This window comes from Chelonia mydas, chromosome 6, assembly GCF_015237465.2.
Source record: "Chelonia mydas isolate rCheMyd1 chromosome 6, rCheMyd1.pri.v2, whole genome shotgun sequence".
Lineage (NCBI taxonomy): Eukaryota > Metazoa > Chordata > Testudines > Cheloniidae > Chelonia > Chelonia mydas.
Window position 1 is genome coordinate 116,394,556 of NC_051246.2, and position 224,414 is coordinate 116,618,969.

General features: G+C 42.3%; 3 protein-coding genes and 1 long non-coding RNA gene across 5 annotated transcripts; 1 reads left to right on the forward strand and 3 right to left on the reverse strand.

The window, feature by feature from the left end:
- Positions 1-7,897: 7,897 nt before the first annotated feature.
- On the reverse strand, positions 7,898-43,016 carry LOC102941435 (NADH dehydrogenase [ubiquinone] 1 alpha subcomplex subunit 12-like). The gene is made up of 3 exons (XM_043549552.1): positions 42,526-43,016; positions 17,006-17,103; positions 7,898-9,444 (listed from the first exon to the last, which is right to left on the reverse strand). Exon 3 carries the CDS (start codon positions 8,426-8,428, stop codon positions 7,988-7,990), a length of 441 nt encoding a protein of 146 aa, XP_043405487.1. The 5' UTR covers positions 8,429-9,444; positions 17,006-17,103; positions 42,526-43,016; the 3' UTR covers positions 7,898-7,987.
- A 16,087-nt stretch (positions 43,017-59,103) lies between these two features.
- Positions 59,104-154,697, reverse strand: JAG2 (jagged canonical Notch ligand 2). 2 transcript variants are annotated; one of them, XM_037901086.2, is made up of 26 exons: positions 154,105-154,697; positions 153,013-153,333; positions 112,734-112,788; positions 105,957-106,211; positions 104,577-104,637; positions 90,375-90,505; positions 89,822-89,941; positions 86,903-87,016; positions 85,418-85,531; positions 84,704-84,817; positions 84,063-84,109; positions 83,552-83,725; positions 80,149-80,299; positions 79,428-79,592; positions 78,634-78,747; positions 76,367-76,480; positions 75,788-75,901; positions 74,683-74,799; positions 73,524-73,551; positions 72,142-72,227; positions 69,456-69,569; positions 69,147-69,262; positions 66,456-66,704; positions 65,831-65,962; positions 64,599-64,755; positions 59,104-61,402 (listed from the first exon to the last, which is right to left on the reverse strand). In XM_037901086.2, exons 1-26 carry the CDS (start codon positions 154,183-154,185, stop codon positions 60,921-60,923), a joined length of 3,726 nt encoding a protein of 1,241 aa, XP_037757014.2. In that variant the 5' UTR covers positions 154,186-154,697; the 3' UTR covers positions 59,104-60,920. The 2 variants fall into 2 exon arrangements, with proteins under 2 accessions (XP_037757014.2, XP_043404712.1); XM_043548777.1 differs by lacking the exon at positions 84,704-84,817 and having other exon boundaries at positions 154,105-154,524.
- LOC102945518 (40S ribosomal protein S15a-like) lies at positions 137,602-138,054 on the forward strand (the record flags this gene model as incomplete). The annotated part of the gene is made up of 1 exon (XM_037898624.2): positions 137,602-138,054. A coding segment is annotated over exon 1 (438 nt), but the record flags the coding sequence as incomplete, so codon positions are not given.
- Positions 154,698-179,795: 25,098 nt separating the features above from the next.
- On the reverse strand, positions 179,796-193,912 carry LOC122466406. Its single transcript, XR_006291848.1, has 3 exons — positions 193,749-193,912; positions 181,729-181,920; positions 179,796-180,321 (listed from the first exon to the last, which is right to left on the reverse strand). It is a non-coding gene; the product is annotated as an uncharacterized LOC122466406 (long non-coding RNA).
- Positions 193,913-224,414: the final 30,502 nt, after the last annotated feature.

Genomic DNA, 224,414 nt, shown 5'->3' on the forward strand with positions numbered 1-224,414 from the left:
TGGTGAGCTTTAAGAGGTTTACTGGCGGCCCCAGTTCCATCAAGATAAGCCTTAGGAAGTTGTTTGGAGTCCTGCTGAACTCCATCCCACCATGAGTCTGACAAAGCTCTACCCCCACAATACCAGTGATGCTCATTAGAACTCACTCCAAGCCCTTGCAGGCATTGGATGGCATGAGAGTTAAGTTGACTTAGTAGGGAGTTCTCTGCCTCCCAACACCATTGCAGGTCCCCCCACGTCCCACAATGGCATTAGCGGTGTTCTGGGAACACCGGGATCCTCAATATTTTAGGATCCTGGTTCACACTGATGTTTCTAAGTTACTCACTTCTGTGCACCATTCCTTATAGCCAGGAGCTTGAGAACATGTATTGCTTATCTATGTACTGCAGTGAAAGCAGCTTTCAGAGAAGCAGCCATGTTAGTCTGTATCCGCAAAAAGAAAAGGAGGACTTGTGGCACCTTAGAGACTAACAAATTTATTTGAGCATAAGCTTTCGTGAGCTACAGTGGCTGTCAGATCCTGGTGCTTAAAACAACACCCACTGCAGAGACCTGTGATCATCAACTATTTAAAGTTAGTTTTTAAATTATAAAACAACACATTAAAAAGAACAGGGACTGCATTTTACAGATGGGAATTTTACTTTAAAATATCCTGTTTAACAAACAAACCCAAACCACATAACTTATTCCAAATGCACTATGGATGCCTCAGATCACTTCATCTGTCCCAAACCACCCAACAACCACTTCCCCAGTAAGCCTGCGTGAAATTTCTGTACCAACCTTCCTTGTAGTTACATACACAAATGGACATTTGATTCATGGTAAATATACACCTTTCAGCTAGGGAGCTCAGGTTTTACGTGCTGAAAACAGCAAAAATTCTATTCCTTTCTGTATTTACCACCGGTAGAAACTGGACATGTGTGTTACACATCGGTGTCATCATTTTCATGGCAGAAACGGGTCCTTTGCTCTCATGAAAGCTCAAGGTGAGAAGAAAAGAATGACTACTTGGTTCTTGATATGCGATTTCTTACTGCTTTCACTGGCTGTAAAGGCCCCAGTTCAGACAAAGCACTTAAGCATATACTTATTTTCATTGCTACTCACGAGTACTGAAGTTTAAATCAGTGGGATTTAAGCATATGCTTAAGTGCTGTGCCCAATAGGACAGACTGTGGTATCAGGGCCTACCCGCTGGGCTTTAGAATGGGCGATTGCTCTTGGTCCTGGAGGTCTTACCATTGGGTGGGTTTATGCTCTCATCATGTGGGTGTCCAATGAACATTAAGGCTATGATTCTGCAAATACCCACTCAAAAAAATGACTAAATGATCAATTACTGCAAAAACCTTAGCTATCTGCTGAGACATCCAGGCGAGGAAAAAGAGAAAGTGCAGAATTGGCAAGAGAACTGTCCAGAAATAATAGGTGCAGATTAAGGTAGGCTTGAAAACCAGCTGTAACACGCTACACAGGAAAAAACAGAAGACAAAAGCCCTATTATGCTTTCTTAAAAATGCAATTGCACAGCCTACATGTTTCCTTTACAAGGTCACTAAACTTCAGCTTCATAGACCCACAATGGGCTGTGACTGGTATGCAGTACAATGCGTATTTGCATTTCAATTCACAGTGAGGTAGCGCTACCCGTATTGGTCTCTGCAGTCTGCAAAACAGCATTTTTAGCCCAGTGAGGATTGTTAACCATTTTGTTTTATTAGCGTGCAGAAATGTGGCTAAACCCACCCTTTTTAATCTAATTTGCTAGGAATGACAAGCATGTTCTGACTAAAAAAGTAATTCTGCTGGGTGATACAACTTGTTTTATTATGCAGGAATTTGGCACTGGAAGGGGGGCAAGAAAAACATTTAATTAGGCATGTATCTGAAGCAGCTAATTTGATCTTTCAGTGGAAAATAATCACAGGTTAAAATGAAGATTAAATGCTCTGTGTGAAGAAGGCATCTCTTTGCTGATGCTTCTTTCAGGCTTTGATGATGATTCTGCTAGGAAACAGAGGGCACATTTCTTTTAAAGTAACAGCAAGAGTAACGGGATGTATTTGTTATAGGCACTGTCTTATTGCCTCTATTTATCTATGTACAAAAGCCCAAGTTTCTGTTTGATTGCTGTCAATCACATTTTGGATTTATAAGCTTGTTTCTTTCCTAATACACTTCTTCATGTGTATACACAAGGACGGAGCCTCTCTCACGCTCAGACTCCCTTATGTTGCTCTGGCAGCATAAAAAAACCTTTAATGGGCAGAAGCAGGTGCCCCAGCTGGTGCAGCTCTGGTGAAATGGCTCTACATTGGCACTACTCCCAGCCCCCAGGTCTGGGGAGGATCAGGGGATAGGGACACGGCTAGATCACACTGCACAACAGCTGTTCTTTGCTTCCCTGGATTCACAGGAGGCCATAAGAAGCAGAGAGTAAATAAAGAGCAGCCCTGAAGCTGCTCTAAATAGACTGCCAGCCAGCTCAGCTCCCACCGGGACTCAGCCTATGGAAGCAGAAATGTGGCTCAAAGCCACCTTTGCCCCTGCTCCTGTCCCTGCCCCAGGTGCAGGAGTAGAGTTGGAATCAGGCCTGCAGCCTTTTGCAGGACACATTATTAGGAGCCCAGTCATGCTCCCATAGAAGCCAGTGGAAAAACTACCGTTCACTTCCATGGTGCAGGCTCAGCCCCTGTAAAATCACCTATAATGTGCTGCTGCAGCTAAATGTTGTATCATCCTTTAACACGAGCAAGCTTCTAGAGTCTGCCACTACCGTAATCTAAACTGAAACGCCACCAGGAGTGACGCTGCATAGTGGGTCTGAGCACTGGGTTTGCCTGATTTACAGTGAGCAAGTCAGCATTATTCTACATCCAGGCTGCATATCATTTATTAAGGGCCCCACCCTCTTTGTGGTTATGAGCAGATGGGCTCTCTACCACAAAAACCACATTTTCCGGAAGTATGGTTCTCAGACAGAGTCACTTCCTGACCAAGAGATTTTTGTCTTTTATTCGCGGGAACGTAACCCTAAAAAGACCAATGATTTACTGAACATTTTTTATTTTTGTTTAAAAAGGGTTCTTTCCTTTCTTATAAGTGTTCTTACAGTTTTATTACTCATCTATGGCTTTTACGAGTTGTCTTTCATGTGAGACAAAGTGAAGTGGTGTTACATTCCATGCATGTAGAGACATAGCTGCAGTTTAATTGTGTATTCAACCCTATAATTAAGAAACAAATGGAAGACTTTGTGCCTTTAAAGCACAGAAATTCTAGGTTTTTTGGCAAAACACTTGGCTAAGTGTGTAGAGAGCCTTAAGTACTTAATGGTCTATACATAAGGAAATCTGATGCTAGTAATAATGTACCTTAGAGGCAGGACGTTGGGAAACAAAACAGAGCTAAAGCTCTTGATGTTTCAAGATGAATTCTTCCTGCATATATTTTTTTTTTTCTGAAAGAGACACCAGAAAGAACAATCACATACGTAGGCTCTCATTGCCTGCACTAGATTGCTGTTAACCCAAATAGCATAAGCAGTGGTAATCAGCAAAAACCTCAGGCTGCCGTTCAATAAATTATGAAGCACTCAGACCTTCTGCGGAGACAGCCGTCTCTAAGCAAATCAATACCCCATTGCTGAAGAAAGCCTGATTTGATAGGAAGTAAGCCAAGTGTTAGGAAATTACATAAGATCACCCAACCTGGGGGCAGAAACCAGCCTACTTCAGGGGGATATAGGGAAAAGGAAAGGGGCCGTGGGGCAGAGAACTTTGCATGATATTCAAGGATATTGGACTGGCTGTGGGTAATCACAACCGTAGGGCCAAATGTGGTGGATTCGCACAAGAGACAGTTTCTCCTGGGCACAGTGGAAAATCTATACAAGGAAATGATTGAGTTTGTACAGCACCAAGCACAATAGGATCCTGGTCCATGTCTAGGGCTCCTAGGAGCTATGGTAATACACATAAATAAATACATAATAATGAGGAGTCTATAGAATGCCACTATGTACCTGTTTAGCTGACTATGTGAGGGATCTGGGATGAGACTGGGGTAAGAGAAGAAGCTTCTGTCCCTGCATGTGATGCTCCCCTGTAATCAGTCATCTGTCCTTGCAAGAACATTGGCTACTTGACTCCTCACCCTTTCCTGCCTGCCTGTGCTCTTCTCTGTGCAAACAGCCCGTTAGCCCCTTGCTGCTCTCTGCAGTGCCCAACCCTTGAACCCCAACTCTCAGCTGGAGTAACTCCTCAGGAGAACTGGGGCAACTGAGCAGCCACTTGACCCAGAACTCAGCAAGTAGAATAGTAACTACAATGGGATCTGGCCAGCCCATATTTTCCTCTACCCACCTGGAAGCATGAAGGTAGTGCATAAAGGGCTATGCAGACCAGTACTGAATTTGGAGAGGACTTTGCTTTGGAATGAATGGAGGAAGTAGTGGTCGGCATCCCTGGCATGTACCCTGGTGTAACCAGTAAAGACAAGGGCCCAGCATCACTGGACATCAGTCTAAACAATGTAAGCAAAATCTCACTAGAGACTGATAACTTCATAGAACCTTATTTTCACAGATGAATGCACCAGTTCAGATACTACGGTGATGGGCAAAACAGTTGAACCTAAATGGAAGAGAACAGGATCCCACAATTTCAGCAACCAAAATAAAATCACATTCGAAACAGATTATGGTTCTAAACAGATTATGATTAAAAAAATGATTCTGGAACAGAGTGTGTGTTTGCATGCGCAGGGTGTCCAAAATTTAAAAAAAAAAATACAAACATACACCCACCCAAAAAACATAACAAGGGAAAGTGGAAGATATTTCCTGAAAGTCCTGAAAAGCAACCTTACAACAAGTCACTAAATTGTATGGCCCACATCCCCAGCTGCTGTAACTCAAGATAGCACCACTGACTTGAATAGAGCTACGTGGATTTACACCAGCTGAGGATCTGGCCCTATGAAAGTTATATGTTTATTTATTTCATCCTGTTCTTAAAAAAAGACAAAACATACTCAAAACATTTTGGGGATTTCTCTGTTTCTTTAAGAAAATGATCTGCATATCAGAGGGGCATGAGATATCGCAGTTACTATAGTTACTATCTTTTGTTATTAATCAGAGTAAATAATTGTATAAGACCCACACATAATCTCTTGTTGGGACACACATTGCAAATGCTCCGAGGCTCAAATATTTTACACACCCTCCTGTTTAATTTTTTTTTAATGGAATATTCAAAATTGACATGTTTCAGCTGGGATTGTCAGTCTCTGAACTGACTGTTCTCCATTCTGCTGGTGTAGCCACTAGAGAGACATAACTGAGAAAGAGAATAGAAGAGAATTTGATGTGTTTCACACCCTTACAAAGTAAGGAGTTCTCTTCTGGCTGTCCAGACCATTGCAGCTGATACACAGAATAATTCATATACCTTTCTGGACCTTAAGGACCATATTTTCAAAGGATGGGCTTATAGTGAAGCATGTGCAGGACTTGTTGAGAACGTGAACTTGGTCCTGGTGAAGGCACTCTGATATCAACAGTGGTGTCTGTAGTATAAGAACCTAAGTAGACCAGAATGGATTTGAACGGGTGACACGGAGGTGAACGTACTACCAAAAGAGCCCCTGCAACACCCATTTATGGCATCCCTGTGGAAACTACTCAGATGACTAAGTGCTACTCATTCACAGTGAATACGTGTTGCAGAATTTGGCCCTTAGGTGGAGAAGTGCTCCCACAGTAGCTTATTCAAACATGATACAAAAGAGGAAGTGAGTAGCTCAGACACACTGATGAGTCAAAGGAAAATTACAATAGAAAAATTGAACCCAAGGAAGACCTTGCATTAGACCCACCGCAGTAAACTACCCCCCACCCTCAGCCATTTGAGAGGCCAGTGGAGAAGACATGGAAGAGGTCAGCTGAAACAACAAGCAGTACCTAGATGCCCCTGCCAAAAACAATTCACTTTGGAGCTTGAGTTACACTCCCTGTGTAAACACCCAGTGATCAGCTCCATTTCTTTGATAAAGCAGATAGAGGGGAAGAGGAAAGCAGAGGGGAAGAGAAAACAACATATGGCAAATGCACACGTTTGGGTTCACCAGTTCCGCTTCTGTTTAGAAGCATGATCCTACTCCTGCTGCAGTCAATGAAAGGTTTGCCATTGACTTCAGCGGGAGGAGGATCAAAAGCTAAAAGAACACAAAGCCTTAAGAAAGCCTGTCTTGTAAATTTACACATTAATATGGAAATTTCCTTTCCCTCAATAGGGACATGTACCACAGTGCTAAACAAATACTGAAGCCATGTGGATACCCGAATGCTCATTAAAACTAATTGCTTACGGCGATCTTTTCCAGAATATATTGCAGCAAGAGAGCCAAGATCGGAAGTTTGCATTTCTCCAAAGAGGATGATTTGGGGGTAATGGATGTGTTCATTCAAGTTATGCTACAATTCTGTCCTTTGGAAACTATTACTATTTATATCCATTTATCCACAGGAAAGGGGAAGGGTGGGGAGATATAATGAACCATTTAAACCTACATTAAAACTGACCCAGAACTTTAGCTGCGCCAGACGGAACCTCTTCTAAGGCTCATAAATGTTCACTAATTTGTTTGCACTTTCCGCCAGGATCAGAGAAGGCACACAAAAGCCCTGGAAAAAGCTATTATCACAAGGCCAGATCCTCAGCAAGTGTAAATGGGCAGATGCTAATTGCCACTAGCTCAGGATCTGGCCCAGTGTATCTACATCACAGCCTAAAATCAGGCAATACTGTGTGTGTAGCACCTCAGACAGGGTCACCCAGCTCCCTGATTTGCATCCGCAATGCCTAACTACATTCAAATTTCATGCACACACCGAAGTGTGGGACACTTCTGGAGGTCAGGTTGGGGCTAGCCAAAAGTATGGCTTATAATGTCACAAGACACATCGACGAGGCCGAATTCCAGGGTGCTGTTGTTGCTTCTCAGCATGGTGGCAAAGCCTCCAGCAGAGCCTGTAAGTTTGTAATATCTGGCACTCTGTGGTTACGCCTCTGCTGCAAACATCGGGAATGGCCTTTTCCCCTCCTCCTAAGCCAGAGTTAGTCAGCCCAGGATCTGTGGCCACTGGTGGTCTGCAAGACACTGGCTACTCAGAGAGCTGGCTGGTTATATGGGCCAGTCCCTCCTCCTGGTTTGCAGTTGCTAAATTGCATTAAAACAGCTAGAAATTAATTATGTCCTCGCAGTTGCCACAGGGGTGTTAATCAGGCAGGAATGAGGGGGGGAACACCCACAAGACCACCTATGCATTGAATTGCAATCCACACTCAGAAAAAAGCTAAGGAGGGTGTCCGTCCTCCAAGCAGGCTCTGGATTGCAGGACAGAGCTGGGGCCACACTCACTAGGCGGCTCTCCCTTCTGAGGGAGCTGCTATTGGTCAATGCCAGTGCCTCTATGACTGGAACTGTGATTGGCTGGTCATCCCTAAAAGGTGGGGCTGGGAGAGGTTAGCAGAGACCAGGCGTGATGCTGAGTCCCATTGCTTCCGTGAGAGCATGTGGTGGGGGGATGGACGGACAGGTTACACTTCATGTTCTGTGATTCACCATGCGACAGTCTCGACACTTGTGTAGGTTGTTTTGCTTGAGAGAGGAATGGCGGGGGGACTCTCTTATTTGTCCCCCCTTTCCCTGGCTGGACCTGGGGAGGAGTCACAACAACCTTAGCTCTGGGGTAAGTTCCGGATTCACTTCAGGAGGGAGTGAGGGGGCTAGGAAGCACAGAGCGTTAATTCAGGCCTGAGAGCTGAATTTTATGAGCTACAGGCTCCCTCCACCTCGGGGTTTTTTGTTTTTTTTTTACTTTTGTCAGAGGCTTTTATTTTAAACCAACCAAACAATGAAGGTCCAGTTTACATTGAGAACCTAGTTTTAGGCAAGTCAGGCTTTTCAATTATTTGTTAGCAGTCGTAGGTGGGACCCACTCCTGTATCTTTTTACGCGTTGTAGAGAAAGGGACATATTGCCCAGGAGTGCCACTCAGATTGAATTTGTGGTTCTCCCAAATGAATTTACGAGCAGCTGGTGGATGAGTAGTTGGAGGGTCTTCAGTTATGCAGTGAAGCCAACAATGCCATTCCGGTGGCACCATGCTTCCATCCACTTCCCAGAATGTATTTTTGCCATTCATTTCAGTCGCATAGTCAACCGATCTAGGATGACCAAAAAAATACTTTTTGTCTTCATAGTATTTGTTTCCATATTTGTCAACACCTACGGGGGCACCGGTCTTCAAATCGTTGACCCTGAGCAGCTGCCAGAGGGCACCGCGGAGGCCGCCATGACCCCCGAGCTGCTGCAGCGCCTGCTTCAGCACCCGCAAGTACTCCGCCATCTTTGAGTGGCAGGCAAACCTGCCCCAGGATCAGCTGGTTGGGCATGCAGCTGGCTCATGCTGCATATGGGGTTTCACAATCTGTACAGGATTTGGCACTGTGGCAACTCACACAATTACAAAGTATTCCTGTGCCCAGATACTCAGCGGAAGCAAACACTCTAAGTACTTTATATTTTACTGTTGATTCCTCTGCACACATCCCTCCCCCATCCATCTTCTAGGCAGCTCTTACAAATGATTGTAAACGGTCTTTCTTATTGTCCTAAGGAACTCAGCCTCACTGGTAGCGTCTTTGTCCTTGAAAGGTGCTCTACTGTCCTTTCAATTCCAGCCATCAACCCGTCTTTCTCACAGGTTATGATGAGTCTGGTTTTAACAAAGATGAATTGGACCTTTTCCCCTTTCAAATCCACTGAATCCCCTTTCCAGTTATCGTCAATTTCTCTCTTTCTCTGAGCACAATTAATAATGCATGACTAGGAGCTAAGGCAGTTTGATCAGCTACACCAGTAATAAATTGGAGTGTATCCTCTGCATTCGGCATCAAGTTACTGTCATTTGGGAATTCAACAGATGGAAACTCTGGGATTCTTTCCATGTCACTTCTGCTTTGGAGGGCTCCCAGTATAGTAGAAGATTACAAACATGGCATATCCCAATATGGGTGCCAGCCCTGGGGGAGGGGGGAAACATAAGTCACTGTTCTGATGATCCACTTCTGATGATGTTAAACTTGGCTCTAAGCAGCAAGTCACTCTCTAGTTGCATTTGTAATCTCACTTCTTTTCAAAACACTTTTTTATTTCTCAAACAAATGGCATTGGTTTTATTTTTCATTACCATCTCCAAGCTAGTTACATGGAGAGCCAGACATGTTCCCTGCACATTCCTCATTAAGTTCTCTTCAGATTCCTTCATTTTATTCAGTGTGACTCACGGAAGCTTATCAAGATGCTGAAACATTTGTTTCTTCTTTTTTCACAAGGTGGTATGGGGATTTTGTTCTAATATTGCTGAAATAATCGAGGAAAAATCCTGTGCTCTAAAGCAGCCAGAAACACAATAAATTTCAGCGACATCATTTGGAAATTTAAGTGGCAAGATATTTAAGTACTTAATTCCCACAGAAATCAACGGGAGTTAGGCACCTAAATACCTTTGGCCCTGTTTTCCAGACCTGGTTAGCTCTAAGCTTTTCCCCTCATTCAGTCTCTCCCCAGACAGCAGAAGTTCATTTCCTTTCCCCACAATCCACAAGATTGCCCCATCAGCCTAAATCAAAAGTATCTAAGGGGAGCGAATGAAAGGTAACACAAGCCTGTCTAATCCCAGGTGTAGGTAACAGCATCAGGAGATGAGGAAAAGACTTGGAGTTATAGTGCCATGACTCAAGTAGCAGGGGGTAGCCGTGTTAGTCTGTATCCACAAAAACAACAAGGAGTTCGGTGGCACCTTAAAGACTAACAGATTTATTTGAGCATAAGCATTCATGGGTAAAAACCCCACTTCTTCACCCACGAAAGCTTATGCTCAGATAAATCTGTTAGTCTTTAAGGTGCCACCGGACTCCTTGTTGTTTTTATGACTCAAGTACTCACTTCCTAGAGCTCAGGTGTCTCTCCTCTCATAGGCTTTGTCTCCACTAGCCTTTTCCCCCTAGAATTTCCCACAGCTGCTCCCACTGTGCAGCTCTACCTGTGGAAGCAATAATGAGGAGCTGTAATGTACAAAGGACATCTGCAGCCTCCCGTGTTTTTACAGTAGAACCTCAGCGTTACGAACACCTCGGGAATGGTGGTTGTTCATAACTCTGAAACATTCGTAACTGAACAAAACATGCTTGTTCTTTCAAAAGTTTACAACTGAATTTTGACTTAACACAGCTTTGAAACGACTATGCAGAAGAAAAATGCTGCTTTCCCTTTATTTTTTTAGAAGTTTACGTTTAACATGGAACTGTACTGTATTGGGGGTTTTGTTATTGTTGTTGTTTTTGTCTCTGCGGCTGCCCGATTGCGTCCTTCTGGTTCCAAATGAGGTTTGTGGTTGACTGGTCAGTTTGTAACTCTGGTGTTCGTAATGCTGAGGTTTTACTGTACCTCAATATCATCTAGAACCTTTTATATTTATTGTGGGAATGCCCAGAGTGCCCAGCTAAGATCAGGGCCCCATTGTGCAAGACATGGTACAGTCACAAAAAATAATCTCTGCCCTGGAGAGCTGGCTACCTAAACAGACAAGAGAGACAAAAGGCAGGAGGGGAAAGAGGCAGAGAGGAGTGAAGATGCCTGACCAAAGTCTCCCAGGAAGAGAACCCAGAGCTCCAGCCTGCCACTCTGCTGCCCTAGCCACGGACCATGGTGCTTAAAATGCGGGTAGCTCATTAATGCTTTCTCTACAGCAGAGTTCCCACCTCTGTTACCCCCCCACGGAGCTGCATCCCTGCTAGCAACAGAGGGAAATTTTAGAGAAAAAAGGCTAGTGCAGCCTCAGATTCTCTAAGGTACACAATGAGCATTGAGCCTGCTGGACCATCTTCCACTGTGTGTTCCAGCTCACTCCACAGAGAACAGAAATCCTCATCTCCTTTCACTACCTAGCATGGATCATTTCAAAGGCCGCTTTGAACCAGGGAGGTGTTCAATATAGACACAATCCTCTTTGCATACCCCTACAGGTATCCACACTGCCGCGCTGTGAACAGATACCCCTTCATGCTGATGGCCCTTTCAAATGCTAACTAGGTTTTTGCTGTCCTTGCCTGAAACGTTAGACCAAAAGCACCTCCTCTTTTTGTCATACTTTCCAAAGGGATTAAACAGGTTTCAAATCATTCCAATTTATATCAAATGGCCCTTGGATAGTAACTCAGACCATCACAGTAGGAAAGGGAAATTTTGTCTGATCACAGAATCCTCTGAGGCAAAGCAAACCAACACCATCATGCAGAAATTGTCTGTCTTTTTCTTTTGTGTTTTCTTACCTCCGCTGCTTTTGAGAGTTATAATTAGGGAAGTATTTTCCAAAGAAAAGCAAGAAAGGGAATACAATCATGAACTATGAGGAGCAAAGAGATGGATGGGGTAACTCAAGAGTCGAAAAGCAACCCTGTATAAAGAAAGAAGGAACAAAAGACAAACAGCTCAGAAAGGAACAAGCCAGTTTGGCTCTGGTTCACTTTAATAAAACAAACAAACTCTAGTAATTTTTCCAAAGCATGTGGTTGTGTATGTATCCAAAACAATGGAAATGGCTTAAAAAAATATGATCAGGCCAAAGTTTTTGAACGTGAATGCCTAAAGTTAAGCATCTTAATCCATCATTAGACCCTGATCAGGGAAAAGACTGACTGATGCACATGCTTAACTTTTAACATTAAGTATGTGAGTAAATCTTTGCAGGACTCAGGCCTTCAGCACCCATGGAAGTGGCCTGATTTTCAGAGATGCTGATCAGTCAGTGAGAGCATTGACTGAGTGAGGATTTACAGAGATAGCCCATTACATTCTATTAAAAATGTCCGATGTATCTGTTCTATATAGCCTGCCATCCTTCTGAATAACGGATAAAGGCTGCCATCTTCCAGATTTAATTACAATTCAGGCCGGTTGCTTGTTACAGCAAGAACTATAGAAAACTTGCAAGGGATCATTTTGGTTTTCTAAAAATACAAAAAGCATGGCTCCCCATATTTTAAATTAGTAGCAGCTGGTTGGAAAATTTTGACAGAAACTACATTTTCGTTAAACATAACTGCTAGCAAAAGTCACCTAAAATGAAGTTGATATTTTAAGTGCTTGTGAAGTTTTCAAAACAGCTCTGATTTCTAGTAGGTTTATTTTCTATTAGAAAACGGTTGAATAGGAGCCTGTAGTAGTTTAAAAGCATATAAATTAGCAGAATGAAATATAGATAAGGGACTAGACCCTCAGCTGGTGGAATACATCATAGCTGTATTTGAAGTCAAGGCTGATTTACACCAGTCACGGATCTGGCCCAGAACATTTCATAGAGCACTGGCTAGTATATCAGGCTTTGATAAAGCATGGTCTGTATTTCTGAACTACCGAGGATCAGATCTTCAGGTGTTGTATTGGCATTAACTTAGAATCATAGAGTTAGAAGGGATCGCAAGGGTCATCTAATCTAACCGCCTGCCAAGATGCAGGATTTGTTGGGTCTAAACCACCCTAACCAGCCTCCTTTTGAAAATCTCCAGTGAAGGAGCTTCCATGACCTCTCTAGGCCGTCTGTTCCATTGACCTACTGTTCTTACAGTTAGGAAGTTTTTCCTGAGATTTAATCTAAATCTTCTACAGTTTGAATCCATTGCCTCTTGTCTTGCCCTTTGTGGCAAGAGAGAACAACTTTTCTCCATCTTTTTATGGCAGCCTTTCAAGTATATGAAGACCGCTGTCATGTTCCCCCTTAATCGCCTCTTTTCCAAACTAAACGTACACAGTTCCTTCAGCCTTTGCTCATACGGCTTGCATTCCATCCTGTTGATCATCGTTGTTCCTCACCTCTGGATTCTTTCCAGTTTCTCTACATCCTTTCTATACATCGGAGACCAAAATTTGACACACTACTCCAGCTGAGGCTTACCCAGCACCAAGTGGAGTGGTACTATCATCTCCCGTGACTTGCATGCTATGCCTCTGTTAAAGCAACCTAAAATTGCATTTCCTTGTTTTGCAACATGCTGACTCACGCTGAGGTTGTGATCCACCACAACTCGCAGATCCTTCTCAGCAGTTCTACTACCAAGCCAGTTATCCTCCATTCTGTACTTGTGCATTTGGTTTTTCTTCCTTAAGTGTAGCACCTTACATGTGTTATTGTTGAATTTCATTTTGTCGTCTACAGCCCAGTTCTCCAATTTATCAAGCTCCCTCTGAATTTTAGCTATATCCTCCAAAATGTTGGCAACCCCCCCAGCTTTGTGTCATATGCAAATTTGATAAGTATGCTCTATACCAACATCCAGGTCATTAATAAAGATGTTAAACAACACCAGGAGCCAGAAGAGATCCCTGTGGAGCCCCATTTGAGACCTCCTTCCAAACTGACATCATTCAATTAATAGTTACTCTTTGTTTGCGGTTGTTTAACTAACTTCAGTGGTGCTACTTGCCAAGGATCTGGCTCATAGTTGTGCAGCTCTGACTTCATATTTGAACACAAATATGCACTGCGCACACACACAAAAAGGGGGTGGCAAAGATTCTGACATTTTGGGAAACAACCCCATAAATCCCAGATTTTGTCACGGTTGTGACAAACATTCAGCTTTATCAATGATGGGAACATGGTGTAGATGAGCAGAAACAGCCCTCATGGAATCCCCCCAACATAAGGGCACAGAGCGGGTGCAATGGCTCTGCCCTGGTGCAGGGGACTTTACGGGAAGGCAGCTGGGGCTCATGTAGGCTGAGTTCTGGCTATTCTCAGTTGCTAACCTGGATGCAGGGCAGTATGAGTCAGCCTGAGGCTTCTCTAATTTACAGTAAAGCTGAGCTTGTCCATGGTAGAAGGAAGATCTGCCTGGCAATGAAAACTTTCTCTCACATTACTAGCCCATCTCCCAGTTCCAAGGGGACAGAGAATGCATACAAACTGGAATAGCATGAAACATCCAGAAGCAGGCTTACAATCTGACTTTATCCATTTATAGGGCTGTTTTATGTTTTGTGACAGTCCTGGGATCAAAAGAAATTGAGATCAGAGCCAGCATTTGCTCCAAGTCTCCAGTTTGCTTAGTTCAGCCACATACAAAGGCTTAAAGTGCACAGAGAACAGAGGAAGCTACAGATTCTGCACCGAAGTATGTCACTGCTGTCTGATGCAATACTAGCAAGAGACAAGGGGACTTAAGACAGCTCATGAAAAAAATGCCATTAGGCTGGCCTTTAAACCCTGCCTCCAAGCTTTCAAACCTAAAATAACACACCCTTGGTCATTTATGTTTAGATCTATGGAGCTTTTTTCCCTGCATGGAATGTGAGGATTATATGGTCTTGTCCACTTGTGGGATTACTATAACAGTGCCCTGCAAAGCGATCATATTATCTTCTATTAAAACCGGAGATAAATTGGCAGTCGTGGTGCAAGAGCATATGCATGAGTGGAATTCCAAGGTACAGTCTGCTTCAGCGTGACATTTCACCAGCATGGCAAAGAGATAACATCTCAGTAAAACTGGATACACTGAAAACAGACGATGCAAGCTACAGCAGAATGTTTTAACTGAGTGATGGGCTTAAAACAACATCACGTCATGGTTGGCAGAGATTCGTAGGCAGAGTGGGGTAGAGGGGTGGGGGGAACAGCATGCACCCACAAAAATGTCGGAGGGGCTGATCCAGCCCCCATTGAAATTAAGGGAAAGATGCCCGCTGAGTTCAGTGGAGTGGAGTCAGGCTGTCAATGACTCTAGGAACCAGCTGCAGACGGATATTGATTAGCAGCTACATATTGTAGCTACAATCCTTATGACAGTGTTGGGAAAACAGGTGCCTGATGGGAGGGTGATGCTGTGAGAGTAGTCAGAATAGACTAGAGTAGAACAGAATAGGGGTAACAGCATGCAGCAAATCAAAGAAGGGATAATTTCAAAACCCCTGTCCAGACTTTGGAGAATTCAGAATCCAAACCTGGAGCTAGAATCCAAGTTTGGCTCTTATCTAATGGGTAAAACAAAACCCTGCGTCCAAACATCCTGAGTCTCTTATGTGGGGGCAAAAATGTGTACTGGAAATTTGAAGCTCTGGCCCATCTCTAGATATTAGCTCAATAGCCAAGTAAAACTGTCCATTCAGTTTTGGGCCACAGTCACAGGGGCACCATATCCTGGACCAGATGAGTGATACTCCCTCCATATGCCATTGGGGACACCACATCTAACCAACAATGCTGCCAACAGGAAGTCAAAATGTTATACAGAATTTTCAGAACAAAGCAACTAAGATGAAGAGCTGGAGGGAATGACCCATGAAGACACTTGGAAAGAGCAATTCTGAATTCTTTGGGTAACTGATCACAGAAAAGAAATACAATAACTGCTTAAAAGTTTTTAAAGCAGGGCTTTGGAGCTGTGCTCCGGCTCCGCTCCAGCTCCAGGCAAAAACCTGCAGCTCCACTGCTCCGGAGCTGCTCCGTGCTCCAGCTCCAGGCTCCACTCCAAAGCCCTGATTTAAAGGGTGTAAATATCAGTGAGGAAGAAGAATTGTTCAGGAAGTTGTAAAGGGGTGTCACTAAGGATAATGGGCTGAAATGAAGCAAAAGAAAAACGTAGGCTTTAAGATCAGGACAAATAATTCTCAATGGTGAAATTTACTAAAAAAGAGGGGTATGGTCTCCAAAGGGAAGAAGTGTGATCCTATTGTATGAATAATTTAAAACAGGATTAGACAAAACACCCAGGAGCAACCCTGCATTGGCAAGGGGAACTGGCTGAAGACTACTAAGGGCTAGAGTGAGACATTACTGTCCACAGTAAGTCAGGGCAGTGCTGCATGATCCCATGAGCAGACCAGAAAGTAGAGTTCCAATTCTTCCCCCATGCTCTGGGGCTGGAGGAAGCTATTTAGCTCATTTTCATGGAACAGCTTATTCCCTCCTGTATGCCTGACCAGCTACACTAGCCAGCGAGCAAAAGGTAAAGCCATTGATCTCTGACACTCAGGCAAACCTTCCACCCAGCTGGTTGAACCTGGGCAGAGGTTTGCTTGGAACACTGAGAGTTGGGTTTCCTGTGGAATCTCTGAAGAAGGTGGAAGGTTTCACACAGCTCCCATCACAAACACTTCCAGGGCGGGGAGTTGTGATGTAAAAAAGACCATGCTGAGCACACCAGGCAGCTAGATTTAGAAGAACGAGCCTCTTTTACACACACAATTTATTATTTCAAATACTTGAGAGTCACAAATTACTTGTGATCTTTCCCATTCTGACTAAGGAATCCCATTGACACTGTTAGAAAAAAAGCACAACCAGGTTAATATCATGGTGACCATTTTGCTTGACATTCAAAATGGGTTTGGGTAAGATACCCAGCCTGACCCAGTATAATGAGGCTTACCGCTGCATCTGCAAAAGTGATGTACTCCATATTAACTAATCTTCACAATATCAAATGTGTCCTGCACTAGGGTACTGAGGCACAGAGAAATGAACCAATGAGAGGCCCAAGGCCAAACAGTGAGTCATTAACAAAGCAGGGATTAAAACACAGAGAGTTCCCGACATCTTTGCTTATTTCTCTACTGAGACAAGTATGGTTTGGATGCCTTCTATAGGCCTTCCTCCATCTACGCCTGCACTTCCATTCCTCCTGTCCTACCATGTCTAAATCCGATGTTGTTGTACCTATAGTGGGATGTCTATGTTGCCTTTTGGTTCTACACATTAAAAATAAGTGACTGCCCTTTGCTGCAGATTGCTATTCTGCAGCACACTTTGTGATGCTTCCAAACCTATTCTTCAAGGTCCTTAGCTGCTGTTAGCACGGCTGGACCTTACTGCTGTTTAAGTGTTTGCTTTTTGCCCATTGTGGTTTGGGGCACAATCACTCACCAGAACATTGTGAAGAAACGGGAGCATCTCTTAGAACCACTGCTGCATTTTCTTCTCTTTCTGAATCAGCAGCTTGACTTTGTGGCCAACAAACAATTCTGGAGGAAGATGGAAAGAAAAGAGAAGGTCTACTAGAGGGGACTCCTAGCGCCATACAGGCAGTGGCCACTAACCAAACAGTGGAGCATAGAATCATAGAATATCATAGGGTTGGAAGGGACTTCAGGAGGTCATCTAGTCCAACCCCCTGCTCAAAGCAGGACCAATGCCCAACTAAATCATCCCAGCCAGGGCTTTGTCAAGCCTGACCTTAAAAATATCTAAGGAAGGAGATTCCACCACCTTCCTAGGTAAAGCATTCCAGTGTTTCACCACCCTCCTAGTGAAAAAGTTTTTCCTAATATCCAACCTAAACCTCCCCCACTGCAACTTGAGACCATTACTCCTTGTTCTGTCATCAGCTACCACTAAGAACAGCCTAGATCCATCCTCTTTGGAACCCCCTTTCAGGTAGTTGAAAGCAGCTACAAATCCCCCCTCATTCTTCTCTTCCGCAGACTAAACAATCCCAGTTCCCTCAGCCTCCCCTCATAAGTCATGTGTTCCAGTCCCCTAATCAATTTTGTTGCCCTCCGCTGGATGTTTTCCAATTTTTCCACATCCTTCTTGTAGTGTGGGGCCCAAAACTGGACACAGTACTCCAGATGAGGCCGCACCAATGTCGAATAGAGGAAAATGATCATGTCCCTCGATCTGCTGGCAATGCCCCTACAGATACATCCCAAAATGCTGACAGCAGACTTCTCTGAAAAAAATGATCTGTACAGTACAGGATATGAAATACAAAGGAACTGACCTTCCCAGTGCCAGGGAAGCAATTTCTATATAGCTAATGCTGCATCTCTTCATCATGCAGAACTTTAGAAGTTTTTAATTAAGCTTTCACTGTCATCACAGGCTCTAATAAGGTTTCCTACCCTACGGCATCTCTCTATCCAGTAGAATTTCTTGGTAACTTCTTGTTGGGTTGACCTAGGGGCTGTTTTCTGTATTTGAGTTTAACTAAAGTATTTAAATGACCCTCTTAACCACAGTATCTGAGCATCTCACAATCTCAAATGCATTTAGCTTCACAACACTCCTGTGGGTTAGGGAAGTACTGCTGTCCCCATTTTACAGCTGGATAACTGAGGCACAGAGAGACTAAATGACACTTCCCAAGGTCACACAGGAAATATGGGGGAGCAAATCTTTGAACCAACGTCTCTCCTGAGTTCCAAGCTAGAGCTCTAACGACCAGATAATCCTTCCTTTCAGCCACTTCTAAAACATTGTCCATTTAAAACAGAAGTGTTGTTTTACGCTTTCCTTCTCTACACTTCTTCTTGTGCCCCTGAAAGAAGGGGAAGATATAGCTCTTTTTATTGCTAAAATAAAATATCTTTCCACCTCTGGAAATCTAGAGGCCAGCTCCTCAAATCAAAGTGGTTTCACAGAAGTCAATGGAACAATGCTGGTTTACATCAGCTGAGGAGCTTGCTCTACTAATCTCTGTCTTCAAGTAGTGCTTGATATTGTTTCTGATGTTTATTTATGAGGCATTTACTCTGTTAACATTTCATCTTAAAGTATGTAAACAGGCAACTCATTTCCAGTTTCTAGCTAGAAATGTCAACCCAGCCCTAGTTCCAGAAGAAATGCTGAATTAAAATATCTCCTTTTCTGTGCATCCCTCTTTTTCCCAGTCTACATTCCCCTGTTGTGTTTCTGAGACAGTCCCCAGGACAGGGGGACATCTGATAACTTACTTTCCCTAGCTTTGCTCAAATCACCATCTGTTACCTAGACTTTTTTTGTTGAAAAGTCCTGTTTGTATTATTGTCACATTTATGTTTCTTCAGAATGCTCTTTCTGGAATTACATTCAAGCTGTCTGTTCTGAGTCCTCAAACCATTCTGGACAAGGAGACTGATCCTCCGCTCACTCACTCACTCATGTTCAGACCCTGGTGTAACTCCAAGGATTTTAGTACTAGAGCCATGAATCCAACATTTCCGATCGCCAACCTGAAAAGCAGACAGTTCTATAGGTGAGGTGCAGGCAGTTTTGGAATCAGGCTGCCATCACTTGTTCTGAGTAGCCAAGCACTTTCATTTCATCTGACCTCCTCTCCTGAAAAGTCTAGAGCAGGGGTTCTTGCAACAAATTTTTGGGTGGCCTCAGAGTGTGGCCACGAACTTTTGCTGGTGGCCGCTCTGACAATTTTCCCTAAAATACTTAATTAACTTTAGGAAAAACAAATAAATATGCACATATACTTGTCCAAATCATTGCCATTTATGTAGGGTTTTTCTTGCAGACTCAATAATTAAAAATAATGGACAGTTGCCTCTATTCTTTACTGGACCTGAACAGAATAGAAACACAAATAAGGTGCTTTGCATGTTTGCTTTTTTTTTTTTTTTTTGGTTGCTTTTTTTTTTAAGCCTTGCTAGCTAGTAAGTCTGCTACTGTGAAAAATGACATTTGTATATTTGTTAATATCACTTTTCATAGCAGACTTGCTAGCTGGTGGGAAAAGTGATATTAACTATCACTTTTCACAGCAGACTTACTCAGCCCGGGCAAGCTGGGGGACAAATTAAGCCCTGGATGGGGAGCTGGGTAGGGGCCCAAGAGGCAAGGGGGGGATAGATGGGAGGCTGACGGAGTCGGGGAGATAGGGGAGGTAAGCCCAGGGCAGGAGCCTGGGGTCCTGGTGCACAGATGGGGACTGGAGGAGGCAGTGGGGGCCAGGGTTGATGTGCGGGGCATGAGCCTGGAGCCCTGCGGCCGGGGGATGGAGCCTGCTGCCACACGGCCACAGCCTGTCACCCACCACCCCAGGGTGTAAGCCTGGGCCCCAGCATCCCCAGGAAGGTGGGGAACTCATGCTGGCCGCCTGCTCCCACAGTGTTTGCGGCACCAGAAGGGGACAGAGACCAGTCCCTGCTGGCGGCTCTGGCGAGGGGTTATTCCCCCCACCATCATCACCCAGGAGGCTGTGGCCACAAGAAAAGCCATGGTGGCCACATTTGAGAAACACTGGTCTAGAGGCACCTGCGGGGAACTACCCGAGCTCGGCTGTGGCATCGTTCCAGTACTAGTTCTGTGCCACAGAAGAAATCTCTTGCCTGATTTAAAAAACAAAAACAAACAAACAAACGAACAAAAAACCCAAAGAGACCAGCTGCAAAGATAAAAGTCCTGCCTTGCTGAAATACGTCTACGCTTGAGAGGTCAGTTTGGTCGGATGACTTTCTTACTCAAATAGAGCTTCTCTTGGAGCTCTTCAAAGAACAGACATTTAAAAAAAAAAACAACCCTTAAAATGCTAGTGTTTATCTTAGTCATGGGGGGAAATCAGGTACCCACATTAACAACACAGGAATTTTTCATCTGTCTATTACATATTTTAAGAGATTACATTGCAATACTGGGATGCTGATCTGAACTAACTCCACAACGCATACAATATATTGAAATAGCTGCTATGTTCATCCATATTCAACAGCCTAACATTTTCAAGGCAGAACAGCATACGAAGGTTAAAATTGTAAGACTGGATTGAGTTTTAATTCTTTCATTTACAATTCTCTGTATGCAACTTGCTTCCCCCTCCCCAAAGCATTGTAAAAAATACACCCAAAATACCACTGTGGTGTAAGTCAGTCCCCTTCTGCACACTCCCACCCCTTTATTGATTTTAAAATGCTTTTGCAAGCCATCACATACACTATTTCTCTTAAAGCGCTTAGAAATACAGAGCCAGACTCCAACACAACACAAGTACAGGTATCTCACTCCACAAGCGACCCCACTGAAGTGAATGGGATTAATTGAGAAGTAAGGTACAACTCATGGTAAGTAAGAGTATCAGAATCTGGTCCTATGTGGTGAAGTGAACAGTGAAAGAACTCCATCAGGACCTCTTTAATGACCTGAATATAAAAAGGAATCCTACAAAATGTTGGAAACTTTGATGAATTGCTAAGGAGCAGTACAGTACAACACAATAGCATAACCACATAGGGACAAAATCAGGAAGGCTAAAGCACAAAGTGAGTTACACCTAGCAAGGGACGTAAAAGGCAATAAGATGACGTTCTTTAAATACATTAGGTGCAAGAGAAAGATTAAGGAAAGGTCCTCTACTTAGCGGGGAAGGTGAGCTAATAATTAATGACATCAAGAAGGCTAAGGTGTTTAATGCCTACTTTGCTTCAGTCCTCATTAAAAAAGTTAATGGTGACCAGATTCTCAACACACTTAATTTTAACAAGGGAGAAGGAACACAAGCCAAAATAAGGAAAGAACAGGTTAAAGACTATTTAGAGAAGTTAGATGGATTCAGGTTGGCAGCACTTGATGAAATTCATCCTAGTGTACTTAAGGAACTAGCTATACAATCTTGGAACCATTAGCAATGATCTTTGAGAATTCATGGAGGATGGGTGAGGTCCCAGAGGACTGGAGAAAGGAAAACATAGTACCTGGCTTTAAAAATGGAAACAAAGCCAAGCACATGCATAAGTTCTGTCCTGAATAAATTGCATGTTTAAGTTCTTTCCTGAACCGGTGCCTATGCGAGCAAATGGTGTGTCAAGTAAATATAGCCAAGTCATTCTTTGACTTCATTAGCAAGTTCATAAAATACTATCAGCTGGAGACTATGCTAATGAAACTTGACCCAATCCGCCAGCTATGCAACTCCCCAGTATCCTTTTCCTTGACACAACCTTATAACCAAGTCTAATAATTCTCAGTTTTTAGAAAGAACTCTTATGTGAACATCTCCATTAGGAAACACCGTCCCCTGCAAGAAGATGCTGAAGCATGAATCTCTCCCCAAATAGTTGAGCTTGTCTTTGGCAGGCACTCGCTGTGCTGCACAGCTGATGTAGTTTACTGACACTGCAGAGTGGTTTACAAGAGCTGGTAACAACTGCGATGAGCTTTTGGCAGATGACTTCTGGCAGAAGATGGATATTTAGAGAACTCACTGAGATGGAATTGGAGGGGGGGTGTCTAAACAATGGTCTTGTTTTTATACTGGCAAAATACATTTTCATCTGACTCCTTAAATAATGTATTATTTTTGAAAGAAGATGAGGGATCAATACATCTGGAGAGCTAAAGTTTAGATGTCAGATCTCAAGTCATCTTCTTTTTCTACTCCTTTAATAGTGCTTCCTTTGTAAACTCCAGAGGTCTGCTTCTCAGTTACTCCATTCCTGCACTTGCAATAAGAATGAGGCTTGGGGAAAAGCCATCTTCGTGCTTCTCATACACTAGGGCTGTGCAGGGTCCTAAGGCCGCTCTAACCACGCTCTGCTTTTCTTCTCACAATGAGCCCTGCGAATTGGAGACGGGCCATGGTACAGTTCTCTCAGGCCATGCCTCCTGCCTGGAGCAAGGATGATGGTCTAGTATTTACATCAGTTCTACACCAGGTGGGAGGCCCCTGGACAGAGGGATTCTCAGGGCTGTCTCCACCCACTTAAAGCCCCTTTTTGTTGCCAGAATGGCATAAAAGGGCCTCAGGATAACCAAGATCTGAGTTGCTTTCCCAACAAAATGGGATTGGTCAAGCTACTACTGAAGTCACTGGGAGTTTTGCCATTGTCATCAATAGGAGTAGGACTGGGCTCAACACAGGCAGAAAAGCAAAGAGCATAGGATTGGCTCATTTGTCCATTGGCCATCATATTTCCAAAGCACAGCTGAGGATTTGGCTCTGCTGAGGCCCCTGTGATAGAATGAAATAGTAGGAGTGCAATGTGGAACACTGATATGGAGCAAGGATGTATAATAGATACCTGGAGCCAGAGGTGATAGCTGAAGATGAGCTCTCCATTTACATGTCAGTCCAAGCTACATGTAAGGACCAAGCAAGTCTTCAGATTATGGGTGGGATTTTCAGGGTGTCTACTTGACCTAGAATGATGAAAGTCAGTGTGCTCCTAAGAGCTTATGCTCAAATAAATTGGTTAGTCTCTAAGGTGCCACAAGTACGCCTTTTCTTTTTGCGAATACAGACTAACATGGCTGTTACTCTGAAACCTGTGATCACACAGTCTGACCTCCTGCCTAACCCAGGCCACAGAACGTCCCTGGATTCCTGCTTCAACTAGAGCAACTCTATTAGAAAAATATCCAGCCTCAGTTTAAAAATTGCCAATGGTGGAGACTCAAGTGCCTTGTGCTCCTAAATCAGTAAGGCCAAAGCTCCTCAAAGGTATTTCAATCAATGGGAGTTGGGCATCTAAATACCTTTAAGGACCTGAGTCTTAGGCACTTTTTGAAAATCCCACCCTGCATGCTTATATAAGAACATAAGGACGGCCATATTGGGTCAGACCAAAGATCTGTCTAGCCCAGTATCCTGTCTTCTGACAGTGGTCAGTGCCAGGTGTTTCAAAGGAAATGAACAGAACAGGTAATCATCAAGTGATCCATCCCCTGTCATCCATTCCCAGCTTCTGGAAAACACAGGCTAGGGACACCATCCCTATCCATCCTGGCTAATAGTGATTGATAGTCTATCCTCCATGAGCCTGCCTTCCACAATGTACTACTCTATCCAAGCCTCCCCCAGTTCAAAGTCCTGCAGGCATGAAATATCACCAGTTCACTAGAGATGAAAAGTGCTGACAGCCATGTACTGTTTCCCCAGAGACTGCATACAATGCATGGGATGGGATATATGCTGGATTTGTACATTGACTACAGCAGTTCCAAGGTTTAGCCACGACACCCCAACCCAGTTTGCAGGCAGGACGAGCTGCACTGATACAAGTCACAATTCAAACCAGATCAGTACATTTGCCCTAGGGGCTTGCACCACAACTGCAGCTATACTGGTGTGCAAATCCCCTCCTGCCAGTATAGACAGGTGCTTACTAGCACCCCCACTACCACTTAGAGATGCCAACTTTCTAATGGCAGAAAACCGAACACACTTGCCCCACCTGTTCCTTCCCTGAGGCCCCGCCCCTGCCTCACCCCTTCTTCAAGCTCCCACCCCCACTCACTCCATCCCCCTCCCTCCATCATTCGTTCTCCTCCACCCTCGCTCATTTTCACCAGGCTGGGGCAGGGGGTTAGGGTGTGGGAGGGTGAGAGTTCTTGCTGGGGGGTGCAGGCTCCAGGATGGGGCCAGAAATGAGGGGTTCAGGATGCGAGAGGGGGCTCCGGGCTGGGGCAGGGGGTTGGCGTACGTGCGGGGGGTGAGGGCTCCAGGCAGCACTTCCTCATGCAGCTCCTGGGATGCAGCAACATGTCCATCCGGCTCTGCGAGCTGCTCCCACCCACAGGCACCAGCTCCCATTGGCCAGGAACGCACGGGGTGGGGGCAGCGCGTGGAGCCCCCATGGCCGCCCCTACACCTAGGAGCCAGAGGGACATGTCATAGCTTCCTGGGAGCCACGCAAAGCTGGGTAGGGAGCCTGCCTGCACCAGCTCCCAGACTTTTAACGACTGCTGACCGGAGCCGCCAGGGTCCCTTTTTGACTGGGCGTTCTGTTCGAAAACCGGACACCTGGCAACCCTACTACCACTATGTGAGTGAGACGAAGCTGGCGTTACATACTTGTTGAGGGGACCAGAGGTAGACTCAGAGATGCATAGATATTAAGGTCAGAAGGGACCATTATGATTATCTAGTCCGACCTCCTGCACAACACAGGCCACAGAATCTCACCCACCCACTCCTGCAATAAACCTCTCACCTATGTCTGAGCTATTGAAGTCCTCAAATCGTGGTTTAAAGACTTCAAGGTGCAGAGAATCCTCCAGCAAGCCTCCAGATAGGCTTAAGCTACACCCATTTGGTTTCCCTGTAGTATCGTGGCCATCAGCTGAGTGCCCCCTCATGGTCAGAGGTCCCTTTACAGCAGCTTGCCTGTGTTCTCTCTTTCCAGGGCCCCTTTAAGAACTCACTGTTCAAAGCTAATTGAAAGAAACAATCCCCACGAGGAGTCCCACTGCCTTTATCCCAGTTTCAGTCGAGCACGGCCCCTCCTCCCTGAGGATCATCTGTCTGTCTGCTTACTGGTATCCCCTGCCTGGAGTTTGACCTTCTCTACAAACTTCTTGGACAGTGCCTTCCTCCCGTTGACTCAGGGCCCTGCAGGTGCCTTCTTACTACCTCATGCAGCACCTACAGGACTAGGTGCAGTTTCTTAAACTCTCCCAAGTTACTAGCAACTTCCTGCTTTTTTTGTCCTGCGAACACCTGATTCAACCCAGATGTGGCTCATCCTGTTTTCAGGGCTGACTTAGCCCCAGGCTTGCCAGCCCCCTACACTTCGATTCCCTCAACTCATAATCAAGCCCAGGGTGTAGTGCAGAGGTGTGCAAACTATGGCCCTGGGCCACACCTGGCCCACAGGACCCTCCTGCCAGGCCCTTGAGCTCCTAGCAGGGGAGGCTAGCTCCCGGGCCCTCCCCTGCTGTCCCCTCTCCCAGGCAGCCTCAGCTCGCCACGCTGCCAGCACTCTGGGCGGCAGGACTGCGAGCTCCTGCAGGGCAGCACAGCTACCAGTCCTGGTGCTCTGAGCGGCATGGTAAGGGGGCGGGGAGCTGGGGGGTTGGATAAGGGGCAGGAAGTCCTAGGGGGCAGTCAGGGACCAGGGAGCAGTTGGATGGGGCAGAGGTTCTGTGGGGGGCTGTCAGGGGACAGGTAATAGGGGGTGGTTGGATAGGCATGGGAGTCCTGGGGGGCCTGTCAGGGGGCAGGGGTGTGGACAGGGGTCAGGGCAGTCAGGGGACGGGGGGTTGGATAGGGGGTAGGGTTCCAGGGGGGCGTTTAGGGGCGGGGGGTCACAGAAGGGGGCGGTCAGAGGACAAGGAGCAGAGGGTGTTGGATGGGTCGAGGGTTCTGAGGGGGGCAGTCAGACGGCGGGAAGTGGATTGGGGACAGGGGACAGGCTGTTTAGGGAGGCACAGCCTTCCCTACCTGGACCTCCATACAGTTTTGGAACCCCAATTTAGGGTGTGAATAGCTAGGAAAATGAAAACCTACAAATACATGCTAGAGTGGCCCCAAGCAGAAAGGTCCGATAATGGCTCCTGCTTTGCAGGCATGCCAGAGGGGGAAACAGGAAAGCACGATACTCAAACCTACATTTAATCTTTTCATACTACCAAATGCCATAATGCTGGCCATTGGCAAGGCGAGAGGGGATTTTCCTTAGCACTCTCTTCTCTGAAGGAGAAGAAAACAAATATTTCTGTTGTTGTGAAGGGGGAGCTTTAATACACAGGAGACGGGTGGCATGGCAGCACCTGAACACAGGAGACTGGTAATCCTGGCATCACAGGAGAGATGAGCAGCGTCGCAGGCTTTGAAGTACAGGACGACACAGCGTGCGGTTAAATAAAGTACTAGCACCAGGCCCTCAGCGGGTGCCAATCAGAGTAGCTTCCTCCACGTCAGTGGTGCTAGGCTGATTTACACCATCTGAAGCTTTGGCTCATGCTACTGGCCGCTCACTTGCACGTTCCAATCTTTTTTTCCCATTGTGATTAGCTGGGAAGGAGCGTCAGGCTCCCAGGGCACAGGTACAATAGCAGCAGCAAAAGGCTGCTGGGGCTGAGGAATAAAGCGTGCAAGCGTACACTGCCTCAGGAGGGGACAAACCAAAGGTGTGCACAAGGTTGCACCTATGTCAAATGTGTGTGTGTGTTTGGCTGGTTAATGTACAGAGCACGACCTCATTTCGCTGCATTTTACACTCTGCTAGAAGGAGCAACATGAGACCCTGCTGTCTTTCTTGATGGAGTTAGGGGATAGTTGTCTGTATTCTGGCAGCATTACTGTGATAGAAAGAAGTCATAATGGCAAAATATAACAATCAGAAACTTTACAGGTGTCTTCATGCTGCCAGGGCTCCCCAGGCACAGATCCACTTTTGAATGATCTACTGTTTTGTTTTTCTTTCATGCCGGCACAAGGTGATGAAATAACCAGGCAGGAAACTTTAGTTAATGGGTTTCTTCTTGGGAATTTGATGGCTGGGTTCTAAAGGAGTAATGGACTGGTCTCTAGGGCAGTGGCTCTCAACCTCTCCAGACTACTGTACCCCTTTCAGGAGTCTGATTTGTCTTGCATACTCCCAAGTTTCACCTCACTTAAAAACTGTTTGCTTACAAAATCAGACCTCACTATTACTAAAAAATTGCTTACTTTCTCATTTTTACCATATAATTATAAAATAAATTGATTGGACTATAAATATTGTACTTACATTTCACCGTATGGTATATAGAGGAGTATAAACATGTCATTGTGTGAAATTTTAGACTGTACAGAGTTTACTAGTGCTTTTTATGTAGCCTGCTGTAAACTAGGCATTTGAAGAGTTTCCAAACTATCCAAACCTCTTAGGTCTGCAAAACTGGAAGTCATATGATGGCAAGCTTTCTAGCAATATTTCAGCACTTGACCTCAGACCTTGATTGTCCCAAGCACCATTATATGGCATTCAAGAACAGGAAAAAGCTAACAGTCACAAGCCCCAGAAAAGTTTGGTTGAGGTTAGAGGTAGGAGGAGAGGGTTTGTGTGATATTGTTTCTTTTACGGGATGTCAGAGTATAGCCAAACCAGTTCACTCATCCTCATTCTGTATGCCCCAGTAGCAGCTATGGCTAAGGCCACGTCTACACTACCTGCCAGATTGGCGGGTAGTGATCGATCTATCGGGGATCGATTTATCGCATCTAGTATAGATGAGATAAATCGATCCCTTATCGCTCTGCTGTCGACTCCGGAACTCCACCAGGGTGAGAGGCGGAAGCGGAGTCGACGGGGGAGCGGCAGCCGTCGATCCTGCGCCGCGAGGATGTGAAGTACGTGATTCTAAGTTGATCTAAGATACGTCGACTTCAGCTATGCTATTCTCGTATCTCCCCCAGTGTAGACCAGGCCTAAGAGCACGTTGTCCCATGTGTGCCTGGCAAGAAGAACGCCCCATTTTCTCTCTGATTCAGGCCTTATCACAAATATCATAATGACGCAAATATCCATGAGATTGGATTGGAAATCAGAAATGGAAACTGGTGCACAATGCCATGGCCTGCTTATTAAGTGAAGTTTCATAAAAGGATTATATTACATCCATGCACCAAGATCTGCATTAGATTCCAGTACATTTCCAGTTAGAGTTAAAGGTGCTGGTTTTAACCTATAGGTTTTCAGAGAGATCACAAGTTGCTTTTGAAATTATACCCTGTGACTGAGTTCTCCAACTGTAAAATGGGATAATACTTCTTTCTCTGTCTTCTCTATTTGGATGATAAGTTCTTCAGTGCAAGGACTGGGTTTATGTTTTTGTACAGCACGGCCACAATCTCATGGGGGGGTAGGTGTTGTCATAATACAAATAATTAACAACAAGGGGCCCAGATGCTGAGAGATGACAGGCATAAATGGGATGCACCCAGTCAAGGTGTAAATACTGGGGCAGATGCAGATAGCGCTCAGGATGTGGTCCAGTGTAATTAAATATATTGTAAACAAAAGGATTAAGACACTTGTTCAAGGTAAAGGCCAATGACTCTTTGCCATTCCCTCTATCCACTGCAGAGAACTCCAGCAAACAAAGGTAACACAATAGTCCGTGGATTAATATGCATTTGAGGCAGGTACAATTCCTGACACAGGATTTTTTGCATTTCATACATCAGCAAGTCACAATACAAACCTTCACATGATGGAAACAATCTGTTTGTTCTTGGGTTTGGGTTTTTTTTTTTTGTTTTGTTTGGGGGGGGGAAAGGGGGGAGAGTGGAAAGGCAAAAGACCCAATTTGCTCGATATGTAGTGCATTACCTCCTCTTCTGCAATTGAGCCCATGTCAGTCCAGTGATGAAGGGACTGCTGACCCTGTCTATCCAATACCTAGACTCATTAACTAAAGCGTACTAGAGTCAGAGAGCTGAGCACCGTTTCTATTCCCTGTTGTGCATGCCCGCGTGCGCATGCCTATGGAGTCATTTACCCAGGAGAAAGCAATTCCAGGGCCAAGTAATCACAACCAAGTCATGCAGGCATATTGGGGTGAGTGACAATCTCTTTGCACAGCTAGCAGGGGAACATGCTGTAGCAACAGCAGGGCGTATGGCATTAGGTACTGTATGTGCAATATCTTTGGAAATTAATGCAGGATTTTCCAACTGTCGCAGCTTCATTTCAGAATGTAGCTGAGCTTTTTCTTAGCAAGATCAAATGTTTTTCATGTTACAATTAAACTCTCCCTTCTCCGTACCCCTTTGAGTTCTGGAAAGCGTGGCCTTCCTCCCACTTCCCATCAGGTCTCCCTACAATTTCTGATCTGCAACCTGTCTGAAAATTACCTTGAGCGTGGCCGTGACTGACCTGTAAACCATGCAAACAGCCTAGGAAGCTGCTTGTATTTGTTAACGTTAAAATTCAAAATAAATTTCAGCTAAGATGCTCCTGCGGAGATGCTCTTAGTGATTGTGAAAGCCAGACTGCGGATGAGCTATTGCCAGCAGGAGAGTGAGTTTGTGTGGGGGGGGGGGGGGTGAGAAAACCTGGATTTGTGCTGGAAATGGCCCACCTTGATTTTCATGCTTGTTGTAAGGAGAGTGGTCACTTTGGATAGGCTATTACCAGCAGGAGAGTGAGTTTGTGTGTGTGGTTTTTGGAGGGGGGTGAGGGGGTGAGAGAACCTGGATTTCTGCAGGAAATGGCCCACCTTGATTATCATACACATTGTGAAGAGAGTGGTCACTTTTGATGGGCTATTACCAGCAACAGAGTGAGTTTGTCTTTGGGGGGGCGGAGGGTGAGAAAACCTGGATTTGTGCTGGAAATGGCCCATCTTGATGATCACTTTAGATAAGCTATTACCAGCAGGAGAGTGGGGTGGGAGGAGGTATTGTTTCATGGTGTCTGTGTATATAATAATGATATTCTGCAATTTCCACAGTATGCATCCGATGAAGTGAGCTGTAGCTCACTAAAGCTCATGCTCAAATAGATTGGTTAGTCTCTAAGGTGCCACAAGTACTCCTTTTCTTACTGCAGCAAAGAAATTGAAAAGTTCATCTACTGTCTCTCTCCCTTTACTGAGCTCATGTGAGTGCAACGGATGAAAAGAGCCGTATGGCCAATTCAGGGCCTCCGTTAGCCCACAGCCGGGGATCATGTTGGTAAGAGGAACTTTATGATCAAACTTTTATTTTTTTGTCTCCATAATACTTTGTATGTGAACAACAGTCATCTTTGCCTTCAATGGAGATTGAATCAACTTCCTGATTCTGAAGGTTGTGAAGCTAAAAGACTGGACCACCAAATCCTGCGAAGGAATACAGATATGCCTGTACCCACTGAAGCCTAACTTCAGTAGCAGCCAAATTGGTTGAAATTACTATAAAGAACAGAATTATCAGACACTTATATGAACGTATTAGGAAAGAGTCAACACAGCTTTTGTAAAGGGAAATCGTGCCTCACCAACCTATTAGAATTCTTTGAGGGGTCAACAAGTATATGGACAAGGGTGAACCAGTGGAATAAAAAGCAAGTTTCAAATCGGCAAAATTTCCCACAAAATGGAAATTCTAGCTCCTACCCAGCTTTAGTCATTTATAACAAAAGATTGCCAATCGCAGTAACTCTGTGGGAGACAGAGGTAAATTGGGGTCTAAAAGGAGCGTGACAAGAGACACTTGAGAGGTATCCAAAAAAAGTGAGTAAATAATCCCCTCGGAAAAGTGAAATTTTTTTTAATTGTGAATGCTCCCTGCCATATTCTAGGTGTCAGAGCACATAGCAGGAAGTCCAGAACTGAGAGTTGAAGCCTGAATCAGACCTTTCCTTGACTCACTGCTGGCACAAAATAAATGAGGCAAATGAAAATTTTCCTCACTTCCCTAGAAAATAAAAGTACATATTGCAACCACTAAAATAGACCGTGCCACCAAATTACAATGAGCAGAGAATGTTCAGGCAGAAACAAAAACAAGTCATACACTCCAAAGGAAATACAGAGTGAGCATATATGTACGAGAGAGAGAGCGCGAGCGCGTGCATAAGGGATTTGTAGATTCTGTACAATCAACTGAGGGTGAGAGAAAACTACCCATAGGCAAGGAAACCGCCGGCCCACTGGCTTTGGTTCGACTTTCCCATTACCCTACCTGTGCTCCCAGTGACTTCATTGGGAGAGTTAGGCCAACAGGAAGCATTTTTGAAAATCCAACACTAAATTGCACAAGCTACATGCACAAACACAAAGCAACTGTCCCTATCTATGAAGAGATTTTGCCATAACCCAATTAGAAGACCAGGGGGAGTGGGCAGTGGAGAAACCCCTCCACCTAATCAGCAGAACTGAAATCCAAAGTCATTGATCCTTCCATCATCACGATAAACATTCAAGTTTGTTGAATGCCTGGCCTACACTAATATTTTGTATTTCTATAGTGACTTCCACCCAAAGACCTCATTAACATTTTGAAACCATGAAGTGGCTCTCCCCTTGATTCTTAGTTCAAATGGCTATGATAGCCTTATTGAGAAGCATATATTATTATTACATTATATTACATTATTTAAGAAGTTGCTGTGTGACTCAAGAAAATATTGATATCAAGAGCACTCACTCCTCTTTTACAGATATGAGGCCAAATGTTGTCAAATCCATAATGTATTTCTGATTATTCAGATTGGCCTCTGATCCTTTTGCTTCCCATTTGACACACAACCTTGCAAAGTGCAGCATGCAGACTCATTGCTGAGCCTACATTACCACCCGTGACATCTGTGGAGCTCAGTACACACGTAGCTGTCTGCCCACACACTATGGTATCAGGGCCTACATGGCACCATGAAGTGCCAGCCAACCAATAGTCCCCTTAGGACATCGGGAGCAACCAGTGAGTTAGCTTGACTTATAGTCTTGATTGGCACTTCAGCAAGTGTATCCCAGCCTTCCGCTACACTGAGGGAAAAGTGCGTTAAGAAAGTGTACTGAAGAATGAAATTTGTAAAATATGTTAAGTAATTTTATGTAGTCTCCTCTCCAGTAGAGTCATATGCTTAGCTTAACCTAATATCTGAAAGCCGCTTCAGGGGGCATATTTTGTTGGTCAGATTCACAGCTGCACCTGCTTCCGTTTGCGCCCAGAAGCATGGGTTCTGAATGCTCCATTTTGGAGGCCATCTTGAGATCACTGGAAAATTTGGTGCCTAATGTGTTAAAAACTGGAGTTGACTCTGCAGGCTACTGTCATCAGACATTCCATTTCTTTTTTCATGTAGACTTTAAAGAAATCGGTTTGCAAGACAACATGATGTAAAACATTCAGATCAGACATAACAGCTGATTAATTTCACCTAGTGTATTGGCTGAACTCTTGCTGATTCACAGCACTGTCTGTCTGAGATCACAATGACTAATTAAAAAAAAAAAGCTAAGGCAGGCTTCTAAAGTCTGCAAGCTGTGGAGTGCCTTGGAGGTATTTAATTGCTTAGTTTTGCAAGATAAGAGAGTAGTCACACTGCTACCTGTCCTGATTAAATCAGAAACATTTGAAATACTCTTCCTTTCGAGAATGAGCTACAGAAGATTTACGACAATGTAACAGAAAACGAGCACAATCCAGCTGAGTGCAAAGGGTTTATTAAGAGGGAAAATTGACATATCAAACTTGAAAAATGGATCCCTCCTCTGATTACACCCATGTCACTGTTTAGATGGGTCGATGATCATCCTTTGGAACCGATCATCTGTGGACAAGTGATTCTTAAATTGTAGACCAAACTGTAATACTCTACAGCTGGTAAGAAAGTATTTACTATAGCTGAGTGAATAATTTTATGGCAAGGCATTTAATTTATCTGATGAATGTAATCTCTTTTTTCATGAATTGTCTGCGAGATATTTGAAGTTCTTCACCAACTGATTCAGATAAATCATTCCTAATCTGTTGCTCATCTGCAACATGCAAAACTGAAGCTGTGTTGGTTAGTTTTGGTTGGAAACACAGGCCACAAAGGATGTTTCTGGCCCCTCATAGGACAAGTGTAACTCTTGGAATGGAGGTTCTACTTCAAGAGGACTGCTTGTGAAAGTGCTACTCAGCATCAACACAGGTTGCAAAATTGGAGCCAGGAGTACATAATTTACTACTTTAGTCTTATTCTCCGCAGTGAGAATTAGTCATTTTGGGACCCACGTGATAGAGCAGATATACCCAGTAATAGAGCTACTATGTACATATTTATCAGGTAATACTGCAGGTCATCATGTGTCTCTCTGCCCCCAGGTGCCAATAGCAGCAAAAGGACTTGGCTCAGAGTGCCTAGAGGTTCTTTTCTAAAATAATTACGACTATGCCTCGAGCCACCACCCCGAGCTGGACTCTTACTTCTAGCTCTGGGAAATTAAAAAATAACCTCCCTGGTCATCTTTGCAGGTTGTTTTTCTCTGCTCTGAAACACTCTGGAGCCCTTGGGAACATGGAACCACAAATGCTTTTTCTTGGGGGGAAGGGAAAAACCAAACAAGAGAAAAATAACCATCTAAACATTTACATGTAATAAAATGAGCAAAACCCAAACCCTGTGCCAGGAGTGTGGCTAATCCCTCAGTTCTAATGTATGAACTGTCTGGCTTGTTGAGGTCCAGCATGCATAGTCCCACAACAATTCCCATCCACCTAAAACGCCTCTCACAGTTCCACTCAGACTCACTGGTCACCATGGGTGACCGTTCTCTGCCTGTCTGCTCTGGTCCAGAGATGTCCACACCACCATGTTCCACTCGGATGTGTGGCTTCCTGGTCCTGCTCTGTGACAACAGTTCTGTCACTATTAGTCTGGTCACACCTTACTACACATTTACTCTGCATCGCTGCAAGCTGTCAGGGAACTGCCAAGTCAGCTCTGTTGGCCCAGTGCAGGATCTGAGAAGGGGGCAGCCATCAAACTAACAAACATGTCCCCTTTAAGAAGGCCTCCACACCAACCTTGGCCATCAAAGCTCCTAATTTCCTCTATATTTCAGGAGGCAGACAGGCTTCCTCCCTTTTTCTTAGGTGCCAGGTCAGGAGAGTAGCAGTTTCACCAAGTTTATAAGGCCCTTTCCTCAGAGCCTTGAGACAGAGCAACCAAGCTTACAGTAAGAAAAACCAAGTCTCTAGCTAGGCCCACATCAGGCTAGAGACTGTGGACTTGCAACCAGTACAAGCCAGAGTTGCTGCTTGTCCCCTGTTTAGCTTCCTCCTCCTGTTTCTATATCCCAGACCCAGAGTGGGGAAGGGCTCCTTGATTGCATCCAAGCTATTGTGAGCTCCAGACTGTTTCTTAAAGGCAGGGCCAGCTCTAGAATTTTTGCCGCCCCAAGCAAAAAATTTTTGGCCACCCCGCTTTTTTTTCATGCTGGTGCCTAGAGCTGGCCCTGCTTAAAGGGATAGGACACCCTACCACAGGCCCTGCTGCAAAGCCAACTCTGTGCTGTGCCACTGCCAGTTCAATCTGCGCCTGTCCAGTCCCCCACAATCACTGTGGGCCCAGATCAGAGTCTCCAGGTGGGAAACTCTAAGCAAAAAGCACAAAACACTTAGGGTCTCTGCAGACTGAGGAGCTCACTGGACTGTTAATTTTGATTTTCAATAAAATTTGGAACACTGGGGAAGTTCCAAAAGTCTTGAAGAAATGTGCCAATATTTAAAAAGGATAAATGGGATGACCCAGGTAATTACAGGCCTGTCAGTCTGACACCAGTCCCGGGCAAGGTAATGGGGAGGCTAATATTGAACTTGATTAACAGAGAATGAATGGAGGGTAATGTAATTAATGCCAATCAACATAGTTTTATGGAAAATACATCCTGTCATACCATCTTGATTTTTTTTGGTGAGATTACAACTTTGGCCGATAAAGGTAGCAGTGTTGACGTAATCTCTTTAGACTTCTGTAAAGCATTTGACTTGGTACCACATGATATTCCTATTAAAAAACTAGACTGTAAAATTAACATGGCACACATTAGATGGATAAAAGCTGGCTAACAGACAGGTCTCAAAATGTCATTTTAAATGGGAAATCATCATTGAACAGGTGAGTTTCTAGTTTTTGGCCCTACCTTATTTAACATTTTTATTAACAACCTGGAAGAAAACATAAAATCAATCATCACAGATAGAGAGTCACTTTATCTTGCACAATTCCTCTGCCCTTTTACCAGTATAGTCACAGTAACAATCAGAATGTAGACAAATTCCAGATAAAGCAACACCACACTGAATACAGAACTCTGGGTAAGCAACTTTATAATTCATGTCAATGAGGCTGGCCCTAGCTAGCTTTACACCTGTAGAGGGAGCAGAGAGAGTTTCATCCCTCTAATCCTTCTAACTCTGGGGTTTGCATCACAGAGGCCAAGAGTAATTACGGTGTATACTATTTTGCCATGATTTAGCTTCTAATTCAGCAGTCCCTCCCTACTCAGCAAAGCACGCCCAGTTTTTGACAAGTGCTTAATTCCCATATGCTTAAACCTCAGCATGTGCCTAAGTGTTTTGCTGACTAGGGATGGACTTAAGCACACATGTAACTGCTTTGCTGAACTGGGGCCTGAAAGCCTTGTGAACAAGCCAGTTTTCATCTTGGGCAGTGTTTCCCTCCAGTTTAAAACCCTCCCCCAAGGGCATTCTAATTGCTGTACATTTAATTAATCAAGTCTGCTCTCTTCTCACCTTCTAAGTCTACGTCCTTCCTTCTGTGCACAGAGACATGCAAAACTCAGTTGTCACCATCTCATAGCATTCTTTTCTACAGGACAGTCAAACATGTCCTGTCTGGCCTAGCCCTGGTATCACGGGTGGAATTGTTCTCTGGAATGCTAACGAGCATGTCCAGAATCAGCACAAGGCCCCTGAGCTGTTTCACTGCCCCCATGTTGTGTTTTCGTCTCCCTTATCAAACATTATCATCTCCCACAGCAGTTGGGTACACAGTCAGGCTGTGTGTTCATACAGGCTTGTTGGTTCTTCTAAAATCTGTTTGTTCTTTTCTCACTTCCTTTCGCTGATTTAATCTTCTAGAGAAGCTGGGCTTTGGAACAGGACCCTGGTTACAAGCTGCTGGAATAGCCATGTACTTTTATGAGATCCAGTTCAGAGTTTTTCCCTTTCTCCTGTTGAGACACTTAGGTACTTGTCTTGAGATGACAGCTGGAATCAAAGGTGGTGCTTTCCCAGTACCTTTTGGGAGAGGATTGCCTCAGCAATGTGTGGTTGGTTCTTTTAATTAAATTCACCCCATGGCACACAACATATTTCATGTCTTTTTCACTGCCCAAGGATAAACTTCCCCAGCTCAGGAAATTTTGCGTGGGAAGCAAACCGGATTTTTGATGCTTAGTACCAGGAATGTACGTTATCTGTGACATATCTAAGAGCCACAAAAATGATTCAAGGGCTGGGAAAAAAGACTTACAGAGAGAGACTGAAGGCGCTCAATCTGCTTAGTTTATCAAAGAGAAGATTGAGTGGTGAGTTGATTTGTACAAGTACCTTAACGGGGAGAAAAATACCAGCTACTAAAGGGGTCTTTAACCTAGCAGAGAAAGGCATGAGAAGCAACAGTGGCTGGAAGTTAACACAAGACAAATTAGAAATAAGGCACAAGTTTTTAACAGTGAGGACGATTAGCCACTGGAACAAACTACCAAGGGAAGTGGTGGATTCACCAAGTCTTGATATTTTCAGATGAAGACAGGATGCATTTCTGGCAGATATGTGTTAGTGAAAAATTAGTTATTGGATTCAACAGTGTGAAATTCAATGGCCTGAAATTCAGATGAGCTAATGGTCCCTTCTGGCCTTAAATAAATAAATAAAAATCTATGAATCTCTGGTTCTTGACATTTATCCATGAGGATCAAGATGTATTTGGACTCCCCAGGGAAAGGCCTGAATTTTAGTTAGCTTGCAGACAGAAATGAAGTGGGATATGTTTATTTAAATCACCTGAACTTTTCTACTTCTATGTGAGCGGATCTCTCCTTATGCGTCACTGAGTGGTGTTGAGTTACCAAATACAGAAAGTGGTTCCCCAAGTGCTGACCAGTTTCCATCAAGGCATGTGTTGGGAGGGCGGTTTACAGCCATAAGTGGCCTGGCACTGGTGAAATTGTGATCATTTGTTTGTTAGGTTGCTGCTGACAGTCAGAGTGCTTGACCTTGCCCACCTCCCAGGATCTTCAGGGCCTGCTCAGTGGCTTTGGACTTCCATCATAATTGTGCAAACACTCTTGTGGCCCAGAGTCCATCTGAAGGCCCCAGGAGCAAACAAGCCACCTCCTCACGGAGGGATCAGAGTGGAAGGAAAGGAATTGCATTCCACCAGGCTGCTGCTTTCCAAAACCTGAAAGGTTAGAAGTCGCCAAGCAGTCTGTTGGGCTCAAGAGAATCACCTACCCACATGGTAGAGACAACAATTGCATTTCACTGGAGCATTTTGCTGGAGCTGGTACAGGTTCACTTTGTCTCTCAGATCCAGAGGAGGGCTGTTGACTTACCAATCAAGTAAGCAGTTTTGGTTTCCCAAACCCATCAGAACACAAGGCACAGGGGCTTCTGTCAAACTGCCACAAGCAATAGGAACCCAGCAAGCCCATTAACCCCCAGTACCTGCTCAATAACCAATCAATTCAAAGCCATTATGGGAGGGAGGGAGACTTCCATTTTTGAAATTTTTTCCGTGATAGTTTAGCATCGCCTGATTGAAGGACAACTTCACCACCTCAGCAGAAAGTCCCCAGCACCAGCTCTGCATTCCCCCCAGCAAGATCAAGCCTTATCTTTCATTTCATACAGTTTGAATGAAGTACAGGAACCTCTGAACAAAAGCTCACGAGACAGATTACGTCTAATAGTCATTGCCCTGTGTTGGGGTGGTGTGAAGCCAAATCATTGGGAATTTCAAGCTAGAGAGAGTACACACTTGCAGCCCCCCACACCCCAACATGTGTGCTTGAAAATCCAGAAGTGGAGGAGGACAGGCCCGCCGACTGGGGGTGGGGGGACAAAGGGGGCCGGGCAATTTAAAAGGGCCTGGGGGCCCCCAGCCACTGCAACAGTAGCGGTGGCGGCTGGGAGCCCCAGGCCTTTTTAAATCACCTGGGCGTGCCGCAGGGTGGTACCAGCAGAGGCAGCCGGGCAGGCATTTGGAAGCTCTGGCCGTGCCGGAAAAGTGCTCCCAGCAGCCGCGTGCTGAGCACCAGCCTGTACAGGCGCAGCACCCCAAATGTCAGGCGGACCTTTCTAGGGGGCCCATTGACTGTTCTGCCCTGGGCAGAGCCGTCCCTAGGGTACGGCAAATCGGGGCGACTGCTCCAGGCCCCGCAGGCAGGCATGATTGGCCAGCACGGTTGGTCCCGGAAGTGACTGATTCATCACTTCCACCCTGAGCCCAGCACCCTCCTAGGGACAGCACTGGCCCTGGAATTACTGTCGGCGGGCCTGGAGGAAGATATGGCTGAAATGAACTTCTTCCTCCCATTTGTCCCAGGAAGCATATATCCTATTAAAGAAAAAGCAAAACAAAGAAACATGGGTACCTGACATATTAATGCAACTGATCTCAGAGCTTAGCCAGTTCCTTTGATTGCATTTCTCAAGACACTAGGGTTCCAAATTGATATCAGCAATGAGAATTCACATTTTCCCCTTACAAAGAGAAATTCAGCATTTGTTTGCAGTGATTCCTGCCCATCCCAAACACCAGGTCATGGCCTGAGCTTCCCTAAGAATGGTCTGGGGGCCTCAGTAGCCTCTCAGGCCCTAAAATATCCCCCTGGTCCCATCCCCATCATCCTCGACATGCTGGTGTATGCAGAGAGTGCCACTGAGCGATGCACTGAGCTGTTCCTGGAGGTCACAGCCCCATTAGCTCCCTCCCAGACCTGTCCCTTTCCAAACCGTCTTGCTATCTGGAGCGGGATGATGCTAGCTTCCACAAGACCCAGGCTCAGAGAGGAGGGGACAGCCCTGGACCCTCAGTGCAGCACAATGTCTGCATCTCAGGATCAGCATCTTATTTATTCATATTTATTTACAGAAATGTGCCTATTATGCTAATTTGATGGACAGAATTAAACAAGTGGACTCCACCAGATTAATTACTGAACCTCACCACAGCAAAAACATGGCCCTCAAGAACAGAACTAGAAGTAAATTTAGCAGCTGTTGAAATCGGATCACAACAGCTTCCATGGGCAAAGCATCTCTGGAGACAATTTGCTTCCACTAGACTTAACTGCCAGGCATGTTCTCTGGAAACTGCCTGGCCTCCATCCTACAAAGGACTGGGGCGTGTGCTAAACTTCACTCACTCTGAGCACATCACTTGATGTCACTGGAACGGCTCACAGGACATAAAGCTAAGCAATGTGTGCGAATGTCTGCAGGCTCAGGGCCCTGGCTAGCCTTCCACCGAATATATAGCAATAGGAAAGCTAGTATAGTGCTGCAGATATTTATGTACAACAACAGATGATGGTATGTAAAACCCATCTAAACCTCTTAGAGCAACCAGAGCAGCATTATCACAATGAAAATGTAGAGAAGGCAGAGCCCGCACGTCGTAACAGAGAAGCAAAATGGTTTTATATGCGCTTACAAAACCCATGGAGCGTTTTCTTTCCAGACCTGCACTCGAAAGCAGCCCAACTGGAGCACAATTTTTATCACCCCCAAAACGACGATTCTCTTTCTATTTTTAAATCTAACTTCATCACAATAGCACCAATATTTCTCTCTTAACTCCCAGGCATATTTACAGGGAGCAGGATATGCTGCCGGGTATCTCTGCTGCCACACGATTCGTGTTATTTTTCAGTTCCTCTCTCCCGGGTTGATCTTGGCAACAGATCATAAAGCGTGTGAAGCTCAACATAAACTGAAGCCATTGTTACTCAGTCTCCCAGTCCTCAGCTCTGGAACAACATTTCCCCAAGCACCTTCAGCTGAATTGTTACTTTGTCCCCCAGAGTCTATTATTCTATTTCTACTTAACTATTTACTTGGCCTCCGCGGAGGAGCCAAAACAAAATGCTTCCTCTTTCTCTGCTTCATTTACACAGCGCTTTACAAAGAGTCTAGGTGACAGGGCATTAAACAGCCACATCGCAGGGGTGGTGTAATGTCACATGCTCCAAGCTGACAGAAAGGGGTGGTATAAAAACATGGAGATATTTAGAAGAAGAACCCAAAATTGCATTTGTCATGCAGAAAAAGACACAAGGGCAAATCTGGTGAGATCCCTGCAGGGGAGCATGTTTAGGGGCTCCTTAGCCTTCTGCACTACTAATGGACGATAGATGGTTTTGAGTAGACACAGTCACACATGGTGGGTTCCTAGCATTTTTGTTTTTAAGATGGCAGCAGAAATGGGGCTATTTATGCACAGAAACAAGCAGACAATTGCTCAACCATCAGCTGTGGTCAGCATCCTGTGGGTGCAGCTGATGTTGGGGGGTGGTTGACTTTCTGGAATCCTGGGGCCAGTTCGTCCCGAACATAGTTTAGGGCAGCTCCAGGGCTGGTCTAAACCACCTGGCAGACTCTAGCCCCAAGACGTTATTCAGCAGACTTCAGCAGGGCTTCCCTGAGTGCAGCAGTGTTCCAGCCGTGACACCACCCCTCTGGGAACTCCCACCTACACGGGAGAGGACGGGTAGCGGGGACAGGAGTTATGCTTGTGCTACAGCTTCTGAGGACAGCACTACACCCAGTCTTGCTTCCAGCTGGAGCTGTAACTGGACTGGAGCAGAGCTCAGCAGACGGTTGAATTCCACCTTTGCTGTAACTCCTCTTCCCACGGGAAAGGGGCTTTATGTTTAAAATGTCTTTAGAGGCAGTAGTTTGTAAGGCACTGTGTGCTTTAACTTTACTTACTCTTCCTGAGGTGTCACAGTCGGGCTCGTGACATTGTAGATGAAAGTCTCCAAGATGCACGTGCAGAAACAGATAATAAATGGAACTCAATGGAAGTTTTACCATCAATGTCAATGAGAACAGAATCGGCCCCTACATCAGTTGGCAACCCTCCTTATCAACATGTATTTGCATTTCCTTCTGGTGCTGTTTTTCGAGGGCTATTCATGGGACAGAGCTGTAGAAAACAAACACTGTTCCTTTCTTCACTCACTGCCACCCTGTTATCTACTGCAGAGTGTTACTCCAAACCCCTTTCTCTCTAGAGAAAGGAAATGCACTGGAGATGGAAATAGTACAGAAGATACAACAACGTACTCAACATTATTGTTGAAAGCTCTTACAGAAGATTAGGCTTCCTGACAGCATCTCTAATAATTAGCAGCATTAGGAAAGCAAAACAAGATTGAGGGGCAGATTTTTCTCATTGACACTGCTGTAAATCCAGAATAATCTCTTCAAAAGAGTTGGTAGGGGAGTAAAGGATCCCAAGAGGTGAACCTTGACAATCAAATGTAATAAATTACAGGTAGTTATAGTGGAAGAGATAACGGCCGTTCTCTAAACATAAGCCCACATGGGAAGATCACTGCCAAAATCACACATTGTATCCCCCTTGTAGAACTGACACTGGAGTTAAGGTTTCCAAATCTCCTGTTACTATCAAAGTACATTTGGGTTTAGATGCAAATGTTCAATATCCATTAAGATTTGAATAGCAGCAGAGAAAAATAGCCAAACATACAAGCACTTAAGTTTGATTACGGTAGGCAGCTTTTGGTTACTGTCCTGTATGGAAAAACCTGCTGTCATAATTCAAAGTAATATATCCGTTAAGGTTCTCATTCACAGGGCCGGATTTTCAGTCAGTGTAAACCAGCCTAACATCACTGAGCTCAACAGAGCTACACTGATTTATCAGATCTGGGCCCTCATATCTGGAATTCCAGTAGGTTAGTTCATTTTCCCAGAGAGCAAGGTTTGTCTCATCACCTCGGGGTAGCTTGGAGTTTCACACCTTTAATTTGGTAATCTGATGGAGAAAGGATCCGGTGGAATCTGAAAATTTATCGCAAGAATCTCAGGTATATATGTGAAGAAGAAAATGAATTACAACTGCTGCAACATCTAGGAGGAGATTTCTACCATGAGCCCCACTAAAAATCTAGGCAATGTTGTTTTTTACAGCTGTATTTACCCCTAATTTTGATCTTCTGAAATATATACATTTAAACGTCAAGTAAATAATAATCCTAAAATTAACCTAGCAAAATAGAACTGGGTTTAGGTCACATTTGAAAATCAATTTTGTAAAAACATCCAAACTTGTAAAAAAATTCAAATCAAACTTTAAATCAATTGTTTCTTTCTAACAGAGCTTCAATGACTATGAAAGACTAGCTTTATTTAAACTGCCTAGGAAAAGGCAGGGCAATGACCTTCTTTAGAGATGTTATCCAATGACTTTGAAGAAGTTAAAGGAATAATCCAAACTAGAACTCACAGGGCACATACTGTGCATGCATTCACTGGGACAGCAGTGAAGGGAGAGATCTGTAGGGTTTGATTCTCATCTCCACACTAAGGCACTATGTTGATTTGCTCTCCCTCCCCCCTTTAAGGTCCCTTTATATGGCGAGAGCAGTGTAAAGAGACTCAGATCTATAGAAGTTTATGGTGGACAGTACAACCTGAAATAGAGTTGAATTCCCCTTCTCTAGACATCTGCTGGGGATAGCCAGACATTTACACTGTATTAGTTACAATTGCTACTAGCAGTGGATAATGCCTTTAGGTTACTATCTGCAGCAGGGCTTACCTAATCTGGTTTCCCTTGCCTCAGATGTCCTTTTCCCCCAGTGAATCAAACTCCATATTGCAGACGTTTTCACTATACCTCTCCCCTGGTGAGAATCTGGCTTGTTAACAGAAGAACATTTAAGTAACAGCATATTTCCTACTGGATTCCAGTCCTTGGTGCAAGGTTTTTAGTCCTCCCCCATCTGGGGGCCTGGTGCCTAATCACATGGTTTCCTCCCAACAAGCCTGGATCCTAGTCACAGGATTCCTTCCATCACCTGACTGCTAGTCTGAGTAAACTAGTTAGAGGTGAGGCTGAATGCATGACTCCCTTAAAAGCTAGCTGACCTATGACACTGGCTGTTACAGGCCAGTAAGCCCAACTTTAGTACCAGGCAAACTGGCTGAAACTAACGTAAAGAACAGAATTATCAGAAACAGATGAACACGATTTGTTGGGGAAGATTCAACATGACTTTAGTAAAAGGAAATCATGCCTCACCAATCTATTAGACTTCTTTGAACAGGTCAGCAAGCATGTGGACAAGGGTGATCCAGTGGCCATAGTGTACTTAGACTTTCAGAAAGCCTGTGGCAGGGTCCCTCACCAAAGCAAAGGAAGCAGCTCTTAAGCAAAGGAAGCAGTCCTGGGATAAGAGGGAAGGTCCTCTGATTGATCAATAACTGGTTAAAAGTTAGGAAACAAAGGGTAGGAAAAAATGGCCAGTTTACACAGTGGAGTGATGTAAATAGCAAGGTGCCCCAGTTATCTGTACTGGAACCTGGGCTGTTCATAAATCATCTTGAAAAAGGGTAAACAGTGAGGTGGCAAAATTTGCTGATGGTACAGAATTATTCAAGATAGTTAAGTTCAAAAAAGGTTGCAAAAAGAGTTACAAAGGGATCTCACAAAACTGGGTGACTAGGCAACAAAATGGCAGATAAAATTCAATGTTGATAAATGCAAAGTAGTACACACTGGAAAACATAATCCCAACTGTACACCCACAATGATGGGGCCTAAATTAGCTGTTAGATCTCAAGAAAGATCTTGGTATCATCATGGATAGTTCTCTGAAAACATATGCTCAGTGTGCAGCAGCAGTCAAGAAAGCGAACAATGTTAGGAACCATTAGGAAAGGGATAGATAAAACAGAAAATTTCATCATACCACTATGTAAATCCATGGTACGCCCACAACTTGAATAATGCATGCCGTTCTGGTCGTCCCATCTCAAAAGATACATTAGAATTGGAAAAAGTTCAGAGAAGGGCACATAGGTGCCGACCTCCCCGGGGAGCGGGGTGCTTTACCCCCCACCCACAAGGTCCCTCCCCCACTCCACATCTTCCCCCTAGCCCCCACCCCTTCCCTGCCCCCACTCCACCCCTTCTCCCAAGCCCCCACCTCTTTCCCTGAGTGCGCCGTGTCCCCACTCCTCCCCCTCCCTCCCAGAGCTGACCTGAATGCCATGAAACAGCTCTTCGCGGTGGGCAGGAGGGGCTGCGGGGAGAGGGAGGAGTGATCAGCGGGGCTGCCAGTGTGGGAGGGGCTTTGGGGGGCAGAGGGGAGAGTAGGTAGCTTGGCTGCCGGTGGGTGCTAAGCACCTGCTAATTTTTCTCCCTGGGCACTCCAGCCCTGGAGTGCCCAGAGAGTCGGCACCAATGGTAGGGCAACAAAAATGACTTGGGGTATGGAACAGCTTCCATCTGAGGAGAGATTAAAAGGATTGGCACTGCTCAGCTTAGAAAAGAGGTGATGAAGGAAGGATATGACAGAGCTCTATAAAGTCATAAGGCATGTGGAGAAAATGAATAAGGAAGTATTATTTACCTCTTTACATAACACAAAAAACAGGGGTCACCTGATGAAATTAATAGGCAGCAGGTTTAAAACAAACAAAGAAGTACTTCTTCACAAAACAGAGTCAACCTGTGGAACTCATTGTGAAGGCCAAAAGCATAACTGGATTAAAAAAGAAATACATAAATTCATGGAGGATAGGTCCATCAATGGTCAGATGGTCAGGGACACAACCTGTTAGCTGAGCTTAACATGCAGTTGAAGAACATGTATTCAGAACGGAGAACAAATTGAATCCTAATCCCTTTCATGCATTTTAAAACACAGAACAGGAGAGCCAAAGCTTCAATCCATACAGTGTACAGTCCAGAATAGAAAAAGAATTAAGAACAGCCAAACCAGATCAGAGCTGTGATTCAGCTAATCCAGTACCCTCTGTCCAAATCAGACTCATGCACCATCTAGGCCAGATGTTTCTTAGAGAAATGCAAGAAATTCTGGAGAAACAGTTACGAAATAGCTAGTCCAAGGGGAAACTTACTTCCTAACCTATTTTCGATATAGGTTGGCTTATACCCTGAAGTATGAGAGTTTTGTAACCCTTCCAAAACTCGTGTGTAAACATGGTGTGTTCGAATTCTTGCTATTATAGCTCTGGCTGTTCATATAAGCTCCTTTTTTGAATCCCATTCTTGGTAAAGATTCTACTTAATATCAAATGTCTATCAAGCACATGAACTAAAACATCCGAGGAGCAGACAGTCTGGGCAATTCAGTAAGTATCAGCCAGGAGATAGCAAAAACAAAAACAAGAAGCTGGAAAAAAGTCAAAGTCTGGTCAGAAAATACAGGACTATTTCAACCAAACTTTGCAGCCTTAATGCTATATTGTCTCTAAAGAGAAATCCACGATGCAAGAGCAGTAAAACTAGAGCACACCAGGAAACCTCTAAGTGGTGTCGATGTAATCAGGCTGCAAACACAGTATACCATGAAACGGAAATAACCTTGAATGTCTGCTGGTATTTTTCGCTGGAAAGCAACAACAGGATATGATAAAGGGACAGAAGTATGGAGTTGGCTGCCAGCACTTACCTAGCTCCATAAATTACGTACTGCTACTCCACATACTGAAAGGAGCAGGAAGAGAGGAGAAGAGTCTTTTTATGGCATTCTCCTGCATGTGATGCTTTTAAAGGCACTATTCTAGGAGTGATGTCAGTTTTGGCCAATCAGCATTGGCTTATATTGTGAGGTCATAAGCAACGGGATATTTACTCCAGGAATGGCTACATTGGTGGACCAGATCTTTGCTTTTCTAGGCACTCAGAATGCCCATAAGGTGTTTTGCGGGTGGAAGGAACGGGCCACTAAATGGCCTCACTCGTTCGAGAGATTTGGCTAAATGCTTGACGTCAGGCTCCACAAAATCCTGAACTTAAGCTAAACAAATGTTGCCAGCTGAATTCTATTTATTTTTGGCAGGGTTATTAATTCTTGTTTCTAATGAGCAATTAAAAATGACTGGAGATGAGCCTGAACCAGACCTCTGGAAAATCAAAACTCTCCATGTTTTGGAAGCCTTTGCACAGGGATCCTAGTTTAGCAACATATGCCCAATAGTAAGAGTAGCGCAAAAGCCAACATAATGTATATTTTCAAAACCAAATACCTACATTTAGGCAGCTACTTAGAAGCCACCCGACATTAGAAGGGTGGGCACCCCTGTATTTCATTGAAGTCAACGGGCGCATAAGGTGCTCAGCTCCTTTGGCAAACAGGCTACTTATTTAAGTGCCTACATATAGATGTAGGTACCTAAATTTAGTCACCCGAACTTGAAAATGTTGGCCATATATTATGTCTGCTTCATTGACTGGTGTTTGTATCTGGCTGCGCCTCTTCATGCTCAGATGCCCTTAGAAGGCATTGGATCTTGGAACGCACTAACTGTGTGCTGTCACTCATCAAAAGGTTTTTATCCATGGTGACATGGTGCAAAGTAGATTCTCCTCCTCACTTTTTTAAAGGATATCGCTGCACTTGAGATAACCTCCCGGGCTTATCTGTACTGAAAGTAATGTCATCAGGCTGTCAGAACACCTCCCTCAAATCAGCTGAGTTGGTGTCATCTTATGTATTGGGTGTGTAAGGAATGCCTAAATGTGTGAGGTTTGTCATTTTACAGCTGTTCAATGGGGCCCTTTCAAGGGAGAGTTTGGCTTCATATCTGCCTTCAGAAGCAATCAGCAATCCAAGCAAAACTAAAGAGGCAGACACACTGCACTTCAAAGTGTGTGGACAAGGCAGGATCTAGGGACACCAAGCCTATTCTGTCATTTGTCTCCGAGTATTGCCCGTTCTCTAAGCGAGAAGGGATCGTCTATCTCCTCTCAGCTTTTCATTTGCTCCCAATTACTTAAGTGTTCAAATGCAGCACTGTAAACATCTCCATAGTATTTAGACTATAAAAAAATAAAAATTAAAAATATTAACCTGCAGATGGCAGATCCTGTTAGTTTTCCATTTCTGTCTCCTTTCCAGAATCTGTGGCTTGAATCCTCCACGGTAATTCTAGCCTTGGTAATAAACGCGCCTGATGGACAAACAGCTCTGTGGCCGAGGCGTGCACCATTCAAACACGCCATACAAACACATGCCTGCTGGACCATCTATTAGCCATCTGATCAGAGTTGAGTGCTCGCAACTACACAAGTCTTACATCCATCACCCAGTAATAGAGCAAGACCCTACCTATAGTGGTGCCTACAGCTGGTCAAACTGTTCACAGAGTGCAATATATTCATGCAGTGAAGCTTAATTTTTCCATCTGCAAATTGCCTGACTGAATTTTACAGACCATTCCCTTTCTGCAGTTGTTTGAAGAACTGTTTCTGCCTACAGCTTGTTCAGAAAGTGGCCACTGGTTCAGCCTTTGCTCTTTTTATTTTTTAAGGCACATCATATGACTGGTCAGTTATATGACATGTACTGTTTCCAATACCTGATAGGGTGAACATAATGTTAGGTTTCTGGTGTTTTTGTGCAAACTTATATGTGAAAAGGCCAACGGACAAATATCCCCACAGAAACAAGGGAGGCTATGAGAGTATGTCAGTGAGGAAACCCTCAGTGCTGTCTTGAATTGTTGGAGAGCGCATAGATAGCACAGTTACAGGGGCCTCCAGAAAACCGCAGACAGATGGATGCTCAGATAGATTTCTGCAACATTCACCCATCTCCAGGGGTCATTCGCATTGAAATCACCTCTATTTATCCATGTCAGGCCATCTTACACTCTAAAATGCTTTCCAGCTAAACTCAGGTTTAAAAGACCAAAAAGCTGCAGCGCTCACTCATTACGCTTTTAAAAGCTGTAAGAGAAGCTAGATTACATGGCATTGAGAGCCATAAACTTTTTGGCATCAATTATTTATTACTGATGACTAAGGAGCAGGAATGTTATTTGTTGACTTCAGTCAGATCAGAACAGGAGAGCAACGCACGTCACTTGACTGTTAGGAGACGCACCCAAATATTTTTCAGACAGAGGTATGGATTTTGCTATTCTTTGAGCTTATTGTTTTAAATTCACTTACAAGTAAAAACACAAACTCTTGTCAGAGTGCTCACAGTCAAAAATGTGTGGCTTATGCTAAGAGTCATATTGGGCAAATATACTACTACTAACATTGTAATGAACACATTTATATTCGAAAACACTGTAGCATGACGTCTTGTTTTAAAGTTGATTTACTAGGGAAGTGTCAAATATAAAGAGAAGGGTAACCACCTTTCTGTATACAGTGCTATAAAATCCCTCCTGACCAGAGGCAAAGTCCTTTTACCTGTAAAGGGTTAAGAAGCTCAGGTAACCTGGCTGGCACCTGATCCAAAATGACCAACGAGGGGACAAGATACTTTCAAATCTTGAGAGGGAGGGGAAAGACTTTTGGCTGTCTGTGTGATACCTTTGCTGGGAACAGATCAAGGATGCAAGCCCTCCAACTCCTGTAAAGTTAGTGAGTAATCTAGCTAGAAAATGTGTTAGGTTTTCTTTGTTTTGGCTTGTGAAATTTGCTGTGCTGGAGGAAATGTTATTCCTGTTTTTGTGTCTTTTTGTAACTTAAGGTTTTGCCTAGAGGGATTCTCTGTGTTTTGAATCTGACTGCCTGTAAGATTATCTTCCATTCTGATCTTACAGAGTTGTTCTCTTACCTTTTTTTTTGTTCTTCTAATAAAGTTCTGGTTTTTAAGAATCTGATTGGGTTTTTTGGGTCTTAAAAATCCAAGGCTGGTTTGTGCTCACCTTGTTTATTCTCAAGCCTCCCCAGGAAAGGGGGTGTAAGGGCTTGGGGGGATATTTTGGGGAAAATAGGAACTCCAAGTTGTCCTTTCCATGTTCTTCATCTAAATCACTTGGTGGTGGCAGCATACTGTTCAAAGACAAGGCGAAATTTGTGCCTTGGGAAAGTTTTAACCTAAGCTCTTAAAAATAAGCTTGGGGGATTTTCATGCGGGTCCCCACATCTGTACCCTAGAGTTCAGAGTGGGGAGGGAACCCTGACAGGAGGAAAGAGAGTCAGACTGATTAGGAATGCTTAAGCAGTAACTTAAAGTAATATGAAACTGAATTAGAAAGCAGCGTATCAACTGTAATATTGAAGAAAACAGTTGAAAAAAATCAGTAGGCTGTAGAAATGGGAGGTTCAGCAATTTCTATACATCTCTTCTGTGTTCATGTGGCCGCCTCCCCATCTGATCATCATTTCTACTCACAAAGCATCTGCGAAGTGGGACAGTGCTATTATCCTCAGCGTACAGCTCTACCAATCAGCTTGCCCAGGGTCACAAAGGAAGTCCATGGTAGAGCCAGGAATTAAACCCAGGCCTCTCCAGTCTCAGACTATGGCCCTAACTACTGGACAGCCTTCCTTCCAAAGTCAAAACCCGTGGGGCACTTTACATGCTAGTCAATTAAACAAGAGAGGACAGTTTAAACCGGACCATTATCCTTGGATCATCGGGGCGGATAGGCTGAAGTCTAGCAGTGTTCTGAATAAAAGGAGTCTCTGATCAGAGAGTTAATCTGACCATCAGACCACACCATCATATCTTGGCTCACACCTACATTCCTGAGCCTGGTCAAGTAACGAGGCCGTTGTCAAAATTAGCACGTCAAAAGAAAAGGTTGTCCCAAAAATGCAGGTGAGCGGACAGCATATGTTTATGTGAGATGGTGAATGGTTCCCTCAAATTATCTAGCTCTGGACTGCAGTGAACTAGAAGAATTTAAACACTGATCCTAGACAACCTTTTGGCCAAAGGTTCTTTTGGAGTGTCACCCATTTCTGCACATGGGAAGGGTTCCAAGGGCAGTTCCAACTTGGTCACTTTTCTCTCTCAAACAGGACTCAATCTGATTGTAGTGGGACCCTGAGCACTGCAGTTTTTTGGCTCTCCCTCTCCCAGGTCCTAAAGAGGTTTCAAAACACTCCTGTGTGGTATCAAAAAGTGGTTGTTTTTTCCAGGCTGGCAAACAGCATGCGTTATGCAAGTTATGGAGAGCAGTAAATCTGACATGAACATGTGTCAGAGCCTGGAAATACCCTCAGCCATTCCCATGATCCAGAGAACTCCAAGGGTGGGAAGTTGGAATTATTTTCCTTTCTCCCCTGAGCATGGAGAAGCCAGACAAGAAGCCTATACACCATCATCCCTGCATTTACCCTCCTCCGTGCCCAGCCAGTGCTTCCCCTCACCACTCCCCCACCTCTAGCTGGCAGTAACCTGGTGGCTCCTTTCACTATGCCCCCAACCCGAGTCTGTACTTCTCCTAGTCTCTTACCTGCTTCTCAATACTCACTGCACCAGGACCTTTGTTTGGAAAAAAGTCCAAAATGGAGGACAGGCCATGGATAAGCTCACAAAGGGCTTTGTTAACTCCCAGTTGGAGCTAGGACTTGAGGAGAAGCTTCCCCAAGGCAAAACAGTGACACACACAGCCTCCAGCCAGATGATCAGGCCTCCAATAGATCTTGGGTCCCGGTGTGCTGAATTCCACTCCTGGGAGGTAGAGGAAGAAGGGGGGGAAACCCTGGCCCATGTCATCCCCCCTCCCTGCTCATTCTGTTGTAATAAATGGCCAATCATAATAGATATACCTACCCAATAAATGCAACCCTGAAGAGATCCCTGCAACCTTGCAGAGTCTTGTGCAACCACGGATGGGAATGTTCAGCACCAGATGGAATGGTGGCAATGTCTCACTAAAAGAGAGAGCCAGCCTAGCTCGGTTTCAAAACACTACAAGGAGCACACTCAAAGGAATTCCACGCAAGAGCTATAGCCAAACTCTCACTGAAAACAATTCTTGAGCCACAATGTCACAGATCCCCATAGGGCAGACTCAAGACCCGCTCAGTATTTGCATGTTTCTCACACAGCACCATCTCCACTTGAAGGACACTGCAGAGACTTGAATTTCAGATGGGCTTGAGTGCCCATGGCTCCCATTCACTTTAATAAGAGGTGTATGTGCTCAGTACCTCTACGGGAAGAGAGGAAGTTATATTGGGCCAGTAGGGCTCAAGTATGACCAGCAATACCTGGGAGAGCATCACCTTATGCCAGTATTTTCTTCTTCAAAAAGTCTCAAAAAAAATATCAACCAGCTAAAAAAAAGCAGGATATCACAGATCCCAGTAATAAGCAATAAGGTGGGTGTTTTATACACCAAGACCTTTACCCCTTACTGAGATCTGAACATTACCATACTTCCGATCTGAATCTGAAAGTCCTGAACTTATGAACCACTATTTATAATGCAGTAGCACCTACATCAAAAATTTCAACCCCCTCCCCCTCCAAAGTGGCTCCTGAGTATATTCAAAACCTGCCTCATCCAGCTCCAGATACCAAAAATCTGACAAGCCACAGTAGAGGGCCCTTTGAAAGCTTGGAAGGAACCATCTAACCGAAAACCTTTTGACCTCACTCCAGTGTGATATTTTAAAATTGTTTGGAGTAATTGCTGCTATAGCACCTTAAGCAGCTATCACACCATTTTGTATCAATGAGCAGGCTGGCTTTCATCTGGGTTAGTCAGACCGGACAGCTTCTGAACTTGACACAACTTATCAGAGACGGATACGAAAGGGGATTGATTATGGGAGCTGGGTTTGTTGATCTCTCAACTGCCTAACGATACAGTCAACCATTGTGGACTCCCTGCCAAGATATTAATGTTAATGAAGAACCACCACTTCACAAAGCTAATACAGACCATACTGGAGAACAAAAGATTCTTCGTGAACTTTTGTGGAAAATGGAGCAGAAGACAATGATGGAAGAATTTCATCCCATGAGGAAGTGTCTTAGCACCTACATTAATTTAATATTTATACAAATGAGCAGCCAAGCTACCCCAGCACAAGGACCTTTATCTGCACAGATGACCTGTGGGTCACCAGCTGGTGCAAGGAGTTTGGTATACTACAGAGTACTCTGGTGAATGCACTTAACAGCCTAGACAAGTACTATTCAGCCAACTAACTGCATACTCACCCAGCAAAGATGGAAGTCAGTGCATTCCATCTCAAATACAAGAAGCCAAATGCTAACTCAACATCAGCTGGCTTGGGATGAAGTTTACTCACTCCATAAATCTCATATACCTTGATGTTAGTCTCTGCCAGACACTCTTTTGAGCTCACATAGAAAAAACTAAAGCCAAGGTTAGCATGCAAAGCATTCTCAGCAAGCTGGTTACATCAAAGTGGATAGCAGACCCATTCACTCTGATCAACAGGACTGGAACGTTGCTACTTCTCTGCTGAATATGTTTGTGCAGTGTGGGCATAATCCCCTCACACAAAGAATCTGGACCCTGTACATTACATCGTCTGCTGCTATATTACAGGATACCTTAAGCCTAGCCATGTCAACAGCCTCTATATCCTTGCAGGCATTACTCCTCCTGATATGCGCCTGGAAGCTGAGAGCATAAGACAATGTGCAGATCCAAGACTTCTTACTCTATGTGAGTTGACAGAAGACACAACAAAGTTTTCTGGCCCCTGCTAGTCCCCTCATGTTGAAGCCTTGTCTGTTTGGGTGACAGTTACAGCAAAGAAGAGCAGGGAATGATCCTATAGCCGTGTGCTCCAGCTCCCGCCAGCCCAGCTCATACCACCCAATGCAGATCAGCTCTGCACTATATGGTATTGCCTTAAAATCGATGCCACACTGGAGTTGGCCAGTCTACAGATGCGATGATCAAGTGGGATGACATCACTGGCCCTACTACCTTTTCCTGTAACAAAGATCCTCAAAATAGGAAACATCTCCCACTACGACAGTTGCTTGGGCACGAATGCACTTCTAGTGGCCTGGCGGCGTGCAATGATCAGGCAATCGCAAGTGCGCAAATGTGGCAGGAAGCAGTATGAGCACATGACAAGCAGCAGCACCTAGCGAGAGCTTGACCGAGTCGGGACTCCATTGTGCTAAGCACTCTACAAAGCTGGAGTGAGCAATGGTCCCTGTCCCAGCCCGCGTATGAGAATGATGGTAAGACAGAGCAGGTGGATAATGTAAACGAGCAGGCAGGGGATTGGAGGGAAGTAGGAGAGGGTAACAGAAATAGCAGGGCATTTTAGCATAGACCTGATGTGTGCTGTATTTGGAGTCATTCAGTAATCACAACGGTCACTTGAACTGGATTCACAAATTCTGGATTAACAAAAGTTGAGCTACAGACCCAAACATTTGGGGTCGGGCCCAACTCTCTCATATATAAACACATATATCAGAGATTACATCTGTGGAGGTTATGTTCATGCGATAAACTAATTTAACATGCATCTTTGAATGCCTCACCTGTTCTGTCCCCTACTGCCTTACCCCAGGATTCATTCCAACATTCCAACTACCAAGCAGCTTCAAACAGCTGCCTATTTTAAAGCCACACACACACACGTTGCTCCACATTACAGCTGTCTGAGGCCTGTAAGAGGCAAAATTGAGTCCTAGCTCAGGAATGGCTTTATGTATTGCACCTGTGCTAACTCACAGCCTTGCATAGGCTGTGAAGTGGAGATTATCAACTCCTACATATATGGTATATAAAGAACACCTGATGGTGTGGTGTGATATGAAAGTAAATTTTACTGGCACTTGTAGGAGGGGATCTGCATAACTCCCTTTCGGCTTTAGAATATATGAATAATGTAACCATCCAAAATTCAGGCTGACAAAAAGTACTGCATATCTAAAGCTGTGTGTCCATACCCTCAATTATATCTATTTCCAGACAAAAACTACTTTAAAATGGAGTTAAGATTGAGAGTGCCTCAATCTTATAATAATTTAGGATAATACACAGAACAGGAATGTTGTAATTATCCCAAAATCAACACAACATGCCTAGATTTCTTTCAGGTATGGAAATTCATAGTTCAGACACTCAAACAATCTTAATTATTTCCTATGGTGACACCAAACAACAACTATAAGATCATGATCGAGGTAGTGTAGTGTTGCACTTATGGTCCCATATTAGAATAAGTGGATTTTTTAAAAAAATCAAATGTTTTTTCTTTTCTCTCTGTAGGGCTTTCAGTTATGAAGAGCCATAGGAAAATAACTGCCACTAATCCAAAACACAAAGCCTTTCCAAACATAGCCTATGCAGAAACTTTCAGTGAGTTTTAACTGTAAGGGACGTTTGAAGAGGCTTTGTTATTCTGTTGCTAGGATCATTTGGGAGAAAAACTGTCCAATACCCAGTGGTAAATTTCTTAAAATGACCCAATCAACTTTTACCTCAAGCTAACTAAATTGCCGGAAAATTCTGTAAAAAAACAAAACAAAACAAAAACCAAAAAAACCCAACCAACCAGAAAGTGTTCTTTACTCAAAGTAAGTACTCAAATTTTGTGGAGGATACACTATATTCTTCCTACATAAAGTACTTGAATCCCTGCTTTAGGTGTAAAACTCAACCTTAACCATGGAATGTATTATACAGTTATGGCAGGACTCTTCAGATGTCACTGTTAAATAACTTGCAAAATTGTGTAAGTGTGAAAAAACTGCTGCAGTTAGTCTTGTAATAGATTGTTTTGGGGGGAGCTGTTGCGAGGGGAGTTCTCTGTTTTAATCTGCCTAACTAGAGTCAATTTTTAGAGCAGAGTTGATCCTTTAGAGCCAGGCATTGGTGATTGCTTGCATGTCATTTGTGACTAGCTCTGTTCCAGGACTGGTCTATATATTGTTTTATGTACAAAGCTACACAAGAAAAGATCCTGAGTCTGTAACACAGATGTCTTTTCCAACAGGAAGCTGAGGTGTAATGCCTTGACGTTTGTTACCATTTAGGAAGACAATACACACCCAACAATTTTCATATGCTCATACATACCCCATTGTACTAAATGCCTGTTAGAGTACCCAAGAGAAAGACAAAAGCAGAAGAGCAGATTTAAAAAGAAAATTGACAATTATTTATTACACTGAAAGAATTTTTTTTTAAAATTTTTTGTAGAGTTAGGTACTGTATGTGTGGGTGGGTAAGTGAGGTAGTTGTAAAAGGTTATGTCAAATGTGTTATAGCCCTTCATACTATGCCCTGGTTTACCCCCTCTTAACTATTTTACTATCTGCTTCTTTATTCTGAGCCCTACAACAGTAAATAAAAATAAAGTTTAACAAGAACTGTGGATGTTTAGAAAGGTCTCTTGTATTTATTCTTAATGCTACTAAGTGATATCCAAAAATGATAATTCAAATTACACCTCACTTCTGCCAGTTCGCCTTTGAGAAGGGAGGGAAAGTAGAGTACAAGACTCCCTTCCTCCCAAAAAAAACTCGGAACAAAACCCAACAAAATAAAAAGGTACATTAGATCACAACCAGCATCTATTCACTATGAGTTTTAACTGTCTGGGTAGTTTGAAGCAGCTTTGTTACTCTACAGCAGCCACAGGAAAGAGACACACTTTCTCTCCGTGGTCACCCACTATTTATTAGGATCATTCTATGGACCCTTACTTTGGGCAATTAGCAGTCAAGGGTGTAAAGGAGAAAGCTCCCGCTGTTTGTAGAGATTCTATGCTGCCCCTCCAAGAGGTACATAAATATATAAATAATAAGTCTGCTTCGGGGCCCAATGCCATGAGCTATGCAGTCTAGTTACTCTCCCCAGGTACTGGGAAATACCCTTCCATAAATTCCATGTAGTTCATTAATGTAATAAAGGCAACATCAAGTTATTTTTCTACAATCAACTTTTCACTCAGGCACAATTTGAACTCAAGGGGATTAATTAACTGGCCCGCTGAAGAACAAAAACAAACAGCAGACGGCAAAGGGCCAGAAGAACCACAAGCAACACAACTCGGTAAGGTGTTCCAGGTCAGTAGCGCACTGGAGCATAAAAGTGAAATTACTTTCAGAAAACCCCAAAAGGGGAGGTGTACAAGGTTTCTTTGTGAATATACTCGAAAGGCTACATATTAAAAGTCATGCAGTACAAAATTCCTTCTTACACAGATAGGTCACTGACCAGACTAAAACATGATCTCTCTGAGCGGTTTTACCGAAAATAATGTGATGTTGGCATAATGTTCAAAAAATATCTATAGTAGCAAGCACGCTAGTGGCACATTGCAGAAATTTATGGGAAAGATTAAAATGCAAGGAAACAGTACAGATGACAGACAGTGGTTTAGAAGGAGAGGGGGAAAAAGAGATGCAATTAAAAAACAAACAAACCTTAAAAGTGACTGAGCCTTTATATTTCTTACAGATTTCTTTAGTTTATATTTGACATTTGTTTTAGGGTTAATAAAGATTAAAAGCTATCCCACTCTCCTCTTTAAAGGCAATTCTCAAAAATACCTCCTCTTCCTTCCTTTCTGTCCAGGTGCCTCATTCCAAGTAATTTGTCTTGTCACCACATGCAAGTATCATGGAACAATGCCATTTATGCAGTAGGGAATCCATCCAGTATAGCATGGAAACCAAGATCACGCAATCTTGTTTTGCTGCATGATTTCAGAAGTATACCCAAGTGGGAGTGCTCCTTGAACGAGATGGATAGCAACACCAATAGTCTACATCGACCATTTTACTGTGACACCCTAGATATATTGGGGTGGGTGTGTATTGGCCCTTTGAAGAAAATACACAGAGTGAAGCTTTTTTAAGTATAGGAAAGGTCAGATATTTCAATATTAACTTGCTATCACCCTTTACAGTCTCATTTATAAACATAACCTACAAGACACTAGGTTAATACTTGTTTTGTGGAATACGGGAAGCGATCTTGTAATTCTTTATAATCATTTGCTTATGCACATAAAATGCACTAGTTTTTTGGCATGGATATGTTTTCACTTTGGAATGTGTAAGGGTAACCCCTTCCCTTATGAAGTGGTTCAAAAACACTAGCAACTTTTACCTCTGGTAAGCACAATAGCTGTTTGAAGATTTGTATTTCAAATGCAGTGTTTTATATTGCTTAGTGATCTCAAACATTGTTAAATTACTTGATATGTGACACCAATTATTTAAATAAGCAAAATTAGCTTTACAAATACCATTTGTTAGGACCCAACTCCAAGCTCTTTGGTGGATAGCAAAAGCCATATAAAAATACAACCTGTAATTTCTCATTCTGCTGCAGCTGTAAAAGTCTTTGCAATTGTTTGTGTTTGGACATCAGTCATCCAAAACAGCCAGTAGGGACATCCCATCAATATCAGCACTAACTTCTAATACTAAAGTCTTTCCCCTACCCTCTGCAGCAGGTAGCCACAAACATCGGTAGGAGTTCCCAAAGGCAACAGGCTGAGTTTCTGCATCTTGAAAAGATATTTTCTTCTCTGACAGTCATAAGCAGCTAGTGCTGATCCCCTACTGATGTGGAGTGGGGATATCTTCTAGCAAATACGAAATCCTGGAAAAACCAAGATTGGCTTTAGGAAGTCATAAGGGGAGTGATGTCTCTTCACTATAGCTTTGGATGTTTTTTGTGGAACCAAATTTGTTGTATGGTTCATGTACTCCCCTGCAGGAATCAGGCTTATCAGCCTAAAGTAAAAGCAGATAATTCCTGAAGTATTTCAGAAACAGCTCTAGTTTAAGTCAAGCAATATTAGTTCTTCAGTGAAAATGTATGTATTAACTGGATGAAGATTGAAAGATGAACTTTCAGGCTATATAGTGTTCAGTGCCCCGGTTCTCCCTAACCCCAGATCAGGTGCTAGGCAACACCACAGCACTGAGTTCCATATTTCACTAGAAATATTAGTCTGTCAGTAGAGGAACTATTTACAGTAGAACCTCAGAGTTACAAATTCTTCAGGAATGGAGGTTGTTTGTAACTCTGAAATGTTCATAACTGAACAAAACGTTATGGCTGTTTTCAAAAGTTTACAACTGAACATTGATTTAATACAGCTTTGAAGCTTTACTATGCAGAAGAAGAATGCGGCTTTCCATTTATTTTTTAGTAGTTTACATTTAACAGTACTGTACTTTTTTTTTTATTATTATTGTCTTTGCTGCTGCCAGATTGCGTACTTCCAGTTCCAAATGAGGTGTGCAGTTGACTGGTCAGTTCATAACTCTGAGGTTCTACTGTAGTATATTAGAGGCATCATAGGTTTGCATTAATCAAGTAAGTCCCACTATATTTAAGCCATGTAAGTTACTACAATTGGCAAGGATACAGTTGTACCTAAAGCAGACCATATACTAATATGGTGTCGTCGAGTACAAGGACTGGACAGCTGCAGAGAGGTGGAGGTCTGTTTAGGAGAGTTGCTTTTTTTCTTCCTTTAAAAAAGTTTTACACTCACTGCAAGTACTTAAATCATGCTGTAGAATGTTTTAGAGTCTCCCATCTTCAACTGATGAAGCAGGGGAATATAGCAGTAGAAAGGCTACTGTTTACATTAGCCAACAGTTGAGGCTGGAGCCCCTCCATATGGTGCTCAGTTCTGATAGGTAACGTATCAGCTAAAAGCACTCTTAGTGCTCCTGAAATAGAGATGGTGAAGGACAAAGTCTGGAATTTGATCTGGAAGCTAAAGATGGATACAATAGTGCCACCTGGTTCCATTTCTAGAGCTAGTTGTCATGTTGAACAGTAAAGTATTCCATTTTGATGGAGCATCAAGGCAGCCAATCAGATCGCACAAGATACTGCTACCATTTTCCCTTAAGTGTGCGGATGTTCAGAGGAAGCCAGTTACACAGGGCTATAGGAACAACCCACAGCTAAAGCAGCACTTTGGTTCCTCGTTAATCTCACCTCCCAATTGACTCAAATTTGAAAGTGCTGCTGCAGAAGCAAAGTAAAATGGACTTCTTGAAATAGCAGCTGAACCCACTACTCTGCCCTTCAAAGTAGGATGATGTTGTTCAGCAGAATCATAGGCGTATAGAATGCATTTTGAAAGCAAACACAGTTTAAAATGTATTACACACAATGAGGGAATCATTTTATTAGATTATGGAAGACAGCAGCATTTACAGTACAAAAAGTTACAAGGGTAGCAGAAAGTATTTTTGGTTTAAATACTTAGGATTATACTGGGGAACATGTGAAGGATAGTACCCTTTCTAAAGCTACCTCCTAAACCAGGATATCAAAATAAGTTTTGAATATTTAGCACAAAGTAAAAAAAGTTACAACAAACATTGTTATAAAATGCTTTAATAAATAGTTTTCTTCTGAAAGTTATTTAAGAACATGTCAAACAAAATGTACTAAACAGAAGATCCTGCAAAACAATTCCTGCGTTCATGTATAAAATAATTGGTTTCAAAACATTCATGTTTACATTGTTCATTGGCCAGGGTTTATACTTTTAGATAAACATCCGCTCTTCTCACTGGTAGGATAACTAAGTGTATGCAGGGTTATGTTTTTCCAGTAATTAAAATAAACGTATAGTTTGCCCAGTTATAGCAATAATAAAGCTTTTAAAAAGTCAAAAACAAAATGCACAAGCCTTCCATTACGAACAACCATTTCTCTTGAGGTACTCCATCTTCTGACTTTGCCAACCGTTTTCTTAGAGCAATAGATGAATAAGCACAACAGAAACAAGAATGAGGAAAATATTGTTCCCTTCATTAGGCCTGTATTTAAATGCAAAAAATATGCAATACCACATGTAATTAACATTCACAAAAGAAAAATGCCTTGCTATGTTGTACTGTACAGTATATGCACCCTCTAGTGTTCTTGAGATGGGAAGAACTTGGGTAAAACAAACGTTTCTGGACCTATTTACACCTAAAATGGTTGTGTTCCAATGTAAATACAAATGACCAACAGATTCCTAACATTGATTGTATTAACTAACATCATCTTCTTATCTGGACATAATACAAAAAAGTTTTATAAACTGCCATAAAACCTCCCTTTTGGCAACATAAATTAAAAGGAATGACGTAAAAAAAAGACCAAAATATTTTAAGTTATTAAATCAAATATACAGAGTGATTCATTTAATATATACATATTTACAAAAAAAGCATTTTCACAATTACAAAATAAACCATGTCAGTTCTCGCAATTTAACTATATCGGTATGGCAGTCTTTGACAGTTGCTATAGAAAAAGTTTAATCTCAAGGCACTTGTCACATGCTTCAATACTGCAATTCTAAAGTAATTAAAACAAAAATAAAAAGGCCACTTTTAAACCACAGTTGAAAGATCTCTATAATTTTTGTTCCTGTTACAAAGTGTGTAAGGCAAATTTGAAAAAAACTTACAGAAGCTACTAACGTAACAAGTGCAGTGAGCTGCCATTAATAGAGATTTGAAGTCAAGAAACAGTTTAAGTTCACACAATTTCCTCAACCAGGAGGTTTTAAAGCCACCATTAAATTAGAGCAAGTAATAAAAAGAAATACATTCTGTAAACAGTGTACAGTCTCTTGTAATAAACTTTACACATATATTGAAAATACAACCTCTCTCCTCTGCCATACAGCGAGTGTATTACAAGTAAACTTTACAAAAATAGCAACTATCAAAGATTACTTTTTTTTTCATCTGACAGTCATTGAATAATTTATACAAGGCTAAAGAAACAAAATAAACTTTTTTTTTAAATTTTATTGTTTTTTATTTAATTTTTTTTTTTTTTACGCAAAATAAAGAAACTATGAACATTTGACTCCAATATTTTAGTCCTTGATGCAAAATGGAGATGTCAATTTCCCCCTCCCCATTAAGTGTAGGCACAGTACGCCTATGTTCTGAATACAGGTTAGCCTCTACCGCCTTCAAAGTTTGATGCATTCACATTTTTTACAGATCTGTTGTCCATTTTGTTTATATGATGGGATTTCTTTACCGGACTGCTCTCTGACGTGTCAGATGCCTTTGCTGACAAAGGCATTGAGAGTTTGTTTGTGAGGAATTTGTCCATTTCTAAGACTTCTCTTTCCTCCTCCTCCTCCTCCTCATCCTCTTCCTCATATTCTACATACTCCTCCACTGCATCACAAGTTCTTTTTTGAGGAGATATAAAATTTTTGCATTCGTAATGAATGTCTTTGTTACTGTAAGGTTTGTCTATAGGATTTCTTATGGGATTTAAAGGTGCCCATTGGTTGTTGGTACTCTCCTCTCTATGTGGGCGATTTCTCTCTCGCTCTTTTCTTCTCTTTCGAGTCCACCACACACAGATGATTATACAAGTCAGCCACACAATACTAAAAACTACACAAAGTATTGGAACCAGATAATCTAGGGGACAAACCAAAACAGAAAGCCTGGTTATTGAAACTAGTTAGACAACGCTGAGCATCTGCGATAAGAAATATCCATACATATGCTGCAGGTACATCCTCTCAGAATCCTTTTGGAAAGGATGGAATTGCCACAAAATATTAAGTTAATTTTCTGCTTGAAACTCTAGTCCTTTTGACTGGAAAAAACGGTTCCTGAGAAATATGATGGCAGAAAATCAGAGGAGATTTCTATTCTACTGGACATTGCTACATGAGTATATACCAGTGGTATGAAACACCATTATAACTACATTGATTAGTTGATATCTGGATTGACTTTCTTCCAGTTACCTTTCAGGAAGTAAAGTTACATATGAACTATATATTCATGGCTTCTCTCTCTTTATTGCATGTCTTTATGTGATGATACAGCTATTTTCTACTAAGTGTACCTATCCAAATACTTCTGCATATAGATAAAGCACTCTCTGTATACCCACACTTGAGTTAATGGAAACTATATTCCTTTCAAATGTGTCATATGGTTTTTTTTAAAACTTACTTTGTTTAATACCCTGAACACTGATCATGTAAATTTAAAAATATTACATCTAGCACTCTTAGAAGTAAAACTAACAAGCAGAAAAAAGTACAAGTTAGTTATTGACATTTGCTGCGACTGCATTCCGTCAGTGCAAACGTATTACCCTTTCTGCATATCACACTACAAGGTAACAGTCGATCAAAGTAGCAGTTTTTCTTCATTCCCTTTCTCTTCTCCCTTCCCAGCAAGCCCCATTGAGTGCTTCCACAGCTACATGAATACAGAAATATGGCAGAGAACAGGCTATTTTCCCTGCAAATTATGTTCTTTTAAATCAACCTCTGGTTGATCATTTGCTTTGGAAATGTATTTTTGCGAGCTACTTTTACATCCAGTGGAGGATAATTTTCTGTTTACTTCTCCAAAGTCAGGAAGGGAAGCAGTATTAGAAGCAAATATAGAAGAGGAAGTTTCAAGAGAATTCAAAAGATGGGATACTTTGTGCTTTTCTTTGAGACCTGGGGTATTGCTAGGGAATGATCATGAAAGATTCTAGTCATATCCTATGCCAGCCAACACTGTGCAGTCTGACTGTGTAGCAGGAATACCATGCAGTTGCCTTAGATAAACTTAAGATCAGGAAGAATTAAGTCAACAGCCTATGGGTGAGCGTTCTCCAGGATAACTGTTATACGGCCATGGTACCTAGCTACACCAAGATCTGGAGCACACCTCCTTCTCAAACAAATGCCAAAGAGATGGATTTGCATATTTGTCCTGACTTTTCCAAGAAAGAAAAAAATTGTTCAGAAGTTTTTTTGGACAAGCTATTTTCTTATATAGAAGTCTCAGTTTATTGTGAATGAGGCAGACAATGAGGAGGGTTTGCGAATCTGCCCTGCATATCAGATTATCAAATGCAGCTTAGCCATTAAGACCGGAGGGCTGAGTCAACTTGGAATGCAGAGGGCCCAAATTATATTTCATCCATTTGGAGAACGACAGACTTCTACAGAGTTTTACTTCTTTTCCCTCTGTGACAGAGGAACTAAGTCACCACTGCTGTGCTGTCAGATTCAGTTAGATGGTGGCTGAAGGCAGAATACTTTATGGAGAGGAGGGCCATTCCCACCAACTTCACTGCCAAGAGGATATTAAGCTTGCGTTCTCATGGTAACCAGACTTTCTCCCTCCACCAGACCAATGTGGAGTCATCACTTAAGTAGGTTTGTGCCAATGGTCACCTGAAAACAAGAGGTCTTGGAAGGAGTCCCCATTCAGGTAGGTGACTCTGTTCCATCACCAACCATGGGATGGTCTGTCTGCTTAGATCTCAAAGTGTATGAGAGGTAGATGAAGTGTTTAGCTCAGAATCTCCTACCTCAAAAAGATGTTCCTTATCATCCCGTATAGACCTTATGATTCAGATAGCCATGGACAGAGATATTGGCCTTCAGAGGCAGTTGAGAATGAAGAATGGGATACTGTTGCCAAGTTAACTTTAAAGTAGGCCAGCTAAAGACCATGAACAGCAATATTTAATCTGTAGATTCCATGTGTGTTCTTAGGAAGAGATGGAGCAATCAGGAGCACATTGCACCAACCATTTTAAGGATGGGAGAGAGTATTTGATGAGCCTCCTATAGTTAGACTGGCTTCATCCTCTGGAGAAGTGGGAGACTAAGTAATCCCATTCCCCAAGAATGACTCTCCTGGTGGCAGGAGATATGAGAGCCTGGGCTCAGAGTCTGGAACCAATTCTACCTCCTCTAGAGAATTCCTGTCCAAGAAAGAGATGAAGATTTTTTTTTTGCCTTAGAGGACTTGGGGAATATGTGAGGAAAAATGTGTCAAATTTCTTGAAGGATGAAACATATCCCCTTCCCTACCCCAACAGTGAAAGCAAGGAGGCCATACATGTGACTGACCAAGACTGTTGGTAGGAGGACTCCTTGGATGAGATCTTGGAGAAGTTAGAAAGAGACTGGGTAAATCTCCTGTCACCGTAAGGCTCCCATTCTGGGATTCCTGGTTAGAGAAAAAAAAGAGTCCACTAGGGATTTTTCCACAACTGCTTCCTGTATGTCTCTTGTGCTGGGAGGGACTGCTGGTGTGTAACACCTAGCGTACAGATGTTCTGCACCTGCTCTGGCCTCACATACGCTTAGGGCTGTATTGTCAAGTGAAGGATCTATTCAGCTGTGCCATATCCCTAGAGGCAGAGAACCACAATACGAACCGAATGGATATGGAGAGCAATGACTGATTATATCAGGCCAGATGTTAGGAAGCGATGAGTATCTAACTCCTATGGAAGTGACTAGGCATTGAGGATGCTCAGCACCCTGCAAGGTTGCTCATACCATGACCTTTTCTGATCCTCGGATAGAGACATGGAAAGTTATACCATATGTTCCACTGGTATCCTTTTCCCTGTTTAGTTATCTAGAACAAGCTGGGGGGTGGGTGGGAAAAAGAGAGGCAATTCAGTATGCCATTAAATGACACATTTGTTATGAGGCAGGAAACTGGGATCCTACTACAAAAAAGCAGAGAGAGGGTGACAAAACAGCTTCATGATTGACTGCTACTGCCCTCCTGGCAGGACAGAGGAAGATAGCATCAGAGCACTGAGTATACTTAAAACACTAATGTATCTTCAACTTACCAGATGATGAATGCCCAACAACTATGGTCTCTACTTTGACTTCAGTAACTGCCAGCATAACAGTGCTGTTTTGCCGTTTGGTGATTGCATTTACTATTGTATTAGCAGCGTTCTGTATTAGACTGTTATCTTGCTCATCTTGGTGTGGGATAAAAGACTAAGAGGGGAAAAATGGCAAAAGTCATTTTTATAATTCCAGATCTGTACTTCTCTATATCAATGATTAATCTTAATTTAAATTAGCCATACAGATTGATAGTTACACTGAAAGCAGTTTAGAACATCCTAATTTACTATTTCCACAGGGTGGCTGGTTCAGTTTGAAGTAGTATGCAAATATTAGGACAATACTATTCTCTAAATCTGCCACATGGCAGAAAGACACTGTCCCCTGCTATATGTCAAGTAGAGGCAGCAGACCTCTATGTTGCTTATACCACGGAGCCAAACTTAGTCATAGTGTAAAGGGTTTCAAGATTATCTCGATATGAGCTTGCACTAGTGACATAATCCATTATATTTAAACTGTGCAGGTCCCCCTACTTGCATCATAGCTCAGCATGCTCTTTACGGGAGCTGGTAAGCAAAGATAGCCTAGCTCAGACTATCTGTCTGATACCACACCTTCCGGCTGGATGTACTGTCCTACTACCTAAAAGCAACTTACAAAAGATCCTGCCCAAACTCCCTTACAAGGAGCCAAATAGTTCAGCAGGATTTGAGTCAACCATCACTTAGCAGACTCATATCCCTGACAGATCTCCCTTCACTAATGTTTTCAGTGTTTCCTCTGAGCATCCTGGAGGCTGAAGTTCTCTTTGCCCACAGTAAATGTACAGCAGTCATAAAAGCTTCTTTACTCGGCAGATGTGCCCCACCAATAACTTTTTTCCCCTCAAGGGCAGCTCAGTGTCTCTGCTGAGATTGTCAATCGTGCCAGATTGTTTTTGTGATTTGGGCCACTGTAGACTAGTAATTGTATTGAACTTATTTCAAATAGACAACTTCACATAAACAATAAGATGATGGCAATTTTCTGCCACTGTGAGAACAAAATTTTTCAATACAGATCCATGAGGTAATAAACAATTCTAGTCAAAAATATAGTCAAACTTAATACGGATACTGGTATCTGTGTTGGATGTAAGTGTGTTTCATTTATTCTTCCCAGGTTCAATCTAACTAGACAAACAATTTTCATGTTTAGTTCAGGAGAACAGTCTAGTACTTACAATAGCAACTTCCACGGCATTCTCTGTGGAGTATGATAGATCACACAATACTATCAAAGTCCTGTCCCTAGAAACAGTCCGAGTGGCTGGTAAATATCGAATTTCAGAGCAAATGTTTTCAATGGTAGTGCCCTATTAGAAGTAAGATAAATCATATCGTTTAGTGCAAGTTAAAAATTGTATTTAAAAAGACTACTGGTGCATACAGCTTTATCAACAATTTATTTTACGTAGTTATATAAATTCTGGCAAAAACAAGCGTGGGACAGATTCTCTGGTCTGCTCCAGCAATATCTGGACCGGACCAAACCAGAACAGTTTGAACAGCATATACTGGTAATACTTACCCAGTTTTGTAGATATGTTAAAGGAGAAATATTAAAATAAGCCTTATGTAGCTCTCTAAATTACAGTGTTTTTTTTATTTTTGCACTGTGGCTGAATGACAACATATTGGAGCAAAGTTCTCATAGTACAGCTACAGACATATGATAAAAAAAGTTTTGTAAACAGAGGGCAGTAACAGAAATTGATAAAAAGCATGTTTTATATGCACCTACACAGGGTATACACGAGAATCCAGTGTTTCTATGCTATTGGGCAAGTGTAACAATTTTGTTCTCACCTGGGGTACCTTGTCTCTGTTAAAAATTAAAGTAATTCTGGCACAATTATTGTCTAAATATCCAGAACTAGGCGGACACTTGATATTAACAGGTAGAGGCTCCGATGTGCTGCATTCTCCCCAGTTGGTGCAAGGAGGTTGAAAACATTTGATATACATTATTTCTTGGCATTCTTGACCAATAGGACACCAATTGTTTGCATGATCCTGATGTTTTTGTAATAAACATGGTTTACTCCCACACCACACCTAGAAATTAAAAGGAGATGAAAAATTCAGTTAATTATCATTGATTTGCTACAATTTACAGTAATTACCACTAATCCTCAGAAAATGGTAATGATCAAACTCGACTTTTATTCTTACTGAAAACAAACAGTTATTTCTACAGGTCATATGCTGTAGTTTTAACTACTGTAGCTCTCTTTAATAGTGTGCTTCACATTTAGGTACTCATGATAAAAGCTTGGCCACGTTTTCCTAGTGTGACAATGATCAGTCCATCACCACCACAGCCTTACAAGACTTTTCATACAAAGCACTTAAAATATCATTATCCACATTTTAGGGAAAATTAGGCAGGGAGGCCCAAGGTCATCCAGCACACTAGTGGCAGAGCTGCGATTATTATTTGTATTACTATAGCTCCTAGAACAAGAACCCCATTGTGCTCAGCACGGTACAAACACAGAACAAGGGAGAGAGAGTCCAGACAGTTTACAAACGAACAGATGCAAACAGAACATACAGAGAGGGAAGTGGAAGGAAACAGTGAGACGCTTTTGGTCAGTGTGCTGAGCCTACTGCCCAGCACGCCAGCAGTCTTTGTGGTGTCACATCTTTTCTGTGATGGCTACAAAGAGCTCGAAGGAGGAATTTGAAGGATGATAATAGTTAGTCCTGCAGATATTTTGCAGGTCTCCTCCTAAGCTTAGAATCACAGGATCATAGAATATTAGGGTTGGAAGAGACCTCAGGAGGTCATCTAGTCCAACCCCCTGCTTGAGCTTGAGGAGTGTTCTAGCCACTAGGCCAGGGGTTCTCAACCTTTGTCCTTCTAAGCCTCCCCTCCTGCAACATGCTATAAAAATTCCATGGCCCACCCATGCCACAACAACTGTTTTCCAGTAGATTAAAAGCCAGGGCTGGCATTAGGGGGTTAACAAGCAGAGCAATTGCCCAGAGCCCTGCGAAGAAAAGTTGCTCAGGCTCCAGCTTCAGCCTGGGAGGAAGGGTTCAGGCTTCAGGTTTGGCCTCGAACAGCGGGGCTCAGGATTCTGCTTTCTGTCTGGGGGCCCCAGAGTGTCTAATGTTGGCCCTGCTCTCTGATTTAATTTTGGAAGACACCCTGAAACCCACCCATGGCCCCCCCAGACCCCTCATTGAGAACCACAGCATTGGGGCATGTTACCTCTTCCTGATAACATCTCAGTTAGTCTTAACTTTGGGGTGGGAAGAGACACTCAGGTGAATAAGTACCTCACTAACACACTTTATTCCTCCTTCCTAGGAATGAGTACTATAGGCACACTCTGTTACTGGGTGGTATAGATCACCTCAAGTACAGCTACATTTTAACCGTATACACCTGTCAATGGTGGAACCTAATGTTATACAGATTCTTCTCCTAGGAGCACATATGGTGCCCTTGGAAGTCTAGACTGGATAGTAAGGATGTAGACAGTGTTGTAGCCATGTCAGTCCCAGGATGTTAGAGGTAATATCTTTCACTGGACCAACTTCTACTAAGAGAGACACGCTTTTGAGCTTACACAGAGCTCTTCTTCGGGTAAAAGACATTACCTCACCTGCCTTGTGTCTCTGGATATTAATGGAATAAAATATATGCTTCCTTATGTATGAAAGCCACAAAAACAAGCTGTTTATTTATGGTGATAAATTCCATTTATAGTGCACCTTTGATCACCTCACTTGCACTACACCCACTAGTCTTCACTAGGACTATCAAAATGAGCCACCAAGAAGCTAGTAATCGTCATGTTTTAAAAAAACAGATCAGATCTCAAATTCACATTATAACTATCTGAAAATGATCTAGAAAATCGTAGTTATAACTTCTTTGCCCTTGAGGCATGTGTAGCTGGACAAAGAATATAAAGGCAGCTAGCTTTACTGCTGGACCAATCTGCAAAGTCGTTAGAAATCTTTAAAAAACAAACAAACAAAATAAAACAAAAAAACTTGGTATTTTTTCCTACAAATTTTGTAGGAGTCTATACTGTGGTGTTGTATTACAGATATTATTGGCGCTCATCTGAAATTATCTGTATAACTCACAAGCAGTGAACAACATTGGTACTATTTTTCATAAGCTCTCCAGCTGAAAAGCCAGTGTGTGTTAGCACCATGAGTCCAACTGTGCAGTCCTGAACACAAGCACTGTATTCTAGTGATAGTTTGAAAGCAGCTCAGAAGTTTGGAATGTTCGATATAGCAAAGTAGAGACGAATTAGTGGGCAGATGCACTCAAATTGAATCATGCATCTTTACTACTATTACCTTACCCAATAGGATACATATATTATAGTATATAGTAGGGGTGATGTACATGGGGAAAGAATACAGAAGAAAGGGGACTGAAGACTAATAACTTGCACATGAAGAAATCCAGGTAGAGACATACAGCTAAAAAGGGTGTTTCAGAAGAATATTTATAGGTCTAATCATTACCTTGGTGCAGTCAATATGTCCATCCAAACAGTGGCAGTTGTTGCATTCTTCATCCCATCTGCTGCCATGAGGAAATGACATTCCTTTAAGCCGGCAAGATTTTCCAAAACCAATCACTTAAAAAAAAAAAGTTAAAGTACAGTTAGTCTTTTAAAGCACTGAACTGAAAACTAATTCAGGCCTAAATTAAATTGATTTATCTACAAGAGCGAATAGCACACACAGTAAAAACTATTAGTTATGAAATACTCAGTTGGTTCTTGAGTTAATTTTCTAATAGTTTTAAATTATAAAAAAAAGGAAAGTTACCCTCTTGGCATCTAGGGCCAACTCTCCCAGGAGGACAGGTGCACCTGTAACCATTTATTTCATCTATGCAAGTGGCACCATATGCACAAGGCGAGGACTGGCATTCATCAATGTCTAAACAAAATCAACAAGTAAAATAGTCAGTGGCAAAGATTCAGCATGTTTCATTATATGTCTAATTACAAGCAATCAAAAAGGACAAGATCTGCCATCCTCACTTGTAAGGACTGTTTTGCTATGGGTCTGTGCAAGAGATAATTTGACTTTTGTGCTACATGCAACAGCTGCTTAGTCTCAGCAGTTTGAACCTTCTTAAAATGCATGCCCATTAATGTAGGCATCTGAATTCAAGCACTAAGTAGTAAATTGGCTTGGCTGTGTTTAAAACAAATGGACTTTGTTAGTATAATCTGGCCCATCAAATGATGAAAAGTAACGTTTATGAGTCTAGTCTCTTCCCCATACACCCATGTAACTTCTGTTAATGTCAACAGGAGGGGAAAACAGATCGAGTTAATAGTTTAACACAAAATGAAGCTAATTATCTTACTTTAAAAAGATTTTAAGAATCTCTCTTGCAATCAGAGCAAGAATTTTTGAAAAGAAACTCATACGCTTGGCCATAAAAATCCACCCCTTTAAAAAAAAGGGCAAGGAATCAAATGCACATGTAGATGCACAGGGAAGTGCATTTTTTGTAACACTAAGGAAATTAACAGCTGTCATTTACACAACACATTCTTTAACATCAGAGTATACACAGATACTTAAAGTTGCAAAACCATGAATACTGAGGACAGGTCTACACTATCGGTTAAGTCAATCTAATTTACATCAGGCAGGGGTGTGAACCCCCCTCCCTTCCCAAGCGATGGAAGCTGTGCGCTGTCCACACCAGCGCTATGTCGGCAGGAGATGCTCTCCCGCCAACACAGCTGATGTTTCTCACCGAGGTGGAGTAATCACGCCGATAGGAGAGTGCTCTCCCGTCGGCAGAGCGCGTCTCGCGCTACAACAGCGCAGCTGCATCGGTGTAACTGTGCTGCTGTAGCATAGACTTGCCCTGCGCGTTTTCCTTTCCAATAGCCGTCTTCACAGCCTTTCTCCCTTTCCCAAATCAAACATTTTAAACTTATAAATCAAATTTCTTCCCAAGATTCACCATCATTATACAAGTGAGTGTGGTTTTTAAAGTGGTGGTTTGTAACTGGAAGTGAAAGTGGTATGGAACAGCAACATGACCGTTATCAGCAGAGCTAATGGAAAATGACAAGTGACAGCAGAAGTACATGTAGTTCTCCTGGTCTCTGATGCCCTCCTGGAAGGTCAAGGGAGTGGTTTACCATTCTGTGATAGATTCTTAGCAAAATCCTAGAGTTGGCTGGGGTTTTAGGAGAATACAATAGTACCTACACCAAGCAAATAGAGCAGGTTACCACTCCTTGTTCCTTTCAAAAGGATCCTCGTTAAGTCTATCATTTCACCATATATATGTTGATCAGCATTCACTGTTATCAGTACCACCACTGTCAACCTAATGATTGATTTATGGTTCAATTCTCTTGCTTACTACAGAGTAAATAAGGAAGAGTGCAAATCAGGAATCCTGTAACAGATACAGCTGTAACCATGCTAATAGCTTTATCCCCCACCCCATAACTAGGCCACAAGAGTCTGCTTCAGCCTCTGAGCTAATGGACCTGCTCATGCATTTAGGTACACATGTCCCAGGTTCAGTATCTGCAGAAAAATCCAATTAAGGGCATTGTTATAAGTGGGGTGACATAGTTGCCGAGATAACACTGGACTCATCACTTGACACCGCCTGTTGGGTCATCTAGGAGAGATTAAACCCAGGAACTCTGGGCCTAAAGGCATGAATCTCTATTGTTTGAGCTGAAGGACCAGGTGCACAGGCACAGAGGCAGTCTATATGTGGTCTTGCCACGAAGGGGGACAAAGAGCCACACTATCAGTGTGAGTTACACAGTATTAAAGATTTCGGGGTTTTATTTAAACAAAACTACAAAGTTCATGTTTCAATGTAAGGCTCACGTTCATTCGGTCTTCCATTTTCCCACCTTACAAAACACAGCAGTTAGTTTTTACCGTTCTCATGGTCATTATTGAAAGATAGCACTAAAGAGTCCTTAAGATAAGCTTGCAAATGTGGTGCTACATGTTCCACGTGTTACTCCTTATGCGACTATACTCTGCCCTGATCTTTTTGTTTCAGTTAGCTATGAAATTTCCAAACCATTATGTCGGCAGTAAGAATCCAGAGGGAGAAACACTAAGTTATCACTGCGAAGAAGGCATTCGTTATGGTTTAAGCATAAAAATATGCAAAGTGTTCTCTCTCACTACAAACCTAATGGCAGGAAAGAAAAGGCCAAAAAACAAAACACCTACATAAAATCCAGCAACAGATCTTTTGAGTACAATTTAAGCCAAGTATTTTAGTTGCATTTATCAAATGAATAAAGGGATTCTGTCCCAGACAAAAAGAGCCCATTATTTACAAGGTGAGGATCAGTGTCTATGAATAATTCAGTTAGCTTCTGCTTCATTATTTGGGGTACAGCTGACCTAAGCTTAATGCATGAAATGTCAAAGGGTCAAGATAACAAAGATTTTGGGTCTTGATGGCATGACCTCTCAGTCCTTCAGCCATACAGGTACTTACTAATTCTGCAGTCAGGACCAGCAAACCCGGGAGCACATTCACATCGAAACCAATTCACACCATCTACACAGATGCCTCCATTGTAACTGTAAAAATAATAAACCTATCATTACAGTGAATGCTCTCAGGGTAGATTCACAAGCCTAAAGATAAACAAAAACCCTAGTTCTTTCACATAACAGTCTGTTCAAATGCAAATATCTATTGTCCCTATTCATGGTATTTTCTCACTGTTCAACAATATGGAATTAAAAAATCCTTGCTAATTCATAATATGAGTCTATTTAATAAGCCATATGCATTGTTTTGTTGGTCTCTAATTAAACCTTTGTTAATTAAGCCTTCTGCTTCTGTTTAAAGGGATGATCTGTTCCCACTAAGAGAAAGGATATCTGGGATATTGTTAGATGAGTTATTAAGCAATATAATTTATCTGATAAAACAATATTATAGGAACTGTGGGAAAAAGTATAATTAGGAACATTTATAAAGATATGAACACAGGTCAGGAAAAAAATGCAATGGCTGTGCACAAGATGTAAAATAGAAATTGAAGGTTTTTCCCCCACATTGTTTGGAAGTGTACAAAATGCAGAGATTGGATCAGAAAATGAAAACTTGCAAGATTTGCTTGATGTTTGCTTAACCCAGAAGTCTGCATTTTAAAAACCTTAGATTTTACATAAAAACCAGAAAATTATGGGAGTAGCATTGTTAGTAGCAAAATGTGTTAAGACAATGGACAAAGGAATCTGTATTTGCAGTATCAGAAGAGAATATGTGTATGAATATCCCGCTACTTATCAAATTTCACTAAGACATTTTAGAAGATTCAGAGCCAATATTTGATCTTAAATGGGATATAATTTCTTGTATATATTATAGTAAGAGCTAAGCAAATAATTGTCAATGAATAGTATGGGTGAACTAAAATTTGTGATGGCTACATTCTTCTTTCAGGGAGTATCTTCACATTTTTCATTCAAACTTGATAGCAAATATTTTAATTTTGATCTTAGTTGTGATTCACTACATAAAATGCTATTCTTTTTTTTGACTGGACAAACTTTCAAAAGTACTTCTGGCATGAATACTAACATAAAAGATTTTGAAATTAATTCTTATAAATATTTTCACCAGTGAACTCTAAATTGCTCCATTGTTGCAGAAAGCAAAAACAAAAGAGGGAGCACAAATAAAGCATATTTTGTTAAAAGTTTGAGCAAGAATGTTTAGAATGTTCTCTTTATAAGCCCAGGTCTAATTATGTTTAGAGTACAATTTTGATTCAGTTAAGGATGAATATTTTTAAGAGTAACATATAACAATATGTTCAAGTGCTATGAAAATAAAAGAATGAACAGAAGGTTTGTAGTACTTACCATGGATGGGGGTTGCAGTCATTGGTATCTATAATGGAAGAGTAAATGAACTGTTTGAATTTTAGAATATGTAGCATGCCAATTATAATCTGTAAAACTAAATCTATACTAAAAAACTAAAAACCTAAAGGAAAAAGAGTATAGTAAACCAAAAGAATTTTTAATTTTCATCTGCAATCAAGAAATTGTAATATCGTATAAATATACTAACTACAAAAAGGGTTGTTTTCAGGTGAAACTCCATAAGGTAACAGTAAAATGGTTTAAAATGAGCTTTTACGTACAATATCAGTGACAAATGCTAAAGACTGTATCTGGCCATTTAATTCAGTGACCTTTGAACTCATCTCAGTTGGACAGATCACAACTTCAGAGATTAAAGTGCTGTGGGATAGCAGCTAAACTCAGGAACAGACAGCAAGACTATATTGACAATTACAATGGTATTGGCTATTGCTAATTAAACCAGCCTCTACAGTTTCTTAAAGGAGCACTACTCCTTTGACCTTTCATATGCATGTATGCAATTTACCCAGTTATTTTTTAAACTTTATTGTATTTTACAAAACCTTGCAATTATAAACAAATTCAGAGTTTTTAGGGTTAACACCACCAATATAGTCAACTTTGAACAATCTAATAAAGGCATCATTTCAGAGTTGATTTAAGGTGAAAATGTAGTTCAGAGGCAATGGTTTTTTTATGTTATGTCTTGAGGCAGCAGAAACGCAAGCTTTGCCCCACCTAAACAAATCATCCTGTTGGTACGTCACTAAAAGAGTGAAATGTTATACTAAAGGAAAATAAAAGCCAACCATTTTAGCATTCTTAACAGGATATATAGTTCAGTCTGCTTTTCCACCTGCTACTAGTTTTAGAGACAAATACTCAGAGAAAAAAAAATCTTTGTAAAATTTTGGGAATAAACTTTCAAAGATCATTTCTCCATAGGAAATTAAACATTTATGTTGGCAAAAATTAGGTGCAAAACAAACAAGCTCTCACAGTTCATTAGACAAGCTTTGTCCCCTCTAGCTACCTCCCACCCTGAATGATTCATACATGTTGGCACCTGAACATTAAAAACCTGCTTTGGTTTAATTAACAGCTTTGTACCAGATACTCCTAGTATCTTAGTGGAAAAAAAATGAAGTCTTACTCTGTGTGCATGTACGTCCTTCCCATCCTTCTTTACAGATGCAAGAAAAAGAATCGCCACTGCCAACACACGTTCCCCCATTCATGCAAGGGTTAGGAATACAGCTGCTGTTTTTAGCTTTGATTTAAACAAACAAAACAATTATGTAAAACAGTATCAAAATCTAGATTTCAAACTTCGATCCCCATTTCGGTTGGTTCATAGTAATTGCCATACTGGATCAGCCTCCAGGTCCATCTGGCCAGTACCAGACAATAGAGGGGAAGGTTTGGGAACCTAGAAGTAGGTAGATATAGATTACTATATCTCCTGTGTTAGGTCTGATCCTGATCCCTATTAGTTAGAGATTGCCTTAAGCATGAGGTTTAATATACCTTTCAAATTTTTGTTATGACTATAACTCTGGGTATTCCTGTTATCCACACAAGTGTCCAATCCAAAAGTCTTGCTAGTTTCTTGGCCTCATACTCTTCCTGTGTCAACATCTCAGGACACAGTGTGGTAAATATGAATGCCAAGCTATGATTTAAAATTCTATAACCTAGTTAAACATGAGTATGATATATATGAAATAGAACCAGAGCCAAGTGGAATGACTAAAACTGTGCTGTCTTCATCTAATTTTTCATCTCACATTTCTAGTGGAAGTTTAGTACTCATGAAAACAGTTCTTTAGAAATGGAGATGGACGTCTTCCATTTGTTCACATAACAGGTACCAAAAACAAACAAGAAAAACCCAGGCCCAGGCCCAGCCAACACAGCAATGCAAGCTTCCCCACATTGCTCCCAATGAACTTCTACCATGCTTCTCCATGCCCACTCCATCTTTTCTTTGAAGTCTTATTAGGTAGGAATCATGGTGCGAATTGTAATGCATATTTTATTATATGAACATTCTACTGAATACTGGATAGACGTGACAAAATTCCTGTTCAGGGTCTACATGAAATGAAAGGTATTAAAAACTTATGGTCACTGGCCACTGGGTTGGACTTGAACTAGCCTCTCCCAATTACCAAATATTTGAGAGCTATCTAGAATCCTCTCTGCCTCAACCCATTTTGGACTCTACCACACATCAATGAGTAAAGTTAAAAGCTTACCAATGTTGCAAGTGCTCCCCTTCCATTCTGGAGGACATGAACATCTAAAAGTGTTTCCATCATCATAACATGTTCCTCCATTGCTACAAGTATTGGCATCACACTGATATTCACCTAGGAGCCACAACAAAACAAGAACTAAGCAGCACATCAAGAGTGAATGGAAGTTAAACGAGATATTAACATTTTCTGTGACAGACATTGCAGAGTATGTTTGGATGTAGTTTGATTTCTAATTTTTAGAACAAACTTAATATTTCAATGTAATACCATTAAGAAAGTGCACTGTTCCATTTGCTCTGGTATTATAATGAAATCAAGCAAATGGCAGTTATTGTCTTTCCTCCACTGTTAATTCAACAGCCTAACATGTTGACAAGAGTTTTTGTTTGAACCTTTTAAAAAACACCACCACCACCGTTTTGGACTGGGAAGGAGATTATGAATATAGACTTTGATTCCTCCACAGGTGCGGTCTCAAATCTATTTGAGAAAACTGGTAGTTTCCCCTCCACCCTCTATGGGAGAAAGAATAAAGTATGTGCACAAAAGATGAATATGAACAAAGCAAACACTTACGTGAATGGCAAGTTTTGCCTTTCCAACCATTTTTACATTCACAATAGAAGTCATTCACCAAATCAATACATCGGCCTCCATTGTGACACGGATTAGGGGAACAGTCGTTAAAATCTATTAAAAAAATTCAAAATGCTCAACAAAATGCGGTAGACTAGGATAGAGGAGTTTCTTTTAAAAAAAACATTAGGTATATTGTCTTTTGTGAAGAAATAAAATGTCTCCAGACAGAGACAAGAACTGGTCAGAAGTGCAAAGAAAGCTTCAGACCTTGGCACGAAAACAGTGGCAAAAAGATGACATGAGAATCCAGAGTTTAATACTGAAAACCATGAATTAAAAGAAGCCTTAGATGTTTACATTTTCTTTTAAGAATATTTCAGATTCAAAACTATTTTGGGGAAAGGTACTATACTGACCGATCTGGAGACCGAGCTTTTACTACCCATAGAACAGGTACTGCACTGGCACCGTTAGAGCAAGCTTCCTCACACAAGGCTTGATCCAAAGCCCACTGGAATCATTGGGAAGATTCCAACAGACTTCATGGGGCTCTGGATCAGGCCCATACTGCCCCACCAATGGGCCTCAACCCAGACCTAGAGAGACCATCTCTAAGTGGTGTTTAGCATTTGTTAATTTAAATACTTGGCCCCTCTGATAAATTTTTTGCATGAGATATAAAATCATCAACTGACACCATCAATACTACTTGGGAGTTTTAGAACAGGAAGAGAAGAATGCTTTTTCTGTTGAACTGGGGAAAATTTTTGTAGGCAGAACAATGATCTAAGATGGAATTTAGCCAAGACACCACGTTAACATCTCTTGAAAAAGGACCAAAGGGTTAAAGGCCTTTGTTTCACATCTCATCTGAAAAATGGCACCTGAAATAGCCATGTAAACCTCTAAAACCAAGATTTAGAAATGCTTTTCTAATTCAGAGGGGAGAGAGATCTTCTTTGCAGTAATCCATCCAAGTACTGATCAAATATTACCCTCTTTGCATTCATCAGTCCAAGGTGATAGGAACATAGGCTCTACTCATTCAAGAGGGGAAGTTTTTCCCTCATGGAAGAAGATCTAGATAGGATATAACTTGGTAACAATTGATAGTACATTCTAAAGTCTAGGTTATATTTAAGTTAGTTCTTTCATTCCAAACTCAATTCCATCAGTTGTTATGGTTATGCTTTTTTAAAATATGAGAGTTCAATATTTGCTATATATTTAATCTACAGTATTAGATGACTCAGTGGGTTCTCATTAGTGGGGCAGATGGCATACCTCTGAAGCAGAAGTCCTTGGGGAAAAAAAACTGCTCTGGGGCAGTTACCAGGATACTCCAGTACATCAATTACACATAACTACCCTAGACAGCCTCTGGCCGGCATATTTTCGTTTTTACTCTAATAGTACTTCTGGAGATATCAGTAGGAATATTTATAATCCTATCTTAGAGTTTAATTGAAGAAAACACGAACATCTCTGCGATGCAGACTGTTTGAGCTATTCCATTCTTCCAACCTCTAGCACTTAAGATTTAGTTGTGGTCCAAGTCTGGGCATTAATCTAGATTTCCATCAATACCACCATAAAAGACTGATTCATATCACAGGTTTGTTTGGTTTTTAGTACACCTGGACTATCAGATTGCTTTTGGTATAGTGACAACTGTGTTGCAAGAATGTTCTAAGGACCAGCATATGCTTTCCTCTAACTATTCTGAAAACGTATCAGAGGGGTAGCCACGTTTGCCACTTTTAAAGATCCAGACTAAGAGTCCTGTGGCACCTTATAGACTAAGGGACATATTGGAGCATAAGTTTTCATGGATGAATACCCATTTCGTCAGATGCATGTAGTGGAAATTTCCAGAGGCAGAAATTTCCACTACATGCATCCGACAAAGTGGGTATTTACCCATGAAAGCTTACGCTCCAATACGTCTGTTAGTCTGTAAGGTGCCACAGGACTCTCTGCTGCCTTATTTTGAAAATGTTAATTAACAGGATGAAAAGGTGATAATTACTGAAAGCTTTTACCAAAAAGCACACTACTGCAAAATCAGGTTACATTCACATTTAAAGAACTGCTCCCCTTAGAAGCTGCATTCTTAAAGCCTCTTAAAGAGTCATTTGGCAAGTGGAATAGGAAATGCCACGGTTCTATAGAATGGTCAGAGAAACTCAATTCCAACATTCTTAACTGCAGACTAAATGCCTCAAAAAATGTTATCAAAGCTAGAAATTTTTAGTTGTACCCACTTGTGTCACACAATTCTCCTTCCCAGCCACTTAAGCAGAAACACCTAAATGAATCTACTTCATCAATGCAAGTCCCGCCATTCTTGCAAGGTTTTCCAAGACAGTCATTGATATCTAAAGAGAAAGTCAACACAGGGTTATAATTGGGACTATTTTAATCAGTGAATTAAATGCAGAAGACAGTTTCAGATTCGTGTTAAACATTTTAAAGAGCTAGGTCCCGCAGAGGGTGTGCCAGATTGACAGCTCTGGAACTTATGCGCTCCATTCGTCCATGTAAAATGGGTGCACACGCACACACACTTGTTTTCAAAAATGGTTAATAGTTCTAATCATATTCTCACTGTTGATACTGGGAATTTCCTTCCATCTGGCAAATACTCTAAGTCACTGTACCAAAATGCTAACAGTGCACGGCAGGCTCTCATACACTGCCTCGCCAATATGCCTCAAAACCTGCTCCAAGAAAGTTCAAACTCTACGTCTAATAAATTCATAGCTTCCTGTGGAGGGATTACCCACGAGGGTGCCAGTTGTAATGAAGACACCCATTCCCTAAAATCTGTATTAAAACCACAACTTGTTTTAAAGAGAAAACTGAAATAGTATCATAATGACTAAAAGTCATTACCAAGATGACCCGGCTTTGAACAAGCAACCTAGAAGCGAAGCACTAACATTAACTGTCGATTTTTTAAAGAAAATTTCAAAGCAACGTTCCTTTAATGATTGAAAAAAAAAAAAAATCTCTAAGCCTTCAAGCTCTTTAAAAAGATAGACAGACTTCCACTTACTTTCATGGCAGTACGTTCCAGTAAAACCCCTCTCACAGGCACAAGTAAAATTCCCTCCTGGCTGACTAATGCACCGTCCATGAGGCCCGCAAACATTAGATGAAATGAAACGGATACCTTCCTGTGTAGCATTTGTGAATACTTCTATTGTACAGCTGTCTATTACTAAGAATAAAAAGGTAAATCAGTTACTCTTAACACCATTAGCTATATATAGAAAAGATTGTGCCAACCAAGAACTGTGGCTTTTTTAATCTTAGAGTAGTAAACGCATTGTTCATATCTTATTGGAAGACATTTTATGCACATTCTAAGATTATAACATTAAGTGAAAGTTATCTTGCATTACCCTGCAAGTAATACACAAGATTACAAGCATATTTCCCATTCCCCCAGCCATCATGTACTTGACATGGTCTAACTTCTGCTGGTAACAGACAAACTTTTGAGCCACACACAACTCTTCTGCAGCTCTGTGTGGCTTGAAAGCTTGTCTCTCTCACCAACAGAAGCTGGCCCAATAAAAGATTTTCATCTCACCAACCTTGTTCTCTCTAATAACCTGGGACTGACACTGCTACAGCTACACTGCATACATAGTTTAACTACAGCACTTTGATAAGAGACACTACTCCCTGCCACCCTATAATCCTCTGCATTTTTCTCCCATTGTGTTCTACATGACTGCCCAAGTAATGAATTCCTGGGGGACAGCACATACCTTTGCAAGAACTGTTCTTGCAGTGGTCCTTGAGGTGAGAACAATTCTTTCCATCGTAGTCATCAGAGCAGGCACAGTAATAATCTCCTCCTAGATCATAGCATTTAGCCCCATTCTGGCAAGGGTTAGGTTCACAGAAATCAACATCCATCTGTAATAAAGAGTATCAGCCATCAGGAACTATTTCCCAGCACAGTAAGCAGCATTATCAATGTTGCTATAGACACTGATGAAGTTACTTTATCAGGAAATTAATATTAAAACACAATGTTTATAAATGGTCTATATTGTATGCCATTCTACAGCTTGGATACAGGCTGCAAGTTACTTTAGTGAAGTCCATTGCAAAATAGTTCTGTTACTACTATAAAGGATCACTTTGAAGATTCAACAAGGACTTTGTAATAGTTCAGTTTTGTCAGCAAGCTGAGTGTGAAAAAAAAAGGGTAAGAAATGATGCATAAATAAAATACAAAATTTAAACTCAAAAATGTCATATTGTGATCTCTACCCTTTACTATTTCTCTGTGTATGCCCTCTAATACTGTAACTGAATTGGACACTGGTGCATCTGTATAGTTTTCATACAATCCACTCATGCTTGCAACTATTTGGCACAATACTTCAAGAGCATTAAAAATTCCCATACAGCTGCTTAATTCTCCTGCCACCTCCATTGATAGCAAACAGGCTTTTCATTACTAACTCCATGAATGTGCATATTTAAGAAAGGTGGTTTAAAAGATCTCTTAAATCCTGTCTGTTACTACTATTAGGATGAAAATGCCAAACTTAGACAAAAAACTCACAGCATGTAAACCTTTACACAGACACATCCTTTTAAGGAAGTGACTCATCTTAATATACAGTCTTCTTGTGTCTGCTACATTTGCTTAAAACAGTCCTTACATGCCAGTGAATGAAAAAAGTACCTCATACCATGGTACCTTTCCTACCAACTGCTATTCTCAAGAGCCTGTTTTACTTTAAAACAGGATAGTACTTAAAGTTTTTCCTAGTGTTCTCCTGAGAAAAAGGAGGAGATTTTATTAGCTTCACTGCAGAGTTTTCATTATTTGCCTGTAATTCTGACAACTTTATAGACAGTCTGAAAAAATTGTCTGTAGCAAAAAAAAAAAAAAAAAAAGAAAAGTAAACCAAAGGCTCAAATATCATAGATGTGTTTCAATTCAATGCAGCATGTGCAACTGAAATATTAGAGAGTTTTCAGCAAGCTATTTTGCTCTGTTCTTTTAGAGAGTGTTCCATGCAGACTACAAAAAGCATTTAGATTCTGAGAATAAGATCTGAGAATATCTTTCTATCAGAAGTTTCCATTTGTTTCCTTCCATTAAAGTAAATTTCCCTTTCTCAATTCAAGTTTAGTAGCTGCTCCTTTAGCATCTGGAATCAGCAGTAGAGATTTCCTGCGACACTCATGGCAGTCAGCCAACTCCCTCTCTTATTCATCAGGATTGATAAACTTATACATTGTACTAGAAACCACCCAAAAGGAAGAGCATTCAAATGATCAGACCCATGTAGAAATAGCATCTAAGCTGTGAGTTAATGGATCAGTTTAAGAACTGGTCCATGGCTATTACTGGCAACTCATTTTTTAAATTTTAAATAAAAAACAGGGTATTGGTATTGTGAAGTAGTTGTATTTCAAGCAGAGAAATTACTTTTGCAATATTTTATTAAACTGAAGAACAGAGATCCTCAGCGAAAAAACCTGGCACAACCCCATCCCTAAATTCTAATCTATCCTCACTGGGGGATGTTGCTGTGCTACGGTTCTATCACTGCTTGTGTGACTGCTCAGATATTCACATGACTGAACATAAAAACTAGACGCTAGATGTTAAGGGGAAAAAATTCTAGGTTTTGTTTAGAAAGGGTTGAGTGCCCTCCCCACAAAAACAAATCTTCAGCCTCATGAGTGGTTTTAATTCTTACTCATGCTTTTGTATGCAAGTTCTAAACCCTGCAGCAAGCAACATCTCCACACACTTCTGGTGCGATATCAGGTTTAAGATCCAGATTCTGCACTCTACTCAGGACTGGTGAGGCCTCAGCTGGAGTAGTGTGTTCAATTCTGGGTGCCACACCTTAGGAAAGATGTGGACAAATCAGAGTCCAGAGGAGAGCAACGAAAATGATAAAAGGCTTAGAAAACCTGACCTATGAGGAAAGATTTTTTAAAATTTTTTTTTAAGTGGGCATGTTTAGTCTTGAGAAAAGACAACTGAGGTGGGGACCCGATAACAGTCTTCAAATACGTTAAGGGCTGTTATAAAAAAAAGAGGATGGTGATCAATTATTCTTGTCTTACCTTCAGTGGATATGGAGAAGTAAGGAACTTAATCTAAATCTCCCCTGATGCAGATTAGGTAGTAGAAAAACTTTCTAACTAGAAGTATAGTTAAACTCTGGAATAGGGCTCCAAGGAATGTTGTGGAACCCTCAGGATTGGTGCTTTTTTAAAAAACATGCTGGACAAACACCAGTCAGGGACGATCAAGGTTTACTTGGTCCTGCCTCAGCGCAGGGAGTTGGACTTGACCCCCAGCTCTACATTTCTAGAATTCTATGAAACAAATTTTTATTTATGCTCAAATAAATTTGTTAGTCTCTAAGGTACCACAAGTACTCCTGTTCTTTTTGCGGCTACAGACTAACAGGGCTGCTACTCAAACTTATGAGAAACACACTTACCCACGTGCTTATCTTTAAGCACATAAATAGCCACAGTGAAGTCAAAGGGACTACTCACAAGTAAGTTTAAGAACAGGCCTCTAAGTGTTTGCAGGATCAGGACTAAATACATGTTTGAGTATATCAAAAGAGCAGAGGTCTTCAAAAAGATTCAGAGCAAAATCGTTAGACTTGTTTAAGAAATTCTGAATCTTAAAACACTAAGGGTACGTCTTCACTACCTGCCGGTTGGCAGGTAGCAATTGACTGATCCCCGAATTGACGCCTGTACTCCACCTTGGCAGGAGTAGTAAGTGGAGCTGACGGGGGAGCCACCGTGGTTGACTTGCTGGCGTGAGGACGGCCAGGTAAGTCGAACTAAGGTACTTTGACTTCAGCTATGCTATTAGCGTAGCTGAAGTTGCGTATCTTAGTTCGAACCCACCCGAGCCCAGGCCTTAGAGAGATTCACCAATATATGTGCTTACAATGCTTTACAGTTACACGCATTAGGCTGTAGCTTTAAATGTTACAGCCACTATACCACTCACTGTACAACAAATTTGCTTATTCACAGAGTATCAAGTAACACTGCATTAATCTGTAATGCTCTGGCCTTGGGGTGCTCTAATTTAAACCAGAGATACCTTTCTTTCCAGAACTCAATCCATCAAAGATATTACAGCAATTTCAACATCGCTCTCACCTCACAGAAAGCTCCTGCAAAGCCCTGCTGACATAGACAACGGAATCCATTGACCAGGTCCTCACAGTGTCCTCCATTTTGACATGGATTGCTTGCACATTCATTTATTTCTATCTCACAGTTTTTTCCTAGATAACCATGAGGGCATAAGCAATGGTAACCATTCACTTCATCCTACACAGAGGGGGAGGAAAGGGCAAGATTGGAAATAAATGTTTATTGTAAATTACAGTGTACCTCACATTTTCAAGATTGATCTTGAATACTGTATTTACAAACAGCATCAGACAGATTTTGGCTCCATTAAAAGAAATAAATCAAACTCATGAATTAAGCAATACACAAGCAGTTTGTGTCTCCTCCCACTTCATTTTCTTATTGAACTAATCTGTAGATACACATATTGCATACAAGCACTGAATTAATATGAATTTTGACTTAAGATTTTAAAGATGAGCACCTTTTCCCTTACAAAAGTTAATGTGATTAATATATTTTACAAAAAGATTACCTTACAAGTCCCTCCATGTTCACATTGTCCATGACAGTCATTAATATCTATTGAAAAAAATATACAAAGACATCAAAAATTTACAGCAGAAGTTGAACCCCTTGAAGTCTAAGGGTCCAGAATTTAAAAAAAAGAAGACGTCAGTACTAATTATTTTGAAGGAAGGATTTTGACAGGATGCTTAGGGGTAAATAGGTTTGATATTTGACTGCCTTAAAACTCATTCATGTTTAAAATTAGAATACAAGCTAAGTATCATATCAATTACATTCATTATTTGAGACAATATTTTTCTAAGGTAGAACGGAAAGATTGTATTTTAAACTATATCATTCAGTATATGGTGTGTTTGTACGTTTACAGTTTTAGTCCAATTCCACAGCGGAAATCAAATGCTTTATATCCAATAAATAAAGCATTTCTACAGACTTCAATATGCACTCCCAGTTTACTTTGCCAAAAGTTAGGAAAGCTAGAGAGGCATTTTGAAACAGCATAAAAGTTCTTTTCCCTTCAGTCATTTAGAACTATGCTACCATAATCTGCGATAGTTCTTTTTTTAAAGAGAAAGTTATCCTGGGTCGATATATATATATATAAACACACACATACACACACACTCTAAAAGAAGAAATACTAACTGATATGACAATTTACTCCTTTCCATCCTGGAATGCAGTCACAGTAATATCCACCAATGAGATTTTTGCAAGAGTAAGCATTAAGACAGGGTTTCCCCTCACACTCATTAGCATCTGTGAAACAAGATAAAAGAAGAATAAAGAACAAACCCAGAAACAGATCCCCTTTGCACCAAGCAAAGCCTCCATGCAATCCAAGCATCAGTTACAAGAAACAATAGAATTTTACTTATGTATGCCACGAAAACAGTCTCTATATTGTAGCTTTTCAATGCAAATTCATTTACATTCTTTTACATGCAAGTAAAAAACATCTTCCCCTTAGACAAATCTCACAGATAGCGTTAGTTATGAAAGTGAGAGAAGTAAATTACTGTCACACTAATTATAAATCAGCCATTGCCACCATTAAGAAGGAGCTACCATCACCACTATTGTATTTTGAAACAGAAAAGTAAACAGGCATCCTCTAAGATCAGTTACAATTGTATGCAGGTGTCGGCTTAGATGCTTATAGGTACTAGTGTTTGCTTCCAAAACTATTAAGCAGGAACCAAGACATCAAGAATAAGTGACCCATATCTTACAAGTTCACTGAAATATCTATCCTGATATAATAGAGCTGAATACACACACAAAAAAATTTAAAAACCCCCAATGAGTAAATGCAAAGTGTGGAACTGTCTTCAAGAGCCATAAAAAGCAATTACTTACCAAGCTGGCAGGTTGCTCCAATCCACTGTTGTGGACATATACACTCAAAGCCATTAACACGATCAACACAGGTCCCTCCACGAGCACAAGGGTTAGACTCACATTCGTCAATATCTGTAAAATGAAAAGATAGCCATATAGAACATTTCTGGAAAGTATGAATTGAGATTTTTTTCAAAAGGGAGCAGGGGATTTAGTCACACATCTTAAGTGAACAGTGTGGATAAATCCTCTGCACTACCTAGAAAGTCTCAACCTTTGTTCTTATTTAACTTCAACATGAAAAAAGTTTCAGGACTTTCTGTGTGTGATCTATGACACCTCAACATTGTGACATACAGTGGTTTTTTTTTGGTTTTGATAGTATACTGATCTGTATTTTCCCACTATATTCCAATGAAACTAAAATCTCTTTGGGGACTGAAGCCTGCCACTTAAACACAGTTTTCACACTGTACAGTGCTGTGTGCACCATTGTTTATAAATTTATGATTCCCAAAATTTTTTGGAAGATCTCTGTCCTCATAAAGTAAGAAGATTCACTGAATCTATTAGCACAGATTAAGAGGTTTAGGTACTCCTTCACAGGTGCTTTCAGTTAAAGCAAACCAAACCAAACATTCCCTAAGGCATATGAACTAGTGTATACTACCCACAATGAATTGGTTAATAAATTCCACATATTCAAATTAAAAAGGCTTTCAGATCGCTAATATGAAGTCAGCAACATGACCGACTCTGCTCTTAAGCTAGTTTAAGCGGTGCTCCTGTGTGGTAATGGAGTTAAAACATCACTAATTCGCAACCCATATAGAATGGAGTACAAAATATTTACACATAAAATTATAAATTAAGCAGTTTGAAGAGAAACATTTTCATAACATATATTACTATGCAGGAAGATTGATTTATTTAGGTGCAAGGAAACTTGGGGCATAACATACATACACTGTGTTACATAAAGCGGGTAGTTAGACTTAGGGCTTGTCTACACACACACACCACAGCAGCGCCACTGTAGCACTTTTGTGAAGACGCTACTATGCTGCTGGGAGAGCTTCTGTCGGCATAGTTAAGCCACCTCTGCAAGAGGTCACAGCCATGTTGATGGGAGAAGCTCTCCTGTTGAATAGCCCTGTCTACACTGGGGAGTTAGGCTGGCATAACTCTTTCACACCCACGAAGTGTGTATGCAAGTCTGATGCATGTTTGTAATGCAAACGGGTCCTTAGTTACACTTTTGTTAGCTTTTAGTCCTATACTGCAAAACTAGCTGCTTCTTTCAATGCCCTCCTGTTTTTCTAAGTAACACAAGAACAAAACCATAGAAATACATGATAAAACACAGTTTGAAATTCACAACTACTGAACAAAAATCAACTGGCACAGCATGTTACCCACTTTGCCACGTAGCAGACTTATTCAGCAAAGCGTATAACAATCCTTCAAGCCCAATATGCTAAATATCAGCTGAATTGTACCTACCAACAGCACACGTTGGTCCACTCCACCCTGATGGACAATGGCATTTGAAGCCCGATGAAATTTCATGGCAGCTTCCACCATTAGCACAAGGATTTGATACACAAGCATGCTCAGCTAAAGAGAAAAGAAAGGTTTTCCTAAGTAGAATGATTACACAGTAACACCTCAACCAGGGTCTAAGATTATTTTTATTGGACACCTTCTAGCCAGAACTCACTCACTAGCCAGAGGCAACATAAAAAAGGGAGGATGCCTGCACAGATGGGAAGCTCAGGCTCTCCCATCCTTACCTGCTGTGATAGGAATGGTGCTAGATTACTATCAGGGGACTGAACCTGGACCCTGCTCAGGGGCATCATCTTTCATATGAGCCTCTCACCTCCTGTAACTGCTAGGAAGCAAATGGGAGACCACCTAAATGTCTCTGAACCACCTGACACTTGGAGGTATCTCCACTAACCTATTTCTCCCTGCCACTCCCTCCACAGCCTCTGCTTTTTGACCTTTCACTTCTGAACTGCTCCAGTGCCTTTCTCTACTGATACTCATACTACAACTTCCCCAAGATAAACAGCAACAGTTCAAGTGAGAAAGGTTTCATTTATAGAGTAATTTCACTCTGCGGCTGTTCCTTGGGAATTATTTTGGGGACTATATTATTAATCCGATGGCCGGTAATATACAGGAGGTCAGACTAAATGATCACAGTGCTCTCTTCTGGCCTTGGAACCTAAAAAGTAGAGCTGCCTGCAAACTCCGAACAGCAATGCACTGGATTATTTTTGGAAGGTTTTACACAACTAGAGAAATAGTTATTTTAAAATCAAGTTAGACTCTGGATGATTTAGGTGCTTATTTATCAGGGAATGTTTCCCTTTTTGACCTTAACCCACAAGGAGGTTACCCAGTTCACATTTAATACAATTTGTTCTGGGCAGCAGTTAGTCGTGGGGGCAATAGAAGTGATTTAACACTACAACAGCTCAATAAACCAATCTACTTTATCAACAAGCAGTCTAGCCTTAATCTGTAGTAATTATAGCTAAAAAGCCATGGCATTAGGAGCCACACATGCATTTTGAGCCTGTCTCCCTTTTTGCCAAGAGAACTAGAAACTTCCGCCATCACACTTTAACAAAGTGAAGAATATATTATATGATTGTCCATGTTATCCACATTGGTGCAACAAGGTCGGCTAGCTACAGCTATAGTCAAGATTTACTACTTCCATAGCACCACTAGACCACGTAGCTCCATATGAGAATAAATTAAGCCAGGTCTATGTTTTGATAAATTTACAGTCTATGTTTGGAGATAACAAAATGAATCAAGATCAATAGGTAAGTGGGAGAGAGAGAAGGAAGGAGGAAAAGTGCTCAGAGGAAACAGAGTAGGGACACTGTTCCCCTTCCCAACAGTGATTCACAAACAGCAGATTTTGATAATTTGGAAGAGTCACATTAAGTAGCTACCATCATATTGAGATTAGATGCTGGAGTGGCAATGGGGAGCTCCAGTGGTAAACACTGGAGGTTAGCAGTGGAACAATAGCTGAAGTGAGTGAGATTTTTGAAGAGGTTTGATGGAATGAGGACGTTTGGCAACAAAGAGAGAAGAAGAAGTCTACAGAGTGGTCTGAAGAGTTCAGTGAGCAGTCACAGCCGATCAATTAAACTGAGCAGGAATAAGAGTGCAGGGAGCAATGGTGAGAACAAGAAAGGAGATGTATACAGAAGATTCAGGGATAATCTGACCATAGTATAGTACAGTACAGTACAGTCAAACATGAACAGCCAAAAAAAGCCAGGGAAAAGAGAATAAAGGAAACTATAGCATAGCTATGAAAGAGAGGAAGTAATTTTCAGAGTGGAATCGGACAGGCTCAGAGCTGCTAGGCTGACATCAGGGAGGCTAGAGGGGAGGAGGCTACAACAGAATTATGCTCCAAAACTCTTCTTCTGTGCTCCCCTGGACATAGTTTTGTAACTAACATTTTAGTCTCAACTGTTCTTGAGAATACTCCATAGCAGGCCTTGAGCAGAGTTTTCAATCATAGTTTAATCCTTCTGAATGGGGTCCAAACTGTGATATCCCTTTGTGGGAAATGTAGTTTCTTTTCTTCAAAGTGAGCGGAATAACTGGCTCATTTTTGACTTTCTAAAAGTAATTTTTTTTTAAAAAAAAATTAAAATATTTATGTGCCCTCCTATCTCTTCTTTGATCACAGTTAGAATACCTGCCCAGGTAGACTTCTACTTTACTACAGGAGTCAGGGCTAGAAGTAACTTTCACAAAAGCCTGTAGCATCCTTAAGATGATCCAGGTGTATATGCACATGTGCGCACAGGAAGAAGGGAGGGAGAGAGTACAGCAGAAAAAAGGTATGCCTGCACCCCTTTCCCAAAATAATATGGTACAGTTTAATACTGGGGGGAGGAAGGGGAGGCAGCATAAGAAAAAAACAAACAAAACAAAAAAAAAAAAAAGAAAGGAAGGAGAGACACTGGGCCTGATTCAATCTCCACTGCAGCCAGCGGAAGACTTTCCATTGTCCTCAGTAGTTTTTGGATCAGGTCTTTAAGAAGGAAGATAGCAGGACGCTAGGTAGCAACACAATCTGTACCCCTCCCTCCAAGGACCTGAATTTGCAGGTTGGTGGAAAAATCCTCTTCCTGCTTCCCAGAAAGGAAAAAAAACTGGATTTTGGAAGGGACCTCTTTTGATGACTCCCTTTGAAAGGGAGGGCAGCTTTAAGTATAAGAAATAATTCCTCCCTCTCTCCATATGTGGCTTAGCTGCGGGATGTGTGTCACTGCAGGGAAACCAGCAGGCTGCTTAGAGCACACAGCTTCCTTTCTCCTCTTCAACTGCTTAACATAGCTTCAAATTCAAGTAGATGCATGCAATGGTCATCAGTACCAATTTCACAATTCTTTCCAGAGTAACCATCTGGGCAAGCACAGTGATATTCATCTGGTTCCGTGTTCATACAGGTTCCGCCATTCAAGCATGGGTGGTGATTTCCACAGTAGTTTAAATCTGGACACAGAAAAGAAAAGAAAATGGCAGCTGACAGGTGTAACATAAATCCCAAAGATACTGTTTTAGTCCACAGTCAAGAGACTACAGGCAGACATACAACGCCTTCCTGGCTTGAATAACATTATATCCTCCTCCCGCTTAATCCATTTTGACTTCAAGTCATCAATCCCTAGCAAGCCTGTCATCTCATTGCTCTCCGTGGAATAAAAAAGGATGGACAAGAGAGAACTGTATCAGTAAGAGGGGAAAATGTATCATTCCGAGCCCCTTGCCTTAAAATGTTTTTATTTTTATGATGGTTGAGCAGTCATCTGCCACAAAAAGGATTAGTCACAGATGTGCTCAGATAATTGCACATTGCAAAAACAGTTAATAAGTTCAGTTAGTCAAGCAATTTTATTAATTTTTCCTGTAAATTAACATTAAGTACCTTTGTTACACAGCAGACCACCCCAGTTGGTTTCACAATTACACTGCCATGGTTCTTTACAGCTCCCATGAGCACAGCCTGGGTAGCGGACACACTCATCACAGAACTGTCCTTGCCAACCATAATGACACCTAAGAAGTAAGTGCACATGTTAAACGTGCTTAGTTATCTGCAGTACAGGTATTCAGAGTGTTACATGTTGAACAATCCACTTGTTTTAAATAATGAATGATAAAGTGTTATTTTCTTTTAGAACTTTGTTCTGCAACTTGCCTAGTTCAAGAGTGGTATGAATCTTTACTATAATTCACTAGGAACAAAGAAAGCAGACCCCCAAAATATCACTATAGCTTATTCTAAAACAGTACACACACGTACAAACCTGTTCTTTCACAAGAGATCCAGCCCGACACCAGTTAGAAATTGTCATGCCTCACAGTTGTGTAAAAAGATAGATTGCATAACCTATTAATTATTTGAAATGAAGACTGCAAACTCTTTTAGTGGACCAAGAGGCATACATTGTATTTTTGTTCTGTGAAGATGGCTGGTGAGAGATTAGCTAATTTGTTCTAGAGTACTACACTTATTTCAAGACCTGGGGGTGATCAAAGATGCAGCTGTCTTGTCAATTTTCTCCAAGTTATTTTAAGAACTCTTTCTGCAGATTTAGTCTGTTATGTTCCCACTGTTCTTTAGCAGCTTATTCTAGTGTCCTCCTTACTTGGAGCAGACAAAATAAAGTAATGAACACTTGAGAAATACACAAAAATTAAAGCAAGTAAAAACCACTTGGTAACAAAACTTTAAACTAGGTTTCTTCAAAAAAACCTTTCCCTTCAGATTGGATTTGTTTGTAACAATGAAGACATATACTACAAGGCCAGAATTCTGTTAGCAAAAATACCTGTGTGCTCTATAGGGAAGTTTTGTCTTGCACTTTAAAAAAAAACTTAAGCCTCCAACAAGAAGTTATGGCTTTTTTAAGTCAGAAGGAAACTCACTGAATAACTATAGCATTAAAGAGACTGCCCCAAGAGAGTAGGTGTACTATGTTAAATTACCACCAACAAAAACAGCAAGAATTCCTTCCTTACCTCAGATGGTCTTTTTTAAAAAGTATCTAAATCTTCCAATACAATCCAATTTGACAGTTAAACTGGTTGTCTGTTGAACTGGCTATTAAATATGCTTCACTATATCCAGAAAGTCTCTTTAGAAAAATTGGTTAGACTACATTGTATGGATATAATCCTCATATGCTCTGAGAGGGAGGAGTGTCAGCAACAAAGCCACATTTTTCATATCCATGTCAGTGTCTCAATATCAGTACCCCTTTGGAATGCAGTAAAGGAACGGAACTAACATTTGTAGCCACCTTGTGAGTGGAAGAGAGGAATCAAATAGGGAATCCCCATTCACTAGGGACTAATATATTAGACTGTTTAATAAGGAGTTGTGGTTCCTGAGACCATACGCTAGCAACATGATAATTCGGTCCTCTGTGTTAATACTAACACAAACTACTCCTTACTTAAAGCTCTGAATTTTTGCTCTTCTATATTTAATTACAAAGGTAGCTTTTTTCATGTACAAACATATGTTTAGTGTCTCACTGGTAAACTTCTTGAACTATACCGTGGAAGTGACAGTGCTAGAGATTGCTCTGATACTTCCTACTTACATTGTAATCCCCACAATTTGTAGGTAACTGTAAATACAGTTATCTACATATTTCAGGAGACAAAGTTTATTCAGATAATTAAAAGATTCAGATAAATGGGGGTTGCCAGGAGTCTGCAGAATATATAAGCTCTACAGGACAGCAGTTCTCTCTTCCTGTGTTAATATGTTGCATGGTGAAATGACAAATAATATTAGAAAGCTAGTTCATACTAAAAATTCATCCTCTAGGTAGTACCAATTACATACCCACAGAGTACAGCTGTTTCCAATGCTAGGATACCTACTTATGGTAAAGCATGCATGATTTCTTTAATGTTTTAAATTTTGGCAATACAATTCTGATATTTAAGTGCATTCTCAACACACACACACACACTTACTTCAGTTACTGTAACTTGGTTCATTATTGCCAACACAAAGTCTGTTTTAATCCAAAGAATAAACACCTACTGACAAATGTTGCACGTCAATGTGACTATGACAGGAAAGTGTGTTTCAGTAACTCCTATTTAAATGGGCTATGAGAAACTGAAAAGCTTGTGCATTAGCAAAGCGGAATAACTGGTTAACAAATTTCTCTTTTAAAATCGTGATGTGCTCTAGGAGCACAGAGAGGGCAATGTAAATTATCTTCTGAAAAATGGAATTACAAAGCGGTTTTAACCCCTGCTAGAACACACAAAAATGTTTATTTGGTAGGAAAGGGTTACTGCTTGTTCATGACATTAACTGTAAACTTTGTTTCCGGTATAAGTTGAGTTACCATAATAGCCCTAGGGAAATCATTTCTACAAGCTACCAGGAGTCCAACCAAAGGAACACTATGTTTACGAGTCAAAAGGTTACTATGTGGTAAACTGATCAGTCTTCAGTTTACAAGGAAGAGCAAATTAGGATTTCCTCTCAAACAGGAAGTCTGGTCGCATCCTACATTAGCAGGTGCTAGAACAGCTTTAATTCCACTTCCTTCTTGAAAGATAACTTTTACATGGATCTCTGCTCACTCCAGGAGCAAAATGTGATAAAAAGAAAAAAACCGGTTCAACGGTTTGTGTATTGAAACCTGTGAGAAAATCATGTCAAAGCATTAAGGAAAAGAACTTCAGTTCACCATGATAAAAACAAAGGTTTAGAGAGGAGTGGAGTTACATTTAGAAAAAAAAGAGAATTCATCTATTTCGCCCCAGTAAACAAAGTCTAAAGAGAAGCAGTTTATGCAGCCAACAGTGGACTAGATTAAATTTCTGCCATTATGAATGGAAAAGCATACTTGAAGTTTCCATAATCCTAGGATTAATTTTGAACCTGATTATGAATATTGTAAACCGTTTTTCCTATTTAAAGTGGAATTCACCCTGTACAAACACCTAGGCTCAGAAAATCCAAGATTCTTGACTGGGGTTAATTTCTTGTCCCTTTCTCCCTTCCCTTTTCTGCCAATTTTACTAGCACTAACTTTATGACCATGGCTATGCAAAAGCAAATCAGAGCTAGCTTAATCTAAATTTCTGGGTCACTATCAGTACAAAGGAAGTTACCATAAATAGATTGTTATAGTTTAACCTTCCCTCAGGAAATCACTAAAGCATACGCATCAAGTCTTAGATCAGACAGGTCCTCTACGTCAGGTTTAAGATCAACAAAGGGAGTGCAACAGGCACATGACCTTTAGTAATTTTAATTAAAAACCCATAAAAATAATGACCAGTTCTACAAACTTAGCTTAGCTGCTTTCAAAAGCAAAATGAAAAGGGCTGCATTTTCTTTAGACTACAGAGGGATTGGTAACAATGGAAACCTACGGTTTAGATTAAGGCTGAAGTAGGCTATTTTAAAGAACAGTATTAGCAAAACACATAGGGACATCAAATTTCACAAACTAAATAAAGGTAACCAAAAAGGAAATAATTGTGCAGTAGCTTACTACATATGCAGTTATTTTAAGCTATATTAGCATGAATTGTATCATCAATATATTTAGGTTTGTATAAAATATTTGTTCACATTACTAGTGAAGCATGGCATGAAGTAGGTAAACGAGGATTGACAGCCAATACATTTGTAGAAATGCTAAGTCTGAGTGCATTAAGGCAGTGTGAAACAGCTGACACAAGGTCAAGATATCCCACAAGAGTTTAAAATAAATAAAAGTATCCGGTACACACTGCAGCCTTAAATTGTATTCAGAAACAGCAGCAAAAAGCATTGTCACCCGTTCTTGCCTTTCAATGTGGCTGCAATATGTTTCTTTAATTGGAGTTTTTATATTCTACTACAAATAGATTAGATTTAGAAGTGTGAAGACTATACAAAGTTAAGACCCAATCTGTCGAACCATTTTGTGGAAGAGGAGTATTTACCAAAACAAGGAACAGACATTAGTAACCATCATGCAATTGAAGCGTCTGATCTGGCAAAGTATTGAGATGTGCTCAGAGTCTACTGACCTTAGTAGGGGCTAAGGATTCTTGGCATCTCTCTGGTGGTGCTTGCATCTTGTATGATTGGGCCCTTAGTTTTCAAAAACAGATTCTTGGGGCTTGTCTACATTACCCGCAGGATCGACAGGCAGCAATCGATCCAGTGGGGTCGATTTATTGCGTCTAATCTAGATGCGATGAATCGACCGCTGAGTGCTCTCCTGGCGACTCCGGTACTCCACTGGAGTGAGAGGCGCAGGTGGAGTTGACGGGGGAGTGCCAGCTGTCAGCTCACCACAGTGAAGACACCGTGGTGACTAGATCCAAGTACGTCAACTTCAGCTACGTTATTCACGTAGCTGAAGTTGAGTAACTTAGACCTTGATCCCACTCCCCCCATTGTAGACCAGATCTAGGTTAAACACATGGAATTATAAAGCTGCCAATGCACGATCCTGTTCACTTTGCTGTTTCATGGAAGTCTTTGCCATTTACTGCATGTAATTTACTTTATTTTCAGTTTTTCAACTTGTTCTACTTTAAGCTTTTGAGAGGAAAAATGGATCTAGTTTAACACTCAGAAATAATACCACAAGTGTTTGCAAAGTAGACTCACTGGAGACACTTGGATCTTATTCCTCTCTTATCCACCTACCAAGACAAATCAGGCTATCCCTACCAGTGTTTAAAACAGGCCAATGACTTAGAAGCTATAGAACAGCACATTGTACACTGGAATTCGTTAAATCACCACTCTCTCTCCTAGCCACATAGATCTGTGGAAGTCAGGATTTAGCTGCACAGTTCTTTCCTATGAGAGAAGTAGGTGAGCTGAAGTTTCACTAGACAAAACTCGTAACATACGTTACTGTTGAACAAAACTAACATTAGTGACCAGATAGAAAAGGTGTGTGAGGTAATTATATATATTTATTGGACCAACTTCTGTTGGCAAGAGACACAAGCCTTCAAAGTTACTCAGAGCTCTTCTTCAGGTCTGGGTGACCAGAGCAGCGAAACTGACTTACAAAGAGGGGACATCTTAATTTTGAGAGCTCCTCCCTTGCAGAAGCCAGGGGAGCATGTCATATGTCAGACTGTTACATGAGTCAGACTCCATGCATAGGGTCCAGGGATAGCACCCTGACAGGAATCTCAACAACTGAAAGCAGCTGGGCTTGGAATTGCATATGGACCTCCCTTGGGGAGTCCAATTAATCTTTTGCATCTACTTTCGGCTAGTAGGCTTCATGGTCTGGCTAAATATTTCCAGCCCTGGTGGTAACAAATCTATATTATCAATGTTCAAAACAAAGGTGAGGAAAAACGTATTTACACTCCGAGCTAAAGCCCACCTTAAAGGTGAATTATCTCTAAAAGAAATTAACTGCAAGTGGGCTGAATCTAGTGATCTTGAGTCCCATCACTTTGTTTTTACTGGTCTCTCTTTAAGAGTAACATGAATTGAATGGCTTAAACACACACACACACACACACACACACACACGCGCCCCCATCAAAAAAATCCTTTTTGGGGGGCACAGATTTATGCCAATTTGCAGACCACACTTCTATAGACTGATAAAACTCCTCAATACAATATGCAGGATTCTTTCATTATATCTGCAGTAACAGATACTTCACCACTACAGTTACACTTCAAAAAAAACAAAAACAAACGGAGTACTTGTGGCACCTTAGAGACTAACAAATTTATTAGAGCATAAGCTTTCGTGGGCTACAGCTCACTTCATGGGGTGCATAGAATGGAACATATAGTAAGAAGATTTTATATATATATATACACACACACATACACACACACATACACACACACACACACGGTGGAAGTTGCCATACAAATTGTAAGAGGCTACTTAATTAAGATGAGCTTCAGTATCCCTCTACCATGTATCCTGGCAGGCTGGGGAACATTAGGCTCCTACCACTCTTTTGCTTAAAGCAGTTCAAGGAAGCGGAAGGAACCCATTACACTTCCAAAGGCTGAGCTGAAACACTTCAGCCTAAAATAAAAATCCTACATCCTGCAAGGCAGAAGCAAACATCACAACCGTGTCCTGTTACTCACATGTGTATTTTTTTCCCTACAGAACCTTTCTGACAATAATAAAACTCCTCCTGCACTTAGACTTCAATTAGAAATTTTAGCCAAAACATTTATGACAGGAAAACAAAGCAGATCCAGTGATGCTAATGACAGAAGCAAAATGCATCATTCAGTGGGTGGAAAAAAATCCACTAAATCTTCTGATGACATACACAGGATGGTGTTGCACAAGCCAAAACAATAGCTATGTCTAGTTATTTACTTAAAATAGGTATAGTCTGCTTAAATTTAAGAGTTAAATTGTTATATATTAGGAGACAATGCTGTCTAGTTACTAGAAGAGGACACTGAATTGGGGATCCAGGTTTTAAGACCTGTTCTTGTACTAGCTCAATGAGGAGTGCTTAGCGATGTCTGCTCAGGTCTGTTAGAGGCTTTTTCCCTCCAGATCTGAGAAAAGCTTAAATTGGGCCTCCCTCGTCTTCTCAAGAAAGAATGCCAAACTGAACACCTATCAGGAATATGCCCTCTACACCAAAACAGAAAAGGCACCTTGAGTCCCAGGTATTCAGCAGGGTAACCACATTAAAAGAGGGGAAAGTTTTGAAGCCTGGAGACTTCGCTTCAGTCATAGGTTCTAAACCCCCGTGTGAGAAAAGGCCCTAACGCTTTTTTTTTTTTTTTTTTTTTTTGGGGGGGGGGGGGCGTTACTGTTGTATTTGAACAGGCTTTAAACAACTAATCCTAAAACTACACTAACTACAACTGTACTATTTACACTAGTACTAATTATACAGACACATACACACGAAGAGAGGACTTAAATTGCATAGTGTGCAAAAAGCAGTGGACACTGCCAAGGGTTCCCTCTTGTAAGCACAGGCAGTAAGAAAGAAATGAGGAAAGACTGGGCCCAACTGCTCTTTATCCCTCGGAGAGGGGGAGCAAGCGTACCTGGGGCACTGATACCACCCCAATGAACAATGCTGGCCAAAATCTCATTTCCAGTCCATTTGACTTCGTCTAAACATCCTCTATAGGACATGTTTCTCTTTATCTTTTAGAAATGAATTTTTTTTTGAAGAACAGATGCATGATATACACCTACCATAGTTCTATGCTGATTAAGTTTTAATTTAATAACATATTGAATACTGAGATTTGGGCCTTTTAAATTGCTTTTGAAGCAAGATTATTTTTAAGCTTTTACAGAGAAACTAAAGGAAAGTACACAGACTTTATACACAGCACTACCATCCTGGCAAGGTGGGAACAATGTAGCTCGGATACTAGACATACCTGGAACTTCTCCAAACACATGCCAAAGTGGATCATGAGGAAATGAGAGATTAAATTATTAAGTGAATGACAACTTGTTGAGAAAGGTTATCTGAGTCTTTTGGTACCAATCTAAGAACTAGCCTTTTGATTCCCCCATATCTATTGGCCATCCGGGATCACTGTGGCGTGCAGGGCCCAGTTACTCTGAATAAGGTTACCTCAACAAATAACTGTTGGACCAAAGTTAACCCATTGCTGTGTAGCAAAAACAATACAATCTAGTATTTAAGATCTGCTGTTGTCCAAACTGTAAAAAAAAAAAAAAAAACCCAAACACACACACACACACAAAAACAAAATCGCCCCCACCACCTGAACTTTTAAACAATGGTCTGTGAGGTGAATCAGCTCAAGGTACTGTGAAGTCACTGATCAACAAGAGCACTTAGCCTGCAACTTAAGAAAAACCCAGTTTTTAAGGCAAATTGGTGGTCCCAAATCTAGCTATTTTATCAGACCGTTTTTAACGGTTGATTCCGGTCTACACAAGAAGCAATTGGTTTGATATCAATGTCATTTTGCCCGTCATCTGAGCAAGCTTTTCATGGTTGTTTCTTCTGAATGGACTCTGCAGTAAAATCACCACCACATGAGGAAAGCCATTTTTGAAGCACAGCTTATTCCTTACCAAGTAGAATTCCTACTTATGTTATGCCCTGTAAAATACTTTAAAATTACTCAACTCCATGTGAAGGAGGACTTGTGGCACCTTAGAGACTAACAAATTTATCTGAGCATAAGCTTTCGTGAGCTACAGCTCACTTCATTGGCTGCTACTCTGAAACCTGTCAACTCCATGTTGACACTTATTCTAGAATGAGGTACCAGCATAACCACCACTTTCTCAAGAGAAGAAAATAAAACAGTATGAAAAAATCCTATTCCTTGCCCCACAACCACAGGACACATCAGACCATTAGTTCTCAAGATAACTTTTTACAGGGGCTTGTTATAGGGGTTCCCAAAACAAGTTAAAATGAAGACCTTTATTTTTGTTTTCCTTCCTACAGTGCTAACCAGACAAAAAGATTCATTAATAAATAGCTCAAGCAACACTAACAAAAGGACTTAAAAATCAGAGGCAAGAAAGCTTTCCAGCAGATAAGGACGACAGTCCTGCTGCTGCCAAAGGCATAACTGAGAATTTAGTTATTTACCAGCCGAATGGCTGCATCAGATGGCTACGGTTCTAAGGTCTGCCTCTGCAGAAGCACTTAGTCCAAGGGATCACTCTGAATTACTTGATATCAAGAGTAAGAAAGCAAAAAACTACTTCAGTAAAAAGCTATAATTAGGATCCTCACACTAAATCAGAGATGAAAAACAGATTTTGAAATTTTTTTCTGTATACAAAAACAATTGTGAAGTTTCAGAATAAGGCAAATCAGTTTATGAGCCAGACTACTGGCACCAGCAGACTTCCACTCCTCTCACACCCATTCGCCTTCCTCCCATTTTTCATTTTCCTTTAGAGTTAGAAAGCAGTCATTGTTTTTACCTGTTAAATGAGGGTGGCAATAGTCCAAAAATCCAAAGAAGGAATTTAGATTATAATTCAATAGCTCCAAACGCAATTATCCCAAGTACATCTAAACAGTCTTCCTTGCAAGGCTGTAAACAAAAGGTCGTGCCTGCAAGTCTTGTTTATACTTCACTCCACTTTTTTATAGAAAATTTCTACCATCTAGTCAAAGTGTTATTTTCTAAAGTACACCAATCTCTACCATGGCATGCAAGAACGAGGTACATTAAGTACCAGCTGTGAGGCTGGCTTGTCCAATCAGTAACAAATCACTTATGGAAATATATTTTAAGACTTGTTGCATTAATGGGAGCTTTAGTGTCAGTGTATTAACTTCTATAGATCAGTCCAATATCTCTTTGAAGGACATGCAGATCAAGGGCTTTTTTTTTTTTTTTAAACAGGGTATAAAACTGTAGTATTGACCTACTAGTAAATCTTTGATACCTTAGTTAATTCTTACAGTCTCTCTACTTGCTAACCAATTTCCATGGATTCGTGACATCATTTGTAGGTATGAGGCAAGTCTCCAAAAAGGGCCATATTTTTGGAGTTTAATGAACCCTCCCTACACCTCCCCACCCCCCATATACATAAAATAAGCTTTCCAATGGTATGTTCAAAAGAAGAGCTGTCAAGTGGTGCTGGAAGACTGTAGGCGAGGTGAAACAATGGTATCCAAAAGGAGAAAGTGTCATTTTTTGCAGTTCTAGAAATACTCCAACATGACTATGACTACAGTTTTTGCTGTTTCAGTTAATTTCAAACACCTTAAGGTGGTGCTTATTGGCCAAAACTATGACATATTACAAGTTGTTTTTTTTTTTTTGGTTTTGCACAGCCAAGTTTTTCCCCCCCAGAAGTGATGAAGCTGTTTAACATGCAGGAAAAATGGCAAATATCTACATTTTGCAATATACTAACATGAAATGTTTTCACACGGCATATTCTTAATTGTTAAAGTATTTTACAAGGGAAAACATTTCCTATATTTCCAATTGAAATTTGCTGACCAGATCAAGCTCACACTGAAGATTGTGCACCAGTAGCAGTAGCTTTCATGCCCACAGTTTGTATTGCATAGTGGAAGATAAATGTATTTGAATTCCTAATGTAAGGCTTCTCCATTTGTAAGCTTTTGTACATACAATGCAACATCTACTCTGCCTGGAAGAAGGTTTTAGTTTGCAGCTAGCTCTGCATGCAGTACTAGCCTTTGAAATATTCTAGAAACTAGCTTTTTAATTCAGTTATGCTTAAGTACAGGTCAGCTACAGTGTTAGAAATGAAAATACACAGCTTTATATTATGAATATGCAAAACCTATGAAAGAAATGGCAAAACAAGTAGCAGCAAACATACATCTACAAAAAAAGTCCTTGACTCTGCACGGAAGAGGGATGAAAAGAATGTTATATCTCTTCCCAGCCATGTCATCCACAATATGACAAACCCATTTGACACTGAGTCACAGCCAAAAGGTACTTATCAGCATATTTAATGGACTGCATGTGACAGACATACAAGAGCCTCTACTAAAATAACAGATGTTGGTGAAGAACAAATGGAGAGATCTGAGAGATGAACATTTGATTTAATGGGACAGGTAGCTTCTTCAGACAGTTAAGAAACCTGGCATCACTACATTTGCTGACGTGGCCAAAACCACCAAACAGAAGTCGGGCAAGAGAGGGACAATCACAGCAGCTATCAGTCCAAAAATGGTCTTCCCTTCCACAGAACGCTGTCCTTAGCAAGGACCTGTCATCCCTATTTGGTATTGGTGGGGGAAAAAACAAAACAAAGAGCCCACTGCTTCAGAGATCTTGCCAAACTGGGAGAGGGCGATGGATAAGCTGCAATTTCTGCAGCAAGGAAGTTGGTAGATTACTAGAGCTGGAAAGGAGATCCACAGAAAGCTGGATTGTTTGCGCCTCAATCTAGCCATCAACAAGGACAAGTCACTGGCTAAACATTCACCATGTGAAGACAGTTTTGAAGAGTATATCAAAAGAGCATCTTGGAAAAGACTGGGATATCTTCACATATAGATAAACCATTGCAACATAGATGGAAAAGTGTGGGTGATGAACTACTTCATGTATTCTTCAAGGGCCCAACAGCATCCGAGTTTCTACAAGATCTTATTTGTGCCTGTACCAGTAGGGATCACTGCACAATCAACTGTGTCTGTAGTCAGAACAATATTCCCTGCACAGAAATGTGTACGTGCCAAGGCAATGAAGACTTGGTAATCCATACATGCTCGGCAGAGATCATAACGATGAACAAAATCACAATAATGATGGTGACTAGAAATGTCACCAGCATTATTACATTTCCAGGATACCTGTTCAAGTTAATTAGATTTTGTTTTACTCTTTAGTTTGTTGTGATGCTTTGAGGTCACAAAGAAATCCAATTTTGTGTCTTGAAATAATAGACCGTCATTAAGCTAACAAACAAATTAAAGTGACCACTGAAATACCTGCATGTCTTGATGGTGTCATTGTTTACCTCCATTTCTATAGAAATGGCACCACTTGATAGCTCCACATCATACCGCATCTTATAGTAGACATAAGCAGCTTTCAAATGAGATGCATGTGGGTAGAAGGTACATTAAGACAACCAAATTGGTAGTGTTTGCCACTTTCTGTTGAGACCTTAGGTGTATTTTCACATCTGTCAAGAATCTGGGAGGTGGAATACAATCCATCTGGAGTATTTTTACACCTAGACTTTCCTCTGCTATCTTCTCTTCCAGCAAAAGAGAGGCTGCTGTTTAAACTTCCTGAATATATTCGAGTGAATCCAACTAGACAGAACAGAATAATGGGAAAAGCCTCTAGTCAGAGCCCTTAAAAGAAACTGGGACTCTACTTTTCTGAAATTTAACTCAACTGGGATACCTTAGAAGGGCCATATGGATATCAAATAAAGAAACAGCTCTTCATGTCCTTTAAAACTAAAGAAGGGAATCCTGTTACAATATCTCCTTGGTTTCTAAAGTTACCCCTTTAAAAAGCCCCCTTCAAATGCATCTGGTCTCTTGGGAGCCTCAACCTAATCTTTAGGGTCCTACGTGTTCTCCCTTTTGAACCTTTCAAAGGTATTTTCTTGCACTCTCTTCTGCTAGAACGCATTCCTATTTACCCTCATCTTGCTGAAACAAATAAAGGCTCTTACACTACCTCTCCTACATGGTTATCTATCTAGCTTCCCCCCCGCCCTTGTAAAAAAGGTCCTACCTTGCTTTGCCTAAGGCTATGTCCACGCTAGCACTTTTTTCGGTAAAGCTTTTGTCGGTGAGGGTGTGAAAAAAATACACCCCTGACTGACATAAGTTTCACTGACAAAAGCGCCAGTGTGAACAATGCTCTGCCAACCCAGCTACTGCTGCTTGTTGGGGGAGGTAGTTATGCCAACTGGAGAGCTCTCTCCCATCGGCATAGAGCGGTTACATGTGAGACCTAGCCTAAGTTTGTGTTGTCTTTTCATCTCAGTCGGTATTTCCTTAGATGCCTTCTCACATCCCACTACGCTGGGCCAGAGAGATCGTGTGGTACTACCTGGACATCAATAAGGCTTCGAAGATGCCCCGCCTGCCTGAACCATAATTCAGGAAAGTAGATGCTCAGTTTTTTTCCCCCTCAAGCGTTTTCCCATTGGGGAACATTCCCAATCTAGGCTGATGGTCATTTGCCCAAGTCAGAGTCACGGTCTGAACTGGTGGCAGTGAAATCAAATGCCTTTTATAACATTGTAGGCAATGTTGTTGTAGCTGTGTTGATCCCAGGATATTAGGGATACAAGGTATGTGAGGTAATATCTTTTATTGGACCAACTTCTGACGGCGACAGACAGACACTTTCGAATTTATACAGAGCTCTTCTTCAGGTCTGGGAAAAGAACTCCAAGCATCACAGCTAAATAAAAATTGGAAGAGATTCTTTAGCATAGATAGTTAAAATATATTTCAAGGGACCCTTCAAGGTAAGCAGCCCGTTTACACCTCTCCAGTCATAGCGGAGAAAAGGAAAAGAAAATTTTTTTGAAAAGGAGGGGTGAGTTTAGTAGGCTATGTAACTACCCCCCCACACCCCAAGCTTTTTTCTTGTATTCCACAAAACAGGAACTAACCTCAATCAGCCAAGACTTTCATGTTGAGAGCTGCAAGATATTTTCTTAGCAAATAAAGAATGAGTCTAACAGAGAACTCAGTGTTTTGATAAGTTGGCAAGTAGTACACAATTACAGGAGAATAGACTGATGCTTATGCTTTGGCCACAAATATTTTTGAATATTTGTGCAAGCGGCAAGTTTTGAAGAGTTGGGACAAGTATATTTACAAAGCCAGCTGCAATAAGGTAGCACTGGTTCTCTCTTGACCGACCCTGTTAGCAGATGTTAGAACTCCTGCATCGAAGTGATGACCAATTCATGTTCACTGTGGCAGACACTACATGTTCACCTCCCCTTTATTTTCAGAGTGGAGTTAAGTGGTTCAACCCAGAGGGAACCAGAGTCTGGGACATATCTAGTATCAGCAAGGAAACCCGAAGAACAGGCCTGGATTGAGGTAGAATTCATACGCAGTGTTTTATTTAGTGTTATCTCAGTTGAAAAATATCACCTCAAGAAAAGGGTTGAGTATGGCACTGATCCAGAATTTACTTTCTGTGCTGGAGTTGGGAAAGGATCATCTACCCATATAACCCATTCTTTAAAAATAAATAAAAACCAATTGAAATGAAAGACTGTCTGTTTTTTCGAAAGCCCTTGATGAGACCTATGGGAGACCTAGAAATATTCAAAGTTAGTGTAGGTTAACAAATTTTCTGCTATCGCAGGTGATCTTTAAATAGAATAAAGCGCTGGTTCTTGTTGGAAGTGCCTCATCTAATCCCAATTTTGTTTTTTGCAAATCCCTTCAGTCACAAACACAGAAGCAGACAACCTCTGAAAGTAACAAGTTCTGTGAAACTCAAAGTCTGAAATAAATGTAACTTAATATTGCATGGACTGAATAGAATCCATACCTATACCCATCCAATTTTTATTTTGTGTACATGGCCTGATTGCTAAAAATCACTGCTAAAAGCAAAGTACTTGAAAGCCAGCCTTTTTCCTTCACACTAAAATAGCCAAGTACATATACTTACTTGCATTCCCCAGGTACACTGCAACCCCCATGGAGTAAATTACATCCTTGTTTACATACAGCTGTGAACAGAAAAAAGGTTTAGACTTCAGTTAGTATGGGCAGTAAGACTTCAGTTAATACAGAAACTCTGGCTCCTAGTCAGGTAATTAGAACAATTTCATAATGGAGTATTTGCTTATTTGTAGTAAATAGATTATTTGTTACTCATTCCTAAAACAGTTTTCCTTTCAATTAATTCTTACACAGATAAACAATCACAACTATTTAAAAAACAAAACAAAAAAACCCCATCTAGCTCTTCAAGCTAGCTATTTCATTAAATCAGCTCACTTTTTATCAAACCAACTGAGGTAGCCTCTTGTCTAGCATGGATTACATTTTTAATGCTATACTAATTAATTTGATTTGTTACATGGGTTCAGACACTTAAGTTACTCAACCTTTTAAAATAAGATAAATATAGAACTGAAGACCAGTATATCTTCAAAAATTATACGATATTGGCTAAAATAGCTCTAAACTGGTGTTCGCTCATCACTTGAAGTTTGTCATAAGTGAAAAACAAAACAATTTTAGTGCTAATTACCAACTGAAAGATAGGAGGAAAATTGCTGTGGGACTAAATTGAACATTCCAGGTATATTTAAGGACTGCACTTGAACATTAACAGACATCAAAAAGCTTTCAGCTCTGTATACATTAAACTTTAAAACAGCTTTATCCTCATTTTCAAGAGTTACAAGGACATTTTTCCAGGACTGGAAAACTTACACAGTTTTACTGAATTTGGTACTGTAAAATGTTATTAAAACCTATCTTCATTTTAGAAACCTGTTAAAAAGCTATAATGCATCATTTTTTCTTAAAAAGGTAGCTCCTTGAACAAAGTTAACCAGTACCTTCAGTTTAAGTTTAAAGGGCATTTAATTCACTGGTTTGAAGACCTCCTGGTTTGATAGGCAGTCAGAAAAGTCCTCTCTACAGCAACTGGATCCCTTTATCATATTCTGCCAAGAGTATCACTTCACTCTTACTAGAGCAAGTCAGGCTTTTTTTGTTTTTGCTTTTAAAAAAAGCAAAAGAAGCATCCAGCAACAAAATAGTGTTTGCATTCATAGTGATAGTGAATAGGCATTGGGCCAAGAAAAGAGAGAGAATGATCAAGTTAAATTATGGTTCAACTCTAAATGATTTTTTTGGAATTGACAGCAAACCGAAAAATCCATTATTTGTCCAGCTTTAGCAACAAAGTAAATCTATTTGTATTGTGCTATTGCACATGACAGTATAGTTGGTGCAGCATGCCAAAAAAGGATTTCACCTCAATATGACCTTTAGTTTCAATAATAATTATGTAAAATAGTAAACAAAATATTACCTTGTTTACATTCTTCTCCCATCCAACCTTCCATGCAGGCTTTGTTTCCATATTGGTCACACGTGTAGTGACCAACAAAGTCATTACGAGGTCCGCAAAATTTATTGCACCGCGTGCTATAGTAATTCTCATCACATTTCACTCTTATTTGCACTTCAAAATGAGCTACATGCCCCTTAAATGGTAGGGTCTTCCACCGATCCTCAGGGTTGATCATACCAGCGTAAGACATTCTCTCTATTAACAGCTCTTCATCTTTTATAAAGAGAAAACAAAAACCCTAATATATTGCAAGCCTGGTACAGAAAAAAGTAATTTTGCATTTGTGTGTATTAATTGGTTAATCAATACAAAAAACAAACAAACAAAAAACCTAAAACTTAAGCTGCTAAAGGGCTACTAACCCCAAATTTATTTTTCTCTGCCTTGCAAAGTTAGTTATAGGACTTTAAGAAATGGAACATAATCAATAGGAAATGCATCCAAATACACCATACCCACACGATGTCAATCAACAAGTTTATCTTTATATGAGGCTCTGTTCTTTTTTATTCTTAAATTGCAAAATCTGCATAAATCCAGTAAATAAATTGTTGGAATAGGGGATCTCTGATGTGAGTAATTTAAAAAAACAAAACAAGCCCACCACAGTATGTTCAGCTAGGTTGCTCTAAATAGACACATACACAAATGTATCCCTCAATAAATCCTATTTCATGTATGTAAAAAGCTCATCAACCTCACGGAACCTCCCTCCAAAATTTGAAATCCATGACTTTAAAAATGCCAAAGTGAGATGGCATGCGTTATTTGGAAGTAAAACATCTAGAATTAGAGAGAGTAAACTCATGGTAATATATGGAATAGTCATGATAACTATCACTTGTTCATTTTTTTTCCAGTACAATTAAATGAATAGCATTTCACCATTGTTTAACTTTCATATTATTCTCTAGGAAACGCCAGTCTAAAACGAAATAAATCATGGCAGGTGGTAATCACAGTGAATTAAAGTAGTCTCGCCCGACAAGAGGGTCATAGAACATAAATTTAAGGAACTACTACCATTAAACTTATTTCATAGAAGACTTAATGATTGCCAGCATTAAAAAGTTTTCATGAGCAATACAAAAAAATTAAGGATTTGTTCACCAGAAGAGAGCTTTAGCTAGCATTTAGTGTTTAGAAACAATAATAAGCATTACTTCCCCTACTCCAGATATTACGTACATGAAATCCTAAAATGAAAGGTTAATCACATGGTATGACTTGTCTAGATTAACTTCAGTACGTAATCTAAAATGGCACATACTTTTTACTCCTGTGAAGAGGTTATAACAACCCCTGAAGTAGTCATGTATGTACCGACTTCATGCATTATAACAAAATGTGCTAAATAAAGACACTTTAGCATTTGTTTTCTTTGAACACCAAGTGTTTCAAATAAATAAAAATAAAGCATAAAAGGAAAGCTTAGATGAGTAGACAGTTTCCACCTGGAAAGATCAAGCCCCATATCTCCGGGTCTATGATTCACATCTAGTCCAGCCCAGGCTTGTAGTGAATGACACTGTTACCACTGCATGGTTTCAGCACCCTATGCAAAGTAAGTTTGTGTTGTCTATCCAATTACTAATAGACAATCATATAATTAGTGTAACAGTCTTGCTGTCAGTTTTAGAAGATGAACATGAGACCTGTGACCCTGCTTGCCCCTATCATGGCTAGGCACACTATGACAGTATGGGGCCTCTTGTATGTCAGTTGCCATAGTTATACCTCTTCGGTAAAGGACTTCAGTGGGACTAGAGGTCAAGTGAACATTTTTCAAATAAAAGTAATTTAAACATGAAAAGAAAAAAAAAAGACTATAGAAGTATAGCTTCTAGAAGAAGTCGTCCTGCCCCCTCCCAAAAACAATTTACTAGCATTTCCTCTTAAGTTCTGTCATTAGCGTATGCTTTCTATATCTTCCCTTCAAAAATTAAAGAACTCAGATATAAGAATTATGTAAGTTTAGTTGATTTTATATCTATCTATCTCCACCAATTTTTTTTTTTAAACTGCAGGAACAGAACCAAGGATGTAGATGGATGTAGAATCCACTCTAATCTGACTAAAGGCTCAAAAGGAAGGTCTTGATGAGATGAAGGAGTTGCCTTTTAAAGTTTATTTTATGTCCTTGTCTAACGATTCTCCAGGCAGCCTACGAAACTTCACTTCTGTGAATTGGGCAAAAGGGACTTTTCCTAGTTCTTAGCTAGGGTTACTTGGCAGGGTATTTAAGAAACCTATCTTGCGGCAAGTCTTATCGATTAAAGGACGTGTGTGCTACAGAGACAGACAAGAGACACCTTACTCAGTAGCAATTTGACTTTTTTCCACAATCAGAAATAAAGTTTTCCCACATGCCTATTTCTTTGGAAATAAAGGTGGCAGAGAGGCTTGCATAACAGCTGATGCTCTTAGAGTTTCTTCTGAGTTAACAGACCTCGCAGTCCACCTGGTCTTTGGGAAAGGAATCCCTGCAAAAAAATGGCTTAGACAGAGATGCCATAGCTGTATCTGCAATTGGTAGCTGTGCCATAGATTCTACCTACTCAAGAAACAAAACAAACAGAAGAATGATTTCCCGGTTTACCACCAGAACTGCCTTTGACACGGGTCGGGTTTTACATTAACAAAAAGGTAGTTACTGGCTGGTGCATAGGCACCACCTACCAGTCATCTGCAAGCAAACAGATACCCAGAAACCTCCTGTTAATTTCAATACTGTTCTGCCATATCAGAAAGTAGGTTCTGAAGAAGTTAGCCTCTGCTGAACCACCCACTTCCACAAGCTCTAGCTGAGATCTTGCAGCCCTTCAAAGGACTATTTGGAAGACAACAACCAGCGTTTTGCCTCTGTGGCCTTCTTATATTTTATGTCTGATCTTATTCTAAGTGGGATAAAGCATATAAGAGAGGAAAGTGCATGTGAGTCTATCTCCTCTTCGCAGAGACTTGCAGTAAAGGAGATGTGCCAGGAACCACAAGTAGCAGGCTGGCAGCTAGTTACATTGCAAGCTAGTTTACCAAGCAGACACTAGCCTGCTTTCCTAAGGGTCTACGCTGGGTTATGCTGGGCCAAGACAATCTTTCTTCCCACTCCTAGTAGAAAAGAAAAGGATTCTATCTAAAGGCTTGTCTGTTTGAGGCCACTCATGAAATTTAATCCAAATTAACTAATGGTGTGAATTAGAAATAGATTAGTTAAACTGCATTAAATTCCTGTGTGGGACTTGTATGATAACTGGTTTACTGAATTAAGGCCACTTTAATTCTGAATGAGAGGGTGCACACAATTAATGCAGTTTAATCCCTCTGTAGACAAGACTAAATCAAATGACAGCTGGAGAGTGGACAGCAGGGCCTGTTATGTCTGAGAGGAAAGAAGCTAGACCTTTGCATCAGCTTTACATCCATGCAATTTGTCCCTTCCTTCCACCCCAAAAACAAAAAAACCCAACACTTCCATTTTCTCCCAATCACAAGTAAAGTAATGCTGCTTAAAGCATCTCTTTGAAGCATAAATCTTTTTAACAAGATACTGGGCTAGGAAAATTTGAGAGGAAGCAGAAGAGAAAGCACTGAAAGGGAAGGGGATGGATGAGAAAAAGACAGGAAGTACAAGTAGAAGATCTGGCAGTTTTGGCCTGCTCATAAAATTGGGTCTCTAAGCCTTAGCATTCTTTATCGGATCTTTAAAATCTCCAATGTTAAAGAGTCTTTCCTAGAACCCTAAAATAGCAAGCTTAAATCTCAACATGTCAGAAAAAAAGTTATTACATTAAGGGAATGATAAATAGCTTAACTTCACAAATCAGGTATTTTGTTTAATTGGTGCCTGGTCAGGTTATGGGTTTGATAAAGGCTTCCCAAATTCAGATTTAAGGTTTTGTTTTTGGGTTTCGGATGCCAGTCCAACTAACTACATTAGCATGCACCCAAGAATGAAGGAAACTTACTCCACTCAACTGCACTTGTATGCCTACACATTAGCACTTTCTTTAAAGCTGCAAACTGTAATCTCACAATTCTGTGGTCTTCTACAGGTTATGCAAATCCATCCCTGACAGAGTCCATAAGCATTTTTTGGTCTATTGCTTAGTCCACAAGTGTTTTTCTAGACTCAGTGAAGTTTATTATAATAAGTCTTACCGTATATGCTTTTTACAAGATTGTAACACATTAGCCATTCCCTCAGGCCCAAAATACCAGCACTGATTACCCTTCCACTAAGCTTCCTTTAAAATTCAAAGCCATTTTAAGCTCTGAATGTGCAAGACATTGAAACCTTATAATATGCTTCTCTGACTGCCAAATATTTGTAAGAAGTTACAAAAGTGTCACGGAAGCACTGAAGTTTCATCAGCTCATGTTTATAAATGTCTTTTGACATGTCAAATGTATACTAGATGGGACCACCACATCTCCCCCTCTGAAAGCAGAGGCCTACATGCATGCTCAACAGATAGTTCTTTACTTCTCCACCTCTAAGGGGATTTTCCAGATAGCACTATGTAATTTGAGTATGCTAGTGTGAAGCTTTACTTCATGGCTGCTACTTCAGTTCCTTCTGGAAATTTAAATGCATCTTTTGAAGTTTTAAGGAGTAGATGCTGGATTTATATGCCACTTGAATTTCCCCCTTCACACAGAGCTATGGTCCAGAGACAGAGGTGAGCTAAACCCATTAAGGCTGCACCCCCTACTCCAGTTGTCATCCCTGGAACCTGGAGGGGACAGGGAGCTTTGACAGACCATAGGGTTAGCACAGACTAGTAGCAGAACCTGGCCTAGTGCTAGCAGCACAAAATATAAAGTTTTTAAATCAGCTTGATTTTATTTTTCAATTCTATAAGCAACATAGTTCTGCCAGAATTTAACCAAGATATTTCTTACAGATGTGTTCTCAAAGCACCTTACAAATATGAACTTATTACACATGCTAAGGAAGTTGAACATCGAATTATGCTCCTAAATGTGTTGGTGTGGACTGCTGTTAGTGCCACTACCAGCTAGATTCTTAGCGGTTTCAAGTTCAAACAGAGCTAATCCAAGAGAACAGAGTAGATTACTTCAGTTTAGCACAAAACAATTTAGCATCCAATCACTCAAAATATATCCAATTTTGAGGACATTCTGGAATGATACCAGTGCAAGACAAAATTCAGTGTTTGATAGCTGAAACAGACAATTGTTTCTCTTTGGTCAGGTGCACACTGGCAAGCCAGCTACCCGATGATAGGTCTCCCAAATATAAAGCTATCAAGCCACTGTTTTGATTTGTAACTAGATTCTTTAGTGCAGCTGAAGTGCTTTTTTGTTTTGTTGTATAATATAGCATAGAGTTCTTAAAATCTGTTACTAGAGCAAAAAGAGTGTTAACTCTAAAATCTCAACTTCATCATATTACCCAAGCTTAATTAGAACCTATGCTTGAGGTCTCATTTAGGAAGGCATCCATCTATAATACAGTGTCAAGTCTTGACGGTTACACATTTTTCACTTGAATAATCATGTTTGTCCTGTTAAATGGGCTGATAAAGTGACGGTGGGAAGCTAGAGCTAGTCTGAAAAAGTTTGAGACTTCCAACCTCTTTTACCTTCCTCTAAATGTAAATCAGCTTTAACAGTAGCCATCATAGAAGTCATGAAGCTCTAACTAGTCTAAACATTCAAAACCCAGCACCACTAATCAAGACAAAAAAGTAATGGGGTATCACATTTATATGTTCTCCTAAGCAGTGTGTTCAAATTAGATTCTTTTAGGCTATTGGGAAAAGAAATGGTGACCAGTTTACGCAGTACATTTTAAATTTTACAGTACTGGTACAGCAGGATTTATTTTTCAAGAAACAGCAAGCGGACATCCCTGCCCAGGTTGTCTGCACCAGCCAGAATTAGTAAATACATTGCCACTTGAGTACTTTTTTTGGTTTAAAAAAAAAACAAAAAAACACTAATGAAATTATAGGGCAAAAAAAAAAAAAAAAAAAAAAAACTTAAAGGAATTGCATTACAAAAAAAAAATTACACCACAAAAGTATGGTGAACAGTAGTTACAGAGGTCAATCCTATTTAAGTATGTTTTCTTTTGATGGATGAGGAAGAGAGAAACAGGGGTTAGTTTAATGCCCATGAAAACTGGGAACTAACCACACTTGTTAAGTATGAGCTGCAGAGACCAAAGAAAAGAGAGAGAAAGAGAGAGAAAGAGAGAGAAAGAGAGAGAAAGAGAGCGCGCGCACGCGCGCATAATTCCCCTAACAACAAGAGCATTCAAGACTTGCTTTTCTTTGAAACACAATTGAAAACTACAGGTCATCAGGAACCAATGACCAGAATATATTCACTTGCCATCATCCAGTCCCTCAAATAGCCTGACAAAAAATATGAGTCACATTTTCCTTCCATCGGACTTCTAACGAGTTTTCCACTTATCACAGAGAACTGCTATTCCATAAGCGCATACTATGGAGTCTTCCCCTGATTATTATGCTTTCAGAGGTTTCATTTACCTCTAACAATGAGCCACATTTGAAATTTTTAGGGACTATTAACCTATATTTTTCCCTGTTAAACTTCCAATTTTCAGTGCAATATCCCAGGACACATGCATTCAGAAAAGGCTTCCCAAATCCAAGATTCCAGTTTCAAACATACACAATTTTGCTGTACACTGTGTAAATACACTTTTGGATGAGCGAAATATGGAAGTTCATAAATACTCACCATTTTTTGTTTCGTTATCCCAGTCCCAAGCTTCTATTATTAATGTGAATGATCTCTGAAAAGAAACAAACACCAGTTAGATACGGGTTCAACAAAACCAACCAACCCACTCACCCACATTTACAAAGCCAGCCATGAACAGTGATTTGGAAACAGCATTTGTTACTGCCAAGATAGATCCGAGGTTCAAAGCAAAGCAATCTCAAAAAAAAAAAAAAAACTCACTTTTTTTTTTTTGCAGTAATATGAAATTCTTCAAAGGTAGTACTTAAAATCTTGCGTTAGCAGCATTAGTTTGTGAAGCAGAGCTGGTTTAAGCAATATAAACAGCACTAACAAAACAAAACACATATGGAGACCCTCTGTTGTTAACTAAGTTTTAGTTCCAGTTAGGCAGAACACCACAACTGTATAAGTTACTGTCCTATTTTAACCAACCTTCACTTCACATGTATTGAAGATACTAGCTATAAGAAATAGCTAATAAGTGTTTAGGCTAAAAACTAAATTAAAAAAAGAGGAAAGCCACCATGTGAAGATGTCCAAAAAAATCCAATAATGTAAACTGATTCCTACTGAAAATTTAGACTGATCTTCTCATAAAAGGGGATATATGAAGAATGCACCTGGAAAAGGCTGAGCTCTTCAGCAGAATTAAACAGAGCAAAATATGGGGGTGGTGGTGGCAGAGGAGAAATGTACTTTGATGGACATGTTCCCTTTCAAGGAAAAAGAGTGAAAGCAATACTTCCCAGGTTTTGTGATCTAGAATGAAGTAGCTATAGTTTGGAGGCAACGGGGAAGAAGAAAGCTTTAAAAAGTTAAAAGCTTTCAACAGTCTTGAATATTGTTTTCACCACAGTATCCAATTAGTCCGATCATAATGGTCTAGCACATTTAAGTGCTGCACTTATTCAGAGGGGAAGCTACAGTCCTATTTGTAGGTCTAAATATTTACTAGCTCTTAGTTTCAACTGAGAATAGCTGTTTATCTTACAGGTCTTGTTTACAAACTGAAGTGCTCATATACATTTAACTAAAACAAAACCAGTGTGCAACAGTACCCCAGAACTCTTATGGGAAACATACAATATTTATACTAATTTATGCTTAAATTTGACGCATAAAAAAAGTCTCAAGTTCTCATTTACCACACTTAAGTTGTACAAAATTTAGTATGTGCAACATTCCTTAAGTACAGCAAGTTACAGAGTTGAAGTGACCTGGACAAGTTCAGTTTTCAAATAGAAGGCCCCTTGTTAGGAAAAGGAATCTGGGTCAATTTACATAGGTTATTTTTGGAAGGAGGCAGCAAGGAAGGCTATCTAGGGATACCCTACCTTAACATTAGCAGATGTATACCAGTGTTTTACCATAGGTGTCTAGCACTTAGCCCCTCTCAAAAGAGCTTGTTAAGACTCCAGAGTTTACATGCTTTAAAAGCATAACTTGTGCAGCACCCCTAGAAGATAAATAGAGTATTTTTTAAAAATACCAATTGTTTTGGTTCGTGTAGGTATACTACAAAAAGTCAGCAGGACCTATTTAGACATGTATCTTCTAGACCTCGTTTTTTAAGATACAGAAATGCTGAGAGTTGTGAATATTGGAGACAATTGTTACAATGTCTGAATAAATGTGCCTCATGCACTTTCAGCTAAAAATGCAGTTTGTTATGGTTTGAAGGTTCTCTCTAGAATTCTGCAGACTCCTGCACTTTGCAGCTCTTCAACTGATAATTTTAGTATAAAATTACTTTTCATTTACCAAACTACCAGGAAAGATTTAGCCCAATTTCTGACTGGAGGAGGTAACAAGGGGACAGCAAAAGTGTTGGGCAGGGAAGTGGATCTTCTCTTTAGTGACAGGTTTCAGAGTAGCAGCTGTGTTAGTCTGTATCCGCAAAAAGAAAAGGAGTACTTGTAGCACCTTAGAGACTAACAAATTTATTAGAACATGCAAAATAGATACCATTAACTTGGGTTTGAATAGAGACTGGGAGTGGCTGGGTCATTACACATACTGAAACTATTTCCCCATGTTAAGTATCCTCACACCTTCTTGTGAACTGTCTAAATGGGCCATCTTGATTATCACTACAAAAGTTTTTTTCTCCTGCTGATAATAGCTCATCCTAATTGATTAGGCTCTTACAGTTTGTATGGCAACTTCCACCTTCTCTGTATGTTCCATTCTAAGCATCCGATGAAGTGGGCTGTAGCCCATGAAAGCTTATGCTCTAATAAATTTGTTAATTTCTAAGGTGCCACAAGTACTCCTGTCCTTTTCCAAAGCAATCTCTCAGTAAAGAGAAAAAAGGACAGCTGGCAAGAGCACAGCTAGGAAAAAAACAGTTCTTTACTTGTAAAAAGCCTGACAGCAGAGCAACCTTCACATTTCCAAAAGAGGCCCCCCCTTTTTATTATTAATTATTATTATTAAAGTGGAGGTAAAAGGGATTATTTCAACTGTTCCTCAGAGTTTTAAGAGCTGCCTAAATACACATTTCTTACACAGCTACTATTCATTTAGGGTATAAAGAAACTACATACAACAGAGATATACAAATATTCCATAAAGTTGTATTCTAGTGGTTAAGGGATTCTCAGCATACACTCTGGCAGCCCTCTGACTGAACATTGTTCTAGTAAGGATATTGTAATCTTGGATGTATTACACAGTTTCTCTACTGCTCTCTTGCTTTTGAATGCGAGCTCAAATACCGGCCCTAGACCAAACTGCGCCACAGGTGAGGAGCATCTTCAGAGCCCCCCCTCCGTCAAACTTTTGAATACCTTATTTTTTATTACATTTGTGGCCCATTTCACGACTTAAATGCATAATCTGCACGTATGATTTATCCCTTTCACGCAAGATGATAAATTTGCACACTAGGATCTGTAAATCTGTATTTATTCATGCCATATATAAGCAAATAAAAATGGTTTCCTCTAAGATTATAGAAAAAAAATTAATTTTAAGAATAACTGAAATGTACTAACATTAAGAAATTTAACTGGGCACCAAAATTGGGTGGATCAGTATTAAATAGCGTTACACTAGGTGACAGCCTTAGAACGTTAACCCTAATCCTTTAGTTCAAAACGTCGCTTTTCTCATCTTTGCCCTTGCGAACTGAGGCATAGCCTCACAGAGATCCAAAGACTGGCCAATGGCATTTTAAAGGAATAAAATAGCAGGCTGTCAATCTCTCAGCCATCAAAGATATGTTTTAATGAGCCAGAGCTTTGAAAAGCTGCGTTCACCACTAGTGACTGTCAAACATTACTTCTTTTGCCATGCTTAACACGTAACAGTATTGCTTTTATACTGTTGCATAGACAGGAGTTTGACAGATCTCTCTGATGCCCAATTGAAGAGTGTAAGAACATATTTAAGTTTTAAAAACACAAGTACACTTTCACAATTACACAATAAAACAAGGTTCACAATATTACAGCTGGGCTCTCACTTTGTTTTTATAGCTTACTGACTAATTGGCACCACCCCGCCCCCTATACATTCACAAGGGCTGGCTGACAACATTCTAGGACAGAGGGGGGAAAAACTATGGCCCGCAGGCCACATCTGGCCCACCGGACCGTCCTGCCTGGCCCTTGAGCTCCCGGCCGCTCCTGGGGCATGGTTGGCTCTGGCATGGTAAGGGGCAGGGAGTCCCGGGGGGAGGGGGGCAGTCAGGGACAGGGAGCGGTTGGATGCGGTGGAGGTTTGGGGAAGGGGGGTGAGAAGTGGTTAGGGGACGGGGAACGGAGGGGTCAAGGAGCAGGGGGGGTTGGATGGGTCAGGGGGTTTGAGGGGGAAGGGGGTCCTGAGAGGGGGCAAAGACTGGGGGGGGGGGAAGGGAGGGTTGGAGGTTCTGAGGGTCCTGGGAGCGGGCAGTCAGGGATTCAAGGAGCGGGGGGGGGGGGGGGGGGGGGGGGGGGGGGGGGGGGGGGGGGGGGGGGGGTTTGAATGGGTCGGGGGTTCTGAGGGGGGCAGAAAGTGGGAGGGGTTGGACAGGGGGCAGGGGCCAGGCTGTTTGGGGAGGCACAGCCTTCCCTACCTGGCCCTCCATACTGTTGTACAACCCCGATGTGGCTCTCGGGCCAAAAAAAAAAAGAAGAAGGTTTGCCCACCCTGGTTCTAGGATGTTCAACAAAAGCATAGTTCTCAGTCTGGAAGGTTCCACAAGACTCTACATAGGTCCAGAACATTCTAGGAGGCTAGTGAAAAATGAATCCATGTACGGAATACCTGAAGCAAACATTCTATTTTCCCTTTTGTCACTAACAAAAACACCCCAAGCCCAGCACCCTCAGTGGTCACCTCAATTGCCTGCCCCTACATCCAGCCCTGCTTGGCAACATCTATTCCTTCCCCCAAACCCCAACTCAGAATTTTGCTTAGGTTCCTGCTTTTATTAATTTATGTTACGTTTTTATGTAAGGGATCAGAGTTCTTTCTAGTCTGTAGTTTTACCTCTTAAAGGTCTTCCTACCAATTGTGTGCCATTGCATCCTGTTTTAATTGCATTAAAACAATGGGCTACATGCTTTAGGGCCTGATTTTTAGACCATCAAGACTAAGGGTTTCAGGTTGTCTCACTTTTTGCACGTGCAGTAACACAGAGGTGCCTTCTGCATATACAATGATCTCTGTTTACACCAATACCAAAAGGGTTCTGTAAAGTCCATACCCATCTTGAATGCTGCTCAAAAATACTCTGCTGTCCAAAAAAGTTCTTTAAACTGCAATCTACTCGGATGGCTATAGTTTAGTCTAGATTCTAGGAAAGTTTGAGGTAAAGTTCAGTTTAGTTATTCTACAACTTCTCTGAATCTTTAATTCAAACATGTGTTCAGCATGACCCACCCCAGGAATCACTGTCCTTACATTAAGTTCACTAATTACTAACCTGCATACACTAACATCCCCAGTTCCACATCTCAAACTAACAATATGCGATTTTTCTACATTTCTTAAAATGAGAGTATGCAATAGCTTTGTCGAGTCCATTGGAACCCCCAGGTCTCATGATTATTAGTAGTCCAACTCATGCAAGGCAGATACTTAATGGTAACAATTCTGCCACAAATTAGGTTTGTATTTCAGATGCAATATAGTATCTATTAGCTGTTAGAGTGCAGACACTTCCCTGTCTCTTCAGATGGTTAAAATTCCTCTGAAATAAACAGAGGAAGGGGATTCAAAGGGAGTCCAATCCTCTATGCAATTCACCAATAAATGTAAACAGTAGGTCCCCTAATCCAATCTCTATGCTTGTGTTGCAGCTTTAAAAAAAATAAAATAAAAAAAAATTAAGCATGAGTGGTCCCATTGATTTCACTGAAACTACTCACTTGCTTCGAACACCCACATAACTGTCTGCAAGATGGGACCAAGGCTTATAGTGTGATACTGGTGGTCAAAACTGGAATACTTCTGGAAGAGCAGTGACCACACTTGTTAATTAGGGCTGTATAATCCATTTCTACCCTCCGTTTCAGTTCAATTATGTTTTTCAGTTTGAAACTCTTTCCAAAAAGGGAACGTTTTTCATAAAGGCATAAAAGCAGTTCAGCTTTTAAGGAGGATCATACACATTTTTAGCGCTCCGCCACCTTTTTTTAATTAAATAAAGGCAAGAGACATATCCAACTTTAAAAAAAAAAAAAGTATTTTTCAGCAGTGGCTGAGGGTTCAAAACTAAAATTTAGCATGGTATTAACCTTCACTGAAAACAAGAGTCCCTAAGCAAATCTTCGTTTTGATTTACCACATTATGACACTTGGAAAGAGGGTGTTTCTGTCGGAAGTGAGTGTCATTGGACAGTCTGTCCAGTTTATTTTGCCAAGCATATCAAGTGTTCAGCTGAAGAGAACTTTACTGAGAATGTGTCTATGGCTAATTTAGTTGCATACTGTAGTGTAACAGAGGTGCATATATGTGCTGAGAGAAGGACTTCATAGGAGTCCAAAAGTGTGAACAGGGTTATGAGGTAATTTATGTACTTTAAATTGTGTGTAATAGGGAATCCCACAGCTGAAGGTGCAGTGCCTCCTGTCTATACTTACTTTAGTAATAGTATACTACTGTGTAATACAAAACATGGATTTTTCAACAACCTTGTATCAACTTGCAGGTTCTTGTACTGTATATATGACACTGTATTTACAATATTTGGAGCAACAGAAATTTCCTGGCATACACAGGTCACCAAAGTCAGCTTAGGCAATCTGCCTCATTCCCTGAATTGCACCAAGGAAAGGCTGCATGTTGGCTAAAGAGAAAATTTACAACACAGAGGTGCCCAAAATCCTAACATAAGATATGCCACACCAATATGGAAGAGGAAATTAAAAGTATACAAGAATGAAATTGCAAGATGTTACGCATATAAGGTGCAGAAAAATTGTATGGTTTGATCTGACAGTCACAAATTGCATGATCACACATGTGCAGCTTAAATTTTGGACTCAAATTTAACATTCTTATATATTTGTTTTAATTAATAATTTAGACACTACTAAAAGGCGCAAGACAGTCTTGTAAAACTGAGGAACTACATTAAAAGTACTTTCTCCCTGCCCCAACACCCCAAAATGTTTAAAAGCTACATCTCAAAATGTAAGACATAAATAGGGCCAGAAAAGTGATGAAGAAAGGACTCATACCATTAAATTCTGAAACTTGCTGGTATCCCACACTCTCACCTGGTCTTTCATATTTTGTATTAGGCAGAAGTAGATATTTGGATTATGAATGTAGTTTTTTTAACTACCACTGTACCTATGTGAGTATATGAAATTAAAGGCATTGCCAAGAAGTTTCATATTAAAAATGCTATCAACCCTACACTTGTCCATCAGTAGTTTTCTTTCAATAGTTCTTTCATTATACTAAAGGGATGTTCTCAGTTAGGGAAGTTCTCTATTATGAAATTTCCTGATTTCTACTTGGCTGTGGAAAAAAGAGCATGAGTGCTTTTGCGTACTCATTATTTTATTCAGCAGTTCAGTTATGAGTATGGTATCAGAGCCTCTACCGAACTGAGGTATGCTCCAATTCAGAGTTTACTCTTCTACCTCTCTAGAAAAATATACCAATACGCATGGCCATCTCAGCTTCTAACGCTATCCTCAACTCCAAATATTCAATATGTTTAAACAAAGGAATTAATTTTTGTGGTGGGAAGAGGTCTCATCTTGGATACAGTTAACACTAAAACAAGAGACAACTCCATAACTTAGTCCTCCATTTAGTGCACGTACAACTATTACAGTTTCAACATCTGCAAAACAAAACAACCCCACTTTCTTCAAGCTGATAATGGGTCTGTTCTATGAAATAAAAAAGACTGTATTAGCCTTTTTGCAGCCCCAGTTAAGGTAATAGCAGATATCCATCTGACATACATAGCGCTACTAGACCCTCCAATTACCTCTTTGAAGGATATAAGATGCATCTTGAGGCACCTAAGATTATAGCCCAACTATCAAAAGTTATTCAGTAGTCATGTGACTGCATTAATGACATTTTATATATCAATATTGTATATACTGACCTTATCATAAGATCAATAATTTAACATTCATTGCCTGCTCACAATAGAGACAGATATGTACCAATATTGGATAGTTTTATTAAAAAGTCTTACAGAGTACAATTTTGATTATAATAGTACTGAAAGATCACATTTTATAAATGTAAGATTGGTCAAATGTAGCAAAGCTCATGCTCGTCTGTTAGAAATAATAGTTACCTAGAAGGCCTTATCTTCTGCCAAATGCAAGAAAAGATTATTCTCCAATACAAGGTGTTTTATATCAAACAATGTTCTGTATTCCTAAAGGCAACAATCTGGGGAAGATTTATGGAAGCCAGTAAGAACACTGAATTTTTTTTTTTTAAATATAACTCAAAGCACCAGCCAGAAGCTTAGCTCCAAAAAGTCAGAACTAAATCAAGAGATTTAGTGTTAGTTTTAAGTATATTTAAATTAGAATACAGGCTACTAGTCTAGACAAGATTTCCCTATTAATGCAACCTGTCATTGTTCTTGCATAGAGACTTAGTCACCTATGGTTTTCTAAAATATTTTACTAAATAAGCGACTATAAAAACCTCTCGAAAGCAATATGTCCAGTGAAACTACTTTGAAAAAAGTCAAAACTACTGCACATGAAGTATGCAAGTTAAAAACTGATAAAATATCAACTTGTACGTTATATGAAGCAATTAATGGAAGCTGTTTGATATCAGATAGCATTTACTGTTCATCATCGTGGTAGCAAATGTTACACTAGAGGACAATTGCCCCCCCTCCCCCAAACCCTTAATCAACACCTACTGTGAGTTACTGACATATGAAGACTGTATGAACAGCTGATAGCACTGTAAGTCAAGTCTCATTTTTATTGACTTTGATGTGCAAGTTTCTTTCAAGAAGTGATTAAACCCAATCAAGTGTTCACGTGAATGAAGCAACTAAGTATGTGTCAAAGGCTATCAGTTATGCAAACGTTCAGTTTCTATTTTCCTCCAAGAAATACTACTCTCTGTGAACTAGACTACTTGTTCAGCTTTCTGAAGAGATGCATTTAAAAAGACTTATTAAATAAAACTGAATCAGTATCTTTGGGATGATTTTAAGGCTTCATGTTGACCAAAGCCACTTGCTGAATGATTTTCATTAAACAGACCCAAAAATAAAGTTAGTTTTGTTTGGCAAGGTCTTTTCATGGGTTAAACCTTTAACACTTATGACATATTCTCAAAAAGCAAACACCACACAATGAATCAAATCCTAATTTCAAGGACATTAACATACCAAGAAAGATTCATCTCAATCATACTTAGCCTGCTGATGTACACACCACAGATTAGACTGTAACCTCAAATTGTTGTTAGCTAATTTGTACCCTCTCCCCTCACGTACAAAAAAAATTTTTTAATAACTGCAAATTTTAAGTCTGTTAGCTGGAAGTGACACTAGATGCATTGTTTCCTGGTTCAGATTCCATAGCAAATCACTGTATATTAAAAGGGACTTACCCTTAATTAAGGGTATTTCAACTACATTTGGGATTCTGTCACTAAAACAGTTTAATCAATATTTTAATAGGGACAGAAGGTTGGAAGAAGCAAGGAATGCATTATAAAATGGAAAAGATTGGCCAGTGAACCTCTCTACATCCAAATGTTACCAAGTGTATATTTTCTGTTCCATGGTTAAATCAGCACTTTTCTGTATGCATTGTCTACTCTAGTTTCATAGTCTGCTGTCTTCAGTGAAGCACGATCCCACCAGTATCGAGTAACATCACTTATCCCTGCCATGCCTCAGAGCGGGGAAATGTGGGGGGGGGGGAAGGAAGATGCTTTTATGTTGTAGAAAGAAAAGGCGTACTTGTGGCACCTTAGAGACTAACTCAATTCCATCATTTTGGTGGTCTCACTTCAGACCTCTTGCACTTCACAGAGCAGTATTATTCTGACTCGATAGTTACCAAGGGTCAGTGAACTAACAAAAAGAACCTCTCACCATTGCTTCCTGTCCAGCTGGACCTATTAATCCAGTGCAGTATGGCTGAATCCCCCAGCTCTTAAGAATGGCATGGGAGGGGAAAGACATCTTAAGAGAACCCTTTAGGTTAGTGAGACAGAACACAATCCAGGCTCCTACTCATTGTCTGATAGCAAGGGGATTGGGTACAGATGCTGCTCTCCACAATAATCCAGTTAGTTCACTCAACTGCATGGTAGGCAAAGAACAGCTAGTTCAAAATCTTGATAAGATGCGCCCAAGGAAAAACAAGGTGCGAGAATCAGATCTTCCCCCCCCACCCCCAAAAAAGGGTGTCAGAATTGAGGCTAGAGAATCCTGCAGTGATCTCTTCAGAGAAACTGAAGTTAAGTAACATTTTCCTTCACTTATACGGACAAACAAATATTTTTTGTATTCGCGCTCCTGGAGAGCAAGAAACTTTACAGATGTTCTAGATGCGAAGTTAAAATTGTAACAAACCCTATGTGCAAGAATTGGCCAGCTGAGGAAAAGGAACATCCTAATCACCATCATCCCCCTTACCTTGGGAAAAAGTTCCAGGCCTGGGCAGTCCCAACTAGAGATTCTTTTGTGGAAGCCAAAGCCAAGCAATTAAACTGTGTATTGAGAGGGGAACAAATAGCTATTTTACAGACATCTGTAACAGATAATGGTAGCAGCCTTGCCTCAATTTTAAACAAGCTTTGTTAGACCTATTTTCAAACTAGGTCGGAACTACAAAGACAGTTACGTGCCTCTTTCAGATACAAAAACAAACATAAAACCCAGCCAAAAGGATCTGGCCATGGACCTAAGTTCCAGAGCAAGTTTTTCAGACTCTGGATTCATCCATCTAAGAAAAGTGTTGCAAAATTAAATAAATAAAATCTTCCTCCCCAAATAAGCCTTTCGACCCTAAGAAGAATGACATGGACATACCCATCTACCCAAATAAAATCTTGAAACAAGCAAACAAAAAAACTCAAGCAGAATTTTTACTCCAAAAGAGGCGATCCAGAGGCTCCATGAAATCCACCACAGACTTCACTGCTGGTACTAATTGTACGTGGAAGGTGCTCAGATGCCAAAATGATGGGCTAGCATATGTAACTTTAAGAATGTGAAATGCTATCTGACATCTACACAGACACAGCACTTTGTTGGACAATGCTGTTAAATGGGTATTTTAAAAAACCACATATACACAAACAAGGAACTGAGGTGCTTTAGTCCATTCCAAGTAGCACGCCAAAAGGACCTTTTAACATCAAGTGCACAGCAATGGGCATACATTTGTTGGAAGAACACAGTCAGACAAATAGACTCATTAAAGATGGAGAACAGTATTCTAGATTTCCCTCCAAGGTGCCAAATCCATAGCACTGCATTATTGGAAGTTTGATATTTAATGGCAATGGTTCAGCAACTAGAGCCTGAGACTCACTATACAAGTCAATCAGTGATCAGGAAGACATACTGTTCTAGTGAGTTTCAAGGAGCAGGGGGAAAGGCAAGGCATTTTTAGCCACTTTGTTAGGACCTCACTCTCTTATGGGACAGGGATTTTTTTTTTTAATTTTATTTTAAGCCACAGAGACACTAATCTAATCTACTTTTAGTAAATTCATGATAGGCCAAAATATCTGGAGAGAGCTGTCCTTTAAAGTTCGGCTCAACAATTAAAGTACTCAATCACTCTGTTCACCCTGTGCAAAAACTGAGGACTGCAAGCTTTTTCCACTGGCAATTGTCCCCCTTCTGGCATCCACCAGAAGGACATTACTCACCTGCTCCGAAATACAATTTCCTCCATCTATACACTCTTTTACAAGCCAAGCTATCAATAAAGACTCTGGGGCGGGGATGAAGTAAGGTGCCCCAGTTTTGAGGGATCCAAGGCCCAAATCACAGCCTGATGGACACTTCGTGAACTCTGTTGCAAACAGCAATGCAACCACACTTGTCTGCACCAGTACAGGGATATTAGGATCAAATTTTGTCTCTACTGAATTTTGCCAGTACCTTTGCTGCCAGAGCAATTGGTGCAAAAGCATATAGCAGCCTCCTTCTCCAGTGACTGAAGAACATGTTCCCTTGCTAATGCAGTTCTTTATCTGAGTCATGAGAAGACAGACATCAGCTTCTTGTTTCGTCCAATGGCAAAGAGATCCCTTCCCAACACCTCCCTAGAGGAAGGTCTGATCTGTCACTCCCTAATCCAGAGACCACTCAAGGATCTACCAAGGAGACTCATTACATCATTAAGTATTCTCCTTTCCTGCCAAGTACATGGCAACGAAAAAGTTCACATGGGACAGAGTGCACTCCTGAGGGAGGGGTGGAAAGGTAGAGAGAAGAATACTAGGTCTCTAGGCCATAATCTCCAGCATGTTTACATACAACTACTGTTCTTGGACAGACCAAGTTCCAAGTATGTGGACTCTTGATTCCAGGCGGTCACAACTCTAACCACTACAATTTAGACATCAGTGTCTGGAAGTCCATCTTTAATTGTATCCTCTCCCTAGACTTTGATTAAGCTAGACAATCCCAGATGTTCTCAGTTATCCAGATATGAGGATCTCTGTGATACTTTCTTCCACAGAGGCTGTCTGATATAGAGATATGGTATAGGACCAACAAACATTCATAGTACAGTCCAAGCTGTCACCTTCTGACTCTTTTCCTTTCTGTTAGACTGGTGATGTCTATTATGACACTAGCTGGAAAAGTCTTCCTGTGTATTCAGAGACCCAATCTGTCCAGCAAAGGCAATTCTTTAGTTTATCATGAACCCTATAGACTAGCCTCATAGTGGCAACATGGACTGATCTTAGAGCCTTCAGTCATGTATTTGATCAATCATTTAAGTAGACAAACACTTGTGTAAAGTAGCTCATAAATAAAAAGTTTAACAGTATTCTGATTATATGGGCCAGAGAATGAAGAGGTTACAGTCTATTTAAAACTTTTCTAGACTGACTTACACAAAGTTAATCGTTCCCATGACTTTTCTACAGCAATTCTAACAGCTGTGTGTGCAATCATTGTACTCCCACTTTAACAGTCAATTTTACATTTGTCATTCAATATAAGATAGTTTCAATTTAGCCACAATCATACAAAACTCAAGTTTATATGTTTAATTACATTTCTAGGTTGGGTGAGAATACCTCACGTAATCCTGTATTACTTTAGGTATGTCTCCACTTCTAATTCTGTAAGTACTTTCCTCCTCTTCAGATTAAGAGTATTTGCCTATCAAAACAAATGCTTGCCTCAAAGTTTGAACATCTAGTTCCATGAACAAACTACATATTACATTCCGCTAACGCCAGCATTGTGGTAAAGCAAGTAGTGTTTACAAACTAACTACAAATTCCATAGTTGATCAGGTGGTGTCAGAGATTTGCTTTCCTCCTTACCTAACGAAAGAGACAGAATGTCTTCAGCAACCATAACAGACAAACAAAAGCCCTCAGGAAACTATGCCTTCTCTCCTAGCTAGCGGTAAAACGTTTGGCAGGTGAAACAAAGTTGGGTGATCAGAAGAATGCAAAGCAAGGTTTCTTTCATCTTTTTTGTTGTTTGTTTTATAGTACTATACTAGTAGTTTATTCCACACCAAACTAGTCAAATCCTTAAATAACTACAGTTTTGAAAATTCTGAGTTGTAGAATTGTATTTATGGCTTTCAAGGAAGGGACCTTTCAGTCTGAGATACTAAAAGATTCTCCACCTCACCCCCACCCTCAACAAATTCTCAAAGATAGTGGTAATTATGACACAGAACAAAGTCACAAAACAGTTTGATACTTCAGTGATTTCTGTAAGGTTATATACACGTGTTCTCACCATTAAAGTTAGTAAAAGCCACCATATGAAACCAGAGTGCACTGCATATGTACAGGAGTCCACTAAATGGTAGTTACCTGTAAAAATGACTCTGCAAAAAATGGTGCTAGCTTTGCTCCTTAAAGTACATCACAATAAAAGTTGAAAAAACAGACTATAAATACTAAAAAAAAAATTGTGGGACTGATATGGTACAAAGAAAAGGAGTACTTGTGGCACCTTAGAGACTAACAAATTTAATTTGAGCATAAGCTTTCGTGGGCTACAGCTCACTTCATCGGATGCATGTAAGCTGTAGCTCACAAAAGCTTATGCTCAAATAAATTGGTTAGTCTCTAAGGTGCCACAAGTACTCCTTTTCTTTTTGCAGATATAGACTAACACGGCTGCTACTCTGAAACCTGATATGGTACAGTTACTAAGTACACACACTCTAAATAAGGCCCAAAGTGTTTAGACTTAATTTGAGGCTCCTTTACTATATGTAGAGGAAAGTAAAGAGGAAATGGAAGTTTCATGTGCAGATGATTAACCATGATTTGTTGGGGAAGAGTCAACATGCCTTTTGTAAAGGGAAATCATGCCTCCCCAATCTACTAGAATTCTTTGAGGAGGGGTCAACAAGCATGTGGACAAGGGAGATCCAGTGGATGTAGCGTACTTAGATTTTCAGAAAGCTTTTGACATGGTCCCTCACCAAAGGCTCCTATGCAAAGTAAGCTGTCATGGGATAAGAGGGAAGATCAGCTCATGGATCAGTAACTGGTTAAAAGATAGGAAACGAAGGGCAGGAATAAATTATCAGTTTTCAGAATGGAGAGAGGTAAACAGTGGTGTCTGCCAGATCTGTACAGGGAGCAGTACTGTTCAACATATTCATAAATGATCTGGAAAAAGGGATAATCAGTGAGGTGGCAAAATTTGCCCATGATACAAAATTACTCAAGATAGTTAAGTCCAAAGGAGACTGCGAAGAGTTACAAAGGGATCTCACAAAACTGGGTGATTCGGCAACAAAATGACAGGTGAAATTCAATGTTGATAACTGCAAAGTAATGCACACTGGAAAACAATCCAAATTACACATAAAATGATGGGGGTCTAAATTAGCTGTTACCATTCAAAGATCTTCGAGTCATTGTGGATACTTCTCTGAAACCATCCACTCTATGTGCCGTGGCAGTCCCCCCCCCCCAAAAAAAAACCTAACAATGTTGGGAATCATTAAAAAAGGGATAGATAAGACAGAAAATATATTGCCTCTATATAAATCAATATTCAAGATGTGGGCGTACCATGGAATGCAGATGCGGTTGCACCATCTCAAAAAAAGCTATATTGGAAATGCAAAAGGTTCAGAAAAGGGCAACAAAAATGATTAGGGGTATGGAATGGCTTCCATATGAGGAGAGAATAATAAGACTGGGACTTTTCAGCTTGGAAAAGAGATGACTCGGGGGGATAGGACAGAGGTCTATGAAATCATGACTGATGTGGAGAAAGTAAATAAAGAAGTGTTATTTACTCCCTCTCATTACACAAGAGCTAGGGGTCACCAAATAAAATTAATAGGCAGCAGGTTAAAAACAAAAAGAAGTATTTCTTCACACAACACAGTCAGCCTGTGGAACTTTTTGCCAAAGGATGTTGTGAAGGCCAAGGAACAGGGTTCAAAAGACCTAGATATATTCATGGAGGAAAGGTCCATCAATGGCTATTAGCCAGGATGGGCAGGATCACGTCCCCAACCTGTGTTTGCCAGAAGCTGGGAATTGGCAACCGGGGATGGATCACTTGATGATTACCTGTTCTGTTCATACCCTCTGAAGAGCCTGGCATTGGCTACTGTCAGAGGACAGGATACTGGGGATAGATGGACCTTTTGTCTGATCCAGTATGGCCGTTCTTATGTAGAACAATTTAGTATGGCTGGCAAGGAACTCATCACCTGAAGTCATGAGGCACTGTGACAATCTGGAAATTCCAGCAACGGAGACAGACTTGATAGTACCTTGAAGCTAAATTAGAAACGGCATGTAGGCATCCCAGAGATTGATGGCAGAGAATTCCCCTAATGAACAACTTCAGTCACAGATTGAAGTGTTGTCATCCATAAATATGAAGTCTCCAGACACTTTAACAAGTGCCTAGAATCAGACCAAGATACTTCAACCAGGGAATATTTTTCTATCCAGTCTCTTCCAGAAGGAAAAGGATTGACTACCTGAATTCCTGGAAGGGGCCATTAGATAGCCTGAATAGACCTGTTAGACTATAGAGCCTGCTATCTCATTTCTGTTCCCACATGTAGGCACCTACATAGTGATCAAGCCACTGCTTAACCTTCTCTTTGTTAGAGTGATCTCCTTAAGGCTACTTAACTTATCACTATAAGGACATGTTTTCCCATGCTCCAAATCATTCAAATCACACTTCAATAAAAATGATTAAAGATCTAGAACACATGACCCTATGAAGGAAGATTGAAAAAAATTGGGTTGGTTTAGTCTGACGAAGAGACAATTGAAGGGGGACATAACAGTTTTCAAGTACATAAAAGATTATTATGAGGAGGGAGAAAAATTGTTCTCCTTAACCTGAGGATAGGACAAGAAGTAATGGGCTTAAATTGCAGCAAGGTTTAGGTTGGACATTAGGAAAAATTTCCTGTCAGGGTGGTTAAGCACTGGAATAAATTGCCTTGGGAGGTTGTGGAATCTCAGTCATTGGAGATTTTAAAGAGCAGGTTAGACAAACACCTGTCGGGGATGGTCTAGATAATATTTAGTCCTGCCTTGAATACAGGGAACTGGACTATAAAGACCTCTCCTGGTCCCTTCCAGTCCTACGATTCTATGATCTCATGGCTCTTCTCTGTTCTGTATCAGCGACCTGTCCTCTTCACTATTTACCACTTCCCAGTTTCTTGGGTCAACTGCGAACTCTTTCAATAATGATTTTATGGTTTATTTTCCAGGTCACTGAGGAAAAAAACAAACATAAAACCAACAACTGAACCCTGTGAGACCCTGTTCGAAACACCAGTTACTATTTACAGTTACATTTTGAGATCAGTTAGCCAGTTTTTATTTCATTCAGTACATGCCACATTGATTTTATATTGTTGTAGGTTTTTCTTTTTTTAAAAGATCAAAATATCATGCGAATATAGAATAGCCCCAGGTGCACCCTGGCATCAGCTGTCAAACAGGGCCGGGTCAGAGTACAGCTTCAGAAGTTGGAGACAGGGAGGGAATAATAATGAGTCAAGACCTAAGTCAAATCCCATTAGATTGAGGGGGGGGGGGGGGCGGAGAATAAAGGCTTTCTGGATCCAAGACTGCATGGAGGCCTAACCGCAGGTTTTATAGTTAAACGACTGAATTAACATTTCTGTACTAAATTCCAAGGTGTCATTATTCAGTAAAGCCATAAGCAATACCATGCTGGGAGAGGTTTTGATTAATACACAGGCACTATGAGGAACAGTCTTCTCAGGAGTCCTTTTTAGAAGCTGGAGAAATTTCCAAGAACTCAATATTCATATCTATTAAATCATAGAATATCAGGGTTGGAAGGGACCTCAGGAGGCCATCTAGTCCAACCCCCTGCTCAAAGCAGGACCAATCCCCAATCAAATCATCCCAGCCAAGGCTTTGTCAAGCCTGACCTTAAAAACTTCCAAGGAAGGAGATTCTACCACCTCCCTAGGTAACGCATTCCAGTGTTTCACCACCCTCCTAGTGAAAAAGTTTTTCCTAATATCCAACCTAAACCTCTCCCACTGCAACTTGAGACCATTACTCCTTGTCCTGTCCTCTTCTACCACTGAGAATAGTCTAGAACCATCCTCTCTGGAACCACCTCTCAGGTAGTTGAAAGCAGCTATCAAATCCCCCCTCATGCTTCTCTTCCGCAGACTAAACAATCCCAGTTCCCTCAGCCTCTCCTCATAAGTCATGTGTTCCAGACCCCTAATCATTTTTGTTGCCCTTCGCTGGACTCTCTCCAATTTATCCACATCCTTCTTGTAGTGTGGGGCCCAAAACTGGACACAGTACTCCAGATGAGGCCTCACCAATGTCGAATAGAGGGGAACGATCACGTCCCTCAATCTGCTCGCTATGCCCCTACTTATACATCCCAAAGTGCCATTGGCCTTCTTGGCAACAAGGGCACACTGCTGACTCATATCCAGCTTCTCGTCCACTGTAACCCCTAGGTCCTTTTCCGCAGAACTGCTGCCTAGCCATTTGGTCCCTAGTCTGTAGCTGTGCATTGGGTTCTTCCGTCCTGAGTGCAGGACCCTGCACTTATCCTTATTGAACCGCATCAGGTTTCTTTTGGCCCAATCCTCCAATTTGTCTAGGTCCCTCTGCATTCTATCCCTGCCCTCCAGCGTATCTACCACTCCTCCCAGTTTAGTATCATCTGCAAATTTGCTGAGAGTGCAATCCACACCATCCTCCAGATCATTTATGAAGATACTGAACAAAACCGGCCCCAGGACCGACCCCTGGGGCACTCCACTTGACACCGGCTGCCAACTAGACATGGAGCCATTGATCACTACCCGTTGAGCCCGACAATCTAGCCAACTTTCTACCCACCTTATAGTGCATTCATCCAGCCCATACTTCTTTAACTTGCTGACAAGAATACTGTGGGAGACCGTGTCAAAAGCTTTGCTAAAGTCAAGAAACAATACAACCACTGCTTTCCCTTCATCCACAGAATCAGTAATCATAGAAGGCAATTAGATTAGTCAGGCATGACCTTCCCTTGGTGAATCCATGCTGACTGTTCCTGATCACTTTCCTCTCGTGTAAGTGCTTCAGGATTGATTCCTTGAGGACCTGCTCCATGATTTTTCCGGGGACTGAGGTGAGGCTGACTGGCCTGTAGTTCCCAGGATCCTCCTTCTTCCCTTTTTTAAAGATTGGCACTACATTAGCCTTTTTCCAGTCATCCGGGACTTCCCCCGTTCGCCACGAGTTTTCAAAGATAATGGCCAATGGCTCTGCAATCACATCCGCCAATTCCTTTAGCACTCTCGGATGCAACTCGTCCGGCCCCATGGACTTGTGCACGTCCAGCTTTTCTAAATAGTCCCTAACCACCTCTTTCTCCACAGAGGGCTGGCCATCTACTCCCCATGTTGTGATGCCCAGCGCAGCAGTCTGGGAGCTGTCCTTGTTAGTGAAGACAGAGGCAAAAAAAGCATTGAGCACATTAGCTTTTTCCACATCCTCTGTCACTAGGTTGCCTCCCTCATTCAGTAAGGGGCCCACACTTTCCTTGGCTTTCTTCTTGTTGCCAACATACCTGAAGAAACCCTTCTTGTTACTCTTGACATTTCTTGCTAGCTGCAGCTCCAGGTGCGATTTGGCCCTCCTGATTTCATTCCTACATGCCCGAGCAATATTTTTATACTCTTCCCTGGTCATATGTCCAACCTTCCACTTCTTGTAAGCTTCTTTTTTATGTTTAAGATTCGCTAGGATTTCACCATTAAGCCAAGCTGGTCGCCTACCATATTTACTATTCTTTCAACTCATCGGGATGGTTTGTCCCTGTAACCTCAACAGGGATTCCTTGAAATACAGCCAGCTCTCCTGGACTCCTTTCCCCTTCATGTTAGTCCCCCAGGGGATCCTACCCATCCGCTCCCTGAGGGAGTTGAAGTCTGCTTTCCTGAAGTCCAGGGTCCATATCCTGCTGCTTACCTTTCTTCCCTGTGTCAGGATCCTGAACTCAACCAACTCATGGTCACTGCCTCCCAGATTCCCATCCACTTTTGCTTCCCCCACTAATTCTTCCCTGTTTGTGAGCAGCAGGTCAAGAAAAGCTCCCCCCCTAGTTGGCTCGTCTAGCACTTGCACCAGGAAATTGTCCCCTACGCTTTCCAAAAACTTCCGGGATTGTCTATGCACCGCTGTATTGCTCTCCCAGCAAATATCAGGAAAATTAAAGTCACCCATTAATGCCATCACTTCTTCCACTATGAGAGCAGGATCCCACCACATTTTGCATGTCCTCAGCCTTACGGGCAATGTTTGACTGACTCTGTCTGAGACATGAGCATGCCTCCAGAGATCTGCTATGCAGGACCAGCGCTCCCTAGTAAGCTGCATGCATCAGGAGTAAGAGCGCCTCTTATAAAAGAGAAGCAAGAGCCTCTCCTGCATTTCTTCCAGATGTCAGAGAAATTGGACACACTGTTCACACACAGATTTTTCCACAAGTGCTGTGATGTCAGGAAGGAGAGGCTACTCAAGCAAAGTAAGATACAAACTGAAATGTAGCCTTATTTCCCAGGCCTAACACTTATCAGCTTCCAAAACAAAGTAAGGAGACAGCACGAGAATTACTTCCACTTGCTGGAGCCAGAACAGGAAACAGAGCTAATGCAGCAAGCAAATATCTGTTTGGGAAAGCAACGCCAGAGCCCCCCCCCCCACACCTTCCTTCAGTTAGCTAATGAAGCAAAGCCACTTGTACTGGTATGAGAGGATAGTGAAGTAGCCATGTTTCTGTATATTCTGTTTCTGTATATCCTTAACTATAATCTTTGATAACAGTTTTGAATCCTTAATGTTTTGGCAACACAGTAAATAGCTGACTTAAGTCATCTGGGAGTCTCAAACTATAGCTTTTTTATTATAAACAAAAACAAGGGTATAAGTCAATTCAATTAAGATTTCTTTTTACACCCCAGAAAGGCTGCTGACTAATATCAGAAATGCCACTAAGTTGCTGAAAACAAAACTGATGGTCCCATGAATTGCAAACATTATTTTAGTTGCTGTTGTATGTAGGACTACTACCAGGCAACATCCCCACTCCCTCAAACTTAACCTATATTTCCAAATAAAAATTTGTACTTTGAGCTGGGATTCAAGGTCAGACTTAAGTCACATGAATCCAATTTTTTCTATTTTACCAGATTCCTAAGTGAGTGAATCTTATAAATCCTCCCTCAATGTCACTCTTCATAATGTGACAAAGTTCCTCCTCTACCTTGGTGGGTCTTGCGCTTATTGGTGGATTTGCTTGCCTCGGAGATTCACGGTTTGGCCATTTTCATGAACCCACAGTCCAGGTTAACTCCTCCTGTGTCTGATCAGGAGTTGGGAGGTTTGGGGGGAACCCAGGCCTGTCCTCTACTCTGGGTTCCAGTCCAGGGCCCTGTGGAAAGCAGCTGTCTACAGTGCCTCCTGGAACAGCTGTGCGACAGCTACAACTCCCTGGGCTACTTCCCCATGGCCTCCTCCCAACACCTTCTTTATCCTCACCATAGGACCTTCCTCTTGGTGTCTGGTAATGCTTGTACTCCTCAGTCCTCCAACAGTACGCCTTCTCACCCTCAGCTCCTAGCGCTTCTTGCTCCCAGCTCCTTACACACGCACTACAAACTGAAGTGAGCTCCTTTTTAAACCCAGGGGCCCGGATTAGCTTGCCTTAATTGATTCTAGCAGCTTCTTGATTAGAACACCTGCTGCCAATCAGCCTGTCTGTCTTAATTGTCTCCAGAAGATTCCTGATTGTTCTGGAACCTTCCCTGTTACCTTACCTAGGGAAAAAGGACCTACTTAACCTGGGGCTAATATCTGCCTTCTATTACTCTCCTGTAGCCATCTGGCCTGACACTGTCACAATAAATACTTCTGAAGTGGTGAGAGGAGAGCACACACGCGCGTGCACACACAGAGAAATTTCTCATTTTTTTTAAGTTGTCACAGAGAGTTCATCTTTATGTCCCCCCTTACTATTCAAAGTAGAAGCAATCTTTTTATATATAGTTAATCATGGTAAAGTTAATTTAAGAAATCAAAGTCACTACTTCAACAGAAAGTGCTTTTAAAATTGTTATGCGAATATCTTTTTAACCGCTTTGAACTTTGGTTTCAGACACAGCCCAAAGATTTCTCCTTCCACTAGTTTTCTGAGGAGGATATTGTCTTCAGAGGAGAGACATGATGGATGAAGACAACAGACATGCTCTTTGCGTGGTCATAACAGCCTAGAGCAATTTCCTTCTTTACTTCCATCCAGATGCTTTCATGACTACACAATTATTTAAGATTTAGTGCTCTCCATGCCAGCTGATTGAAGTGAGCTTCAAGCCATTTCCAGGAATTCACATGGAGTGAGTGCTCCAATAGCAGAAATATACAATGAAGCATCTATGAAGTCAGAAAACTTGGAATACAAAACAAGTGTGAACGGTCTGCAACGCAGTCTTGTGTGAAGTGCTGTCAACACCATTTATACTCAAATATTTGAATATTCAAAAAACTTCCAGCCTTACTATCATCCTTTTGAGCTGTTTTGGACATGCAGGGTCATCTACCGTCTGTTCACTTCTCAAAAGCTACTAAGTTTTGTTTTGTATGTTCTCCATGACCATAGCTGTTACAGGGAAACATACCTCCTGCATTCTCTTCTTATGCTGGTGAAAATGAAGCTAAATTGTCTCTTTCAAAGTGTATGTAATGACCATGAAGAGCCATTAATGGTTTACATTTTATACTGATATTTAGAATTCAAAGCTGAACTAGTAATTAATACTGTTCTTTCCCTCCCCCCATGCTCCATGTGGCATGGATATTATCAGGTCCTCTGCGTGTTTCAAGCTGTGCATCATTATAATTTCAACTTCAAGTCAAGAGGGAATTAAACTAGCCATGTAATAATGTACTTTAATTACTGGTCTAAACAGAGAACACCTGCATGCATTGTATTTTGTATTGCAACTGTGTATACTAAAAGGTAAACTTATATTTTGATTATGCATGTCTTATAGTTTCTCCAATGTATGGTAAACATTTTTGCAAGAGTGAGTTATTTTTAACTCTTAAGAAAAGGAGTACTTGTGGCACCTTAGAGACTAACCAATTTATTTGAGCAGCTCACTTCATCGGATGCATCCGATGAAGTGAGCTGTAGCTCACGAAAGCTTATGCTCAAATACATCGGTTAGTCTAAGGTGCCACAAGTACTCCTTTTCTTTTTGCGAATACGGACTAACACGGCTGTTACTCTGAAACCTTTTAACTCTTAGCAATTTTAATATTCTAAAATAAAATGTTGTAGCACTGTAGTCTAAAAGCTTGAGTATTATATTAAACAAAAAGTTAGATGTATGCTTTTTAACAAAGCCACATACACATCCAGCAAGACAAGAGACCTGTTTTTAAGTAATTAGAACCTCCTGCTAAAAGATGAAACATTTATCCATTCAGACATGCAATAAATGACATGTCCCTATGTAGGCAGCTTAAAAATAAAAACAAAACTCTGTACTATCAATATCACCCCTATTTTGAATGGTCAAGTAGTTGAGCAAGTTCTCCACCCCCAATCCTTGGCTTCTAGCTAGTTCCTCAAAGGGTACCAACTGCTACTGCTTCTGTGATATGGCCAAGTGACCATGAAGAACTGGAATGAAGCCACTTAATCATAAAGATGTTAACAGCTCTTCATCACTTTTTAAATCTAGTCCTATAATTTAAAAAATTATTCCCAAGCACTCCTAGCACAGCATTGTTCACAATTAGTAACAGCAAAACATGCAACCACTAAAACAAAAAAGTTAGTTTTTAAGCTGAAAAAGTGTCCTGTTTGTCATGGCTTCCTTATTTATGGTTGCTCAATCCAGTTTCTTGGCAAGCTAATAAACAGGGATACTTGATTTTGCAGAATTGCAAGCTTTTGAAGATCTTATTTGTGACCATTACAATCCATGATACTTTGGCTGGTAGTTCTCATGAGGGGCAGCAGGATCTAGTGGTTAAAGCACAGGGATTTGAGTTCAGAGAGCCAGTTTCTCTTCCAAAAAACTTTGCCACCAATTTATGTAGCCTTGGGCAAGTCATTTAGCACCCCATTTTCCTCTCTGTAATAAAAGAATAATATGGCCTTACTTCATAGCACATCTGTGCAGTGTGAAGTATAAAGTTTTGAAAGCCTCAAACAAAAAGGCACTATATAAATATGGTGATAGTTCTCGGGATATTCACGACTGATTCACCTTGTTAGCCCCCTGCCTCCAGTGAGACTAGCCTGTGCTTAACTGGATGCCAGCTCCCTGACACCTCCAGCCTGCTAGTCACCCAAATAATCCCCTCTGGGCGATACCTGCCCTTACTTTGCCTCACAGATTAACAATAGGTGCACCTCAGACCCCAGAACCCTTTGCAGCATTCTCTTGAAGTAGACAGCCCCTTATTCACTGAACACTTACCAGGTCTGCTGCCCCCAATGGGACCAGCATACATGCCTTCTCGATTAATTCAATTTAGGATCAGCTCCTTGTACAAACACCACAGCATTGAGATATTTATCGTGAAAACTAAGTTTATCATCAAAGATCAGGATTCAAGAGAATGAGTGAAGATCATGGAAATACATGCTTTCTAGAGACTAAATTTAACCTCCTATCTAGAGCAGTCTTATCTCACCCATAGCCTTGGTTGGAAACACTGCAGAAGGCGGATTGTGATCCCATTTTGTACGTAAATATGCAGTCCATTTACTTCTTTTGTACAGGATAACAGGGTGCTTTACTTGTCCCCCAGTTATAGTCCAATAAACCTTTGAAGTGCACCCTCAGATAAGGCTTTCTTACCCCTGCCGTTCTTTTCTTCCTTTTAAGTCTCAATCATTCATCTGCATTTAGCTCAGACTGATGATTGAGAGTGAGACAATACTCACTTTACATTGCAACAGATGGATAAACATCTCTGCTCTGACAGGAAACCAGTTTTTCACCTCTGCTGGGGATTAACACCTTGATACAAAGTATAAGTAAGTAAATTTTTTTATAAATATATAGTGACAAAGTTCCTCCTCTACCTTGGGGGGTCTTGCGCTTATTGGAGGATTTGCTCGCCTCGGAGATTCACGGCAGCCCTCAGTTTGGCCGTTTTTGTGAACCCACAGTCCAGGTCAACTTCTCCTGTGTCTGATCACGAGTTGGGAGGTTTGGGGGGAACCCGGGCCCGCCCTCTACTCAGGGTTTCAGCCCAGGGCCCTGTGGAATGCAGCTGTCTACAGTGCCTGCTGGAGCAGCAGTATGACAGCTACAACTCCCTGGGCTACTTCCCCATGGCCTCCTCCCAACACCTTCTTTATCCTCACCATAGGACCTTCCTCCTGGTGTCTGATAATGCTTGTACACCTCAGTCCTCCAACACTCCACGTTCTCACTCTCAGCTCCTAGTGCCTCTTGCTCCCAGCTCCTCACACGTGCACCACAAACTGAAGTGAGCTCCTTTTTAAGCCCAGATGCCCTGATTAGCCTACCTTAATTGATTCTAACAGCTTCTTGATTGGCTGCAGGTGTTCTAATCAGCCTGTCTGTCTTAATTGTCTCCCAAAGGTTCCTGATTGTTCTGGAACCTTCCCTGTTACCTTACCGGGGGAAAAGGGACCTACTTAACCAGGGGCTAATATATCCGCCTTTATCACTCTTGTGCATGAATGTTCTGGCAGATGCCCTTAACAGCATCAACGATGCAGAGAAACATGGAAAACATCAAGTTCTCATTATACTGTGCTCTAAAATAATCATCCGGTTTTTAACCGTGATGATGAAGCATGGTTACATTGATGAATTTGAGATCATTGACGATCACAGAGCTGGGAAAATTCTTGTTCATCTCACAGGCAGACTGAACAAGTGTGGTGTGATCAGTCCCAGATTCGATGTTCAGTTGAAGGACCTGGACAAGTGGCAGAACAACCTTTTGCCTTCATGTCAGTTTGGGTACATAGTGCTGACAATTTCCGCTGGCATCATGGACCATGAGGAAGCAAGGCGAAAACACACAGGAGGCAAAAATCCTGGGATTCTTTTTCTAAAGCTTGTAAAAACAGGCATACTAATAAATTGTTCAAATGGAAAAAAAAAAATCTCTCCTGTAGCCATCTGGCCCGACCCTGTCACAATACATATTATAAAATGTACTTACAGTTTGTGTACACACACACACCCCTCCTTACATAGTAGCAGTACATAATATTTATGACAATATTCCTAACCAGTGACTCACCTGTTTTCCTTTCAGAGTGGTAGCCATGTTAGTCTATCAGCAAAAACAATGAGGAGTCCTTGTGACACCTTAGAGACTAACACATTTATTTGGGCACAAGCTTCCGTGGGCTAAAACCCACTTCATCAGATGCATGGAGTGGAACATACACTAGGGAGGTATAAATACACAGAATATGAAAAGAGGAGTCTGAACCAGGATGTAACATACCAGTCTCAGGAAATGCTTGTAAACTATGCACCCCCTCTAAGGTTGCAAATTTTGGCTGGACATATTCCTGGAGGTTTCATCACATGACAATCTTTAATTAAATAATATATTTAATTCCTGGAGTCTCCAGGATAATTCTGGAGGGTTGGCAACCCTAACCTACTCTGTGCCCTTTTTCCAGCTGGCATTAAGAGGTTCTTGGATCACAAGTGTAAATTATTCTCCACCCCCGTGGACTTTACAGCTGAACAAGGCTAAAAGATCTCACCTGCCTATTCCACCCCACCACGACATTTTTCTTAAATGATGGTTTGTAATACAAGCTATTAGAAGACTTTAGAAATAACGTTACTGTACCAAAATTCATTATGTAGTCAGTGTGAATTTCATATTGGAAAAGCTGTTTATTGCTTGTTTGACAAGCAATACACATGTATAGCTTTCTAACAAACTGTACTTTTGATCTTTAATATTTGCATCTTCCTTTCAAGTTAAAAGGTAATGCTGTGGAAGCACTATGGGCTGTCAAAAGGATCTTAGTTAGTTAGTTTCTGGAGATTTGAATAACCAAATACAGTAAAACCTCAATGTTACAAACACCTCAGGAATGGAGGTTGTGTGCAACTCTGAAGTGTTCGTAACTGAACAAAACGTTATGGCTGTTCTTTGACTTAATACAGCTTTGAAACTTTACTATGTGGAAGAAAATGCTGCTTGTAACCATCTTAATTTAAATAAAACAAGCACAGAAAGTTTCCCTACCTTGTCAAATTTTTAAACTTTTTTTTTTTTATGTTTATGTTTAATACTGTACTATACTGTATTTGCCTCCCCCCCTCTGCCCTTCTGCCTGATTGCATACTTTCAGTTCCAAATGAGGTGTGTGGTTGATCAGTCAGTTCATACCTCTAATGCAGATCCATAAAACCTCACTTACATGATTCCTTTACATATGTAGTGTTCATATACAACAGTTAAAAATCCAAAAGGACTAAGACTATATGAGCAAAAACACTATAGACTGAAATCCCAGCAAGACAAAGCTCACCATTCAAACTGCAATTAATTCTTAACACTTGCACTGTACAAAATTATTTCCAGAATGTGGGGCAGATTTTAATCAGATATTATTTAAAAAATTAAGATAGACTGGTTTGCTCTGCACGAGTAATAGAAGAAGATAACCTTGCCCAGAAAAAGGCACTAGTAGTCCAATGAAGTACACAAGCAATAGTTACCCAGGAAGATTAGGGAAGAGATGAGTCAAAACAAGCAGACACTGAGGGGCAAGAAATAGACGTTTCACATTTATCTAGCTTTAACCTAAGGTAGGACTCTGGAACAATGTCCAGTCTCTTAACACAAAAAGTATGTTAGAAACTATAGCAGCAGAGATGACTATTCAGGAGGGATAAAAGGTAAGAGGAAGATCCCCTTTGTAAAAAAAAAAAAAAAAAAAAATGTACATGAATGCTAAATACAGTATAGTCTAAAGAATAATACAGGGAATAATAAAAAAAGACAAAAACATCAGAAAAGATGTGCAACAAAGGAAATTTTTAAAAAAATATATGCACTTTAAAACTTAAGAAGCAGTTTACTTAATACTCCAGTCTTCCCCCAGGTTTAAAAAAAAAAAAAGTTACTTCAGAGAGCAAGGACCTGTGCATCTGTCCAAGGGCCATATAATTGGTTATTCAAGAACTATTAGTCTGTTTCTTAGCAACCTCTGTAAGCTCTAATCAAGTAAGGCCAAGATTGTCATTTATCCTTGAAATGCCATGCCCCTTTCATCTAATAGAGGATTCTAACTGCTATTAGGCAACAAATAATAGTTTTAGCCATGGATAATATCCATGCTCATTACACATTTCAGCTGAGAATTCTTTCTAATACCAGAGATCAGGAAAGCTCTTCACTATATGCCTTTTGCTTTATTTCATTTAGCTAACAACTAAAATGCTGACTGCTGAAATAATCCATTTTCTTCCCCTCAATTTGTTTAGATGAGCTGCCAAGCTAAAACCAATGAAACTAGAGGATAAGTGTTTGTAGTTGGATCCTTTGGGAAGAAAGGCACTATATAATCAGAGTAATTAGTCATTGAAACAATTTACCAGTGTCATGGTGGATTCTCCATCACTGACAATTTTTAAATCAAGACTGGATGTTGTTTCTATAAAATATGCTCTACGAATTATTTTGGGGGAAGTTCTATGGCCTATACTATAGAGGAGGTCAGACTAGATGATCACATTGGTCCATTCCAGTCAGACTCTATAAAGAGATAAAAGAGCCTGGTTCACAAAACAAGATTTTTGTAACAGTGAATGTCTTCAGTATGACTTTATAGAAGAAAAATCATCTTTATACCACAAGCAGCAGTACGGACATGTTTCCAAGCAAACTATAGGACTTGGAGATGAAATTTCATGAGCCCCCCAAGAGTATTTAAGCCCCCAAAACTTGTGAGATGGGTAAGAGGATTATTTTTTCTACCATAAAATGCAGCCTTTTCAATGTGGAACACAGCTGGCAGAGCAATGCTATGGCAAGAGTTGAGACCAAATAGTATATTGTATCCAATTAAAAAGCACACAGTTAACTTAGATAGAACGAATGAAATTATCGAAGTAGGAATTTGGATATATGCCACTGAGGACTGAACTGACTCATGAACACGGTCTCACTGGATTTCCGATGGCCTCTATTCTAAAATTCACCCAAGAATGTTCCATATGACATTTTGTTATGAGTTGATCCCTACTAAATTAAAAGCAACAATCGAAATGATTTAGATACCTCCTAGCCAGAAGTGAATGGTGGTACCAGCAGCAAGGTCCAGGGCAACTCACTGGTAAGAGGCTTAGCACCCTGACACACCTCCACTGAAAGGGGCAGGATGGTAGGATTCCTGAATAGGTGCTCTCTCTGTCCCCTATTCAGCAGCTCCATCTTTTGGATGATCCTCTGCTAAGTTTTGATACATTTGAAGCACCACCCTTGCGCCCCCCCCCCCATCCCTTTCCTGGAAAAAATATTTCCTCTTTCAACCTGCCCCTAGGAGCTCCCTGGCTGCTGTAAGTAAACCAACAGGGTGGGGAAAGAAGAAAACAGCAGAAAGTACATTTTTCTTCAACTACTGTACCACATCTCCAACCACAATTTTTTATACCCCCTCCCCCACCATGGAGTAGCACCACTGCTTGCTTCTGCCAAGGACTTTTCAATCAGCGTCTACACAAAGTTGACAAAAGAGCATTAGTTTTATTCCACTGATGGGGGGGGGCGGGCGCGGAGGAGACATGCTTGTGGCAGGGCAGGGGAAAGAGAAATTTATGCACACAAGAGCATCTACAACTGTCTGCAGACCAAAGGATAGTGCTGCATCTATTCACAATTACTTTTTTAAAATAAAGTTGGTTGACGTAAAACTACAACATGCCCTGTCTACACTTAATTTTTATAACCTTTTAGTCATCTCCTTGTAAAAATACTTTTCTTGCTATAGACACAGCCAGAGTGGCTTCACACTTCATAATACGGTCAAACTGCTCAAGACAGTATTATAAGTGGAAAGGATACAGAGCTTCTACTATAAATTGTGACGGACAAGAACCTCCTTCCCCACCCTTTACCCTAGGTTTATTTTGTTTAATATATACGTGATTCTTTGATTGAAGATGGACTAGATAGTAGAATAATGGATTATTGCATATGTCCTGTGTACTGCAACAAGAGTGTAATGATCTCATTGATGCACAGCCTGGAGTGCCTTGTGAAAGAAATTCTGATTGCCAGGTATCAGTCCATTTCCGATCTACAATACTAAAGCCTGCACAGTCTGAATTAAGCTTCAGTATCCTTAAAGAAGAGAACTTTAGTAAAACACTGGTGTGTCAAAGAAGTTTTAAAATGTTAGAATTAAATAAGCTTTCAGAGGCACAGATATAAAATCACAGAAATGCAAGACTGGAAGGGACTATCTAGTCCAGCCCCCTGCACTAAGGCAGGACTAAGTTTAAACGGTCCTTATATTACTACTATCTGAAGAGTTATTCATATGCCTTTAAGAGTACTTTGAAGGAAGAAAGGTTAAGAAAGTATAACACAACAGGTGGCAGGCCACTAATCTCTCTGCAATGCAAGATATTTTTACAAGAAATTCTAGGTTCAGTTACAACAATGTCTGAAATATGCAGAGGACATTAAGGGTTCTCTTTTCACTGAAATTTAGAAGACAGGACTTTTCTATAGTTACATGAAAAGTATCTCTTCATAGTTTCTGCTCTGGGCAAGCTGCAATATTAATTGTTGGCACACACAGCATGCCCAGAGTGCTTTTTTTTGGGGGGGGAGGGGGGGGAGGTATGTGGCACCTGCAACTACCATTGACATCAAGTGGAGAAGTCCATACTCGGCACACCTGAAAATCAGAGCCTAGATCACAGTTTCTCAAATACAGCCACCATATTTCCCCTACAGCCACAGCAGTTTCCTGGGCAATGGGGGAGGGCGGGAAATAGCATCAGCCCCTCTCCTTCCTCCTGCATGTGGCTCCTGCATGCGCTACCTCTCTGGAGGCAGAGGTGGGACACACAACGCTTAAGGAGCAAGGTGAGGAGGGGGTGAGGAGGTGAGCAGCGAGGTGAGCAGCTGGTGGGGGTAGGGTGAGGAGAGGAGGCAAGTGGTTGTGGGGGAGAGGAGACAAGGCAAGTGGCAGGTGTGGAGGGGAGCCCGGCGGGGGAGTAAGGAAGTGAGCAGCAAGCCAGCAGCAGGGTGAGGAGGCAGCGAGGGGCGAGCGCATGTGCACCGGGTGGAGCCCCTGACTCCACCCCTTTACCCCCGCGTGCCCCCCCCCAGCAGCCAGAGCCCCAAGACCCACTGTCCTCCCTGCAGCTGAAGCCACAAGCCCCCCTGCCTGGAAAAGCCCCAAGTGTCCCCCCTCGGCCAGAGGAGCCCCGGGGTGGCTGAAGCCCCAAGACACCCCCCCCACACACACAAATCTGGCCCAAGTCCAGAGCACCCCACCCCGCCCTCGGCCAGAGGAATTCTGGACAGACCAAAGCCCCAAACCATACCCACCCCAGAGGAGCCCTGGGCCAGCCGCAGCCATGCCTCCCCTCCCCAGACCCAAGCCACCCAGATTTCTTTTTAATTATTATTTGCACTTCTATTATGTCAAAGCATTTTTAAATTTACTTCAGAGTTGTTGTACAGACAACCACTTTCAACAAAAAAGCAGAAGAAATTAAAAAAAAGAAAGTGCTTTCCACGTTCTTATTTGTGTTTCTATTCTGTTAGGTCCAGTAAAGAATAGAGAACTGCGAGTTATTTTTTATTATTGCAAAAACAAAAAAAACAAAAACCCACCCAAAATCTTACATAAATACATTACAATGATTTGGATTTATATATGTGCATATTACTTTAACAACTTTCGGAAAAAATAAATAATTTTAGGAAAAGTGTCAGTGTGTTGGTGGCTGCACTATGAGGCCACCACAAATTTGTTGTGAGAACCCCCTGGCCTACACCATTACTATATTATCGACAGTGAACATGCAAGATTTAACTCAAAAGCTCTCTGATCTAATATTGAAGGGATACTGTTTACTTACTGAAATAGTCCCTCATTCTTTCACATACAAAATCCCAAGAAGAGTTAGATCTGTGAAGACAAGTACTAAGCAGCTGGAAATTTATCCAAACTCACTTACCCACTAAGCCATAGGGAACAGAGAGCAAGATTTTCTTGTACACCCCAGTCTTCTATGTATTCATAAATGCACAGCAGAGAATCTGCAGGGGATGATTTCTGGTGCACATCCATACGTTATGATTATCTGGAAGTGTCATTTTGGGCTATTAGCATTGAGCATGTCCTTTTAGAGTCATAAGAGAAAACTGACTGTGATAGTTATTACAACACTGCTAGAACGTTCTCAAATTGCCTACCCAAAGTGCCACAAAAAGGCACTAATTAAGAGTAAATATTTCATTTGAAAGATGATTAAACTAGGGGCTTACCTACATAAATACTTATTTTGTGGCAAATTGGGGTGCAAATCTACCCTACATTAAGTGTCCATGTGAATGTTGCTGCTGCACACTAAAAATTCCTTACTGCATTTTGATCTATCCTGCTTTGAAACAGTAGATTGATGCGCACTAGGGAACTTTTAGTGAGGGGCAGTAGTGTCCACATAGACACTACATGCACGACAGGCTAGCACAGAGTAGATTTACATCTCAACTTGCCACAAACTGAGTGTTCATATTGGTAAGTCCCAAGAGTTTATAGCAGGGGTGGCTAAGCCAGGGTGGACAAAAATCAATTGCATTTTTTTGATAAAAAGGTTTTTCCCCTCAAAAAGCAATCTAAAGATAGTTTTAATTAAGATACATTATAGCTCAAAGATATCTCATCATGGAATAGGGATTATACATTCTAATTCTATAGTATGAGACAATATATTCATGTAATGCTTAAGAAAAGTTTTGTAAATGAGTTCCAACAGTTCATGGATTAGGGATGCAATCTTATGGGGTTCCAGGGGCTTCTGTATAGATTATTTAGGTTAATCTTTCTATCTACTCAATGGGACTCAGTGCTCAGTCTAGAAGATACCATCAGAAATGCTTAGTTTTGCAGTTCTCAAACTGTGGATTTGTCTCCAGAGGTAACAAGCTTGTTGACAGCAAAAATGTTTTTAAATAAACAAACCAAACAAACATACAGCAGTGAGAAATAACAGACCTCAACCCTATTGTCCCTCTGCAAATTTGTGTACACAGAGTCAATCCCTTGCCTCTCTCTAAAAGTGCAAAATTTCAAAAAGTTCAATGAATAGAAGATTGTTGGGGCAGAATAGATCTGGACAAAGAGAAGAAGTCTGGAGATAAATGTGAGAAGGGAAGGACAGGCAGTAAAAACAAAAGTGAAACTGTTTGAGCAGCATATTCCAGAAGTCTTCAGGTCTTTCCGAGCAGAGCCTTCATTGATTTGAGATCTACCATACCATTCTCTCACTAGAAGGGAAACCTATAATGGCAGCAGGCCGTAAAAGAGACCCAGTTTGGAAATATTTTAAACTGGGTTCCTCTACCTGTGGGTAAAACAGGCATACATGCAAAATGCAAACAGTGCAACAAAGAAATGCAAAGGCCTAGTTGCCTGAATGAAACAACATCATGAGAAGTGTTCCTTCTCAGGAGGAACCTCCTTTGAAGATGATGAAAGGAATATGTCTGAACATGCAGGAGCTTCTTGTTGGTTGTTACCAACCTGAATGCACTTTTATGTAGAAATCCATGATTAAATAGAGTTTTCCTGACTAGTAATTTAATTTAAATCAAATCCACCCTGGGCCAAACCATGGCTTGCAAGCTGCATGCAGCTCTTTTACAGTTAAAGTACAGCTTGCAGAGCCCCTCATGATCCCCCACCCTCCATGTACCAGACTGGGAAGGAGAGTTGGGGACCTCTACCTTGCAGTGGGGTGGTGGTGTAGGGGCTTCTGCCTAGCAGAGAGCGGAGTCTCAGGGCTTTAGCAGGAGTGGGGCTGAAGCCCCAATCCTGGCAGGCACCTCCCGCGAGACTGAAGCCCCGAGCCTCGGCAGATGTGCCCTGGCTCTCGAACTTCTGAAGACTGTCATATGTGGCTTGGAGGGTCAGTAATTTTGGCCATCCCTGGTTTATAGGGAAACTTTGTATTATCAGCACAGACTTCCAATAAAAAAAAACGGCAGTCAAGTTGCATAGATATTTTATGTTCTTAACTAATATGTAGCTACCATCTACTTCATTTTTCATATTAATTTCCCATTATACTGGCCTAATTCATATAATGTGCTTATACTGCACCCATCCCCAAGTTTGTTAGATCTTATGTTCACTTTCTCGCCTTCCCCTCACCCACTCTATTCTATATCAAGTTTTGTTGTTTTAAAACTATAGTGTCAATGGAGTTAAGGGACAGCTGGTCAAAAGTAGGAAGTTTTACATTTCATTCTAAGGCATTTAGTTTGCATCATCAACTTGGGCTGGTCCCAAGGAAGACTGAAAATGACATGACCTTGAATTTGATCCAGTAATCAATGGGAACCCAGTGAAGAAAGCATTGCTGATCAGAGATCCCAAGTGCATTGCATTATGGTAATCGATGCCTGAGTGACAAAAGAATGGCTCACTGCAGCCAGACCCAGAGCTGAGAAGATGGGGAGGCATTTTCCAACCAAAGCTATTTGGGTGTCCAAAGGCAGCGAGGAGTCAAGACCACAGGCCTTCCAATATCTAATTCTGCCCTTGCTACAACCATGCAGCTCTCAGATTTTGAGTTAGGGGAATCTACATGAGCTAGCTGTGTGTACAGGATTATGCTGAAGTAAACAACAACATCTAAAGAACAGGTTTAAATTATATATTAAAGGCATAGTGTCAAGTGGATCTTAGATCTACTTGTGCAGCCAAGTTATTATTTCAACAGCTTCGCTTAGGATATATTCTACACTCTAGCTTATGCTTTAGATCAAGTTTGAACAATTCCAGACATCTGGATTAGACCGATCACCCTAATATCTGTGTACAGCATACAAGACTTACAATTTAAAAACCACTTTCATACATAAGATCCAATACCTGAAAGTTCCCCTTAGTCCTACAAAACTTCAACTGAGAAGGATACTTACAGGCTAGATAAGAAGAGCTGAAACATTTATGGAAATCCTGGACACATTCCAAAAGTGTAGAGAACACTAATCTTCTGGCAAGTTCCTGGCGGTAACAAGTTACTAGAAAAAAGCCTAACCACTCAGGACTCATTCTTGGTTAGTTACCTTGAGTTTCCGGATAAACAGGTTCTGTGACAAGGAGAAGGAAGGTGGTAGCAAAATCTTTTAGGATTTTGGAGACAGAATCACTTTAAATTTTACCTAGAGAATTTGACAGCCTGTGTGGAACACTGGTGTAACATGCTCTTACCTGACCATCACTTTCAAGGGTTTGAAAAAAATGGGGGTGCAGCTACTGTTTTTCCATTCTCTCTGCTCAAAACTTTCAACTTCAAGACCTGTCAGTACAATACACTTGCATGTTTAACTCAACTGTATGGCCAGATAAGAGTACCAATATTTTTGGTGCCTGGTGCAGAAAAGTGAAACATTTTTGCCATGGAATTCACCATTTTGTGGCATGATGGAGAGGTGCCAGATTACATGGCTACAGAAGACCAGAGGCAATAGAGCCTTGAATGCAACAGTTCACACCTTTTAGGGCTACTGTTTCAGCGAGGAATCACTCCAGTGGTTTACACTTTCAAGGTTCTCTGCTACCAAATGGGCTAAAGTACTATTTCATGAACAGAGGACAGAGGAATGGTGGTAGCAATCCCAAAACCATTTTGTTGCAAACCACAGGTGGAGAAGCCCTGGTCAACATTCTAGGATATCACTCAGCCCTCTGATAGGTCAGGATGGGATTTAGTACGTTAAGGTATAGCACTTTTTTTTTGCGCAATAGCCAACAAGATATTTGCAAAACATTGGCATACATGCCCATCTTCTTGGCAGAGACCTTACACATACAGCTTGACTCCCAGAGGAGCTGACCTTTTACAGAAAAGACAGGCCCCTAACAGGTGGAGGGGGGCAGAGAGAAGACAAACCCTCTTTTTCATTTGGCAAAGCAAGAACCTAGCCTTGGACAATTAGATACACATAATCATTATCAAAATACCTAGTATCTTCCAACTAAGATTCTTAGGAGCTCCTTACAAAAACTAAGCCTTACAGATGCAACGGAGAGTCAGTATTAAGTGACCCAACTCCCAATCTTTTGCTCTAACAATTAGTCAACACTCCACCATTTAAACAGGCTGTGCTGGGATAGCTCCCATCTATATAAAATACACTTTTCAATGTTTCTCTCCTGATCAAGGTACAGAACCAATTTTTAAAGTTAATGGAAGCCTAAGCATTTTGTGGAAATGCAGGACTGATTATTATAGTCCTGCATCTCCACAAGATGTTTGATAGCCCAAGCTAAAGAGATACTATTGCAGAAAGTCTGAAAACTATCTTATCACTTATTTCTTACATGTCACTTACCAGTTGCCATGGCAAACTTATTCCAGAATCAATCCATCAATTTAGGAAGAGCCTGTTCTGAAGCAAGAGATTAGACTCTACTATAAATGTAAAGTGTCTCATGATCTTTTGATGCAGACAGTTCCCAGTAATGCAAGTTAATGCAATATTGGGCAAAGAACCTACCACTTTAAAAGTTTGTGGAATGTGAGCTTTTAATATAAAAATCTGGTAGAGCTGAAAGTCTGCATACAGAAGCATCCCAATTGCATTCAAGATACAACAGTTTTGATGGTCAACAAGCCTTGCAATGAAGTCAGTTTTCAGTAGTATTTTAGTCAGATGTTGAAACTTCTATACTTAGAACACAGAATAAGATGAAAGTGGTTTAGAAGAAGCAATTATTGCCATCTATGCAGTTTATATTTATGAATCTTTCATTTCAGTTATAACATTTTATGTAGTTCTCAACTTGAGAAGTACTTTTATTTTAACTAAGTTAAATTTGTTTATTGATAACCTTTTACATGTTAAGCTTCTCAAATTTTAGAGCAGGAGGGAGGGGAGAGTTGAGGTGGGTGGGTGAAGACAGCCGTATTGTTCTAGCTGTTCCTCAACTTCTCCCACTGCCAAAATTTCTGCAGAAGACATATCCCAAGGTAGCAATTTTAAGACCTTCTCTTGAAAATAGTTTTTTTTTTTTAATTAAACCTTTCTAGTCTGATTTTAACAGGAAACAGGGAATGAGCAACAACTGACACTTCTATCTCCTTGAAGGCATCATTGAACTCAGGTGTTTCAGCTTTATAGAACAGAGTTGTCATACCTCAGACTACTCTAAACAAGACTGTCTTTTTAAAAGAGACTTGAAATATGCAAGTCTAATTGACTTGCAAGTCTAATTGAAAAGTAGTATGTTTTATCGTAATAAAGCATCTTAACAGCTGAAAAGGGTGTTTCTACTAACACTGTTATAAACAGCTCATTTACAGCCATTGTTAATTTGTGATATTAAGAGATTACACAGAGGGAAGAATACTGGAGACAAGTTTTCTTCTGTGTTCAATTGGTTCTAGTCAATACTAGAAAGTTAAAAACAGTCTCCTTAAGTAGGCAATCAAGCCTTCAATTAGCGGCCAGTAAGAAGTCCACATATACCAATTTTTGTTTTTATTAAGTGATATTTTTTTCCTGGTTTATACAAGAAGTTTTAGACTTCAAGTCCCTTGGTGACCATAGATGCCAAACCAAATGCATTTTATGCAAGTTAAGGATAATTTTTTCTTGCCTCTTTAGTGGCATCTCCTCCAACTTGATCAGTAAGTGACATTACTCATTACTGGTGTGCTTATGTGCACACCGATGTGCACAAAACTAGCCCCATGACAAGAGTACAGCAAGTGAGTGGTATGCCAATATGGAGAGTTTACACAAAGTGATCTGTTTTGAAAATGGTAGTTTTAAAGATTTGATATTTGAGTCATTCAAGAAGTTGACTTTAGGACTATTCACCAATGAACACAATTCAGCTCCAAAAACATTTGTTAAGCTACCTTTTTCTAGTATTTATGTTACAATAAAAAGTCTTACATGAACTGGGAAGTCTTTCAATTTACTCTTGTTCATCATAGGTCTTATTGTATAATTTATCACGGAAGTCTGGAACTCCCAAGATCTTCCCCTTAAAGCTTGACCCTCATGATGAGGCTACAACATACCAGTTTAAATGCAGCATATAAAGCAGCTTGGGTAGTTTTTAAAGCTGTAGTGCAGCTAGTCTACAGTTATTTTTAGAGTTACGGGTGGGCAGGGAGAGGACTTTATTGCTTCCAAACTCAAAATGCAATCCACCCACCAAACTGCATTTTGTAACTGGTTGCACTGTTTAAATAAATTACAGGTTGCTTTGCAACAGCTGCAAAGCCACACTGGAAATGAAACACCAAGTGTTTCAGCTTCAATGCTTCCATAAAGTGGTGTGGGTAGTGGTGTAGAGGATTTGAGGGTTGACAGATATTACTTGGGTGCTGGAAGTACTGTAAGTTTGCCTGAAGTAGAAAGGCCTGTTAAACTTTAGGACTTATTCAATATACAGGAACTTAGTAGATGGCAGCTGCAAGATAGGAATGTTTATTCTGACAGAAAACATTGAGGGTCGATTGAGCTCAGAAACCTGTATTATGAGGACTACCCAATTCTCTGCCAATTTCAAGAAGCAGTACTAGAAACTGGCACAATAAAATAGTGACCTAACTTACCTCTACTTCCTCATGCACATCAAGTATAAAATGTTTTCAGATGCTAATGTTGCTCACTTAGCTTACTCAAAGTCAAGTCTATAATTTCACCTCACCTGTATTTAATAGATGACTTTAAGAGAGAAAATCTTTATTTAATCCTTGATCACATTTCAGCTAGCTGTTCAGTTGTCCCACATATCACATTTATATAGTATTCACCATATTCCATCAGCAGGGAGCCTTACAATTCAATAGAGGACTAGGAAAGAGTTAAGTGTTGTCTTGGACATTAGAAGCTAAGCCACTTTGTACACAGAGATCAACATGTAAGAGCTTGTATCCATTCCAAAGTTCTTCATATGGATTTAAACAGCAAAAAGTTAAAGTATCTTTCTAATCTGAAGCATCCCCTCTCCCTCCTACACTACAAAAAGCCTGTTTTAAAACTGACCAGCTCCCCCATTAGTGGGAAATGTTCGGAGGAAGAGAGTCTTCAGTTGTACTGAGAATTTAAATGTTGTGGGATTTATTTCTTTAGCATGGCCAGTCTTTAACCTGAGCTTCACCATTTAACATTTCCAAGGACTGCTGATTTCCAGAAGTAAGAGAAAGATCTTTGCACAGCCCAAGGCAAGCGGGATCCAGTCATTTGTTGTTCACAACGTGCCCGGCCTAAGAGCTGCCATAGCCGGGGTTCACCCTCCATTGTCAGGCTCCCGTCCTAACTCGGACACCCTGCCATGACGAGTCCCCACTCCCCTGGGCTGCAGCCACTAGCCAACCCCACCCCGACGGCCCCGGGCAGCTGCAGAGCGGTGCCTGCAGGATCACACCTGGCCGGCGCGGGGCGGGGAGGCTGGAGTTGGCTCCCGGCTCGCAGCCTCTCCCGAGCTCACCCCGCTACGTGACAGCGACCCCTCGCTCCCCTCCCCCACACCAGGGAGGCGGCTCTCCGGCTGCCAAACACACGGGCCTCCTTGGATTTCGCGCCCCCCCCCTCAGCGCCAGTCAACGCCACGCTTGGCTGCTGCGGCCCCACACCCCTGGGCAGGGCGCCACCAGGAGCCCCGAGACCGAGAGCAACCCCCAGGCCGGGGGAGGGGGGGGGCGGCGTGACCGGCCCCAATTCACCGCCCTGCCTCAGGCCAGGGCGATGGGGGGCCCCCGCCCCCAGGGGACGGTTCCCAGCCTCCGCTGGGTGGGGCAGGGCTCCTGGCCTCTACGCGCTGCGTACCCCACACGCCTCCCAGCCTCGGCCCCTCCCACCTCCTCCAACGGCCGCCCGCCCGCCCGCCACTTCCTCCCGCCCCCGGGGCCGGTCTAGTTCCAGAAGCCGAGCAGCTCGCGCCCTTCGCGAGCCGCCGCACGCGCTCTCCACTCACTCCCCATAGCCTGGGGCCCGTGCAGCGGCCGCCGCCTCGCCTCCCCGCGCCCCAGGCTCACCGTGCTGCAGGCGCCCCCTGCCGGGAGGCTCCTTTCAATGCATGCCCCATTTAACTGCAAGCAGGCAGCACCTTGCGCCACAAACAGGGGAGGCTCCAAGTCTGTGCAAAGCTGCAGGACCTGGAGCCAAAAAACAGCGTATCTCCTTCCATGCAGAGGCAAATGCCTTTTGCACAGGCTTGGTGCCTACACCTGGTAAAGCAGGAACTGGCATGCAACTGATTCCCCAGTTGCTTCTGCAGGACTGAAACGCCCTTATGTAGTTACTTCTGGGATTAGTCTTCGTTGTATGTTTAATTTATTATTACACTGCAGCCAGTGCGGTGCTTTATATCTATTACTGCCACAAATATTCCGAGTCACTAGGCTGCAGCCTGTTGCAAGCGTTTCTTGAATGCCTCTCTGTCACACAAGGGAGTTAATACAGCTCCCCTAGCCCTAGAGATCCCGATCTGCAAGACAAATGAAATTGTTGCTGGTGAAAAGGGGAAACCCCAGCTTTGCAAATGTACATTCAAACAGCAAGCGTTAATATTAACCTGGTAACCATCACCTTCCATACCATCTCTAACCTCCACAAGCAAAGAGCACACACTACCTTCAGTAGTCTACTAGAAGGATTGCAGCGCGGGATGGAAGGAAAAAGGCAACTCAAATTAGAAAGTGGAGCAACGAGCAAAAGGAGGTCATAACTATTCAGCCATCCATTTGCAACCATCAGGGGGGAAAAAAAACCCTATTTCTTTGTGCATTGAATAGGCTGGAAGGAATAAACTAAGAAAAAGGATTTTGCTTTGAGGAAATTAAAAGGTTATAGAAAAAGGGATGAGAGTCAACCTACCGGCCACGCAAACTGAAAAGGTATAACAATCCTGCCCACGTCATGATTTTTGCCCTGATAATATTTGTTGCTGTTCAAATAAAAAGTATTTCCACCGAGAACTGGGGTAGATCCGGATCCGTAGTTGCAAGGTCCAATGGGAGTGATCTTGGCCTGATATTCCTTTAAACAAACTTTCACATAAGTATCACATTCATCCCGGGTACAGTTCAGGTTCTGGGGACTTTTCATGCCATCACAACATTCCCCATTCAACAATTCTCCGTTTACATTCTTCACCGAGTTAAGCTGCAGCTCGAAATAGCCAGTGGATTGGGACACCTAAAAATAAAAATCAAAAGGGAGTCAACCTCATTACTATAGCGTCTTGGGAAAGTGCATGGAAGTTTGCAATCAGCCAATACAAGGTTTCCTCCCAAGCCTTCCAGTAAAGCGTTTTGCTATTAAAATTCTATTTACTATAAAATAATACAACTAGAACTGCAGAGATGTTAGTACAGCAATAAAAAAGCTGCACTAAGTAACTGTACTGCAAAAGTACTGTACATAAATATGCCACTGCAAGTGATATAAACATTTTAAAATCCCTCAAGGCTGAATAAATTATCGAGAGAGGTATGAAGAGACATAGTATACAGAAGTGAGCACCTAACTCCTGAAATACAACAGTATTTATGATCTCTGCAAATGCAACCTTCGTTTTTCATGCAGAACCGCTTAAAATAAATGGGCGTGAAGAAAATGTAGCTGCAAATTCTATGTTCTTCTAACACGGCATATTGATTTCCTCCCCCCTCCTTTAAACCCACGGATCCAATGCCATGAACAGGAGACTGATTGAAAGGCTACAGAGACAGAAAGAAGCCATGGCAACCCCCACAATGAGATCAGGGCTTTAGGTCTAGGAGCCATGCCCCAAAAGGGGCAATGCTAAAGAGACAGTTACCCCTGGCTACGAAATTAAATGCACTCCCCCCTCCTCCACCGCACCCCGTTTGGTGGGAGAGGTGTATCCCTTTCAGGGAGGAAAGCCTTCTGCTCCAGCCCCCCCAGGACATTTCCCCAGCACCCTGCAACCGCCAATCTTCTTACCTGCACCCACAGAGTTAGGAGCAGCACCAGGCTCAGCGCTGCTGTGCGGGGAGCCCAGTGCCGCCTGCTAGAACCCAGCATGCCTGCTGCTCCGAGCCGAGTGGTGCTTGATCAGAGACGGGCGAGGAAACCAGCCATGGACCGGCCGCTGCTCGGAGCATCGACGGCGAAGCTCTTTACATGCACACGGCGGAGGCTCCTCTGCTGCCCGGGAAGCTTCTCCCCAACGCCCCGAAAGGTGCAGGGCATGGGCTGTCAGCGCGGACCGCCGAGAGCTCCCGCAGTAGCAGCGCTGGTTCGCAGGCAGCTCGGCTCGCTCTCTGCGCGCCCGCACTGCACGAACACCCAACAAGTAGGTGCCAGAGTGACAGCTTCATTACCCATTAGTCACCGGCGCCTCAGCCTTCATATTAATGAGGGGGACGGGCCCAACCCAGGAGCGGGCGGGTGTGGCCATGCGGCGCTGCTCCTGCTCTTAAAGGGCTGGGGACGGAGGGGCGCGCCGGAGAGGGGCACGGCCCTGGGGGCGTGCGCGCTAAGCATAGCCCAGGGGTGCACGCCGACTGGCCGCAGGGATCGGGAGTGCGCGCCCCAGTACTCCTCGTGCGTGCACAGGCAGCCACCTGCGCGCGGGGGGTGCCCTATCCACTGCGGCGTGGTCAGAGCTGCGTGCCCCGTGGATTGGGAGAGGCGCGCCATCCCTCGTTCAGCGGGTGCCTCTGGGGGTGGAAAACTTTACCAGACCTTAGCAAGCCCAGAGGAAACTGGGACGGGGGTGATAAGACAGCAGCGAGGGCGAATGCACCGGTTAGAAGCCCAGTCCTCTTCCCTTCCCTGGCCCCACCTGCTGCTGGGAAGGGGAAGGCTGGAGGAAGTTGGGGGGGGGTCCCTTTTTTTCAGTCCACCTTTGTGTGATGAGACATGTGACGTTGCCCTCTGGCTGATGAGAAGGAAAATGGATTTTTCCCTGTCTTACCACCCAAGGGCCCCTGGCCGGGGAGAAGATGTCGATACTACTCCACTTCTGCCAAGTTTCCTGATAGCTGAGGGAAGGCCGGCTGCTCTGCCCCCCCACATCTACCAGGCTCCTGGCTGCTGAAAGGGGCGACTCCAATTTCTGCTCCTCCACAGCCTCCATTTTTGTGGTCGTCTCCTTTCTGAATGGCTAGAGTCCCGACTTCTGCTGTTGCCCACAGCTTTCCCAAGCAGCCGCCTCCGCAGAGCGAAATTGACAGGAATCTTGCCATTTTACTGCCCTCTACATGGTTCTGAACAGTACCGACCAAACTGAGCAGAGTTTTGTTAATTTCACTCTGCCTGAGAAATCTCAGAACAGCAGAGGCCGTAGAGTTGCCTGTGCAACCTTAATTTGCCCCCCTTTTGCCCAAACATTATGACACAGTCCTTAATTGCAGGATCACTTTTTCTTCAGGACCCCTGCTTTATTCTGCACATGCTACAGACCTATTCTGGGGATGAATCAGAGTGTTGGAGAGAAGGAGACTGTTGTCTGTAAGATCCCTACTTCATTTGTTGCAGAAGTTGGAAGGTGTTTGGTGAATGAGTCAGAGGTTTGTAGGAAGAGAAAAGAGGGTCTCATTGTTAAAGCACTTGAATGCTGCCTTGGAGAACTGGATTCTGTTCCTGCCTGCACCACAGATTTCCTGTGCAATGCTAGGCAAGTCACTTCAACCATATTTCTCACAGGTAGTCACTAATTGTGTGTTCCTCATTTCCTGGGTGCCTGACTTGAAATGCTGGGGCCTGATTTGCAGAAGTGCTGAATACTCACAGCTGCACTGAAGTCAATAGGAGTTGTGCTTTAAACATATGAAATGTTATCAAATGCTATGTACTCTGAAAAATCAGGGCCTAGGCATCTCAAATTGGGCACCCAAAATGAGTGGCAACTTTTGATCTTTATATCTGTGCCTCAACTCCCAATCTGTAAAATAGTTTCTGTCCCAGTTCCTGTCTCTTCCCTACTGCTAGCTCCTTATCCTAGTCCTATTCTCCCTGCCTACCCAATCATACCCTCCATGACTCAGGAGTCTCATCCCAGTTCCAGTTCCTTTACACCAGCCAGTCCCAGTTCCCCCACTCTCATCCCAATTCCTTGTCACCAGTCTCCTTCCCCATCCAGTCCTAGTTCTCCCCCTGCTGGGCTCCCCATCCAATCTCAACCTGCCTGGCTCCTTGTCCCAGTCTCTTTGTCCAGCCAGGCCCAATATGCCCCTCCCACAGCTCCTTCTCTGATTTCAGTGTTGTGCCCCTCTCACGCCAACTGGCTTCCACTTCTTCCAGTTTCCCTCACTGATTCCCAGCCTCCCCACCCCCACTAGGTCCCACCCCCAGCCTCTCATTTCAATCTCCTTGCCCACCAGTCCCAATCTCCCTCCCCTTCAGCTTCTCGTCACAGTTTCTCTCCCTCCAGTCCCTGACTCCTTTTCCCAATCTGCTGCTTCCCCTCCATGCCCCCCCAGTCTGGCTTTTGTCCCCTCTATATCTAATCAGAAGGCTTCCTTCTCCACAACACCTGGTGGTCAGCAGGGGTGTCATTGAGAGCACTGGCTCCCTGCTCAAAGTTCCAGTGTCTGGCCCCACCCCACCCCACCCCAGCTCAGAGCAGCAATTATAGAAAAATCTGGCTTCACCACTGTAGCCATAGGCAACATGCTCAGTTGCTCTGTTGGAATGGTGCAGGCACGGTCTGGTCAGCACTAGCAGCTATGAGGGGATGGAGCAAGGAACCTTCAGAGATTTAACTGCTAGTAGGAAAGACGTCTCTACTGAGTATTAATGAACTGTGATTACTCATTGTTTTATAACCTGGCCAAATTTGGTCAGATTTTCATGAGGATAGCAAGAAGCACATCCCTGACACAAAGGCCACCCTCCCTAACACAAATGGTGCTTGATCAGAAAGCCCGGGAGCACTGTTCAAAGCCATTCAAAGAAAATGTCTGAAATTTTTTAAGATAGGCAAAACAATGTATTTTTCCCTAGCCTCATTCTTAGGGCAGGTCGGTGTGGACAGCACTTAGGTCGCTGTAACTTGCGTCACTCAGAGATGTGTCTTTTTCACACCCTTGAGTGACGTGAGTTAGATTGACTTAAGCGGGAGTGTAGACCTGCCCTTAAAAACAGCTGGACCACTTTGGCTGAAATTTTCCAGAACAATTCAGCCTGAAGCAGATACCCAGCATAGAAAACGTCATCCAAAATGGTTAAAGTTTCACAAAGTTACAAGCAACTGAAAACAGGGTCTTATAATGGGAAGGGCTGGGCAACCTTAATAAAAGGGGGATGCTACTAGCCCAGCTTATAATATACAGAACAGATGACTAAGTGGTGTGATCCTGTCCTCCCCTAGAGCCTGGCTCAAGGAAGTGTAAGAGCCTGCTATAAGAATAGCACAGTAGAGGATTTCTCCTTTAGCTCCAGGGGCAGAGGTTTTGGTGCTAAAAATAGCAGGTTTGATTTCTTCTGACCACAGAGCTCCAGTGTAGTACCAATACATTATAGAAGACTGGCTCAACCTTTAGGCCCTAACATTTTCTGCCACTCCTCCTCACATTAACCTTCTATTACTGATGATCCAGTAAAGTGGACCATTGGGAACAAACAGCTCAGAAATCAAAGGGCTGTAGCACTCCCACTGTGCTGAAAACCTCACAGAGCCAGCCCTCCTTTCTTTGCAGAGACCCAGCCTGACTCTTCATTCCCTCCAGCAGCCAGCCAGTGTACCACTTCTCCACTATTCATGGCCAGCACGCAGCTGCAGCTACTCCCCTAGGCTGACACAACAGCAGCTGCGATATGTGTGCCAGCTGGCCAGCCACTCACCAAAGTCCTCCTGCCCTCCCCATCTTCCTTTGCTGCTCTGCCTTGCTGCTTACCCACCGATAGGCCTGCTTCTCCTCTGCCACCCCTTTTCCCACTCACCACAGTCTGCTACAGGTACCCATTGCCCTGCTGTCCTGGACCCACCCAGCCACCCCCACAGCTATCATTACTCACCTGACTTGACTTAAGAAAGCATCCTTCAATCCCCCAGTTACTCCTGATTTTCTACTTTCCCCTCTAAATTAAAATAGCTCAGGCTTGAAGAGATGAATATTCATTTTCATTTATTCTCTCTGACACCGCCCCCCCAGTAGATGTCCCCAATCATAGCTGCATCCATATGTCTATTAGTTAAGATAGCCTTGGCACTTTCATCTATGGTGTGTGCTCAAATCTTCCTCCTCAAGACATATCACCAACTTTAGAAAGAGGCATAGGTTAATTTTCAGCAAAGGGGAGGTGGAGGAGGAACTGGCATGATATTTTAAGGTTACTACATCTCATTGCCGTGCAAAAATCTTCACTAGCTCCCATCCTCCCACCTCTTTCCCTTCCCAAGTTCCAAAAGGAAGGGGAAAGTGCTATTTAGCTTTAACCTCTTCTCTCTGGCTGCTGGGGAGAGGTACTAAGTACTGCTCTCTGGCTAGTGATGAGAGCATGGTAGCTGAGTATTGGTTATATTGAAGTGGCGAGCAGCAAAAAAAATTTTTTTAGAATTTAGCTAGCAGGCCAGGCACAAAATGCTAAGGCCATTCTATTTGTATATGTCATCATTACAAGTATCACAGGTCTACTTCAGCATTCTAAAGCCAGCATGCGTGTGGAAAAAGAATACAATATAGCACAAAGTGGAAAGATGGTGCAGTAGTTACAGCACTATCCTGGGACTCTGGAGATCCAGCCTCACTTCCTTGCTCTGTCACCCACTGCCTTGGGTAATTTGCTTCATGTTTCCACTTTGTGTGCCTCCACTCCCCATGGGTAACTATTATCAGTGATCAGATAGTCTGGTAAAAGGGCACATAACTATCTATGACACATCTAGGGGAGAAGATGTGCAATGAGATGACCCCATTTAAAAACTTCTTTCTCAGCTATAACCATACTTCAGAAAGAACAGACAGAGATGAGCTTCCATTCGTCTTCTTTTCTGGTTATGTGTTTCTCCACAGTTTTAACTATTCCCTATTGCATCGCAGCCTGAATCATGTGTTCCTGATGGGTATTTTACTGTAGCTATTGAGCATGAACTTGCTTCAAACTTTATTTTCTCAGAGTGCTATAGGTTTTTACTTTCTTCTTCTACATGGAGGTATTTGTGTGTATAATGCTAGTTATTTGAGAAGGTGAAGGTAATGTTAGCATGCCATAGAGGTGCTGATGAAAATGTTTTTCATTTGTGAATTTAGTTCCTTAGAAATGTTCTATGTTACCACCCCTGGGCTCTGATGGTCGCTGTTCACAGAACAAGTACAGCACAAGCAGCATCAGAGGAAGCTCCCTTCATGGCTCAAACAGTGTGCGTTAGACCTGGCCCAGAGAGACCACCTCTAAAGGTAGTGACGGTTTCTGTAATACGGACTAGTGTCCCCAGAGAACTGTACTGAGATCACAAAATCCATGTAACAAAGGGTATCAGACAGCCCTGCGTAACAGCAGCGTCTACCCTCAAATGGGGACCAGAGCCCTGATCCTGCAGACTGCTTGAGCAGGCACATGGAGCAGTGTTTACAGTCCCAGACTAGATTTGAACCCAGAACCCAAAGGTGAAAGGGTGCACAGCTCTGCCGAGTGTAACACACCTCACATTATACATACCCCTGCAACCCAGCCTCACTGTCACCCAATCCCACCTCCTATCCTGACTGTCATGCATCTGGCTAGGTTGCAGAGAAGCAACAGCAGGTGTTTTGCTCACAGTTGCTCCACGTGGTCAGGGACGGCTGTCCTGCCTGCTGAGCAGGCGGCCCCTTCTGTCTCCCAGCTTGCTACTCCCCCTGCTGGATCCCAGTGGGGAAACAACAGGGACTTCCTTTGGGGGTCTAGGTTACCCCCATCACCAACTTCTGCTCCTCCAACTACTTACCCCACCGTGAGTAATTCTCTGACTATCCTCCACACACTATTTACCCCTGCAGCTACCCCTCATAGCTCCCTCACCACTCACACAACTGGCCTTGGCACCAACACCCCAGATTCATTAGACTGCCCCCCTCCAGTTCCTCCCTCTCCTTAACGGGCCATGCACCTGGCTGGTACGCAGTACGCTGTCTGCTCAGTGCCTGAAGCACAGTGATCTGTGCCAAGAGACACTTATGCTCTGCCTGGAGGAGGGGGCTCTGGGACTCCCCTTCCCTCCCGCACCCTCTTCTGCTTCTCCCTCCTGGGAAAGGCAGGCTCCCAGATGCCCCTTCCTTGCCCTCTCTTTGTGGAATCAGTGGCTGCTGAGCTGAAGTTTAACTTCTAAATGCACAGTCTCTTCCCCTCCCTCAGCCCCATTCCACTGGCTCATTCCTATTCCACCCACAATCCATACTGGTAAGTGTGAGCCGTGGACAGTATAAGGAAGCAGCACAATCCCTGTGGAAATGGGACTGGGAGAGACTGTGCTTTCTTTAAACATGTTTTAAACTTAAATTTGGCATCTATGCATTGTACACGCCAAAGGAAACCAGAGAATATTGGTCCCTGTGGCAGAGGAGGGGCTCAGCTACCAATTCCTTTAAGACAGGGTGGGGTTCCACTCCTACTTGCTCCTAATGCTCTGGGGCAGGATTTGTGCCCTCACACTTTTTAAAAATGATTATATGCAAGTAACTTGCAAATGTGCACACTGGCTCATTAAATCATTTGTATCAGCTGTGACATGGAGCTGCAGAAAACTTGGCAGCTATGAAGACACAGCAGACTGTATTCACCATATTCACTTGCCTTGTTGTCTTCAGCAATACATAGAAATGGACACTCAGTATGTGTGTAAAATGGGAACCCTTATAGGATTAATCTCGGCACAAAAAGTGGGAGTGTGCTAATAAAGTTTGCGAATGATACGAAGCTGGGAGGTATTGCCAATTTAGAGAAGGACCGGGATATCATACAGGAGGATCTGGATGACCTTGTAAACTGGAGTAATAGTAATAGGATGAAATTTAATAGTGAGAAGTGTAAGGTTATGCATTTAGGGATTAATAACAAGAATTTTAGTTATAAGCTGGGGACGCATCAATTAGAAGTAACGGAGGAGAAGGACCTTGGAGTATTGGTTGATCATAGGATGACTATAAGCTCCCCATGTAATATGGCCATGAAAAAAGCTAATGTGGTCTATGGATGCATCAGGAGAGGTATTTCCAGCAGGGATAAGGAGGTTTTAGTACCGTTATACAAGGCACTGGTGAGACCTCACCTGGAATACTGTGTGCAGTTCTGGTCTCCCATGTTTAAGAAGGATGAATTCAAACTGGAACAGGTACAGAGAAGGGCTACAAGGATGATCCGAGGAATGGAAAACTTGTCTTATGAAAGGAGACTCAAGGAGCTTGGCTTGTTTAGCCTAACTAAAAGAAGGTTGAGGGGAGATATGATTGTTCTCTATAAATATATCAGAGGGATAAATACCTGAGAGGGAGAGGAATTATTTAAGCTCAGTACCAATGTGGACACAAGAACAAATGGTTTTAAACTGGCCACCAGGAAGTTTAGACTTGAAATTAGACGAAGGTTTCTAACCATCAGAGGAGTGAAGTTTTGGAATAGCCTTCCAAGGGAAGCAGTGGGGGCAAAAGACTTATCTGGCTTTAAGATTAAACTCGATAAGTTTATGGAGGAGATGGTATGATGGGATAACATGATTTTGGTAATTAATTGATCTTTAAATATTCATGGTAAATAGGCCTAATGGCCTGTGATGGGATGTTAGATAGGGTGGGATCTGAGTTACTACAGAAAATTCTTTCCTGGGTATCTGGCTGGTGAATCTTGCCCATATGCTCAGGGTTTAGCTGATCGCCATACTTGGGGTCAGGAAGGAATTTTCCTCCAGGGCAGATTGGAAGAGGCCCTGGAGGTTTTTCACCTTCCTCTATAGCATGGGGCACGGGTCACTTGCTGGAGGATTCTCTGCTCCTTGAAGTCTTTAAACCATGATTTGAGGACTTCAATAGCTCAGACATAGGTGAGAGGTTTTTCGCAGGAGTGGGTGGGTGAGATTCTGTGGCCTGCATTGTGCAGGAGGTTGGACTAGATGATCATAATGGTCCCTTCTGACCTTAGTATCTATGAATCTATAACCCAAGCCAGAATTTATCCACTGGGAAGGTTAAGGGAGGGAGGAGCATGTTGGAAGTTGTGGTGATGTATATAGATTCCATTAAAAGCTTAGCAGGGAAGGGGTTAACCGTCTCCTTCAGGATACAAGGAGGACCACAGTTTGTTGTCCTAAGTGCAGCAAATTGCAGGACAGAACCGGCTTGAAAAATTCCTTCCTTCATCATCCAGCACACTCCCAGAGGAAAAAGTGTGGTGGGCTGAGTCTCCTAATAAGAGTGGGGAAGGCTCTTCAAGAAGAGAGTTGGCATTAAAAGGTAATTGGAGGAGAGGGATTTCTTTTCCCGTCAGGAACTTGGCTGAATTGAGACATTTTTGAGCTTTGCTGTGGACATGACTGAATCTAACTATGTCTTATCCCTGGACTTTGTCTGGCCCATTTAGTGTTTTTACAAGCATCTTTCTGCATGGAAACAAAGCAGCCTGAACGTGAAGGCTATTGTTTGATTGGAGTTACTAACACAAGACAAGGGACCAGATTCACACAAGTGGGACTAGGGAGGTATAAACTGCTAATCCCCTGGACCTCAAAGAGGACAACTGGTGCTACTAGCAATAAGATGGACAAGAGAAGCTCATGGATGAAGAACAGCTGAACCCTAGCAAGATGGAGGTTATGCTGGGGAACACAGCAAAGCACTTTGAGGCACTCACAGCTACAGTGCCACCTTCTTAGGTTGAAGGCAAACACCCACAATTGGTCAATTCAGTCCAAAGTTTAGAAATGCTCCTGGATTCCTTACTGACACGAATAGCAGATGGTAACATCCTCAAGTAATACTCATCTTGGCTAGGAGACTCTATCCTAGTCTGGCAGATGATGACATGGCTGTGGTTACACACATCTTTGTCAGTGTCTGTCTGGACTATAGCTATGCAATATACTTGGACATGAAGCCATCCACCCGTAGGAAATTTCAACTAGTACAGAACACTGCAGTGCATCTCCTCAACCACACAGGGTACAAGTACCACCTCAAACCTGTCCCCCACTCCCTACATTGGTTTCCCATAGAAAATCAAATCAAGTTCAAGGTCTTGGTTCTTATCATCAAGATGCTCAATGGCCCAAGTTTAGGATATCTAAAAATTTTCCACAGTTGACAGCTCTGCTCCTCAGGCACAACAGAACTTTCTCCCATAAGAGTAACGCTTGTCTGTGCAGAAGACAGAACTGTCCTGCTGGCTTATCCCAGACTGTGGAACAAACTCACATCACAAACTTCACCATCTTCTTCTCCAAGTGCTTCAACCTGCCTTTGTGTACAGTTAAAATTTTTTAAATATAGCCTCCCAAAACGAAACACTATTCTGCACCCACGATTCTCCCCCTGGGGAGAGAATGAGAGCAAGAGAATAAGTCACACCGTGACAGAAGTTAGTGATGTCACATAATGCACTACTGGAAGGGCTCTCAGATGCTATTAAGGGTGTATAATAGAACACCCCACCCTCCCCCACCCCGCCACACATGTAATGCCAGACATTTTTTTAGGTTGTGTCCCATCGTACCTGTTGTTACAACATATATTTATTTGAAGCTGGTGTCCAGCATATCATTTTATTTAATGTGCACCTTTATGTGACCTTTCTGCTCTCCCTTCTGCACATCCTTCCCTTTTATTTTGGTTATAAAGCTGGTATCACGGTCTTCCATGTTTATTGTGTCTAAGTGATTTCTGTGTAAAATGTGCTCAATTTACAGTTAAAACATCTTTCTATCTAAACTGCCAGCACTGCAAAGTCCACATGGGATCTGCAAGTCAAGTTGGGTTCCCTCTTCTCATAGATCATCACCAGCAATAAAGGTGCTGCAGGCCAAATTATCAATGGTCAGTTGAGGTTCTCAGTTACATCTATGCCATCCTGTTACTATCAAAGGGCTTGAAACTAGCTAGAATTTAGTAAGCAATTCTGTTCCTAAAGCACAAGAAAGAACAGAAACTAGTTGGTTCAGATCTGTGGGGAGAACATGAGTAAAAACTTATTTGTCACCAAAGTCAGCAGAACGGACTCTGAATATACCCAAAATCAGATCTGGGCTTCAATCCTACAATGATTTTTTCAGTAGCACAGGGGAGCTCACTGCAGAATCGGGGCCCTGACGGATAAGACAGTATCATTTTTACACAGTCACTTTTATGGGAAAGTGATACTTAAAATCACACGCAGTAATGCAGCAGATAGATTAAAGTACCTCTGGGTTTATTTGGGGCCATTGTGTGCCTAAGAGAAGTGACTATCCACACAAGAATTCTTGGATTAAATTGCCTCCATGAGCATTTATTTTCATCAGGATTAGATTCAGCCTTTGCCCTTTCTTTCGGTCAGTGGCTGACACTGCTTTTTATAAGAAGTTTTGTGGGGTGGAAGGAAGGAGCAAATGCAAATATGGGCTCCCTCTTCCAACTGAGGTCTCTTGCCCCAAAATAGAATTCCATTCTCTTCCTCGAGCCAGGTGAACTAAGCCCTAGGGGTGTCAGATGATTTAGCCATCGGCATCTGCCTGTCACAAACCGTAACTAAAACAAGATTACCCCAGAGAAGAGTGCTATTAAAGGAGGAAACTACTGCTGTAATTTTGTTAAGGGACAGGATATTATTTAAAAGCCTTTTAAAAGCCTTCTTTATACTACTCGCTTTCCTATAAAGCTTGAAGTTTATTTGTCTTAGCCAGCTTAGATAGTGATGTCAAGACATATCATAGGTTTCATTACATTAGTCTCAACAAATATTTGCCACCTTGGCTTATCAGAGGCTGCTAGCATACAGTGAAAACTGTATCCATTGCCATGGTGGATTCATACTGCATGAGATTGTAGTTTAGGATTTTTTCCCATCATCATTTTTCTGGCAATAACCACTCCCTGCCCTGCATTTCTATACTATAACAATTTTACATTGTTCAAAATGCTGTACAACTATTAAAGGCTCAATCTTGCAAATACTTAAGCACATTCATAACTTTACCTATGTGAGTAGAAACATCAGGACCTCACTGCTTAATGCACACAGCACCACTGTGAAAGCAGGTAGTTGGATATTATCAGCAGTGATTTGACAGGAGATCCAATGTATGCTCATTTAGTCATTCATATAGACTCTCCATGGATGTATTCACTATCCCCAAGAGTGCTGAAAAAAAGTTAAATAAATTGCATGGCAAATATTTGCTTCGCTAACACTGTGGGTATGGGGGATTGTGAAAAACCAGCCTGTATGCAATGCTGTAGAGATCCGTGGGTGCAGAATCACAGATGGTTACATGTTGGCACATCCACAGAACAACAGAAAATTTTGGTAAAATCTGTCACAAAATTATCTCGCACTTGCTGCAGAAATAAGCCCTGGAATGCTGTAGAATTCCATCTACCCCAACGATAACAGAGTCCCTGCTGAGCTGAGCTGGCCCAGCTGTTCCTTTAGATCAATGGCAGATCATTCACTCGGAAAGTCAGAGATCCTATTCTCCTTCTCAGAGTGACTTCTTCACATACCATCTGTACACACTGTATGTATATTGAGACAGATAAAGAAGATTTGTGGTGGCCTCCAAACAGATTACTGACCTAGAGTAACATATAGCACCTTCCAATGTGATTTTTGGTGAAAACAGGAAAATAGCATAGCAGAAGCCCAGGGTTAGTATGTAGGATAAAACTAAAGGTATAAAGCGATCCATTAAATCAGATGCTTTAATCAAAAGAAAAACATTTTTGTACCATGTCAACCCGCAGGTGGAACTATCAGTTATCAGATTCACAGATTTTAAGGCCACAAGAAGCTATAAGGCTGATCAATCTAACCTCAGCTTTTTCCAGACCTTCCTTTGCTTCAGTATTTAAAAAGAAGACTAGACTAAGCATCAGGTGCTGATTATGTGAATAGATTTCCCCATGACAAAGAATATTTTAGAATTAAGTGAAGATATTTTTGTCAATGTAACATTAAAGTTGTGCTTTATTATTCATAATAAGTAGGGTGACCAGATGTCCTGTCTTTTTTTTAGATAGGCACCTATTACCCCCCACCCCCGTCCCGTTTTTTCACAGTTGCTATCTGGTAACCCTAATAATAAGTAATTGATTTCCTATTTTAAATGCAAACCTCCAAAGCACCATAAAACACAGGCTTTGAAATGACACTGAGTTAATATTGGTGTGGGACCTTTGGCTCTTTCTGACTTTTTTTTATTTTAACTGCACAACTTTAACACAAGGATCCTGAAATCCATTCAGAAAAGAGTCCCCCTGAAGTCAAAAATACCAAATAAAAAGCTTGAATAAAATTTGAATATGAAGTTCAAGATTTGGTCCATGATTTCTTTGCATTTAATTTCCTTTTTATAGTTAAGAATACAGGAGAAAAAGTTGTGTCTGTGCTTAACAACAAGATGGTGAACTCTGTCAAATTCAGGAAAAATTCCCATTTTTTCCCCTCCAGGTTTCCACTAATCCCACTTGATCAATGTTGCAATAGGAAAGATGTGAGTTAACATTTTTGAAAGCTAAATCTAATATTGAGCATCTTCACTGTCTTTATATTACAAACATTCAAAGTAAAGCATAATAGGGGTGCCACACAAAAAGCCTTCATGTTTGCACGCAAATGTGTAGTTAGACCCATATGCACATGCTGCAATTTCAGGATTTTGTGGGTGTAACACGTACAAGTGCAATTACACCTGGCTTTGAAAGACAAACCTTTCCAATTAAAAAAGAATGATAATAGACCAAGGACTAGCCATTCCTTCCATTCCCTAAGTTTGGAAGGGATATTGCAAATCTGTTCTGAATGGAATCAGACTAAAAATGCTAAATGTGTTGATGCAAGTACTGAGTTAGCTGTCTGTTAAATTAGAATGAATGTTGCTCATTTCCCATCTGGTCCTCTTTGACATTACTTCCAGAATGCATTCACAGCTCTTATTGTACAGTACAAGTGGCTGGCTATAATAACAAGTTTACCTTTTATAGGCTGCTAAAATACCTCTGTGCCAAATCACAAAATAATGCTCTATTTCTACCAATGAAAGGTAAACATCCGCAGCCATTATGAACTCCAGCCACCTTTACTTATTAACCTCCTACTTCCTTTATATTTAACATAATATATTAAGTGCATTTCCTGCATTTGAAAATTGGTGACTTGACAGTCCGGGAGACTGGACTCTTCCTTGCAGAGAAAAGACACACATCCAGAGGCAGATCAAGCAACCCAACATCACCCCCACACAACTCTGCTCTGCACAGACTACCACTGGGGCTGAAAGAGCAGTTAATTCTCCATCTCTGTTCATGCCTTGCCTCTCTGCTGGGACGGCCAAGGAGAATGCCAACTAGTGACAGTTGTGCTAGTGAATTTTTGACGTGAAGCCCTATCTGCTTGGCACTGTGCTGGAAATGCCAGCTAATTTCACAAACTGCCATGAGACGGTAACAACTTCATTATTACTGGATTTGAACAGCTGATACCTCAATTTCATATTCTCTTACCTAAATCACTGAGTCACTCTCCTATGGTCAGTGTCACAAGTATTTGGTTTTGATTGTTTCATTGCTAGATTTTTTGAGTATTTTGATTATTTTAGCTTATCTCCTATGATGCATTTCAAATATAGTTCTGTGAATATGGTGTTATAAATCTGAAATTCTGTCATGGGCGCTTCCCCCCAAAATGCCCCCCTTTTGTGGCCCCTCATGGTCCTGTCAGTGCCCCCTTGGGTTCTTTAAATCAAAGTACCCCCTTTGTTGGGTCTGATTAAGTCTTCCTGCAAAGTGTAACTCACTCTATTAGTCACCCTAGTTCACACCCACTCTGGGTGCTGGCTTCTTGCTCCTGTCCAGGAGGTTTCCTAGCCTTCAGGTTGCCAACTTTGGTTGAATGTATTCCTGGAGGTTTCATCACATGACAATCTTTAATTAAAGATTAATCTTTAATTCCTGGAGACTCCAGGACAATTCTGGAGAGTTGGCAACCCTACCCAGCCCCCTTTCCTGGAGTTGAGTTTCTACTTTATTCTCTGTCCCTCCTTAAGCCAGGAGTCCCCAGTTGTCCTTCTTGGAGCTGGGATGTAATTTAGGTCAGCTGTAGGAACTCAGGAAGATTCTGCACCACCTGGCCCTTTTCCTAAAATTAGTCCTTCACTCCCATAGTAGAAGGGTTCAGCAGGCAGACCATCCCCTGGTGGTGTCCTGTCTGCCCTGCCCTGCCCTGCCCTGCTATAAGGGAGGAGGCAGCATATATGCCAGTCCCCTTCTCCAGCTCATTCCCAATTGGTCAGGTGAAGGTAACCTTGCCCCGCCCATTCTGCAAGGCTCCTGGTCCCTTAAAGAAACAGTAACTAACTTTTTCCCGAACATTACTTATGCTTAAGACTGCTTCCTTTCTACCAATACCTCTTATTTCCTAGGACTATGCATACATCAAAACCTCCCCAAATTTTAAAGGGCCATGCCACGTGATGGGGTGAGGGGGTTGACCCCTAGGCACCACTGTGTTTAAATGGGCAGATTATTTTGTCACAAACGCCTATGTTTTTGTCTGTTTATAGTGACCAAATAGTACAGCACAGCACAGAATTCTCTCCATAGCAACTACCGGTATTGACAGAATTTCACTGCTTATTAAATAGGCTGTCTGTTTACATGTTAGGCATGAAAGAGTAGATTGATATGGCAGTGAAATTTTGTAAACTGAACAATGCCATCCTGCCTCTAATATCTCCACATATAAAACATACAATTATAGCATTTGGCAAATGAAGTATGGTTAGAAAGTCTATGTGGGATATGAATGTTGATGGTGGATTGTGACACACTGTCATTACCATCAAACCAACAAGGGAGTGCTTCTGAAGCTGAGGGTATAGTGGATGTTCTTGACATCTATCCAGCAGAGTGAGAGGAGTTATACTGGTCACATCTCCTGGAAGGAGGATAACAATTTAAGTGAAGGTGTTTACCAGCTAGCAGACAAAGTGTCAGCAGGTGGTTAGAAAAAACCCAACCATGAATGGTACAGCACCAGAGAAGTAGCAGGTGGTCACTTCCTTGTAAACGCCACAATGTAAATGGCTTTTCAAATGTTTGTCAAAGATCCAAAACAAGGAACAACAAACACAGGACAAACCCTGTAATGGTACTAGATTAATTTCCAGGACACACAAGGTTTTCTAAAATTTGCAGCTCTCAAACTGTGGTCCATAAAGCTCCTCCATTAATCTATGGAATTGCTTCTGTCACAGTGATAAGGCACATCAGTTTCATAGCTCATGGTATCCAAAGGAGTGATGTGCCCAGCATCATGTTGGCCTGCCTTTGATTGCCCTAACCCCATGGATCAGCTACCCATTTTGCAGCTGGGTGAACTGTAGGGGTATGTGGTAAGATGGTGTGGCTCCCCGCCACCTGGGAGAGGGATGAGCCCATACGGGTGCCGGAGTGGGCAGAGCTAAGGAGCTCTGAGCCCACCCTTCAGATGGTCAGGCGGCGACCAGGAAGTATAAAAGCTCGCCCTCAGAGCTCACTGGGGGCCCAGCCACCGGGGAGGCCAGACATCTCCAGTCTGTCCTGCGACTGGGAAGCCCCTGCGGCCCAAGGTGCATGCCAGGACTGGCCCGACTTGCCCTGCGCCCGCTACCCAGAGGAGTTGCCGGACCTGCCCTGCGCCCGCTACCCAGAGGAGTTGCCGGACTTGCCGCTTGCCCACTACCCTGAGGAACCCATGGTGCTGGACGCCCCAGAGGACACCGCCTGGACCCAAGTACCCCAAGAGGGGGAATCAGGAAGTAGCCCGGAGGCAGCCTACCGTAGTCTGGCTGAGGCACTGCCAGAGCCTATGACAGTGTGTTGCAGCCAGGATCCCCACTGACCCAGCAGCGGGTCTTCTGCCGCTGCTAGGGCCCCGGGCTGGGACGCAGTGGAGTGGGAGGGCCTGCGTCCCCCCTGCCACCCAACTCGTGGATGGCCGCCTCCCCCTCTTCCAGGTCCTTTAGAGGCCTGGGCCTGCTAACATTGAACTGTTTGCTCAGCCCCTGCCTGAGGGCCAGAGCTACTGACTTGGTTGCCCTGCCCTGACCTAGGGCCTGGGCTTACGGTGCTTGTTTCAGTTGCTGCAAGGGCTGCCGAGGGAGACTCCCGCGGCCGGACTAATTTCTCCAAACATTATCTGTGTGTTGTGAGCCGGTGTGGGTCCCCGCCGCCTCGGAGAGGGTCGAGCCCTGGCTAGCCGCTTTACAGGGTAACTGACTTACCTTAAACGCATCAGCCTGATGAGCAATTGGCTTGAGGAAACTGACAATGATCAGGTATCTCAGTCTTTAAGTAATGATGCTTCCAGTAAGTTAGCTCAAAGGCTTTTTGTCTTGCTTCCCAAAGGCTTTTTGTCTTGCTGCTATGGCACAGGAGGAGGAATCAGGAAATCTGGGTTCTACTCTTGACTCACTTCAGTCCAAATTTTCAAAAATGGGGTGAAATCCTGGCCCCGTTGAAGTCAATGGCAAACCCCCCACTGACTTTTAAGGTGGCCATGAGATCACCCATATCCTTTACTTTTGGGTGCCAGAATTTAGATGCCAAGGGCTTGATTTTCAGAGGTGCTGAACACCCACAGTTCTTACTAAAATCAAGAGAAGGCACTATGGAAGTGCAAATGTATAGCACTCACTCATATTGGTTAGAGATGTTTTCGAAATATACGAAATGGAGAGAAAGAGGAGTCACATCATCTTCTTGCTACTGCTGATGCAGTCTTTACAAGGGTAAAACTCCTTTTGAAGTAAGGACTGTACGATCAGCCCTGGGGAGAACTTTTTGAGCTGATGTGTAGCTCCAGAACACAGGAACACAAAGTTGAGCCAACAAGGGTCTGGGAACAGAGGAAATGTAGGAGAAATATCTTGACTCAACCAGTAATCCATCTGTGGAATCAACTATGTAGAACAAAGAAGCAATTAGAGGGAATTAAAAATATGTCAAAATTAGTGAGGTAGGAGGGGTGAGGTGTTTGTTTGATGCCAAAACTTCCTTCTGTCCCTTTGCTTCGATGACAGCAGTCTCATAGCAGTACTCTCGACCCATTTACGTGTGGCTCTTTCTGAGCTATCTTTCAAAGCATTAAGAAAAGTAGTTATAGAAAGTGAGTAGTACTGTTGGTACAAACCAGCCAATAAACCCCATTATTTTCCGTTCTTTCACTGGTCACCTTTCATTACATCTTTCACATTGAACAAGTCCAACTAACAGTTAGCAAAATCACTTCTGTGAAAGAACTAGCCTGCTGTAAGATACACCCATCTGTATCCATTTTCATTAGCATCCCTGTCAATAGAAATTAAATTACACAAATACAGCACCATCACTGCCAACATCACTGTGGGAAATCATTAATTAATCCTCATTTACATTACTCAGTGCTACCATCAACTAGACTCTTCTGTTGCTACAAAGACATTTTCACAAATGATTGTTGCTACATGATAAACCGATTTACAGCACCTCACTAACTCTCTTATTGGTTGCTTGCCACCAGATGTACCAGAGGGTTCTTTTCATGGCCCAGCTTGATCACTGGGCCTCTGAACTATATTCAAACCTGACACAAACATTGAATGGGCTTTTTGTTATAAAGAAAATAACTCAGCTCTCCAGTCTAATTTACTACAGTCAGATATAATTTACTTTTACTGTATTTTCAATGTGCCTATCACCATTGTGTCTAGACACGACAAGGCCTAAGCTTAATGACCTTTCATAAGGTACTATAACAACAAGAGGACTGATCTGGCCCTTGGCTTGCATATGGAGGAAATGTTAAGAACTAAACTCTTACCAGACCAAATGACATGAGATGTTCTGCAGCGTGATTAATTCACATCAGGACCTGATTCTGCATTGTTTTGTGCCTTGTGTAATCATTCACAGCTGTGCAAAGTGGATCAGAAATGCTACCACATCAGGGCAGGAATGTTTTGCACTCAATTTTCACAGATGCAAAGGACTACACAAGATGCCAAGGAGTGGAAGAGCAACCCCAGGAGTCCATTCAAAGTTAAATGTCATGGAACATTTCAGGATAGTTTATTCTTAGTTATCATCAGCTTTTCGTTTAGAGCAGGGGTGGGCAAACTTTTTGGCCTGAGGGCCGCATCTGGGTATGGAAATTGTATGGCGGTCCATGAATGCCCGGGGGGGGGGGGGGGGGGGGGGGAGGGGGACTCTAGGGGATGTAGCATGGGGGTGATCTATAAGGGATGTTACCGAGGTGGGGGGAGGGGGGACTCAGGAGGTGTGGCACGGGGGAAGAAGGGGCTCTACAGGGGCTGTACCGGGGACTCCTAGGGGCCCTGCCAGCAGTGACACCAAGGCAGCTGTACCAGGCACTGCCACGGACAGAGGCACCCTAGCTGGGATGGGTGCAGCCCTTAGGCAGTTTTGAGGCTCTCGAGGGTAGGGCTGTAGGAGACTGGGAGGGGATTGGGTATGCTTCTGCGTGGGGGGTTGGTGGGGGGGGTTCCAATCCCAGAAACAGCATGGTGAAGTCACACCTGCTCAGTGTGGCTCTGCGTGCCAGAAGATGGTGCTCATCAAGGGAATTAAGAGTCAGGGGCTGAGGAGAACTGCATGGGCAGAGCGGGGCGAGCCCCTGACCCTGCTCCCCGGCGGTAGCTCGAGGGCTGGATAAAAACGTCTGATGGGCCAGAAGCAGCCCGTGGGCCGTAGTTTGCCCACCTCTGGTTTAGAGGGACTGTCCCCAAAACAAACCTGAAGTTAAGGGCTATACACAGCACAATACCCATTTCTGTTTCCTGGTGCAGATCCTGGATGAGAATTTACACTAGGGGAAGATCTGCCTCCCTATGTTTAGACCACAGGAAGGGAACACACTTCATTATTCATTTTCTAAAAACAAGCATCCAGTGGTGTCAGTTCAATTGCTATTTGGGCACCTTGTCCAAAAGAACATGGACTCCATCATAAATTTGCACGGACTCCGAAGTTTCAGCACCACAGAGGCAAGATCGCTGCAAGCTGAGGGGATTTCATACCTGTACACTTCCTGCAACTCATGGTGTTCCACTACTTTTCATATGGGAATCATTCCAGATCTGAAGTACATACAGGACCAAGAGCTGTACAGTTACATTTACAAACTCTGATTTTACTTTTTCCTGATGTAATGGGCTAGAGCAGAGGTGGGCAAACTACAGCCCGCGGGCCACATCCGGCCCGGCCCTTGAGCTCCCGGCTGGGGAGGCTAGCCCCCAGCCCCTCCGCTGCTGTTCCCCCTTCCCCCACAGCCTCAGCTCGCTGTGCCACCTGCACTCTGGCCCACCACTGCTGCCGGGCAGCGCTGCGGCATGGCTGGCTCCGGCAGGGCGGCGAGCTCCTGCTGTTCTGAGCGGCGTGGTAAGGGGGCGGGGAGCAGGGGCAGTTGGATAGGTGTGGGAGTCCCGGGGGGCCTGCCAGGGGGCGGGGGTGTGGATAGGGGTCAGGGCAGTCAGAGGATGGGGGGTTGGATCGGGGGTCGGGTCCCGGGGGGTCCTGGGAGGGGGCAGTCAGGGGACAAGGAGCAGGGGGGCGTTGGATGGGTCGAGAGTTCTGAGGGGCGGGCGGTCAGGGGACCAAGAACAGGGGGGGTTGGACAGGCATGGGAGTCCTAGGGTTGGGGGGGTGGATAGGGGTCAGGGCAGTCAGGGGGGTTGGATAGGTGGTGGGGTCCTGGGAGGGGGCGGTCAGGGGACAAGGAGCAGGGGGGGTTGGATGGGTCAGGAGTTCTGAGGGGGGCAGTCACGGGGCGGGAAGTGGGAGGGGGCAGATAAGGGGCAGGGGCCAGGCTCTTTGGGGAGGCACAGCCTTCCCAATCCGGCCCTCCATACAGTTTTGCAACCCGATGTGGCCCTCAGGCCAAAAAGTTTGCCCACCCCTGGGCTGAGTTGGCGCAGGGATTTTGGGGAAGGGGTTGGAATGGGGATGGGGCAGGGGTGGGAAGAGGCGGGGCAGGTGCAGGGCCTCATGGAAGGGGTGCAGTGAGGGTGGGGGGAGTTGAGCACCCATGGGAAAGCGGGGAAGTCAGTGGCTATGCTTCAGTTTATGAGCCTCTACTGCATGAGCTACAAGCCACGTGGCCCTTAGCTAAGGCTGTAGCAGACTCATTAATAACTACATAGTCTTGGTGCCACTAGATCATAGAATCATAGAATCATAGAATATCAGGGTTGGAAGGGACCTCAGGAGGTCATCTAGTCTAACCCCCTGCTCAAAGCAGGACCCGTCCCCAATCAAATCATCCCAGCCAAGGCTTTGTCAAGCCTGACTTTAAAAACTTCCAAGGAAGGAGATTCTACCACCTCCCTAGGTAATGCATTCCAGTGTTTCACCACCCTCCTAGTGAAAAAGTTTTTCCTAATATCCAACCTAAACCTCCCCCTCTGCAACTTGAGACCATTACTCCTTGTCCTGTCCTCTTCTACCACTGAGAATAGTCTAGAACCATCCTCTCTGGAACCACCTCTCAGGTAGTTGAAAGCAGCTATCAAATCCCCCCTCATGCTTCTCTTCCGCAGACTAAACAATCCCAGTTCCCTCAGCCTCTCCTCATAAGTCATGTGTTCCAGACCCCTAATCATTTTTGTTGCCCTTCGCTGGACTCTCTCCAATTTATCCACGTCCTTCTTGTAGTGTGGGGCCCAAAACTGGACACAGTACTCCAGATGAGGCCTCACCAATGTCGAATAGAGGGGAACGATCACGTCCCTCGATCTGCTCGCTATGCCCCTACTTATACATCCCAAAATGCCATTGGCCTTCTTGGCAACAAGGGCACACTGCTGACTCATATCCAGCTTCTCGTCCACTGTAACCCCTAGGTCCTTTTCCGCAGAACTGCTGCCTAGCCATTCGGTCCCTAGTCTGTAGCTGTGCATTGGGTTCTTCCGTCCTAAGTGCAGGACCCTGCACTTATCCTTATTGAACCGCATCAGGTTTCTTTTGGCTCAATCCTCCAGTTTGTCTAGGTCCCTCTGTATCCTATCCCTGCCCTCCAGCGTATCTACCACTCCTCCCAGTTTAGTATCATCTGCAAATTTGCTGAGAGTGCAATCCACACCATCCTCCAGATCATTTATGAAGATATTGAACAAAACCGGCCCCAGGACCAACCCCTGGGGCACTCCACTTGACACCGGCTGCCAACTAGACATGGAGCCATTGATCACTACCCGTTGAGCCCGACAATCTAGCCAGCTTTCTACCCACCTTATAGTGCATTCATCCAGCCCATACTTCTTTAACTTGCTGACAAGAATACTGTGGGAGACCGTGTCAAAAGCTTTGCTAAAGTCAAGAAACAATACATCCACTGCTTTCCCTTCATCCACAGAATCAGTAATCTCATCATAGAAGGCTATTAGATTAGTCAGGCATGACCTACCCTTGGTGAATCCATGCTGACTGTTCCTGATCACTTTCCTCTCGTGTAAGTGCTTCAGGATTGATTCCTTGAGGACCTGCTCCATGATTTTTCCGGGGACTGAGGTGAGGCTGACTGGCCTGTAGTTCCCAGGGTCCTCCTTCTTCCCTTTTTTAAAGATTGGCACTACATTAGCCTTCTTCCAGTCATCTGGGACTTCCCCCGTTCGCCACGAGTTTTCAAAGATAATGGCCAATGGCTCTGCAATCACATCCACCAATTCCTTTAGCACTCTCGGATGCAACTCGTCCGGCCCCATGGACTTGTGCACGTCCAGCTTTTCTAAATAGTCCCTAACCACCTCTTTCTCCACAGAGGGCTGGCCATCTACTCCCCATGTTGTGATGCCCAGCGCAGCAGTCTGGGAGCTGTCCTTGTTAGTGAAGACAGAGGCAAAAAAAGCATTGAGTACATTAGCTTTTTCCACATCCTCTGTCACTAGGTTGCCTCCCTCATTCAGTAAGGGGCCCACACTTTCCTTGGCTTTCTTCTTGTTGCCAACATACCTGAAGAAACCCTTCTTGTTACTCTTGACATCTCTTGGATGGGACAAAACACCACACCCAGGAGGTGTGTGGGATACACTTACAATTCCCATTTCCCTGCATCTCAGCTGACCTCTCTGCAGACGTATAGGCCACAGTGGTGTCTTTTTCAGGACTTTTCAAAAAAAGTATTACACAGCGTTAGGCCTCAGAGGTGTAGTTTGCAGAACCCTGCAGGTGGGTGTTAATAACAGCTGCCAGCCAGCCTCAGAGAGAGTACCATACAATTTCTTAGTGAACATTTAATACCTATACAAACATTTGCAAACAGCATTTGGAATATTTTTCAGTAGCAATAAATCTAGCAGTAGCAAGTCTATAGTTGTTCCTTATACAGACTTCCCCACTTTGTTGCTGTACATATATCTCACTGTTTGAACATGTAGCCTTTTATACTTCAGTATACCCATACAAACCCATCCCCGCCCCTGATCTTCTCACACCAATCATTTCTCAGTCTCAATCACGTGGCCTCCAAATTTGTGTGTCACCTGGATGCTCCAGAGCCTGAGGAAAATGGCAGCCTCTCAGCTCCCCTCCAAACACTTCAGAATCTCCTCAGCAAAACAGCCCAAGGTCCTTACAGCCAGCAACAATTCCAGACCCTGAGCTAGTACCTGACTGTGTCGCCTTAGTTTCTAGCAAGACAGAATCTGTAGTCACAATCCAAAGTGGTCGACAGCGCTTGGCCACAACCAACACATCTTAAGCCTTCATCAGTCAACTGCTGAGTGCGACGGGCTGCCTCCAACTCTTGTATTTATAACCTGTCCCCCCTAAACTCCCATTGGCTCAGCTCTCAGATGGTAAATACGTAGAACCTGCCAGACGACTTACCCTTAATGGAAACATTCGGTGCAGCTTCAGAAACAGCTACTGAGAACGTCTGGTTCTGTAACTACCACACCCTGCCTCTTGATGTCTCTTTTAAGTGCCCCACTCCCCCGAATCACCCTGCTCTGTAGTGTTGCCAGTTTAGCAGATTTGCCATTAAATCTAGTGACCTTTTAGGTCTCCGAAAGATTTGCCAGGCTTTGCTATGACAAGTCAGTTAACTGATTTTTTTACTAAATCTGTTGATAGTCTGCTTTGCCCAGGCTTAGGGACGGGGCTTCATTTCCAGTCAAGCACAGACAGCCTTGCTTGGAATTGGCAGCATCTGCGCATGAGCACTGCATGGGTGCCAGGCTCTGGGGGGAGGAGGAGCTGAGGAGGTGCCAGTTGTTAGGATATAGATATTCAGGCCTGTCTGTAAAGGCCCATATGCTAAGAATTTAGGTGTATTCTTATCACTTGGCTAGTTCTAGAGGTATAAAAGAAAGAATCAAAATCACTGTCTGCTGGTGTAAGGTCCTTCTCTTATAACAGTCTGAGGCTCTGTTCTTAGGCTAAGGCCTTTGGCTAAGCAGCAGAGGCAGCCATAAGCTGGGAAGAGAACGGTCACATCCTCACATTCCAAACTAGTCATATTGAAATAAGGTGCTGTTGGGCTGTTAGGAATACAATCCTGTCCTGATAGTGCCTATCGCCTCCAGAGAAAGGGAAGTGCCTAGAAAATGTAAAAGGAAACTTAGTTTGATAGCATCCTGTCTGGCAAGAACTCACTTATCAATAGCTGGGATGTGAAATCCTCACTTCTGTATTGTTTTGTCATTATAGTTCCCACTTTGCTATTGTTTGTCTGCATAATCTCTGTCTGGTTCTGTGAGTGTTCCTGTCTGCTGTATAATTAATTTTGCTGCGTGTAAACTAATTAAGGTGGTGGGATATAATTGGTTACATAATTATGTTACAATATGTTAGGATTGGTTAGTTAAATTTCAGGAAAATGATTGGTTACGGTATAGCTAAGCAGAACTCAAGTTTTACTATATAGTCTGCAGTCAATCAGGAAGTGGGTGGGAAATGGGAACAGGGAATGGGGGTGGGGAAATTGGAATCATGTTTTGCTAAAGGGGGAAATGAGAACAGGGAATGGGGGTGGGGAAATTGGAATCATGTTTAGCTAAAGGGGGAAATGGGAACAGGGACACAGGTAAGCCTCTCTGGTGTCAGAGCTGGGAAGGGAGACGCTAAGGAAGGAAACTGGAATCATGCTTCCTGGAAGTTCACCCCAATAAACATCGAATTGTTTGCACCTTTGGACTTCGGGTATTATTGCTCTCTGTTCGTGCGAGAAGGACCAGGGAAGTAAGTGGGTGAAGGAATAAGCCCCCTAACATCTGTCACTTCTCGCGTGGCTGTCGGCAGCAGCACATGGCAGCCACGGCTAAGTTGGTTGCTGTTGACGCTCGAGAAGCAGCAGCATCGAAGACAGAGCCTCTGTCTGCAGATAGTCTCATTGGCCTTGGCAGGTAAGAGTCAGGGGAAGCCGAGCACTCTGGGGGGAGCCCCCCGCCCCCGACCTTAGCCTGGGAGGGAGAAGTTCCCTGCTGGTTCATGTCTCTACAGTGGGACATGGCGGAGGGGAGGAGAGGTCCCGATCTCTCTGGAGAGAGAGGAGGGGGAGAGGGAGATTGCTGCAATGTGAAGGGGGAAAATCCCATTCACACACACGCACCCCTGCTTCTCGCCCCCTCCCCCCCCAAGAAAATTCTAGTTTTGTCCCTGTGGCTGAGTACCTGTTCCTGACCAGGGGATGCACAGGGGAGGCACCCCTGCTTCCCCACCTCCTGCCCCCACCCCTGCTTTCCTCAGACACCAACACCCTGCCTCCTACATAATCCCTCCTGCCTCCCCTAGACACCCAGCATCCACCATCCCCCCAAGCCCTTGCATCCATCTAGATGCCCAGCACTGAGCCCCCTGCATCCCTTATCTGTTTCAGGCATCCACAGCCCAGTTCTTTGCATCCTCCTAAACACTGAGCACCCACCAGCTCCTTGCATCCCCCTAGACACACAGCTCAGAGCCCCCTGCATCCCTCACCTCTCTCAGGTACCTACCACTTAGTGCCCTTCACCCCCAGACTGCCAGCACCCCTCTCGCCTTAGTACTCTGCATCCCCCAGACACCCAGCACCTTCCCTCAGGCACTGGTCACCCTCACCACTTTACAGAGTCCCTGACACCACCCCCTGAGACCCATCATCCTGTGTCCTACACAGAGCCTTTTGCCCAGCTCTCAGCCATCCAGCACCCATAATGCTTCCACAGAGCTCTCTCCACCCCCAAGCACTTAACCCAGACCAGTTATGTCCTGTCACAGTGTATTTAAAAGGGGAAGTATTTGCAGCAGAATCATCAGATTTGTCCTTTTCAGTAAAAGAACTAATCTCTTGCATCCACGCAGAAAGTAAATAATTGGTAGTCCTGAAGCCCGTATTCACTTTATTTAAAATTCACTGTTACTGATTTTAAAACTCCCATTACCTGTTTCTGTAGCTGTCCCACCGTTTGAAAGAAGCAACTTTTCTGTTTAGCGTTTATATTTTTGGATTTTTATTGCAAATTGCATGCTACAGTAACATTCAAAAGTGTGACATTTAAACCTGATTCCACCACCGTTCGGGTAAAACCCATATAGAATAGTTCAAGGTTATACTGATGTAGTTCATATGTTAACCATGTTTTTCAAAAAATAAGAAACAGAAACAGAGGAAGGGAATTGTTCATTAAAATGTACCCCTGCAAACAATTCTATAAAAGCGTTACCAAATATCAAAACATTGCAATCATATGCACTCTGGTTTTGTTGTTGGTTACAACACTCCTACTGTTTAGGCTGCTCCAAGTCAGTTACTTTAATAGCAGTAGAATCAGGCATAAAATCTAGAAAGTAATGTGGAGTTCGGACATCTTTGTACCATGCAATGACAGAGACCAATAGAAAGCAATCAGGCAGTTGGCCAGACTCTAACACAGGCTCTCTGGAGTTTATAGATATTTTGCACTGTCTAGAGACTTTTCAAGGTCCATCTGGTTCATTAAATGGCAGTTGGTAACACTGCCAGTGCTCTCCGCATATGCACAGACGCACGGAAGACTCGGCTGAAATCCATGTCTCCTCCTCATTGCTTCTCTCCTTTGGACTTAAAAAACAAAACAATAAAATGCTGCTTATACTGTATGTCTTGTCTGATCTTAGGGCTTTGTACTGTCACCCATCACCATAGGATCTTATATCTTATCTTTCACATAAAATCAATTAAACAGTATATATATTCCAGTATCTGTTGAAGTATTGGCTAAGGGTGTAGGAAGAGGCCCTTCCAAGTTGGCATGTGGGTCAGAATTCTCCAGTGTGCCAGTACCTGAGTTATGGTTCTGCTAAAAGGAAGTTTGAAATGAAAACCGCAATCTCAGCTCAAAGAAAATTAAATGACAAGGAGGTTAGTAAAAACCAAGAATGTTTCTAAACTGTAAAGCCAACTTCCTAAGAGCTCTCTTCACAACCCATCTGCAGAGCTGCACTTTGTAAATTATGTTGTGCCGCTGGCTTCTCAGAGCCATACATACAACTGTGAATATCAGACAGATAAATGTTTTGTCTCTTATTTTCTCTGCAGGAGCCATATCAGTCTCTTTATACTGACGGGAGTTAAGAATGGGTAGAAGGGGAAATCGTGATCACCAATGGCTTTTGCAGATAGTCTATTAGCAGTTCTCCACAGACTGTTCTTGTGTCACATTCACTAACTTTCCTCCACCACACCGGGGTTTGTTTTGGCTGGAACTGGATGAGCATTGTACCATAATGCTAACTACTTTGACTTACACAGCAGCAAGTCCTTATAGCTACTAGAGATCCTGATTGGTCTACTGGAGGATATAGTACACTGGGTCTTGGTTTTTTTCAGGAATCAGCATTGACACCAGGCAGTGCGTTAAGAAGTGTTTTGAACCACGGTTTGCCAGTAACACTGGGTAAAGCAGCAGCAGAAATATCAGCCTTGGATTTCTGCTTTTTCAATATGTTTTGAAGATCAGCTGAGCTTTGTCTAAGGCCACTAGGATATGGAAATGTATTGGAGAGCTGAGAATGTACTGAGGTATGACATTTTGAAAAAGAAGGTTACACTGGAAGTGGGTGTAACAACACAACAACATCGCTTTCCCTCTCTCTGCTGTTTTAGCTATAGAAATTCATATACAGAGTTGCCAAAGAGCTATGTGTGGGTGACATTAAACAATGAGCAGCAATTTCCCAGCTAAACAGCTTAATTTAGCTAGAGTTAAAGCTGTAAATATATATCAGTAAATGAAAGGGTAAAGGCCAGAACATCAGATAGTTCAGAAATGCAAAGTTAAAAAATTACACATTACAAAATTTCTAGCGAGGAAATGCACATTTAAATAACCTTAATTACCCACCTTTATCCTGCCCCAGCATGAACCACCCTGGTAATATAGATACTGGGGGGACGATTTGGGCCCCTGATAAGTCAGACTTAAAGCTGCCCTTGAAAGATCCCCCCCAAGTGTAGCCAGCTCCTAACCTCCCCTTGCTGGCTCTGCCCTGGTATAGAGGCATGGCATGGCTGGAGCATAATGGCCCATGGAGGAGCCATTCAAGCAGGAAAAATTTACATCAGCCTTGAGGCTACTTTATCTTGTGCCCCAGGATCAGAGGGTGGAAGGGTCTCCCAGTAATTAGTGTCATCAAGGTTCTTCTGTATGTTCCCACGTCTCTAGGAATGAATGTATATAGATAATTTCAATACATATTCTGCTGCAGCTAATGCCATGGAAAGCTCTCTCTAGGACAGCAGTTCTCAAACTTTAGCAACCTGAGGACCTCCATTTTGATTTTAAAATTTTCAGGGATCCCCAAGCCCCTCCGCTCAGCCCTTGCCCTGCCCCCTTTCCTGAGACCATGCCCCTTCCCCACCCCTTCTCTTAGGCCCCACCCCCTCTCACTCCATCTGCCCTCCCGCGGTCGCTCGCTCTCCCCAACCCTCACTCATTTTCACCAGGCTGGGGCAAGAGGTTGGGGTGTGGGAGGGGGTGAGAGGTGGGGGCTCTGGGAGGGAGTTTGGGTGCGGGCTCTGGGCTGGGACAAGGGGTTGGGGTGCAGGAGGGGATGAGGGGTGCAGGCTCTGGCCGGGCGGTGGGAAGCTTGGGCAGCTCCTGAAAGTGACCAGCACATCCCTCTGGCAGCTGCTCCTAGGCGCAGGGGTGGGGGGTCTCTGCACGCTGCTCCTGCCCGCAGGCACTGCCCCGCAGCTCCCATTGGCCACACTTCCCAGCCAATGGGAGCTGCGGAGTCAGTGCTCAGGGTGGAGGAGCGCACAGAGACTCCCGCCTCCCTCCAGGGGCCACAGACAGGTGCTGGCCACTTCTGGGAACAGCGTGGGGCCAGGGCAGGTAGGAAGCCTGCCTTAGCCCTGCTGCGCTGTTGGACTTTTAACGTGCGGGAGGCGCTGGGAGGGAGGGGGAGGAGTTGATCAGCGGGGCCCCAAGGACCCCAGTTGGAGAAATGCTGCTCTAGGAGACAATGCTGTACAACTCTCAGTGAAAATGTAAGCGAATTCTTGATTCATAGTAAATCATTTGAAATGCATGACTCAGTACTCTGCCATATTGTACTATATGCCAACATTAAATTAATGAGCCACAGATTATTCAATTAATAACTACAGTGTGTCTGAAAAAACATGGCCTCCTACAAATTCTAAATTTTCCTATATTTCATAGACCTGTTTGTGACCTCACACCACTTTGAAACCATAGTAATTTCTCTGAATTCAGTGGAGTTACTCCTGATTTGTAAATGCAACCAAAATCAGGCCCCAGATGTTAAATCAAGGTGAATTACTTGTGACTGGAAGCTTGAGCTTTATGAGATCAAAAGGCAGATATTTGAGTTTTTCAATCATTTGCAATTAGCTTCCTCTGCAGGAACTATATTAGTCTTCCTATAAAATAACCAGTCACTTTGTTAGACTACAAAGCCTTTGTTCTCCAAAGCAAAGTAGGAATGTATGTGTGCTCTTATTTGGTGGAATACTGACAAGATTGTGTCAAGTAATATTAAATAGCAATCAGACAAAAATAATGTGGCATTATTAAATATTAACAGTGCTGCCAGTGCAACAAAAATGGATGACGTTATTGTTCTATTCTTGTTACATCAGGGTTTTTGCAAAAATAAATTCAGTAAACAAGTTTTCAAATACACACAATCCAAGCACTCTAGAAAGAAAATCACTGGGCATTTTCCTAACATGATCACTTAACTGAAAACAATCTCCTTCACTAAACCCATTAATTAATTTCAATAATGCCATCTGGCTGAGGTTTTAGTCAGGGTGCAGCTGGGATATCCCCTCTGGAGCAGGATATATCACTGTACCGTCCTGTCCATTTTACCTTCTTTCCTCCCTTGGACTGGCCTGGTTTCTAGAATGCCTTCAATGGTGAGAAGAGATGGCTGGAAACAAAGGCCATGACAGCTTGCTAGCCTGGTCAAAGAACTTACTATCTTAGGCTTTGATCCTGCAAAGATTTATGAATGCGCACAACTTTACTCATCTGAGCAGTCAGTGGGACTATTGATGCATATAATCAAGAATGTGCATAAGTCTTTGCCCACTTGAAGCCTAACTTGAATACCATCAGGACAGGGAAAGGGATTCACTCCTCCCCCACTCCCTATACATCTCTCTGGCCTCCAGGGGCTGGGGGAGAATTTCCCTGGCTCAAGAGCAGTACAGCATTGGTATAATTGACTGTGTAAACAAAGCAAGCCCCGATATTGGTAGTGTGCTGGAGGCATGCTGGGGCAGGAGGAGCCATCTCCATAGTGCATGGTCCATTGGAGATTCTGGGCTGTGGCAGTTGGAGCTGCTCTGACTTATGCTGTGGGCTGCACTGAACCCCAGAATCCAAGCAACACAAAGGTGGCTTAAAGCAATAATTTCAATGGGAGGAAAAAGGAAACAGAGGAGTTGAGTATGACATCAACACTGCAGATACCAGGAGCAAGAGGATAGTGGAGTTATCTAGCATGAGGACTTGAGCGGAAAATGCACAGTTTTGCTTTTATCATAAAGATTTTGGGCTGAGATGCCAAGAGAGATGGCTGCAGATGAAAATCGAAAATATGGGGAGAGGTCAGGGGTGACAAGATAGCTTTGGGAATCATCAGAATAAAAGTCATTGAAGCCATGAGAGAAACATGAAACCTGGTATAGAAGGGCAAAAGGATGGTGGCCAAAGATGCAGCCCTGTGGATGCCAACAGGGAGCAGGAAGTGTGTGCAGCCACCAAGGGAGATGTTGAAGAAGTGGCTGGAGAGGTAGAAGAACTGGTCCAGCATGGAGTCATTACTGTCCAGGGAAAAGAGAGAACTACGGAGGATGGAGTGGTCAGCAGTGTCAAGAACAGGAGGTACGTCAAGGATAATGAGGATGGAGAAAAGTACCTTGCGTTTGACTGGGAAGATGACATGTAAATTCAATGACACAGGCAATATTATAGGTTGTGTCACTTATTATTAAGGGTGTCTGAAGCTTTCCATTCTAAGATCCTGTTTTCAGTGCTTATATCTTATCTTGAATGGTTTATGCTTGCAAGAAGTTTTCTATGCCAGGTGTCTGTCTGAGGCTGAATTTTTTTGTGGAAAGGTCCAGCTGCTTCTCAGAATGAGTTTAAGGGAAAATAGATTGTTTTACTCATGTTAAAAAAAAATCTTAACCATTTATTTGAGAAACTCTAGCATCTGCTCTGTGCTTTGGAGCAGGGTCTTGAAATTTAGCAAGGGGATGGGGATCACCCTAATGTCAGGACTGTGCCTTTTGCCATTCATGTGAAAATGTGCCCAAACTTGCCCAAGTTATAAGCCTCTGAAAAATCTCAGTTTGCACATGCTCAGTAGAAGTTTGTTAGTTTGGCAGCTACATTTTTAGAAGATTCTGTCAGCACTGAGCATGTTCCAGATTCTCACAGCTCCTGCATGCCAACCAGACAGCACATGCGCCATTCCCAATTGCTCCGTTCTTCAGCACTTCTGCCTCATTTCGCACACACAACACACTGTGCACTGAGAATGAATCAGGATTGTGTGGTACAGGAGGTTGTTGTCTGTAGGATCCCAGCCCCCTTTGTTGCAGAAACTGGGAGGTGTTTAGTGAATGAAGTACCTGTACTGGAAAGAGGAAAGATTGTCTCATGGGTAAGGCAGTTTGAATACTGCCCCGGAGAATTGGATTTCATCCCTGCCTCTGCCACAGAGTTCTTCTGTGATGCTAGGCAAGCCATTTAGACCAAAATTTTCACAGTTGAACACTATTTGTGTGTTCCTCATTTTCTGGATGCCCAGCATGAAACATTTTTCTTCTGTCTATCTATATAACTTGTGCTTTTATACTGCTGGCCATCAATATAGCATCTGAGTGCTTTTCATGTAAAATCCATAGCAGTAGCAAAGTAGCTAATTGACTTCATGAAGTCTCTGGCACTTCTTTCGGTTCAGGATAAAAACTCTGCTTAGGGTAGGGGTTTTTTTTTTTTTTGGTTGTTTGTTTGGGTTTTTGAAAGATTTTAATAATTTCTTTTGCTTTGCTTGGTGAGGGTTTACGTGTGGAAGACAGTTTCAGTGTTACACTTGGTTTCAGATTTGCAGAAGTGCTGAGTACTGACAACTGCAGCTAAACTCAGTGGAGACTGTGCTTTGGACATATAAAGTGTTATCAAATGCTAAGAACGCTGAAAAATCAGTCCCCAAGTGTCCCAAATTGGACACCCAAAATTAGTGGACATATTTGGCTTTAATCTCACTGTGCCGCCGTTCCCCAGCTGGATAATAATACCCCCAATCTCACAGGGTATTGTAAAGACAAATTCATTACTGTTTATGAAGCACTCAGATACCATGATGAGAGTACCATAGAAATGCTCATGACAAAATTAAGAATTTTGTATTCAGCATAGGGTTTGGATGTTGTGTGGTAAGTAAGAGCTCTAGCCACACATTGAATGAGAAAGATAAAAATTAATACTGAATAACTACCCATTCTCTAAACGAGTCCTGTGGAAAAAATAGTATGTGAGTATATAATTTAAGACTATATCATAATACATACAGTCAAGGGGGCTGAATTAAAGTTATACAGGCAACCTTAATTCTGGCATTTCCTAACTTTTGAGTGCTTGACTTTGCAATCTTAATGTTTTTTTAACATAGAGGGGAGGGCCTGTTTTTGTTTGTTTGTATGTTTTGAGGGATTTTTTGATGTAATCATTTATGTAGTGCCAAATTTATGACTGGTGCTTTAACACCTGTACAAAAGACAGATCCCTGTCTCATAACTGATCCTAAGACTTGTTTATCATGCACAACCTCCAGTGTCTTTAAATATCTTTAGATAACTCATTCACTTTAATGGCAATTGCAGTTGGTCAAACCCAAATCAGATATAACAGCATGGCAAATTGTTAATGAACAAAGGGTGGTGGTGGGCTTAGGAGGAAGAATAATCATAACAGTAAGATATCAAGATAAGCTTTATTATGCAACTTATTAATTCATTTATTATTATTATTATTATTGCTATTTGTACTACCTAGGAGCCATAGTCATGGGCCAGGACCCCACTGTGTCAGGTTCTTTTTTGTTCCTTTTCTCTTGTTTTATTTTAAATGTATTTTAAGTGAATGGATTATTAGTTGAGGAAATAAAGTTGGAAAAAGACCAGAAGTACAGGTTCATGCTCAAAGGCTCTCCAGAAGAAATAAGCCTTACATATTTTGTAAGAATACATAAAACATACATCAATAGGACAAGATTTAATCATAATTGACAATGGTGGACCTTAAAAACTGGCCAGTTGCCTCAGATGACTAAGAAATATCTGCAGCTAGATAATGTCAGTATTAGCAACATTCGGGACATTTCCTCTAGCAGCAAGTGTAGGACACTAGAGTTGAGCTATTTACTTAGGTAAAACTGTGACAGACTGGCAATTTCCTGTTATATCCTGAACAAACCTTACTGAATTAAGTTCAACCGTACTGAATTAGGGCTAATACCTTTGGGATCCATTGTATTAAACATGCAGTTGTGTGATTGTGAAATTGTATGTATTTTCGTGGGAAGGACAAATAGGAGAACAACAGAGGATGAGTAGACAAATTAATTCAGGATGTCACCTCTCCAGAGAAGCCACCCCTATGGAAAGGTGCACATACACTAGTTCATAGAATCATAGAATAGCAGAGTTGGAAGGGACCTCTGGAGGCCATCTAGTCCAACCCCCTGCCCAGAGCAGGACCAATCCCAACTAAATCATCCCAGCCAGGGCTTTGTCAAGCCTGACCTTAAACACTTCTAAGGAAGGGGATTCCACCACCTCCCGAGATAACTCATTCCAGTGTTTCACCACCCTCCTAGTGAAAAAGTTTTCCTAATATCCAACTTAAATCTCCCCCACTGCAACTTGAGACCATTACTCCTTGTCCTGTCATCTGCTATCACTGAGAATAGTCTAGATCCATCCTCTTTGGATCCACCTTTCAGGTAGTTAAAAGCAGCTATCAAATCCCCCCTCATTCTTCTCTTCCGTAGACTAAACAATCCCAGTTTCCTCAGCCTCTCCTCATAAGTCATGTGTTCCAGTCCCCTAATCATTTTTGTTGCCCTTCGCTGGACTCTCTCCAATTTCTCCACATCCTTCTTGTAGTGTAGGGCCCAAAACTGGACACAGTACTCCAGATGAGGCCTCACCAGTGTTGAATAGAGGGGAACGATCATGTCCCTCGATCTGCTGGCAATGCCCCTTCTTATACACCCCAAAATGCCATTGGCCTTCTTGGCAACAAGGGCACACTGTTGACTCATATCCAGCTTCTCGTCCACTGTAACCCCTAGGTCCTTCTCTGCAGAACTGCTGCCTAGCCATTCGGTCCCTAGTCTGTAGCGGTGCATTGGATTCTTCCGTCCTAAGTGCAGGACTCTGCACTTGTCCTTGTTGAACCTCATCAGATTTCTTTTGGCCCAATCCTCCAATTTGTCTAGGTCCCTCTGTATCCTATCCCTACCCTCCAGCGTATCTACCACTCCTCCCAGTTTAGTGTCATCCGCAAACTTGCTGAGGGTGCAATCCACGCCATCCTCCAGATCATTAATGAAGATAGTTCAGATTGGATTCTCCTGGGACCAACAGACAAAGAAAGGGATTTTGGATAAATAGCCTGGTTTTAAACTGGCTCAGGGCCTTCTTCTGGATCTAGCTAATGGATGGGCTCTCTGGTCTATGGAGAGTCCCAATCTGTAGGGTGGATTGGAAAGACTGGGCCAATTGGGTGCTTGTTCTGAGCTGGAGCTGTGATGAACTTGTGACTACAAAACAATTCCCGTGGGTGGGGTGTTGAAGGCCTGCTCCCAACAGAGCTCACGTGAATGGTGGGGTTAACTCTGGTGAGCTTATTAGCAAGTGTAGGTTCTTTTATTCTTTTTAATATGTTTTTTCTTTATAATGCTTTATACGTAAAAAGCAGGTTTGCATAGGAAGCGCTGTGTGGTACCTTATAACTGCAGCAATTACTCCTGTAAACCAGCTCTGAAGAGAAAGCAAGCAGGGGGGACGGATAGCTCAGTGGTTTGAGCATTGGCCTGCTAAACCCAGGGTTGTGAGTTCAATCCCTGAGGGGGCCATTTAGTGATCTGGGGCAAACATTGGGGACTGGCCCTGGTTTGAGCAGGGGGTTGGACTAGATGACCTCCTGAGGTCCCTTCCAACTCTGATATTCTATGAGGGGTCCTAGGCTACCTGGCTGTGCGGGGAAATACACATTGCTGAGGGAACTGTTCAGCCTGGCAATACCCCATTTGGAAGGGAGAAAGGCACGAGTCTCCACCCAGAAAAGCAATGGCTGGAGAGCCAGAAGCCTGAGGGTGGGTGCCCTTACTGGCCCCCTGAGGGGAAATACAGGTGCAGTTGCCCTGAACTGTGACAAAAAACTATTTAGGTAGGTACAGGGTAACTCATGTACAAACAGGCACCATGCATGGAATAACGAGTTCCTGCATTCTCCTATTTCATGATCATTCCAATGAGAAATGAATCAAAGGCCAGAGCCTAGGTAACTGGTACAGGTAGGGAATGTCCAGGTTTCAATGGCACCCCGTGTCAGACTAACATTGTTCAACTGCGGTCACAGGCTAACACAACTGCTGTAACTCTGCCTAAAGCCAGGCTCAGGTTAAGCTGACTGGGGTATCCATTAATCCTAGGTTCCCATGGAGAGATTTAGCAGGGCTGGGGGTATTTTTCCCAATTTTATCAATATATTTTTTCTCCTGTCAGCCAACGTCCTGCATAGTCGTACTTGTGCTCAGCCCCCTACTTCCTTGCTGTCAAGCACCGCTATCTGAGATCTGCCTCCCCGTTAGGGCAGAGATAGCTCTGGTTAGAAAATGGGTTGTTTTCTCCTCACAGAATGTGTTGACCTTTCAGATGAAAAAAAATCAGCTTTTTTGTTGGAAAACTGAATATTGCCACAAAGTGAAATATTTTCAGCCAAAATTTTAGAATTTTTTTTAAATTAGGTTTTGAGTTGTCTGATGAAAAATCAAAACATTTTGAGGGATGCATACACGATCCACAACAACGTTCACTGTGTCGAAAGCCCAATTTTCTCTCACAAAATGTTTCAGTGAAAAAAGTCTTTGACCAGCCCTAGTTGGAAGCTCCAGGACTTCACATCCTTCCATAGTCACCACTGCTTCTCCTGACTGGCAGAGAGGCTCCTATGATTGCCACTGATCATCCAGGATCTTATCTTGGCTCTCCCCACCCAATCTTTGGGGGAATAAAGATCCTATTACCTTCCCTTACTCCCCAGACAGAGGGCCTTCTGGCACCCAAGAGACAGCAGGTATGGGTTGTCATAAGATCAGGTGCTGGAACAATTTGTATAGTGGGGGTGCTGAGAGCCATTGAACTGAACTGTAAACCCTGAATATAATGGAAACCACTTCAAGTCACGGGGTGCAGCAGCACCCTTGTTCCAGCATCTACGCCTAAGATAGGAGAAGGACAGGAACAACTGATGTTGGAGGGATAGGTAAGAAAGAGGTGAGAGATGGGATAAGGAAGAGGGAAACAGAATGGGGAAAAGACTGGGGAGAAACTTGGAAATGAGTGAGAGGGCATGACTGTGGGGGAAATAATGAATGACGTGAGGGTGAGCGGGGTGAATGAGTGCAGGGAAGAGAGTGAATGAGAATAGCTGGATTAAATTCAGAGGTGACTGAGAATGCGAAGCAGGAACAGATAGCGGGCATGTGAATGTGAAGGCGCTGTGCTCCTAATGTCTAAACTGATGCTCTGTTAGCCTGGCATTAGAGGAACCTTGCTCTCAACTATACTGTAACGCAAGAGATTGAACCAACTGAGTATATTCTACATAAACTAAGAAAAAGTGCCCGGTGGGCGGGAGGAGGAGAAAGAGAGAGATCAAGAGAGCCGCTTACACCAGAATCTAGGCAAAGCATGTTCCTCACAGGGCAATGTTTCTGTGAAAGGACCAGCATAGATTGTAACTTTTTCTAGCTACTTAAATATATACACACACACACATCTTTATGACAAATCCCCAAGCCCAGGCAATGCTCTGGTATGCTGGCCACTCGGCTGAATCTGTGCAGAACATTATACAGATCTACAGTCCCTGGAATGACAGGGATTTTACAAGGGACATATACACATAAGACCCTGAAGCCTAATAAGGCAACCTTTTCCCTTTTGTTTAAAGACCTCGTAATTTATGTTTTTCATCATCTTACCAGGCAGAGAAGGGTGTTTACTTTTATTTGTTGATGCAGCAATTTGTAATGTATGTTGGAATCTGAGAAGTGACACACCTTATTGACTAGAGAGCAACCTCAAACACCTAGCAAATGAGGAGGTAAACTGGATAGGTAAAGGACAGACAACTTAAAATATCGGCGTTATCTTACACAACCCCCCCCCCCCATTTTATTTAATGTTCATGATCACAGAATACTTTGCAAGGAGGATCAATGACAGGCAGAAATGAGGAAGGTAATGTTACTGCACAATTCAAATTGGGGTGGGGAGCATCTGAGCATCCTTGCTTGGAGGGAGGGAAAAAAGTGGGCCTGACAGACAGGACAGTACAAGATAAAGAACCCCCAGATGCAGCAGGTTATGGGCTGGGAATGAAGAGGTGTGAATGAGCCGAGCAGGTAGATACAGAACATAGCCACGAAGTCAGGGAGGTATGATGAAGCAAGCCCACTGAGAATCTAACACGATAAACTGTTTGTTCTTAATATAAGCACATTCATAAACCAGTCTGATCCCCCAAGCTTGAGAGAGAACATACAGAAAGCATGCTTTCCACTGTGTAGATGATGGAAATCATACCTGGAGATACTGATCCAGGTATAGTATTGTATCATATATTGTATAATCTCTCTTACTAACACTCTTCTCGCTAGGATAACCCAGCATTGTCATTTATAAGGAGTCTCACAGTTCTTTCTACAGATTGAGCTGGTTTTATTTTGTAAGTACATATAACATGTCCTGTCTCGGATGAGCCTAGACTGGCTGAGGGTACTTCAAGAGCTCAGCACAATGGCTGCTACCCAATGCTCTACAATATTTATTGCGCTTCCAAGAAAAATTATATCAGCCATGAGATTAGAAATACCCTCGTGTAATAGAAATCCACAGGAAGTTTTTAAATGATGGGACTTTTTGGAACTTACCCTGTCTAGCCCCAGTGGGAAAAAATCCTTGTGTTTGTTTCTAATCCTAATTGTCATAGGCGAGGAATATTTGTCCTGTGGCCTGTACTCCAGAGGCCTGGGCTCAACTCTCAGCTCTGCCACAGACTTACAAGTCACTGATTCTCTCTGCACCTTAGTTCCCATCTATTAAATGGGTATAACAATAGTTCTTTACTCCCACTCTGTGTGTGTCTTGTCTATTTCTGCCGCAAGGCACAGGAACTCTCGTTGTATTTGTACAGCGCCTAGCACAATGGGACTTGATCTTGCATGAGGCCTCTACATGCTGCCAGAGCACAAGTAACAAAAAATAATAAGAGCTAGGAATGATCATTAATAAACTAAAACTTAATTATATTTTTAAAATAAAATCTTATGAACAAGTGGCCACTCAGACACGTTTAAATAAATCATCTCACCCTCACAGGTCCTGGGTGCTGAGAGAGCTAAAAAAGCAGCTCCTGCATTTCAGAACAAAAATCCAGGGCATATGTTCTCAGCAGACGCATTATTTCATTTTTTGTGTGTGTACATTTTGTCACCTGGTGATTTACAACATGCAGGTCTTGGCCCTAACAGTGAAGAATTTAAAGTTCATGCTTTTGCTCCAGTGTCCTGGCATCTCCTCTTGTTTTCATTCAAGATATACAAGTGCACTGATGATTATAAGTGGGGGGCAGCAGATCCACAATTCTTCAAACTTTTTACAAGAAAAGAGTGCACTTTGCCTAATATGGGCTGCCCGAGGGGCTCTTTGCTTACAATTGTAATTTTAAACAGAAGGCTCATGGTTTTTACCCCTGCTTGATCTCATTTATTTCACGACAGAGAAAATGTGGCAAAGTAGTTTTACTTCTTAGTTGAGAGGGATGGACTTCCACAAACTGACGAGATGCAATGGTTCAAGTTTGACAGTGCATTTGTCTACATCCCATCTGTACCTAGAAAAGGCCAGATTCTGCTTTCAGTCACACCAGTGTAAATGTGACATAAAAGGGCTGGCTGAGAGCAGAATTTGGCAACGGTTAAGTTGCTGGCGTACTGAGATCACAGCCTATCATGATGACCAATATTATCTCATTGTTTTCTTGTAATCCCTCATTGGTCTGTCTGTGTTCAGCTGTTGTCTCTTGTTAGACTGTAAGCACCTTGGGGCAGAGACTGTTCTTTGTTGTGTGTTTGTATGGTGCCTAGCACAATGGGGTACTGGTCCATAACTAGGGTTCCTAGGTCCTGCTGCAATACAAATAATAAATTATGATAATAATAGCACCACAGCATAGTTTTACACTTACAGACCAGATCCTGCAATGAGCGCCACATGGGTGAACCTATGAGCCTGCACAGAACTCATTATAGGAACTAAGCCTTGGGATGTATAAACCAAGGGTGAGATTTTTCAAAGCCTATGCTGATGACCCTGACTATAATGTGTGGAAGGACATCCTAGTGGCCAGATTCAATAAATGCACCCAATGTGGCCCAATGGCCAGAGTCAATGGAGCAGCCCTCCTTTACGGGGCTGTGTTGGCCTATTAGCTCATTGGGAAAGTGAGGCGCTACCTAGGGGTGCGTGGTGCCCAGGGTAGGGGGACTCAGGCTCTCCCTGCTCCTCCAAGTCCCAGCCCAGGGCCCTGACAAGGGTGCTCGACACTGAGTCTGTGGGAATCCCCCCAAAATATGCTGACCTGTTCCCCAGTTCTCCAAGCAGAGCAAAGTCTAAGTCCTCTGGGATGCTTCCTACCCTGTTTTCCTCACCGGTGGTTCACAGTTCCCCTGGGTCTCTGGGGTCCTCAGCTGGTGCAGCTCCTGATGGCTTGGTCAGTTCTCTGAGTTCTGCAGGCAGCTTGGAATCTGTCTGTGGCTCGACACACCTTGGCTCTAGCTCTAACCATGTAGCAGCTCCCAGGAGAGAGTCTGCATCCTTCCCCTTCAGCAGCCTGCCCAGACTGAGTGAGGCTGCTTCCTTTTATATCCTGTCTTCAGGCTGAGCATGCCCAGCAGAGTGGAGGGTTATGGCCTCCTCAGCCTGTAATGTGCAGTTAACCCCTGCGGGGCCAGTGCAGGGTAAGTACACCCCGTCACACAGCCCTTAATATAAAATGTTTCTCTTTTATTTTTTGAGATTTGTCTTTCGTATTCACATCTCAATACAGCTGGAAACTTATTGGCAATATCTGATATCAAACCTTCTCACACTGTGCCAAACATTTACTGAGTGGTATTTTGTAGAGACAGCTAAAATGATAAAACTGGGTAGTGCATACAGCTCTACTCCCACCATTGTAGATTTACTTTTAATAAGAGATCAAGAAAGCAAGACATATCAATAAGCAAAGAAGAGATCTAGCTAATAACTGGAGCGGATCAGGAAATTAATATTTCCTCCTACCCCACCAAGAAAAATCTTGACAAAAATGAATTTTTGTTTGCATTACAATTTTTCACTGTTTCCAAGGAAAATTTGAAATTTTGTTTTTACAAAAAAGAGAATGGACGTGGGACGTTTTTTGTTATGATTTGATGTGTGTGTGTGTGTGTGTGTGTGTATACACATCAGAAAAAATTTGCAACAGAAACTTTTCCACTAGCTTTACTAATGGTTTGTTAACATGATTTGATTCTGGTAGGTATTTTAAAATAAATAGACAACTACTAATACAAGTCTGTTTCAGGCTCAGATTTTTTTATGCTCAGCTCATTCAATGTCAATCTTCTCCCATAATAGAATAATTCTTTTCCATCTTGAAAGATGTATTTTCTTTACCTTCAATTTCCATCTTTTCCATTGAAGACAAGACCTTACTGGTCTCAAAATGTGTATTGTTTAAATAAGAAAATATTTTGCTATATTCTACTTACTGATCCTTAGTGTATCAATAAATAAACACACCTTCATTGTAAGGTTATATATACTCTAGTGTGGCTCAACCTAGTGCTAAATAAACAGCAATAGCTTAGGGAGAGATTCAGGAAGGCTTTCTACATAGAAGATTTTAGAACATACTTAATTTTTTTCTTAGATTCATAGGCCAGAAGGGACACTGTAATAATCTCGCCTGACCTCCTATATCGCACAGGCTATAAAGCTTCCCCAAAATAATTCCTAGTGGAGATCTTTTAGAAAAACATCCAGTCTTGATTTAAAAATTGTCAGTGATGGAGAATCCACCACAATCCTTGGAAAATTGTTCAAATGGATAATTACATTTATTGTAGAAAATTTATGCCTTAATTCCAGTCTGAATTTGTCTAGCTTCAACTTCCAGCCAGTTCATGTGATACTTTTCTCTGCTATACTGAAAAGCTCATTATTAAATATTTGTTCTCCATGTAAGTGCTTACAGACGCTGAAAGTCGCCCCTTAACCTTCTCTCTGTTAAGCTAAATAGACTGAGTTCCTTAGTCTATCACTATAAGGCAGGTTTTCTAATCCTTTAATCATTCTCGTGGCTCTTCTCTGAACCCTCTCCAATCTTACATCATCTTTCTCAAATTGTGGGCACCAGAATAGGACACAGCATTCCAGCAGCAATCACACCAGTTCCAAATAGAGAGGTAAAATAACCTTTCTACACTGTTAGCCAACATATATATATGTATATATATTAGATGTAGTATACACCGCAGTAATAGGTATTATTCACACAGTATTAATAATATAACATACATTACATAGATAAGTGTTGAGAAGTTATGTTAACTGAATGTATTATGATTAAGGCGAAGATTTTGTCACGGATATTTTTAGTAAAAGTCAGGGACAGGTCACGGGCAATAATGAAAAATTCATAGAAGCCTGTGACCTGTCCCTGACTTTTACTAAAAATATCCGTGACAAAATGTGGAGCCTAGGCAGCTGCCCGTGAGCTGGGAGCTCCAGAGGCCCCCTCCACCCGCGGGGGCTCGGCGTTCCAGGGTCCCCCTCCACAGGCAGCTCTGAGCTCCGGGGGTCCCCCCTGCTGCAGGGGTGGCGGGGAGCTCTGAGAGTTCCCCCTTGCCATCCAGGGTGGCTGGGAGCAGTGGGGGTCCCCCCTGCCACTGCTGGCGACCGGGAGTGGCGGGATTCCCCTTGCCGGCCGGGTTGGCCAGGAGCTGTGGGGGACCCCTGCTGCCTGCCATGACTGGGAGCGGCAGCGGTCCCCTGTGCTGCCCATGGCGGCCAGGAGCTGCGGGGAGCTGCCTGCCGCCTGCGGCTCTCATCCAGCACTGGCTGAAGTCACGGCCTAAATTATGATATACCCACAATTCCGTTCACCAATGTCAAGTATCCCACAACACTTTGCAAAGCTGAAGTTAGCTTTGGCATGAGAAAATAGGAAAAGCCTCACCAAAACATGATACAAAGAAAGGGACAGAACAGCTAGTTACGAATTGGTGGGTTATATCCTAGTTAATCTACAGAGTACTTTCTGGCTTGTATATTGGTCTGCTGTAAATACATGGTCTTCAATGCATATTTCAGGGCATACCTTCTGTGTAAAAGAACATGCTGTGAGATAAGAATTGCTTCGTAGAAGGAGAACGTGTATGTCTTCTTTTCATATTGTACTGTTTTGTCGTTAGACAATAAATTTGGCTAAGTTTGGTTATTTGGGCTTTTGAAAATGTTTAATAACAAACTGTGACTATAATCAAAACAATTGGCTATACAATTAATCAGAGACTCCTACTTTAAAGTCCCTTGTCTGTGCATCCAAGGATCGCATTAGCCCCTTTGACCCACAGCATTGCACTGGGTGCTCATGTTCAGCTGCTTATCCCCCATAACCCCCAAATCATTTTCAGTCACTGCTTCCTTGGATAGAATCTCCCATATTGTAAGTATGGCCTACACTCTATGTTTCTAGATGTAGACATTTACATTTGGCCACGATAAAATGCATACTGTTTGCTTTCACCCAGTTTACCAAGCAGTTCAGATCACCTTGTGTCAATTACCTGTCCTCTTCATTGTTTATCACCCCCCCCCCCCAATTTTTGTGTCAGCTGCAAACTTTATCCGTTTAATCATCACTCTTTCAACGTGCTGTGTTCAGCAGAAATCCTGCACTCCAGTGGATATCACAGTACTCACTGATATGATGTACAGGACCAAGTGATGTGTTACCCGCAATGCAATTGGCTGGCAAAATTGGGGTCAGTGAGAGCGGAGCAATGGTCTTGTGGCTAAGGCACTGAGTTGGAATTTGGAAGTACAGCTGGTCAAAAATCTTCCCATCAAAACTGTTTTTGATGGAAAATTGGGTATTCAACAAAATTTTTTTTTTGCAGTGTATGCTTGCCAAGGAATATATAGAGTTAACAGAAATATGTCAGTTCCCAATGGCTCTGCGTTGCCTCATGGGACTTGTAGGTTCAGCTATCTTACAGTCCCATTTTCCTCTATGGGCCAGGCTCTCTGACTGGACTACATTTCCCATAATGCATGACTACCAGGAACTCATGTGATGGATCCTTCCACCTCACCAAGGGGAAGAAAGGGGGGCATCATGGGAGATGTACTCCAGCTAGAGAGCCTGGCCCATAAGGGAGAATAGGAGCATAAGGCATTCAAACTTTAAATGCCAGGAAGCATGATGGCACCATTTTAAATTAAAATATTTTGGTTTTAAGCCTAACATTTTGGTTTTCAATAAAAATGAAAGAAAAAAAAATCGTCAACATTTTCCACAGGGAAAAAAGCCCCTATTTCCCAACGTGACGTATTCAAGTTTGGGTTAAAATTCCAGGTGTGTCATAAACTTCCCGTCTGATTTATAAAGCAGAGTTATCGTTTAGACCACAAATACTAATGTTGCCTTTAAATGTAAGAGCCATGTTCTTGGCAGGCTGAAAACATCTTGACTTCTTGCCTCATGTTGATCATCTACAAGAGCTTTTGTTTGCCTGCCCTCATCAGTACAAATATTATATAAAATACAACTTTTGTTTCTATAGAGCTCAGATCCGTGCTCATACATACCAACCTCCATGCACAGTAAGACAGTGCTTCTGAAAGCAACAGAGTGAGATCACTCATTCCATTACTTTTAATGGGTTAGTCCGCAGTGGCCCACCAGGTGCTTATGTTGCTAAATATAGCACGGTTGAGTGGCACCAGCAAACACATCTAATTGTCATGCAGCAGATTTTTACAGTAGATGTCTCATGCTGATTTACCACACTGTCATTTGAAAGATAAAGCATGCACAGGATAAAAGCCTAGGAGATGCCTTACAGATGGTTCACTTACAGTCCCTGAACTTGTCTTGGAAACAGTTGGATTTGAAGCCATTGCAAATGTTTGAAATATCTACACAACATATTTATCTTAGCTCATGGCTTCAGCACTTAGTGTGTCCTGCAGACTGTTACCACAGAGTAGGGCTTTTGCATCTGCCTGTCGGAAAAATGTCCCAGTGATCGTTCTCATGAGATTAATGTAACAGAAAATGTTATAAATATATAAATGCAATGGGACAAATGTATCTTTGGAACAACCTTGCTGGCTCTGGTGGAGTTATGCCTGGGATAAAATTGGGACAGTGTCTTTAACTGTGGTGAATTTAACTTGTGTGGGTATAAATATAAATGCTTTGGGCTTAAAGCAGTATGGAGAAGTAGCATTAAAATAGACCCGGTCTTGCAAAAAAATCTGTTGTATCTCACATAACTAGTTATCACAAATGAATCAAACCAAGATACTGAAAACAATGTGTTAAATTGATGACAAGGAATTGAGTTAATGTGTCCCACTTCTTAGGGTGAAATTCACACCACATGTAATTGGTTTTTGCACAAATGACTACTCAAGGGTTGGAGGGAAGGATTCTGCCCCGCAACCTGGAGCCGGGGCAAAGAGAAGTTGGATGCAGCAACTCGGTGATTCCTTAGCTAGGGTGACCAGATAGCAAGTGTGAAAAATCAGGACAGGGGGTGGGGGGTAATAGAAGCCCACATAAAAAAAAGCTGTCGGGACTGTCCCTATAAAATCAGGACATCTGATCACCCTACTCCTTTGCAGACTCTGCTCTGGATCTCAATTTGAATATAATTCAACAATGTGATGCGGTTGCAAAAAAAGCTATTATCATTCTGGGGTGAAATTGACAGGAATATTGTATGTAAGAGAGGGGAAGTAACCATCCTGCTCTATTCGGCACGAGTGAGTCTTCAGCTGGAGTACTCTGTCCAATTCTGGCACCGCTCCTTAAGAAAGATGTGGGCAAATCGGAGAGAGTCCAGAGGATAGCAACAGAAATGATAAAAGGTTTAGAAAACTTGACCTATGAGGAGTGGTTAAAAAAATTGGGCAGATTTAGTCGTGAGAAAAGAAGACTGAGGGGGAACCCGATAACAGTCTTCAAATGTGTTTAAGGCTGTTATAAAGAGGACTGTAATCACTTGTTTTCCATGTCCACTGAAGGTAGGACAAGAAGTAATGGTCTTAATCTGCAGCAAGGGAGATTGAGGTTATATATTAAAAACAAATTTTTAACTATGAAGATAGTTAAACTCTGGAATAGGCTTTCAAGGCAGTCACGTTTTCCCCTAGCGGCACCTGTCGGGTTAGCTGTGGAGCCCCTTGGAGTTGCACCTTCATGGTGGTGTATATAGGTCCCTGCCGACCTGCTGCCTCTTCAGTTCCTTCTTGCCGGATACTCTGACAGAGGGGAGGCGGGTGGGTCTTGGAATGGATATGAGCAACACATCTCAAAGAACAACAGTTACGAATGGTAGGTAACTGTTTTTTCTTTTTCGAATGATTGCTCGTGTCAATTCCAAGTAGGTGACTGCCAAGCAGTCCCTAGGAGGAGGGGTCGGAGAAGATGTTGATCATGACATCCGTGCGGAAGGACCACTCGTGGCCACAAAAGGACCCGCTGAGGTGATTGGCCAGTTCGTTCTGCGAGATGAGAAGGTATGATGCCTCCAGATGTATCAAGTGAGCGATGCAGAAGTCCCACAGCTTGAGGGCTTCCTGGGACAGGGGAGAGGACCAAACACCACCCTGTCTGTTTGTATAGAACATTGCTGTCATATTGTCTGTCAACACCAACACACATCTACCTTGTAGATGGGTTTGGAATGTCTAGCAAATGAGGCAAACGGCTCGCAGCCCCCTGACGTTGATGTGCAGCGAAAGTTCTGCCTAGGACCAGAGACCTTGGGTCCTGAGTCTTCCTAGGTGTGCCCCGCATCGCATCGCTGTATCTGTGAGTAGGGACAGCAATGGTTGAGGCCTGGAGAAGGGTACTCCCACACACAAGGCTTGTGGATCGAGCCACCACTGGAAGGACTCGAGGATTGGAGGAGTGAGTGAGACCAATTTGTGGTGGTCTCGGTTTTGCCTGTATACCTGGGCTAGCCAAGTCTGAAAGGGACAGAGCCGTAGCCTGGCATGCTGTACCACATCCATGCAAGCAGCCATATGTCCAAGCCGTTTCAGGCAATTTTGCGCCACTTCATCAGGGGAGGATGAGGAGGATGCCTATGGGGGCATCGGGTCTTCCTGCCCCTCTGGTTTACGGGGATCCTCTTGGGCTGAAACGCCCTGTGCAGTGCCAGGAGCAGTGCTGGGCTCCTGGGCTAGGGCCTGTCTCGGTACTGTCCCCGATGCCAGGTCCCACAGTGGTCTCAGTGCTGGCTTGTGTGCCCATCTCCTGCCCTCGCGGAGGTTCCCAGGCTACCGATGTCGATGATGGAGGGACCCGTGCCTCTGAAACCATGGACAAGAATCTGGTCCCCGGCTGGTAGGCTCACAGGATTCAGAAGGGCCACTGAGTCAGTGCATGCCACTGCAGAGGCCAGGACATCATGGATAGCGGCTGCCCTTCCTCCTGCCTTGAGCGGTGGCGGTAGAGGCATACGACTCAACCTCCAAGTCCAACAAAGACTCTGACCACAGCAACTAAGGCAGTGCGGAGCAAGACAGTGCCAGGGAACAGTGCCAAGGTGAGGGCGAGCAGTGCCTACCATAGAGGGCACGGTGCCTCTTTGTGGCACTGGTGCTGGTGCAGGTGGTGGGACTGTCATTGCTATGATGTCCCTAGCCACCTCAAAGGTGTCTGGAGTAGATGGAAGGTCTATGTCCTCCTCCCGACACTCCCGCACCAGGGAGTCCACTAGAACCAGACTCAATGGATGTCCCCATGAGGCCTGAGTCAATGGTGCCAGCGGAGTCGGATCCGGAGCAGGGTGTCCCGGTGTGGGACACACCACGTTAGTGTCTCCTCGCTCAATTACTTTAATGGGAGAGCACCCTCTGTCAGTCTTCTTCTTCTTCACCGGTGAATGGGAGCAGTGCCGGGCACTTGCACCGGACGAAGTCTTTGGTGCTGGGGAATGGCGGTGCCAAGGGTTCCTGGAGCCCAAGTCTTTTCTCGGCGCCACAGCCTCTCTTACCGAGGCTGGTGTGCTCCGCACCGAAGTGCTGGGCCTGGGGTCGGATGCTGCCTGTGCTGGCTGGGTACGAAGGGCTGACTCCATGAGGAGTAGTTTCAGCCTAAAGTCCGTCTTCTTCTTGGTCCTTGGCTGGATGCCTCTGCAGATCTTATACTTATCCGTTTGATGGGCTTCCCCCGAGCACCTCAGACAGAAGTCGTATGGGTCTCCCTTTGGCATAGGCTTCAGACAGGACCTGCACAATTTGAAACCCTGAGACCCAGGAACCCCCCAACTGAAACTTATCTAAAACTAACTAAGACTATTGGAACTAACTAACACTAAGATTTTAACTATTTATAGGTAACAATTAACAAAGGTCCACTAGGGGATCGGTTGCTGTTAGCAAGAGAGGAGCTGCTCCAACGACCATCACTGGCAGTAAGAAGGAACTGAGGAGACGCCGGGTCGGCAGGGTCCTATATTCACCACCATGAAGGCGCAACTCCAGGGGGCTCCACAACCAACCCGACAGGTACCGCTAGGGGAAAAACCTTCTGGCGACTGTGCACACGGTGTGCACACACCTACTTGGAATCGACATGAGCAATCACTCGAAGAAGAATTTCATATTGTGTGTCTGATCCTGCAGCGCCTTTGGCATGCAAAACTCACTTCAGTGGGAACTGTATGGATGTAAAGAGAATAGGATTAGGCCCTTATGAAATAGAGCCCTCAGCCATTTATACTCTCCCCTTACATCAGACCACAACATCTACAGCATAGGAGGGGGGAAAGGGCATATATTTACCTCATAAAAAATAAACAGCAGTCTCTGCTACATTCCTGGATTTATTCATTTTGACTAATGCTTGCCAAAATTATATTTGCTTGTGCTGTTCAGGCAAGCTAGAGCTGGAGTGATATCAAGTAGGCTGTTCTGACATCTTCAGTAACAATGAGATTGGGGAAAGGATTGTGTAAAACTGGAGTGGTTCTGTGTAAACTGAAGTGTTTTAGTAATAAATCATAAGATTTATCCTTTACATAACACGTTTCATCCATGGATCTCAAGGCAAAGGTGGGAAAGTATCATAACCCCCTTTTTATGGCTAGAGACACAGAGAGGCTAAATGCACTTCCCGAGGGTCACTTTGCCAAGACAGCGGCAGAGTGAGGACTAGAGCACATCTCCTGGCTTCCCTCCAGTACCCTGAGCCATGTGCCACACTGTCTCTCCCAACATCTTTGAAGCTACGAGGTTTTAGAAATTCCCTCTTGCTGGAGGGAATTTAATAATAAATAATTAAACTCCAAGTGACGTTAATGAGAGCAGTGGGTGCCGAGTACTTATGACAAACAGGTCAACAGAGTTCACTATGATAATGTATCACTGAAATTGCCGGTCAAGCCCCTATAGCATGGGTTAATTGCATCTTGGGTAGTGATGCATATGGATGACATGTTTAAAGAAACTGCTAGCTGCCTGATAACTCTCTGTAAGGGAATTACAGTTCCATGATCAACCTCCAGTGTGGTCAAATGGTTAAATTCTCTACCATCATCGAGCCATGTTTTACCCATTTTATAGGAAGGAGAACACTGGCAGCACTAAGGAATTGTGAGTACTAACCTTTTGCTTGGTTCAGCTAGCAGAGCTTCTGTTTTAGCATGGAGCAGCACTGTCCTCAATTCCCGTTCATTTTTTTTTAATTGAGATGCTCCCTGTTTATCTATGTAGTTGCACAACAGTCTCCCTTTATATATGTTTCTGTAGTAAAGGTCACATAGAATAATTCACTCATTACTAGTGTGTCATGTGGATGAACTTGAAAGTCCCTCAGGACTGGTTGTCTCCTGCATGTTTATTTTACTCAGCAGTATCATGTCAATGTGCCTGCCTAAATATAGCTTCTGTGAAGAGCATTTGTAAGTTTCCTGTTACAGTCTCACTCACAGTTACCTTACAGTAAATGGAAGAAAATCAATGTAATCTCCATTCCATGCTGCGTGTTACTGCAGCTAACTGAAAATTTTGGCCAGATTGAGTCTCTTTGCATGGAGGTCCTTCTCATTTGGGGTTGGGATTTTGGGGGGGAATAAAATCCAATATGATCATTTAAAAACACTCTTTTGCTTTTTGTTACATGTGCACTGCAGATACGTCTCACAGGAATTGATGATGCAGAAACCATGGCGCCCATGGACACAGTTGCAAATGTAAACCCTGGATTAATTGAATCTATACTGGATTTGGACGTGACTATATCAGCAGCTTCAACGAAGCAAATTAAATGGACGATTCAGATTCAAGGTAACCTTTGAATGGAAAACACTAACCTAAAGCTTGTTGTTAGTCTTTCTATATTATAGCATCACAGCTTACAAATAGCAAGAAAATATGTACTTTAAAAAATGTATTTAGTTAATGACATTCAAATGCATCTCTCCTAGACAGACCCTCCGCTGACAGTAGCACTTCAGTATAGCTAAATTGAAAAACACTATTACAATATTCTTGCGATGTTAATATCAGCCACTGACAAACAATTACGGCTATAAACTGATCCATCAGATGTTATGCCACAGATGAGTAATCTAAAATAGTAAATCTAAAAATACAGACACAGGAGAAACTACACACCCGCTATTACTCCAGGCACTGCCATTTTTGGCCCACCCTCTATAAAACACAACTGGCTTCTCAGCTCTAATTCAGCCAACACTGGTCAGTAGCACACAATGACACAATCTCATGCAGCATTGTGCAACCCACATAAAGGGCTTGCTCAGGTTCAATGGGAACTTTTACACTGATGTCAGTGGGAGTAGGATCAGGCCTGAAGGGAAAATCGGGCTAAGAAATAAAAATGAGGTTTCTCCAAAATCTGCTTTTTCCCACTAATTTAATGACAGCTGTTATGCCGGTTTTAATTGATCTAAGAAACCAAAGCTGGTGCAAGTTTTTTGTAAGACCCTCCATTTAAAATATAACTTACCAATCAGAGGGCTTGGTTTAGCATAATTTGTTTTACCATAGGAGATAAGGATAGGTTGTGTCAAATTCTCAGATACTTGTATTCCTCTAACAAAGCAAAGAAGTCTGGTCAAAGTGCATGAGATTTTCTGTCACTTTAGCAAGCTTAGGTTCTAGTGCCAAGCGAAAGAACATGCAGCTTTTAAGGATAAATAAGTTTCATTGGAGCAGCGAGATAAATATACTGTTATCCCGTGCTTCTGCAAAAGAAGAACCAAAAGAAGTGGTAGCAGCAGCATGCTCCCTCCAGCGAAGACCAATGCAAATACAGTACCTGAGTGGGCCACACGGCATGTCTACAGAAACTAGATCAAACGGATCCCAGCAGAGTCTTTGCTGCATCTGTGGATAGGATTCCACACTCTTATTTTGGCCTTCCGCCATACTACCTCCAACTATGATCTCATCAGATCTCACAAGCTAAGCAGGCTCCGGCCACATCAGCAGTTGGTTGGGAAATGTCCAAGGAAAAGCTAAGAGCTTCAAGAAAGAACACTGGTGATTCTTATGCCCCCGTCAGTTCTGATCCCTTGCTGCTAAGGGGCACTGTGTGCTGCAGGTGCCATCTTTTGGATGAGATGTAAAACCAAGGTCCTGACCACGTTTAAAGTCCTCCAGAAGAATTTTGCAAGTGTAAGGGTATTAACCCGGGAATCCCAGCTATATTCACATAGAGTGATTATTGCTTGCTCTGCTACGGATCCTCAGCTGGTGTAAATAAGCATAGACCCAATGGAATGATGTCAATTTAACATGCTGAAGAACTGGCCCGTTGACATTCAACAGTGTGCGTGAGGAATTGTGCACCTAGCTGTGTGTGTAATTCATGCCCTCCTCCATTGCCTTCATTGGTTTGTGAAACCAGCTTGTCTTAGGCAGTAAGTTCTGCCTCCTGCTATATGTACGTACAGCGCCTTGCACAATGGGGCCTGCTGCGGCCTCGAGGTACCTTTGTAATGCAGATAAAGAATAATACTCTTTTCAACTGTACGCTCCAGAGACTGCCATTGTGGTTTGGACAGTGCCTAGGACAGTGGTTCTCAAACTTTTTTTTTCATGGACCACTTGAAAATTGCTGAGGGTCTTGGTGGATCACTTAATGATCTTTCCAAAAGTTGCTTATACCATTAGCTAACTATTGTAAAGCACTTTGGATAAAAGTGCTATCTAAAAAAAAAACCCTTTATAATAATTAATGTTTTTTTGCTCTACACATAAAAGCACACAACTCATATTTTAATATCAGTAGTCTGACCTTTCTAATATGATGGATGTTTACTCTCTCCCCAGCCGCAGCAGCCACAGAGCTGGGGCTGGGAAGGAGGGCCGTCTCTTCGCAGCAGCTGCAGCCCTGGAGTTGGGGGAAGTCGCCTCTTTCTCTGGCCGCCGCAGCCCTGCACATCCCAGATTCCCTCCACCCCCTCTTCTCACCCCACTGCCCCCTCCCACCTACCCTCTATTCCCCACAAGGCCACCATCTCACCTTACATGTGCGTCTTCTCCAGGGTCCAGGCAGGGCCGGCTCTACTGGTTTTGCCTCCCCAAGCAGCGCGCCGATTTGCCGCCGCGGGTGGCTGAAGAGAGAGGCTGCCGCAGAATTGCAGCCACCGCGGAAACGCTCTAACGGCACACGGAGCGCCCCCCCCCTTGCAGATTGCCACCCCAAGCACCTGCTTGGAACGCTGGTGCCTGGAGCCGGCCCTGGGTCCAGGCACCTAAGAAGTGGAGCCAAACCTGCACAGCTCCACTACTTAGGTGGGTGGCCCTTCATTCTCTTGTGTGCGGCCGCCCAGGATCACGGATCACCTGAATGGAGCTCACGGACCACAGTTTGAGAACCTCTGGCCTAGGACATTGAGACCCAACCTGTCTGGGGCCTTTATGTGCTACTTCAATGTAAACGTTAAATGATAATAACAATAAACAATAGTTAATCACACCTATAAAAATTGCCACCATCATGTGACCCTAACCCACAACTGAAGATTAGCATTAGGTGTTAGTGGTAACAGCCATAGTCCTTAAAGAGTGACTTTAAAGAGAAATGAATGAAGTTCCAAAATACTTAGAGCAAAATTACAGTTTCCATAATTTCCTGATGAGCTGATTCCTCCATGGGTTGAGAGAGATGAGGAATAACTTGGAGCCTGTTTTTGCCAAAATGACTTCTAAACTGTTTAAAATACACCTCTAGGGAGAGATGCTGATATCCCTACTGGCATCTTGCTCCAAGATCAGTTCCATTTGGGCTTGATTATCTGCTGCCCTCCACCATGGGTGAAACAATGACTCCATTGAAGTCAATGGTAAAACTCCTATTGACTTCAAAGAAGGCCGGGATTTCACACAGTCATTTACACCTGTGCAAAGTGGGTATAGAACATTTCACTCCCACTTTGTATTGGTGTAAAGGATCACACAAGGTGCTGAGCAATGGAGAATGAAGTCTATTGGCTTTAATGGGGTTTCAAAGAGGGCCAGGCACTCCTAAGTGTGAGTGATTGTTTTCAAATCTAGCCCTCAGGAAGCGAGTATTTGACTGTTGATTAAGAACTTTTCCCATGAGGAAAACTGCCATATCTTTAATGCCTGTCTTACTTTATTCACAAAGACTAAAAAAACTGGAAATAGTTCCAAATAATCATTACAGTGAGAGTTGCACTTTTCTTTAGAAAATATGTACACAGCTCTATTTCCCCCCCACCAGAGTAATTCTACCTTTGTAGATTCTTTTTAAGTTTAGTACGAGGTTAAACTAGGATAATTTGTTTGTACACTATCGAGAATGCTTCTTGTTTAGGTTTCCTGACATGCATTCAAATCAATAAAGTTAACGTTTATTTTAAACACTTTCATTTATCAAAGCAGTTTTCTCAACATTCCTGCCTGCTGTTAGTTTTTTCACTGTTATTGGCAATATCTCAGGTGTAGTAAACGAATGTTTCACAATCTTCTTTGTTTTCAAAGACCTTTTTAACAAACCCTGCAATGAGGATGTAATTCATTTGATGACCTTGGTCAAAAACAAACATATGCCACATGGTGCAGCAGGTGCAAATGTGTTGATAGACTGATAAAACTTTTTTTTAAAAAACCAAAGCAAATTCTGGCCACCCTTAGAAGTTAACTGCAGCTCGGTCAATGGAACTTGCTGTTTGCATCCTCTAAACTCATGAAATTTATTTTGGGAAACATAAAATATCAGCCATGATTTTCAAAACTGGATACCTAAAGTTCAGCTGCTAAATCCATATTTAGGCTCCTATATAAAACATCAATCTGGCCGATACCTCTGCATCTGAGCAATTTGACACATGTAAGTAATCCCATTGATCTCATGAGGTGACTACCCATATGTAAAGTTACTTGTATATGTATGTGTTTGCAAAATTGGGTACTTTCTGTCCTGATTTCCAAAACTGCTGGGCATCCAATGTCTCCATGGAAAACTTCCAGCATTTTTGGAAATCAGGTCACTTATTTGGATGCCTAAGTATGGGAGCCTACGTTTAGGCTCCCCAGTTTGAAAAGCGTGGCCATAAACTCCCATCTTCCATTGGTTTGAGTGGGAGTTTTGCATGAGAAAGGACTTACCGACTGGACAAGTTTCTAATGGGAAAATAAAGCGTAGTGACCATCAATAGAATAGAATTAATCATGATATTCTGAGAGTACAATTGATACAGAATAGAAAGAATCCTGTCATTTCAATGTAGGATTTGAGTCAAATACTAGCCCCCTTCACTTTTCTTCTCCCTGCTCCGCCACACCTCCAAATGATTGCAAATTAATGCTGTATTCTCCAGACATAGGAGTTTACACAGCAGTCTGCGTAGGTTCTTTGGGCCAGGAGTAATTTGAGAGGAAGAAGGTGCATAGAGGCTCCCTCTGTATCCCGGTGGAAGACAGTTTGCACTAAAATACATGGACTATGTCCTCACTTACTTGGAGCTCCTTAAATCAAAGTACTGTGATTCGATAGCAAAATACATAACTATGAGCTTTATTAATCATATCTACGAGTATGTATACCGCACTGACTAGAAACTCCTTCAAGTCTTGTCTCAGCTTGCTTTGCGCCCAATGTAAAACCTGTAAAGGAGTCTCTGGCAGTAGACTTTTCTTCAACTCTTCCAAAGTTCTTGTGAGGACTCTTGAATGGATATCACTCATGGTGCAACTTGGGCCACACCCCTCCAATGCCTGCTTTTTGCTTCAGGAGGCCCTTCGCCAGGTCGAGGCAGAGAAGACCTGCAGAATGTCAGCCCTGCAGATGTTTGGGATATAGGGCTGTCGATTAATTGCAGTTAACTCATGCGATTAACTTAAAAAAATGAACCACGATTAAAAAAATTAATCACAATTAATCACACTCTTAAACAATAGGATACCAATTGAAATTTATTAAATATTTTTGGATGTTTTTCTACATTTTCATATATATATATATAACAACACAGAATACAAAGTGTATAGTCCTCACTTTATAATATTATTTTTGATTACAAATATTTGCACTGTAAAAATTATAAAAGAAATAGTATTTTTCAATTCACCTCATATAACTACTGTAGTGCAATCTCTTTATTGTGAAAGTGACACTTACAAACGTAGATTTTATTTTTTTTATATATAACTGCACTCAAAACCAAAACAATGTAAAACTTTAGAGCCTCCAAGTCCACTCAGTCCTACTCTTTGTTCACCCAATCACTAAGACAAACAGGTTTGTTTTCATTTAAGGGAGATACTGTTGCCGGTTTCTTATTTACATTGTCACCTGAAAGTGAGAAGAAGTGTTCACATGGCACTGTTGTAGCCAGCATTGCAAGGTATTTACGTGCCAGAGATGTTAAACATTCGTATGCCTCTTCACACTTCACCTCCATTCCAGGGGACATGCTTCCATGCTGATGATGCTCATTAAAAAAAAATGCGTTAATTAAATTTATGACTGAACTCCTTGGGGGAGAATTGTACGTCTCCCATTCTGTTTTACCCACATTCTGCCATATATTTCATATTATACCAGTCTCGGATGATAACCCAGCACATGTTCATTTTAAGAACACTTTCACTGCAGATTTGACAAAATGCAAAGAAGGTACCAATGTGAGATTTCTAAAAATAAACAGCACTCGACCCAAGGTTTATGAATCTGAAGTTGTTTCCAAAATCTGAGAGGGACGAGGTGTGGAGCATGCTTTTAGAAGTCTTAAAAGCGTAACACTCAGATGCGGAAACTACAGAACCCAAACCAACAAAAAAGAAAATCAACCTTCTGCTGGTGGTATCTGACTCAGATGATGAAAATGAACATGTGTCGGTCTGCTCTGCTTTGAATCGTTATCGAGCAGAACCCATCATCAGCATGGATGCATGTCTTCTGGAATGGTGGTTGAAGCATGAAGGGACATATGAATCTTTAGCGCATTTGGCAAGTAAATATCTTGCGATGTCGGCTACAACACTGCCATGTGAACGCCTGTTCTCACTTTCAGGTGACATTTAAATATTTAAATAAATGGTATACTATTATTGTTTAACCGTGCGATTAATTGCTCGACTAATCAAGATTAATTTTTTAATGGTGATTAATTTTTTTAATCGCTTGACAGCCTATTGGGATATCATGTTTGTGTCCAGTAGTTCCACTAGACTGTAGCATTTTAGGCATATGTCCACACAAAGCCAGAAGGTAAAATTGGGTCCATATTGGTCAGTGGGAGTTTTGACATTAACTTCAATGGGTCTACAATATCTCCCAGAATATGATCCTTAATTTCTACTATGCTTAATATACTTTGTACACTGCTGGCTGAAACCTGATGTCCTAATGCAGAGCTAACCCAAGCAAAACTCGATAGATGGAGAAGAATTTCAAGGCGCTTTACATGCTTCCTATATAGGAATCACTCATGCTTATTTGAAAAGTAGCTACTTTGAACACAGCAGTAACACCACACCATGCCTTTTCGGTCTGCAGTTTTAAAGGAAATTTCAATGTCAAACCTGCATTTTCCTTCAGTATTTGTGTTTGCAATGTTACCAACTCCTGAAGGGGGAACAATTAACCTGGAACTGAGTCTTGTGCAATGCTTGAAGGGACTGAGTTTTCAAGGGGGTTTGATGTGATATGATGTTTGTTTTTAATTGCTAGGTTTAGACATATGTTTCATTAACGATATGGGCTCACGAACTTCACAGATTTTATTTTGCAAAGTTTACATTCAAACCAAGAAATGAAATTCTGCACGGCATTTGAGATAACCAGGCTGAGATTGAGAATCAACTAGACAGAGGCAAGTGAGGGACTATACTAAGCACAGCTGGATCATCTCGAGAAATTAAACAAAATACCCCAAGGCCTATCAAATTTATGGTTGACAAGATAAACTACAGAGGTAGCTTTTAGTGATTGTTCTTCCAGGAGAGGTTTCTAATTGAGAGAATGAGCTCAAAGACTAAGATCATGACTGAACAGTGAAAAACTCGACATCTACTGAAGTCTGTTTGATAAGACCCTAAGATGTAGGGATGTCAGTGTTGCCAAAGGGATTTTGAACTTTTTTTCTTTTTAAATTGGACCTTATATACAAAAGATCTTGGCTGTGGATGAGTGGGTCTGTGAATGCCTGTAGTAAAGATGACCTTAGATAAGGGAAGCAATTAGCTTGGAATCCACAACTGTGATTTTCTGAAAGGATGGGTTGTTTTTACCTAACTCTGGGACTCGAAAGAGGAAATGTTGCCATGGTATTGAAAGCTTGCGGGGAATTACTGGGGCAGCCCCCAGCCCAGGCCTTTGATAAACTGCAGCTGCAATACAGTTTCTAAAGAAAGGAGAAAACATCTAGAGAAGCCTCAGGTTGGTCCATTTCCCAGTCAGAGCATGTCCCCACCGTGCCTGAGAAGGCGAGATGGTAGAAAGTGGGCAGCAAACGTGTACACTTTATGACTGATGCTGGAGACAATGTCCTGACTGAAGAGTAGTGGAATGGACTTACGGGAAGACTGGAGAAAGAGAATAACCCTGCAGGCATTGTTTCTGAATCAAGAATGTACAGTAGTGGTAGAATCAACCCACTGGGCAGGCAAAGGGCTATCGCGTGAATGACAAGGTTCAACAGAAAGCAAAGGAAACGTCCTGGGTTTGTTGAAATAACCTGTTGAGCATGTGTCTGAATCAGGGAATAGGGGGAAGGTGTCTGTTCGGAGCTTCCTAGGACTGTGGTACATATGTCCAAGATAGTGTTCTTAGACTTAGTCTTTTGTGACAGATAAAACGACTCCTTTCAGTATAGTCATCCTAAAGAAAAGGGGAACAGGAGGACAAAATGGGGGCAGGGCAGAAGAAAGGATAGACTGGACAATGGCTGTCTATTAGACAGTTTTGTGTTGTTCCTTAGTGGAGAGGGCAAAAACCTAGGCAATATGCGGAAACTCTCAACTCTTCAACAAGTCTCATTTAATTTCATACATTTCAAGGAGCTCAGGGAATGAATATAAAGTTTTGGCACAGAAGTCAGAGACTGACCTGCTCTAGACCTGGGAAAAGATCATTTTCTGTTTAAAATTCCTCCACCCAAATCCCTTTCCTTGTCCAACCTGTGAAGATAAACGTTTTAAAATGCTGCCTTTATGCTGTATGCACTCCATCTACTGAAGCAAGAGACCAGGAGTTCATTGTAGGTAAAGGATTCACTTCAAGACTTGCACTGAAATGACTGAAAAAATGCTCTAAAGGACATGAAGAATTATTGGGGTAGGCCCCCAGGTAGTGTAAGGTGGGTTAGTCCCCTTTGACATCAATGGAGCTATGCTGATTTACATCAGATTAAGTGTGGGGCCAATGCGTGGAAATAAAGCTATAGAACTTTGAAAGATTACTCTGTGACAGCACTCTTTCGAAAGTTAAACATGCATGCTCTTGTAGACATGGGCAAATACCTTACTTTTCAATTCATTGCAAGTTCCAAAAAAAATAGTATTCATTTTGGATCCACCCAAAAATGAAATTTTTGGTGAAAGTTCTGAAAAAAAAAAATTAACTTCAGGCAGAACAAAACATTTCATTCTTATTTTGGGCATTTTAACTGTTTTTACTCAAGGAAATTTGGAAACAAAGGGCAAGATTCACAAGGGAACTTGGGTGCCATTCAGAAAACAGAGGAGGAAGTTTTTGTTGGTGGTATCCTTCTTCCATTCAATAGTCAGTGCACTCACATGGATGTGGGAGATGCAGGTTCAGATCTCTGTTCTGGAGAAGGAACTTGAACCCAGGTCTTCCCGTTCCCAGGTGAGTGCCCTAACCACCAGGCTATTGCCTGTTGGGGAGCTTTCACTCTCTCTTTTTGAAGTTGTTCCACTTTGTAATTAATTAAATATTAATTGGAGCAGGGACCGTAACCCCGGAGTCCCTAACCACCAGGTTAACTCTTTTGACGTTTCTGATCACTATTTTTCTTTTACTGGAACAATTTGCAGAACTCAACACACATTTTGCAAAATATTTCAGTTGACCAACTCTGCATTTTTCTGTGAAAAAAAGTTTCAGCCACAAATTTTTACCCAGCTCCCTCCCTTGCGTTGGCAGCTGCTCACCAGTAGCATGGCCTCCACGATAACTAAGAAAGCTCAATAAATCCTGCAGGATTAAGCTCTGACCCTCGGCCAAAGAGGCCTTACCATCATGGTGTGGACCATTATAACTTCCATTAAGGGAGCGACTAAAAGAGTATCATCATAGCAATCAGCAATTTGATCTATCCAGGCTTCCAAAGAAGGAGCTCACCTGATCTTAGACTCAAGGTGAATGAGGTTGGTGCAAACTGAAGAGAAAGAGAATCCATTCCCAATGGAAAAGACATTTAGGAAACTTGCAGGACTCAGGCACCAAGGAGGACTGAAACTATTATCAGGTCTGCGCTTTTGCCAGGTGTCTTTTCAATCTGTTGGTGTATTCCAGGTCTCTCCCCAATCTCTATGAAAACATATCCTTGTTAAGTGGTCTAACATCTGAAAACCAACTAAAACACTTACAGCAAATGAACAATATTCTTGTTATTCTTAATTATGATGCATATTACAGTAATACCTAGATACCCCATTGTGCAAGGTGCTGTACAAACACATAGTAAGAAACAGCCTCTGCCCCAAAGAACTTACAGTCTAAATGGAAAAGGAACCAGCAAAGGGAGGTGTAGTGTGACATAAAAAACAAACAACGTGGTCACAATGATGACAGCAACATGAGAAGGGTGGGTCAGAGAAGGGAACTCTCAGATGATGTATACGTTTCACATACATTTGTTCCATGCACATTTTGGCTGGGATTGTCAAAGAATTCTACTGGGGTTAGGCAGTAAAACCCCAATAAATGTCAATCGAATGTGGGCACTTAACCCACTTAGGCTCCTTTGAAAATCCCGCCCTTTCTACACACACTCCCCATTGTTTGTTCTTGTTTTAAATATTCTAATTTAAACGTACATAGGGCTGCATTCTGTTCTCAGCTACTCCACTGTATCTCCATTGTAATCAATCCATAGCAATGGAGTTATTATACAGGTGTAGCTGTGAGCAGAATCTGGCCCTTTGGATCTGGAATGTGAACAGCACCTAAAATGGGTGTTTTCCCCTCCTGTGTCTAGTCACACTGCAGGACTAGGCTAGGCAGTGCTGGAGCTGACTTTGTAGGATTGGACTTGGCTGGAGAAGAGCTGACTTCACAGGGGAGCAGGCCAGGCAGCAATCAAGCTGGTGGAGCTGATTTCGTGGAACTGGAGCTGGCGGCCATACCTTGGAATGAGCTCTTGTCCTCTGGCCTTTGCTGGACTGGAGCAAACAGCCTGAGGGCACACAACAAAGGCCTATTCCAATGCGCAGCTGCCAGGTGCAATCCTACAAAGTGAGCTCCATTGTCAAGCTCAATCCTGCAAAGGAAGCTCTGAACAGGGTTCAGAATCGCTGGGAGAGAATCCCACAACAAAGAGAAAGTCCTGCACAGAACCTCTGTTGTTTCAGACAACGTTCTTCTGGTCCTCTTGCGGCATTCGGGCTCCCTACCTAATCAAAGTCAGCTCAAGAGGAGTCATTTTCCCCAGCCTATACCTTTTACAATATCTCCCCCTTTCACAAATACATTTCCACGCGTCATCTCATGTCATTTCCAAAAACAGAACAGAAACTCCAAACAATACAACAGGAAACACTGCACAGAATTGCACTGGGGCAACACTACAATTTAAGTAAATTAAGTCTGTCAGAGGTAGCTTTCTTGTCCTTTCTTCTAGCTGGAGCTAACTCTTATCTTTCCCTTTAAGCATTCCAACTCTGAGGCTTGTACACAGGTACATAGGACATGCCACAGTGGATCAGACCAGTGATCCATCTCATCCAATATCCTGGCTTTGACAGTGGCTACTATCAGCTGCTGCAGAGGAAGGTAAAAAAGACCACCCCCCCCCCCCATGGGTAATTACAGAATAACCTGTCCATTTGTGGAAGTTAATGGTGTGAGGCTGCCGTAACTTATTGCAGGGGTTGAATCAGCCCCCTGCTGCTCTTAGGACCTGGGGCCTGAAGATGTTCGAAAACCACTTATGTCCCCAGCTTCACCCCAGCTGTGCCTGAGCCGATCTGGCCTTTGGGTTTAAGTGTCTTGGTTTTTGTAGTTGGTAATAAAATGCCGAGTTCAGTGTTGAAATGTTCACTCCACCGGGTACTCTATGAACAACCTACCATAAGAGAAATTCATTCTTAAAAAAATCCCCAAACCCTTTTAAATGCAACTTGGGTTTCATCCTGCTCACATTGAAATCCATGGCAAAGCTGCCACTGATTGAGGGGGAGCAAAATTAGGCCTTTGGTTTTTGAGATAAAATATATAATTACACTGTGCAGAAAATGAAATATTCCATCATGACAGCTTCAGAGTTTAAAAGAAATAGATCTTAGCAGATGCTGATCTGCAAGATAAACAAATTAATTCAATTCAATTCAGCCTCCTCTACAGTTGTACTCCTTTGTTCTTTGATTTAAAGTGCCAAATACAGCACTTATATGGCATACATGACAAAAAACACATGCCAGGACAGACACATAAATCTGCAAACAGAAAACATATCCAGTTGTCCTGTAGCTCTGTTGTATTTGTCTATCATCCTTTAACCTTTAGAACCTTGGCTTTTATCCAGGTTGGAGAGCTACAAAAAAATAAAAAAATAAAAAAAGCAGCACTCCATTTTCAAAGCTTTAACAGCTTGTAAGTGAAATGATTGCCTTTGATGCTGAAATCTCTCAGGATTACATCAGCGTATTAGGTTGTACTAAGCAAGCAGATTTAGCTTTGTTAGTTTAAAATCTCAGACTCCAAATGGGAAAAAAGGGTTTATTATTAAAAAATGTTCAGTGCAATTTTTGCTACCTTGTTCTGTGCCTGTTGTGGAATCACTCACTCAGTCATAAGCATACATACTTAGTCATGATCTGAGAAATCTCTCTTCGTTATTGCCATATGAAAAGCTAAGCTCATTGAGTTAAGATAAATGCACGGGCCGGATCCTCAGCTGGTGTGAATTGCTGTCACCCCACTGAAGCTAATTGAGCTACTTCGCTTTATACCGGCTGAGATCTAGCACTGGAAGTGATATTTGTTTCTTAACAAAGATTGCATTTCTGCAGCCAACGCAAATTCCTCTTAAGACGTCTGTGATGGGTAAGGTGGCAAGGTCAATACCACAAGATTTCCTTATTTGGGCAAAGTTAGGGGTCTTATTGATCACCAAGTCAACGTGTGTGGGTTCCCCCCACATCCAATGACTACAACTGTCACATATGCAGACACTCTGCAGTCTGACGTCTGGAAATGTGCCAGACCAGGTCAAAATCCTTCCACAGACAAGTAAACTTCCTCCAGAAACACAAAGCCTTTAACATGGCATTTGGTACAGTGCTCTGTGCTAGCATTTGACATGAGCATGGTACAGCACCTTGTGAACACAGCAGCTCATCTGCTTGTCCCCTAGTTTGCCCATATTTAAGGCCCTAATAACAGTCAGTTCTGCCATGCTGTTGGCAGTGACTCCAGTTGATTTTATATACAGAGCCTATTGTTGTTCTCCTTCCTGTAACCCCAGCTATTGTCTGTCCTTGGACTGTAAGGTCCTCAGAGTTGGGATTTGCCTCAAGTGACTGGGAAGGGCCGGGCACATAATGGGTATTACCATATATAAATAATCAATCATTAAGATCTGGTTCATAAAAAGTGGGAGTGACACAGTATTGGAATTAGGTTCAAATAAAAGACAGATAACGGCTCTCGTGTGGAGATACATTCTTTTCCTGGAAAGTTGGTTATTTAAACAACAGCATTTCATTTACAGGTCTTAGGGAAAAGCAGCTCTGTGACTCCACTGACTTATTTCAAGTTTAGAGCAGGATATAATTCAGATCCTTTAATAATTAAAAGGCTTGTGAGTCTTCTTAGCCTCAAAAAGAAGAAACAGATAAGCAGCTTTCAGAGTACTGGAACTCAGACTGCTGTTATAAGGGGCATTTGTGGAATATTCTTCCAGTGTTTAATAATGAATTGTACAATTTCATACCCAAATAGGAATATTAATACAGTTGCAATGCATAGCTAAATTTCTTAACATTTTAGTCGGAGGCCTTTAAACTTCTTTAATTGTGAATTTTAATCTATTATGAAACAAGATCATATATGCTTTGAATATGTGAATACACTGATAAATTCAAAATACAACAGCTACACAGTTTAATTCTGCACACAAGATGCAAACAAATTCAAAGTCAAGAATGAAACACAAAACGCATGTGGAATGCAATTCCTGGTTCAAAGAAAGGGGTGGATATAAACAAATTTCTTGGCTTCTTTCTGTCCTCGAATTTCCTATGACCTGGTGTTTCAATGCTGGCTTTAAATGCTAATTTTATATATAAAATATTCAAAATCACAGGAAATTTACAAGAACTAGTCTGATCTAAAGCCTTTGTAATCTGCATACAGATGGCTGGCTGATGTGCTCATACTGTATCAGTTTATAATACTGAATACCTTAGTACTGTACCATATCAGATGCTGCTGCAGTGGATCTTAACATCTCCATGTTGCACGAAAGGGTCGTTACACTTTTTTGATCTAAAATAATAGTGTTGGTTGAAAAACAGGTTAAAGGGGAGGAAATATTTTGTGCTTAACCTGCACAGATGGCTTCCATCAATTCCACTACATAATTCTAGTAACTCTGTGTTATGTTACATAATAAAAAACCATGTTTCTTTGCTAATAAAATGAGACAAGTTGTGAAGTGTACAGGATATTTGTTGCATTCTGCTACTTTCTTAAAAACAAGCTGTTCGCATTTGTCCTTTGTGTATCTTGTTCAAAACACTTCCGCCTGAAAAATGTCAATCGCATTTAAAACCATTATACAAGAGACAAGTAAAACGATTAGCCCTAAACCTTGCTGGGCCTCATTTTCAGAAGTGTTGAGGTTCCCATGGCTCCCACTGGACTTCAGCTAGATTAGTGGGTGCTTCCTTTTCGTTTAATTTAAAAAATCTCCTTGCTGTGCATAAAAAAATTGTAAATGCATTATCTGGTACTAAATCAGGTGCAGAAATAGTCTGTGCATCTAAGATAAATTGTCAGCATCAATCCCAAGTTCTTGTATTAGTACTTGAAGCTGATCAGATAAAATGATGTTTTAGACTCTGGTCCTGTGAAGAGTTATGCATGTGCTAAACTTTAAGCATATGCTTGGACTCACTGAACAATGTGACAAAGTTTAGCATAGAATCAGGGGCTTAGAGCACAACACATTTTACCAGAAAATAATTTTAGTTTACAAAAAAGTGAGGTTCTTTAATTTACTATTTTAAAAATATAGTGAATATCTGGGGCTTTTCTCCCCTGAATGACCATAGAAATGTGATCCAAGCTATGTAACTTAATCAGAAAGTGCATTTGATCCAATTCGTGGGCCACCTTAGTGATGAGGACTCTGACGTGACGTAGCATTTGGCAAGATTTTAAAAAAATGAAGCAGCAGAGGTTTTCTCCAGTTTTATTCTCATGGATTATACCGAACAGGAAAGTTTAAAGAAACTGAACCAACAGGTACAAGGCCACATGCTTCAGTTCTGCGGGGCAGGAGAATACAACACTGGAATTAAAATTCATCGGAAGTATACGAAAAAATAGAAAGGAAAGACGTCCTGTAGGATGCCCTTGGATCTGGTTAGAAAGAAGTTTGTTGTGGACCATAGTGCACATAATAATTTTAGAACACCAGTTTTCGGAGTGTCAAGCCATGGAAATCCTTTCGGGGCAGCAGCACAGCACTCAGACCCAACATAGGTACCTGAAAGTGGCAAAGGGGACACAGAGCTTCTCATCTCACTCACAATTACTTGACACTAGCCTCAGTGGAAATACTCCTGATTTACACCAGTAAGGAAGTGAGATCAGAATCAGGCCCAGGGCACATGTTACTACCTCCCACACCAAAGAAAAAAAGAAAGAGGCAGCTGAAATCAGAAAGGGACCAGTTGCTGCATCACGTGTATAACTGGAGCCACCTCCTACAAGAAGCGGAGGACTAGAACCCAGGTCTGCGGATGACCGATGCTTCCACACCGCCGTAGCAGAGCTCTCATCCATGTGCTGTAAACCCTGCGGGGACTAAGCATCACAGGAAGTACAGCCCACGGAAGACCCGATTGGCAGCAGCTTTCCATGACCTCTGATTCGTCCAGGTGCACTATTTAAAAACAGAGGGAATTCCAGGAAACTGCAACCTGGCAGCACCTGTCCTGTTGCTATAACAGACCCTGCTCTTGGCTCCTGCTTTGGTCTCTGGCTGTGTTTTCTGGCTCTGACCCTTGGCTTGACTCCTGACTCCGGCTGTGATCCGTGGCTAGACTCCTGATGCTGACTCTTGGTTTCTGAATCTGGCTCTGAGTCCTGGCTTGACTCCTAGCGCTGACTCCTGCTCTGACCACTAGGCCTAACTCCTGATCCTACCCACTAGGCCAGACTGATCGCATCCCCTCCTCTTTATTGACCCAGACCACACCCTCAATTATCCTGGTGATCCTGAACCTGCCTGCAGAGGGTGCTTCTACCATGCCATGTTTGATTGGGCATCATGCTAATTAGCATGTTCCCACATGACAATGGCACACACAGGGAGGTACATGGCACTATTCTGCACCAGCCTACACTCTGCACCCCACAGAGCACAGTAACGTGAGACCTACAGAGAGCTCTGTAAGGACTATTGGAAGGTCCCAGGAGGTAAGAAGGGGATCTATGAGGTCTCAGTTTCTTTATCCCTTGTAAGAAGGTTTGTAGCACACAATGATACCTTACTCCAGACTCTGGTAAAGTGGAAATCAACACTAGCTAAGGAAACTCTGATCATCCTGCTTAGAGACTTGAATTAAAAAGCTTTGTCAAGCAGTCTTGAACGATAGACAGAGGACAAGGCATTAGGGATCAGTCATGTATCACTAGAAGGCAGGATACTTGACCTTAAATTTCATCTCCTTTTTACGTTTACTGTCCCTACCTGACTTTTGCAGTAAGCAGAGCTGTATTAGTAACTGTGGTACATTTACACACCCTCTCTCCAGAGGAAAATAGGGGAGTCTCATATTAGTGTTCAGTTGTGTGCCAAATTCTGTGCCAGAGTATGCATGGGCACGTTGCTCTGACCTCTGCCACAGCTAATGCTCCCGCACTTGGAAAATCTGAAGCCCTCGCTAAGGTGGTACTTACCATTTTGATGTATTATTATTTTCAAAGTGCTCACCGGGGAAACCAGGGTCACATTATACAGGAAACCAAGAGCATAAAAAAAGGGATGAAGATAAAGAGAAATAAACTCGAAGGTGAAAAACACAAAATAGTCCAGAGCACACAGAGCGGGCCAGGGAGTTGGCCTGTGCTCCGTCTTTGTACTCTCTCCATTTCTGGGCCAGCTGTGCAGCAATTTGGTTCCCTGCTCTAAGTTACACCAGCTGCTCCAGCCCCCAAGGGGCTGAACCAACCACCAGAGATGGGTTAGAGGATTTCCAATCATGTCCCTTTTGCCCTGGCCATAGCCCTTACAATAGTAGCAGGCAATAGCTTTGTCCACTCTGCGCCATCTGAGGAATCCATCTACATTGGGGTGATTTTCCCATTGGGGGCGGGGGGGGGGGACGGTTTACACCAGCTCTGTGTCCAGAACCTGCTGACAGTGCAGTCTGGGCCATGATCTGTGCCAATGTATGCAATGACCTACAATCATAAAGAGCCCAGTTTTCAATGGGGGCCCAAGTGGAGTTATTTCAAATGGTGATCTCCACTTGGGCCCTCATTGAAAACTGGGCTCTTTATGATTGTGTGTATATATATATATACACATACACACACACAATATAATACACATATCAATCAATGTTACACAGCCAGGTTTGTCCAAACAGCAGGGTGGGATTTTCAAAAGCACTTAAGTGACTTCAAAGCACAAGTCCCATTGCCATTTCTTGTTATATTTTAAGAGGCACTGGAGGTGACTTAGGGCTTGTATACACTTAAAACGCGACAGCGCTGTAGCACTTCCGTATAGACACTACCTCCACCGATGGGAGGCGTTCTCCTGTTGGTGTAAGATAATCCACCTCCCAGAGAGGCGGTAACTAGGTCAATGGAAGAATTCTTTCATCGACCTAGCATTCTCTACACAGGGATTTAGGTCGGCTTAACTACGCCACTCAAAGGTGTGGATTTTTCACATCACTGAGCAACGTAGTTACGCTGACCTGATTTTCTAATGCAACCAGGCCTTATTGTCCTCACTTTTAACCCACCCATAAATCTGAAGCCCTTGTTTTATTACCAAGAGGAATTTCCTAAAACCCCTGAAAATAAAAGGTGCAAGAAGCAGCCCGTTAAAAGTGTATGAGGATGCTATTAAAGAAGGAAACCTTCTGGTTATCAGCACCGCAAGTGCATTCTTCTGGGGTCAGGTGGTAGTGGGGAAACCAGTGCCTCTTTCAGCAATCCCACAGAGATGTTTGCAGAATGACTGCCATTTGTCATAAGAACATTTCTTAAATTGTTCCGAGCACTTTCAAGTGCCTGATTGTGACGTGCCCAGTTATTTTACTGATTAATGCATGAGTGAAAGTATTACTCAAATACCACCTCCATACAAAGGGTATTCCCAACAAAGAAACCAGAATTGCCTCCTGGGTGGTGGTGGTGGGGGCGGGGAGGGGACTGCAACATGTTTTATTCAAGGCTGTGCCATTTTGCCAGCAATTTTATTAGTAGTTTTGGCCCTTGAAACTGTTCCCTTTCCTCACATGAGCTGGTGGAGCAGCTGCAGCCAGCAGGTTGGAGCTCATCCTTTCCCATGGAGAATCAGCATAGCAGCCACTGTGTGCTCAAAGCAACGGAAGGAGATAAAAACAACTGGTTTCAAGCACTAGCCAAGAGCAAGAACCACCTGCCAGAGGTTCAAGGGGAAGTAGTTTTAAAGATGGCAGATGGTTTGTCCCGCCTGCAAGTCATTGACAGTGACTCAGGAGCTACTCGGCCAGATGGAGCCACTTGCTCCTTTTGAAATGGGCTTAGAAGCCCCTGAAACTATGGAAGTGACATGGTAGGATGGACGAAAGCTGTATGAAATAATCCCCAGGAGACTGTATTAACAGCTCACTCCCGTTATGTTAATTGCCCTCATATTGTCCCGTCCTGTCCCCAGACCCCAGGGTTTATCAGAAATCAGAATTCCATTTCAGAACAACGTCAAACAAAAGCAATAATCATGCAGGGGCGGTTGGGGGAATATTATCAGTCCGATCAAACAGAACAGTCACATCTACAGTCAAGGAACATGTAATCTAAACGTGTAATCCAGAGCTGTGCCAAATGCTCACAGCACAACAGGGAACCACACAGAAGTTACCTTGGTCAGTATTTCACTACAAACCTGAAATTCAAGCCATGAAAAGGTCCATTAAGGTTCCAATACTTTTCCAGTGGAGCTGAACCAAGGTTTTTCTTAATGTTTTATTGATTGGTTTACTTTTGTATGAAATCATATGGTTCTGATGTAAACTGGACAGTCTCTACGTAAAAGAATAAATGGACACAAATCAGATGTCAAGAATTATAACATTCATAAACCAGTCGGAGAACACTTCAGTCTCTCTGGTCACGCAATTACAGACATGAAGGTCGCTATCTTACAACAAAAAAACTTCAAATCCAGACTCCAGCGAGAAACTGCTGAATTGGAATTCATTTGCAAATTGGATACTATTAATTTAGGCTTAAATAGAGACTGGGAGTGGCTAAGTCATTATGCAAGGTAGCCTATTTCCCCTTGTTTTTTCCTACCCCCCCCCCCCAGACGTTCTGGTTAAACTTGGATTTATGCTGGAAGTGGCCCACCTTGATTATCATACACATTGTAAGGAGAGTGGTCAGTTTGGATGAGCTATTACCAGCAGGAGAGTGAGTTTGTGTGTGTGTGGGGGGGAGGGAGGGTGAGAAAATCTGGATTTGTGCTGGAAATGGCCCACCTTGATTATCATGCACATTGTAGGGAGAGTGGTCACTTTGGATGAGCTATTACCAGCAGGAGAGTGAGTTTGTGTGTGTATGGGGGTGGGGGGGTGAGAAAACCTGGATTTGTGCTGGAAATGGCCCACCTTGATTTTCATACACATTGTAAGGAGAGTGGTCACTTTGGATAAGCTATTACCAGCAGGAGAGTGAGTTTGTGTGTGTGGTTTTTGGAAAAAAAAAAAGGGGGGGGGTGAGAAAACCTGGATTTGTGCTGGAAATGGCCCAACTTGATTATCATACACATTGTAAGGAGAGTGATCACTTTAGATAAGCTATTACCAGCAGGAGAGTGGGGTGGGAGGAGGTATTGTTTCATGGTCTCTGTGTATGTAATGTCTTCTGCAGTTTCCACAGTATGCATCCGATGAAGTGAGCTGTAGCTCACGAAAGCTTATGCTCAAATAAATTGGTTAGTCTCTAAGGTGCCACAAGTCCTCCTTTTCTTTTTGCGAATACAGACTAACACGGCTGTTACTCTGAAAGATGTAAAATCAGGTGAACCTCTGCTTTTTTATCCAAAGTTTCTCTTTCAATCTGAGGGTGGCAAACCCCAGGGGATCACAACCCAAGACGTTCTTTGGTTTCTGCTGAGCATTGAACAGTGTAGCCAGCACTGCACATTCCCAAACCCATTTTCAAGTGAACCCATGAACAGCAAAAATCGCGGATTTCTGCTACGGAGAGTCTGAAAATTGTTACGTAGAGCACCATTGGTATTGAAGATTTTATAAGATACCAAATCCAGCACAGGATATTGAGTATATGGAACACTACAGAAATATATTGTTAAAAAAAAAATCAATGCATTTCCTATGCCAAGAAATGCACTTAGAAACATTTATGAGCCAGATCTGGGAGCTCCGAATATGAGAACACTGCGAAATGGGACCAGTTGCGGGCTTTTCCTTTTCCCCACATTCTTTATTTGGAGAGTGGTTAAAAGGTTCTCTAGCAATATGTTTTTAATTAAAGAATGTGACTAAAAAATGGTTTTGGGCTGACATAAGATGAATTTTTTTAATCCTTTTTGCAAAAAAAAATGTTCCATTTGACCAAAAACAAAATGTTTCATTTTCAATATTTTTTTAACCTTTTAATAAAATAAACAAACAAACAAAAAAAATTGAAGTACAATTCAAAAAGAAAAGTCATTTCAAATTGGAAAATCAAAAGGTTTTGTTTAGAAAATGTCAAAAGAAAACATTTTGATTTTTTTCAGAATTTTTGTTTGTTTCCTGACTGAAACCATTCGGCAAGTTTGATTTGAATTCCTGAAATGTTGTGGTAGACCCAAATCTGCTTTATTCAGCTAGAAATTTTTGCCCAGCTCTAATGGAAACCTTTCCATTAATTCCAATAGGCTTTGGATCTG

Coding starts and splice junctions, on each gene's coding strand:
- LOC102941435 (XM_043549552.1), bottom strand. CDS start 8,428: ATGGCGGAGTACTTGCGGGTGCTGAAGCAGGCGCTGCAGCAGCTCGGG.
- JAG2 (XM_037901086.2), bottom strand. CDS start 154,185: ATGCTGGGTTCTAGCAGGCGGCACTGGGCTCCCCGCACAGCAGCGCTG. Junction 69,570..72,141: donor TGGTCCTGACTGCAGAATTA/GTAAGTACCTGT, acceptor GATTTTGTTTAG/ACATTGATGAATGCCAGTCC. Junction 61,403..64,598: donor TGTTGGGCATTCATCATCTG/GTAAGTTGAAGA, acceptor TTTGTCCCCTAG/ATTATCTGGTTCCAATACTT.